Source organism: Anopheles coluzzii, chromosome X (genome assembly GCF_943734685.1).
Source record: "Anopheles coluzzii chromosome X, AcolN3, whole genome shotgun sequence".
Classification (NCBI taxonomy): Eukaryota; Metazoa; Arthropoda; class Insecta; order Diptera; family Culicidae; genus Anopheles; species Anopheles coluzzii.
In genome coordinates, this window is record NC_064669.1 from 1,982,969 (window position 1) to 2,244,938 (window position 261,970).

The 261,970-nt window shown below is 48.8% G+C and overlaps 26 protein-coding genes across 57 annotated transcripts in view; 13 read left to right on the forward strand and 13 right to left on the reverse strand.

The window, feature by feature from the left end:
* The window catches only part of LOC120956030 (patj homolog), a 9,910-nt gene extending 7,143 nt beyond the window's left edge, over window positions 1-2,767 (reverse strand). The window contains exons 1-2 of one of the 2 annotated variants that reach the window (XM_040377403.2): window positions 2,357-2,767; window positions 184-854 (exon numbers count right to left, since the gene is read on the reverse strand). The gene's annotated coding sequence lies outside the window, so the exon portion shown is untranslated. The other variant, XM_040377394.2, reaches the window with a different exon arrangement.
* Window positions 2,768-19,010: 16,243 nt separating this feature from the next.
* Window positions 19,011-43,085, forward strand: LOC120953382 (uncharacterized). 3 transcript variants are annotated; one of them, XM_040373272.2, is made up of 9 exons: window positions 19,019-20,241; window positions 28,560-28,790; window positions 32,422-32,634; window positions 32,703-33,344; window positions 33,420-33,599; window positions 33,677-34,369; window positions 34,658-35,315; window positions 40,630-40,890; window positions 40,978-43,085. In XM_040373272.2, the coding sequence occupies exons 1-9, from the start codon at window positions 20,151-20,153 to the stop codon at window positions 41,192-41,194; spliced, it is 3,186 nt and encodes a 1,061-aa protein (XP_040229206.2). In that variant the 5' UTR covers window positions 19,019-20,150; the 3' UTR covers window positions 41,195-43,085. The 3 variants fall into 3 exon arrangements, with proteins under 3 accessions (XP_040229214.2, XP_040229199.2, XP_040229206.2); XM_040373265.2 differs by having other exon boundaries at window positions 19,016-20,241; window positions 33,677-35,315; XM_040373280.2 differs by lacking the exons at window positions 40,630-40,890; window positions 40,978-43,085 and adding an exon at window positions 36,830-39,046 and having other exon boundaries at window positions 19,011-20,241; window positions 33,677-35,315.
* Window positions 43,086-44,501: 1,416 nt separating this feature from the next.
* LOC120951435 (inositol polyphosphate-4-phosphatase type I A) lies at window positions 44,502-53,875 on the reverse strand. 3 transcript variants are annotated; one of them, XM_040370166.2, is made up of 8 exons: window positions 53,707-53,875; window positions 52,772-53,047; window positions 52,016-52,102; window positions 51,318-51,482; window positions 51,018-51,248; window positions 49,570-50,213; window positions 46,504-49,496; window positions 44,502-45,828 (listed from the first exon to the last, which is right to left on the reverse strand). In XM_040370166.2, the coding sequence occupies exons 2-8, from the start codon at window positions 52,887-52,889 to the stop codon at window positions 45,696-45,698; spliced, it is 4,371 nt and encodes a 1,456-aa protein (XP_040226100.2). In that variant the 5' UTR covers window positions 52,890-53,047; window positions 53,707-53,875; the 3' UTR covers window positions 44,502-45,695. The 3 variants fall into 3 exon arrangements, with proteins under 3 accessions (XP_040226100.2, XP_040226110.2, XP_040226118.2); XM_040370176.2 differs by having other exon boundaries at window positions 51,048-51,248; window positions 53,707-53,859; XM_040370184.2 differs by lacking the exon at window positions 52,016-52,102 and having other exon boundaries at window positions 53,707-53,859.
* A 589-nt stretch (window positions 53,876-54,464) lies between these two features.
* On the forward strand, window positions 54,465-64,724 carry LOC120950661 (uncharacterized). Of its 4 annotated transcripts, none has more exons than XM_040368901.2 (6): window positions 54,465-54,847; window positions 55,580-55,885; window positions 58,326-62,903; window positions 62,987-63,165; window positions 63,675-64,022; window positions 64,105-64,724. In XM_040368901.2, exons 3-6 carry the CDS (start codon window positions 58,353-58,355, stop codon window positions 64,235-64,237), a joined length of 5,211 nt encoding a protein of 1,736 aa, XP_040224835.2. In that variant the 5' UTR covers window positions 54,465-54,847; window positions 55,580-55,885; window positions 58,326-58,352; the 3' UTR covers window positions 64,238-64,724. The 4 variants fall into 4 exon arrangements, with proteins under 4 accessions (XP_040224835.2, XP_040224845.2, XP_040224826.2 ...); XM_040368911.2 differs by having other exon boundaries at window positions 54,465-54,843; window positions 55,561-55,885; XM_040368892.2 differs by having other exon boundaries at window positions 54,465-54,843.
* Window positions 64,725-65,834: 1,110 nt separating this feature from the next.
* Window positions 65,835-67,678, forward strand: LOC120956592 (zinc finger protein-like 1 homolog). The gene is made up of 5 exons (XM_040378199.2): window positions 65,835-66,130; window positions 66,249-66,360; window positions 66,431-66,624; window positions 66,719-66,941; window positions 67,033-67,678. Exons 1-5 carry the CDS (start codon window positions 66,029-66,031, stop codon window positions 67,329-67,331), a joined length of 930 nt encoding a protein of 309 aa, XP_040234133.2. The 5' UTR covers window positions 65,835-66,028; the 3' UTR covers window positions 67,332-67,678.
* A 2,520-nt stretch (window positions 67,679-70,198) lies between these two features.
* LOC120957050 (uncharacterized) lies at window positions 70,199-72,097 on the forward strand. The gene is made up of 3 exons (XM_040379027.2): window positions 70,199-70,503; window positions 70,596-70,793; window positions 70,864-72,097. Exons 1-3 carry the CDS (start codon window positions 70,199-70,201, stop codon window positions 71,711-71,713), a joined length of 1,353 nt encoding a protein of 450 aa, XP_040234961.2. The 3' UTR covers window positions 71,714-72,097.
* Window positions 72,098-74,513: 2,416 nt separating this feature from the next.
* On the forward strand, window positions 74,514-81,538 carry LOC120959098 (motor neuron and pancreas homeobox protein 1-like). Its single transcript, XM_040382272.2, has 2 exons — window positions 74,514-76,148; window positions 80,759-81,538. Exons 1-2 carry the CDS (start codon window positions 75,356-75,358, stop codon window positions 81,391-81,393), a joined length of 1,428 nt encoding a protein of 475 aa, XP_040238206.2. The 5' UTR covers window positions 74,514-75,355; the 3' UTR covers window positions 81,394-81,538.
* A 2,107-nt stretch (window positions 81,539-83,645) lies between these two features.
* LOC120958615 (synaptic vesicle glycoprotein 2B-like) lies at window positions 83,646-87,629 on the reverse strand. Its single transcript, XM_040381540.2, has 8 exons — window positions 86,123-87,629; window positions 85,890-86,052; window positions 85,582-85,809; window positions 85,386-85,524; window positions 84,830-85,298; window positions 84,578-84,737; window positions 84,361-84,488; window positions 83,646-84,294 (listed from the first exon to the last, which is right to left on the reverse strand). Exons 1-8 carry the CDS (start codon window positions 86,340-86,342, stop codon window positions 84,239-84,241), a joined length of 1,563 nt encoding a protein of 520 aa, XP_040237474.1. The 5' UTR covers window positions 86,343-87,629; the 3' UTR covers window positions 83,646-84,238.
* Window positions 87,630-89,762: 2,133 nt separating this feature from the next.
* Window positions 89,763-99,269, forward strand: LOC120960424 (uncharacterized). Its single transcript, XM_040384349.2, has 3 exons — window positions 89,763-91,661; window positions 96,543-97,464; window positions 97,608-99,269. The coding sequence occupies exons 1-3, from the start codon at window positions 90,023-90,025 to the stop codon at window positions 99,100-99,102; spliced, it is 4,056 nt and encodes a 1,351-aa protein (XP_040240283.2). The 5' UTR covers window positions 89,763-90,022; the 3' UTR covers window positions 99,103-99,269.
* Window positions 91,659-100,375, reverse strand: LOC120960876 (aminopeptidase N). Its single transcript, XM_040384424.2, has 7 exons — window positions 99,276-100,375; window positions 95,152-96,285; window positions 95,002-95,080; window positions 94,166-94,929; window positions 93,446-93,829; window positions 93,061-93,375; window positions 91,659-92,305 (listed from the first exon to the last, which is right to left on the reverse strand). The coding sequence occupies exons 2-7, from the start codon at window positions 96,204-96,206 to the stop codon at window positions 92,041-92,043; spliced, it is 2,862 nt and encodes a 953-aa protein (XP_040240358.1). The 5' UTR covers window positions 96,207-96,285; window positions 99,276-100,375; the 3' UTR covers window positions 91,659-92,040.
* A 2,813-nt stretch (window positions 100,376-103,188) lies between these two features.
* Window positions 103,189-109,911, forward strand: LOC120960568 (aminopeptidase N-like). The gene is made up of 7 exons (XM_040384373.2): window positions 103,189-104,227; window positions 104,684-105,194; window positions 105,490-106,268; window positions 107,177-107,822; window positions 107,900-108,509; window positions 108,597-108,874; window positions 108,950-109,911. Exons 2-7 carry the CDS (start codon window positions 104,826-104,828, stop codon window positions 109,691-109,693), a joined length of 3,426 nt encoding a protein of 1,141 aa, XP_040240307.2. The 5' UTR covers window positions 103,189-104,227; window positions 104,684-104,825; the 3' UTR covers window positions 109,694-109,911.
* A 66-nt stretch (window positions 109,912-109,977) lies between these two features.
* Window positions 109,978-110,691, reverse strand: LOC120960934 (protein NATD1-like). Its single transcript, XM_040384433.2, has 2 exons — window positions 110,241-110,691; window positions 109,978-110,155 (listed from the first exon to the last, which is right to left on the reverse strand). Exons 1-2 carry the CDS (start codon window positions 110,490-110,492, stop codon window positions 110,042-110,044), a joined length of 366 nt encoding a protein of 121 aa, XP_040240367.1. The 5' UTR covers window positions 110,493-110,691; the 3' UTR covers window positions 109,978-110,041.
* Window positions 110,692-111,077: 386 nt separating this feature from the next.
* On the reverse strand, window positions 111,078-112,646 carry LOC125907577 (uncharacterized). Its single transcript, XM_049610777.1, has 3 exons — window positions 112,341-112,646; window positions 111,766-112,273; window positions 111,078-111,101 (listed from the first exon to the last, which is right to left on the reverse strand). Exons 1-3 carry the CDS (start codon window positions 112,379-112,381, stop codon window positions 111,078-111,080), a joined length of 573 nt encoding a protein of 190 aa, XP_049466734.1. The 5' UTR covers window positions 112,382-112,646.
* A 3,237-nt stretch (window positions 112,647-115,883) lies between these two features.
* On the reverse strand, window positions 115,884-118,774 carry LOC120958403 (uncharacterized). The gene is made up of 3 exons (XM_049607451.1): window positions 117,595-118,774; window positions 117,230-117,524; window positions 115,884-117,129 (listed from the first exon to the last, which is right to left on the reverse strand). The coding sequence occupies exons 1-3, from the start codon at window positions 117,617-117,619 to the stop codon at window positions 116,871-116,873; spliced, it is 579 nt and encodes a 192-aa protein (XP_049463408.1). The 5' UTR covers window positions 117,620-118,774; the 3' UTR covers window positions 115,884-116,870.
* A 6,748-nt stretch (window positions 118,775-125,522) lies between these two features.
* Window positions 125,523-130,158, forward strand: LOC120958169 (uncharacterized). Its single transcript, XM_040380773.2, has 7 exons — window positions 125,523-125,714; window positions 125,785-126,079; window positions 126,180-126,509; window positions 126,577-127,695; window positions 127,778-127,891; window positions 129,313-129,747; window positions 129,855-130,158. Exons 1-7 carry the CDS (start codon window positions 125,690-125,692, stop codon window positions 130,129-130,131), a joined length of 2,595 nt encoding a protein of 864 aa, XP_040236707.2. The 5' UTR covers window positions 125,523-125,689; the 3' UTR covers window positions 130,132-130,158.
* A 2,223-nt stretch (window positions 130,159-132,381) lies between these two features.
* Window positions 132,382-137,288, forward strand: LOC120948621 (tetratricopeptide repeat protein 21B-like). The gene is made up of 2 exons (XM_040365177.2): window positions 132,382-135,005; window positions 135,526-137,288. Exons 1-2 carry the CDS (start codon window positions 132,484-132,486, stop codon window positions 137,021-137,023), a joined length of 4,020 nt encoding a protein of 1,339 aa, XP_040221111.2. The 5' UTR covers window positions 132,382-132,483; the 3' UTR covers window positions 137,024-137,288.
* An 88-nt stretch (window positions 137,289-137,376) lies between these two features.
* Window positions 137,377-142,985, reverse strand: LOC120948628 (proton-associated sugar transporter A). 3 transcript variants are annotated; one of them, XM_040365200.2, is made up of 5 exons: window positions 142,858-142,985; window positions 141,496-142,058; window positions 140,186-141,431; window positions 139,076-139,381; window positions 137,377-138,951 (listed from the first exon to the last, which is right to left on the reverse strand). In XM_040365200.2, exons 2-5 carry the CDS (start codon window positions 141,732-141,734, stop codon window positions 138,718-138,720), a joined length of 2,025 nt encoding a protein of 674 aa, XP_040221134.2. In that variant the 5' UTR covers window positions 141,735-142,058; window positions 142,858-142,985; the 3' UTR covers window positions 137,377-138,717. The 3 variants fall into 3 exon arrangements, with proteins under 3 accessions (XP_040221134.2, XP_040221123.2, XP_040221141.2); XM_040365189.2 differs by having other exon boundaries at window positions 142,752-142,985; XM_040365207.2 differs by having other exon boundaries at window positions 142,732-142,985.
* A 3,210-nt stretch (window positions 142,986-146,195) lies between these two features.
* LOC120948640 (acetylcholine receptor subunit alpha-like) lies at window positions 146,196-174,442 on the forward strand. Of its 6 annotated transcripts, none has more exons than XM_040365256.2 (13): window positions 146,196-146,493; window positions 150,826-151,348; window positions 151,448-151,492; window positions 151,609-151,718; window positions 158,282-158,462; window positions 166,034-166,149; window positions 166,282-166,450; window positions 166,815-166,951; window positions 167,085-167,173; window positions 167,282-167,336; window positions 168,231-168,350; window positions 169,726-169,972; window positions 170,319-174,442. In XM_040365256.2, exons 2-13 carry the CDS (start codon window positions 151,136-151,138, stop codon window positions 170,508-170,510), a joined length of 1,674 nt encoding a protein of 557 aa, XP_040221190.1. In that variant the 5' UTR covers window positions 146,196-146,493; window positions 150,826-151,135; the 3' UTR covers window positions 170,511-174,442. The 6 variants fall into 6 exon arrangements, with proteins under 6 accessions (XP_040221190.1, XP_040221198.1, XP_040221156.1 ...); XM_040365222.2 differs by lacking the exon at window positions 158,282-158,462 and adding an exon at window positions 154,108-154,288 and having other exon boundaries at window positions 146,204-146,493; XM_040365230.2 differs by lacking the exons at window positions 146,196-146,493; window positions 158,282-158,462 and adding exons at window positions 147,240-147,291; window positions 154,108-154,288.
* A 660-nt stretch (window positions 174,443-175,102) lies between these two features.
* LOC120948016 (DNA polymerase subunit gamma-1, mitochondrial) lies at window positions 175,103-180,359 on the forward strand. Its single transcript, XM_040363981.2, has 3 exons — window positions 175,103-175,230; window positions 175,289-178,469; window positions 179,859-180,359. The coding sequence occupies exons 1-3, from the start codon at window positions 175,137-175,139 to the stop codon at window positions 180,166-180,168; spliced, it is 3,585 nt and encodes a 1,194-aa protein (XP_040219915.2). The 5' UTR covers window positions 175,103-175,136; the 3' UTR covers window positions 180,169-180,359.
* Window positions 180,360-180,465: 106 nt separating this feature from the next.
* LOC120948033 (uncharacterized) lies at window positions 180,466-187,428 on the forward strand. The gene is made up of 2 exons (XM_040364005.2): window positions 180,466-181,368; window positions 182,370-187,428. Exons 1-2 carry the CDS (start codon window positions 180,558-180,560, stop codon window positions 183,566-183,568), a joined length of 2,010 nt encoding a protein of 669 aa, XP_040219939.2. The 5' UTR covers window positions 180,466-180,557; the 3' UTR covers window positions 183,569-187,428.
* LOC120948066 (uncharacterized) lies at window positions 184,048-184,575 on the reverse strand. Its single transcript, XM_049605903.1, has 2 exons — window positions 184,235-184,575; window positions 184,048-184,171 (listed from the first exon to the last, which is right to left on the reverse strand). The coding sequence occupies exons 1-2, from the start codon at window positions 184,573-184,575 to the stop codon at window positions 184,048-184,050; spliced, it is 465 nt and encodes a 154-aa protein (XP_049461860.1).
* A 401-nt stretch (window positions 187,429-187,829) lies between the features above and the next one.
* LOC120947984 (uncharacterized) lies at window positions 187,830-198,611 on the reverse strand. 4 transcript variants are annotated; one of them, XM_040363927.2, is made up of 4 exons: window positions 198,100-198,611; window positions 191,195-195,724; window positions 190,851-191,098; window positions 187,830-190,085 (listed from the first exon to the last, which is right to left on the reverse strand). In XM_040363927.2, exons 2-4 carry the CDS (start codon window positions 195,593-195,595, stop codon window positions 188,027-188,029), a joined length of 6,708 nt encoding a protein of 2,235 aa, XP_040219861.2. In that variant the 5' UTR covers window positions 195,596-195,724; window positions 198,100-198,611; the 3' UTR covers window positions 187,830-188,026. The 4 variants fall into 4 exon arrangements, with proteins under 4 accessions (XP_040219861.2, XP_040219853.2, XP_049461842.1 ...); XM_040363919.2 differs by having other exon boundaries at window positions 198,091-198,611; XM_049605885.1 differs by lacking the exon at window positions 198,100-198,611 and adding an exon at window positions 197,023-198,044.
* An 883-nt stretch (window positions 198,612-199,494) lies between these two features.
* LOC120948005 (uncharacterized) lies at window positions 199,495-209,760 on the forward strand. 2 transcript variants are annotated; one of them, XM_040363958.2, is made up of 9 exons: window positions 199,496-200,136; window positions 200,595-200,859; window positions 201,589-201,678; window positions 202,320-202,467; window positions 202,545-202,649; window positions 203,709-206,078; window positions 206,608-206,822; window positions 206,901-207,032; window positions 207,117-209,760. In XM_040363958.2, exons 1-9 carry the CDS (start codon window positions 200,015-200,017, stop codon window positions 207,267-207,269), a joined length of 3,600 nt encoding a protein of 1,199 aa, XP_040219892.2. In that variant the 5' UTR covers window positions 199,496-200,014; the 3' UTR covers window positions 207,270-209,760. The 2 variants fall into 2 exon arrangements, with proteins under 2 accessions (XP_040219900.2, XP_040219892.2); XM_040363966.2 differs by lacking the exon at window positions 201,589-201,678 and having other exon boundaries at window positions 199,495-200,136.
* LOC120948021 (beta-mannosidase) lies at window positions 209,729-215,338 on the reverse strand. Its single transcript, XM_040363994.2, has 7 exons — window positions 214,466-215,338; window positions 214,251-214,400; window positions 212,973-213,109; window positions 212,516-212,892; window positions 212,055-212,446; window positions 211,503-211,976; window positions 209,729-211,021 (listed from the first exon to the last, which is right to left on the reverse strand). Exons 1-7 carry the CDS (start codon window positions 214,599-214,601, stop codon window positions 209,907-209,909), a joined length of 2,781 nt encoding a protein of 926 aa, XP_040219928.2. The 5' UTR covers window positions 214,602-215,338; the 3' UTR covers window positions 209,729-209,906.
* Window positions 215,339-218,075: 2,737 nt separating this feature from the next.
* LOC120948043 (progestin and adipoQ receptor family member 3) lies at window positions 218,076-235,518 on the reverse strand. 4 transcript variants are annotated; one of them, XM_040364038.2, is made up of 6 exons: window positions 235,388-235,518; window positions 233,587-233,895; window positions 222,536-223,030; window positions 222,269-222,457; window positions 221,866-222,037; window positions 218,076-221,204 (listed from the first exon to the last, which is right to left on the reverse strand). In XM_040364038.2, exons 2-6 carry the CDS (start codon window positions 233,746-233,748, stop codon window positions 221,116-221,118), a joined length of 1,107 nt encoding a protein of 368 aa, XP_040219972.1. In that variant the 5' UTR covers window positions 233,749-233,895; window positions 235,388-235,518; the 3' UTR covers window positions 218,076-221,115. The 4 variants fall into 4 exon arrangements, with proteins under 4 accessions (XP_040219972.1, XP_049461853.1, XP_040219965.1 ...); XM_049605896.1 differs by having other exon boundaries at window positions 218,076-219,532; window positions 235,336-235,518; XM_040364031.2 differs by having other exon boundaries at window positions 235,336-235,518.
* A 9,977-nt stretch (window positions 235,519-245,495) lies between these two features.
* Window positions 245,496-260,590, reverse strand: LOC120951624 (ubiquitin-conjugating enzyme E2-17 kDa). 10 transcript variants are annotated; one of them, XM_040370460.2, is made up of 6 exons: window positions 260,456-260,590; window positions 254,365-255,197; window positions 249,756-249,819; window positions 247,532-247,563; window positions 245,940-246,123; window positions 245,496-245,825 (listed from the first exon to the last, which is right to left on the reverse strand). In XM_040370460.2, exons 2-6 carry the CDS (start codon window positions 254,386-254,388, stop codon window positions 245,686-245,688), a joined length of 444 nt encoding a protein of 147 aa, XP_040226394.1. In that variant the 5' UTR covers window positions 254,389-255,197; window positions 260,456-260,590; the 3' UTR covers window positions 245,496-245,685. The 10 variants fall into 10 exon arrangements, with proteins under 10 accessions (XP_040226394.1, XP_040226974.1, XP_040226898.1 ...); XM_040371040.2 differs by having other exon boundaries at window positions 254,365-255,180; window positions 260,456-260,580; XM_040370964.2 differs by lacking the exon at window positions 260,456-260,590 and adding an exon at window positions 259,938-260,045.
* Window positions 260,591-261,970: the final 1,380 nt, after the last annotated feature.

A 261,970-nucleotide genomic window follows, 5' to 3' on the forward strand; every position in this document is an offset into this window, starting at 1 on the left:
CCTGCCGGAGTCGGATCGGAGTCGACTCCGGCTTTTTCCATCACTATCCCTCTCGTTATGCTCCCCCAAACAGATACGGCTCTGAGATACGGTGAAAAAGTTGGAGAAAATCGGACGTGCAGCTGTTGCTAGCGGAGCATTTCCAGCCTCCGCTGCCATCAGTCTCTCTTCCCCATTACTTACCCGCGCGTCGAATGTCCTGCAATGGTTGAAAGTGCGGTCGCAATCCAATCCAGTGTCCTTAATGTGTGTGTGTGTGTTTTTTTCTTCTTCGGTTTACACAATTTGTGACACTTTTTTACTTTTTGCTTTTGTTGCTTCGACTCCTCTCCTGCCACACTTGTTTACTTTGAGCCCGAAACGATAACACCACCGAGGAACAACGGGCGTGGGGCCCAACCTCTCTCTCTCTTCAGGGGACTGATGGGACTTTAATTTCGATTTTTTTTCCTTCACTGCTGTACTTGGGCCACCGTTTTTGTGTCTTTTTTTTGGACACCGTTCACACATTCACACACACACACACAAACATACGTTAATGATGGTGCTGTGTCGCTGCCGACGCACGAGGCCACACGGCGCCACACTCACTGTGCCACAGGGAGATCAGATGGCGTGGCAACGTCCTAAGCCGGTCACTCGCACCCGTTCCAAGCGTTCCATCGTGGGCTGCACCGCTGCAACAAGCGTCCCGGTATCCTTGCCATGGTCGGGCCGCTTCGAGGCTGCCCCAAACCAAGCCGGCCGTGTGTGTGTGTGTGTGTTGAGTTTGATTTTGGAGTTGATTGGTGTCGCTCGAAGGAGGAGTGGGAGCGCTTTTATCTTTTTTTATTTATTACTTTCGGCTACACACACTGCAAAAATACACCAGAAACAGAGTTGATAGACAGTGGTACGGGTACTGCAATGCTATTTTGTTTGATGTGGCGCACTTGGTTTGAGGAGGCGAGGACTGCGTCCCGCCAGTGTGTTTGTTCAGATCGCGCGTTCGTCGCCAGTGGGCAAACTACCCGGACCGGTCGGGACGATCGGGAGCTGCGCTGAGTGTCTTCTGCCGTTCCACACGCGACAGGTGGGAGTGGGTGAGGGGGGGGGGGTTTGGTGGTGTGGAGATCATTCGTGGCAGAAACGGCGCTGTTACGAAATTAGCAGCTCGGCTTCACTGGTGGGGCGCAAAGGTTCTCCGATATGCAAATGTTTTTCTCCACCCACCCGACCCAACCCGACCCACCCACCCCCCCACCGAAAAGGTCACTTGTGGTTGCACACGTGTGTGTGTGTGTGTGTTTTTGAATGCTAGCTCGAGCTGCCGTGTTTTCTTTGCTAGCGGGCGGTGGCGGTTGAGGGGGTGGTGGGGGTGGAAAAGCGGTGGGAAAACTGGAGGGTGTGCTCGGTTGGATTGAACCCATTTCCGGGGTGGCAAACCCGGATGGCGAGAGGCATGTGTGGTGTGTGTGTGATGTGTATGTATGTATGTGTGTATATGTGTGTGTGAGTGTGTGAGAGGTCAGTGGGAACTTGGTGAATGATTTAGGGTGTAAAAATTTCATTGCCTCAGGTGCATAATAATTACTCGGGATTTGGTGGAAAGCGCGTGGAAATGGGTGTGTGTGAGAGAGAGGTAAGAGAAAGAGAGAGAGAGAGAAGAGCCAGAGTATGGGATATTTTTGACATTTAGCCCAATGTCTGGCACAGTTTTGCTGCACTTTTAGAACACGCTGCCCTTTTGTGGAAGAGGACTGAGCAGGTTGGGGGAGGAGGGGTAGAGCAAGGAAGCTAGAAACACACGCTTTTGAAACACACAGAGTCCGCCCGTGCCGTTTCGGCTGCACTTCGGGTCGGAAAAACAACACCCACATATGTTGATGCACCCGCGAGTCACCGAATCGTTTTTTGGGAGGGGGAGGGAACTGGCACCACACTAGCTCACAAAGCCTTTACTGTAGCGGCCCATACTAACACCTTGGCCTGTCACCTTTCCTCGTTTTGGAAGCTAAACTCTCCCCCCCCGCCCCCAAAAGGCCCGTTCACGTACTGTGTGGATTGATTTTGACTTGATTTTTTTTTTTGTTATTTGCTCCTCGCCTTTTTCACACACACGTTCACCCCCCTCCCTCCTCCCCCCTTCCCACACACACACACACCTACACGAGTCCTCCGTACACTACCCTCCCGCACCGACCAGCGAGTGTTACAAACAACAAACAAAACGAGAACGAGCGCAACGAGAACGCGAACGCGAAGGCAACCGTACTGTGGGCAAGCTTCGATTGATCTAACCCTGCACCCCGCAAATTCGGTTTTCCCCATTTCCCGACTGCGGGGCGCGAAAGGGGGCGAGCGGAGAGGATCGTACCGTGTCGGGTTCTCGGTGTCGGGCCTGGACCGTCGCTTGGGTCCCGTCTTTCCAGCACTTTCCAGCAGTTCGAAGTGAAACTGTGACAGCGGGCACGATGATGCAGGGAAAACGGCGTTCGGCCTTAACGCGTCACCGTAAACGTCCTGCTGCTGCACTCCTACCCACCCCTTCCGCCTCCTTAGTCGGGCTTGGTAGTGAGATAAACACACACACACACGCACACACAGGCACAGAGACGCACTGGCTGGCTGGTGTGACAGTGCGCGCACATGCTCAGTAGCGTTTTCGAGCAGCGTGTGTGACGGCGATGACAGCGCCTTCACTCCAAATTGGGAAGTTATGGAAACGGATCGAGCTACATTTACTGGCATTTAAATTTATAATACAGATGTGGGGAAACTGGCTCAAAAACAGATTAACAATACAGGAAGTTTAGTATCTCGTGCAGCAAAATCGACCCAATAGTTTCCTGCCCTGTTCGTTGTGTCTTCAGAATCTTCTCCTCGTTTACAACTCGTTTCTTTGTACCATAATGACTGCTTACCATAATCTTGGCTATTGTGTTGGGGGTATTTCAAAACTCAAATAGAACACTTAATTCCGTTACTGTAACTGTTCCAAACTGCAATCAAGTTTAGGGCAAGTTATTGCTGGGATGAATGACAACATGTGTTTACTAAATAAAACTCATTTACAGAATCGTACAATCAATCGTTTATCGTACTTGATTAATCATTAATGGTTAATGATTTGTTTGCTTATTGTATTGTATTGTATGCTATAAAAACAAAAGAGACAAATCCAGATCCAAATGAAGTAAGTTAGGTAAACTTATTGAACTCAATAAACAACTGGCTTTTTTGCGAAAATCGGGAAATTAAACTTTTTAGCAGGGAATCGAACCCGATACTCTTGTGCGCATCGCCTTGTTGATCTCATTTACGTCATACCCTAATCGTGCTGCTAACACGGCAGATATCTTATTTGTTCGCATACGCTCAGAGGTGCGTTCGGAACGGTTCTGTGTGAAAAAAAGATGGATGGGCTTAACAGTTCAGTTAACTGTTTTGTAAAAAAAAAGCATCAACTATTGCTGCCTTGACTTCAAAGCTGCATATGATTGCATAGCCAGAGTAAAACTATACGACGCCATGAGCTCTTTGGGCATCCCGGCCAAACCGATAAGGCTAGTTAAAATGACTATGGCCAACGTCACCTGCCATGAGTTTCTTGGTGCTAGAGAGGCCCATCCGCGACTCGAGGGTGGAGACTTCGGGAACCATCTTCTATAAGTCAACCCAGACCCTGGCATGCGCTGATGATATAGACATCATTGGTCTGCGGCTCTCCTATGTAGCAGAAGCACATAAAGGGATCGAGCAGGTGGCAGAGAACCTCGGATTGCAGATACACGAGGCAAAGACCAAACTGATGGTGGCAATATCAGCTACCCTACCAACAACAAATCTAAACTTACGTAGTCGTGGCGTACAGATATCAAAGATCATCTCGGGTCAAAGGTCAGCAACGACAATAGCACTGTAGTTGAGTTGCTCGCAAGGACGCTGGCTGCCAACCGGTCTTTCTACTGATTTCTGAGAAATCAGTTCGCCTAAAAGAACCTGTCGCGACGGACGAAGCTGGGACTATATAGCACCTATATAGTACCGGTACTCTTTTGCGCCTCTGAGACATAAACACTGTCCAACACTGTCTAATGAAACCTTCTTAGCCGCGTTTGCGAGGAAGATGTAGAAGAAGATGAAGTTGGAAAGACAAAAGAGGAGCCGTTATAACGACGAGATATACGAGATGTACGGTGATCTCACTGTCGTGCAGCGTATCAAGCTCGCCAGGCTCCGGTAAAGTTTTGTTAGGCCGTCCACAAGGACAGAAGAGGCGTGGTAGGCCCAAATTCAGGTGGCAAGACGATGTGGAGGCGTCCGCCATTAAGTCCGGGATAAGGAGTTAGCAGCACAAGGCGCGAGACCGTTAGCGGTTTCGGACACTCCGGAGGCAGGCCAAGATCTTGTGCATAGAGGACCACCAGGCGAATCAGTGTGCAGTATATCTCATATTTCAAAGTCAAAGTTGTCAAAGTCTTTTGGATGTCGTAACTTGGTGTAGGGGGCGGTCCCGTGGTACAGTCGTCAACTCGAACGACATGCCCGTCATGGGTTTAAGCCTAGAATGGACCGTCCCCCCGTAGCAAGGATTGACTATCCGGCTACGTGGTAATGAATTAAGTCTCGAAAGCCTGTATAGGCCGGCATGTCCGCGTAGGACGTTACGCCAAATAGAAGAACTTGGTGTAGAGCACATTAGGCACAATTGCTCTGAAATATGCATATTAGGTAACAAAACTCCGCTATCATCTCGCAGTTGTTACCGACCACTAATTGAGCTCTACCATGAGCTGAGCCTTCGCCAAGCGGGAATTTCGTTTTGTCATAGCTACATCTCCAATTCTTAAGAAGTGAATTCCAGTGACTCAATTGAATGACTCCTAGTACGTGGAAACTCTTTTGATCATATTTTTTATAACAAATTTCAATTTTTTGTTGGTCTCTTGTGCACCGTACTGCTTTTCATCTCAAAATTTTGGACTTTATTTTAAGATTCAAACAAATTTGAAAACATTATTGCTATATATGCGCGATTCCGAGAAAATCTCATTACATCGTCTCGTCAACTCGCACGCACTACTATTTAAAGATGGAAATTGGTTTGCGCTCTAATCTAAAAATGAATAAACTAAACTCCTTCCCCAAATGGGGTAGCCGTTTTTTTCTTTACCTCAACAACATTAATCATTGAAACCCCCACCCGCCCCGAACGGCTTTATCTGGGTTAAATGAAACAATTTAAATGTATTCCCAATAGTAATAAAAAAAAACTTCCCCAGCTGCCTCAACCCAACAAGAACCAATCACGAGAAAAAGCGAAGCGCAAAATTGCTGTTATCAGGCGTACAGGCCAGATTGATGGTCACCGATACGCTAGCCCTTGTACGCCGTGTTAGGTTAATAGGTTACGACTCCGGGCGTGTACCGTACGGTATCATTTCGCGCACAACCACGCAACAGCGACTAACCCTATTTCCCTTTTAGGCTTTGCCTTTCCTTCCATTCTCTTCCACATCGCTAAACTGCGGATGCAAAACTGCGTAACAAAAGTGCGGTTAAGAGCGGGCACTTATCACAGTCAGCGGCACTGACATGATTTCGGCGTTCGGCTTTTGCCTTCCTCCTTCCTCCTCCTTCTCCTCCGCCACGGTAACGTTCCCGGGCAACCTGTCGGAATATAACGGCCACGCGCCGCAGCTGCCTTTTGCGCACGGCAGAGTTTGTCTGTCCACACGGTGGCGCGTGGGGAGGAAACGCAGCTGATCGTTATTACCGGCATCGCTGCTGTGTGTTTGTTTTGGTAGGAAAATTAGTTCCACTCCAGTATCCTCAGCACGGTTCTTATCAACCCCGCCCGGCTCAAGGTGCCGACAAGCGGAGCGATCGGGAGTTTCAAGTCCACGGTGAGCGATGTGCAAAATACGCGATCACCGTACGCATGCACTTTCACCTACCTTGGCTGTAACCTAAATAAAACCAACACACAAACACACCCGCCAGCGTGACCAGCCAGCGGGGAACAAAGGGGGAGGAAGATACCGTTTGCTGCTTCGGTTGCCGTCGTATTTCGTATTCAGGGTGCAGCCTGATGAGGGATCCCTTTCACGAAATTTGTGCCGGTCGCGTACGTGCCGCTGCAAAGCGGACACGGCACTGCATGCAAATGTATCACCCGGGGGCGCTGGCTGCGTTAATTTGGATGTCAACTTCCGGAATTCCAAGCGTTCCCTGTCCGCTTCAAAACAACACATAGTCAAACCGCAAGGAATCCGTACGTGCCCAGAACGTGCAATCCAAAGGGAAACGAACATTACCCTATCGGCCGATCCGGACACGGTGGTGAAAATAAACAGCATGCCAGCGAGATTCGCGCGTGCAAGACATTAATATTGCCATAATACAATCAGGGCAAACGATGAGACATAGAGATCCACCGCAACGCGAAGAGCTTTTATATGATTCTTATCACTGTTCGCTTTTTTGTGAATTCATCTATTCAATCCCAAAATGGGAAATTGCAGCGAATAAAAGAGTTGAATTCGATTAGAGGGAGTCCGTAGTCATCTTAGAGAGTGAGTGATTTAGACACAAAAAAGAGTGGTTCACTATTCGACACTAGTGTTGGGCAAATCTGATTTAGATTCATGAATCTGAAAGAATCTTTGAAATGATTCAATGAATCTTAATCTCGGTCGGAAAGATTCATAAATCTGGTAGATTCACAAATCTCAAAAGATTCGTAAATCTCAACAGATTCGTAAATCTCAAAAGATTCGTGAATCTCAAAAGATTCGTGAATCTCAAAATAATTATAAATCTCAAAAGATTCACAAACCTCTAGGGATTCATGAATTTATAAATTTCTAAATTTTAATGAAGCTATAGCTTATTGTTATTCCTCTTCTTGGCGCAACGACCTATGCAGCCAAGCCAGCCAATAAAGGGCTTGCGAGACTTCTTGGCAAGTACCGCGCAACCGGATAGTCTGTCCTCGCTATGAGAAGACAGTCCATGCGTGGCTTGAACACAAGACGTGCTTGTTGTTAAGTCTTGCGAATTAACCACTGTACCACGGGATAGTGCAAATTCAATACCTTGAACACCATACATCTCTAAAGATTCATGAATCTTTGTAGATCCGTAAGTCTTCATATATTTATGATTCCTCGGTGTTTGTTTGGAGATTCGAGATTCGAATCACTTATCGCTTAAGATCCGTATGAGTGAATCTCAACGAAAGATTCATGAAGCCCAACACTAGTCGGCTCGGAGTGACCGAGTGAACAGTGAGTTACAGCGAATGAGTTGCTATTTACAAAGAGAGTGAAAGAGTTCAATTGCAAAATAGTGAGTCATGGGTCGTCACAGAGAGTGGGCTAGTTGAGTTACAAAATACTAGAAAATGATGTATGCGTTGGTTTACGCATACAAAGTGTGTCTTTAAATAGTGATTCAAAGATTCAAATCACCACAACCACTCTTCTGCGATGATTCAAATCACTCACTTGGAGCCTCACGTGCATCGGTGTGCATCTTCACTTCCGGATGTACCATCTTCCAGCCATCTCTCTCACACCCACGCATCCGCTGATGAAGTCGTTTTCCATTTTTTTTGTGTTTCCACATCGTTTAATGGCTAACAATCCTCCCCATCGCCCACCACGAAACCTCTAATTTCGGTGGAAATGTTTTCCATAACTGTTGCCGGGAAATTGTTCGAAATGTTCGGCGTTTTGCGTTGCGAGAGTTGCAAAAACAAAAAAAAAAAAGTAAAGCAAAACAACAACCACGCCACGGAACAGATCAACTGCTGATGATGCAATATGCATGGCCAAAAATGGTCCTTCCCCTTACCTCCTCCCCTCTTTATGCAAATCTACTCGCACGTACACAATCTCACATACACAAACCGAAAAGCGGTGCGTACCGCGTGTTGGTTCCGTTTCCCCCCTCCCCTCCCCCCCGAGAGCGGATTGTTGTTATTTTCCCGCTTTCCCGCAAACCCCCTCCGACACTGCTCTTCACCCGCTCAGCCCCACGCCGCCATTAACCGGTGGCTGTGCCTCGGTTCGATGGGTTTTCGATGAATTTTCTTCGGCCGGCGAACGCGAGTGCAACAACCGCAAAGGAGCACAAACTACGTCAGCGGCGCACACACGTACCGTAACATAATTTTGGAGCACACGGCGAGGGGTAGCTGCTTCCCCGGCTCTTCAGCGAGCTGTTTTTGCGCCACAGCTCGCCCCCCCCCCCCCACCTGCAAACACATAGCCGAAACACACAAAAATGGGCTCCCCAACCGCGGTCGCCCGCAGCCTATTAGCTTGTACGCGTTACATTAAATTAACAGAGGTACACCCATCCCCCGCCCCACCACCCCCTTGGGGCGAAACAGACATACAACACAGTGGAATGCGCAAGGAGGAGGGGGGGGGGGGAAGGATGCAAATCGTTCTGGAATGGATGCAACCGCGGTACCGCTGTGTATGTTTTCGTATGTTGCTTTCAGCTGTTTTTGTTTCTCCACCTTCATGTTAACCGAAAGTACAAACACTTACTCCTGCCCGGTATTGGCTATCAGCAGGATAAGGTAGCGAAGCAGGTTGCTTCCTGTACCTATATTACCGCACCTGCGGTACAGCCCGGCGAGGAGGCGAGTAACGGCCAGCGCTGGGCAGCGGCTTACGCACCAGAGGTTTGCTGCAGAAGTCACTCAGCCAAGGAGCTGTTTGGCAACTTCCCCCCCCGGACTAGGGGGCAGCTTTGCGCCGTCTAATTACGACTCACTTTGCTGCTCGACACATCCGGCAGTGCGAGTGCAGTGGTGCAAAAATTCAAATATTATACACGCTCGCGTTCGAAAATCGGGCGGTAGACGCACCTGTACCCTTGCTGCTGGGTGCGCAAGTGCATGCATCGGGTCTAGGTGTATGATATGGGCAGAAGGGCAGGGGCGCAAAAAAAAAAAACACACACACACACAAGGGCTATAGACGACCAGCAAAGCAACATCATGTTTTTGCGCTGATACAGGAGTGGAGTGCGGTGTAATATACGGTTTGTTGGGGTTTGTGTTTTGTTGCTCTTTTCGCTCCTGCGCGCACGGACTGGCAAGGAAGTCTGCCGCACTTCCCCCCGGGGCAGCAAATGCGGATGCAAACGAATGGTAGGGTTAATAATCGGGAGTTTTTTCTTCTTCTTTCCTACTTGTTTCTATGCGTGCAAGCTACCTGCTCGTGGCATTCCAGCTACTATGTTGCAAATGTTTTATGATGTGCATGTTTTACCCTTGTTGTTGCTAGTCGCTGCAATCATCATGGTATGATTGTTGGTGGTCTGTTTTTGTTTTTTTTTGTCAATATTTTGCTTTATCGTTCAATGTGTTTTTTGTTTCCTGCACCAGTTTTTGGCATGGTTTGCTTTGTTTTTCATTTTGTTCACGTTTGTTTATTTCGCTACATAAAACTTGTGTCAGTTACACTTTTCCATTTTCGATTGCTCGTTTCTGCTCTTGTTCGTTACCTACAAATGCTTTTGTTTTTGTTCTTTTTGAAGTACTTCTTTTTTGCTGTTTTGCATTATACTACTGGCCTCATTCCTTAATATTCTTGTAACACACCAAATCACCTCTAACCATACTTAACAAGCTCAGTGCAATGTGAAGAATTTAATAAAAAAAAAAATACAGAAATGCCTTACGAAGAAACCAAACCTTCTACAGTTGTGATGAGCATTAGCTTCTCTTTTCTTCTACTCTTGATTCTACTTTTAGCAAGGTTTCAACATACTTCTCGCAATATTTTCTCACCTTTCATGCTTTGCTTCCGTTTAGCTTATTTTGTATCATGTTTTCCAATTTTCTCTTCATTCTTTGTGATTGTTTTTTGTTTTTTATGAAGCTTTAGTAGCCTGATCTTTAGCTTACCGTGTTTTTGTTCTAACTTCTTTTATGATTTCTTTCCATCAAGCATTCAAAGAATCGTTTTTTTTTCAACTATGCCAATAGTAAGAGTATTTATATATTGTTCTCAAGAAAGACCATGGAACAATTGACCTTTTTCGTATTGTTTTTTACTCTAACGTGGAGACTTTATTACCCCTCACTTTAAAACAAAATGTTTTGTGTACGATGAAAATTAACCCCTTGTTCCCAGACATTCTATCCACTTTGTTGCAACATGTGCAACTTCTCGGTTTTGTCCACTGTGGTATTTGTTAGCTTCTTACCTATTGCTCGTATTTTGTTTTCTCCCATAAATTGAATCGAAATTTCTGCCTACTTCACCCTCCTTCCCAAGCCTATCCACTACAGTTTGAAGTTTGTTTGCACAATGTCCTCTCAGCAGCGCACATCAGCACCACTGACACCCTTTTTCTTCACAACCCCAAACTCCAAAATTCCAAATGGCCCATGAGAACGTTATCACGCACGGTAGGACGCGCGAAAGAATAACTCACGTACGAATCGCTTTTCGAAAACCCATTCGAGGCGAATCGAAAAAAAAAAAAATGGCCAAGCGAGGAGGGTTCGCTCAAATTCCAATCCCAGCCCAAGCGCGTTTAATTAGGTAGCGCCTTGGCTGCAGAGGCGCTGCAATGCATTAGGCGCCAAAGTACACTTAATAGCGTGGCGCACAAAGAAGAGTGCCCGAGCATTGATGCCAGCACACTTCAAGAAATTATAGTAAACACAGCAGCACACACCACGTACAAAAAAGGGAACACAACAATTGAAGCGGGCACAACGCCGCACGACGACGAAGAGAGGCAGTGGGCGAGAAAAGGGGAGATGGAAGCCTGAAAGATGCATGAACGGTAATAGAAACAACCACACACACACACACACAGTGCAGTGGTAGTAATGGATGGTAAAAATCATTATTGCTCGCGCGGTGTATCTTTTTCGTTTGCGCTGCTGCTGCGAACCAATCAACATGAAGCGCAAACCGTACGGGGCTGCGCAAACATTTCCGCGCACTGGTTCCACCTGGATCGGGCGCGGGCGGCGGATGAGACCGAGGGGGGGGCCGAGAGCGGCCTTCCTTTTAGTTCTGCTGTGTTTTATTTTATTTCTGGCTGCGTGCCTTTGTAGGTTAGTGAGTCGGATGTGGCTGTCAATTATAATGAAACGGCACCTGTGTATGTTTGGCTAGCGCACAAGATTATTAGATCAGCCTGTGTGTGTGTGGCGTAACGTTGGGCAGGCGGGCGTGATCTCCCGCGTGTCAGGCTTGACAGGACAGAAGACCGGGAGCGAAGGTTCACGTGCGATGTTGGATAGCCCCACAAAAATAGAAAAATGGATCATCTCAGAGGGACTTTTTAACACTTTCCTTCGCGCGAAGCGCATTTGCTGCTGCGCTTATCGATGATTGTATCGCGAAAGCGAAAGAAGAGCAGGGAGCAGCAGGAGGCGAAGAAGAAGACAGAGGAGTGAAAATCAATCTATTCTGTTTGGCGCATGATAAAATGCAAACTATTTCCAACCAAACTCATCGGTATGCAGCGGTTGCGGCTGCGGAGTGTGGGCTGCGTTGGCCAGATTGGGTGTGTGTGTGTGTGTGTGTGCTTTCAGGCCAGGTTCGTACCACATCACCGCTGCTGCTGCTGCTGCTGCTAGGAGCGAAAAAGGGAGGGAGAAATTGGCACATTCCCATATTTCGGACAGGCAGTTTTTTCGGTTTGTTTGTTTGTTTGTTTGCCGTTTGCTGGATCGAGGCTGCGCATACCGCTAGCCCTAACTGCGCCCGGGCAGGTGCTTGAGGATGACCGTTCAAATGGCATTAAAATCCAAAAAAAAAAAAAGAAGCAGCAAAGAAGCAATAAGCTAAAAAATATGGGTAAACTTTCTTCGCCCCTTTTGTGCAAATATGGCATCCGTTCGAGTCCGAAGGGGACGCGGAGAGTGCGAGCGAGCGAGCGAGCTGATTAATATGCACACGTCTTTCGCTTACCCCACGCTAGCGAGCGCTAGAACACTCCCGCTTTCGGTGACATCGTTTGGCGTTCGTCCCGGGTCAACGGCGTCACGTGCAAACGGGGCTGAAGTTGTGGTCGCCGGTCGCGCCAACCAATTAGCCAGTCGCTGCACGTAACTATGGAACGGGACCAGTGTGTTTAGTGTCGAACTGTATCGGAACGATTTGGGTCTCGTTTTTCCCTCTCTATCTCTGTTTTTCGTTGGAAGAATCAGGATGCACAGACAAGTTCCAGCAAAATTCAAGTCAATGCATTCAATGGTTGCCTAAAAGTTGAAGATTATTTTGATGTTATCCAGCATCAGAAATCCAGAATTTGAATGCATCAATAGATTTAATTTAGATTTTCGAGGTACACCTACCTACGATATTGGTAGTATGACGTATTTTTTTGAATCTATCCTCTATGTACCATGATTTTGAAATTGAACGGATGACAATCGGTCGTAGAGGAGGTGTCGAATCTGTCCAGCAGATCAATTATTACTTTGAGAGGAAAACACAAGAATGAATGTCTTCCTAGATTCGTCTGAGTCGATCATGCCTATTCTTCTTCTTGGGACGTTCTCTGTATGTGAGTACGGGAACCTTAAAGGACGGTACTATGCAGTCTTCATCCAACTCGAAAGAATCTTTAACACGAAATACTTTCTTGGGCTATAGAATACCTTGACTTCCATTTTGAACTTGAATCCGAGACGTTTCCTTGTTTCCGAGAAATCTACTAAGGTATTGTCTCTTTCTACTATGCTTTCTGACATTGGGGCTCTTTCCGTTTTAAGTTCGTAGGCTGAAAGTTCAGCCTGTCAGCTGTTTGCTTTGTATAGCAGTTTTCGAGCAGCTATCTAAGTCGGTATAATATACAGGTGGGCTTATCCCAAGGTGTATGAGTTTAGAAGGCTGATTTTTATCGCTTCTGTTTCTGAATGAAGATTTGAAGAGTGTTTTGTGTATTCGTCAAGCCTCCAGAAAGCTTGTTTGATCAAAAGTGTTCACCCGTTCTGTCAAAAAGTGATGTTCAAATTTGGTTCTAAAAACATGCTATGAGCCCACCTGGACTACATACACTTTGATTCTATATTCCATCACCTGATCTCTTTAATGCACCTTGGGATAAATGTAAACAACACCATGTTTTCGAGCAGGTACTCGAATCTAATTCTAGCTTTGAGGCTAGAATAATCTAGACTGAAAATTGCAGGCTAGTTTTTTGTGTGGTTTTGTATGGAGTGTTTACATGATTTCAGCCTCCAACTGTCAAACTCCATACAAAAAGCTGACTAGAATCGTGAAGCGCCCCGTTCTCAGTCCTGTTCTTCAGTCCCTATGTTGGCTTCAGTTACACAGAAGCCATGTGAGGATCTGGATTGTCTGTAGCAGTACTGGAAGTCTTCACCCATGAGTCTAGGATGACTAAGTTGAATTGGAGACATGCAAGAGTATCCTTGGCTTTTATCCGACATACCACAAACGAGGTTAGTTGCTGGCTGTGGTCGACGTACGCCGTCTGTTGTTATGCTGCATATCCGTCAATGGAGGTCTGTAGAGTCTGTTGAGGATTGTGTACTTGACCATGACCTTTATAATTACAATTTTGGGAGGCCTTTTATCTAGGTATGTGGGAGAACGCATAGTTCGAGTTTCTGAAGTTTATCGGCACTGTACACACAGAGCAGATGAGCCGAGGGTAATGTTGTATGCGTAGATGGCCAATGTCACTATGCAATTAATGTAAAACTTTCCAGCTTGATGTTAATGATACGATTTTTCTTGATATATTAAACTAAATTAGTTAAATATATAGAAGAAATAGACAACATATGCTTGAGCCACACGCGCATACAAGTGCACTATCGGAATCTCATTTGGAAGAGTTCACTGCTGCCAGCTATTATTATTAATTTGAAGGTGAAGATGTGGTAGGTATACGACTTTCCATGCTGGAATCCGCTCTGATAGCTTCCAACCTTCATTTCCTCACAAATAAACAATTTCTGTTCCAAAAAAACAACCCGATGTTGATTGTTGTTTGTCTACGCCTTTTTGGAAATGGAAGGGAACACTTAAAACCCTCCCCAAGCCCTTTTGGAAGATGTAGCAAGCACTTAAACACAACCGCACGCCTCACACCCAGTATCAAATCAAACGCGTACGCACCAACACCGCCGGCCAGATGCATATCCCGGTGAGAACTTCGGGTATCGCTCGCGCGGCTGTAATAAGTAGATAAAAACGAGAGCACCGGGCGTTCGATTGCATTACCAGTAACAAAAATTTCATTAACCATCAACCAAACAATCATTTCATAATTATTTCCATCAGCACCGCGGCCGACCCGTTCGCAGTCCCGGCGACGCAACAGAGTGTGTGTGTGTGCGATAGGAAAAGAAAGCAAGCCAAGCAAAGCAAAGCAGCAAAAAATGCTCAAAAAACAACAACTCCACTGTAACATAGGCAGAAATGGGGGGATATGGGTGGGCTGGTGCTTGATCCCGCAGTCCGCGTCATTATTATCACAGCAGCGAATCTAGCGAAGCGTTACCGTAACGATTCGGAACGGTACTATCAGCGCCCCGGGCGAGCCTAATTACACCGAGCATATTTTTCGTACGTAGTGTACCGTTTTGTGCCGATATATCTATACAAACACACACACACACACACACGCACACACAAACACACGGAAGAAGCACCACGGAAGGATTCCACCGAAAAAACAACCACAGTAACGGAGGTTTCCGGCTATCGGGCTAGGGAAATTTTAACGACCAGCCGTACCAACGCGTTGGAACTGATAGCCGCCAGCCGGGCGTATGCTTTGTTGTGGGGTGGACCATCGGATTGAGGTCGATGTTTGTTCGAGGGATACAAATGATCGAAGAATCCCGTCATCCGTCCGAAGCTGCTGTCACTTTTCACCAATAGGAACCGGGGATGTCGCGTGAATATGAGCAGGTTTATCAAGCGACGAACCCCCCGTTATGGCAGCGAGCTATTGTCCTTGGTCGGGGTCGCTCAGTCTCAGGCAGTCTGGCTGGCACGCCATGCAAAGCCAACCGACGAACCCACTTATCTCGCCCTCAATTCGATCTTCTATGTGTGTATGTGTGTGTGTATGAAATCTCATTACGATCGCAGCGCATACCCAAGTGTACGTAAGCCTTGTACATGTAGCGCGTGTGAATACAAACAATCTTCAGTACGAGAGTGTGCGCGCGAACGGAAACCAGCCGTCCGCGGTGTGGCCCCGGTGGTCGTTAGCGATGAGCAATGAGAAACAGCACACAGTTTGATCCGCTCCTTCACTCGAGGGTCGAATAATCTGCACCGTACCGGGATGTACTAAAATCACAAAACCCGAAAAATTCCATTCCCTTTCCCACCCATTTTTCGCCTCTTCTTCGATTTGAGATACATTTTAATTACATTAACGAATAAAACAAGAGCCGAGAAGAGGAGATCAAAAAACGCTGAGATGAACCAACCCCTTTGCAGCCGCCTGCCACTGCTCGCCCTACCAACGACTGCCCGGTCCAGTTGGTGAAGACTCCAAGCAGGATCGCGCGGTGACTAATTCTCGCCTTTTGTCGAAGCGCAACTAAGCGTTGCCACAATGGTGGGCACGCGCGGTCAGGTTCTCCCCTTTCCTCTACCTTCCCCGCGGGTTGTGACGCTCCGTCGGACACACACACACACGCGCGTGCTGTGCCGCGCGTGACACGCGTCCATGAAGGAAGACGAGGGAAGACAAAAAAAACTTTCTCCACTCTCCGGTTAAAGTGTGTCACCAGTGCGTCGCATGTGTGTGCGTATTCGTGTGTGTGTGTGTGTGTCCACTGACATCTTCTTGCCGGGTGTTTGCTGGATATTGAAGTAGAAAAAAAAGAAAAGAAAAAGGAAATCAACTGCCTATTTGCCTTAAAACGCAGCAACAAATGAAACTGTTTGGAAGTCGGAAATTGGCTCGCGAAGAATGCAGCGCGCATTCGATTGACTGCGATGGGCAGGGAGGCGTAAAAAATGGGATAGAGGGGGAAGGAGGGCGTGAGCTTTGCTCAAGCAAACCGTGACCTTTGAGGGACACGCATGTGTGTGTGTGTGTGTGGCTGAGCCTGAGGAATATGAAAACGCTTCCGCTTTTGTAAAGCGGAAACTTTCTTCGAAAGAAAGTCTTCTTGCTTCAGGTGTCGCCAGATGAGCTCATCGCTTCGACATTATCCGGTTACTCACCCTTTTATTTTTTTGTTTTTTCTTCCACGCACTACCAAAAACCTACCACCCCTGGGATGACTGGATGCTGTGCGTTGGACTCCGTCCGGGTCCTGTTCCACTTGGACCGAAAACTCCCCAGCCGGTGACTTCAGACTACACTTTGTGACGCGTGCCATTTTTTTCCCTCTCTTTTCGGTTTGTTGCTTCACCTCCGGCACGAGTGAGTCTCTTACACTTTGGGTTTGGGAAATCCTTCCACTCCGGTGCCGGATGTGAGGTAAAGCAATGCTGCTGCTGCATAGGCCTTCACCATGATTCATTCTCTTTCACCGCGCGCTGACCTATCGCACGGCAGCGCAGGGAGGAGAGAAAGCGCGCTCGCAAAGCAAGAATGTGCGGTATGTCTGACGTCGGGTTTTGTGTGACGGGACTGTCTCACAAGGTTGGCGGGCGGGGGGTGTACGGGATGTAAGATTGCGTTTGTGGTTACAGGGTTACGGTGGGACTCTGGGCTAATGGCTGTCAAAAAGGGTCTAGAAGCTAGAAGCTGAAGCGCTTCTACAGGGTGCTTTGAGTGTGCGATATCAAAGCGAGACGAGCATGTTGGAAATTTTGAACCTACATTTTACACTGGTACCATCGGTACGATTAGAAATTTCCCGATTTTAAAGGGACATATTGTAGATGCACTACGATCTCATGCTATGGAATTCTTGAATGATTAATGAAGGAGAGAACAGGATGGCATAAGCAGTAACAAGATGTCGTGACAGATGTAGCCAAATACATCAACTGTTCCAGATAGGAGAACTTCAAAGCAGCAATTTTGAGATCAACTAAAGCCTTGCAAAGACAAGTTTTCCTGCTCTGAAGTGATCTTGAACATGAGATGAACATCTGCATAAGATATATACATATTCAAATGCTCCAAACTCCATCGCAGTCTCAACTTGGGAAAACAGATTTATGTGTGAAATAGATGTAGTGCCTGCCGCAAGACTTCTGAGCTCTACTGGACGATCTTACTCGTACTTCAAGCATCCCACAGATACTCCCCGAGTTACCCGGTACTTCTTGTACGCAGATTCAGTGATTTGTCTTCTTCTTCTTATGTCGATAGAATTAGGCCTGTGGAAACCGCAAAATGAATGACTAACGCGGAAATTACATACATGATTTCTTCTTCTTTTCGGTCCGCATTAAGTGCGTATCCCGGAGACAACTAATACATGCAAATTCTACGCATTTAAATGCTCAATTACTCTTCTCCAAAGATAAATCTTAATTGCAGGGATTAAGAATGCCTATCACATATCGTTGGAGCTCTGTCCGACGATACATGTCGCGAAATGAACATCTGCTCATGAAGTATACGTGTTCGGGTGCTCTAATTACTTGAGACTTCTAAACTCCAATGTGTCTATTAGAGTAGCTCTAGCATTAGTATGTAATCTAGATATCTGAAGATCTCCAACTATTGGATTAAATCCATTGGACCCAAGCCGTAACATTCCTTTAAATATTCGTTACATTTTCACTACATTGAGAAATCTCCACTTCATCTTTCAAGCCCCGCTTCCCACCTCTAGCTAATCGATCCCCAATCAAAAGCTCTTTAACTCCTCATCAGCATTAGGCGCTTCTGGTCGCAATTCCCTGCCCGAACAGATGTTCTTGATGGCGCAACATGACGGAGTTATATTTTCCCGCGCACACATTGTCAGCTGGCCACGCATTGTGGTCCATCCTAGACAGCTGGAGAACCCATTGCTTCCCACCATACTTGTGAAAACTTCCTGGAGCGCAAGTACAGTACCAGACCAGTGTACGGTAGTGTAGAATGTTATTAAGCAAAGTGTAATTAATTAGCGTTGCATGTTTACACGCCAACCCCTTACAGCATCTTGACATCCTGGAAAGTTCACCAAGCCCAAGAACAGCGGCTCCCGCATACTCCGGGGGTCCCACTTTGGCAGTGAAATTAAAAACACACGCCAAGTGTGCTCGAGTTTCTTCTTCGAGCGCTGTAACCTCCGGTGCAACTTTACACACTGCCAACTGCGGAGCGGAGAAAGTAGTACGCCCGAACGCCCGGCCAAGGTACGTGCGAAAACAGCAAAAAACAACAACACGAAACAGATTGATCCAGATGAAAGCCACAAGAGGAGTTGCAGCTGAACCTTGGCAGAGCAGACCCGACCCATGGAGTTAAAATCTAGTATTGCATCGGATCCCGGGCCAACCCTAGCCCGGGTGTGATATTGCTCATTCAACTACCGTTTTCTCCTCTCCCGCGTGTTGTTTTTTTTATGTTCCTTCTTTCGATTTTCCCTGCGCGGTGCGGCTCGGGAGCGTGAACCCGATACGCATCAGCATCGGGCCCAAGCCAGCGACTCACCCCGAGCGACTCACCTGCGCACGTCCGGTGAGGTTGGCTATACTCACCCGGTTCGCTTCTCACACTTTGCATGTCCGTTGCTCCGTTTCCTCTTTCTTCGGCTCGTGGTTTGTCTCTGTGTCGCTTCTCACCTCTTGCTTTCCGCTCCACTCCACCTTCCGTGCCGTTCGTTGGACGGCGTACTGTCTTTCCCTTTTCGCTTACTACTGCTTCGTCATAAAAGAAAGTTTGCTGCTCGGCGGTGGGGAGCGCAGATCGCAAGCCCACCTGTGCTCAGCCAAGGTGAAGAAAAGCTCAAGAAACCGGAATAAAGAGAGAGAGAGAGAGCGCGCTCCGTGCTGTAGCGGCGAAAAGGGAGCAGCGCAGTGGTGGAGGTGGCGATATTCTCTCACTGTCAGCCGATTCGTATGCGTACCGATTCGATACGTTCAGTTGGCTTGAGCTAACGGATCACCTCTGCTCGGGAATGCCGCCGTAGCGCGCTGCTTCGGGAATCGGAAGTACGAACATGTTGGGGGAAAGCGAAGAAAGAGAGACAGAAAGAGAGGCTGAAAGAAGAAAAAACGCCTAACCTACAAACCGCGGAACAGGTACGTCGGGCACAGCGGCAGCTACCAGCTTTCAGTAGGTTTGCTACAGCGACTCCAGCAGGACGCATTCGCACAGCTCGTTCGGTACTGCGCAAGCGGACAGTACCACGCAGTAGTATCACGCAGGGATTGCGCGAACTAAGACTTGTTTTTAGTGCGAGCAGGGGATTTAAAAAAATAATAATAATAAATTGGGTCCCGAATCACCCCGAAGTGCGAAGTGTGTCGTTCCAGACATTCCAAGGACATTGCTTGGATGTCACCGGTCAAGTAACTTTCTTTTCCTGAAGTATCCGGTTGCGGTTAGTGGTGTGAACTCGAGCCTTTGGAAAGTGATAGTGGGGACCAGGATCACGAGCGTCCTGCCGTGAGCGTGAGTGTGATCCTCACACGTACACTCACAGTCCTACACACACACACACACACGCACACAGTGTTATTAGTGTCAGTGTCAGAATTTGTTGTATGCAAATTTGAAAAGCTGAGCTGCGACTTGGTGGTGTTACCAGCTAGTGCATGTGGGTTACCGGAAGAAGCGAAGAGTGCAGAAGTGCATAACAGTGTGTTTTGTGTGTGATTGATTGAGTGATTGAGATTTGCTACTAGTTGGTCGAGTGTCAAGGGTGGAGTGTGTTATGCTACAGGTGTAATAGTTTAACCACGTACAGTCCCAGTGGAGTCTCGTCGAGCCTAACCCAACGAACAGACGGGACTGCTTTTGCACAGGGCCAGAAGGTGTCCGACGGCTAACGGCTCAATATCTCTACAACCAACTGACTTCAACATCAACCAACCAATTCTTAACAAGCAACGCACCCTAGGTGAAGACATCAGGGGCGATCTGTTTTTTTTTTGTCGTAGAGTCTAAAGATCCTGCAAGCGAAGCCGTACTGTTGCTGTCGGTAACCTCAAAGGATCTCAGAGATCCTACAAAAAAAAACCCTTTCCCCGACGAGGACCCCGTCCCAACAGACAGACGACACAAAAATGCTTCGTTGCCAGCAGCGAAGGTACCGCGGGCAGATGGTGCTACTACTGCTCAGTTGCATCTTGCTTTCCTGCACATACGCTGATGAAGGTAAGTGTGACCGCCAGGAGTAAAAGTTTGCACCAGACGTGCTCCAGATGGGTCTCTCCGCAGAAACCCCGCACCATAAAGCGAAGCGGTTCAAGATATCTAGGTATCTGGAGCTCGGCAGCAAGCGCTGTGGATGCAACACGCAAACACGCAGCAGGAGACGAACACGGGCAAAGCGCTCGGGCAAAAAGGGAATCGATGCAAGTCCCGTAAGCTCCTGGCAGTGGGATTGGAATAAAAAAAACTGGCTAGGTGTAGTTCCTGTACCGTGTGTTCCACACTTCGCCGCACACCGCACTCGCCGCGGTGTACCGCGGGTACCGCTATAATTGAGGTAGCATGGTTCCAGTAACAGGTTGTACTGGTTTTGCGCTTGATCCATTCGCACCGGTCATTCAGTCATTCGGTGCAGGGGCGGTGTGGGGAATGGTGCATGCGAGAATGCGCAACCAACTAGCGCAACCATTCGGAATGGTACTTCTCCCTGTTTTCTACTCCAAGGCCTTGACCTATATAAATATATTGCTCCAGACTGTGTAGTGGCATCTTGGCTGCGCGTTGAACTAGAACCGTTCTGTTCAATGTTGCTCGCGCATCATCTTGACATCATCCAGGCCGCTGGCGCACACTTTCTATAACGGGGTTGAACTACGGCTCTGGAAGCAGACGAGAAAACAAGGGGGCGCATAACCGAATGCAGCGCTAATCGTGCTTGCTAAAAAACGAAATTAGTCCACTTTAGCAGAGGAGGTCAAACCCCAGGCCAAACGGGCTCTGCTATCAGGCGAAACGAATCGCTGAACAAACCAACCGGCAGCCAACAGGTGTAACTAATGCATCTTTACCCGAAACCCAACTACCTTCCGCGGCAGCCGTTATAAATTCATTAGCCACACATGTTATATGAATTTATTCCTTTTATTAACAGGCAATACATAATGCATCCGTTTGGTTTGTTTTCTTTTCCGGTTGCCGGTAGATTATCTGTAACCGACTTTCCCGTATGCTTCTTTCGAGTGATTTTTTGGAACAGTTTTATCTATTTATCCATCGCACATGATGTCGCTTAGAATGGAGTAGCCACACTGTCGCTTAGGGTACCTGTGATGATTCTGCCAACACTCGTGCGCTTTTGGCGTATTGCTTTAGAAGCGCTTCGGCTTAAGCGAAGCGTTACGTATGATAACCGCAGTTCGTTAACGGCGCTTGATAACGGTGTCGAGTCCGACAGCTCTTTACTGTTGCTGCTAATCGGTTATCTTCATCACGTGCTCGCACACACTGAAAGTAATTTAATGACAAATTTTAATGGATTTTGTTTTGCTGTTTTATTTGCTTTCAGTCAAACGATCTTATTTTTGCTTGCGGCACTCACCTTGTTAAGATAGCTATTATGAGTTCCCGTTCGTTAATATGTGTAATTTGTTTCAAATAATAATAAAAAAAGTTATGTGCCTTTCTGGTAGAGCCAATTGGGTAGGCGATGGACATAACTCCTGATGTCTTCATGTAAATATAACGCAGCTCGCTGGTCATTTGCTATGGCAATTTCATGCATTTCCTAAGTAAAGTAAGCTGTAAGCTTACTGGACAACCCGATGACTCGAAATCAATTCGTGATGTAATATTCTGCCCGTGTTCCAATTGGAAAGCCATGGAAAGCCCACCGGGTGAAAGAAAACTGCATTGCATTTAGCAGAAACACACCCCGGTGGTTCCGCAACTCCAATCCAACAACCGTCATTTCAAATCCGCTGCCTTTATAATAATGTATTATGCGATTTGGAGCGCCGAATGTTTGATAGTGGCCTTTTGCCACTGCCTGCCCCGGGTTTCTTCCACTAATTTCTGTCGGCCCCGTTTGAGCGATACGGTTCGGCAGGCAATTTCACTTTGGTCCGCATTTTCCCGTAAGACACCTCCCCCCCCCCCGCTCCCCTCTCCTCCCGACCCCTGCCAGATGCTGTTGCGCTCAGCTGGATGGTTTTGGGAGATAGAAAAGGACAGCAAGAGAGAGAGAGAGAAAGAGAGAGCACACATACAAAAAACGGCTTCAAATTGGAAATAACTGTAATCCTACCGCAGGCGACGCTAATATACACTCTTTTGCGCGCGCACACACACACACACATTCACATAAACACACCTTGCTAGTGCGGGGAAAAAGGGCACGTTAAACAGGTGGTTTACTGTCAGTTCATCCTGGGTTCTGCTTTAATTTCCATGACCAACGAGATAAACGGAAGAACGCGCGGCCAACTCTGCATACTCTGCTGAATGCGGAAAAGAGAATGTGTTCCTTGTTGTTGTTTTTTTTTTGTTTTGTTTTCGTGTTCCGGGGTGTAATAAAATTTTGTTCATTTCACACACACACACACACACAGAGTTTTTGGTCAGCTTTTTTTTGGTTCCTTCTGGCAATCAACGGGGCGCCAGGGAAGCCCCGAAGGAATGGCGACTCGCTTGTTTCGCTTGCGAGCAAAAATACCTTGAAACGGAGGGATTACAGACGGTTCGCTAATTAATAGTTCATTGCCTACTGTTAATTTATCTTCTCACTCTGCCGCTTTGCTCTTTCTATGTTTGAGAAAAAGAAAGGAGATATAAATGAGAAATAACCAACGAAAAACAAAAAAAGCCCCAAGCCCCCAAGCCCATCGCCGTACACGCTATGAATCAGTAAACCACAGGACTATTAAGGCTCGCCCGTACCGTAAAGCGTGGCGTCTTGCGAGGTTTCGCAACATTTACTACCCACAACCTGCACCGCCGCCAAGCTGTGGTTGCACCTTACGGATGCTTACGGTACATTGCGCGAACGACGGGGCCCTCCGACCGGGGATACGGCTGGTGTGCCCATTCGTTTCTGTGTCGACAAATGATTTGCTGTTGTGCCGTGTTTTCTTTTCTTTTTGTTTTGTTATTGTCATTAAAGTTGGCGAGTGCTGGGGTGCTTCTTGAATGGTTGTTGACGGTTTGCAGTGATCGAGCTGGAAAGCTTGACTCGAATGCGGCAACGAGGCTTTCAAGAGGGGGAGCATGCAAATAGTACGGCGTGCTTTACTTTTCACGCAACAGTTGCAGCTGAATCAGTGCGTTGCCGCACCGACGATGGTACGTTTGACGATGTATTGACATCAGCACAGTGGGTGAGGAAAACGCTTGAATTAGGGGCGGATTTTTGTGCGACAGTTCGTGACAGGTTGATTGCAACTAACTGCATTGCTTGATGTAAGATGGGAGCTCTGTAATGATAAAACGCATTTGTTGATACATTTCACATCTTCGCAGATGTCTTGTCCAACAGGACAGCAATAGCATCTGAAGGTACTTTCGACAACTACAGATATCAGACAAAAATATTACAGCAATTTTTGATAAATTCTGGGATTCATCAAGGTAACATCACTAGTCTATTCTGAAACATACATAAATCTTATATCTCTGATGTTGCAGAGTCAACGGAGGTCCTGGAAGTATCTAATCATAGTTATACATTTGGACGCTTAAGGCCTGAGGAGAATTCATATATAGATGCTCAAATTCCAAAGTTGTTGTAGAAATTAAAGAATATCTTCGGATTAATGATGTTTTATTACTCCTTTTTGCTGCTTTATTAACATTCCCGGTCATGATTGCAGAAATGTTTGGAACTCAATCATGAACTCCCAATATTACACTCCTTAATGTTCAAATGGCTAGAGGAATAAAACCTGAACACTTTAAGACAGAGATGTCTGGCACTAGAGTTTCCAATGTTGATATTCTGCAAGCGTGGATACAGAGATGTCTCGAATCATATCGAGAGTTTCCAATTTTGCAATATCTTGAAGTTTATAGGTTAATGTCCTATATTATGATATACGTGTTCACGATTTCAATCTCCAGTGTGTGCCTAGATCATCTATGCATGATCTTGTCAATTAAACGTAGAGAACGTTGATGTAGAGAAATTCAGAACTCCAACATTATCGATATATCATATAATAAGAGGCTTCAACTTCCAACGTGTTCGTAGATTCAAATGTTCACCTTCCATTGATGATAACATTATAACTGGATGTGCAAATTTTGAATACTATACCCTTGGGATGTTGTATAGGAAAGCAAAGAAGACTTGATGTCGTTTAAGCGTCGCTGTGATTGCTACTCTCTTGAGGTTGATGGTAAGATCATCAGTTGCGCAATTTCATTGATCTGAGGCTTTAAAGATCCCAAAAACGCCGTTTTCCAATTGAAACATTTGAATTCATACCGAGCATGTACCGACCAGGCTGCCTAGAAATTAAACCATTGACACTCTTCGACCGTTACACGCTTTCCCACGCAGTGCACCTTATCTTTGCGATTAAGTTTCCCCGCACTGTCTCAGGTAACTCACACAAGAAGATGGAAGGGAAGAAGAAAAAAACACACATCTATCCAAGCGTACCCTTCAGCTGGCAGTCATCTTCGCAGCAAACTTCTCACTACTTTGTAGTCACCTTCCAAAAACATGACACCACACATGCTCTTTAATGGGAGTAGAACAGCATGCAAAAAACCAAACCGGACCCTCTGTTTTGTTTTGCACCACAGCTATCCAGTATCCAGTTACAATTGCACACACACACACACACACACACAAACACGCAGCGAACTGGATGCTCCTGGCACACACGCAGTCGCCTTTGCATGGGGAGGAGGCGCTTTTTTCGCTTGCTTTCCCTACGTTCCCAGGATTGAATGCAAATATTGTAGCTTTCCCTGCTTTCACGTTCCACTGTCTTTCGTGCGAAGTGAGAGAGAAAGAGAGAGAGAGAGAGAGAGCAAAAGAGACAGAGAGAAACGGAGAGTTCCTGGTAGATCATGTAAAACCATTCAAAGATACTTTCACATTCTCCGCGGTATGTGTAAGTGCGCGTCGTCGCGCTGGTGAACTCGCGTCGCGCACCGAGACCGGCCTGCCGACCGCAAAGGGGTTACGATTCAAGTTCAACTCGCCTCCCGCTCCCCGCTGCCATCAGAGAAGCTGGAATGCTGTTTTTGCTCGCTGCTTTCTTTGCCCCGCGCTGTTTTGATTGCTCTTTGGGTGGATTTTGTCGCTGTTGCTGCCGTTGTTGTGGTTGTTTCATCCCTCCTTCGCTGCGCAAAGTGCCCCTTTACCTTCTTCTATTGTGTTTCTCTCTCTCTCTCTCTTCTCTGTCCCTTACTTCCCGTTCTTTTGCATCTTTCGCGCGCTGCTGAGATTTTGTTGCTACGGCTTGAACTTTTTCAAAACCACAGCGTGCTTTTCCCCTTTACTGTGCCGTTCTCGGCGAACCCACTCTCACTTTCCGGCGTGTGACTTTTTACCTTTCTGCTTTACCTTTGCCTTACCTTCCATACCTCTTGCGAGGGGGGAGGGTGGTGAGGGTTTCAACCCTGTAATTGATCGCTTGGCTCCATCTTCTGCCGTGGCTGCTGCTGGATTTTTCCCTCTGCTTTCCACTTTATTCACTTTTCCTTTTGTATCTCTACGTGTGTGTGTGTGTGTGTGCCTGTTGAAAACAATGGGAACCACCTTTGGGAGGTTTTGGATGGGGTGGGAGGGAAGGGAGACCGGCGGAAGGGAAGGAAGAGCGCACCATTACGACACTAAAGTGCCAATATCACTTTCACAGACAGTTGGCATCGGCATCGGCCTACCGGTGGGTACCGGAGTTTCCCATACACACTCACTGGCGCACCCAGTGGGTTGGGGAATTTTGCCGCCAAAATTCCCTCCACCCTACCCCTTGGGGGCGGGGGGAGGGGGGCACAAACAAGCGCACACTGTATCATTGTCATTTTTTTTCCTCCTTCATCTCTTTTGCTTTCTTTTGCTTTCCTTGCAAACTGCGAACCATTGTTGTGGTTCCGCGCAAGTTGGAAAGTCGAAAAGCGCAAGAAAATCGGCGTGTTTTTAGTGCGGCGGTTTGTTGGGCACACCTACTCGTTAGCTGGAGTTAGTTGGTGCTCCCTTTTTTTCTGTTGCTTGTTTTTTTTTTATTTTGCTTTTTGCGCAACCCCGTGAGAGTGATGACACGCGCTTGGCGGGGGAGAGGGGGGGGAAGGGGCGGGAGCTTGATTGGGGCAGGTTAAGCATTCCAGCAGTTCGTTCGCTAATCGTGTTAGGGCGCATATTCTGCTGCTGCGCCACCGTTTTCCGCCTGTGAGCAGCGTGCGTCCATTTCCCATGCTAAGCGTGGTGGCGGCGCAGGCTTGGTGTAATTGATTTGTTTTCTCTGTTTGTGTGTGTGAGTGCGAGTGAGCATCAAACAAGGTCTATTAAAGCAGACAGCATTAAGATTTAATGCAGGAGGTGGGGGGGGGGGGGGGAATAATCATTTTTTATTTCCATTTTCCTAACATCGTCCCAACTCGTCAGCAGTGCCCCAAAGCCACAGCCGTGGTTGGCAAACCGTCCAAACCTCCCATTATCGGTCCCTCCTCTCCCAAGGTTGCTTTATTGGGCAGGAAATGAAATGAACAAATAAACCAACGAGCCAACAACAAAAAAACGAGCACCAATATAGGGTGGAATCGTTGACGTTAAAAAGACAAAATGTTTGGCCAACTCACTTTCACCCGCAGAATGACAGGCCGAAACGCAAACAAAACGGACGGAGTCCTCCGGTGTCCTCAGTGGAAAGCGAAAGTGAATTGCACCCATCGCCCATTTTTTGGGAAAGGCCTCGCTCATCTCATCTCAACGGCCCGGGACAAACCGGGCCTTTGCACTCCGAAAGTGGGCCTACCCATTGTGTGCGCTGTACTTTGTCTGTACAAATAGTGCCTCAAACTGCTCAATGCGCACAGGGAAGTGGTGCCGCAGACGACACACTTCCTGTTCGGAGGGGGTGTTTTGTTTTTTTTTTTTGTTTCCTTCGCTGGCTCTGGGAGGACCTCTGTTTGTGTTGGCTCTTGTGCCCACACATGAAGTGTCTATTGGATTGCAGTTGGATTGTGCTGTGTGTTTGCCCGAAGTTTGAAGTATAAACATCGGACCACTCCAGGCACCGTTTGTTATGACACCCAGCTCATCTAGATTGATGATACAGTTGGGGATGATTTACACCTCCTTTCGCACTGTAACTGTCAAAAACCAGCCCAAAACCGCTCATCAAATCAAGCCCAATCAAAGCCTGCTGTTGGTTGTGGTGAAGCAGCGGGGAAGGCCTTTAATCAACATCTGCTTCACAACAACAAAAAAGCAGACCATTCCCTAATTCGAAGCGCAACGCAACCATTCAGACAAGCTCCAACCGAGATTCCAACGCTTGAGTGCCGCTCGATCATCACCCCATCATCATCCTCATCACTCCCAAACCCAAGAACAGGTTTTGGACCGGGCCTGGGTGGCTCTCACTCCGCTTTCACAAACAAGATCACAAACTTCTGGGCCCGGCCCGCGTCGTGCGCTCGCAGTGCGCGCCGTCCGTGCGTGTGGTCAGCGCGATGTCCCGTCCTTCCCAGCCCGGGTTGCGCGGTGCGCCTCCCCGCAACATTTGATTGGGCCCCCGGTAAGCCGGATTTCCACCTGATCGGTTGGATTCGCTCCAAAAGGGGAGGGAAATAAAAAATAATAACAATAATATTTAAAAAAAGAAGAACGACAGCATCGTCTTGTGGTATGTAGGTCACACACACACACACACACACACACACACACACACACACTCCCTGCTAAGGAGCGTGGAACTGTTGATTTGACTGCTGGCCGGCTGTAATCTCGGCGGTGCGATGCAGTTCCAGTGTGGATTTCTTCTTCGGATGCGCTCGATCCGGCTGCTGCGCTTTGCTTTGGTGCGCTGGAATGCCTGCTTGGCGTGAAATATTTCACAAGTGGATGATCGCCGATTTATTAGCTTTTTCTTTTTTCGGGCGGTAGTAATAGACGTAACGGACAATGCAATGATCAAGCGACAGGGGAAGAACGATGGTACGGCAAACAACTGTTACTGGGTGCACACGCCGGGGTGGAACGGTACATTGTGGGTAACGGTGCTAGCAAACAAACAAAAAACGTAAAAACACACTACAGGAAGATGAACAGCTCGTACGTTTCAACCTGCTGCGAGAGGAGCGTCTAATTAGTGGATTATTTTCATCGATACGCTACCATCCGCGTTGCTATTCTCTCTAAACCTGCTACACTGCATGCAATGCGGGAGTTTGCTCCTCTATTTGCTCGCACCGAAAAAGGAGACCAATGCTGTGTGCAAGATGCAACGTCCTGCTTTGTGTTAGGTTAATTTTAAGCTATAATTCCAGCAGCACCTGCTAACATAAACGTTTGTCCCTGCTTACCATTCCAGAGGAAAACTTCACATCGGCCAGCCTGGTGGCCGGTACCGGACCGGTCGCATCGTCCAAGGGCTGCCCCTTCCCGGGCGTACCGGCCCACGGGAGCGTCATCTTCTCCGACGACTCGCTGGCCAACAACACGGTGGCCACGTACTACTGCGAGCGGGGCTTCGAGCTGCTCGGACCGTCCCGGCGCGCCTGCATCGACAGCCAGTGGATCCCGGAGGGTATTCCATTCTGCGGTAAGTCACCCTCACACTTTCTTCTGCGACTTGGGCATATTGCACGCAACAATAATAGCAACACATGATTGCCACTGTTGCAGGTACCGTATCTTTGTGTAGCACCGAGTGAAAACAGAGCACTATTTTACAACTAATTCCCATTTCCTTTTGCCAAACAAACGCCACAAACCATTCATGGTGAAGACAATTTTCGTTCGCTACTTTCGCCTTCGTTGGCGCGGGTGGGAAGCAAACCCCTGAGCGAGCCTCCCAAGCCAGCAAATGGGGGGGGGGAAGGGGCAATGGTCGACGGCACTGGTACACAGGGCAAATGTACGCGCGCGACTAACAGAAACAGAACAAAAGAAGGCCACACTTTCTTTTTTGTTCGCTACTTCTTGCTCGCTCGCTCGCTCGCTCCCTTACGGTCGGCGGTGCCAGCGCCCTAGCGAACTTTGAGAGTGTATGTGTGTGTGTGTTTTCTTTCCGTTTTCGAATGGCTACCCCCCCACACACACATACGTACACAATCGAAACGGAGAAGAAGTAATATGCGAGAGAAACGTTACTAATAAAAAATGGGGGGTTCGTCGCTTAAACCGCAAGACGACTTGGCAGGTTGGAAAGTTGACGATGTCTCCAAGAATTTCTCCACTTTACACGCAAGCCTCATTAAGCGAGCCGTGTCTCCGTGTGTGTGTCTGCTATCTGCTAGCCAGTGTCAATAGTGGCAGCAAACGGGTCCCCGGGGCCTGACCGACTCACTGACTGATGATGATGATGACGACGACGACCACGCCGATGATGTCTTTCGATGAGGAGCCGGCAGCGTCTGCGTGTGTGCTAAATTTGTCGCGCTTTCTTTCGCTTTCACCATGCCGCATTCTTTGCACGGTGGTCGCTCGCATACAAGCGCGCACGAGCGAACGAACGGTGTCACGATGACGGCATCGGGCGCGGGCGCGCTCCAGCTAAGCAGAGTGCCGCTGATCCGGACACGTTTTAGATTTGCCCAGCCCTAAGTGCCCCTAATGGTTTTACAAGGGGCCAGTGCCTGTGCTCCGTGAAAATGGAGGAGTTACGGAGCGGTGCGATTGAAATGTCACACTCGCTCCAACTTCTCCAACAATGTGGCTCTGCCACAGCGTTGTTTGCCGCAGCATCATCCACCGACCAATTGCTTGTATAACACCAATTTCACACCCCAGTTCTTGAGAGCCCCCCTCCCCCCCCCCTCCAAGGAAAAGCCAGGAAAATCCCATCCTTCCGCATGGGGCGAAATTATGCCCCTATTAGATCAGCCGCAGCAAACGGCAAGTGCTCTCTTGGGGCTGGATAATTGATTTTCGTTTCCTCCCTCCCCCTTATTTTCATTTGATTACGACTGCCCTCGCGCAACTGTAACAACAAACGTCCGCCCAAAGCAGCGCGCACCCGGCCGGGGCCACGGAGGCGCACGGGAAATTAACGGCATCTAGTTTGCTTTGCGCTAGATTCAGCCCGGAGCCGCAGCAAGCGGAGCCGCACGCCGCGGATGAATGATTACTGATTTGTTTCTGCTGCCGCACTCGGGCGGGCAGTTTTCGGGGCCGGGCCCCGGTACAGTACACCACTCCCCACTTAACACCTTACGATGCCGAAACGATGGTTATGATTTCCCTTCTCCCGCGCGCAGGGCTGCTGGTCGGATTCGGACCGACACAAAGCGCCTGCTCAAATAGCACCGTTAAACATGAGATTCACGCGGGAGAGCAGCGAGATTCACAGCAGCAATGCCGTGGCGCACACCTGGCGCGAGCGCACACACACACACGCGCGCGCGCGGATGAGGCACCGGCTGCCAACGGCCTGCCAAATGATGCCATTTCTCCCCATTTTTGGGCAGGTCCCGTACGCCCCGATCCCGACTCGGTGGCCGACTTCGGCAATTATCGGTGGGGCTTCCCGGGGGGGGGGGGCTGGTGAGCATAATTAATGGATAATAGTGGCGGGGGGATACACCAGCACGCACTGCTGGTTCATCAAAATTGCTTCATTTTTCGGCGCTCGGTGCTGAGCCTGATAAAAATGGGGCTGCGCGCGCAGCAACCAGTGCACAGGTGGAGCACGTTCGCCGGTCCAGAACTGTGCCGAGAAATGCCGCGGCAAGTCGTTGGAATTCGGTGGTGGTCCTCGCGATCGGGACGCTCACGTACAGCGCTAATGAACGCGGTCCGGCAAAGGCTCAACTCCTCCAGCTAATCCACTTCAGCAGCGCACTGATTCTTCAGGCTGAGCCTGACAGACCTGTGGACCGCATGCCACGTCAAAGCGGATCACTGTTTATCATTTACTATCATTATCAACTCATTTATCATCCCTATCAAAACGGTCGGATCGGTGGCTTCGGCTGGCATGCCATATCCAGTTAGGCGCTGCTATGAGCGCAACCTGCTGCAGGTTACAGCGGGGCGAAACGGGTCAATTGACCTCCAAAGTGGTAAAGCTTTTTATTCCTTCCCTTCTTTCCCTTCCAAAAAAAAAAAAAAAAAAAAAAAAAAACATATCCGTAATCGGTCCTACTTGCTATCGCCCCGATTCGCGCCGGCCCTAATTGAGACGCATCGAAATTGAATTCCAGCAGAGGGTTTCGGGCGTTCCGAGACGAGTCCGATGTTTGCGCCTGACCTACTTGCTGCCTTTTAAAAAGGGGGAAACAATAGCAACCTTTTAAAGCAAACGGTACCGGCAGTGGCGTTGAAATCGATTGAAAATGAATTGGGACGACTTAAGAGATAAACATTTCCGCGGGCCACGGGGCTTTTTGAGGCATTGGAAATATTAGGTTTGCTTTGTAGGAAACATACCCCTTTCGGGTCTGGGGTTGTACAGATGACCCTTCCACTGTTGTGCGGGAACTCCAGGAGATATGCGATGTGCCTGATGTATGCGTACAGTTGTAATCTCTTGAAGATTAATTGTTTCTCCAAGATGAACATTTTCAACAGTACCGTTATATTCTATACTTTTTTCGTTTCTTCCAAGATACATGTCTCCCTAAGGTGAATATTCTCTGAGTGTGTGGAGTGTGATTTGGACATCTCGAATCTCACAGATTGATTTTTGCATGGGAGTTCACATCTACTTGACGGTCAAATGAGGCCATATTTCAACAGATGATACGTTTGGAACACATGGATATTCTATCACATTGATTTATTTTATCTAAATTTCATCTCTACGCTCTAGCTCTCTTAAAGATTTACCTCACAGAGACTTCATTGTAATTCCCAATCTGATTTATTACATTGTAGCTAAAATCATAATTTTCAATCAAAAGTACTCATACATTAGACGAATACTGGAAGGATCCCAAGCTTTTTGAAAATTTAGGAGTCTGGTTCGAGGAATATCTGGTTCAAGGGACTTATACTTCGATATCTCTTATCTGTGTGAGGTGTTTTTTTTTACTAAAGAATTGCAATAATTCCCAGAATTCACCATTCAATCTCTACAGACAACTCTCCGAATTTGCTACTAACAGTCCTACAAAGACTCAAGTCTCAATAGCACTGTATCTCGAGGGCAGTTTGAAAAAGATACATCCCAAGACATCAATGTTCTGCTGATCTACTAAACCATGCTCTCACACGCTCCCTCCACCCAACAGTGCTAAACGTAGCGGCGGGTAAGGCGCCGATGCAGATCTCGACCGAGGCGTCGGGCATTCCGCAGAAAGCTATCGACGGCTCGACGTCCGCCTTCTTCTCGCCGGACACCTGCTCGCTGACGAAGCCGGAGCGCGTCCCATGGTGGTACGTCAACCTGCTGGAACCGTACATGGTGCAGCTGGTGCGACTGGACTTTGGCAAGTCTTGCTGTGGTAAGTATCCTCTTCCTCCTCTAGATCGATCGCCACTGGTCACAAACGGGTCTGCCCTCTGTCCCTAGGTAAGGGCAAGCCCGCCACCATCGTCGTGCGCGTCGGCAACAACCGGCCCGATCTGGGCACGAACCCGATCTGCAACCGGTTCACCGGTTCGCTCGAGGAAGGCCAGCCCCTATTCCTGCCCTGCAACCCGCCGATGCCGGGCGCATTCGTGTCCGTCCACCTGGAGACGAACGCACCGAGCCAGCTGTCCATCTGCGAGGCGTTCGTGTACACCGACCAGGCGCTACCGATCGAGCGGTGCCCCGCCTTCCGCGACCAGCCGCCCGGTGCGTCTGCATCGTACAACGGCAAGTGTTACATCTTCTACAGCCGCCAGCCGGCCACGCTGCGGGACGCGCTCGCCTTCTGTCGGGCGCGCGGCGGCACCCTGATCAACGAGAGCAACCCGGCCCTGCAGGGCTTCATCAGCTGGGAGCTGTGGAGACGGCACCGCAGCGACACCTCGTCCCAGTACTGGATGGGAGCGGTGCGGGACGCCCAGGACCGCAACACCTGGAAGTGGATCGGCGGCGAGGAGGTGTCGGTATCGTTCTGGAATCTGCCCGGCGGCGACGAGGACTGCGCGCGGTACGACGGCTCCAAGGGATGGCTCTGGAGCGACACCAACTGTAACACGCAGCTCAACTTCATCTGCCAACATCGTGAGTATAGAGTGGATGCAGATGCCGGCAGGGATGTGGCCAGCTCTTCAATCGCGATGTGTGTTTGATTTCCAGAGCCGAAGGCTTGTGGACGACCTGAACAGCCGCCGAACTCGACGATGATTGCGCCGAAAGGGTTCGATGTCGGTGCGGTGGTCGAGTACAGCTGCGACGAGGGTCATCTGCTGGTTGGTCCGAAGCAGCGCACCTGTCTGGAGACTGGCTTCTACAACGAGTTCCCGCCTGTATGCAAATGTACGTAGCACGTGCTCTCCGCTGTCTTCTTGTAGACTCGCCGCTCTAATGCCTTGTTCCCTTTTCTTCCCTTCCAGACATTGAGTGTGGACTGCCCGCCTCTATACCGCACGGATACTACGACCTCGTCAACGGCACGGTCGGCTACCTCAGCACAGTCATGTACCGGTGCGCCGAGGGCTACGAGATGGTTGGTCGCGCCGTACTGATCTGCGACATCGACGAGCGCTGGAATGGGCCGCCACCACGCTGCGAGCTGATCGAGTGCGATCCACTGCCGACCCTCTTCCCGAACGGTGTGATCGTGTCCACCAACCAGACGGTGTACGGTACGCGCGCCGAGGTCCACTGCAACCGTGGCTTCGTGCCAGACAGCGAACCCGAGATCGTATGTACTGCGTCGGGCCAGTGGAGCCATCCACTGCCCAAGTGCGTCCCCGACCAGAGCGCCGGCCCAGCGACGGTCCGACCGAGTGCCGCGTCCACCACACCGGCCTCTTCCCGTGCACCCCCGGTGCTGATCGTGTCACCTACCACACCCGCCTCGATCGGTGGCATTCCTTCGCGCGCACGGCAGCCTACCGGAGGACGACGACCGGGCAGCACGGTGCGCTATCCGACCCAGGCGCCACCCGCGAGCAGCACCGTCTCGGCGGCCGAGTCGACCACCGCCTCGATCGTGATCAACATGGCCGGCCCGACGACGGCACAGCCGAGCCGCACGACCAGCACCACCGAGTCGCCGCTTTTCAGCATCGAGATCGATGACGGTACGGATGACGACTATCTGCCACACGGCGGCCCCAACCGGAAGCACACGGACCGGGACGAAAACGACGAGGACGCCGACGACGACTACTACTACCGCAACAAGCCGAACCTGCACGGCGGCTACCGGCCGAACGCAGGCACTGATTACGATGACGACAACGACGACGCTCACGACCATCACGCAAACGAACCGACCTTTGACGATAACTTTGACAGCCTCGAGGGCTTCTTCATCGGCACTAACGAAGATTACTCTCTTCCACCCCCTCCTCCCCCTCCACCCTCAGAAGTGCGCCCCGGATCGAAGGGCGAGGAAGCGGGACGCCCGTACCGGCCGCAGCAACCGTCCGTCGTGATACTGTCCAAGGAGCCAGGATCGTCCTCCTCTTCCTCCTCCTCCTCCTCCTCCTCTTCCGTCTCGAAACCTGCCTCTCCCAAGCCCGCCGTCTACGAGCCGAGCAGCCCGCCGGCAGTGGTAAGCGTAACGCCGCAGGTGCAGACGCACCGACCGCAGGTAACTGGCACGACCGGGCGTCGTCCGAGCACGACCACGACGACACGCGGCCGCCATCCAGCCCACGAGCAGGACATACTGCTGTCGCACCACCCGCAGGACAACGAGATCCCCGGCAGCGTCAACATCCGGCAGGACCAGTCGCCCAAGGTGAACGTACCGTTCGCGGTGAACAACGTGGACGATCTGGTGCCGGCGGACGGCAGCAGCGGCAGCAATGGCGGCACCGACGGGCTCATCACCAGCTTTGGCGGTGCGGGTGGCAGCAGTGGCGCAGGAGGACTGGGCGGGGCGGGCGGTTCGGCAGCCGGCGACCGGAAGGAGTCGAAGAACGCGAAGCTGAACCTGGGCGCGATCGTGGCGCTCGGTGCGTTCGGTGGGTTCGTCTTCCTGGCCGCCGTCATCACGACCATCGTGATCGTCGTACGAAGGTGATTAACCGTGACTGCAAAACCCACTCATACACACAGTAACACACGCCAGCAGCAGAGCAAGCCAGACACACACACACACACATACCTACACACCACACAACGCTTGCATATAGCTGTTCTGTTTGCGCTTAGATTTGCTCTTGCCGTGTTCACAACTTCACTTCCGTCAAGCCACACGCTAACAATAGGTAGGGACGTACTAGCTCGCACACTGCTCTCACACACTCAAGCTTACATGACGCTCAACTGAACATCAAAATAGACCGGATCGACTCGCATGCTTGCAGAACAAAGGGAACGTATGTGCATACTGACACTCTGCCTATCCGTTGCAGACTTGTAGAGCTCACAAACAAACACTCACACACACATAGCACAGATAAAGAAGGTATTCAGAAAGCGACGCTACACTTCACCTTACACCATCTGTCCAATTTGAGCTACTTTCGGCGTTACGATCGCATTCAGAGGACCTAGAGGGGTACCAGAAACGCTTTAAATTCGCTCAGTTACTTTTTTATTTGTTAGGTCTGACAGAACAAACGTTTTTGAAGTGATCATAAACAATTGCTACCAAAAAAAACTGCAGATTTCATACACTCCAGGACGACTGTTACTACCTCTACATAATTTCTCTCTATTTATAAGGGGGCATTTATAAAGCATCCATTGCACCACTAGAATTAGTTATTATTAGAAGAAGCTAGTTAGTTATCTCCCAGTAGTGGCTTTAGTTACCTAGTGCGCTTCCTTTGTCCTCTAGCACATCCCAAATCCAACTTCGGTGATGGTACTTAACGTATCGTTTGCTTATTAGTCTAGCCTAGTACATTAAGCTATTTAACCTTCTTGCTTGTTTTTAGACAAATTAGATGTAGATTTTAGTTGCGGAACAGGTTATGGTTGCTGACTATTCATACGCTGTGGGGATTTTTTCTCTGTAGCTTGCGGTGTACTGTGAAGTCGTGTAACACTTTATAGGCACTACTTTAGGTGCTAGTTTTTTTTTTAGGTATTAGGCAAACACTCCTCTAAAATCGGACCATTTTCACCTGATTGTCGCTTACCACTGGCACCGGACCGTGTATTGCCCCGACGAACGCTTGATGCGTTTTCACACACCTGCATGAGCACAGCTACTTTTTCTTGGGCGTTTGTGTTTATCCATTTTTGTTGTATACTATATACGCAACACATGTGAAATAACTCCACCAATACGTGTAACGCTTTCAATCGAGAAGCTGTCACCACCAGTGACTGTAACTTGAGCAGAGCAAAGCAAAAAAAAAAACATCATGTATACACACACTGCCTGTGACTAGCTTCGCCGCTTAGCCAGTAGTTCGCTGGAGCCTTTTATCGCATCCCAATGATTATGTTTTTCTTTTCTTTTTCCATGGTTTTCCATCTTCCGTATTCCCAACAAAAAAAAACAAACAAACAAACAAAACTAAACATTTTACAATGAACATCGTGCGAATGAACGAATTCAACGATATTTGTGGTTCTAGAATGAACACAATATACACGACAGCTAGAGTGCACAAAAAGAACACATTCTCCTACTCCTAAACGGAAACGCATGCTTTCCGACCGCAGGCAACACGGCATGCAACGCGTTTCCGCCTCCCCCGGTTTCCGCTTTGTTTATCTCTAAGTAGCAGCGTAGTAGTATAATATTTATTGCGTGGGTTAAAGGAAAGGTTTTGTAAAACGTTTAAGACTTAACATGCATCAGGGGGTAAGCAGTGTAATTCAGATTCAGGCAGCAGTGTGCTGCGAGACTAAAACAGCAATACAGTAGCGTAGGTGTAGTACTAATGATATCGCTCTAATATCCCCCAGAAACACACACAAAAACTAATGCCAAATCATGATTTGGATACGTCTGTGTGTGTGTGTATGTTTGAAAGATCAATCGCAATGCACTGAATGTCACGGTGACAGATTCGTAGCCAGATGATCCGGACACTAACTGAACAACTGTCACTCTCTGAGTGTTGGCATGTCTCTTAGTGTCTATCGGTTTGGAGATATGCTGAAGCCGTCGTCGGCTTTCAATGAGTAACCGCAGTGTTGGGCAGCCGGCTCCTTTTGTAGTCGGTCGTGTGGCATTTGTGTTGGAGCTTGCTTTATGTTTTGTTTATTGTTTGGAGGATAGTAAATGTAATCGACCGAACTCGTCCGCAAGAGATCGCTCGCAACGATAAGTATTTGTACGTGATTAAGCTTAAGCAATGCAAACTTGAATTAATATACAGTAACATCATCTAGATATTCTAGAGATATCTTAATCAAATGATAGAATTTGAAAGGTAAAGCTCCGAATGGTTAGGTTTTGTTGCGCTTCTTGGCTACGAGAACGCGAGGCTGAAATGGACGAACCTGGAGCCGCGACGGGAGACAAGGAGAATGTGCCGGTGATGGTGTGGTTGTGGTTGTGTTTTTTGGTGCGTATCCTCCCTCCCCCCCTCCCTCTCTTTCCCCTCACATTCCCCATTTATTAGTTATCGCTGCCACCGGGAACAAAGCAGTGACGATAGTTCTAAGCCGCCCTAGCGGTTGGGTTACACATCTGGCCTGGGTTTGCCCTCTCTTGCTGTCAAACGGCACCATGTCGCAGGATGCCCCAAACGTCTACCCAAACGACACAATCAAAATAGTGTACTGTCACCACACAAGCACAAGGACAACAGTAAATGAAAAACTAAGAACAACACGTGCGTAAACCTGCATACACCACTGGGCCTCGACACGGAGCATCGAGCATGATTTGGAGACATTGGTTGGAGCGAGACTTTAGAGCCGAGGAAGCCGGTACACATACACATTGCGGTTCAGCCGATCGATGGACTGATGGACAGCTGACCGGAAGTGGTGCGATTCTCAACGACGACGGGCTACGACTTTTGGCTGTGGGGTTGGGATGGGTGCGGTAGTGGTAGTGCAGACACGTGTTTGGGGTTGGTAGTAATAGTAGTGGTTCCTTCCTGCCGTCAGCCGCGGGATGGAGACGGTGGATAACTGGACAGTCCCCGCCGAGCCGTTCGTCTACGTGTGTGTGTGTGTGTGTGTGTATGTGTGTTGCAGACTCAAAAACCTCACCGCATGCAATGGCGGCCCTCTGACTGAAAATGACCGACCAATGGCTCGTACTTCGTGTACTATTTCTAGCTATTCTCTTAACGACTTCTACTGTTACTGCAACTATTACTACTGCTATTGTATTACTACTACTACTGCTATTTATGCTACTACTACTATTATTATTACTACCGCTACTACCTGCTGCTGCAACCCCAGTACTATAATGCTACCACAAGTAACAATCACCTGCTACTAAAAACCAAACAACAACAAACAACTACTACAAAATCCATCACTGCAAGAAGTGCCATAACCACTAGCAAAATAGAAACAACAACAAAAAAACACACACACACAAAATGCCCGAAACAAAAGGCAGAAATGGTCTGGATAGCGCCACGCAAACACGCAAACACACAAAACTTCTGGTGGCCGAAAGTAGTGCCCAGTTGGTCGCACAGGAAACCAAACTGAATCATCCAGAAACACCGTGCGGTAACGCGCCAACCCGAAACCCCAAACTAACGTACTACTACCACTACTACTACAACTACTACTTATTCACCAACATCCAACCCCCACCATACAATACCAAAAAAAAAAACAAACAACCAAGCGACAGGTCATAGAGTCCCGTAAATGTAAGAGCTCATTATTTTGTCATTTTCTGTGTTTTTGGCTATTTATCGCTTAGCTATTAGTTACACCGTTTCTTTTCTAACCTGTTACAACACATACACATGCGCGCGTTCTGTGATTAATCTTACCAATCCGATTGGAGCAACTCCGTGCGAACTCCAGCGAAAAGCCAACGCGTTTGCCAGCGAGTTTCTTCCATCCTTGTTTGCTTCTTTATTTTTAGTACAATAGATGTGATCTATCCCTTCTCCCAACCTTCCTACCCTTCCACCATCACCACCAAAATCACTATCGCCATACACACCACGGCCAGTAGTTCACTTTCCCGCAACCAAACAGGTCAAACATGGCTACCGCACGGCCACACATTAGCAGCTTCGCTACGTTCGTTCCTTGCTCCGTCCCTTATGCTTGAATACACCATGCAGACACTTTTGTTCACATGTGTATGTGCGTGTGTGTGTGTGTGTGTGTGTATTTGCACTCTCTCTCTCTGTCCTCTGTTTTCTATGTGTACGTGTATGTCTTTGTGCCGTCACGTCTGTACTACTAATAATCTCTCACAAAGAGTTGCCGTCTTGTGTTAGTACACGTATACTATTTTTCGTTTGATCGTTGTTGTTCTATTTTGGTATCCTGCTACTAATAGTTTCAGTAGAGTAGTGTGCATGGTATTGCTAAGGGATTGGTTTAGACATTTTAAGCGTAGGGACATACAGAGTAACATGCAAAACAAAACAAGCACTAACCTCAAAATGAAATTTAGAAACTGCGCTCTCAGCTTTCATTCTGGAGCTGTATTTGTACGTAACAGGCTTTTTGTTGTTGCGGTAGTAGCATAGAATAACAAACGCTAGCGTGATTCGGTACTGGTCAAAGTTAACTGTGTTAATTAAAAAAATACTTTTTTACTCTCTAGTTACGTGCATCCGACTGCCTTGGGTGAAAGGAACATTTTTGGGATCACACATATACACACACATTAAAAAAAAAAACAAGGAACTGCGTCCAACACTACTCAGTAATAGCTTTTAATTCAAGAGTACTTAGTATCTAGTAGGTTTGGGTTCATTTTTGTAGCCCTTTCCCTGTCTCTTTTATACCGCCGAAGCTGCTAAACCTGGCAAGCGTAAAGTTGTAGCGAATCTGGTAGACAGTACTCCACTGTTAGTATCTTCTCATCACGTCTGTCAAACAGTTCAAAAGTCCCGTTTAATAAGATTATGTCTATGCTTGCAAAAAAAGGATGGTTAGAAAAGCGTTCGCAACGTTCGCACTGGCGTACCCACAGAACCGATCGCTAAAGCAAAATTCAACCCCCCCCCCCCCCAACAGCTCTCTAAAGCCTTCAGCTGTCAGATCTGTTAGTTTCAACACCTTCTTACACTCACTTATACACGCACCAATTTCATAGCGAAACACTTCCGAGTTCACTGTTTTATACCTGCGCGATTGCCGAACTGTCACTTACGTCTTCTCTTTCTCTTTCTCTTCCATTCTGCCCGCTCTTTCCGGTTCACTCTCCCTTTCTTTCTCTCTCCTCTCTCCCGGCCTTCCTTACGTCTTTTCCGTCTAATCCGGGCAGGAATCGCACCTCCAACCAGCACTATCGGCACCGGGCCTCGCCGGACTGCAACACGGTTGCGTCCTTCTCCAGCTCGAGCTCCGAGTCGCGCAACGGCCTCAACCGCTACTACCGGCAGGCGTGGGAGAATCTGCACGAGTCCGCCTCCAAAAGCCACAACAACCATTCCGGGCTGAAGCGCAAGGAAACGATGGACGCACCGGTGAATCGGTCCCGGTCGCGGGAAAACCTCGACGTCAGCCGGCCGCGCGATCTGGACAGGTACGGAAGCCACAGCCACCACCGACGCCCCATTGCGTGGACACTAACCGCAACATGTGCGTATTGGTTTGTTTTGTTGTTTGACAGATCCCGGGAGAACCTGTCGTCGGCCCGGAGCCGCGACTACGGTCGGGACAGTATGGCGCTGCGCGACGGCTCCGAGATGGTCGTGTCGGACGTGTGCGTGAAGGGCGAGAAGAAGCGGCACCATCACCATCACCACAAGAGCAGCCACCGGAACGATTTCCGCGAGCCGAACATCCTCGGCAGCGGCAATGGACGGCGCGAGCATCGCCATTACTGACGCGGTAGAATGATCATCACCATCCGGATCGATGGCAGTGCGCAGCGCCGCCACGACGCCGACAGTCTCAGGCCGATTCGCGATATCTAGGAGGATGCATGAAGGAAGGGGGGGGGGGGGGTGATGGTGGCAGGAGGGGGGGAGTCAGGCAGGCAAAGCAATATCGGGTTGCGGGAGGTGTTTTTGTTTATGTTTTTTTTAAGTAGACTTTGCTGTGGCGACGAAGCGAATGGGTATTATTTTCTCATTCCCAACCAGTTAGAACGTAGAACCGGTGACGCTGAGCCAAGCTCAGCAAAGGAATGCAATGGGAAGGGGGAATGATGGGGGGGGGGGGGGGTCAAGAAAGAGACACGACGGAAAGGTAGAAGCAAGCGAGTATTAGCCAAGCATAGTGAAAGGGGGCTTGACACATAACCACAACTTTTGTTTTGTTCTATTTTAAGTAAGCGTATAACAGCGTATAACAATCGGTTACTAGGAGCTACTACCACAGTCAACATTAATTACTAAGGTTGTCTCCGAACGTGTTTGGACACTATGCTGTTTCCCCCCTCCCAAACAACACCACACACTTGTTTGGTTTGGTTGTTTTTTTAGAGCGTGTACGTAGAGGACGTAGAGCGACAACAGCGTAGCACGTGTTTGGGGGCACTAATGGTGTGCGTGTGTACTAACCAGTCCAGAGTCCAGCGGAGACCGCTTGTAGAGCTTGTAGTTAGTGTTAGCGCTGTCATTCGTTAATTTTACACGGTGGATGGTAAAAAAAACAAAAACAAAAAACAAAACAATGGCCGCGGCGGCAGCGATTTAACGAAACAGCGCTGCGCGCCAGTATCAGAGCGTTATCTTGTAATTAAACAACAACCTAGTATCACGAATTTATCGGATAACTGTAGTAGAGCTATTGTATATGAAAGATAGTATTTTTCAACACCCCCCGATCCTTCCTTTATCCTTCATTTGTTTTGCTCCTTATCCTGTTCCTTAAACGTAACTGATTGAAGCCATTTTGACCACGCCTAGTGTAGTAGACGGGCGTTTACTGACACTCCCTAGACGCGGTTGACATGCTTTCCATCAATCTGTTGATAAACAAAAGCGCTCCTATTTTGTTAGAACAATGTACTGCTCTCCCCGTTCCTATTGGTCCATCCTATCTCTCTCTCTCTCTCTGTATCCTCCAATATCTGTATGTAAATACACTACACGCTGACTACCAACTACAACCATTCATCTCAACTCCAACTCAGCCACGTCTTATTCTGTCACACCCCGCAACCTCAATGCATGTCTGCACGCCGGCATGCAGTATAAAAGGATTTAATCGCATTTTAAGCATTATAAGCAAAAGCAAAACCAATTGAAACGCGGCTCAGAAGGCAAGGGCAATGGCAAAAGTCACGCAAGCGCATCAACGAGGACGCGAACGATGCAGTCCGAGAGCTCAACTAGGCGGGTCGAAAGCCGAAAGACAATTACAATTTACGTGGCAATATGATGTTCTAGTTAACCTATTTTTAGTACCAGGTTTAGACGAATGGCGAAACAGTAGTAAGGGCTAGATAGTAGAGGGAGTTTGTTCTAATGTTTGCAATAATCGTAGCGGGCCACCTTCGCAAGCGTACGGCGCCGTACGGGCGGGTAAGCGCGATCGGACAGTGTGGCCGCGAACGTTTGCTTCAGAATTTAGTCGATATATTCGTGGGGAGGGAAATGGAAGCGCAACGTTCGCGTTACTGCTGTTGGTAGGTAGTAGATGTAGGTTTATTTTCTTTGCTAAAGAGAAAACGTTTGATTTTGTTATACCGTACTCGATTCCGTAGCGCCGGTGGGGAAAAGTGTGTTATTTTTACAAATAAACATTATCAATGTTGCTATACTAAAGAAATTTTGTTTGCTCTTTTCTTTTTTTTTTGTGATCTTCGGCTATGTGTCCTGCAATGTGGGGCCTATCGCTGTTCCAGTTGTAGGTCCACCTACGAGCCAGCTTATTGGTCTGCTTCCAATTCCAAACGAAAACTCTATTTATCATCATTTTCTTCATCCCTTCCCGTGTGTTTGGACAGATGCTTATCGATTACATTCCACCTCAATTCTGAGATTTTCAAGATGAATTCAACAAGATTATCTGCCATGACACACGAGAAGATATGAGATGGGAAGCCGGATAGGCAGCTAAAATTATTGGAGCCTAAAAAAATCGAGATTAATGTTTGTTTTATGCTAATCTTCTTCTTCTTCTTCTTTTTGTCACATTCATTCACGAATAACATATCGTTATCATATTAGGAGTCACGAAACATCTCGCGTGTTAAGGCGGATCAACAGATCAGATAATGAGACGCATTGATTCAGCTAAATCCTGCCTCCATAACCTCAGCCGATTGCAGAAGACATCGATGGTTCTCGACGGACAAGGAGGAGTGGAGAGATGTGTATGCCGCATTCAAAGATCGAAGCATGAGCCAACTATTTACAGAGTAGAGGTCCTGGCCACGCCGCAACGTCTGTTCTAAACCGTAGATGCCCCAAGAGCCAAGAAGTTACGATCAAAAATCAAAACTTTCAACCCAAATATTAAACACAACGCTTCCTATTTTTGGTTAGTATTTTTCACTTTTATTACCAGCAGCTCTCGATCGCGCTCTCGTCGAGTTCCAGCCGGGCTTAGCAACAGGTTTTGTATCTCGCATCAGTCCCACACCGAGGCGGGACCAGTGCTGTGCTGTGACGCAGTGCTTTTGGTTTTTCGATTTCAAATTTCACTCAATGTTACGCTTACGTAGGTTTACACGATTTGATTAACGCGCTTGTCGGAATATGTTGGTCCTACCCTAACAATATGCTGAAGACGATAATGGTTTGTCTGTATGTACGAGGATTTATTATGCATACGCTGACCTATCGTGAACCCTACACCCCGTCGATTCGAGGCGCCACCCACCCGTTGGGCAGAGAACGGGCAATCCTTCAGACTAAAAATGTCACACGCGTGCGAAATTTTAAACATGTGTTTCCGTAGGAAGTAAGAATTTTAGATTAGATTAGGCAAAACTAGATTGGCACTGATTTTTAGAACACCAATGTTCACAGAGTTCGCATGTTGCGATGCGATGCAAAACGTACGATAAACAGTGTTGCTGTATTTCGTTTGTAAATGACAGTTCCGTTTTAAGTCCAATTGCTGCTTTACCCTGCATTATCCATGTAACCACACGCGTTTAAGTATCTGCCTCCGTGTTTGACAGTTAATTCGTTATCGTTTGTGTTTTCCTTCACCCCGTCTTTTGGCCTGCTGTTCGACAAATGTTCCAAGATATGTTGGACTATGCATGACTATGTAGATTTTCTTTTGATTAGTTGAATTCTATTTGGAACGAATTTATCTATGCTAGATGATTTGGGTGTGTGGTTAGAGTTTCATGATGAATTCGCTAAGTACTTCTCCCCTCCTCACTAATGTAACGCGTTATTTGCGATGAAAAATGCTATATCCAAATTTTACTCATCTTTTATTCCCTCTCCATGCTTAATGCTTAACCCCCCTATATTACACACTCCTGCTACGGTAAGAACCAGAAGAAACCTTCGAGTGTGTGTATGAATGTTGAATAGGCTAATATGAGGGGGGGGGGGGGGGGGGGGGGGAACTGTGTGTATTTTTGTTATGTGTTATCAGCTATGGATAAAAGATTCAATTAAAAAAAGTGGTGTAAGTTATATCATTCGATTAGTAAGATTTCCCTTTTCCCTACCCCTCCTGCTCGGTGCTACCCTACAACTTGTAACTGGAAAACGATATCGTTAAAGCTTCGATTTACTTTTATATTACGTTAATATTATGAAATACATTTGTTCGGAAGCAAGGTAAGAGGCTCTTGAACGAGCGTAAACGGAACGAGCACGAAGGAAAAGAACGTTAAGCCCAGGCGGATTAAATAATGAAGGGGTAGAAATATTAAATTCGTTACAGGTGAGTATTAGGACGAGTTAGACGAACAATTTGCTGCAACAACACTTGCAACGCAGACACATTCTAACAGCGTTGAACCCGTTGATGTAAGGGTTAAAACCAAGGGTAGACTATATGCTGCATCGCCACAAATAATGTTAATGTGCGCTTTTTAACCTAATGAGCTTTCTTAGCTGTTGCGTGGCCTCAGTAGACTGTTTGTGATAAGATTTAAAACAAAAAAAAAACTCCTTATTAACAGATATCTCACTTTTGCCTACTATACGTCTAACGCGTGTAAAGTACGATTATCCGACCGACCCAACGAAGTAAGGTTGGCGTGGGAAGGTGAAAAACGAAACAATATAGAATCTACAACAAATGTAAATAACTAAAAAAAATGTTTAAATTAAACGAAAAAGAAGATCAAACGAAACAACAATCTTAACTATTACGTAGACGTTAGACGTGTTTAGAAGCTAGCATTTGTGTAATGTGGTTTTAAAACGATGGCGCGCCCTTGGCCGGTGGCACGCCCGGCAGGCACTAAGTTTGCGCCTTGCCGTACGTGCCGGCGGGCGGGCGATAGACGGCCGGCAGCGACAGCACCTGCGGCATGTTAAACGCGTACTTGCGCGTGCCCACGTTCTTCATCGTATTGTCGGACCGGGTGCCTTCACTAAAAAAGAAGAAAGAAAACAATCAATTAAAAGGACCTCACAGCTAGTACGTCAGTTGGGCCGCAAAATGTCATGAGCGTCACGAGATTTTCAGCAAGCGAAAACAATGAACGTATCCGCGGTAGTTTGGTTGCTGATACTCAATGAAAGTGCGTCATGACATGCCGAATGCGACGTGCGAGTGCTTGAGTCAAACCCGATACTTTGACTGACCAGCTGAGCCTAATGCCGTCACAAGCATTATCATGACCTTTTCTGGCTGTGAACTGTGCTGCCAATTGCCATTGTTTCAGTCACCAACACTCATGACTGAAGCGAAGCTCAAATCAGCTCACGTACACAACTGAGATGATCAGAGGAGAGACTCAAACATTCGGTGGACCAATCACATGCTTGATGACATTTTGTTTAGCACTCAACTCTTGGTCACTCACTTGGTCACGAAATGTTCTGTCGGTGGTTATCACGAATAATGTAATGTACTTGGCTTGTGGTTTCAATGTCACAAATTCAAAAATGTCACAAAGCATGCATTGATCACACCAATCATTTTGAGTATCACTCCTGATTATCAATGCTGAGTACTAGACGCTGACATGGCATTTGTTTCAGTCAGATTTGTTTATGACATTGATAGTGACATTTTGCAGCACTGGTTGGGACCCCCTTCCTACCTGCGCATCGTGTTGAGCACGTTCTGGGCATTCCCGGCGGACAGATGGAACTCCTGCTGCAGCACCCGGCACTGCTCGAGCGTGACTGCCATCGACGTGCGGTCCTTCGCACTCTTGCACGACGTAAAGCGCAGCCCCTGCACCGCCCGCGTCACCTCCTCCGCCAGCTGCAGGATGGCGTAGTTTTTCGAGCCGTTCGCGCGCAGCTCGCCCTCCAGGTCGGCCAGAAACTTCACCACCGTGTGCTCCGGCACGAGCAGCTCCTTCTGCGGCGTGGTGTACGCGCCCACCTTCGTCGGCGTGTCCTGGCTGGCCGAGCAGTGCGGGTTGACGAAGTTGAACGGCACCTTCCGGTAGCGGCTGTGGTACTGCTTCAGCCGGTCGTAGTTGTCCCAGTTCGAGCGGTGCTGCTCGCGCGTAAAGCCGAGCGTCTCCGCCACCGTCGCCTTCTCGTTGATGCCGATGTTGAAGAAGACGGGCGTGACGCGGAAGCTGACCGCCTCCTTCGTCGGCAGATGGCAGAAGACCGACTCGGGGACGGGCAGCAGGACGCGCAGCGCCTGCCGGGAGCCGGCCACCCGCGGCACCGGTATCGCACCCTTCGTGTCCCGGTGCAGGTTGCTGCGCACGAGCGTAAAGCCGACGGTGGCGAGATCCTCCACCGCCACGCTCATGTCGCCCCACATGTCCGTCTCGTTGCCGTACAGCGACAGCAGCCCCTCGAAGTAGGCGAGCGGGCCGAGGTGCACCAGCACGCTGATGAAGTTCTCCGTCACGTTCTGGCCCCACAGCTTCGCCATCAGCCCGGCGACCAGGGAGGTGAGCGCCTGGGAGAAGCACACGTCCCGCCGGTACATGATCGCGAGCGTGGCGCTCGTTTTGCGCATGTCCTGCTGCAGCCGCTGGACCGAGTGCATGAGGCGAGCCGTCTTCAGCAGCCCGTCCATCGCCTGCCGCAGCTTCTTCATCGAGGGCCGCAGCTCCAGCGCCCAGTCGGTGGTCGCCGACAGGTCCAGCCCGTCCGTGAACTTGTTGCCCTTCTTCACCTTGCGCGCCACCTCGCCGACCGCTTGCGTGAGCGCCAGATTTAGCTCCTTGCTCGTGCTGAGGGACGGTGGTGCGGTCGCTTTCATCTCGATGCCGCACAGCGCCACATCGCTAATGGTTGCGGGCGTCGGTGGCGTCTGCTCCTCCTGTGCTGGGTCCGCTTCCCTGCCCGCCGCCGGCTTACTTACACTTTCCGCTGCTCCTGCGGCCTGCGGCAGCGATAGCGGCTGACTGGTGACCACGTACGTCTGCAGCGTCTCGATGCTGGTCGGGCGCTGCAGCGTGCCGAGCGTGGAGCCCTTGGGGGCGCGCAAACGCACCGCCGGGCTGCCGCACCGGCCGCACAGGAACTTCACCTTCGACACGAGACACATCACGCTCGCCTCGATGTTGAGCTGCGTCAGGTCGAGCGGTTCCGGTTCCTCCGTCGGCCGGTAGTAGTTGGCCGACGGGCTCGAGCTCATCACCTTCGTGTCGAGAAAGGCCCCGTTGTGGCCGAGCACGATGGCCGTGTTCTCGATCAGGTAGCCCTGCTCGTCGTACACGTTCGAGAGCAGCTCGTTCTTGTTCTCGAGCAGCTGGTTCGCCGTCAGCGTGGAGGAGCCCATGTTTGGCAGGCTGGCGAGCTGCGGCGGCGGCTCGCTGCCGGCTGCCAGCTTCATCGCGGGCACGGTCGGTGGCACGTGGCTGAGCGTCACCTCGCCGTTGATGTCGAAATGCGTTTCGCTGAACGTGACTGCACCGCCGCCGCCGGTGGACAGTTTGTTCGCCTTAGACGTGGACGGTTGCTCGGTGGGCAGATAGCACGGGCTCGGCAGCGTGTAGGGCGCCGCCGCCTGGCTGCCGTGGCCGGACTGCTCCCCTTCCGCTCCGTCCTGCTGCAGCTGACTGAAGCTGCTCTGGATGGTCGCGATGGTGTCGCTTAGGTCGAGCGACGGCGGGGACGGCACCACCGGCGGCTTGGCCCTCGGCACGGCGAGCGTGCCGGATTTGGAGGTGCGTACCTGCGGCCACAGGTCGGGCGCCGGCCCCATCGGGGTGGAGAAGTCTTCCAGCTCGGGCGATTTCAGATCGAGCGCACCGAGCTGTTGCGTAATTTTCTTGAACGGCGACATGGCCGTCACCGTCAGGCTGTTAGTTGTCAGCGAGCCACCACCACCACCGCCACCATCCCGACCACCGGTGTCTCCTGGTTCAGCACCACCGCCCGCCGTCGCATCGTCGATGATGCGGTGCCGCTCGATGAACGCAAACGCTTCCTCCACCAGGCTAGGCTCCCAGATGTTCAGCAGTGCGCGCGTCTTCGTCATCATCTCGTTGCACAGCGGCAGCATGCCCTTCGGGTTTTTCGACTTGGCCAGGTAGAGCAGCTGGGACATGATCTCCACGATCTCCTTGCGCAGCTGCTTGATCGCCTGCACCGCATCGTTCGCGGCCGCCACCTTGTGCTGGCCCTCGCTCTTCGACGGCGAGTCCTTGATCTGGTGCAGCAGCTTGATCAGCCCGCCCGTCTTCGTTTTGCCCGAGTGGCGCGTGAACGCACCGACCGTCACGACGTCCAGGATGCCGGCCCGCTTGAGCGTGTCGTTGTGGGCCCACATGCGCTGCAGGTGCAGGTTGACCGGCGCAAACTCGAGCGTCTCGTCCCCTTTGCGGCAGCTCGGCTTGAACGAGCGGCCGCGCTGCTGCTGCTGGTGCAGGTGCTGCTTCGCCTGCGAGTAGTCCTTCAGCAGCTTCAGGTGCTTGTCGAGCAGCTCCATCTGCCGCTGGCGCCATTCGCCCCCGAGCTCGCCCATGCCCGAGATCTCCTGCAGCAGCTCCTTCTCGCGCGCGATCCACACGGACAGCAGCTGCTGCGGGATGATGTAGCACAGGTAGCTTTCGAGCATTACCTCCAGCACGCTGATGTCGCCGCCGAGCCCGGAATGCAGCCGGTAGGTGTGGATCTGGGGAAAACAAAAAGAAGCGCCACGTCAGCAAGGTAATGGGCGGGGACGCACCATGAGAGCATCCACTTACGCTAGGGTTCGTAAAGACCAGCCCAATCTTTGACGGTGGCGGTATGAACAGCTTGATGCCCAGCTTTGGCGGTAGCGATTGGGACCGTCGATGGCCCAGCTGTTGCTGTTGCTGGTATTGTTCATGCTGGAGTTGGTACTGCTGCTGCTGCAGCTGCTGCTGAAGGAGCTCCTGTGCCTCGGTGCTAGCGAACAGGCCCGACTTTAGCGGCGACCGGGGATTGTTGCGCCGCTCCATGTCCGGCGTGCAGGTCGCGATCGTCAGAAAGCCCGCATTCTCGCCACAAGCCTGGGTGCGCAGCGGTATCCGCAACCGGGACGTGTCCGCTATCACGCCGAGCGATATCTCGGCCCACCCGATCGGAACGGCCGTCTGCGTCACCTTCTCGCGCACGTCGTACGCCGTGAAGCGTATCAGCGACTCGCTGTGCAGCCCGTCGCACGTGCGGAACGCGATGGTGCAGATGAACTGGGGGTTGGAGCTGCGCTCGATCACCTCCGTCCGACCGTACTTGATCCAGCCGGACGACCGGTTGTTGGACGTGACCTGCACCACGACCGACGGGTTCGGCGGCTTGCCGTTGCCGTCGCACAGCAGGTTGTCGCACGAGATGACCGACTCGCAGATGGGGATTTCGTTCAAATCTGTAACGGGCGACAGGTCGGGTGATTAGTAGGGATGTGTGCACGAGCTGTTATGATTGCAAATCCACCACAGGATGATTGTAATGCGCCGCAAATGATTTGAATCCATCTAACTAATGATTGAACGGTTCCTTCTTCAGGGTTAGTCCATTCAACACTCTCTCTTCTATTTCAAGTACGCTTTTGCTTTCAATACCGGGACCGTCGCATAACGACTCCAGAATTAGAATTAGTTCCGAAATTAGAATCATTTCTTGAAATCAAATAAGAAGTTTTAGACGCGAATTCAATCCGTCAATCTCCATGAGAATGGATCGTTTACAAGTTTAGTTTGGATTCTTTGAGGCTCCAAATCATTGGACCCAAAAGGCTATTCTTTTGGAGATGCCGAAACTGATTCTGATTTCAAAGCCAATTCTGATTACGGGGCCAATTTCAATTCCGATTCCGATTCCGAAACCGATTTTGATTCTGGATCCGATTCAGGAGCCAATACCAGAACCAATTCTGGAACCGATTCCGGAATCGATTCCAGAAACTGAAGCAGGACCTACTATCCACAATCGATTCCAGAAAACTTTGAAGCTAGCTGGAATCGATTCGGGCGAAAACTTCATTTTTCCCATCACTAATCCATTGCATTTTATAAATAAAAAATAACATTTTCATATGACTATGACTTACACATGCCGTTAATATAAACATAACAATGTACTCGAAAAACATGATTTGATGCATTTGCACTTGTTAGTAAAACATCACACGAAAAACAAAAACAAAAACGAGAACGAACAAAAATCTAACCTTGTCTATCGTGACGGACCAATTGCTTACCGATCTCTTTCCCCGTCTGCAGCCGCAGCATATCGATGTCGACGTCGTGAATGGTGCCCCGGTTCCGGTCGATCTGCTCGCGCAGATACTTCAGCTGGGCCCGCTTGATGTCGTACTCGGCCAGCCCGATCGCCTGCATCCATTCCAGCCGCTCCTGCTGCGTGTTGGCGGCAAGGCGTTGCCGCAGCCCATCGTTAAACTCTACACAAGAACCAAACAGATACAATTGCAACTGCGCACCGTTGTTTCGCAAACAGCAGAAAGCCTTACCCAAATAGAAGACGTAACCATCGTACTCCTGCTGCTCGTGGTTGGGCGGCATGATGCATTTGTACTTTTCCAGCACGATGCAGCCCTGCGGCTCCGAGAACGGGTCGGTGTTTTTGAAGTAAAACAGCAGATTGCCCCGCAGCCTGCACCATCGCTCGAGGCTTACTGTCCGCGTCCGTCCGAGTTGACAAAAGTTGACGCCAAGGGCGGGTTAGCGTTTTAGTACAAAAGGAAACGAATTAAAACGCCATTTGCAAACCGTGATTAATCGTTTGGCCGGAGAAATATTGTCCAAATGTTATTTGTAAACAGTTTTCCCATTCATAATCTATCGCTCTCTCTCTCTCTCTATCTTTCTTGCTCCAAACTACTGTGTGAATTTGATTGGGTTTGTTAACAATAAAAATACCAAGCGAAGCAACCGATTTGCAAAATACAGAGAAAAAAGGTGTTTCCACAATTTTTCTTTTTTTTGTGTTAGTTTGTCACACACTAAGAACAACCAACCTACATAAGTGTCAGTCAGGGCAAGGGATTGGCGAGGGGGGGCCAACAGCTGAACGGGTTTTGGGACTAGGGAGGTTTGTTTTTAGTAACGGGAACAGAGCAGGATAGAGGCGATAAAACATTAATGGGTGTGCTGGTGAGATTGGCTTCATTTCAGAACAGAAAAGAAAAACAAAACAAACAAAACGAACCTTGACTCGATGCGCTACCGATGCAACTGAATGGCTTTTGGCGCTTGCCGCGCCCCAGCCGATCGTTCGCGCCCGTTTGGGACTCATCTAGTTGCCAAAACACAAACCACCCACACGCGCGCGCGCGCACACACATTCATAATTCCCGTTCACGTGACGTGGGTTTTATAAAGAAGCAGTTAAAGAATTTACGTTTATAAATAAAAAGTGTCAAATTAATTTAACAAACAAAATCCCCACGAGTTAAGGGAGTGATTTCCAGTGAGCGCACCAACATTGAAGCCATCCGTCGACAGTGGTTGAAGGGCCGGTTTCGCGATGCGTTTACGGAAATGAGATGAATCGGAAGAATGGATTGAAATAAAAACAGAGGGGGAAAAAGGAGGATAAATTGAAAAAATGAAACTATTTTAAAAGAAACGGTAGCTATAGAACGAACATCAGCAACGACGATGGACAAGATTGGAGCTCCAAGCAACACGCACGAAAGATGTGTAAGGGGTCGTGAGCATTCGGTAAGGTAAGATTGATTTGAAAAGAACAAAACAACAAGAAATGAAATATGGAAACGAAAAAACAAACACTGCAACAGGCGCCGTTGTGGATGCACAGTGACAAAACCCCCCTAGATTAGCACGACGAAACCTCTAACCGTGGATGTGGTGGTGTGTACGGGGATTAACACAGGCGACAATTCCCTCGGACGGAATGAATTTCTAAATTACAGCCCCGCAGAAAGCGTAGGAAATCACTTGCCTTCTGTTTTGCGGAAGAAACCTTCCTGCTTTTCCGTCACGTGCAGCGGCCCTTCCTTTTCAAACTTGTTGCTCGGCTGCGTGGCCAGTGTGATCAGCTCCTGCTTGTTGAACCGCATCCTGGTGGCGGTGGCTGTGGTTTATCCTTTACGTTTACGGAATTGAAAGATGACCGTAATAGAACAGCAAACGGGAAGGCAAATTAGGCCGTTTGGAATGTGTGACGATTGCACGCTTGATGGGCCCCGATTGGCACGCGTAGTGTGCGTTGCTGTGCCTAAAATGATAAAATAAAAACAAACGCGTTAGGGTGTTTTGGGTTTCTCTCTCTCTCTGTGTTAGATCTAAAATTGTAAAATGCACTTTTTTTTGCGCACGGAGCATGGCCAGATCTCCCCCAACGAAAATGTGCACCACACTGAGCGCGGCCTGCATAGAAATGTTTAGGGCGTTTACGGGAGAAAACGAGCGAAGCACAAACCCTCTGTCCCAGGGCAGAAATTGGAAATGTTTGTTTACGCGGCTCGTTACGCAAAGGGTCGGGCGGAGCTTATCTTACGGCCGTAAAGATGCTTCAACAGCTGCAAAGGAGCCCGGGAGTATCAACTCGGAACTCGCCCATCCGTGTGTTGCAGCTTCCCCCACCCTCGCACCCGTTGACCAAACTCCACACTTTCTGTTTCGCACTCTCTCGCTCGCACTCACTCGTTTTAACGCAACGCCTAGCACACGCATAGAAGCAATCGCCCAACACACTAGGTGGTCATCGTGTGACGGGGTGGCAGGGGAAGCTGGCTGTACGTCGGACCAGCTGGCCCGGTTCACTCTTCAGCGCTGGCGGAGACGACGAAGAGATAGCGGATAGTGTCCGTTAGGGGCATCCGGGGGTTACCGCAACCCCACCCCACCCACTGTAACCCATTTACCGGCACTTACCAGGGGTGCGGCGGACCAGGGCGGGGGTCAGTGCGATTCTCCTGCCGCAGCAATTTGTTGCCCGTACCGTCCGACCCGTATCGACTGCTGGCTACATATACATGGGATGTGTATATGTTTTTCCACCAGCTGTCAAAGTGCGCTGAGGCTGCGTTTACACGTCGGCCCGCAAGCGGCCGTGACAGCTGTCGGCCAAATTTTGCAGCAGTTTCGCTGCAGTTGTGTTTATACGGTAGGAATTTAATAAACCTGCAATGGTACGGCCCGGATACGTGTGGGTATGCTTTTCAATTTCAAACTGAAATAACTTCTTCTTCTTCTTCTATTTCTTTCACCTTCTTTCTTTCACTTTATGCGTACACTTCTAAGACAGGCCTTTGTTTCAAAGGCCGACTCCGGACGAATCCGACTCCGAACGACTCCAAACAACAAAGGACGATTACGGACAACAGCGGACGACTACGGACAACAGCGGACGATTCCGAACGACTCCATGCTGGGCGGACCTACCTTCCGGAGTCGGTTCCGAAATTATCGAAGTCGGATCGGAGACGACTCCGGATTTTTGCCAACCTTACCCATTACTAGTATGGATAAAGTTGGCAAAAATTTACATCCATCTCTTCATTCGAAAACTCAATCAACAGCATTTAGAAATTATAAAAAAAACGCAACATTTACTCGAGTAAGCGGAGGGCTGACACGAAGGTTAATTTTTCCATCCCACGTTCAACATGTTGGCAAGGGAGTATGGCGGCGCCTGTACTTACCCGCTCGCTCATGCTACCCTCTTCGACACTTTGCATTATCTCTTCCTCTAACACACACACACACATCCACTCGTATGCTATTCAGTGAAATTCGAACCATTCCCTTGGAATCGCATTCTTTCTTTGCTGGAGCAACCAGTGCCTGTGTGCGCAGCCGCGGGTGCATTGTTGAAGCTTTCACGGCGATCGGGGGCGTGTGTGTGTGTGTGTGTGTGTGTTTTTTTAAATTTCGTGTGCCAATCGTGCGCGTCTGGCCGGGCCGCTTTCGCCGTGCGTAAATATCCAGTAAGGTGCGCCACAGCGGGCGCAAGTGCGCAAGATTACATGACAACGCGCTGTCACCTGCGTGTGCTGGAAGTTGGTGTCGGTGGGTAGGATTGTGTTATGATTGCCTACTATTATTATTTCGGTGATTTCAAATTCAAACAAATTTCGCTGTGTTTGTGTTTGTGTTTGTGCGCGCGGGCCTGTGTCAACAGAACGCGCTAAGAGAGGGTGCATGTGATTCATGTGCTCTCGATGGTTGGCGCAGCCAGTATTTGCCCCAATGAAAGGAGCTATAAATCATCTACTTCCTCGTAGTGCGTGCTTGCTTGTGTTGTGTTTGGGGCCACACTGGATGAAGTGCATTGGTATGCAAACTAGGGACGGCATGTGTGAGTGAGCAATTGTGTCAATCGCGGAGGGGCGTTAAATTGAACGCGCAGTAGGCGGGCGAGCGGGACGGTGTGTCTGTGTGTGTTTTTTTTTATGTAGAAACATACATGACTCATAAGCCTACTCGTCACTCTCGAGATCGGTGTTGGTTGGTTGGTCTTTCTTTATTCGATTTATTTTTGTAACTGGGTGTTAGTGCGAAATAAATAAATCATGTGCATAGGGCAGTTCATTTTTCTTACGGCGCTTTTTTATGCTAAACAAACGTGCTCAAATTACGAAAACCAACACACTCTAAGTGCTTAAAGAAAAACATAAACAACTCCCGCTTCAATCAGTGTTGGCGGGCTGTATCCGGGGTCCGGACACGCTCACCTGCTCCACCAATCAACACATCCACATCAAACGCAAATTTTGTAACCAACAGTTATTGTTCTCATCACCAGCAACTTTGGTGTCTTTGTGTGTTTGAAAGTGTCGTAAATCGTGTCTCAGTTTAAGTGAAAAGAGCAAATTCCCTGTACTGCTAACAGACGGCTAGTGCGTGTGTGTGTGGGTGTACTCTGTCCGCACTGGACAGCACTTGCAAGGCGTGTTACAGCTAGCAGCACGCGCGGTCCAACCGGTTTCTGCGGCAACGCAACTTGCTGCGACTGCGGAAACTATGCGCACGGGGTCTGGCCTTGCTGGGTTTAGCGAACATCATCACCTTGCTTCTTGGAAGCGCACCTCTGGATGCAATTATTGTGCCGGTAAGTAAGTCGATGCAGGAGAAGATTTCGGTGGTAATTATCTGTTTCGATGCGGTTAGTGCCGTCTACAGTTAAAAAAAGGAGCAAGAGGCGTAAATGTGGGGAGTTTACAAAACAGTCCGCAGTAGTGACGATTCCGATCCCACTTCGGCTATTGTTAGTCCGATTCCGACTCCGTCAAAATCCGAACCACTAGTTCCGCCTAGTGGACTAGACTCCAACCGATTCCGAACGACTCCAAACGACTCCGGAGGACTCCGGGCGTTTCCGGACGATTCCGAACGACTCCGGATAATGCTTGGCGGACCTACCTTCCGCAATCGGTGCCGAAATTATCGGAGTCTGATCGGTGTCGACTCCTGACTTTTGTCAACTTTACCCATTACTACTCCGAAGTGCACGAGAGGCGACGAGCTTTTCTTTGCTCGCTAAAAAACCGCTCCCCACAACACACACCTGTAGAAAAGCGGTGTAAAGTGTCAGTACAAACATTAGGGGGACACAAAAAAAACGATAAAAACGAACACATCATTCACCATTTGGCTGATGGTACAGTTTTTTTACCCTCACACTCTCCCGGCCTGTCTGATATATATTCCTCGACGTTATCACGAGATAAGCGACGACCAACGAACCGGCCAAGCGGCAGCAGCACAAGTCCAGGGGTCGATATATTACATTACCCCGTCCCGGGGGCACATGCGTTCCATCGATAACTTAATAATGCTGATTTTGGTGGCTTCAACGAAACTGCTGGTGGATTACACACACGCGGGCGATAATTGGAATGACGTGATGGGCATTTCGTGTGATTGATTTCCAAGAAAGTACACTGTTACTCTTTAGGCTGAAGTATATAAGGCTCCAAACTAACGTTATCCTTTCTCAATTTGGTTGTTCTCAATATAAGAAAAAAAAATGAATCAAGTTATTCAAAACATTTAATTATAATGACTGTTTGCAAAATTTAAAGTTCGAAGTCGATTCTGATTTCAGAACCAATTCTGAATCCGAAACCGGTTCAGATTCTGGAGCCGATTTCGATTCAGAAGCCGATTCTGATTCCGGAGCCGATTTTGATTCCGGTTCCGATTCTGGAGCTCCAGACTCGAAATCGACCTGGAAATCGAAATTTGCTCTGGTAAACGGAATCAGAGTTGACTCTAGAATCGGAATTAGCTCCGGAATGAGGACAAGTTCTTCAATAGAAATAATACAGGGTTTTCGAGCATTATATAGACATGTTCAGCGAGTTGTAGATTCGTTCAGGCATATAATAGACTCTTTCAGCGAGATATAGAATTGTTCGGATGTAGGTGTAGACATGTTCAGCGATTCTGTAGAGCTGTCATTTGTTTTGTTTACACACTGTGCCGCAGGGTTCAATTTTTCATTCTTAAAAGTCCTTAAAGTAGCTAATAATCATTCTCCAAGCTGTTTAATACATAAATTAGTTGAAAAAAGCATATTTTTTCGAAAACCGTTTGTTTACCTTCTGATGAGAATGATCCAACTTGCAGTCCAAGGGGTACGAAAGTGACAGCTCTACAGTATAAGCGAACATGTCTACACCTACATCCGAACAATTCTATATCTCGCTGAAAGAGTCTATTATATGCCTGAACGAATCTACAACTCGCTGAACATGTCTGTATAATCCTCGAAAACCCTGTAAGTTCAGAAGCGAAATTATTCTGGGAATCTCGATGAGAATGGATCTATTCTTCTGGAGGTGACTAAACCTACTCCGATCTCGAACTCAATTCTGATTTCGGAGTCATTTTCGATTCCGGAGCCATTTCCAATTCCGGAACCACTCCCGGAGCCGATTCTGGAATCAATTCCGGAAACTTAATTCGGACCTACTACCCGGAATCGACCCCAGAAAACTTCGGAGCTAGCCGGAATCAATTCCGACGATAACTTCATTTTTCCCATCACTAGTTCAGACCTAGTTAATCTTCTTATACAGTTTAATTGTTTGTACAAAAGCAACCAAACGGCAGTTCGTTGTTTGTTTTATGCTCATTTTGTCTTTTGCTTACTTTCCCTGATTTGATTGCTGTATCATTCCCAGCGAAAGAGGTTATGTGCAGCTTGTACACACATACCCACACCAATCTTGATACATGATAAGCAGTTGCCACAATAAACCGTTACGCATTGGAAGAGTTTTCTGCTCTGCTTGTTTGAAAGCCTTGCAGAACCTTGCATCGACTCAGCAGGCGTCATATTCCACTAGCACGTAGATACATACGCACACACACATGAACAGCTCCATTTTATGCCCTTTTTACACATTCATTTCCTCTGACTCATCCCATCCACAGCGTTACGGCTTATCGTGCCCCGACCCATGCGCCGCTGCGCACTGTGGCGGATGGAAGTGTGTGCAGCGTTCTTACTCATTGCTTTTGTTTCTCTTTCCCTGCTGTTGTAGATCATCGTGCGCTGGCTGGCATTAGCGATGAATAACTTGAGCGAAGATAAACCCCAGCAAACGCCGGTACCGCAGCCGCGGCCGCGCCAGCACGTCGAATCGAATGCGCAGCAAGAAGCGACGCAGTACGTAAACGTTGCGCTAGAGCCGATTCCTGCGTCGCCACAACCGCCAGCCACGAATCACACACCGGTGCCGGCCCCTCGGCAGCGCACCAAGATAGTGCTGGTGGAGGAAGAGCCGAGCCCGAGCGGCGCCGCCGCCGCTGCCGCCACGCCGAGCGCTGACGACGACCACCACCACCACCACCGGCAGGACGAACGTTATCAGAATGTGGTGATCGTGCGGCCAGCCCCACCGAGTCCGGCGCAGGGCGGGGCGGGAAGCAACCGGGCGACTGTTGCTGCTCCTCCTGCTGCTTCTCCTGCTGCGAGTGAGACGACGAACCTTCGGGGCAGCTTGAGCGAGCTGAAGATACACAACGAGCTGCGGGAACCGGCGGCGGCTGCCAACAAGCAGGGCGAGGAGGATCCTGGCCACACGGTGGGCGGGGAGGGCGGCAAGTACAAGACGCTGTCGCCGGGCGATCTGTTCAAAACGATCGGCACCGCGTCCCGCATGCTGACCGAGTCGATCGGCGAGCGGGTCGCGCACAAGACGAAGAAGGTGGCCCATCGGCTGGAGGGCTGGAGCCAGGAGGCGCGCCAGAGCGCGGCCGGCAAGCTGCTGGGCAAGAGCGCCAGCCAGGCATCGGTGGGAGGCGGCGGCAAGTCGGAGCAGCGCGCCGCAGAGGGAAAGGACGATTCGCCCCGAGAAAGCAAAGGCGAAACGAGCGCGAAGGGGACGGCGCCGCGGCCACACTCACTCACCTCGCCGGACGTGATGCGCAAGATACGGTTCGACAGTCCGCTGGCGCTGAACAATGCGGAAGCCCAGCAGGCGACTTACGACACGCCGAAGAAGAGCAACAAACCGACCAATCTGTTCCGGTCGCCCGGTTCGCCGGCCACGTCCACCGCTCCGTCGTCCCGCGGAGGCAGCAGTGTGCACGTGAGCAGCAGCAGCAGCCTCGCCTCGTCGGAGGGAGGTGAGCCCGGCCGGCCCACCGGTCGGTTCCAGCGCAACGTGCCAGCAAGCCAGAGCCTGTACAGCCACGTGGTGCCGAAGCGGGATCGAGCACCGTGCGCGAACGATCATTCGCCCGCGCCGGGCCCGCTGGCGCGCACCAGCAAGAACAAGAGCGAATCGAACCTGTACGAATCGATCTTCTACGTCGGTCCGCCGGCAGCAGCGGTGGATAGTAGCGGTGGAGGGACGAGCGACGGCATTTACGGCAAGCTGAACATCATTCCGCGCCCAGCGATTTCCAGCTCGAGCAGCAGCCTGTCGGGCGGCGGTGTTGGTGGCGGCTCGCTGCAGCACGAGGAAGTGGACGGCGGGGCCGGCTCGGAGGAGGACAACACGGTGCACGACCTGAACCAAGGCGAGTCCCGGTCGGGCGGTGTGCGCGTGCGCGACAAAGCGACGACCAACAAACCGTCGGCGTCGGCCAAGTCGTCCCCCACCTCGGCACGCACCGGCGGCGGCGGCGCCCTGCGACGCATCTTTTCCCGCCGTCTGTCCGCGGGCGAGGAGCAGGCGCAGCATCAGCAGCAAAACTTGCGCTCCGACTCGTGGAACTTTTACGACGTGACGGCCGCCTGCTCGTCGTCGCCTGCCACCGATCGGCGCGACGCTGACGGCGAGGAGTACGAGGCACTGGTGGACGAGGAGGAGGAGGAGGAGGAAGCGTTGAGTGTGTCGCAGATCAGCACGCCGGAACCGTTCTACGAGAACAGCGAGCTGCCGTCCGCGGTGCCACTTGCGGAACAGCTGGCCAAGCGACGAACCCCGCACGATCTGCTGCAGCCGGTACCGATCGGCGAGCTGGACGTGCAGCTCCGCCACGACTACGACGAGGTGTCGATAGCGGACATTATCGACGAGTTCGATCCGCTGGCGAGCGGCACGACGGCGGTGGTGAGCGTGGGGGCGGCACTGGAAGCGATCATCGAGCAGGACGGCTCGGAAGGGGCACCACCGGGCGGCAACCTGGCCCTGATCGAGAACCTGCTCGGCGAGGAATCGTACAGCCGGATGCCGAAGCGTGTGTCGCGGGACGGCCCCCCGGAACGGTGCCCGCGCCCGCCGCAACGGTCGGACTCGCTGTTCATCTCGGGCACGGCATCGTCGGCGGAGACGGGAGCACCACCACCAGACCGGGCAGTGCCAGCCAAACCGGCGCGCCGAAAGTCCAACCGTCCGTCCAGGCCGGCCGACCAAACCGTCAGCCAGATCATACATCAAAACCTGAACCTGCCGACCGGCAGCGTGGACAATCTGGTGGAGCTGGAGGAGCGGCTGATCGAGCCGCACCTGGCCCGAACCGAGGACGAACCGCCGATCGGTGGTAATGGGGACGAGCAGGTCGATTTGAGCTACTCCCGCGGACCACAAACGAGCTGGTACGTGGAGAGGGAGGGACCGGCCGGCAAGGAGGAGATAGCGATTAACACGAACCATTTCAAGAAGCGGGCGACCGTGGACCCGGTGAACGAGCATCACCCGCAAGGCGGCAGTGCCGGGCGGGATGCGGTGCAGAAAGTGACCAAAACTCCCTTCATGGCGGGTTCGTCGTCTGCCGCCAGCACCGGTACGGTGGCGCCGGCCGAGGAGGGAGACGCACTGATCGACGATGCGCGAGCGTCCTATCTGCCCACCTACTTTGAAGCGATCGGCGGCACGGACCCACTGTTCGAGCGTGGACTTGCCGCAACACCCACCACCACCACCACCGCAACCAAGTCACCGAGCGTCGCCACGAAGCTGCTGAACGCGCTCAAGCGCAAGCCAAGCTTCAGCAAGGGCGACTCGGCTTCCTCCTCCGCCACCGGCTCCACCGTCCTAACCACGCTCGAGATGGTGCCGAAGCCGAAGCTAACCGAGCGGCTGATCTCGCACAAGGGCCACGTGCTCAAGTTTCCCTCGGGCAAGATCGCGGACGTGCTGAACGAGCTGGCGCCCCGCTCGGTGGTGCTGCGCGAGCGCATCTTCCAGACGTACCTCGATCCGCAGCAAACCCTGCCGAAGGAGGCGATCCATCTGCGGCACATCCTCTCGGTGCAGAGCATCCTGCAGCACAAGTTCGCGGGCGAGGGCCGGCTCGATCTGCACTGCTTCGAGGTGGTGCTCGGCGTGCCGAAGGGGGCCGGCTCGGCCGGGTCGGCCGGTGGCGGTGCCGGCTCGTCCGCCCTGGCCGCGGCCTCCATGTCGACGCATCCGGATCTGCTGATCACGAGCGGCACGAGCGGTAACGTGAAGCTGACGCGCCAATCGTACATGTTCGGCACGCACAAGCGGTCGGATCGGAACCTGTGGATGGCGAAGATACTGCAATCGGTGACGGACGTGTTCGGCGGGGAGGGCGAGCTGCTGCGGGAGTTTTTGCGCGCCGGCTGGTGCTACGTGAAGAAGTCCGTGTCGGCTGGGTGGGCCGGCGCGTGGTTGCTGCTGGCGAAGCGGCGGCTCTATCTGTACAGCTTCAACGAGCACCGGCTGGAGGAGCTGGACCTGCGCAAGGCGCGCTGCATCGGGGTGGTGGAGAACGAGCCGGCGACGATCGGCAACCTGTACGTGGAGGGCGGGCCCAGCCTGTTCATCGACTGTCCGCCGTACACGACGCTGTACTTCGTGATGGGGTCGCCGCGCGAAACGCACATCTGGCTGAAGGTGATCCGGCAGGTGGCGCACAAGAACGGGCCGACGCTGCACAGCCAGCAGCTGACGCGGGGCGACGTGCCGGTGCTGATCGACAAGTGCATCAACTTTATCTACGCGCACGGCTCGATGTCGGAGGGCATCTACCGGAAGTCGGGCTCGCAGTCGGCGGTGGTGCGCATCCTGCAGCTGTTCAACGAGGACGCGTTCAGCGTGCAGCTGACGCGCAACGACTACAACGAGTACGATGTGGCGGGCGCGCTGAAGAAGTTCGTCCGCGAGCTGCCGGGGTCGTTCTTCGGCAGCTATGCCGCCTCGTTCGTGGCGATCGGGTCGCTGAGCGGGTCGGCCGATGGGCAGCAGCTGAAGATTGAGTCGTACCGGCAGCTGCTGGAACGGTTGCCGCGGCTCGAGTACTGCACGCTGAAGAAGCTGCTCGGGCATCTGGCGTTCATTGCGTCGCTGGAGGCGCACAACCGGATGGGCGTGCCGAACCTGGCGATGATCTGGGGCTCGGTGCTGCTGGCGAACGCGAGCCAGAACACGGTGCAGGAGGGCCGGGGCGGCTACCATCAGCAGGACGCGGACGTGGTGGCCGATCTGATCCGGCTGTACAGCAGCCTGTTCCCGGTGGACGCCGACGAGCTGTACAAGGAGCAGCTGATGCTGTCGGTGCTGAAGAAGTACCACGCGGCGGCCGAGAACCTGTCCGACGCGGTGAAGCATTCCGGCGACCTGAAGGTGTGGATCACGATCGACTGCGACAGCCCGCCGGAGGACGAGTCGTTGCGCGTGGTCGGAAGGAATAGCGTCGGCCGGGAGGTGAGTGTGTGCGGTTGAAACATGGATCGGGGTCCATCTCGATTGCCTCGTCTGTTAAACGCTTCGTTTTTCTCTACCGCTAGGATAAAGCACAAGTAAACGTGGACGTAACGCCGACCAAAACGGCGGCAGACATCTGCAAGGAGCTGGCAGCCAAAACCAAACATCCCTGGTACAAGCTGACACTGTACGAGGTCATCGCAAACGATGCGCTGATCCGGCCGATTCACTACAGCGAGAAGGTTCTGGAGATTGTGGTTCGGTATGTTTTGTGTGTGTGTGTGTGTGTGTAGTTCGTTGTAGTGATGGGAAAAATGAAGCTTTTGTCGGAATCAATTCCGGCTAGCTCCAAAGTTTTCTAAAATCGAATGAGGATAGCAGGTCCGGAATCTGTTTTCGGAAACTGAATTGGTTCTGGAATCGGTTCAGGAATTAGAATCGACTCAGGAATCGGAATCGGCTCAGGAATTGGAATCGGCTCAGGAATCGGAATCGGCTTCGGAATCGGTTCTGGAATCGGCTTCGGAATTGGATTAGAAATCGGCTCCAGAATGGGTTTCGGAAATGGTTCTTGAATTGGTTCTATATATATATATATATATATATATATATATATATATATATATATATATATATATATATATATATATATAAAAAAATACCAACACAAATCGATTTGTTTCTCGTACTAAAACTATGTTATTGCGACAAGCAGTAACAAGTGATCGTACATAATTTGCTCACCAAATTCCCGTTCCACTCCCATTCCAGCTGGACGTACTGGGACGAGTCGGATCGCAAAAACAACTACCTGACACTGAAGCCAACGACCACGCTGAACGATGTGTACCGAACCATCCAGAAGGCGCCGGTCCTGACGCCCACGATGGAGCTGAAGTTTGCCGAGCGCAAGACCAAGTCGCTGCGCAACTACCAGCTGCAGCTGATCGGGCGCGGGCTGGTCGTGCTGAAAAAGATGGAAAAGAAGGACAAGGGCTTCGAGGAGGTGCTGAAGATCGATCTCGCCCAGATGACCGCGTACATCGGGTGCGAACCGAAGCGTGACTGCTCCAGCCTTCGATGGGCCATCACGCTGGTGGACCATGGTTTCAAGAAGAGGTACGTCAGCGGAAAGGGGCGTTTTCTGTGCTTTGTGATCTATTAATGGAAATTAATGGCAAACATTATTCTTTTCTTACAGAACGCGTGATTCACCCTTCATCGGGCACGTGTTTGGCGGGTTCGATTTCGCCAGCCAAATACTGTGGTACTCCAGCATTCTTTACAGTCAGTATAAGGACGACATTCTGCCGAGCGGGGATCTGTTTTTCTAACCCTGCCCATGATCGAGAAAATTCCTTAAGCAACTAAGCAGTAATGGCAGTGGTTTTGTTGATGCCATAAAACCTACCAATTCCACCAACCAAGCGAAGCAGAAAAGCTGCTAGAGCAAATAGCATTCGTTAACGTTTTTATTTTAAAGTAATATGTTGTGTTTTAGAGGAATATTAGATTTTTTATAGCGAGCGTTTTCGAAAGGGGTAGGGGAAGGGTTTAAGTGTATGTAGTTTAACACGCCAACGAACGAAACAACTCGCGTGTTTCATGTGATCGCAGGAATGCGGAATTGAGCCATATATAATAACGTTCATTCCAAACCTTACGGGCCCAGAGGGTGGCTACCCGTTTGTGTGTGTGTATGTGCTTCCTGGACCTAAACTTTATTGTGACATATGCTGTTGTGTAAGATTGAACGAATATAGTATGTGAATAAAAAATCGGGAATCGATTCGGAACATGAAATCGTTTCGCAAAAAATAAGATGCGTTTTGTGCACATCCTTTACATTTCACAAAAAATCAGCACGGCAAGGCGAACGGAAAAAAATCAAAGAAACTGTTCTTGATTGTTATTTTTAATCCTCCTGAATAACTATAATTTAAAAAGATACACCCCAACACATTGTATGATAATCAGAACGACTGTACATCATGTGCATGGAGCTTCCAGAAACTACTTAATTACTTACTTGTCCGGTACAACAACGGCTTTGCGGTCTTGGCCTGTCTCAGGCCTGTCCTAGTGTCCGAAACCGCACACGGTCTCGCGCCTTTTTCTGCCAGTCCGTTATTCCGGCCTAAATGGCGGATGCTTCCACGCCATCCTACCACCTCAATTTAGGCCTATCACGCCTCCTCTATCCTTGTGGACAGCCTAACAAGACTTTACCGGAGCCTGGCGAGCTTGATACGCTGCACGACAGCGAGGTCGCCGTACATCTCGTATAGCTCGTCGTTGAAACGGCTCCTCTTTTGTCTTTCCATCTTCATCTTCTTCAGCATCTTCCGCTCAAACGCGGCTAGGAGGGTTTCATTCGGCTAATACCACAAAATATACGAAAATTGCATCTGTGTTCGTGGAATTCCATTAATGTTCTTTCTTTCTTTAAAATGTGTAATTTGTTCAATGAAATCCTTATAGCTTTTATGATATGAAAACATTTTTTTTATCCATATATCCATCAAAGAATGATGGGCACCCGGGTAGCCCGGTTCTGTGGAATTACATTTTTTCTTCGTTTGCCAGTGACAGGGTTGGACTCGTATGTTTATTGTTCTTTTTTTAAATTTAAATGCCATAAAAATGCATCAACCCTACAGAGACGCGATATAAACGTTATGTGAACTGCCCACAAGCGGTTCCACCGACCAAATGTCAAACTAAAACCAACCGCCAATACAAAGTGTTTCCTTTTCCCATGATCCGGTTTCATTTTTAACTGTTTCAGGACAAATGCATGTTGCAAAATTAACGAAAATTGTTTCTTTTATTGAGTAAAAATTCTTCAACAACTCCAATTTGCAATGCGAGCCGCCACTCTATAGCAGCTGTCAGTTTTGTTGTGGTTTAGCCTGCCTGTCAAACGCTGTCACTTCGGTTTTGATGCAATCGGGCTGTCATCGTGCGGGGTGGGTGCTCGCGACCGAATCCGTAGAAGAAACTGCACGAGACGTGGCCGATACACTGCCGATAGCAGCGTCGCGCGAAAATCGAGCGAAAGCAGTGCATTTGCAAGGGGAAAACAAACGGCCGGCCGGCAGCGAACACACAAACCAGCGAAGGCGATGGGTCTGTGCAAGTGTCCCAAGCGGCAGGTGACGACGCAGTTCTGCTTCGAGCATCGGGTGAACGTTTGCGAAAACTGTATGGTGGTGAACCACACGAAGGTAAACATTGCGCGTCCGGTAGGGACACAGCTCCGTGTGCCGGGAGAGCGAAGGGACCGACCCCGTACAGTTGCGCTAAACCCGCTTTTATTGTCTTGTTTCCACCTCTCCCACACAGTGCACAGTGCAGTCATACATCCAGTGGCTGAAGGATAGCGATTTCGACTCCAACTGCACCCTTTGCGGCAGTCCCCGTGAAAGCGACGACTGTGTGCGGCTCATCTGTTACCGTACGTAGTGGCACTGTGTTCACCTGTGTTGGCCGACTAACCCCTTACCCCGCTTTTTTTGTCTTTGCAGATGTCTTTCACTGGAAGTGTCTGAATGCGAGACAGCAACTGCTGCCCGCAAACACGGCACCCGGCGGCCATACCTGCCCGATCTGCAGCGAGCCCATGTTTCCGCCCAGCAATCTGGTGTCGCCGGTCGCGGACGTGCTGCGTGTCCGGCTCGGGCAGGTGAACTGGGGCCGGAACGAGCTAGGCTTACCGTTGGTAAATATTCAATACGTTCAGGGCGGCTGCTTTTTTGACCATCATCATGAGCGATTTACACTTGCGCCATTTTTGCACTGTTTTTTTTTTTTAGATTTTGGATGAGAAGCACGACACCGCCGGCTACACAAAGGTGTCCTCCAGTTCCGCCGGCGAGCTGATGGTGGGCCAGAACGGTGCCGGCACCATGACAGGCTACAGCGACGGGCTGGCTGGCGGGCGTGCAATCGGGGGCAACGGGGGCAACCTGGCGTCGAGCAAGGAACGGCCCGAAACGCCTCATTCGGTGCTAAATCTCGACCCGTACGTCAATATCGGTAAGCACACACACACACACACGCGGTACAACCCAACCGTGGTTGATCCAAAAGCTCTTTTACACCTTCTTTACAACGTTCTCGCACACAGCAAACAGCCGCCGGACGACACTGCTCGCCCGGGAGCCACCGATCGGTGGGTCCGACCGGGACGACAACAAGTACAAGCGGCGCACGCCGAAGGAAATCTTCTCGCGCTGGTCCCGCCGGCTGTACGCACCGTCCGCCCGGCCCGTTTGGCGCAAGACCTGGTTCCTGGTCGGCACCGGGCTGCTCGGGTTCGTCTGCATCGTGTACGTGATGGCCACGATCAGCCGAGGGGACGACCAGGGCGACCGGGAGCTCGGCGGCTTCGTGCCGAACCGTAACCTGCCGCACGCGGAAGAGTGACGGCGAGCGGGGTAACTCGGCCAGCGGCCTCCTTTTGATTGAAGGTGTAACCGTCGGATTAGCAAAACGAAAGAAAAAAACGAAACATTCTCTGCTCCCAAATGTGATGTATGTGTGCATGCGTGTGTATGGATGTGTTTGACTGTGTGTGTGTGTGTGTGTGTGTGGGTACGCTCCGGTGAGAAAGAGAACGATATATGTTGGTGCGTGTGTGTGTATGTATAGAGAGACGAACGACAGCATGTCGAGTGGGCGGGCAGGAAAGGTTGAGCTGTATCACTATATATTAATATTTTAATTGTTTTCAATTATAAAAATACATTATCTATTAACAATTTCAAATTAAACTGCAAATCGCGCTGTGTATTTAAGATAATTCAATTACGAGCGAATTTCGTGTGTGTTCGAGTCGTAATTCAATTTTGCTGAAAACGATCATTCTTACTATTAAACATAAAAAAAACAGTTACATCTACTTAATTGTCTGATGGTTATATGGGTGCTGCAATGAAAATACTTTGCATTGATATTACGTTTGATAAAATTAGCGACAAAAGATACCTTGTATGGAAGGTGCTAAACGTTTTTCATCAGCTGTCCTTGTCTTTTTGGCTTATCAAATTATGTCGATATTGGTTTTGATAATTTATTTAAACGTTAAAACATTTAAAAGATGTGCTTAAACATGTGTTTGGGGAACCGTAAGTCAAAAAACTATACGAAAAAACAAAATAACGATAAATCAAATACTGCATACGACCTTACACCTTTCATCAGCCCTACTGTTTCTCAGCAGTTGTGTTGAGTTACATGAATCTTTCGTTGAGATTGACTCATATGAATCTTCAGCGATGAATGATTTGGATTTCCAATCGAATCTCCACGGATACATTACCAAGGATACAAGCCTCGCATGGACTGTTTTCCCGTAGCAAAACAAACCATCCGGCTACGTGGTACTTGCCAAAGTGTCTCGAAAGTCTGCATAGGCTGTCATGGCCACGTAGGTTGTGACGCCAAAAAGAAGAATAATAAGAAACTCAAACTCTATAAATCTTTGAAGATTTATTAATCCCTTTAGATTCATAAAACTCTACAGATTCGTGAACCTTTCGAGATATATCAATCTTTTGAGATTCATGAATTTTTCGGTACTTATGAATCATTCTCCAGGATGCTCGGTCCCTGGCTGCAGCCTCTAATTCATGTAGATACCCGATCTCCGACAGGTCCCCCGCGCGGATAGTCCAAGACTCGTTTCCGTAGAGGACCGCCGGGCGAATCAATGTGCGATCTCACATTTCGTGCGGGCTTGCAGTCTCCTGGATCTCAGCAGTCGGTGAAGCCCATATTTTGCACGATTCCCCTGCACAATGCATTTCCGGATTTCACTGCTGATGTCGTTGTCCGAAGTAACGACCGTTCCGAGATATCAGAACTCCTTTACTACCTCGAGCTTGTCGCCGTCAACTAATACAATGCTGCCCAGATGGTCTGAGGTACTTCGTCGCATTGATTCTCAATCCAATCCTTGCTTGGTCGCTGTTGTCCTGATGATGTCGATGCCATCCGCGAAGCTAAGAAATTGGAGAGACCGGTTGAGGATCGTGCCACCGATGTCGTTGTCTAACCCCACGCTTCGAATGACACCTTCCAGGGTGATGTTGACGAGCAGACAGGAGAGTCCGTCAGCTTGTCTCAGACCCCTGTGGTATTCGAACAATCCCTACAACAAGTTGGACACTCTCACCCCTTTCATGATGGCCTCTAACAGCCCTAGATCATCTTCCCAGAGAAGTGGTACTGCTGCATAATGTTCCATAGCTCGTTCCAGTCCATGGTGTCGTAGGTCGCCTTGAGGGGCATGATAACATACTTCCCGAAACCACCCGGTTTTAGCACACTTTACTGATATATCAGTTAAAAGTTCGCTATTGCACACAATAGGCTTAACCAATAATCAATAAATTCTATTGATTTCACTCTTAAACGGATTTCGGCATCATTATGTATACCACGGTTGTGCGTTATCGTAACGTTACCGAGATTAATAGGTTTAAAAACGTAAGCAGTCATTCTTATTTTTAGTCGTGACTTTTGATTTTTTTTTTAATTTACTAACCATGGCCAAGACCTCAGTTGTGCGGATCTCGGTTGTTTTAATTTTGCCAAAACTTGACCAAATAAAAAAAAAAAATAAATGATATGAAGAGTGCAATTTGGTCGAGTCTATTGAAGGCAAAGTAATTCGAACTTGTTATTTTTTATTTAAAGGGAATATTAGTCATAACTAATAATTCAACAATTACCAGTTGTAATTATTGCAAAATAGTATAATTTTGACCTGGCCATTTCACGAGGGCGGGCTCTTTGGAATGTTTTACTGTACTATTAGATATTACGTTTGAGCTGTTGCCTAACATAACGGGTATATTCAGCACTCGATGAGTAACAAACATTCGGGATGCAGTTTGAAGCTAGTGCTTTATGCTATTTTTCATTGTTGAAAAAAAAACGGCAGAAGCATGCAATGCAGGGCCCTCTTATTACAGCCCAGCGCAAGTAAATGTGCCCAGAAGAGCTGTACTTGGAGCAATTATTTACACTTTTGCCATGCTCAATTTGGGGCAAACGGGACCGTGGAAGCAAACCCGGAAAGAAGTGTCCAGAATCATCCAGCCGCAAACGGCTGACACGATGGGCTGTGGTTCCAAACTAATGCATCGATGCACATGTGCATCCGCACAAAACGCGAGAAAAGCGACTCGTGGGCGACATAATTCAAGCCGTAGAACCTAAGAGACTTCCTGTGTGACGACCGCATGGCAGTCGAGATCCAGTTGTAAGCCAGCGCCAGTGGACGAAAGATGTTCTTCGGCAGTGCGTTGACGGTGTTCGTGATGGTAGGGTTTGGTGCTTTGTTGGCCACTGGCGATGACATCGGCTCGGAAACGGATTTGATGATATCGGCCGACGGTATCCTGAACGAGCAGCTGATGCCCATCACGTACCTAATGCTGGACGGTGGTGGGTGTGATCCGAGCTCGCGGGAAAGCTGTGCGCTGGGTAGGGAGGCCGAAGGTCGTACCGAACCGTCGGCCGAACTGCCGCTGAAGGAGCTCGGTAGTGATGCCAGCTACAGCAGTGCGCTTTCCACGCTCGAATTTCATCGGTGGGTGTTGGTTACACAGTTTGCAGATGTTTTGTAAAGTTTGCACTGCACCACTATTCTGCTTAATCCGCCTCTCCTTCACCCGGTTCCAGTACCATGATCAATCTGTACCGCTGCAAGGGCTTCCTGGCCAAGCGCATCATCAACGTGGTCCCGGCGCAATCGCAACTGTTCAAGCGCATGAGCGCGGCCCAGATGCCCAACAGTTCCGCGCTGGTAATGAGCCAAGACCCGACCGACGGTATGCTGTACGATCCCGGCTCGTCCGGCTACAAAGAGTGGCTTACCAAGTACGGCACCTGGTCCTTCACGTACAATCCGCCCAATCAATCACGCTAATTGTCTTTCTATCGCTCCCAGAACATCCACGCTGGACGACATCTACGAAAACTTCCTCTCGATGCGGAAGGCTAACGATACGGTTAGCCGCAATCTGCACCAGGCGGCCTCCACCACCATCAACCGGGTGTCGGAGTCCGCGAGCCAGCCAGCCTCGAACTCGCGCCTCAGCCAGGAGGAGTACTTTGACGAGGGCATCATTACCGGGTACGCCATGCAGCCGGATCAGGTTGGCGGAGTAGCGCCCGGCGGCGCAGGAAACTACGAACGTTACGGTCAGCAGCAGCAGCAGCAGCAGCAGCATCATCACCAACACCAGTACGGTTCGCAAGATCTACAGCTCCGACACTCCAAGTACCAGCGAGGACTGCTGCAGGGCGAGGCGGACGGCGGTGGCGGGTACGAAGCGTCCCGCGGGGATTACGGCTACCATCACCATCACCACGCGCCGATCGTCGAGTACGAGGAGAAAACGCTCGACAAGAGCAGCAGCCTGCTCGGGCTGAAGGATCTGTTCGACATTGCGCTGACCACGCTCGCCTACCTGTCGTTCGGCATGTTCATACTGCAGGTCATCATGTGCATCACGATGACGAAAAGCGACTCCAGCATGATGATACTGCCGACCACGCCCGAGGTCGAGGTGGAGGAGGACGAGGGCCGTCGCTTTGCGCGCTCGCTCACCGTGGACGGGTCGGTGCGGACCCGCGAACTGAACCAGCTGGCCCGGTATGTGCTGGACTCGATCGATGCGATTGGGAGCGGCGGGCCGGAACCGGACCGCTGCCTGCAGGCGTGCCTGTGCAGGGCGAACCGGTTCTCGCGCACCCTCACCGGCATCCCGGGGTATTGGGTAAGCGTTTGGAGGTAAGTAGCGGATTTCGGGTTTGGCGAGACATGACACCGTTACCTGCTTGCCATGTTTTTATTTGGTTTTCGCAGCTTCGGCGTATCCTGGCTGGCTCGGTACAAGCATCCTTCACGCAACAACCCATCGTTCGCGCTGAAGTGCATGAGTGCGGCGATGATAGGGCTTGGCAATGGGAAGTGCGCGGAACTGTACCCATGTGGTGGTGGGAAAAAATCCAAACCATCCTAGGGAGGAAGCGTGGCGCAGTCAAGATTGTACCATAAAAGCAATCTATAGTTTTTTTTTTTTTGTATTGCATAAATAATTTATATTGTAACTCCGGCACGTATAAAGAACATCAAGTGTGGCAGATACGGTTGTAAGACAGTGACAAAGTCCGAATAAAAAAAAAGCAAAACGGTTTATCCTTCCACAAGCAGGCATTTTCCCATCGAAGAACATACATATATGACCTCATTTAACCATGAAAAAAACCGTGAACTGTGAACTGTCATTCAAAAATTCATCATAGAAAATGTTCCCCTTAGAGAATCTTTCATATTGAAAAGACAAAATAGAGTGTTTCGTCCGTCATTATAAAAGATTTCAAAACTATTCCGTGGGCTGCATAGAAGAAACTCACGATCCGCATGTGGACGCCTGAGATCTAAGCAGGAAGCAGTGAGATACATCTGAAAGAGTAGCAATAAATTTGAGTTTCAGTAGGAGAAGTCCTGCCTCTTCATTGTTGGATCCATGCACGCGTGTACGGGAAGTGGACTCTAATGGCAATCTTTTTGGACAGACACATCGGAAATTCCTGTTGGATTCTTCGCGGGCTGCATAAGTAGAATTAGCTTAGAAACCCGTTTTTGAACCCATTGGACCACGTGAATCGTTAAGCAAGAAAGGTACGGATTGAAAAGAAGCTTTGATTTGTATTTGTAACGATGAAGATCCCGAAATGAATCCGGAATGTCCTGAAGAATAACATCGACGACTTCCGGGGATGCTTTCGGAAGTACCTCATCAATTTATTTCTCATGTATTAAAAGCAATGGGAATGATTCATATAATCGGGTATTGAGTCCAATGTCAAACGAAGCTGATAGACGACGAACGCCGTTAGTTCACTTGTGAGCAACTTCTAATACGACATCTGTAAAAAAAGAGCTAAGAAACACTGACATTGGAGGTTTGATCACACTTACTGTATAGCCTAAACATTTATGCTTCGGGTTACTGTCCGCGCCAGTCAATGGAGATCAAGCTCCAGGCTGGCTAGCACGTCTCTCAATGCTTTGACCATGAAATTGTCACAATGAGCCTTCCAAGATTCACGAATTTATAGTAGTCTTGATATATTGGTAAATATTTAGTGCCACAATCGATAAAACTGTCCCATAACTCTGGTTGTTACTGGATGTCGTATTCAACAGTTAGACATCTACAAAGTGTTTCAGCGCCTGGTGCGCCACCGCAGGGTTAAGCCGGTCATAGGCGACGAACCTCACACACACACACATCCCGACTATTAAGCGATTATTTCACAATAAAAACCAGCACCGCCAACATCCAGGATAGACACAGGCGGTACGGTTCGTGCTGGCATGGCTGGGTAGAATATTAGCCTGGAGATGAACCCTGATTTACGATGTACTACCGCATAGCTGCACGAGAGGGAAGAAGCAACTCGGAACAAAGCGGGTGGCGGATGGAAAACGATCACTTAGTAAACATCAATTAGGGCTGCATCGCTTGTTCGTTCCCACAAAAGCTTCCCCCTGCCACCCTTGCCCTATCCTTTCCCGGGGATTCTCTCTTTCTCTCTCAAGTAAGTAACCGTAATCAATCTGCACCTTGTGACAGAATCCATTTTTCTTTCACCGCGGTGTTTTTCTCCTTGCTTCCTTGGTGGTTCGTGAGATTCGTAGCTTGCGTGCTTACCTAAATTGGATAAATCAAATACATTTTCACCTCGGCGGGCGTATCGAAAAGCAAAGTAAAAACGACCGCCCGCCCCCTTTCCCGTCCCCCAGGTTTCTGGCACCAGTTATGCCAGCTTTGGCCTTAGTAGGGGGAAAATTTATGAACCGTGAGTCGACCGATTTTCACGGTGCCGCTTTTCTCACGGACTCACGCGAGTGGGACTTGGTTGGCCGGTGGGTGAATTAGAACGGCGGGGGAGGTGTGGGGAGGGGAAAACACTTTGTTATCGCAACTGTTAAATACTCATGGCGCGTAATGGCAGCAAAGGGATCTTAATGCCTGGCTGCGGGGGTGAAGCTGTTTACGTAATAGTTTGGCCCGGGCTGGTCGAGGAGACCGCATTGGTGATGCTTTACCGGCGTGCAGAGAATTTCTGACCGGTGAAACCATCGATAAACCTGGGGCAGATCTGGACGTGGACAGCCATCGTTCAACGTCCCATCCCAGGCAAGAGTGGGCCTTCGCCTGCCTGCGGCTCTGCCCGACCGCACAACAAAGGCACAAATGGAGGCGCACTTGCGTGTGGCAGCACCGCCTCCACTCGACACGCGTTAAAAGCACCGGCAGCATGTCCTGCCTCTCATCCGACGGATGCAAGGATTCATCAAATGCGCCATAACACAGCCAGAAAGCAGCAGGAAAGGAAAGCCAACGATATCGCGTGCCCTGCTCGCCGCGGCGAAAAAAAAGGTTTCGCGGCGGGTTTTTATCCTTTTCATCGCGCAATAGCACCCACACACACACACACAAGCGGGCGCCCAGTGGGCCGTGCAGACCATCGTTTTCGGGCTTTGAGTTTCGGGGGGGGGGGGGGGGGGGGGTGTATGAAAAGGATGGAAGGGTGAAAAATACAACAAAAAAACACTGTAAGCAGATGGGGGAGGGTGCATGGATGATGAATGAATCGTGCTGCGATTGGTGTTCTCTGGCGCCCTGCGAGAGGCTGCACAACCGTCCACTGGCGAAAGAGATCACTGGCTACGGCGGGTTCGCTTCTTCAGTGGGTTGTGTGTGTGTGTGTGTTTTTTTTTTTGTATGCTCCTTTCTTCCGTATTGTGGCCGTCTCTCTTTCACGCCCTGGGTCGCATCGTTTGCGCCGTCTCGTTCGCACCGGTGTGTTACCGTGTTTACACCGTCTTCTTGGGCGGATGCGATTTTCTCACCTGCCGGTGTGCGGGGAGATTTCAAGTGTCTTCGGCTCCACGCCACCACCACCATGGCAAACAAAACCACTGACGCGTGGGGTGAGCCGATGAGCTCGAGCCGTGCTCATGCCGTTCACGGTCCGGCAGTCCAGTGACGAACGGTTGCCGAGCAGAGCAGTAATTATCCGATAATGTTCGCCCGCGGGCGCTGGATGCATCATTAGCGCGCTGTTTTGGAGTTCACTTATGCAAAGCGCGTGTTTGGACCGTTTTAGGTGACTGTTTGCCGATTGTTAGTAATCGCCGGGAGGATCTAGTGTTTGTGTGCTTTCTGTGGGTGTGTTGATGGTGTTTTTTTTTTGGCATTTGTGTACAGAGTCCAGTTGTGAAATGTTAGCAATAGACGAGCACGTGAAGTTATGCCTTTAGGCAAGCAATAGTTCTCAACTGATGAAACTGTGAGGTGTTCGTCCGAGGATTCCAAGGTCCGAGAACTGCTGTTTTTGTGTGTGTGTGTGCAATAATTGAAATGAGTAGCAACAAAGCCGTCCTCGCCAACTCACCCAACTCCGACTCCGACCATGCAGAAGGGCATCCACAGACGAAGAAATGCCGTCGCCAGGGTGCCTGGGTGCCGGCGGCAGTGTCCGATGCCAGCCCACCAGCCAGCCAATATCCCGACGGCTACTGCATCGATATGTCCCCGGCCGGCCACCCGAAATCCCTGCCCAGCTTCTACATCGAACGGTTGCTCGGCTTTGGGCCGGCGGAGCATCCACGACATTCGCGCGATAAGCGCACGCTTTCCACGGGCACACCACCGGCCAGCCACTGCTCGACGCCTCCGTCCGGCGGTGCGGTCTCGATCGCCAGCGAGCGGGACTGGTGCGGTGCGTCCGCATCGCTAGCGGCCACCCTGTCCCCGATCGGGTCACCGCTGCCGGAGGAGGAGGAGGACGACGCAGAGGAGCCGCAGGAACCGAAACCGCTCAACTCCTCGCTCAGCTCAATCGTCTACAATCAAGCGGCGGCACCGCGGCACCATCAATCAATGCAGCCCGGCCGGAAGCTGGTCAACGCGGTGTACATTGCCTGGCCGGAGGGCCGAACGGTGGAGGTGAATCTGAACCGCTTCCAGCGCAAGATGGTGCTGTCCGGTGGCGGCGGTGGCAGTGGAGACGGTGCAGACCTGGCCGGGTACGGCCAATGGCACCCGGAACTGGGGACCGGCGTACCCCAGTTTCTGCCGGAGCGTCCCGCACACAAACCAAGCCTCGCCAGCAAGCTGGACTTCGGCAGCGATCCGTACCTTCATTTGCAGGGTAAGGCGTCTTGTTTTCTCAATCAAAATGGATTGTATAGGTATACAGTTGGCGTACACAGTAGCTTTAAGCTCGCTGGAATGCCAATGGGATGTGGTCGGGGATGTAGAAGAGTTGTCAATAGGAATCTTATTGCAGTTCATGCAGCCTTTTTTGTTATGAACACATTTACCGTCCCCGGTAAAAAGTGATCGAAGTACTAGATTTAGTACCAGAGAACGGTAGGGAGAAACATCTAAAAACATCATACCTTGGAACAAACATTCACCAGCTCTTCTTGAGCAGCCTTACAATCCCATAACAACCGTTGAGATGACCTGGGTCTGAAGAACACCTATGATTCGTTTCTAAGGTATTTGCACAAAAACTTTATGAAGCACGACAGTAACAGGAAACAGGGATTGTTGTTTGAGTTTTCGTTTTTGTGACGAGATCTTGCTGCTAGGTCCCCAACTCTGCAACACATTGTGACAGAGTTTACTGCCAGGATCCTAATAAGCAACGTAAGCGGCAAGTAGCACAGTAACACTGTATCTAATGTCCCATTATTTTATATAAAGTTTTGCATGCGGCTTTCGCAAAAGCCCGTTAGGCAGTAACAGTGCAAAATTTGTAAGGCAAACTGAGTCCTGCACATGGAAAGATACTTTGAGTCCCAAAGAGGAAAAAACGGTGGCTTATTGTACCGGCGGCTTGATTATTGGTGAGCTGAAGTATCTTTCGTCTGAGTGATAGTTGGCTAACGTTGCGATAAAAAACGTGCTTTTGTGAAGCCGCACGAAATGGTTGCTCATCCTTGCTATAGAACAGGCGTCTCTAAACTGCGGCATGTGACCCTCGAGAGCTTATAATGCGGTCTACGATGACCTTGTAAATGTTTAAAATAAATATTATATTATTTTGATTTTTTTTATTAGACAACAATCAAGCTTTAGTAGTACGAAGCTGTACAAGTCTCGTTAGTATTTTGTTATAAAACCGAGATTTAAACGTTCACTAATCAGTTGAAGGTAGCGTCCAATGGCCCTTAACATAGTTATTTTAAAAAGCAATGTGGCCCGTGAGCTGAAATGTTTGGAGACGCCTGCTATAGAATATTGATTGATAGGGAGGCCAGAATAGTCCAATGCCAGTCAGAGTGCCAACCAATGCAGATAATCAAATCAAGCGTGGCAAACAAGCAGCAACATGCGTTCTCACTCAGTATTTTGACTACGGTAGGGACCTTGGTTCCAATTTGTCGCAGAAGCAGCAGCAGCGCAGAAGCGCAAGCGCTCCCCAACAGAACCGGCCATGTTGTTAACGAGACGTACCAAATTCTGCTCAAATTGTACGATAATGATTGGAGCACGTTTTGGGTTCCAACATGTAACTATGGCGCTAACAAGCCAAACTTCTTGCTCACGACTCGTTTGCCAACGGATCAAACCACCAGCCATAAACCATATAATGGTTCCTTCCGCCGACTGTACCGAAAATTTAGTAACACGTGTCAGGTCGCCATTTTGAGCTGGCTTTGGCTTGCCGTTGGCAGCTGTTGTTCGAAAAGACTACTATGGTTTTCGTTCATTTCGTTCGGACCGTTTGTGATGCTGAAAACCAAACCCCTCCCACCAGCAACTGTTTACCCAGGCGTGACAGCTTCTTTTAGTAAGCGATCGTGTAATCTGTCCACCTCTATTATCACATTCATTATCTACTAACACCTCCTCCCTTCCTCCTTCTTCCCCTTGACTGCCGTGTCTATTGACTCAAGTAATGGTGATTGTTGCTCACCACCAAAAATCGATTATGAGCACTTCGTTCCACTCCTCGCTCCACCTCACACACACACACACACACACACGACCCTCGCGTCCTATGCCAATAGCAGCTCGCCGCTAACCGTTTTCCCAAATCTCTCGAATCTATCGCCTACGGACACTGCGTAGACCAATTAGGGGACCGTAGCACAATGCCGCTGTGTCCAATATGACACGTACACACAACCAAAAAAACAACAGCAACCTATCCTCTCACTCGCAATGTGATAAAAACCGAATAATCATCAATGTGCCACAATGTGCGCACTATTTGTCTAGCTCGTTAGCGTCCCCCTCCTCTCCGATGGGCCTATGCCGAAACGTTCTAATCGACGGTGCATGAGCAGAATAAGACGTCGCCGCAAACGAGCAGACCCCAAAATGCCGACAGCCTCTTTTGCGGACAAACAGTGTGGTGTCTTCGTTGCCCCCAGGGGCCTGGCATCGATCGACTGGAGGTTCGTGCGGGCGTCTCGCGTGCGTTACTGTAGGGGAGCGGGACGGCGATAACTTAATGTCAAACAACGGATTTTTGAAAACTGTTTAATGATATCGTAGCATTGTGAACCGCGCTGCCTGTTGCCCTCCCTTCCCATTTTCTCTTCCCCAGCCCACCAGAACCGGCCTGGTAGTGGTAGCCTTCGTGCAAACGAGACTCCGCATCGGTCCATCGGACGCATCAGCAGAAAGTCGCACATGTCCAACCATGGATTTTGGTGGGTGAAAGCATCAGCACCAGGTAAAGTGTATCTGTGTACACTGTCGGTGTCGGTTCCCGTCGCCCGGTGCAGCAGGACTCCCCGAAGCCATTTCACTGCCGTTTGCTTGTTTGTTTCCCGGCTCATTGAACAGTGTGGAATTTTATAAGGTGTTAATTACGGTTGCTTTTCTACACCGGTTGGTACGCACTGCTGTTTGAACTCCACACACACACACAAACACAGGCACACACATGCACACCATAAGTACCATGGTCATCGACACTCACCCTACCGATGCTTCTCACAGTCTGCAACACACACCGTGTCCTCCTGGTCCAGGTTCCTGTTCGACGCGTTCCCATCGTGGCCTTGTCCGGAGTCCGTGGTATATTGTCACGACAAAGCCATCCAGCGGGACATGGGCCCGTATTGGAATGTCGTAAGTGGTAAAAATCACACCAGTGCCCTTCTGTGTACCGGGTTGTTAACTTCATAACCTCGTCATTTTATGGCTGGACGGTGGATCACGATTAAAGGTCTGTGTCCAGGGCGTGCGCGCGCGCGCAGGACCGTTCTAGCTGTGTCTCCAGACCAGAGCCTGCCTGTTTGGCCTGTACAAGCTCCGAACCGATCAATGGGCGTATGATTATGAAGCGTACACAGATAATTGTTAAACCAACAACCGTCTCGGCAGGAACTGTTTAATCTGCGGTGCTGCGTTTGCGTGGATCTTCTCCATCCGTTTGTACTCCGACAAAAAGCGTCCTCGGGGGTGAACGTATCTGTTTTGTTTATATATGCAAAAATTTAAATATATACTCATATATATATACTCGACGAACCTAAATTGGATGAGTAATATCGATCAAGATTCTACTATTGAAGATAATTTGATGCTTTATTTTGATAATGACACAGCACTTATGTTGGTTGAAGTATATGGGAGTTCAACCTTTCTGTACCGTAACAGAGTGTGGAACTGTGGATGTGAGGAAGTAAGAAAATTCTATTTGTTGGTATAACATCTAAGAATTCTAATATCTTCCTTTGATGGCAGTTCATGGCAGCATTGTTTCATGAACACATTGACCGTCCCCATTCAAAAGTTACCGGAGAACCTGACTTAGTATCGGAATGCGGAAAAACCGACAATATGAACGTAGTTTCATGGTTTGGGATCAAACATTCACCAGGTCATCTTTCAAAAACCAAATCTTCTATGGGTTTGACAACTTGGGCCTAATTAGCCCGAAAAGAAGATATATAGATATATTCGATTCCTTCAATCGAGATGTCTCTAGTCATTGGCGAGTTGAATATTGCCAAGAGGGAATAAACAGGTTTACTTTGCAACTAAACTACCCCCGTTCGAATAGGGCTTTCGAGGTTTCTAACGAAATGTTTTCAAGTAGTCGAGTTTTGTGCACGAAATCTTGTACGTTCTTTACTGTTTATTCGGTAGCCTGTTACACACTCGTTGCTTAGGTGCGCTCTGCACACATGAATCTCGAAAGATTAATTAATCTCAAAAGATTCTTGAATCTCACAAGTTTCTTATATCTAGAAAGATTAACGAATATCTACGGATTCATGAAACTCTAAAGATTCATAAATCTCTAAACTTCATAAAGCTTGAGCTTTTTATTATTCTTCTTTTTGGCGTAACAACCTACGTGGTCATGCCAGCTTATACAGGCTTTTGAGACTTCCTGGAAAGTACCACGCAGTTGAACCGACAACGGGCAAGTTGTAGATGGGATTGGGCAAATTCAATATTTGGGTGAATATTCGGAGAATCATGAATCTTTGAAGATTCGACTCGAGATTCGAATCACTCATCACTGAAGATTCATATGAATGAATCTCAACGAAAGATTCATGAAACCCAAAACTAGTCGATTCCTGGATGTCGACCAAACAGCAGCGCAACTTCTGCGGCGAATCCAGAGCACGGCACGACTTTCCGCAACAATATTCTAACAAGTATTCTCCGAGTGTGTCAATTTCAACGATTTTTCGTGCCGACACGTGCATTCCTCGAGCAGCGCAAACAAAATGCTGAACCAACGCAACTGAGCCCTGTTTTACCATCCATTCTCTATTGCAGCTACCACGCTGGTGAAGCGCTACCGGAAACAGAATCGGGAGCGAAAACCGCGCCAGGCGTACAGTGCGATGCAGCTCGAGCGGCTCGAGGACGAGTTCCAGCGCAATATCTACCTGAACGTGAACAAGCGGTTCGAGCTTGCGCAGTGTCTCGGGCTGACTGAGACGCAGATCAAGACCTGGTTCCAGAACCGGCGCACCAAGTTTAAGAAGCAGCAGGACTCGCGCAACAAGCGCGAACAGCGCCAGCAGGCGCAGCTGATCGCCCAGTGGCTGTTTCAGCCGCCGCAGCTTGGCAGCATTCCACTGGACGGGCAGCTGCAGCCGCTGCCCCGGCTCGCCGCACTGCCCGTGCACCGGTCATCGCTGGCCCTGGCACAGGGTACGCTCCAGTCGGCCCTAATGGCACCGTACCATCTGCTGCCGCCGACATCATTGACAGTGCAACAGCATCAACATCAGCAGCGGTGTGCCTTGGAGGATGGACCGCGTGTTGTCAAACCGGTGTACACGGTCCGCTCGCCGAATGCAGTGCCAGCGTTTCCCACGGCTGTACCATTCGCGACGTCCTCCGTTGTCTCATCGCTACAGACTGGCGGAGCAAAGGACCTGCAGCAGGTGGACGCTTCGGGTTGACGAGCGCAGTGGTCGTAGGAAAACATGCTTGTGAGAGTGAAGATTAAACCGCTGACCTTTCAAGCGATTTAAAAGTGCGGGCGTGTAATGCATCAACGAACGGATTTGTTTAATTAAAATGATTATAAGGAAATAAAACGACAATTTCATTGTAATTTCTAGCGCAGTAATGTTTATCTTTATTCATAGTTTGGCAGTCTCGAATAGTGTTGAGTATTCCGTTAAAACAATCCCAAGCACTACAAATCAACTTAACGATTCCTCAACAACTCAAACTCTCGGACTAAAAGGTATCTTAAAAGACTCCGTTTAGCAGCCGGCAAACGACTGACGCATTTTATAAACAGCAAAACAAAAGTTGGTGGCGGATAGCCACATGCAGTGTACCTTTCCTTGCTTTCATAGCTTTCACCTTCGCTCTGTACTGTTCCGAATCCCAATCAGAATCTCCTTTTGATATGCACAACGGTGAGGGAAGGGGCAAGGGTAGATACAAGTAAGAAATAATGTTGCGATAAATACATGTTAAAATACTTAATTCTTATTATTATAACGGATTTTGCGTTTATTTCACGTTTACTCTAAAATTTTCACGTTTTACTCCAACAAAAATGTTATCAAAAAGTTTGTTTACAGTAGCAATTCAAACAATTTGCGCTTTTCTCTACTCGATTCCAAAAAATCCTACTGCGATTAGATCGCTATTGGAATAGCCATCAAATACAAATTCCCATGGAATCTCAATCGAATCCCAATCGATTCAAAATTCCAACCCCAATCGTACCGGTGCGTCGGTTCTGTAACCAGGTTTTGATCACAGAGTTTTCCAGGAATTCTCATAGTTGTGCTGTTTCAGGTGGGCTGTTTCAGCCGCCGCAGCTTGGCAGTATTCCGCTGCTCCGGCTAGCCGCACTGCCAGTGCACCATTCAGCGCTGGCCCATGCACAGGATACTTTCCATTCGGCCCTAATGGCACCGTACCATCTGCTAGCGCCGACATCATTGACAGTGCAACATTAGCAGCGGTGTGCTTTGGAGGAAGGTGCATAAGCTGTCGTTAATTTGCCCAATTGGGCAGTTTTGATGTATCCTTTTCCTTCCTCTCTTTTATTGCGGTTTATTTTCTGCCAAATTGTTAATAAATAACACGAAATGCGTTAAATCATAGTTTAAGCTCGTGGTTAGGCCCGTGTCTGTGCTCCATCGGATGCGATTTTATCGGAAGGCCTGTCAAAATTTTATATGGAATTTGACAGATAACGTCGGATGTGCGATTTCGTCGTACGACGGAATCAAAAATTTTTGATTTCGTCGGACGCCGCATCCGAATTTATCTGTCAAACTAAATGCGTGGTGTTTTGTAGGAACATTCTCAACTTAATTTTTCATAATCGTTATATTATTAAAATCATCCAAATAATCGCAATGTTATACGAAAAAGCGTTTGACAGCACGTGCGATAAAATCGCATGCGATGGAGCACAGACACGGGCCTAAGTCGAAAACCGCGTTCCTCGGGAACAGACTGTATCAATGTAATTATCAAGGGGTTTGTAGGAATTATGTTAAATCTATGTGTTGTTATAGTTCTATTACACTATTAAACCCATCTCTATAATCGCAATATCAATCAAAATAGCACTTGGCAGACCCCACCCACGGGGGCCTCGAACCGCTTCCAAGCAATTGATACTCCAACTCTGATTCCGACTAAATCAGCCCGACGGAACCACTCATAGCCAGCCGAAGCCGGCTTCAAACAGCTCCGACAGCTGTGTCAACCCCGGACGACTTCCGTCGGCTCCGACCGATCCGAGTTTGCAGTGTTACACCCATATTCCGGAACTGCTTCCGATTTTCGTGGAGTCATTTCTGAGAATTTAGCCATCACTGGTTGACCATATTGACAGGTTTGTTACATTCTTGCGGTAAATAGTGTTATTGAATGAATGTTGGATGGATGTGATGGATGAATGGATCTGAATCGAGAGACTTACTGGCTGGAAATAATTGCATTTTTTTTCCAACGCGAATTAATATCATATGTTGTGGGCAGCCCTGAACATGCCGTGGCAGTTGCGCTGGCCTTTTGCCAAGAGAAATTATAAGAACAGTTAGAATTTAATGATTTACTACTAGCTTACTAGTCTGTGCAAAGGGACAAAATACTTAACTACGTAAAGTTATCACAATTTATTGTAAGATCAAACAATTATACAGAGTATATATACGAGTTTTAAGGAAAACAAAATCGCCCTGATCATCTCATAACGTATTGCGTAACAATGCATTCTGTGGAACGCTGTAAAAACGGTTTTGCGGTACGTCGTCAAGAATCATCCACATCTTGTATGGATTTCAAAACTTCGAACACTTCAAACTGTAACACCAAAAAGAAGAAGAAGTTGAATATCTTCTTGTAAATCGTAGCGGATAGCCATTAGAAGACATTAGAATATGGCGAGCCTCCCAAGGTGCTTATGCTTTGTTTTTTCAATGCACGTCGGACCGCGCATTGACGGGTTCGTGGACTATAATGAAACATTTGCGTTTGTTTCGATTTCGCAAACACTTTCTCACTTCTTAATCATTTTATTTCATGTACCTTATTTAAACCAGCATTCTGTTTTCGCTGGACTTTGGTTACAAATGTGGACCCTCGCTGGCTTCTCGCTGCCTCATCTCGACCAGACGAGCAGATAATTTAACGTTTGACTTATACTAGTTTGAAAATACTGCATGTTTATACAATTGGAGTTGTGTGCTATCGGGAGTCGTAGGAGAACTAATGTTACTTTGTAAGTGTACGCTAAACATAACGCTGTGGTCCAATCGTTCCTTGCTACTACTGAAGCGCTGTAGTACCGGTGTTGGGAAGAAAAAAGCACAATATTGCACTACCTGTTGGGTGGAGAGATCGGTTGGGGTTGAAAATTGAAATGTTGGAAGCTTGCAAACGCTACTTACCGAAGAGCATGATCGAAAATAGCACTATAGGAACAAGACAGTTCAAATCGACCAGGAACCCGAACATCAGATTTCCCAGCAACGCTCCACAACGACCAAATGTGAGCGAAAATGCAGCCGCCATTACTCTAAACGCGTTTGATACGAAATGTTGTCAGTAGAAAAAAACAAATATATACAAACACAGTAAGATACGTAGCGTATCGCTCACACTCACCGTAGGTTGGTTGGAAACAGATCTACCATTACGCAGTACACAGTGCTGATCCCCATGGAGGTGAGTGCTTCGAAAATGCACGAAAGGATGAGATTCTGCGTCGAGTTGCCTACGTACGCAAGTCCGACAGTAACGAGACCCGCCACTAGCAAGCTGAATACTGTTACGGAAGGAATCGGAGGGTGAAAAATGGTGCATCTGGTGAGAGTGTGTTTTCAATAAAGGTCGGGGCACTGAGTCATGGGTACTCACTCAAGAAAAACTTTGCCCCGAGCCGGTGGACACACAGCGGTAGCCACAGGCTGGTCGGGATGCAGGCAATGCCGAGCAGCAGCGTATGCCAGTACACCTTCGTGTCGATCTCGGTGCCGCAGAAGTCGTCCACCAGCGTGTCGTTGACGTTCTCCAGGACGATCGAGGACACATCGCAGACAGACACGGTCGCGTTTGGGTACCGCTTCTCGTACTCCTCGAACCGCCCGAACAGCTCGGGAAACCAGATCATCAGCGTGTAGTAGCTGGTGGTAATGCCGAACTGGATCATGCAGGCGAGCGCCGTGTTGCGCCGAAATTCGGCACTGCAGAGCGCCTTGGTCTGCTCCCAGATCTCCGGCAGCAGTATCTTCATGTGCTTCGGGTCGTGTATGTTGAACGTGCGGATCGAGCGGTTGTGCGTTTCCATGATCGTGTTGCTTCGGTCCGATTCCTTAAGGCGTCCGATCTGAAGTTCAAAGTTGTAGTAGGGACAGATTTGATGATAAAGATGTTGGAGTTCTACAAGGCCCTACTTCGCCCGCACTGTACCTACCGGACATTCGTGACGATCCCGACCGGTGTTAATGTGGTAAATGTCCTTCAGAATCTCTAACGCCAGGGCGGGTTCGCCACATTCGATCAGGAATTTGGGGCTTTCGGGAAAATACAAGAGCCACAGCCCTAGCAGGAGGCTGCAGGGTAAGCGTGAATTATCGTTCGCTACTACCTATAATCTACTGTTGTCTCACCTTGGAATGGAACAGAGTGCTACGAATAGATTCCAGCTGCTGAACTTGATGCCACCGTCGGCCGTCCCGAACTGCAGCGGCAACGGTATGATCAGCCAGGCAATGCACGGCAGGACAACGATCCCGAGCGTCCAGAAAAGCTCCATCCAGCAGAGGATCTTTTCACGGTACGCTGTCGGCTGGAACTCGCCCAGGTACGGAAAGCAAATGCCCATGGCACCAGTAATGCTGGACAATGAAAAAAAACAAACGGTTAAACACCGTGGTCTGGTGAAAGGGCGTAACAAAAAAAGGCTATTCCTACTCACGCGAAACCATTGATGAACCGAAGAAACATAAATATCGGAAAGATTTGTGCGGTAGTCGACAAGAGGCCAACGGTACCGTCCAGCAGCAGTGCGGCGATCAGCACTATCCGCCGGCCTTTGGTATCAGCCAGACAGCCCCAGAAGTATGAACCCACGACCATACCTGCGGAATGGAAGGCACGACGAAAGGTGAGCGGTCATGGTAGTGTGCGGTAAGTATTCCCGCCACTTACCTAGCATTGGGGCAGCCGTCAGCCAGCCCTTGTCCTCCGATGTCATGCGAAAGTCGCAGGTAGCGGACGGCAGCACAAACGACATCACGGTGATGCCGATCGCCGTGTTGGCGTAGATCAGTCCGCATAGTGCCAGCAAGCGATAGTGAAACCAGCCAAACCCGGTAAGCGTTAACGCCTGTTCGTAGTCAATCTCAAAGAAGCTGTTGATGTCAGACATGGTGCGGATGGTGCGCTCTACATCATCAGCGGCGGTGAAGCGGAGAAGGAAGCAAAACACTACCCGATGTTGTATTCTTCCCTGCCGATGTCCTGTTGCTCGAGATTATACAATGCGTTTGAAGAGCTGTCTCAGACAGCTATTATAAAGTGCGCAGGAGGGCGGATGGGAATAGGGAGGAGTTGTTTTTAGTAAAGGCAAATCAAGACACAGTTCAATAAGCGGCGACTCAAAGTGAGCAGTTTGAAAAATGTCACGACCAAGCATCGGCGATATCTTCGCAGGTTACAAGTGCTAATGTGCTTCGTCCCGCTCAAACTACTGGGCGGCGATTAAATTAGAGTCTAACTCAAAGAAATAGAACATTGGTATACGTAATCGCGTCAGATTGTCGAACAAGCGACCAGTAATTATTTTACACCAGTTTATTTCTGCAAAGTTTTCAGGCGTTTTTCTGCACGATTTGAGCGCATCTCAAACTTTCACTATTAAAAAACTACTCCCAATCACCACACGCACCTTGATTCCTCACCATACCATTACTTGCACGGTGAACGATTACACAACCAGCGTCTTGATAGTGTTTCGTCACATTCATCAATATCCGGTGAAGATATACAGTACGGTAGAAGTCTTAAAAAAAGGTACAAAGTCGAAGGCACACAAAGGTCTAGTTACAGACACGCAACTATCTCCGACCAGATATTATGTAAACCGACTCGGATCGCTGTACTTGATCACTCAAAGAGTCCACTTGATGTTCCACACAACGGAATGCACTATTGATAGAAGATCCTTTATTTGATGGACGATTGGACAGGCTCACACGATCACTTCCCGTAGCATCTCAGCAGATTCTACTAGATTCAACTCACGCCTCTTCTGCTTGCGAATGAGGGGCAGCAGAGCTCAAGGACACGTAACCAGAGGCCGCCACCTGCACCTGCCACCACGTGTGCCACGCTTAAACGCTCCTCCGCTTCCCTTAGGCGACAACGACCCAACAGCTGCGTCCCCTTGGGCTGTGCAGGGCTCGAACCAATCGGTTTCGTAAGGCACGCACTCACTCGGGACGCACGGCTACAACCGTCCTGCATGCGTGTTGCCGGACAGGGCAGAATGGTTGGCAGAACGGCAGCATGCAGTGGACGACTGGCCGCACACAACTGTCACGGGAGGCGACCAACCCCAAAGGGCTAGCACCAGTACGGTCGGGTCAGGCTAGCGCCCAAAAAACCGTTCCCACTGTTCCCAAGAATAGGTACGCTCGCGGCGTTCGCCGTCCAATGCGCACTTGACCACTGCGGGAAAAGGGTTTTGAAATAATGAGCTGTAAAAATAAATGCTTGATGCGACAGAGTGTGTGTGTTTGTGGGTTGGGGGGGGGGGGGGGAGAGGGAGGGGGGAGAGTTGGTGCCATGAGGTCACAGGGAAAGGGATCAAAGAAAGTGGCAAGCTCCGTATGTTGGAGGTGTTGGTAGTGATTTGCTTTCACCGAAGCATCTAAACCACAGCGGTGCGACAGTACAGTGCCAAAGCGTGGCAGAGGCGAAAGACGGCCCTCGCAGGAAGCCGTCGTTGCAGCAGCAAAACAAACACGCCAGTGGGATGACATTCCTCTGCCCAGCAGCGGCGCTGCTAAACCCTCAGAGCCGTCGCAGCAACCGACCGATCAAGATCACGATCATCCCTTTACGGGCTGCCACGCCACCTTTTACTTTCTTCGATCGCCCCCCCCCCCCCCCAAGCACGGGTCGGCGACGATGGTGTGTCCGCCCGCCAGCGTGAACTTTACCGATAGCGCCCCGTCGGTGTTGCCGGGGCGTGCACAGCAAGTGCAAGTGCAAGTGTTTTTCCACTTGCACGCCATAACACACATACACACACACACAAGCGAATGATGCTTCCGTTCCCTGCTCCGTCCGCCACCTGCATTGTGTGGTGGGTATTATTAGAACAACGTGGCATTGTCGTTGGTGCTCTCCGACCGATACGGATACGGTGTGACCGGGGCTCGGGTTGGACCAACAAAACCACATTTGTTCGTCTAATTATTTAACGAAATTATATATTTTGCTGTCGCCTCTTAACATGCACGCTGAGACTGTTGCGTCAAGGGGTTCGCGCCACGTGTGTCAAGGGGTTAAGCGCTTCAATGATACCTCAATTTCCCGATACAGAGCAGAGTCAGTGTGATTTCGAACCGTTTTGCAATTGTTGGTTGATGCTCATTTGGTCAGTCGGAGATGAGTAACCAGGCTGCCAGAGCGCCAGGCGACAACAAAGCTCTTGAGTGATGCAGCTTCGGTAGAACGTGATGATACAGCAATGTGTGCAAAGAACGGGTTAAAGTCACGTTTTAAAGCCGTTCCTTATTCTTCTTATTATTTCGGACTCAAACACGGGCCCCGTTGGTTTGATGGTTTTTTTTTCTAAAGGCCTTCTTTAGCCACACAATAGGAATAGGCGCTATCTAATGATATTCCACAGGCTCATTGGAAAATCCTATTGGATTTGTCCAAAAGACATTCTATAGAGTCCAGTTCCCATCGCATAACGTTAGTTTCCCGTAAGAAAAAGTCAACTTGCGTATGGTTGTTGTGTTTTTCAAATGATTTTGTAGAGTATTCCGGCAACACATCTCCGTTCAACTCAATCATCTTATATTAACTTAATATCTCTTCTTACAAGGCATGTTACCAGGTAGGACCTTAGAAAATATATGCAAAAAGGGTCCGCAGCACTACAAAACGGTTAAAGTGCACCTTTTATAAATGGAAAAAAGTGATGATTAATCGAAGATTGTGCGTTTGCGTTTGCCGAAACCAATAAAACAACACTAAATTCCACAGACAGATGCCTAATTGTAGCAGAATTGGTAAAAACTTGCCAAAAACGAAGAAGAAACTGCACAGCACCTACACAAGGCAACCAGTTCGAGCTCCTCCCCCCCCCCCCCCCACACCCTGTCCTGTACAGTTTCTAGCTCGCCCAATAGCAAGGTCGGTCGGTGCAAAACCCTTTTCCCACTAATGGTCATGGTAAACACGGCGCGGGACCCGGCGGTGGCAGTATCAACATGTAGCGACGTACTCGCTGTTGACACTGGAAGTATCTGAGCAAGCTGGAGGTTCAAAGGGGGGTTGGAAGGGCTTATTAAACAGTTTGTCTAGGCCTTACACCCTCGCACGAGGAGCGGTTGCCTTGCCCGCCAGCCCGGATGTATGTAGCAGTGCAATAGTTCCAAGGTTATTTCCTTTCCTTTTTTTTGGGGGGGTTGGTTCCACCTGCTCAGTCGTAATTTACTTCTTCTTTTTTCATGTTAATCGCCTTCTTCCCTCCCCCTCCCCTTCCCCTAGGCGAAAAGGAAAGCTGTGGTGTATCGCACAAACGTGTCGCGACCCGAATGCGCGTGACGTCTTCGCGCATTCCGCCGCTCATTCGCTGGCAAGCCGCCGAACCGAGCGGAAGCGTTGCGGATTCTAACCTTGCGTAGCGTGCGCGCGCGCGTGTGTGTGTGTGTGCGGTTGTGTGCACATTGTGCAACGTGAATAGTGCATCTCTTGGCGCATTAAGATAAGCCGCGACAGAACCGAACCGGTGCCAAACGGAAGCCCAGCGTCACGTTGCGGCGGGGGCGGTTTTTTTTTGTGTGCAGCACGTCCAGTGTGAGTTGGGCGATGGGTGCATTAGTGCTACTAGCAGCCGTCGTGGCCGGCGTGATGGCCACCGACACCGTTCCAACCATTCCACCATCAACCGCAGACACCGCCGTTCTGCCAGCCCTGGACGCGCCCTTTCTCACGGTGAACCGATGCGAGGAGGCACCGCTCAACCGGCTGCACGTGCTGGACCCGTCCAAGATTCCACCGGACTGCCGGTGTCCGCCCGGGTTTCGGTCCCTCCGGGCGGACCCACATTCCACCCGGGCGCTGTGCGTGGGCGTCATTGCACCCCGGCCCTGGCAGGACGGGTGTGTGTCGTCCGGCACCGGCAGCGACTACTACGATCTCGATGCGATCGAGCAGGCCGAGGTGCGGCAGCTGCTGGTGCGCATGAACCTGACCGAGTGTTGGATCTCCGCCCGCCGGCTACTGCGGTACGGTGGGCTCGTTCGGCGCCTGCCCGGAACGCAGTGGAACGCACCGCTGGAGCTGCCGAGCGGACTGGCCGTGTCGAACTACACGACGGCCGATCCGGACTGTGCGACGGTGCGCCTTACCGAGCAGCGCACCGTCCTGCTCGCCTACCGGAACTGCTCCACCGTGCTGCCCCGGCTGTGCCTGTACCGGGAGGCGGCCATGCTGCGGCTGCACTGCGGCCCGCACGAGTACACCACGCGGTACGCCAGCCACCAGCGCTACTGCTTCAACATACGCAGGAGCGGCAGCAGGCAGCCCGGCCCGACCGAAAGCTTCACCATCGACAGCAATCGCAAGCGGCAGCTGCTGTTCGAGCTGCTGTACGCCTCGCGGGAGTGCAACAACAGCGCGAACGTGATCTACGCCGACCAGCGGCCGGGCACGACGCACCACGCGCACAAGCGGGACGGTGGGGCCGCCCTCGTACCGATCGTGTCGGCCGAACCGAGCGGGCACGAGTGCGCCTCCCACCAGCGGTTGCAGATCGATCGGGACAGTCTGGTCCCAGCAGCAGAGGGCGCTGCCCCGGGCATGTATCTGTACTTTGACCGGGCGCACCACAAGCTGCTGCTGACCGTGTACGGCGACCGGTGGTACTGGCGGGAGGATCCGGCCGCCAGCGGGTTCGTCTGCTTCGCCAACGCGAACGACGAGCAGCTGGTCCGGCCGAGGGTGAAGAAGCTACGGTGGCGTGGGCAGACCCCCAGCGACGACCACACGAGCCGGACGATGTACGAGGTGAAGCTGACGGGCGATGACGGTCCGCCCCGCCCGTACTGGTGCGAGGCGCATCTGGTGCCGAACTTTGCGCTTCTCCAAACCGACACGGTGCTGGCACGGCGGAAAGCAAGCTGCCGGCACTACTTTGCCGCCACGATCGAGCTGCTGCTCGAGCGGTCCGGCAGCAGGGTCGCCGCCGAATCGCCGGGCGCGTGGCGCCTGAAGGACTACGACGGCCTGGTGGAGGACCACCTGAAGGAGCGGCGCAAACGGCTGCCCGAGCTGAAGCACGTGTTTGCCGCCATCAAAACGGTGCACGTGAAGCGGCTGGAGGACTTTTGGATTTCGGCGAACAGCGACTGGTACACCGTACGGCTGCTGGTGCACATCGCGACCAAGTGTGCGAGGAAGTGGGACAAGGCGGACAGGCTACCCGAGCCGGAGCGCAACGAAATTGGTAAGACGGTCTTTTTATTTGTATTTTTTCCTTTGACCAGCCGTCTCCTCTGCTGTGTGTTAGGGTGGGGTAGGACTAGAATTCCACCCCTTTAACCGCGTCCTAACCTATCTACCGGCTTGACACGGACAGCAGACACTTAACTATAGGCGCTACGCTATCTCTCTAGAGCAGGATACAACAACAAAAAAAACGGAAGAAGTAGACGCAAAAAACAAATAGCTACCGTTTGGCAATCCTCTCTCTATATATCTCTCTCTCTCTCTCGTGGCTCCTTTCCCTGTGAGATGCGTGTGCATCTATTGCCCGCAGACCTGGTACTATCTGCTCTCGGCCTGTCCAACATCCAACCGCTTCATTCCTACACCGTACGCGGTGGCTAGCCGAGAAACTTCTGGTCCGCCACGCCGTTGCTGGCGAGGAAGTGGTCGAGCCACTGCTCGATGACCGGCAGATTCTCGTCGCTCCACTTCGTCTCCTCCTTGATGTTCTTCAGCGACTTCTCGATGATGTGCTCCGCGGTGCCGAACTCGCCCTGGTGCTGCACGTACAGCTGCGACACCATGTCGTACCCTTCCTGCGTGGTGAACAGGCCGGTCGCCGAGTTGATCATGTTGTCCCACAGCGACTCGCGGTCCTTGAAGCTGCAAGTAGTGTGCGCAGTGGGAAAGGTTGGGCGTGAGTCCTGTGCTCTTTTTTGGGAGCTCTTGTTGGCGATGATGAGAGATAGTTTGTGCCAAGAGCTTTATGAACAAACATGAACTTCATTTTAACGTATAACAGCAATTTTAAGTCTGTCCCATAACGATGGTTCCAAACATGTAAGATTTCATATTCTAATCTTACAGACATACACCGTGTTATGCATACACCGAATATTCCGAGTTGCTGCACGAGCAACTGAAGATTTGGCGTAGTGTATTATTTTAGTCCCGAAACCAATTATTTTACCTCTTATACCAGTTATTTGGAAAACAGCTAACGAGTTTTTCGAATGGCGTATGAGTCACTGGAGCGGATATTCTCAATCTAGATACGACTGTATTCTCAAAATTCGTGTCGTACTGACGTAGACTTGATGAACTTTTGAAGTTCATATGTATGGAAATATGGCCTCTGGAGTTCATTTCCTCCATTCTAGCAGAGGCAAGTCATCAGAATAGCATAACTCTGTACTTTTGATTTCAAAACGTTCGTTAAAAGGTATAGTTTTAAGTTTGGAGGTGTAGCTTTGGATGTAACACTTAGATGCAGTTTGGCAAAAGCCGCAGAAATGTCATCGTAAAGCGGGTGGGATATTTGATCGTTTCGAAAGAATCCAAATCCGCTCAATTCCAAAGAGTACACTTACGAGATTCAATCCAAAATCCATCTCAATTCCATTCCAAAGAACACTTACCGCAGCTTGATTGCATCCCAGTTGTTCTTCAGGAAGTTGAAGAGCGTAGAGTAGCCGCTCGACCCGCCGGACAGCATCTTGAAGATCAGGCTAATATCGTTGTCGGTAAAGTTGCCGTTGTCCTCCAGTACCATGATGTTCAGCAGCCGGTCGATCTTGAACGGTTGGCTCGGGCAGCCGGCCAGCGTCTTCAGCAGGTACGTGCGCTCGCTCTTGACGCGCGACTCCGGGAAGTTGATGACGCGCTGCAGCCCAAACTCCCACTCCTCGCGCGTGCCCCACTTGAACACCGGGCAGATGAACTGATTCGCCACGCTGAAACGAGATCATATTGTTGCGCGTGAGCGCTAGCACCTCCCGAATTGTTGGGTACCACCACACTTACGGATTGCCCGCGTCCGGGTCCGGGCTGTCCATCCACTTCTTGAACGCGCGCTGCGCCTCCTCGATGCACGGCTTGTACCCGGCGCGGCACAGGAAGTTCTTCGCCAGCGAGCGAAGGTTCGCCTTCCACATCTCCTCGCTCTCCTGCTGGTTGCCGACCAGCTCCTCGTACAGTGGCGTCAGCAGCGTGCGGACGTACATCTCGAACTTTTTGTGCACCGCCGACATGTCGATGTGCCGGCCGATATGGTCGATCAGCGTGAAGACGGGATTCCACACCAGATGGTTGCGCTCGTACTTCATGAAGAGCGTCATGTTGAAGGCCGTGCCGAAGCTAAGATCGCCCGCGTACGCCAGGTTCCAGGCGTCGTGCAGCAGCTTCGCTCTGGGAAGTGTTGGACCATTATCAAGACACGGAGGTGTTGGCGTACAGGCATGTTATTGGGTGGGATTGGGCAAATTCAATATATTGGAAAACATACATCTCTAAAGACTCATGAAACCTTAGATACATATGGATTTTAATGGATTCAGAGAATCAGGAATCCTTGGAGATTCGTGAATATGAATTCATGGGTCTTTGATGGAAAGTTTGCGAATCTTTGAAAATTCAACTGGAGGTTCAAATCACTCATCACCGAAGATTCAAATGAATGAATCTCAACGAAGGATTCGTGAAACCCAACACTACGCGAAACACATGCACACGCGTATCCCTTACCGTGTGTACACCGGAATCATGGTGCGGCTTTCCTCCTTCTGCAGGAAGGTCGCGAGCAGATTCCAGTTCCGCTCGTCGTAGTTCACCGGGAACGGGCCAATCTCCTCCGGGTTGACGATGATGAACTCGTCCGGTCCGGGCAGCTCGTCCAGCGTTACCTCGCGCACCTGCTTCATCCACCGGATCGTGCTGACGTTGCCGAAGTTGAGCCGATCCTGCCGCACCACCACCAGCGGTATCCACCAGAGCATCTTGTCCTGTTCCGGCACGTCATGCGGCCGCTCGCGCAGGTACAGCCGCTGCGTCACGGTGGCGGTACGGTTCGCGTACGATCGCACCACGCGCACCATCGGGATGCGGTCCTTGGTGATCCACGAGTTGACCACGTCGTTCACGGTGACCGATTCGCACAGCCGCTGGTCGAGGTGGGCCTGCTTGGTGAGCGCCTCCCACACGTCCTCGCCGTAGAACGTTTTGTACTCGCGGTGCTGGATGAAGCGCTGCAGGCCGCGCCGGAACGTCGCCTCGCCGAGCGTGTAGTTGAGCATGCGCAGCACCAGCTCGGTTTTGCTGCACGTCGTCTCCTGCTTCATCGCGGTGATGCGCGAGTGCGGGTAGCGCTTGCTGAACTCGTAGTAGATCGAGTACAGGATGGTCATCGGGTACTTGCCCTCGAACTCGTCGCCGCCATCGATTTTGATGGCGGTGTCGGCGGACAGGAAGCCGGCGATCGCCTTGTTCACGTGCGCATCGCTCCACCAGTGCTGTTGGGAAGAGGGTGAAACGTGTTACTTAATCGCAGAAAGGATGCCACAGCGCGCTACGCGCTCTCCTACCGGAGTAATCCACGAGCCGAGCCACTGGTAGACGAGCTCCTGGGCCAGGTTGTAGTATCCTCTCATCAGCTCACTTTCCCTGCAAACGACCCAAACACAAAAGCCAAATGAGCGACTTGCTTAAATGACACATCGTTGCTGGCCACCTACTTGAACACGATCAAGCCCCAGTTGTCCGCCGGTTTGACGTACGAGAACCCGGGCAGTGCCACCACGTCCAGCTTTTCCAGCGGCAACGGCACACCCCAGTACTCCTGCAGCTTGCGCAGCGCCAGCTTTACCCGCTGCTGCACGTCGGCCACATTCTTCTGGAAGTCACGGCGTGCCCAGACACGAATCGTCGGCTTCAACCGTTCGTCCTCCTTCTCGTCCGACAGGGACGGCGTCACCTGCTGCAGGTCCGACACCAGAAACCCGAACGTAAAGGTAGACATCGGCGGGGTCTGCTTGAACACATCGATCACGTGCTTGCCATCGCCAGTCTCGACCGTTCGCTCCAGCGCGGTATTAAACAGGACGTGATGGGTGCGGGGGCGCACAATGCTCACATTGAACGGCACCTTGTACGACGGTTCATCGAAGCAGGGAAACACACGCCGTGCATGGTGCGGCCGGAAGTACGTGCCGATGAACGAATGTTCCTCGGGCTCGGTCACACCTTCCGATTCCGTGCCCGCTGGCTCCGATGGACCCGTCGATTGCTGCTGCTTGTACTTGCCCTCGAAGATGCCCTCCACGTTCTCCCAGATGTTGCCGACAAAGCGGAGCCGCACCTCGTACGCCGCCCCGGCGGTCAGCGCATCGTGAAAGTAGATCACGAGCAGCGGCTTCTTCGGCACGCGGTCGACGCGCCTTATCGGCACCTTGGTGCCGCCCTCGGCTTCTCCGATCCGCACCACCTCCAGCTCGAGCTCGTCCACGGTCAGGTCGTGGTGGGCGTGCAGGTTGATCTGATTGGTGGCCTTCGCGCACAGCAGCGTAATGTTGACGCGCCCGGAGAAGATCGACCGGTCCAGCACCGGGTGCAGATGGAGGCTGTATCCGGACGGGACCAGATCGGTCGGCAGCTTCGTGTCGGAGATCAGTGGATTCGCGGCGGACAGATCGATGCTGCGCCGTATCCGGTACTCCTTCCAGGTGTAGCCGTACGGCAGCAGCATGATCGCTAGGACCACCATCACCAGGGACAGAGGGTGCCGTCCCATCTTTGGGGCGGGGTGGGTGTAGACTTGGCTTTCGCTTTTCACTTCGCTTTTGCACTCCTCCGTCAACGGGCGTCGCCGCCTGCAAAGAAAACAAAACGAAAATAATTGAAAAGCCAATAACAGGGCGACCTATCAGTTCGTAATCAGGTCCAACAATCTTATTTGAAAGTGTCATCTTTAGGCTTTATTATCCATTACACAAACACTGAAATACAGTAGATACAATATTATAAGGCAACTTGGGTTACAAGTAGTATATTTTTTTGCCAACATTGCCAAGAATCGCTGTTAAATTAGAGTTAATGCTCAAACGATTTCCAAATTGTCTGCTTGCAGGATTGCCCGCCCAATACCTGGACCACTACCAGACATACAAGAGCCTAACGGCAGTACTCGAATCACTCAATAGCGAGCGCGTTCGCTTTCTCGGTGTAAACAGCACCGAGTACTGTCTGCCCGAAAGCCTTCACCTAGCCCCGGGCAAGAATATCTGGTGGCCTGCCCGGCTGGGAGAATCGGTTGCACCCCGAAATCTCTGCCTGATCGAGCAGAGCGGCCTGCCGGTGACGCGCCGCTGCCTGGGCGACTATCTGTACGGCTGTGCCTGGGACTGGAATCCGGGCAGTGAGCTGTGCACCGGGCAGCATCGGCCCACGACCAGCGCGCTCTACCAGTACAGCGTCACTTCGCTGAACCACAGCGTGCTCGGCGAGGTGCTGACCAGGGCCGGTGAGATACTGGCCGTCCCCGAGCAGGTCATTCCCGCCGATCTGTTCTATCTATCCAAGACACTCGAGAACGTGCCGCCAGTGCTCGAACAGTCGGAGACGGGATCTCCGGACGAGGAGCGCCGTGCTTACTTCTGCAACGTCAGCACCATCCTGAGCCGGGTAATGTACCTGAACGAGACGACAGTGGTGCTATCGCAGCGGGCACTGAACACTACCAACATTTTGCTGGACGCGACTGAAACTATCGTTAACCGGCTGGCGGTCGCTAACGATACGCGCGCGATGATGCTGGCGGGCGATCAGTACGATTGTCGAGATCGGGACGGTGCGATGCAGCGGCACGTACAGCGGCACGACGGGACGGTACTGTTTCGTACCGCGCGGTTGATTGTGTTGATAGCAGACCCGACGGTCGCGAACGTGACCGGGTTGGCTCTGTTTCGGGCGAGAAACCTGAGCCTAGAGGACCTTTCGGATGCTGCAGAGAACAGTGAGAGCGAGGAAGACTTTAGCGGATATACGCTGCGGTAAGTTTGAGAAAGAGCACTTTGTTTGTTTTTTTGAGATTATAGAGTTGTTGGACACCTTGTTAGAGTATTTTGCCTCAACAGAAATAGATGCTCTCTCATCTATACTTCAACCCTTCTATTTCTTGTCCCTGTACACTTAGTTACCTGTACATGAATCAATCCCTGGAAGATCTGCTCGCCGAAAGTGATCTGGAAATAGGTTCGTTCATTCCACAACACGTAATCGAGGGCCTAGATGAGCTGAACACCGCCTTCCGAACTCCAGACGACGAAGAGCAAGACCCGGACGCCCCAGACGAAAGCACAACAACACTGCCCAGCCCGGTCGAACACCCCGACCCGCCAGTATCGCCAGCACCCCCTCCTCTCCGCGTCATCATCACCATCTACTACAACGATCACGCCTTTCGGGAGACGAAAAACGGCACGATCGCCCGGCCGAACTCGAAAATCATCAGCGTCAGCCTGCCCGGGTACGGTTCGCGCATGCCGGACGAGATACCGATCTACACGCGGGAGATGGCCCGGGAACTCCCCAGCCGCTGCGGCTACTGGTCGTTCGAGGCGGACAATGCGACCGAATTTGGCCACTGGTCGTACGACGAGTGCCGGCTGCTGAACGCGTCCGACCGCGGCGTCTCGCTGTGCGGCTGCTTCCACCTTACCTCCTTCTCCCGCCTCACGAAGGACATCCAGATGGTGGAGACGGTGGGCGTGTCGCAGAAGCTGATCGCCGACCAGGGTACGCTCGCGCTGGACATCATCACCGCGATCGGCTGCTCGATGTCGCTGCTGGGCGTGATGGGCATCTTCGCGACGGCCGCCCTCTTCCCGAGCTGGCGGGTGAAGGCGAGCAGCAAGATACTGCTCCAGCTGTCCTGCGCGATCGCGATCGAGATGATTATCATCTTTCTCGAGGGCCCGGACATCGACCAGAACCGGATCAGCCAGATCGAGTGCGCACTGCTCGGGGGGATCTTCCACTACATCATACTGGTGACGTTCATGTGGATGCTGATCACCGCCTACCTGCAGTTCATGCGCTACGTGAAGGTGCTGGGGCAGCTGCGGCCGGCCCACTTCATCCTGAAGGCGACGGTTTGCTGCTGGGGTGGCCCACTACTGATCGTCGCCCTGTTTCTCAGCCTCGACTACACGCTCTACCTGAAGCGGGACAACCTGTCCGACATCTGCTACCCGCACGGCCGGGCCCTCTGGTACGGGTTGCTGCTGCCGATCGGTGCCATCATCTTCGTCAACCTCGTCAGCTTCGTGATCGTACTGTACCACATCTGCACCATACCGAGCAACCTGACCAAGTCGGCGGACCATGCGATGACGCTGGCCCAGCTGCGACTGTCCGTGTTTCTGTTCTTCCTGCTCGGGCTGCCGTGGATCTTCGGCATGCTGACCACCGGCACGGAGGAGAAGCTGTTCGCCTACCTGTTCTGTCTGACCGCGCCGGTGCAGGGGTTCGTGCTGTTCGTGTACTTCGTCGTGATGGACCCGTCCGCCCGCCGCTTCTGGTGCCGAAAGTTGCAACGGCTGCCGTGCTGCCGGGCGCGCCCCACCAAAGACGCGGACGCTGACCAGACGACGACCTCCGCCAACACCTCCTTCAATACGTATCTGTGAGCGGAACGGGACAATCCGCAAGCCCCTTTTTTTGATAGTAGCGACACTTGATTCCATTCCAGTGAGTCAGTACGACATTTACATTTATATACCAATCCCCCAAAAGCCCCACCTTCTTCGCACCACGTCGGTGTGGAGTTGCTAGGAGTGGACAGTTAAAGTTCGTTGCTTACCTGCTCAGACCAAACTACAACCCGAGGTCGTAACGGAACTCTCGAGGCTGCCACCAATCGAAGTGGTTCCCTTCTGGATCAGGACAAAAACAAACAAACAAACAAAAATCACCATAAAACTGACACACACACACACAGAGGGGGGTTTTCCTTTGGGCGTCCTTTCGTCTTAAGATCAACCGAACGACTAAAAGTTGCGACCGGTCACGCACAGGCTGATGGCCGCGTGTACCAGGCGCTCGCGCGCCCGCAGAAAGTTCCGCGCGTTCCGCCTATTAACGTGCTTACGGGGAGGAGCAGAGCGCAAGCGAGTGTGCGCGCGCGAAAGTAAGAATTCCATTATCCAATCAAGACGCCACGGCGACCACTTGAGGAAGGATGCCGAAATGGATTGGTCGCATTATTCAATTTAGCGGAAGTGTACGGGAATTGTTGTTGTGGTGTTGTGCGTCTTCGTTTTGCACTACCAGAAACGCTAGAGAAGAGGAGGTCGTACCCCCGATTTCTGCCCACCTCCCCGATCATCCCAAGGGCCATTCGCGCATGTACTCGCGCTCAATTGCACTGTGCGTTGTATGGTGTGTGTGTGTGTGTGTGTGGTTTTGTATGCTCATTAACTCAACCATCTCCCGACCGGTATGTATCCGGCGAGCCCTAGAAGAGTTGTCGCCGGGATTGATTTGGCCGGTGGTGGAAAATTTAATACAACCATCAACGTCAGCGTGTCATCGCGGGTCGTGGGCCCTAACCAGCGTTGATGCAATCGTACGTCAGCTACGGGAAGGAACGGTTATATCTTGACTGTTTTTTTTTTTCATTTCCCCTCCACCCTACTACTGCTTACCTTGCTTGCCTCAAAGTTTGCACACCCAAGATCGATCGAACGGGTTGGCAACGATTTCGGGATACAGGATATCAACGTCAATGGCTGCCGTGATGCATTTATTAGACGACCCTGGAACACTGGGGCCGCCGCTGGCTCTACTAGATGGATGCTTAATACATTAAACATGTCAGAACCGTTTACCCACTCTGCCCTTATTCCATTAGCAAAGCAAACAAGTTAAACCTGGCCAGACAAACAGCAGCAACAACACAACAAACGATCCAACGAGGGGCAACAACGACGGAGGAAAAGGAGAGGGGGGGGGGGGGGAGGGGCACAATCACAATTAGTAACTACCTGCCTGCTGGTCAATAAATTAGGAATTGGAAGCAAACGGATCAACAGACGGGTAGTGCGCTGCCATTTAGGGAGATAGAGAGAGATAGAGAGACACAGCTACAGAGAAAAACTTCTTCTTCTACTATCAATATTTACCAGCAAACAGAATGGGACACACGTGCAGGTGATGAGGCGGTTACGATTGTGCCGGAAACGGCACGCACGAAGGCGTCGCTCGTTGCTGTCGTAGAGTGTAGAGAGGGGTTTGATATTATTCAAGAAAAACGGTATCTGTTGAGAAGCCCCATTTATTTGAAAAATGATTGCTTAAATTATGTCTACAGCAACTACGCTACATTTACACAAGTTAATGTACGCCCAAAACTTAGCCATTCCGTAGACCCAGCACACATCAAAAGTATTGGTAAAAATGATGCTTAAAACTAGGAATATTTTACCTGGAGAGATATAGATGAAATCTCGGGCTGACAAGGACTGATTGATGCGTGTATTCTAAAATCAAGTTTGTGGAACATATGAAAAGATCGTTACATATTTCAATATATAAAATTAACAAAAAGAAATTGAATACATATATTTAGAATAAACACATCTAAAACGCCATGTTCTTCTATTTATTATTATTTTTTGTTCTTGTTATCTTGTTGTTTGTAAGTTTTATAGCGGCTTTAGACCTCGTAGAACTCTTAGTTTTCAATTTGTTTAAACTATTTCTCACTAAATATTCAAACCAAGCAAGTGGAGACTTGCTGAACCTAGAACCTGAGTAGAGATTTGCTGAACCTGGACAATGCACTCAGAATGGGTAGGGAATTAATTTAAAGCTCACACACATTTGACATTTGACATTTGAATATTTGACTTTGAAATTGTGAAAATTATCGTTCTTGGTCCATTTTCTGCTAGGATTTCGATGTCGAAAACGACTGGCTTGAATCGACAGAACAAGTAGCAGATTTTATGCGCAAAGCTCTACTACCTTAATGTACTGGAACTTAATGGAAACCATCACCAGCTTTTGATAGATACGAAGTACTTTAATTTCAATATAAACCTCTTTGCAATGTTAAACTTGTGGTCGAGGCAACTCGACTGCAAGAATCGAACAGGCCTGATTAATGTAAAGCAATTACCATATTTTAGCGTGTATAACGACCCCCTTTTAGGTCGAGAATTATCAAAATCAGATTAAGGGAGTAGTTATACACGGGTAGTAACTTTTAGACTACATCTGAGACGTACATTCGATTACTAACAAAGATATTCTGGTGCATGAGCATCCACAGAAATAATGCTAGAAAAAAAGCAAGGAGTGTTGCATAGGAAATGTAAAATGGTTTGAACACTTGATCATTGACCAGTGAGGACATATTTGATCTCACTGGTTCTTTAAATTGGTCATTCAAATAAAATAAACCATTTAAGCATGAGGTCCGAACTCTGGTTGGCCACGAAATATCAATAGAATACGAAACTAATAACATTCCATTTGCTTGTATTAGAAGCACGTAAAAAATAACAAATTTAGTCTTGATCATATTGGAAACAAGGACGAAGTTGTTTTTGAATTGTTATTTTAAAAGTAAAAACAACTTTTTATCTAAAAACTTTAATAATTCATCTACCACACAAACCCTTCGGTGCTGTCACTTACTACCTTGTAGGATTTTTAAAAAAATTTATTTAATGTGATTTTAAATTAAGCTGCGCAAACAGTGTTGTTATCACTATTACTTACAATTCGACTCACTCACGCTCTACCGTGGCGACTGCCTCAAGGGTGAATTGGATCACAAAAGAATGAATAACTAGTTGGCGCTAGAAGGGAAGGGGCAAGTGAGTTGAGACATGGAATGGAAGGTATTCGCTATTACGCCCTGGCGGATGGTTGCATGCATCTCGCAAGAGCAAGCGCAATATTCACTGCAAAGATCTGTATTTAGAAGCCGTTTAGGATACTTTTTCCAATTACCGCATCCAAACAAGCAGAATCGATTGCTTCAAAAACATGCTACCTACACGATGTGCGACATCTTGTCATTTGAAACATGTCTTTTGTACACCCCCTGTGCGCCGTTGGGTTAATGCCTTCCCTAACATTACCTACGACAGCGTGTTTTAATGAGATCTGCTATGCTGTAAGTCAATTCGAGTTCCAAAACTCTTGCTAGTGCCGCAACAGCTTAGCTCTGGGACTTTTTTTTCTGCAGAATTTAGAAACATCTAAACCATCCCACAAAATACGGTAATGTGTCGCAGTGGGCAGCAGTAAAATGTAAACCGTGTCTGCGGCAGAGAAAGATAAGCGGTCAGCATCATCGGCAAACCTTCGCTCACCTAATGACACTATTCACACATGGGGTGTTACGAAACATTTGGTAGAGGGACAGCACGCGAACCGTTGCGTTTTTACCATCCAGCAACGCAACAATATACAATAGGATTCGATCAAATCTCCGATCGGTTGGGCACTCCCATCGCTTTATACCCCGCCCGGATGTGTTCCGGATAATATTACAGCGGAACGGGAGCGGGGCACGTGTGCTCGCCGCGCTTTCCGCCACCATGCAGTAGATGAAGCGTACCCATCATACAGAGAATAATGCAAAAAAACTAAAATTGCTGTAGGCAGAGGAGAAGAGTTGCGCTCGGCATCAGACAGCATCCACCTGCTGCCACCAGTCCTGTACCAACCGGTACTCATTAGCATTTTTTAAAATACATCGTTAAATTGGGTCAATCCGACCATCAAAACGCTACGGGAAAGGCTGAAGATGCTGCTCGGCGTCGGTGTCACGCCCTCACCATCGCCAACGCATCACACCTTGACCTTAATCAATTGGGCCTGAAGCTGGCTGGGCGAGAGCAAATGTCGCCGTACTTGCCACGGCGAAAGCAGCGTATGCGCACGGGGACAGATCTGGTCGAAATTCTGGCCGCTGCAGATAGCAATCGGAGGAGGCAAACAGCGGGGGAGGGGGGGGTCCATCATAATGGACCACACAATGGTCGGGCCGCACACAACCGCAAACGCCGCCAACGATCTTCACCAGCACCTTGTCCGTGTGTGGCACGGGCCCCGATGACGTTACGTGGTCAGCAAGCTAGCTGGCTTCGCCTATATTATCTCGCTCATTCGATCCGAGATCCGCACGAGAGAGGAGCGCACTGTTTAGGGTCCGCTGCCCGTCGCACAAGTGTAATGATATTTGCATTGTGATAAGCCAACAACCGCCGCCATCAGCATATGCAGGCAGCGGTGGCGTTTTATAATGCCCAAACCACTCCGCTGCGTCCGCTCCTCCACCCCTGCCCTCGAGAAAAGAACAATATACTTCAATGTATACGAGGCACACCCGGGGCTCCAGCTGAACAGGTCCGGTCTGAGCCGAGCTATATGAGCGAAGCATGCGACAAGAGACACCGGCGCAGGTACGCGCGCAGCAATCACCGAAAACTGCGCAACACAGCAGAGCGCACCACCAATACCGCCCTCGCCTCCTCTCCGCCCCTCCCTTGTCCCGTACGCAAAACGAAACGAAATGAAGCGAAACGAAGCGTGGCAAGCGGATTGTCATCTATCTAGAATGGGAGAGATCTCGACGCTGTGCTGTCGGTGTCCGGCGTATTGCCTGCTGTTGCTGCTGCTGCTGCTGCCGAATGGCTCGCGTGTGTGCGCGTTTGGGATTTGGAGTTAGTAACGCGTTGGAACGTCGCCGACTGCGCACTTGCGTCGGGCACACAACGGCCGGGGTGATTCCACATGGTGAGTGAGTGAGCAAGTGAGTGAGGTGTTGTGTATGTGAGGGGGGGGGGAGTCGTCCTGTTGCTGATACTGGTAGAGGATACACAAAGCACAGGACAATGAGCTTCGAAGGTACACTGAACGGAATAGGCACGGGATGTAGATGTCCAAAAAAAATACAAACCTCCTGTGTGATTAAAGCGTCTGCTAGAATCGAACCATAAGCAACGATTGGGAAAACGGTTGCGCAGCATTCAGAACCAACAGAAATCACACATCCCGCCCGGGGTGTAAAGCTTGCAAAACGGGTTAGGAGCAAAGCGCCTTGGCTTCAGAATTAGCCCACGCTCTCATCCTCTCTATCTCTCTCTCTCTCTTTCTCTCTGATCCTTCCATCACGTGTTGATTTTTATTTCCATTGCTGTTCTTACTATTTTTGTTTTGTTTTTGTTCTATCTCTGCCCCGCCCTGCCCCAGACACTGAGAAGCTCTCTATCGACGGATTCCGGTTGTTTGTCGTGTCTTTTTTTTGTTTTCGTTTTCGCCGTGTTTCGCGCTTGCGCTTGAGCTGAGCCCTCCCAGCAAAGCGGGGCGAAGACGGTAGAGTCGCGCGCACACCATGAACCTGAACGAGTGGGATCGCAAGAAGATCTTCCGCCACGGCGCCACCGCCACCCATCAAACCCCCAGCGTCCAGCAGCACCTGTACAGCCCGTACGGTCAACCGCAGCAGCAGCAGCAGCATCACCACCATCAACCACACCATCATTTGCCGCACCATGGTTCCCATCATCCGCATCAGGGGGACGCGTCCGAGTACGCGTTCACCGCCTCTGGCTCCCCGATCGAGGACGGGGACATCGAGTACGAGCGGAAGGGCGGCTGCTTCGTGTCGATCTGCCGCGGCATCAGCATCGCGGTGCTGATCTTCGTCTTTATCTTTTTCATGGCGTTTACCATCTTCTTCAGCACAAAGTATGCGTACGAGGTAGGTGTGGGTGTGGTGTATATCGGTGTATGTGTGTGGGTACTTGGGCGTGCAGCAAACCAGAATGTCTCTAGACCTTGACCTTGATCTTGGTCAAAATGGATTTGGCTATCTGTCGCCAGTAGGGTTACGTCCATAACCATTTCATGAAGAATACGTCAAATTCTGGTTATGGGAGACTCTTAGAGTCACGCTTGGCCATTGAACTTTGTAGTTAATGGGAGAGTTGTGATGTAGCCTATCCACTGCTTTTAAATCTGATCACTCTTCACATCTCCTTCGCCCGACCAATCAGCACAAACCCAACCTAACGCTTGAAGACTTCCTAAACCATCGGGCCTACCTGATCGACAAGCGGGCCCGCATACCGAAGCACGTGATACCAAAACACTACCGGCTGTTCATCCATCCCGTCTTTAACGAAACGGACCACCCGTTCAGCTACACCGGTATCGTCTGGGTGACGGTAACGTCCAAAAAGCCCAACAACAAGCGCATCGAGCTGAACGTGAAAAACCTCAAGATCCGGCTGGAGAACGTGACCGTGCTGAAGAGCATCCGGCTGACCAACAACGACTTTGACGAAGATCTCGACTGGGACCTGAGCGAGGAGGACCTGTACTCGCTGCCCCGGCTGAACCGCCGGCGGCGAAGGCGTCGGCAGGCCGATCTGCCCGCGACCCAGCTACCGCAGGACGCTGCCGGCGCGGACGAGACGGAACGGGAAGGCGAGGAAAAGGAGGATGTGTCGGAGGAGGTAGCGGGTAGCGAAACGGAAGTGGCCGAACCGGGGACGGTCGATCCCGGGCCGAACAGTAGCGGCAGCGTGGAGAATGCGACCATCATCGACAAGTCCAAGTTCTACCATCATCCGGTGTTTCCGGCCGACGATTTCGTCACGATCAAAATACTGGACATCGAGTTCGACGAGTCAAACGAGAAGATGATCATCTTTCTCGGCACGGAGATGAAGAAGGACATCTACTACATCGTGAAGGTGAACTTTTTCGGCAACATGACGAACGACAAGGGACTGTACTACACGCACTACGAGGATGATGGTCCCGATCACAGGTAGGTGAATCTATCTTGGGGGAGCATGTCGATAAGCAATGCCTGTTATTCTGTGTCGCCTAGAGTCGATCCGAGTCGACCGGAATCGGTCAGAGTCAACAAGACCCGAGGTGTAATATGCTTGTGACCAGGCATATCATTTGTATTTTTTGTCTTTCACTTTGCGCGTGCAGTTCGTATACAGGCCTTTGTTTCGAAGGCCGACTCCGGTCGACTTCGACTCCAACCGATTCCGGACGACTCGGAGGACTTGTACGACTCCGGATGACTTCGACTCCGGACGACTCCGACTCCGAACGACTCCGGACGGCTCCAGACAACTCCGGACGACTACGACACAAAATGAATGAAGCGAATAAAATAATCAAACCTCACATACCAAATACCCTTTCTAACGAGCAAAATGTCGCCTAATGAGCAACGATAATTGCATTATTGATACACTTTTTTTGTATCACACCTTGCTAATGTAGTTAGAATGAAAAAAGGAAGTGCAATAAGAGCACAATCGGCAAATGGTGTATGGTTTTAGCATTGTTATGGCGCTGGAATCAATGGGTTTCCTTCTCTGACAAATAATCTGGAATACAGTGTTTCGCTTAACTAGTGAGTCAATGTAATGGATACATCTCGTTATGTTCACTGTATTGGTGTTAATGAAACAAGAGATTTTTTCTTGAACGGAACCATGGGCGCTGATGGTGTTTTTGGCAAAAAATATGTTTTAATCGTTAACCGTAAACAAAATCCGTTAAACACCGTTTTTAAATTTCAACCGTCACGTGCTCAGCACCTTATTTCTAAACACTTGGTCCATCGACTCTTACGCAACTCTGAATTGGCATTTTAAACTCATCTTCGTAGAAGCCCTCCGCTAACGCTAATCTCTCGCAAATGCTGCCCCGCAGACACTTTGCCGCGACCGTGCTGGAGCCGAACAATGCGCGCCGGCTGTACCCGTGCATGGACGATCACAACTTCCGCTCGCCGTTCGAGCTGAACATTGCGCGCAAGAGCGACATGAACACCGCGTCCAGCATGAACCTGGAGATGTCCGAGCCAATGGAGACGGGCGACATCGTGGTGGACACGTACAACACCACCGACATGGTGCGGGCGTCCGAGATCGGGTTCGTCGTGACGGACATGGTGCCGGAGCGGTACCGCATCACGGCGCGGGTCAGTCTGCTCGCCTTCACCCGGACACGGTACGACGAGAACATCAAGAACGCGACGAGCGTGTTTTCGCGCGCCCTGCAGATCTACGAGCAGTACCTGGGCGTGCCGTTCCCGTACGAGGTGATCCGGTACGTGACGATACCGAACATCGACCACCAGACGTACGAAATCAAGGAGGGCATGGTGCTGTCGAGCGAGAAGCGGCTGATCAAGACGGCCGACTACTTTCCGCCGCTGGACAAGAGCATCAACCGGGAGGTGGCGAACGAGCTGGCGAAGCTGTTCATCCACAAGCTGGCCGACTACAAGAACAAGGAAACGTACTGGCTGCACGAATCGCTGCCACTGTACCTGGAGGCGCTGGCATTGCGCAATGTATGGTTGCTCCTGTTTTTTTGTAGTTGTTTCTTACTAAAACTTTGCTGCTAACGTGTGCTTCCGCCCTTTGACAGATGACGACCGCTAACTCGACCACGCTGGACGACTTCCTGCTCGAGGGCCGGCTGCGCTCGATGCGCGAGGAGATGAACACCAAAACGTCCGCGCTCAACATCTTCACCAACCACTGGGAGGAGGACACGCACTTCGAGCTGGTCAAGTACAAGGGGCTGAGCGTGCTGCGCATGATGAACTATACGCTCGGGCAGCGCACGTTCGATCGGTTCGTGCGCGAGTACTTCCGCTACCGGATGGAGAGCGAATCGATCGACGTGATCGACATACTGAACGGGGGCAGCGGGGAGGGCGCCAGCCGCACGGACGGCGTGTTTCACAGCTTCCTGTACAGCTGGAGCAGCCTGGAGAAGTACCCGATCATCAACATCCGGCGGAACAATGCGACCGGGTACTACGAGCTGCGCCAGATACCGCTGCCGTTCGAGGAGGAGCCGGCGGAGCAGCTCTGGACCGTGCCGGTCACCTTCATCAACGACACGAACCAGCGGCTGTTCGTGGAGAAGGTGCGCTGGCTGACGGACGAGGAAAACCTGCTCACGGTCCAGTCGGACTGCAGCACGTCCAACGGCAGCGCGTCCTGGATCATCGTCAACCCGAGCGGCATCGGTATGTACGGACGGTGGTCGCTAATTGGGCCGAGGCGCTAATTGAATGGTTCGCGCACCTTTGTTTTTTTTTCCGGCTCGTTTGCAGGTTATTATCGTGTTAATTATGAGCCGGCCCACTGGATCAAGCTGGCGCACGTGCTGTACGGGAACTTCCACTATCTGCCGTACACGACGCTCGCCATCATCGTGGACGACGCGCTCAATCTGGCCCGGCTGGGGCTGCTGAACTACTCGGTCGCGTTCAACGTGGTGTCGTTTCTGAAGCACAACAACGAGCACTACCAGCCGTGGAAGCTGGCGCTCAGCAATCTCGAGTTCGTGTACCACGCGACGGAGGATCTGCCCAGCTTCCGGCACGTGGAGGTAAGCGAACCCAACTGGGGAAAAAAAAAACTTCTATGCAAGCACTCATGTTTGCTGCTCCCCTCTCCCTGCTAGCGCTTCCTGGAGTATCTCATACTGAGCAAGTACGAGGAGATCCAGCGGGGCAACGAGACGGCCCACTACAACCCGCTGATCAAGGAGCTGATCGTGCAGTGGGCCTGCAAGCTCGGCGTCACCTCCTGCATCGAGCAGCACAAGGCACTGTTTCAGGCGATCTTGCGCAACCAGACGGTGTCGCCGTTCGAGCAGCGGGAGGAGCGGCTGCACCGCATCCTCTGCACCACGATCAAGTACAGCGGGCTGGCGGAGTGGAAGCGGGTCGAGCAGCAGTACCGCGAGACGACCGACATCAACTACCAGCGCATCCTGATCAAGAGTCTCGGCTGCACGCGCGAAATCAGCATGATCAAGCGGTACCTCGGGCTGCTGAAGCATCCGCACTTTCGCATGTACAGCAAGGAGATACTGACCGCGATCAGCGAGAACAAGGTGGCGCTAAAGTACACGCTCGACTTCCTGTTCAACGAGTGGCTCGACGTGCGCCTGTACCTCACGCTGCAAGATATTTCGATACTGCTGCGCAGCATCTCGAACATGAACGAGTTCAAGATGTACGAGCAGATTTTCTTCCGCTACTCGTACACGTTCCAGACGATGGACAAGGAGATACTGAAGCGCATGCGGGACATCATCATCAAGCTGATGGTGTGGCGGCAGGAGATTGCGCCCGTCATCGAGTTCCGCCCGTTCGACTTTGAGCGGGACGGGGGCGAGTACCGGGACGCGATGTACCTGTGACCTGTTGGCGTATGGTTTTTTTTTTTCAGTCCAGCCGCTTCTTCAGTTCGTTATGTAGCTTTAGCCGTGTTTCTGATCGTTACTTGTTTAGGGACGAATTTTCGTGCAACCGGCACAGTTAGGAATAGGATTTATGTTTGTTTGTTTGGTCTATAAAAAAAAGGCAGTAGTTTGGACAAACGGATGCGTGGCCCCTCTGCTCGCCCTTACAAAACTTACCCAGCGATGCGATCCTGCAACGAGACGCCCTATCTTTCATCTGTGTTTAACATAAATGACCGATGTAAATCATTTCTTCGCTTTATTCGCGCTTGCCGTGAGTTTGCATGAAAGTGCAAGCCCTGGTGCTCATTCCGTTACGTAAGCTTTGTACTTTGACTCGTTGTCTTTGAAATACTTCACCGTAAAGTCACACTCCAGCTTCACCTTCAGCTGTTTTTCGATCGCATATTGGAAGGCCGCCTGAAAGGAAGGGAAGGGAATTACACGGGCTCGTTTCTTACTTGTTTGGCACAGCTTTGTAGTGGCACGTTTTTTTCCCCCTTACCTCGGCGAGCTGTTTGCCCAACCCTTTGCCCTTGCCGGCATCGGGCACAAAGGTGTGCTCCAGGCTGATGGTGTTGCTGGTGCGGTTTTCCGAATATTTCAGGTACGCCTCGTCACTCTCTCCCAGAGCGATGACGAATTTCTCGCGCTTGGGATCATTGCGCACCGCTGCCGCTGCTAGTGCCGCCGTACCGTACCGGCGGTTCGTACTGAGGCGAGATGCAATCGTTCTGGCGGCCAGTAGGCACGACATTATTGCGATGCGTTGAACGGTTGATAGTTGTTTGCTTTAAAAAAAATGTGACACAGCCTCTTGCAGGACGTGTGCGGCGGCTACAGTTTGCCTCTCTGCGGGCTGGATAAGGAACACGGAAACTGGGCGAAATGCTGGTAGTTATTGCGCGCTAGAACTGCGAGGACATGATAATCAAGCAAACAGACGAATAAGTAAATAAACAACAAGCTGTCAAATTGCTCCGGCACAAAAACAAATGTAGCGTTTCGCGTATTTTCAAATGAACCGTTGCAGCAGCTCGACTACGACCCGGAGGAGCGAGCAGTTGCCACGAGCTGGTTTAGTGCAGCAAGCAGATGCAGTTTCGTACGAAAGACAAGGGCAATGGGTCTTCATTGAAAAAAAAGAGAATAATGGGCGATTTCTTCGCTGGGATTTTTTCAAATTTTCAGATTGCTTTAGGCTGATGCGAAGTGCCACAAACCCAAATAACCAGCTTGAACTCTATAGCTGATTTGAGGCTGTTTAACAAAAAATCGTGCCGATGTTGTCCTTTGTAGCTGATTAAGAGATTTACGGTACTTTGCAGAACTATGACGCTTTTTAACTAGCACTCGGTGGGGATAGCTATACGATTCCCAAGCGCCACAGATTAAGCTTAAACGACTGGAAAATTAAATATCCATAGAAAAAAAATGAAAGCTCCACAGCTTCATTGGTTTGATCAATAGATGGCGTATTACAACTCATCATTATATTGCCATCCTTTTCTTACAATGTGTTTCGACAAGTTTCATCTTATCATGACCTATATAGCCTTCTAACTTTCTGAGCAAAAATCTATATGAATGGTCGTGTGGTCAGATACGTGGGTATCAACACCAACGACCATTACTCAAATCTCACTTGTTTCAGTGCTGGTGGTTTCCTTTGCAATTTAGTATTTAAACAATTGTATCGCCGTTCTAGTTCTAGCGATGCATAACTTCAATGCGAAACCATACAACAGTACAGAGGAAATGAGAAAGCTCTCCTCCAAGCGATGAAGCTCAACTGGTTGGGATATCCCACTAACAGATAGCGCCACCAGCTTTTTCGCTATTTTTAGAATGCATGAGTCGTTTGCCGTCTGCTAAACGAAGTCTTTCTATATTCCGTTTAGGTAGAGAACTTGAGTCGTTTAGAAGCCGTTTAGTGGTCGTTTAGTGGATTTGTGGCACTTGGGTTGTGCCTCGTATATTGTCGATAGCGTACGTGAGGCCCGTTTTTGGTGGGCTTTCCAATCAGCTACGGCCTGGAAGACTTCTTCATACTCGGTGGCTTTGTTGTAGTTGTCTTCGTAATGTATTTCGTTGTCATCACACTGATGTTCACTATCTTTGCGCTGCATTTCGTCGTCTTCGATGCCTGTGTTTGAATCTGATGTATTACCTGCATCGAAAGAGTCGTCCACCTCACAGTTGTTGCGCGCCATCAATGCCCATAATCTGCCCAAGACCTGTTGCTGGTAAGCTTTATTTTCTGGTGTGGGCTGGGGGTCTACTACATACTGCCGTTCGTCATCGTCATACTGGGTTTTGTCGTCTTCATACTGTTCGTCGTCTTCGTACTGTTGTTTGTCGTCTATACGGTCAATGCCCAGAGCCGAGGCCAATAGTTTTGCTTCCTCGAAACACTGTTCAAGTTCGTTTAGCCAGCACTCCAGTGCTGTTTGTGAGGCGAAGCTACTGTGAATGTATCTATAATGCATCTCCTCTTCATCCTCAGCTTCGGTATCTGTTTCTGTCGATGCGATTGTGCTGCAAAATAGCAAATAAATACAAACCACACTACTTCATGCATTGATACCTAAGAAGTCATCTTTACCTCATCGCAAATAGTTCAAGGAATGGTGTTACTGTACACATCTCCTCGTCGAGGTATTCTGCAGATGATGCCAAACATGCCTGTTACGAAAAGAAAGTTCTAAGTAGGCGAGCCCTGCAACGGGTTCTACCAAACCGGGCGAAATGTGCAGCGAGAGTAGAAATGATCGGGCGAACCCGATCGTGGCCGGAACGCGATGAACACCCACGCGTGTGTGGGTGAGTGCTCGAGAGGCCGAAAGGGAAGAGGTTCGGGTTCGGGACATGCCATGGCATTCGGCAAGCGTACGAGCAGGGAACAGGTGGGCAGAGAGCGATAGGCGAACCTTTTTTGTAGTTTTTCTCTGCTTTTCTTATTTGCTCTAATTGATTAGATTTGCTTAAGTACATAGTTCAACTTTCGTTAATCTGTTGCGTGAAAATAAAGGTATTGTTAAAGCTGAACTCACAAACGCCTACTACGCGCCTCCTTGTGCTTACACTCTTTTGCCTACAAAAAAGGGTTCTTCAGTGCGTTAAGTGTAATAGTGAAGAACAATGGGACCGAAGAAAGCACGTGGTTGCAAGGCTTGCGGTAACCAGGTCGACGACACTTTGTACGTGCAGTGCGATGAATGTGATGCGTGGTGGCATTTCTCGTGTGCCGGTATAACGGCATCCGTAGAAGCCGTGGAGAAATGTGCGTGGTTGTGCGAGGAGTGTGCCAGGAAGACGCTAAGAGAGCAATCATCGCCACGCGGGGGCAATAAGGAGCCCAAGGAAGGAATCTCGAAACACGTGGATGGGGATCTCGTTCGTAGCCTTAGTTTGGAAGCAGCGACGGATGGCGGGGCGCGCCCGGTTACAAACCCACAGAGGCGGCCGCTTTTATCGCTCGATGAGGCCAACGACGAGATAGCGCCAGGAACATCGACCCACGTGGCAGGGGGACCCGTACATAACCTCAACCAGGATGCTGCGACGGAAGGCGGGGTGCGCCCGGTCATGACACCAAAGAGGCGGCCGCTTTCATCGCTCGATGAGGCCGACGGAGGTAAAACGTCTGTCTCATCGAACCTCGTGCACAGGAGATCGTGTCCTAACCTCAAGGTAAAACGTCTCTAACGGAGGTAAACGTCCCTAACGGAGGTAAAACGTCTGTCTCATCGAACCTCGTGCACAGGGGATCGTGTCCTCAACCTCACGAACCTCACCGCTCCTGTCGCCGCACGGCGAGTTGACGTGCCACGTCATCACTTGCCGCATCCAGGTTGAGGTCTTCGTCCATCAGCGTAGACCTGGCAAAGCAGTTAGGGGTGAAGGGAGATAGGCGACCTCTATGTATCAAGTGGACAGGTGATACGACTAGGGTCGAGCCGGCGTCGATGATGATCGATTTACAGATTGGACCTGTGACGTCGACAAAAAAGTTCACCCTGAAAGCTGTGCGGACTGTCTCCAGCCTTAGCCTCCGACAGCAAACTTTCACGATGGATGACGAGAGATGGGACCATCTTAAGCAGCTGCCATTACCGGAGTACCGTGATGCTCGCCCACAGTTGTTGATCGGGCTGGACAACCTTCGATTGGCGGTGCCGCTGAAGACGCCTTGCAGGGGAACGGGTTGCCGTAAAGACTCGGCTTGGATGGTGCGTGTATGAAAAGACTGCTGGAAGCCAAATCGAAAGGGTGCTACATATGTGCGAGTGTGGAGCTTCGGACGAAAACTCCACCATACAGGGGGCCTTACGCAAGTTTTATGAGTTGGAGCAACTCGGGACTGTCTCCAGTGACGTGCCTGATCCAGATGAACGAAGGGCACTGACGATCCTGGAAACAACGACGGTGCGGATTGGTAATCGGTTTGAACGCGGTCTGTTGTGGAAGACAGACAACGTGGAGCTTCCTTCGAGCTTGGGTATGGCGCGACGTAGGCTGGAATGCCTGGAAAGAAGGATGGAACGTGACCATAAGCTGAAAACCGTGGTGCACCATCACATAGCCGATATGATGGAAAAGGGTTACATCCACAAAGCGACGTCTGCTGATCTTTCCGAGAGTAATTCGAAGCGAATTTGGTACCTGCCGTTGGGAGTGGTTACCAATCCGAAGAAGCCAGGGAAGGTGCGCATCATCTGGGACGCCGCTGCTAAGGTACAAGGTACGTCCCTAAATGACATGTTGCTGAAGGGGCCGGACGAGTTAATTTCTTTGCCAGGGGTGCTGTTCCGGTTTCGAATGTACGGGATAGCGGTGTGCGCGGACGTCAAAGAAATGTTCCTGCAAATACGCATGCGCGTCCAAGACAAGCAAGCGCAGCGGTTCCTGTGGCGGGAAGATCCGGCCGACGACATCGCAACGTATTTCGTGGACGTTGTTACCTTTGGGTCAGCCTGCTCCCCATCCACCGCACAATACGTGAAAAACCGGAACGCCAGGGAACATGCCGAGAAGTATCCTCGTGCCGTACGTGGCATCTTGACCAGCACGTATGTCGACGACTATTTGGATAGCTTCGGAACACTCGAAGAAGCCAGTCGAGTATCCAGAGAAGTCAGGGGAATCTTCTCGAACGGCGGGTTCGTACTTCGGAACTGGGTCTCCAACAATCCAGTTGTTTTGGATCGGCTGGGCGGCGAAAGCTCCAGTCCCGGTATGAAGAATTTGACCTCTACGGCGGATAATGGAGAACGTGTGCTCGGATTGCGGTGGAACCCGAGCTCGGACCAATTGTCCTTTTACACGCAGGCGTGTGTGGGAATAGCGGAGATATTTGAGACGGAGTGTACCCCTACCAAGCGAGAAGTGCTCAAATGCGTGATGTCACTTTCTGATCCGCTTGGACTGTGGGCAAATTTTACCATCCATGGAAGGATCTTGATTCAAGACCTTTGGAGAGCTGGTACCGGTTGGGATGAGGCCATCAGTCCCGGTCAAATGCGAGATTGGCGTAGATGGGTGGACGTTTTTCCTCTGATAGCCCAGCTTAGGATTCCGAGGTGCTACTTCCCGGAAGCACGAGAGAAATTGTACGAGAATGCGGAGCTACACTTGTTTGTGGATGCCAGCCAGCTAGCGTACGCATGCGTGCTGTATTTACGGGTCGTCGATTCTGAAGGAGAACCGCATTGTACCATGCTATGTGGAAAGGCAAAGGTTGTCCCTCTGAAACCCTTGACGATACCAAAGATGGAGTTACAAGCCTGCTTGTTAGGTGCACGGCTTCTGAAGTCCACGGAACAGCATCACCCGATTCCTATTAAAAAACGGGTGCTCTGGACGGACAGCACGGTGGCGCTATCATGGATACATGCCGACCCTAGGAATTACAGGCCATTTGTCGCGAATAGAGTGGCAGAGATTCAGGAGAACACCAACGTGAATGAGTGGCGATGGGTGCCCACTCAGGACAATCCAGCAGACGAAGCTACCAAATGGACAGGGCGTGCGAACTTCAACTGGGATTGGCATTTGGTTCCAGGGTCCCTCATTTCTGCTGCAGGATGAAGAGTCTTGGCCGACGAGAAGACTCGTTTCAACTACTCCGGAGGAAGAGATACGGCGGGTCAACCTTCACCGCGAGAAGTTGAATCCTGGACTTCTTCCTCTAAAAGCTGAACGCTTCAGCCGCCTGGAAAGGATGATCAGGACGTTGGCGTGGATTGTCAGGTACGTGGACAATTTAATAAGAAAGGTGGGAGGAGTACAATGACGGAACTACAGCGTACACCCGATGATGAGACGCTGCTTACGGTGATAGTGGAAGCGGAGGGAATGATCAACACCCGCCCTCTGACGTACATCCCGCTGGAATCGGCGGATCAGGAGTCTCTTACTCCTAACCACTTCTTGCTGGGCAGTTCATCGGGAGTGATTCAGGAAAGGCACCGACTAGCCATCAGACGGGGTTACGGAGCAACTGGAAAATGGTGCAACATATCCTGGACGGATTTTGGAGACGGTGGATAAAAGAGTATATTCCGGTGTTGGCGCGGCAAAGCAAATGGTTTGAGGCCGTGAGAGAGATTGAGGTAGGAGACATGGTTCTGATAGTCGACGGTGGTGTTAGGAATCAGTGGAAGAGAGGGATAGTAAAACGAGTGGTTTCGGGAACCGACAAGCTTGGGTGCGAACAAGCACAGGAACCCTCAGAAGGCCGGTGGCTAAACTTGCCTTATTAGAGATAAGAAAGGGTGACCAATAGCGTAATGGTCACGGGCTGGGGGATGTTACGAAAAGAAAGTTCTAAGTAGGCGAGCCCTGCAACGGGTTCTACCAAACCGGGCGAAATGTGCAGCGAGAGTAGAAATGATCGGGCGAACCCGATCGTGGCCGGAACGCGATGAACACCCACGCGTGTGTGGGTGAGTGCTCGAGAGGCCGAAAGGGAAGAGGTTCGGGTTCGGGACATGCCATGGCATGTGCCGCGCGCGTACGAGCAGCGAACAGGTGGGCAGAGAGCGATAGGCGAAACTTTTTTGTAGTTTTTCTCTGTTTTTCTTATTTGCTCTAATTGATTAGATTTGCGATTAGACTACGCGCCTCCTTGTGCTTACAATGCCGGAACAGGCGGCCCATCGTTTTGGTGGCGGACCTGCACTGACTCCGTGGACTTGCCCCGCCGCTGTGTCAGTACACCCGTTACACCTGGTTCGGTGTAAATGGCATGTTCAGGGTTGAGTGATGCTGTAGTGATTGCATGGTGTTGATTGTGCGGTTCGCTTTCACAGTCCCGGATCTCGTTGATGGCTTCACCGCTGTTGTGACCAATTTCCTTCTGGCTTCCGCTGATATTGATTGATGCTATGCTGCTGCGAAATAGCACACAAATTTCGTTGAAACATGAGCCCTGCCTCCCTCGTGAGCAAAGGAGTGTAGCAAAGTACACAGCCTTCTAGGAATCTAACTTACCTATTCAACACATCATTACCAGGAATCAACGTTCCAGAATCATCATCGCTTTCGTCTGATTCGGCATTGTCGCGTATATATTGAATGATGCTGTTGTGCATGTTCGCTTGCTCTTTGATGCGGAACTCCTTTCGACGTGGTCTTGGCTTGATTTGTTTCGCTGCCATCCGCTCTTGCCATTCGAGCCGGTTTGTGAAACACTTGCCCCTAGGGCCGGGAATACGAAGCCGTATGGTTTTTTTCGGCGCAACTGGCCATGGGCGGCTTTTCGGCTTAATATCCATCGTTACGATCACTAGCGAGAAAATGATGCAACAAAGCAAACGGTAATACACAGTGTAAATGACGCAGTTGCTTTTACATACCAGTCTCGGTCGAATTCGACTGCATATCCAATACATACACACGGTAGTTCGAGGTAGTTTGAGTTTCTTGCGGCTTGTGACACTATAACAATAGCAACGTACTGGGCTGATTCTCGCGAATTAAATTGCACACCAGCTCGTTGCGTCTCGACTTGACACAGCGCACTTGAAGTCCGCCAAAAACGTCTAGCTGTCAACCTCATTTCACTTGCAAACAAGGTGAATCCTAATCAAGGTGTATGAGAAAAGACAAGGTGGCGTTCAAGGTGTATGGATATTAGGAGGTGAAGTGCTTCAGAGCAAATTGACATTTCACGACTTGACATAACAATACTGGATGCTCCGGTATTAAAATCGGGGAGGGCTGGAGGGGGGTATAGAAAATTGTATGCGATTTGACATAACAATACTCAATGATGGCGCCCGGAAAACGCGCTAACAATTCACCTCCTTAATAAACACACCTTGGTGGCGTTTGGAGCAAATTCAAGGTGTATGCATTATGTGTTTGCCGGATGCTGTCACAGAGAATAGTTATTTCAAATCGCTTACAATTTTCTATACCCCTCTCCAGCTCTTCTCGATTTTAATAACGGAACTCAAAGCACAGCTCAGTCTAATCGATAAATTGCAATTTGCTTTGAACAACTTCACCTTATTGTCTCTATACACCTTGCAATATATGCATCTTGTGGTGAACAGGCGGCTTCAAATAAAGAGCTGCACTCTGAAGTGGTCTCTGGTAGCCATCGAACGAGACAAACAGACACGACCCTACCCGCAAATTTCCCTTAGAGCGTTTCTACATACACCGAGAATGCAGCTGAGAAAATAACTGACAGCATGCTTTGACAGCGACTGACAGCATTTTCGGTGAGAGAATTCTCCTCGGCATGCAAAGAACGATGGAGCTGAGAAAAAATGAAATTGGCAGTTTATAGCGATCGATCAACTATAGTTTGCATTTTTGCCGTCTAATAATCGTAGATATATTATTAAAAAGTAAAAGAAACTTTTTTGACTTCATTTTAGCGATTAAAATGGTTTTTTTCAACATCATTTTAAAAGTCTCATCTCGGCGCTTTTCAGAGCTTCTACACACACCAGCGTGAGAAACCGGTTGTCAATTCTCTCACAGCCATCTCTCAGCTGCAGTCTCGGTGTATGTAGAAACGCTCTTAAATGCCTTCTAATCGCCTTGTAATCGCCGGCGAATTGAAGGCGATCAGCAGTGCATTTAGCAGTAATTAAATGCCTTTGAAATATGTCATTGAAAAATTTCGCTTTTAATTTGAAATTTGAAATTGCAACTGTCAAAAGAAAACCTTACAACCCAAATAGCCAGCTCGTACTTTATAGCTGATTTAGGGCTGTTTAACGAAAAATCGTTCCGATGTCGTACTTTGTGGCTGATTAAGAGATAGACGGTACTTTGCGGAACTATGGAGCTTTTTAACAGGCACATGGTACTCTTTGGAACTTTGCAGCTGATTAGCACTACGTGTAGGGTTCATGGTGGAACTTGAAGGCTTGTTAAGAAAGGTACTGAACTTGGTGGAACTTTATAGCTTTTTAATGCATGACATCGGTACAAGGTGGCTCTTGTCAAAGTGTCAAAGACGGACGCCGGCAATAATCTCATTGCTGCTGCACAAGTTAGATTCGTTAATTGAAGAATGAATATTGAGTGAAGTGATTGTGAATTATCAGTAAATTGTGTAAAATTGTGTGTAATTCATCAATACAAAAGATTTAGAAATATACATATGTGATTAAACGAAACAAATCTTGTTGTTTATTTCATCGATGACGCTTGCTTGAAAATAAAACACAAAGAAAAATAATCCCTGGCATCGTGGCATAAGGAAGCTGCTTAGGCGCTGTTTGAAAGATCCACATAGAACTTTGATGCTGTTTATCTACTGCAAAAGGCGAATTAGAGCAGCGATCTTTAGCGTGCCAAAATGAGCTGCTTAAGCAATTCTGGCTATTTGGGAAGCGTCTTCAACACTGCGCTGTTGTAGTGTTCCCAGATATGAGCGTGAGATTCGATAGCACGATTTACGTGTTATGTTCTCTTGCGTTAAGCTCTGAGCTATTTCACTTTATTAAAGATGGTCTGCATTATTCGGTTGTTAAAGACCAACCCGTTGAAAGGTGTTAATATATCAAACTCATTTCGATAACTCTAATAAAAGGAGAAATGAGATACATATTTCCCCCATCCTGATAATCAAGGGTGAAGATAGAGTAATTATTATGTTTTTTGAAAAGGCATTATTTTTATTTTGCTTCACATAAATTTTGTTTATATTAATTATAGCAAGAAAATATTAATTTAAAAAGAAATAAACAAAGAAAAAAATCATAAAAATCAGGATTTGAACACACGCTTTCTCGGTTCGGAACCAAAAGCGCTGTCACTGCTCTATTTGGCAGTTACAATAGTAAGGGTGCAAAACCAGTATATAAACAAGCTAAGATGGCGGCAAGCTATCTGTTCTCGTTGAATCAAAAAGTTGAAATATTTCGAAGAGAACCCGTTACAGCCTTGAAAGTTTCGGTTGAAATCTTTATTCGCCTTCTAAGGCGACTAAGGCCTTAAATGCCTTCTGAATGCCTTCAAAGCCGTTTAATGCTGGTAGGGAATAATCAGTTTTAATACGCCATCTATTGATCAAACCAATGAAGCGGTGGAGCTTTAATTTTTTTTCTATGGATATTCAATTTTCCAGTCGTTTAAGCTTAATCTGTGGCGCTTGGGTCCACTGGTTGGGTATGCCACCAACAGATGGCGCCACCAGCTTTTTGCTATTTTTAGAATGCATGAGTCGTTTGCAGTCTGCTAAACGAAGTGTTTCTATATTTCGTTTAGGTTAGAGCTTGAGTCGTTTAGAACCCGTTCAGTGGTCGTTTAGTGGATTTGTGCTACTTGGGAAGGGCCCCTCAACATCATTATTTACGAAACAATGCGGCCTGCGAAGGGTAAATTGTTTAGATACCTGCACTAATCGACTCCTAAACGAGATCTAAACGACGACTATTCCCTACCCGCAAATTTCCGTTAAATGCCTTCTAATCGCCTTGTAATCGCCGGCGAATTGAAGGCGATCAGCAGTGCATTTAGCAGTAATTAAATGCCTTTGAAATATGTCAATGAAAAATTTCGCTTTCAATTTGAAATTTGAAATTGCAACTGTCAAAAGAAAACCTTACAAGCGTCTTCAGCACTGCGCTGTTGTAGTGTTCCCAGATATGTGCGTGAGATTCGATAGCACGATTTACGTGTTATGTTCTCTTGCGTTAAGCTCTGAGCTATTTCACTTTATTAAAGATGGTCTGCATTATTCGGTTGTTAAAGACCAACCCGTTGAAAGGTGTTAATATATCAAACTCATTTCGATAACTCTAATAAAAGGAGAAATTAAATACATATTTCTCTCATCCTGATAATGAAGGGTGAACATAATGTAATTATTATGATTTTTAAAAAGGTATTATTTTAATTTTGCTTCACAAAAATTTTGTTTATATTAATTATAGCAAGAAAATATTAATAAAAAAAGAAATAAGCACAGAAAAAAGATCATAAAAATCAGGATTTGAACACACGCTTTCTCGGTTCGGAACCAAAAGCGCTGTCACTGCTCTATTTGGCAGTTACAATAGTAAGGGTGCAAAACCAGTATATAAACAAGCTAAGATGGCGGCAAGCTATCTGTTCTCGTTGAATAAAAAAGTTGAAATATTTCGACGAGAACCCGTTACAGCCTTGAAAGTTTCGGTTGAAATCTTTATTCGCCTTCTAAGGCGACTAAGGCCTTAAATGCCTTCTGAATGCCTTCAAAGCCGTTTAATGCTGGTAGGGAATAATCAGTTTTAATACGCCATCTATTGATCAAACCAATGAAGCGGTGGAGCTTTAATTTTTTTTTCTATGGATATTCAATTTTCCAGTCGTTTAAGCTTAATCTGTGGCGCTTGGGTCCACTGGTTGGGTATGCCACCAACAGATGGCGCCACCAGCTTTTTGCTATTTTTAGAATGCATGAGTCGTTTGCAGTCTGCTAAACGAAGTGTTTCTATATTTCGTTTAGGTTAGAGCTTGAGTCGTTTAGAACCCGTTCAGTGGTCGTTTAGTGGATTTGTGCTACTTGGGAAGGGCCCCTCAACATCATTATTTACGAAACAATGCGGCCTGCGAAGGGTAAATTGTTTAGATACCTGCACTAATCGACTCCTAAACGAGATCTAAACGACGACTATTCCCTACCCGCAAATTTCCGTTAAATGCCTTCTAATCGCCTTGTAATCGCCGGCGAATTGAAGGCGATCAGCAGTGCATTTAGTAGTAATTAAATGCCTTTGAAATATGTCAATGAAAAATTTCGCTTTCAATTTGAAATTTGAAATTGCAACTGTCAAAAGAAAACCTTACAAGCGTCTTCAGCACTGCACTGTTGTAGTGTTCCCAGATATGAACGTGAGATTCGATAGCACGATTTACGTGTTATGTTCTCTTGCGTTAAGCTCTGAGCTATTTCACTTTATTAAAGATGGTCTGCATTATTCGGTTGTTAAAGACCAACCCGTTGAAAGGTGTTAATATATCAAACTCATTTCGATAACTCTAATAAAAAGAGAAATTAAATACATATTTCTCTCATCCTGATAATGAAGGGTGAACATAATGTAATTATTATGATTTTTTTTTTTTTCAAAAGGTTTAGCTTCACAATTTTTTTTTTTTTATTTATTATGGCAAGAAAATATTAATTTAAAAAGAAATAAACACAAAAAAATCATAAAAATCAGGATTTGAACACACGCTTTCTCGGTTTGGAACCAAAAGCGTTGTCACAGCTCTATTTGACAGCTACATTACCCGGCGCTCTAGCAGCAATCGAACACGACATCGAACATGAAAACCCTACCCGCAAATTTCCGTTAAATGCCTTCTAATCGCCTTGTAATCGCCGGCGAATTGAAGGCGATCAGCAGTGCATTTAGCAGTAATTAAATGCCTTTGAAATATGCCAATGAAAAATTTCGCTTTTCATTTGAAATTGCAACTGTCAAAAGAAAACCTTACAAGCGTCTTCAGCACTGCACTGTTGTAGTGTTCCCAGATATGAGCGTGAGATTCGATAGCACGATTTACGTGTTATGTTCTCTTGCGTTAAGCTCTGAGCTATTTCACTTTATTAAAGATGGTCTGCATTATTCGGTTGTTAAAGACCAACCCGTTGAAAGGTGTTAATATATCAAACTCATTTCGATAACTCTAATAAAAGGAGAAATTAAATACATATTTCTCCCATCCTGATTACGAAGGGTGAACAACCCGTTTAATGCGGGTAGGGTTACTGCTACTACTACTACTTCTTCCATTTAGCGTAACGTCCTACTCACAGTGCATTACAGGTTCGATAAGATATCGAATAGAAGACAAAGCACACATCGAACAGAGTCCCCTACCAGCATTAAACGGCTTTGAAGGCATTCAGAAGGCATTTAAGGCCTTAGTTGCCTTAGAAGGCGAATAAAGATTTCAACCGAAACTTTCAAGGCTGTAACGGGTTCTCTTCGAAATATTTCAACTTTTTTATTCAACGAGAACAGATAGCTTGCCGCCATCTTAGCTTGTTTATATACTGGTTTGGTACCCTCACCAATGTAACTGCTAAATAGAGCAGTGACAACGCTTTTGGTTCCAAACTGAGAAAGCGTGTGTTCAAATCCTGATTTTTATGATTTTTTTCTTTGTTTATTTCTTTTTAAATTAATATTTTCTTGCTATAATTAATACAAACAAAATTTATGTGAAGCAAAATCAAAATAATGCCTTTTCAAAAAACATAATAATTACTCTATCTTCACCCTTGATTATCAGGATGGGGGAAATATGTATCTCATTTCTCCTTTTATTAGAGTTATCGAAATGAGTTTGATATATTAACACCTTTCAACGGGTTGGTCTTTAACAACCGAATAATGCAGACCATCTTTAATAAAGTGAAATAGCTCAGAGCTTAACGCAAGAGAACATAACACGTAAATCGTGCTATCGAATCTCACGCTCATATCTGGGAACACTACAACAGCGCAGTGTTGAAGACGCTTCCCAAATAGCCAGAATTGCTTAAGCAGCTCATTTTGGCACGCTAAAGATCGCTGCTCTAATTCGCCTTTTGCAGTAGATAAACAGCATCAAAGTTCTATGTGGATCTTTCAAACAGCGCCTAAGCAGCTTCCTTATGCCACGATGCCAGGGATTATTTTTCTTTGTGTTTTATTTTCAAGCAAGCGTCATCGATGAAATAAACAACAAGATTTGTTTCGTTTAATCACATATGTATATTTCTAAATCTTTTGTATTGATGAATTACACACAATTTTACACAATTTACTGATAATTCACAATCACTTCACTCAATATTCATTCTTCAATTAACGAATCTAACTTGTGCAGCAGCAATGAGATTATTGCCGGCGTCCGTCTTTGACACTTTGACAAGAGCCACCTTGTACCGATGTCATGCATTAAAAAGCTATAAAGTTCCACCAAGTTCAGTACCTTTCTTAACAAGCCTTCAAGTTCCACCATGAACCCTACACGTAGTGCTAATCAGCTGCAAAGTTCCAAAGAGTACCATGTGCCTGTTAAAAAGCTCCATAGTTCCGCAAAGTACCGTCTATCTCTTAATCAGCCACAAAGTACGACATCGGAACGATTTTTCGTTAAACAGCCCTAAATCAGCTATAAAGTACGAGCTGGCTATTTGGGTTGTAAGGTTTTCTTTTGACAGTTGCAATTTCAAATTTCAAATTAAAAGCGAAATTTTTCAATGACATATTTCAAAGGCATTTAATTACTGCTAAATGCACTGCTGATCGCCTTCAATTCGCCGGCGATTACAAGGCGATTAGAAGGCATTTAAGAGCGTTTCTACATACACCGAGACTGCAGCTGAGAGATGGCTGTGAGAGAATTGACAACCGGTTTCTCACGCTGGTGTGTGTAGAAGCTCTGAAAAGCGCCGAGATGAGACTTTTAAAATGATGTTGAAAAAAACCATTTTAATCGCTAAAATGAAGTCAAAAAAGTTTCTTTTACTTTTTAATAATATATCTACGATTATTAGATGGCAAAAATGCAAACTATAGTTGATCGATCGCTATAAACTGCCAATTTCATTTTTTTCTCAGCTCCATCGTTCTTTGCACGCCGAGGAGAATTCTCTCACCGAAAATGCTGTCAGTCGCTGTCAAAGCATGCTGTCAGTTATTTTCTCAGCTGCATTCTCGGTGTATGTAGAAACGCTCTAAGGGAAATTTGCGGGTAGGGTCGTGTCTGTTTGTCTCGTTCGATGGCTACCAGAGACCACTTCAGAGTGCAGCTCTTTATTTGAAGCCGCCTGTTCACCACAAGATGCATATATTGCAAGGTGTATAGAGACAATAAGGTGAAGTTGTTCAAAGCAAATTGCAATTTATCGATTAGACTGAGCTGTGCTTTGAGTTCCGTTATTAAAATCGAGAAGAGCTGGAGAGGGGTATAGAAAATTGTAAGCGATTTGAAATAACTATTCTCTGTGACAGCATCCGGCAAACACATAATGCATACACCTTGAATTTGCTCCAAACGCCACCAAGGTGTGTTTATTAAGGAGGTGAATTGTTAGCGCGTTTTCCGGGCGCCATCATTGAGTATTGTTATGTCAAATCGCATACAATTTTCTATACCCCCCTCCAGCCCTCCCCGATTTTAATACCGGAGCATCCAGTATTGTTATGTCAAGTCGTGAAATGTCAATTTGCTCTGAAGCACTTCACCTCCTAATATCCATACACCTTGAACGCCACCTTGTCTTTTCTCATACACCTTGATGAGGATTCACCTTGTTTGCAAGTGAAATGAGGTTGACAGCTAGACGTTTTTGGCGGACTTCAAGTGCGCTGTGTCAAGTCGAGACGCAACGAGCTGGTGTGCAATTTAATTCGCGAGAATCAGCCCAGTACGTTGCTATTGTTATAGTGTCACAAGCCGCAAGAAACTCAAACTACCTCGAACTACCGTGTGTATGTATTGGATATGCAGTCGAATTCGACCGAGACTGGTATGTAAAAGCAACTGCGTCATTTACACTGTGTATTACCGTTTGCTTTGTTGCATCATTTTCTCGCTAGTGATCGTAACGATGAATATTAAGCCGAAAAGCCGCCCATGGCCAGTTGCGCCGAAAAAAACCATACGGCTTCGTATTCCCGGCCCTAGGGGCAAGTGTTTCACAAACCGGCTCGAATGGCAAGAGCGGATGGCAGCGAAACAAATCAAGCCAAGACCACGTCGAAAGGAGTTCCGCATCAAAGAGCAAGCGAACATGCACAACAGCATCATTCAATATATACGCGACAATGCCGAATCAGACGAAAGCGATGATGATTCTGGAACGTTGATTCCTGGTAATGATGTGTTGAATAGGTAAGTTAGATTCCTAGAAGGCTGTGTACTTTGCTACACTCCTTTGCTCACGAGGGAGGCAGGGCTCATGTTTCAACGAAATTTGTGTGCTATTTCGCAGCAGCATAGCATCAATCAATATCAGCGGAAGCCAGAAGGAAATTGGTCACAACAGCGGTGAAGCCATCAACGAGATCCGGGACTGCGAAAGCGAACCGCACAATCAACACCATGCAATCACTACAGCATCACTCAACCCTGAACATGCCATTTACACCGAACCAGGTGTAACGGGTGTACTGACACAGCGGCGGGGCAAGTCCACGGAGTCAGTGCAGGTCCGCCACCAAAACGATGGGCCGCCTGTTCCGGCATGTTTGGCATCATCTGCAGAATACCTCGACGAGGAGATGTGTACAGTAACACCATTCCTTGAACTATTTGCGATGAGGTAAAGATGACTTCTTAGGTATCAATGCATGAAGTAGTGTGGTTTGTATTTATTTGCTATTTTGCAGCACAATCGCATCGACAGAAACAGATACCGAAGCTGAGGATGAAGAGGAGATGCATTATAGATACATTCACAGTAGCTTCGCCTCACAAACAGCACTGGAGTGCTGGCTAAACGAACTTGAACAGTGTTTCGAGGAAGCAAAACTATTGGCCTCGGCTCTGGGCATTGACCGTATAGACGACAAACAACAGTACGAAGACGACGAACAGTATGAAGACGACGAAACCCAGTATGAAGATGACGAACGGCAGTATGTAGTAGACCCCTCGCCCACACCAGAAAATAAAGCTTACCAGCAACAGGTCTTGGGCAGATTATGGGCATTGATGGCGCGCAACAACTGTGAGGTGGACGACTCTTTCGATGCAGATAATACATCAGATTCAAACACAGGCATCGAAGACGACGAAATACAGCGCAAAGATAGTGAACATCAGTGTGATGACAACGAAATACATTACGAAGACAACTACAACGAAGCCACCGAGTATGAAGAAGTCTTCCAGGCCGTAGCTGATTGGAAAGCCCACCAAAAACGGGCCTCACGTACGTTATCGACAATATACGAGGCACAATCGTATGAGGAAGAGTACCTCAATCAGAGCATTGACCGTATAGGCGACGAACAACAGTATGTATACAAATCCCTGTCGATACACCAAATGAAAGCATACGAAGAACAGAAGGCACGTAGATTATTGACACTGCTACAGCGCATGGACGATCCACCTAACGAAGACTGTGGAATTGAACACTCTTTCTATTTCAATAATGCATCAACTTCAAAAACTGGCAATGAAAGCTACGAACAGTACGTAGACGACGAACAACGTGACAAAGAACCACAGGCCATAACAGATGGGAATGATGACCAACGACATGTATCACATGGCTTATGCACACTGTTAGCGCGCAACAATGGTTCACCAATAGGCGACTGTGAAAGTGAGGACTCTTTCCGTGAAATTAATCGTTCAGACGACGAACAACAGTACGAAGAAGACCCCTTGCCCATTGAGCACTCTTGGTACGAAGATGACCCGTCCACTTCATTAAATCTGGGAAGCTCCGAAGCTGATATGTCAACCGAACAAACGAGAGATTCTGGTAGTAATTTGCAGTAAGTGTGGCTCAATTGAAAAAGCATTAGCACTGGGTATCGTGGAACTTTCCTGCAACTAACATCCTTTTTTTTTGCACAGAGAACCGAGTGAGGATTCTTTCTTCGAATATGAACCAGAAGCTTCGAAATCTCCGGTATGCGATGATGCTGAGATGTCAATCCAACAACTAAAATATCCTGGTGGTATTTTGAGGTAAGGTTCAAACATCCTCAAGCGTCCTAAGGCCTTTGTATGTTTGGGATCCTGACTAGTGATGTGCTCTTTGGAGCGCACTCACAACTCCGATTCGACGGAGTCGCCCGGAGTCATGCGGAATCGTCCAGAGTCGTTCCATTCGGAGTCGTTTGGAATCGTCCGGAATCATCCGGAGTTAACCGGAGTCGGAATAGGAGGTGCCCGTAGTCGTCCGGAGCCATCCTGAGTCGTCCAGAGTCTTCCGAAGTCATCCGGGGCCGTCCGTAGTTGTCCGGAGTCGGCCGGAGTCGTCGGAGTCGGCCGTAGTCGACCAGAGGCGTTCGGAGTCGACCTGAATCGGAATCGGTCAGAGTCAACAGGAGCCGTCCGGTGGAATTGTGATCAGGCATTTCATTTCGTTTTGTTTTTTTTTTGTCTTTCAATTTGCGCGTGCACTTCGTATACAGGCCTTTGTTTCGAAGGCCGACTCTGGACGACTTCGACTCCAACCGATTCCGGACGACTCCGAACGATTCTGAACGACTCAGGACGACTCCGACTTCGAACGGCTCCAGATGACTCCGACTCCGAACGACTCCGGACGACTCCGAGAGATTCCGAACGACTTGGGATAACGCTGGGCTGACCTACCTTCCGGAGTCGATTTCGAAATTATTGGAGTCGGATCGGAATCGACCCTTTGTAATTTGTTTCTATTCTGTGCGTACGTTCTAAAATAATTCCGGAGGTAATCAGCAGCATGACAAATTTCCCATTGTTTAGTACTATTTTCCTTTTGCTGATATGAACGTTTGTGATTTTTCTTGCTTTAAATGTAAAATTTTCATTTCTATTGTATCTTTTTGCTTAAAGATTGCTATAGTTAAAGCATGTATCATCTATGGTTTAGTTTTATTTTTTCTAACTATTTAACATACTTTATTCTAGTTGTCTCTAATTGTTCTATGCGATAGCAAGTGATCGATAACATTGTTTAAAAAATTGGTTGCAGTAAACCAACTTTCAAAATATAGCCTTCAGTGTACGTAGAATAAAATATGTATGTAGTAGACTGTAATTCAATTATGCTGCTTGGGCTGGGTACAGCATTAGATGTGGCGGGCAACATTGTGGATTGCAAGATGTATGCATTTTTCAGGCAGCACTATTTTGTTGCTACTCCTACAATTGTTAGATAAATTTGTATGACAAATGGTTATTCTTTTTGTCATATTCAGTACTTCTTCTGATACCACATCTCTTCATTCTGATGTTTTAACAATAGTTAATGTATTTTAATAATTGTTGGTCTTGTGTATTTCTTCAATTGTCCAAGTTTGAGTTTCGATTGTTCAAATGAATAACAAACCTAACAAAGAAGTGAAAATGTGTCGGTAATCTATTTAGTTTTAAATATATTTTTTTTTTATCTTTCGCAGCAAATTCGTGCAGGATATACCCGAAACTATTTCTATCGCAGAAATTGATAGTGATGCGGACGAGATCGATGACAAATATGAATTGACTAAAACCGGGCTCGCGAAATGTTTTGTAGACTATTGGATTGACAAGCAAGAGCATTATAACGTTGAGGCAAAAGCGTTGGAAAAGGCTCTGAGCGTTGAGCATGTAACCGACAAAGACTATGAAACAAACTATTCGCCAGCACCTGGTCGCAAAGATGATTGTACTGGAGCCGTTCCACGACAGCATGCTGCGCCGAAGCGTTTTGTCAAAACTGATCCCACAGATGTTGTGGTATTGGACGTTGCAATTAGCCATGGCAATAACACTCCAAAACCTAGCTTCCTCGACTACTGTGACGTAGAGACACCGTGTCTGCCGAAGGTAACATACGGTGAAAAATACAAGCGGTAAGTGTAATGTTTTTTTTTAGAAGAAACTAGAAAATCTGGTTCCGTAGTTTTTCGAAAAGTAAATACGTATGGCATAATGACATGTGTTTTTGATATATCTACAGATCATACAAATCAACAAAAGCTGTTAGAGATTCTATCGATGGCAAGCAGGAGCCTAAGCGCATGTTGAATAATGGCCGCGAGATACTGGTCGAAGCAACTGACCCTAAGTGGAAAGCATTGCCAAAACATCAAGCCGCAAATAATGAACGGAAGCAGCCGATCAGGGCGAAGTCAAAGAAGAATGATAATGCTACCAAACTAACTTCGAACAAAGCACCATATGTTAATGATTGGTCAAGGCATGGTTTATTTATCGTTTTCCTATCTCTTCCTTAATTTAACTTATGTTAATTATTATTTATATTAATATCAGGCCATCTATCATAGCATTTCTAACCTCTAACCCAATTGACGTAGGCATCGAATCCAATTGACTTATCTGAAGTTGGATTGTTTTTTCGATCATCATAACTCTCAAATCTTTGCAAGTTATTGAACTTTTTTATGTTTTCATTTCGATTTTACAGCACATCTTTCTTAAATTCAACCACATCGCAGGGCCGAACCAGCAAATTCATCGATTACACTACCGCAGAGCAGGAAATGGATCGCATAATTAATAGCTGGGGATATACAATGAATGCTACCGATTACATAAACGGCTTGGAACGGAGCCGGCAATCGCAGGTACCGATGCCGCCAACTGACGAATGTACCGGGAAGCAGCGGGGCGATGATAGGCGGCTGGGAAATTTCATCCAAAATATGGGTGTACACAAATTCCCGATGGGGCACTTGCCCACAAACAAAGAGCTGATCGCCAGCGATCCGTGCAAAGAGATCGTGGCGGGTTTGCAGATGCTCAGCACGCAGAACGCAAAGGACCGTGTCGATCCTTAATCTTCGGGCTTAGAAGCTAAGAAGCGCGCACTCGCAACCGACAATCATCAATTGCGCGAATCGAACGTATAAACATAGTAGTAAGAGGATAAAATGTTTACGAAAATGCATAATCGTTGCGAACTCAAAAATGAATTACATAGAAATCGAAATAAAGCAGGCATGTGCGGCACGCGTGCAATCAACGCTGCCTAACTATGTTTTCTCCCGACACAAATGCATTCTGCGGTTTTCCGTTTCTTAGAAAAATATGGACAAACTGAGCGCTGAATGGACCAATGTGATCAAAACAGAAAAGATTTTCGAGAAGGCACACAACATATTCAACGGGCTGGAGACTGCCAAACTTGCCTTCTTCTAGGATACGCACATCCAACGACATGCATCTGAAACTGACTATTTTTTCCAATTCTTAATATGCATTACAATAATTGCTTTAATCAATGTCCATTGGTGAAATAAAGCATTTTCCTCGAACGATTTGATGCGACGGTTTCATCAAATACAGTGGAGTCTCCCTAAGATGTACGCTCTTCGCGGCGAATTGCTTCTTGAAAGTGAACATCACGACAGTTCCGTCATATTTCATACATATTTTGTCTCTTCAAAATGGACATCTCCCTAAGGCGAATATTCTCTACAGCTGCATATGCGATTTGGCTGCCTAGAATATCTAAGATGATTTTTGGAATGGCAGTGAAAAATAGATCAAAGGATGCCCGAGGTTTCTTGGATGCTCCATACTCATCGAGCTCTTTCACACCGGACGAATGTAACAATTCGCGCGTCCGACGAACTTAGCTCAGTTCGGCTGTTGCTCAATATACCGAAATAGGCACGAACTCTCGACGCACTCGCGAGCATGACGGTTCAAACGACTTGTGGCCTAGCAAAAAATGTTAATATGTGATACATACAATTGTTTACTAGTGTTGCTAATATTTTCATTAATCTTAACAGTTTAAAATTACCTATTTTACATTTTTTTTTATTTTTGGTTTGAACGTGTAACCAACGAAGTTCATGTTGCGTTTACACCTGCGGCGTACTGCTCGATTTTCATTCATATATTTGGAAATGAGCTAAGTTTGTGGAACGCACGAATTGTCACATTCATCCGGTGCGAAAGAGCTCGGAAGTAATGCGGCCCACTAAGTGAAAACTTTGGAGACCCCCGACATAGAGCACCATTTTGAAGCACCACCGATGAAGCACCAGCACCAGCACCACCGATGAAAAGTAGCTCAATTTTGCAAACAGAGCTACACGCTTCGCTGTAAAAAAATGTAAAAGATACATAAAATAGTTCTGGTCACCCTGCTGCAAGGGCAGGCAAACAGGTTGACACCTGTCTCTTTGTGCAAATGTGAACGGCTGTGTAATTCTCGGTGCGTTTCATTTAACTCATTGTTTGTTTGTTCAACCGACCCTAAACGAAGCGAAATAGTTTGGAATATATCGTGAAACCAGTGTAGTGCAGAGTATTAGTGAAACTTTCCAGTAAACAGTAATTTTTCCGTCCGCGAGCGCGCTAAAATCGGAAAGAGCCCGCTAAAACCGGTGTATCGGAATGCTTTCGTTGTGTGTGTAGCGGGGTAACAGGATAAAAGAACCGTTACTATGGCAACGCACCGGTTGTAAACAAAGGAGGCCAGTGCGGCCGAAAAGAAGCGGATCGCTACCAAATCCGTCGCCCCTTGGCGTAGGCTTGGCTGTGTCTAATCTAATCGCAACCGATTGCTCTGTCCCAGCATAGAGTGGACGAGGGACAACAAAAAGTAAATAAAAATGGACGAGCACGATTACCGGAGCGTGATTATCTACCATGCCCGAAATCGGTACTACTACACGATGCAGCGTTCGGCGCTGGAGGCGATGGCCAAGTACACGAACGAGGTGAGCTTCCGCTTCCTGAACGGGCTCGCCCTGATACTGGACGGCTTCCGGCTGCAGGAGGGCATCCGCGAGCTGAACCAGCTGCGCAGCGAGCCGGACCTCGGCATGGCGGTGACGCTCTGCCTGATGTACACGCACAAACGGTGCCACGTCGTGGACAAAGAGGAGCTGATCAGCCTGGACGGGCAGCTGAAGGAGGAGCGCAAGCGGCTCACCGCCCAGTCGGCCTACTACGCCGCCCTGTTTCTGCACCTGAGCGGCAAAACGGAGAAGGCGAAGGAGTACGCGGACAAGGCACTGCGGCTGGCGCCGAACCACGCGGACATGCTGTCGCTCAAGGGCTGGTGCGAGCTGCAGCTCGGCCGCACGACCAACCAAACGCTGGAGCTGTTCGGGCGGGCCCTCGAGCTGGGCGGCAAGCAGCTGGACGCGTACCTCGGCCAGGTGCGGTTCTACCAGCTGAACAACGATTTCGATGCGGCCACCGCGGTGCTGAACCAGGTGGCGGTCGGCTTCCCGACCATCATCATACCGCTGGTGGAGAAGATGAAGACGCACCTGGCGAACTGGCACTGGGAGCACACGGCCGAGCTGGCGAACCGCATCCTGGTGGAGAAGCCGGCCAGCCTGGAAGCGCTCACGGTCAAGATCATGGTGCTGATCGTGAAGGAGGGCAACTGTGGGGCGGGCGCCAGCGCCCTGCAGTACCTCGCCAGCTCGGTGGAGAAGATCGAGCCCGGCAACGGGGAGCTGTTCCTGCAGCTCGGCCAGCTGTACTCGGTGGTGTGCGGGCGGGACGCGGGCGTGCTTGCGGAAACGTTCAAGCTGGTCGAGCGGGCGGTCAAGCTGAAGGGCTCGAACGCGGACTACCTGACCGAGCTGGGCTACCAGGCGATCCTGCAGCGGCGGTACCGGGAGGCGGTGGCTCACTTCAAGACCGCCACCAAGGTGAACGACAGCTCGATCCGCACGCTGTGCGGGCTGACCCTCTGCCAGCTGCTCGAGAGCGGCGTGTCGGACCAGGTGAAGCAGCAGCTCGAGTTCCTGGCCGAGATACAGGGCCGCACGCCGAACCCGCTGCTGCTGTACATGACCGCGAAGCTGCACGCGGACAGCGACCCGGCCAAGGCGACCGAGCTGCTGCTGGCCGCCTCGGAGGCGCACTTCAAAAACCTCAAAGCCGTCCCGTACGGTCCGGAGTATCTGCGGCTGTTCAATCCGGACTTTCTGCTGCAGCTGGTGCACGAGCTGCTGGCGCACTCGCCCGTCAAGGGCATCCTGTCGGTGGACACGCAGCACGCCACGCCGGGCGAGCTGCAGCAGCATCCGGTGCTGCTGCAGGCGGCCAACCTGCTCGAGTCGGTCGTGAAAGCCTGCCCGGGTCTGGTCGAGGCCGTCTATCTGCTGGCGGTGGTGCAGCGGCTCGGCGGCGAGGTGGCGCTCGCGACCGCCACGCTGAACCGCATCCTGCAGGAGCTCGATCCGGGCTACTCGCACGCGCACCTGCTGCTGGCCGAGGTGCACATCGAGCAGAAGCAGTACCAGCGGGCGGCCCAGAGCCTCGAGATTTGCCTCAGCCACAGCTTCAAGGTGCGGGAGAACCCGATGTACCATCTGCTGTACGGCATGATACAGAAGCACCAGCAGCAGTACGAGGACGCGCTCAAGAGCTTCACTGCGGCGATGGGACTGTGCGGCATCAGTGCGACGGTCGGCGCCGGTGGCACGCCACTGAACGCTTCCACCACTGCGAAAGCTGCTGCTGGCCCTGACGGCCAGCAGCTCAACATAGCGGATCGGCTCACGCTCTACCTGGAGGTGATTGAGACGCAGCAAAAGCTCAACCAGCACACGGAGGCGCTGAAGCTGCTCGAGCTGGTGTCGGCCGAATTCGGCGGCACGTCCGAGGAGGGCCGGCTGGTGCTGGCGATGGCGGACTTTTACCTGCAGCAGGGCAACCAGACCAAGGCGATCGAGCTGCTGAAGCGCATGCAACCGAACCAGCCGTACTACGTGCAGGCGAAAACGAAGATGGCCTACATCTATCTGCACCAGCGCAAGGATCGGCTCGCGTTTTCCCAGTGCTTCCGCGAGCTGGTCGCCAACTGTCCGAGCGCGTCGAGCTACCTGATGCTGGGCGATGCGTACATGTCCATCCAGGAGCCGGACGACGCGATCAAGGCGTACCGGGAGGCGATCCGGCAGAGCCCGCACGATGCGCTGCTCGCGAGCAAGCTCGGCCGGGCGTACGTGCGCACACACCAGTACCAGAAGGCGATCGCCTACTACCAGGAGGCGATACTGCACCCGGAAAACTATCCGCTCAAGCTCGATCTGGCCGAGCTGTACCTGAAGCTGAAGCAGTACCAGAACGCCGAACAGACGCTGGCCGACGAGCTCAACAGTCGTGTCAGGTAGGATCGTTATGTTTTTTCTTTTGTTTTAAATGCACATTTTTACTAGTGATGGGAGCTCGGAATTGGACCTTTCTATACTGGAGTTGATTCCGATTCCGGAGTCGATTTCAGAGCCGATTTCGTAGCCAATTCTGAGACCGATTCCGGAGCCGATTTCGAAACTGATTCCGTAGTTGATTCCGGAACCGATTCCGATTCTGAAGTCGATCTGGAAACCAATTCCGGAGCCGATTCCGATTCCAGATATGGTTCGGAACCAATTCCGGAGCCGATTCCGGAACCGATTCCGATTCCGGAACCGATTTCGATTCCGGAACCAATTATAATTCTGGAGCCGATTCCGGAACCAATTCCGGAGCCGGTTCCGGCAACCGATTCCGGTTCTACTACCCGGAATCAATTCCGACGAAAACTTCATTTTTCCCATCACTTGTTTTAACTTTACTGTGACACTTTTCTACACCACTCCCCCCCCCCCCCTCCCCTCTGTCTCTCTATCTATTTCTCGATTGTACAGCGATTCGGACGAGCTGTCGGCGTTGCAGGTGCGCACCAAGCAGTATCTGCTGCTGGCCCGCATCCGCGAAAAGGCCGGCCAGCTGAATGCGTCGCTCCAGACGCTGAAGGAGGCGCGGGAAAACCAGCTGAAGGTGCAGCACCGGCTGCTGCTCGACCAGACGGCGGCCGGGCTGCCGGGCGAGCAGCACAAGATGCTGGCCCGGATCTGCGTGCTGATGGCGGAGCAGTCGCAGGCGATACGGGACAACGAGCAGATGATACAGCACTACCGGGAGGCGCTCAAGTACACGCCGAACGATACCGGCGTGCTGGCGGCCCTCGCCCGCATCTACATGCAGCTGAACCGGATGGACGAGTGTCAGGCCACGTGCGTCCAGATCGTGCAGCTCGATCCGAACAACGAGGTGGCGCTGGTGATGATGGCCGACCTGTCCTTCCGCCGGATGGACTTTGAAAATGCGGCCTACCACTTCTCGCAGCTGCTGCTCTACCAGCCCACCTACTGGACGGCGCTGGCCCGGCTGATCGAGGTGCTGCGGCGCAGCGGCACGCTGGTCGAGGCGGCCACCTTTCTGCAGCGGGCCGAGGAGGAAGCGACCCGGTCGGACGGTGAGGCGGGCCTGAGCTACTGCAAGGGGCTGTGCGAGTGGTACCGCGGCAACCCGAACAGTGCGCTGCGCCTGTTCAACTACTGCCGGCGGAACGAGGAGTGGGGCCAGCAGGCGATATACAACATGATCGAGATCTGTCTCAACCCGGACGGCGACCTGCCGACCGAAGGGTCCGTCATCGACATCGGGGCGGACGATCTCGAGATAAAGGATTCGCGCGCGATGGCACTGCGCACCGCCGAACGGCTGCTGAACGAGCTGAAGCCCCGGCCGGGCGTGCTGGACAACGAGGCGCTCAACCATCGGCTGCTGGAAAACTTTCTGCTGGTCGCGTCCCGCCACAAGCACAACGTCGAGCAGGCGCTGCAAAACTTTACCGCCATCGCGTCCCAGGACGAGTACATCGGGGCGATCTACGGCATGGCGGTGACGCACGTCATACTGAAGCAGGGCCAGCGGGCGAAGAACCAGCTCAAGCGGGTGGCGAAAAACGCGTGGACGTTCGAGGAGGCCGAGTATCTGGAGAAGTGCTGGCTGCTGCTCGCCGACCTGTACAACCAGGCGGGCAAGTACGAGCTGGCGACCGATCTGCTGAAGCGCGTGCTGCAGCACAACAAGTCGTGCATGAAGGCGTACGAGCTGTGCGGTATCGCGTTCGAGAAGGAGCAAAACTATCGGGCCGCCGCACTGTACTACGACAGCGCGTGGCGGTACTGCGGCAAGTCGAAGCCGAACGTCGGCTACAAGCTGGCGTTCAACTACATGAAGAACAAGCGGTACGCGGACGCGATCGACATCTGCCAGCAGGTGCTGAAGCTGCATCCCGAGTACCCGTCGATACGGAAAGACATTTTGGAAAAGTGCCGCAACAATCTGAAGGTGTGAAGGAGGGCAAACCCCACTGCTGGGCCACCACCTCAAGTAGTTGATATACACCGTAAAGGATGGCATGTATACGTGATTTCTAGCGAACCAGGGCATTGGCAAACGTTGGCAGAGTGAAAGATCATTTTTAACATTCCCAAAATCGCACAATCTCGCAAATGATGAAATTTATACACCCACCAAGTGCACTTCCAGTTTGGTACATTGTGTAGCACACACTTTTAGGCAATAATATTTATTCACCTGCACATGGCAGTTTTAATCATCGAAGGCGTTCGCTTTCATTTGAAGAAAGAAAGACCAAATGTGGACAGCGCTACTAGTACGTATATTATATATATACTAAGTTCTTTCACAAAGGATCAGCTGTACATTATCGGCTGTGCGGCAACAGCTCATCACGTACGTTTCGTCCAGTTGGTAAAATATTGCCTTAATTTTCATTTCACCTACTCACAAATCTCACTCATATTTAACGGCCTGTATAAGTAAACTTTTTTTTTCTAAACCATCCTTTTCTTAATTTATTGTATCCATAATTTAAATTATACAGTTTGCAGAACGAAATAGCTACATTGAGATTCAGAAACAATTGTTTAAATATTCACTTCACTCACTTCAAATTATCTTCTTCTTCTTCCTTTTATTATTCGTTTTCGCATTGGCATATCTACCTAGGGTGGTCTTGCAAGTTTCTTAAACCTAATGGTATCATGTACCGGGAGAGTCATGCAGATAGCCCCTAACTTAACAACCTTTGACCAACTAAGTACATTTTACAATATTCACAGACAGAGCTATGATAGTATTATGAATAGATTGATGTATTTGTTCATTTTTAACCTATATGTTTATACTTTGGTTTAGTTGTGTATTCATAATCATTTGATTTATTCATTAATGTATTGTTTAGGTAATTAGGAAATTTGCTCGAGTTGTCTTCTATTATATTCGTCGCACAATTTCTTACAATAATACAATAATTTCGTTGCATTTGGAAAAGAAAAATGAGAATTTTTTGCGCTTAAGATGGTGGCAAACGAGGCATACCAGTTTTTACCAATTACAGATATGGAAATAGTCTCACGACTTTTGACGTTGATAACCATGGCCATCTATAGAGAGTATAGTTGTTAAAAACAGTAGAACAATGAACGCGGTATAATATCGAAAAGGCAGCAACTGGAACTAATTATGTTTTATAAACTTTCGATTCGAATTTCCGAATGAGAAATGACACAACGTTCGCAACGATGCAATATTTAAACATATTATAATATTTGGGCAAAAGAAGCTAAACTAAATTCGTATAGTAATGAAACTCCTACATCACACACTTATATTACATATATCAACAGCAAGTGGACATTTGCAAAGTATACTAGTGAAAATTAACGTACTCACAAGCAAACTGGCCGAACGCTCTGTCCCTGTTTTCAGCTTCCTTTTTTTATACGATTCTTGTGCTTCATTATAAATGTTAATATGAAATGCGAACCACAAATTACCATCGCAGATAACTATGCAGTAAACGAGTCTGGACTAAAACTTACTAGAAAGATTAACATACACACCCACGTTGAAGGGCGTACAAATTGCTAAGGATGCATGGTGCTTGGGATAGATGTCTACGCTTAAAATCAAAAGCAATACTTATTTTCCTCTCCTTTCATTCGCTGCGCGGGTCTGAACATTCACAAATTCAGATACATAATTTGGGTGGCGGAAAGGGCACCGCAGAAGCTTAACATGGCAGCGATCGTAACGACGGCCGTCGTTGTGCCGGTCCAGGCCACGATCGATCCCATACAGATGGACAGCACAAACTGGGCCAAAAACACCATGCTGCTGACGATGGCCACGTCCGTGCCGAGTCCACGGATCGCACCCGTGCTCTGCTTTGCAATGCCACATTCATTTACTTCGAACTGCAAAAGGAAAACAGATAGAGAGAGAGAGAGAGAGAGAGAGAGAGAGAGAGAGAGAGAGAGCATATGCGTTGAGTTAGTTGGCTTTAATGGTCTTATCGGTTGACTCTCGGTTGACACTTACCACACCTTCCGAATGGTAGTGTGCGACAAGCAGATACGGCATGGTGAAGAGGGTGGAATACATAACGCCCGCAGTCCAGCTAAACACGATCACCCCGACACGGTGCTTCGACAGGGCCATCAGCGACATCCCCAGGCAGTAGAAGAGCAGCCCGCCGACGTAGACACTCTTAGCCCGGAAGCGCTTGATGAGCCGTTCGATGATCAGGGAGTAGCAGGCGCAGGACAGCGAGTACATGGCCATGCCCCAGCAGCCGAACCGGACGCCCGCTTCGTACAGCAAATACTTTTCGGTACCGTCGAGTGCCTGCAACGGATGCCATATAATAGGTAGGTGTGTTGTTCTGATTTAGCAGTATGATACTAACAGATTCTTTCGAAACATGGAATCAATTGGAATAACGCTAAAAAAACTATGAGAGATATGTGAGCCATCAAAGATTCATGTAAACTCTCTGTTTCTAATCTACAAGATTTCAAGAAATCAAATTGTTCTAGTTTGTCACGTCAACTGTTAATTGCGTGCTAAATTTGCAGTTCAAAAGTTAAAATCCTTATTTGAAAAAGACCTTTACGAACATGACGAGTCTTGTCACGAGTCATCCTTAATTCCCATGGCACTGAGTATTCAAGTTGACGATCTTTGACGCCACATTCGCCACAGTAATTGAAGTAGAGTTACCGTCACCAGAGATCCAAGAGTAAGACTTCATTTCGAAAATAACTTAAAAAAGCCTGACAGCATGCCTCGCTCTCATGTTTTGAAGATCATTTGAAATTCATAATCTTTTGTGCTGAAATGCTCTGTACTGTTGGGTCCTGTCATTCTCAGCTGGTGAAGTTGACAAATTTCGAGAGTCAAAACGACTCCAACTATCGAATATTCAAACATGTTCAACGATTCACAAATCTTCACGAAAGTTTACCATTTTCCGATGATCTTGGAATCCTACAAGGGTGAAACTGTTCGATAGTTCCTGAATCACATGCTTCTAGTAGTAGTATTCAGCATTCAACCTACTTGAAAAACAGTGTCCCAAAGCCCCACACATCCGGCGAAAACCCCGTCAGCTTCGGTGCATCTGTCTTTTTCCCAGCGAATCGGTCTTACCTTTGGGTCCCCATCGAACACAGCCTCGCCGACAAAATCGGTAAAGTAGAGCGAATAGCAGACGTGTGCCATCCAGCAGAACAGGTTCGTCAGGCAGACCATCCGCAGCGAGTGCGGCATATAGACGATCGACAGCAGATACATGCTGAGCGTAACGGTTGGCTTGTCGCCTTCCTCGCAGGGCGTCTCGCGCCCATTCTCATCCACGCTGCGCCTGACACTGCTGCCCACATTGGCGTCCCCATTGGCGGGCGATTTGGACGCGGGCGGACCGCTAAAGCTTGTCTCGGTGAAGTTTTCGCCCGGCAGTTCGTCGTAGCTGGCGCTGGCCGGCGATGCCTCCGGCTGGGACCGGCGGTCGTGCCGCGTGGCACCGTACGTGGCCGGTTCCTCGCTGGCGAGTCGGTTCGAGCGCCCCTCCACCGGCGGGTCCTGCCGTTCCAGCTCTTCCTCCAGTATCCAGAGCGGGATCTCGCTGAAGCTCGTCACGGTGCAGAGGACGCACACGATAAAGATGACGGTGATGAGCGAAAAGACGGCCCGGACGTGCCCGCCGAGCACGATGCCGAGCGAGGTGCTGTCCCAGTCGATGCCACCGAGCGAGTAGCCCATGAACCCGCCCAGCCCGGCCATGATGGTGAAGGTGGATAGGCCCCGGGCGTGGTCCTCCGGCACGGTCACGTCCAGCAGGAACGCCCGGGCCGGGCTTTGGCAGGCGTCCGCGTCAAAGTCGAGCAGCACCGTGCCGAGGATGGTGAAAAAGATGCCCCACGGATGGCGGGGCCGATGCTCGGGAACGGTCGGTGGGATAACGGTCGACACTACGGGATCCACCGTGCTCGTGTCCACCGGTTCCTGCCACACCAGGCTCGCTGGCGTACTGTCGCTGGTGCTGTTGCCACCAGCCGTTACGTTGACCGCGTACGGGTTAAAGTCGCCCATCGCGTACCCAACGTCCTCGCCGTTCGGGACGAGCAGCAGCCCGAGCAGTACGCCCAATGACAGCAGCATGATGAACGGTCTTCGGCGGCCGAACTTGCTGCGACACCGGTCGCTGAGCGAACCGAGCACGGGCGTTAGGAAAAAGCCGACCAGCGGCGACAGACACCACACCAGCGTCATGTGCTGATGCTCAACGCCAATCTTCAGCAGGGTCGGCGAAACGAACGCCGTCTCGGCGGCGTAGGAAAACTCGATCCCCATCACGGCGGCCGAGATGCGGATCAGCTCCAGGCGTGTCTTGCGACTGGAAGGTAAGCGCAGGTCAGAACATACAGCCACTAGCCGCTTATCAAAGCGGATGTACCTACCGATAGATGTGCGAGAAATCAACCGCACCTTCGTTCCAGCCCGTCCGCACACCGTGCTCGGTATCCGTGCCTATCGGGTCGGATGTGTGCGACGGTCCGGCCTGCAGTATCGTGTCCTTCAGGTACTGCCGCACACCGCCCGGGTGTCTCTCGCGCCACTCGCTGCGCCATTGGCTCACGTTCGAACGGAGCTCGTGCCATCGCCCCGCCACTCCTTGATAGTCGTGCAGTTTGTCCATGGCTTCGGTTGGCTTTCTCTCACACTTTCACAGTACCTAACTAACTCCTGGATGAGTCCAGATCTCTACTAGCGGCTACTAGCAACAGCACATAACAGGCTATGAAGCTTTCGTTTAGCTGATTGATGAGCAGAAGCAGCTGCTAAAGCACCGTTTCCCATCTATCACAGTCCTAGCGGTGCTGATGCTTGAACGGTTGAACCCGTTGAATACTGTTGAGTGTTGATTTAGATGCTGGTGGCTGTCGACCATAATCCTGCGCTCGGCAATGTCATCATCTTTCAAACTGAAGACCCGAACCGAATGGTTTAGGGAAATAGTTTACTATAAAATGAACGTAAAAAGCAAACAAACTGTTTTACATGATGTTGAATTAGAAGCTTATCACTTGCGATATCGCCTCATGCTAGATCACGTTGCATCACGGATAGTGCCTGTGTTCCCTGCAAACTTAAACTATGAAGATCTTAATAATGGAGTGCTAGATTCTAGCGTTACTCAAGGCACCGAGTTGTCAGCACTTAGGACGGTGCTGATTACCTTGGATTAAAATGTGTACAGTTACCGCGCGTACTGGGAGTTAATTAGATTAAGCAAAGAAACAGTGCCATTGTGGTACACGCGGAAGAAGGGTAGCGCATGCACTGTTATGTCGTAAATTGTTTTTCAGATTATAAAACACTATTCGTCACATGGAGGGGAATACAAAGGTGAAATATGGTTTTTGTATATTACACACACACACACACACACACACACACACACACACACACACACACACACATTGGAGAGCTTCTAACAGCGTTAATTGTTCATTTCAGTTTTTTTGAAAAATTATTACTTTGTAGCAACAATATTAATTAGCAACATGTTTACATAACATACACACTTATGATCACACATTCACACGAGTACATTCACATTAGATATACACACACACACACACACACACACACAATAGATGCAGTTGTTAATTGCAAAATCAGGCTAGAATTACTAAAAACCCAAAACCCAAACCCTGGAACAACACGCTGGGGGCAACTGTTGGTACGTGTAGCGTGCACTAGAGCCAGTCAGCACAACTAGCCTCGACGGGTTCGCTATTAGCTCTGAAGTTGCTCACACTGCTGGCGGTACGTCGTCCCGCTGTAACCACCAGCTCACCAGTTGTGCCGCGCGCGACTGATGCGACCCACCGAATCGCACGCCCGCGCTCGGACACAGAGCCGACACGGCGGAGCGGGGGGCGGGGGGGGGTGGATCCCGGGGCCAGAGACGAGGAGCCGTCCAAATAAGTATGTCTTCCGTTTGCAGTATACTTAGCGAAAGCGAGGGATATCTATTGGAGTTGCACTAGTCGGGATTCATTTGTGGTTTTGGTTTTCTTTTTCCTCTTCTTTAGGTCTTGTGGGTGTAGCTGCAAAGAAGTGAGTGGAAACTCAGAGATCTCGCCGCGAACTGCTCGACCGTAAGTTATAGCCTGTTTTTTTTTGTCATTTTTGTCCTTTATTGGGCGAAATGATTTTAACCTCATATAAATACCACTTTGATAGCTATGTCACTAGAAGTAGGAGATATCTTCACGTGAAAATGAGTGTTTTTCCTCCCTCATCTTTGCTCTAAAACCATGTCCCAATGCGTACTGTGTCACCTTGCACCTTGCGCCCGGCCGCACTCAAGCAAGGGATCTTGGTCTTGGGTAGCGCTACATTTGTGGCTTCCTGGTAGTCCCCTCCCGTACCACGTTCGGTCGAAAGTTGTGGCATAATTAGGCCATAACCGGGCTATACATACCATTTCAGATCGATCACATGACGTACGCGCGTTATGTCAGCGACGTTATGATGGAATCTGATCGCTGGTGGTCTGCACGTGGAATTGATAGACCGTTACGCACCGGTGACGTTAGATCATTGCAAACAGAACCCCCTGATCTAGAAATGTTTCTATGATCCGAAAAAATGATGGCTTGTGATATTTCGCTCGAGTAGGATAACTTTTTGTAGCAAATGCTACCAGATACTCAACTAACTAAATCAGGTTCGCTATAGGCGTTTATTGCTTTTACAAATATTATTCTGTAGCTCTTCCCATTTCAGCTCACACAACTAGCGAGATGTAATTATACTGTTCCAAGAAAGCTCTACAACTTCCGCTACTATTATTACTGTACCAAATGCTTATTCGGATGTCATCCGCCATGTCAGTCCACTAGCAATCCCTTCGCTGAAAGGTATCGGGCTGGTTGCGGTAAGCTTCTTATTCCGTTACTGCCATCCTAATTAGATCTCTGGAGAATTCCGTTCTTGCTACTGTCTGCTGCTCTCGGTGCGGTGCGGAGCGGCTGAGCTGGCCGGGCCAGACTGACAGCGTGCAATTATTCCGACCGATGATGATGATACCGAAAACCATTCAACCAACCGTATGCGCACGTGTCAGCAGCGAAGAATAATTAAACCATTCTCTTTAAGCCCAATTAGTGCTACGGTCTAAACCTGCTGAAAAAGAGCATCCCGTGTATGTGTGTGTATGTGTGTAAATGTGGGTCGAAGGGTCTGTGCTTCAAATATTTGTCCCACGGCATTAGTCAACTTCGACTGATCGGTCCTTTACAATGGGAGTGTAGCATTAAAGTCCGAGAGCGACGGACTACAAGAGAGTGAGAAGTTGAAGCTAAATGAGGTCGAATCAAGTGAGTGCGGTCGAGCGGTGCTGGTAGCACATGTCAGCGAGGAGAGCTTAGTGTTCTGGTAGTAGTAGTAGCAGTAGTTGGTAGCTTGAATCGCATCCTGCCGACAATGGCGGGTGCAATGGCGGTCGTCGCATAAAGATTGTGATGAACCGATGACGTCGCCCTCCCCCGAAGGAGCGTTCAATCGTTCGCTGCTGCCGTAAAAGTCAGATGTCAGGCACGAGACCTTCTCTTATCGGGGGAGGACAGGGGACCAGTCCATCTCTTCCCAGGAACACTGTTTACACACGCAGCCGGAAGATGCCCTTCGTCGTTAATGACTTTTTAATCGGGCCACATTGTGTGCCCGTCGTCTTCGTCGTGCCGAGGCCGCCACAGTCTCACAAACCCGAGATTACGTCGAATGTGTGTTTGTGTGTGTCTGTGATTCTAAAGCCTTTAGACATTAGCTTTCGCATCTCCCGTCGTGCTCGGCACACGGCATGGTTATTGGCAGCTGCGTCACAAGCTTCTCACAATGAGCTTTCATTCTAGATATCATCCCCCTGTCATCCGCTTTCAGCTCGCTGCTACCAATCTTTCCCCTCTACTTCTCTTCCTTCTCTCTTTCTCTCTCTCTCTCTCTCTCCCTCTTTCTTTATCTCTCCGTTTCTATCTGGCGAAGCATGCCTCTTACTCATTCTCTCGCAGCCATCCATTTAGTAGCCAAGGAGTAGCTGAAGCCATTATGCGATTGCGCAAATAAATCCTGTTAAAAAAGAGGACACAGCAGCAGCAGCAGCAACCCATCAGCAGAAGCAGAAGCAGCCCGCTCTCTCTCTCTGCGTGTGCATGCTGTGTGATGTAAGCTATTGATAAAGAAACAAGGTGAACGATTTTTTCCCCCCAATATGTACATGCATGACAGACGACGGTGACTGGGTGACGGCAGCGTGTGATGGTAGCGGCGGCGTTCTGAAAAGCCACAGCTTTCTCTACCGTGTACTGTGCAGCAATCGGCGGCACACACACACACACACGATGGGGCAACGGACCGAATCTCAATTCGTTGCAAAATCTTTTAACCGAGCGTGTGCTGCTGCTTCGTCGCTCGTGCTCTCCTTTCTGTAGTGCGAGGTTTTAGTTCATTTTTCTCTTCATTTATCACCGCTCCTGCCCAGGCTGCCCATTGTGTGCTGGTATGTTATTGTATTTTCTCTTTTGTTTACGGCTTTGTTTAACATTCTTACCAGGAGGGGGAGAGGGGGTTGGCGCATTTGTACCAAACGCGGCCGGAAGCTGACGTAGGTGGGGCGCGTGAGTCGCTTACCAGCCGATGCGAGAGACGATAATGCTGTTAGGTAATTTGATTTATTCATTCGATTTAATTACTGAAAGTAGTTGGAAGCTTTCGGGGGGTGAAATGGAAACGGCTGTTCTTTAATGTTTTATTTTGTACTGTCAGGGTTAGTTGAATGAAAGTTCTGTTAAGGGTTTTTTTTTTTGTGTTAGACAAAACAATGTTCGAAAGTAACTCCCAAGCACGGCCAAAACAATACATCGCACAAATAGTAACAAAATAACGAATAACAAAAGAAAAAATACAACAACAACACAGGACGACTTTCCTCTTCTTCTTCCCATGCACTGGATGATGCTTTCCCGTGCGCGAAGCTTCGGGTGGCCACGATTCGCGCTCGCGTACCTAAAACACTCCCTCTCTATCGCGCTCTAGCCGACGAAAGCTCGTTGCACCTCCGGCAGCTCAGCTGCTGAGCGGTGAGCGTGCGGACGGTTATCAGCAAAGCGACGGGAGCTACGGTAGAGCGTAGCGCCTGAGAGTATCGACCAGCAGCAGATCGCTCTCGCTGTGCATCCACAGCATCCGTCCACCTCGCCGCCCCGGTACAGCACGAGCTGGAGCGCGCAGGCTGTCGTCCTCCGACTAGCGCTCCTTCGCTCGGCAGCCGCGTCAGTGTTGTTTGACAGTGGGCACAGGGCTGTACAGGAGACCATTTAGCGCTCCTGGCGAAATCGTGTGTGTGTGTGTGTTTGTGTGTGTTATCACAGAGGCGCGGGCACTTTTGGGTGAGTTGGGTCATCGTGGTGTAGCCACGACCCGTTTGGTCGATTTTGTTGTTGTTCTTGTGGCACGGCCAATCCTGTGGGGTGTTCCGCTTTTTTTACCACCTTCCTTCCTTTCCCCACACCTCGACACAGTGTGTTAGTTAGTGTAAGTGAAATTTGAAGTAAATTTTTTTTATCAGTTTCTAATAGTTTCCCTGGATTGGGAAGGATAGCTTAGTCACGGTGGTAGGGGAAGCTAGGAAGCGGTTTACTGGTGGTTTGCGTTGCATTTGCAAGGACGCGCGCCACTGGTTCGCTGCAACGGGATGATAGCCAATTGTCCTGCCTTTCTTGCCAGCCCTGCGGTCTAGGAAGGAGCGAAAGCGAAACCGATAGTGTGCCACAATCGCAGTGTGCGGTCAGGAGAAACAGTGAAAGGCGCGGAAAGAAGAAGCAATAGAAAAAGCAAAGAGTGTGTTTACAAAGGAGACCACCCTTTCGTGGGAGGGGGTGAATAAACGGCCGTAGCTGAAGCAAGGAAACAAAAAGCAAACTCCCCCCCCCCACCCCCCACCCCCAGAGTGACCAGAGGCGATCAATCTGCACGCAGCGAAAAGCGAATTTAGCGCTACAGCGCTTGGCGTCAACATGCTGCCAAGCGGCCAACATCACCCATCAACGTACCGTCATCATCAACAGTCGCGTACGCGGCAGCAGGACACTATTCCGCGACCAGTGGTGGCGTAAAGAAGCCCCGGAACGGATAGCCACCCCCCCCCCCCCCCGCACTCGGAACGGGTCGGTCTGCACGGACTGCAGGTAATGGCAGGCAATGTGAATGGTGTGAAGGATGCTGCAAAACGGCCCTTTCCTTTTGTTCGGTTGGAAAGTGGACGAACAAATGCGCAAAATTGTCCTTTTGTGCGTGTGTTTACTGCTGATATGGTGCTACCCCTGGTTCCTTTTCTTTGTGTGTGTGTGTGTGAGTGTGCTATTTGGGGTGGGGGGGGTTCGACGGTTTCAAGTCACCAAGAAAACACGCCTTAATATTGTGTAACTTGAGCGCCTTTGAAAGAAAAGACGACTTACTTCGGTAAGAAAGCAGCAAAAAAAAAAAAAAGACGGAATCTCTCACACACAAACACGTTGGCAAGCTCGCAGACTAGCCCGTCGCACGTGTGTATTTATCTTACAGCGGGGAGAATATGGGTGTTGTACTATCTTAATTTCTCACCGGAAGAGAGCGGGAGAGCGACTTCTTCCCTCGGTCGCAGGGATGGTACGGTGAATGGGAGACACGCGGAGAGTGGGGTGGTGAAAGGAAGGCGATAGGGAAGATAGTTGCATAAATAGGGCCCATTCGGTGCGCGGCAATAGGGTGTGAGAAGACGGAGAGAATGCTGCCTCGCCCCAGCACTAACTAACTGTCAACTAACAACAACTTAACTTCCACCGTCAGGGCTGACAACCGCGCCCAGGGAAGCGGGGGGGGGGAAAGTCCACATTTGCAAGTTATGCAATAGAATTAGATAATTTTCCGATCGCACGGGAGGGGGCTTGCCCGACCCGCGAAGCGAGACCTCGTCCTCGTGGGCGAGCTTTTACTTCATCCCGATGACAGGAGTGGCGTGGCTGCGAGATAAGAAGATGTCAGCCAGACGCCGAGCGCCGGATGAGGGTGGGACACGAAAGAGAGAGAGAGAGAGATAAAGAGAGAGGTTGATAGGTCGAGAAATAGAGAGCTGAGTGAAGAAAAACCGTAGATTGCCGAGCAAGAAGAAGCGAAAAAGAAACCGTCGGGCGTTGGTAGTGATAAAATGTGAGTGAGTGAGATGGAGCCGCGTTTGAGGGGGGGTGGGGGGGTGAGAGCTTGGGATGGATTGTACGAATCTTTAACCAAACATATCGGCACGGGAATATATCCACGGGGTTTTCAGGAGGGGGTTGGAGGATTTGGGGGCAGCTTTAGCAGCACCTCCTTGCTCACCACTACCACGCTGGATTGGCGGGCAGATTTGGAAGAGAACTTTTGGGAAGCTGGAACCCCCTGCCACAACCTTCGCATTCACAACTTTTATCTCGGCTGCTCTCGGTGGTGGGGAAATGGGGCTATGGTATACGACGACCTAGCCCGTGGCCACAATGGCAAGGAAGCTGCGAGATAAACTGTCAAACGGAAACATGAAAATTAACTTTTATTTTTTTATTTTTTGAACGACGAACGAGGGAACGGAACATTGCGGAAGAGTGAGTGAGAGGGTACGAGTTGTGGGTGAGTGGTAGAGGCGGTAGGGGTTGGGCTTTTGGGGTCGGTTGGTCGTCCTGAATTTTCAATTAAGCTATCGGTGGCTGTTCATCGCGCTGCGAACGCTAAAAGTAATCCATCCTCGTGGTTTATGTAATCATCTCCCCCATCTCGAGTCGAGTCGCCGTATATCCCTTGTGTTTCTCTTTGCATATGTACACGTGTGTGTGTGTGTGTGTTTCCGGGCGCTTCTTCCGACCGCCGAGAACACAGGAAGTGTTTACGTGAGAGTGGCTAAGTGATGTGTGCTTTATGGGTAGCGGGCATACATAGTGTAGCAGTTGCCATCGTTCCGTTTTTACTATCACGTTCCAAGGAACGCCGGAGTCGGAAGAGGGTTAGGGGCGAGGGTGGCACTTTACAGTCACCGAAATTACCTCCCACCGAATGGGCGTGGAGTAGTGACGAGACCGGATCCCGTTAAAATGGCAGACACTGTGACAGAGTGTGTTGACATTCTGCTTTTATTATGATACGTGTGGCGAATGGTAAAACGCCGCGGTTGTCATCTCCCCGTTCTCCCGCACTCTAGTAGTGTCCGGGGAGTTGAATATTTAGGGCGTGGGGCACGGAGAGGGAACAGAGAGGAGGACGAGCAGCGCAGTGTCTGGCAGAAGCCAAAACCAAGGTGATAAATGGCTCGAAGGTGATGGGTTAATGGAATCAGCCGTGCGTACTGCGCGATAGTGGCGTTGCCTTATTTTCTAGGACGCGCGCGCGCGCGCGCCCCGTAGAGCCATAAAAGACACTGCCATCTGTGGCGAACTCCTACCCCATTCCACCATGCCCCAATAAACATACCAAACAAGCTCACACGTTCCACACATACACACATTCGTGTACCTATACTTACAGCAAATTTTCGCACGGTAGCACTCTAGCATCGCCTTCGGCGTTTCATCGGATCGGAAGCTGCGTTCGCACATTCTCTTAGTAGAACCGCTTACATTACCAACTCTCTGTGTGTGTTATAGAGAGAGAGAGAGAGAGAGAGAGAGAGAGAGAGAGAGAAAGAGAGAGACAGACACGCAGGACAAGTGTGATAGCTTGTGTCGGGATATTAAATTACACTACTTTATTTTCCCTGTTTTGTTTAGCGCTCGTTGAGCGTGAATGGCAAGCAATTAAGCTGTCCTTTTTATATCCGAGATGTGTCAACTGATCGGTAATCAGTATTACGTCGTGTGAACGTGACGTGCATTACGTCTAATGGGCGTACTAGTAATGGGTAGATTGCAAATTTGCCGTTGAAGTAAGTCATAGGCTGACAGTGGCGAGGGGAGAGGAGATTCGAGATATCCGGAATGCGTACGAATTGGAATTAATCTGTATTATTCTGAAATACACCGTACGTCTCCTTCAGATGAATCCGGACCACTGTATACGACTTCGAGACATAATTAATTTGTACACAATTTTGTGTACCGCTTGTGTTTGGATGAGTGCTGATGATTCCTTATGAATAAGGATAATTCCAGTTAACTCTGGCCAACTCCAGACGGCTCGGAACGTTTCCCAACGATCTCGGCGATTGAGTCTGTTTAAATCCGAAAAGCTCTCGATGTCGCAGGACGACTCCAGATAACTCCGGACGACTCCGAACAATTCCGGATCACTTCGGACGACTCCGAGCGGTTGAGTCCGGATGAGTCTGCATGACTCTTTATGACTTTCGATGACTCCAGATGATTTTCTACGGCTTTCGATTATTCCGGATGTCTTCCGAACACTAAATGGTTGAGTCTCGATGAGTCTAGATGATCCTAGAAAACTCTGGATGATTTAGAATGACTCCAGATGACTCTACATGGCTCTGGATGGCTCTGGACGACTTCTGAGGACTACGAGTGACTCTGGATGATTACGTGTGGAGTCAAGAGTGGGACCCAGGATTCAGTGGATCAACCATTCAATACCATTTCGAACTACACATCACCAGGGCGTACATTGAGTCTTGGAGCCTGTACGCATTTTCAGGAGTTTCTTTATTTCCCTTAAAGTGAAAAAAGTTTATATCGTGTTTTTGCTTCTTATATTATTTCTTCCAGGTATGGTTGAGTGCGTTGCAACGAAACGTCCGGAAATGGATACCGGGTGTACGAAAAAGTAAAACGAAGTGCATTACCACCATTCAAAACAAACCGATCACTATGTATTGCCAACACATGTAGTGCTCTCTCCTACCCTCCTACGTCCAATTGCTCAAAGCCGAGGGCATCAAGGTGAACGGTGTGCTTTCGCAAAGTGTAAGAGACTCATTGCTGTAGTTTCTCTGTAGTGGAGTCCTGCCCAACGGACTACTGTGCTAAACAAAAAAAACCCCATCCAATAACCCACGTTGGTGCAAGCGTGGCAATCATGAGGGCGATCATGCCGACGTCGGGCGAAACGCTACGGGCCTGGCTGCTGTCGGCCCTGGTCGTGCACGGTGCGGTGGCCGGCAACCCAGACGCCAAGCGGCTGTACGACGATCTGCTTAGCAACTACAACAAACTGGTCCGGCCCGTCGTCAACACGTCCGATGTGCTGCGCGTTTGCATCAAACTGAAGCTGTCCCAGCTAATCGACGTGGTACGTATGGAATGGTACAGGAGAGGGGACATTTGCGGGTACACTCGCTAAGGGTGCACTCTTCACTAATTGGTTTTCTGTGTCGTGAACTGTTTGCAGAATTTAAAAAATCAAATCATGACCACCAATCTCTGGGTGGAGCAGGTAAGTGTTTCGCTTATCGTTTTCGTTTGCGGTGGGCGGCTCCAGTGCCACAGTAGCCGGAGGAGTGGCAGAGTGATTCGTGAAAAACCGTTCACATGATTCCCATTCCCGCACAGTCCTGGTACGACTACAAGCTGCGCTGGGAGCCAAAAGAGTATGGCGGCGTGCAGATGTTGCACGTACCCTCGGACCACATCTGGCGGCCTGACATAGTGTTGTACAATAAGTAAGTATGCACACTATACTACCTCAATGTCCACGCCCTATGAAGACCTTACCCGACGGAAGCGACGAGAAACAGATACAGCGCATTCCTTCTCTGATCAGACGAGCGTAGATGAGGAACATTTTACATACTAATACACACAAATACACACACACACACAAACTCTGGGGAACGCAGGATCAAACCCGTGAGGATATAACAGGTTTCGAAGATCGTACTACTAGCTGCCTCTCACAGATTGCTAGCGATACCTTGACACTGTTACTAACGCGGGCAGGACTACACAGTTGCTATCATACTTATACAAACATGCATTTCAGACCCATGCAGTACTCTGTGCATCAGTACGTAGTTAGCCATTGTTGAGTTACGTTTAGGAGTTCACAAGCAGTGCCTACTTTACACTAGGAAAACAAAGCATAGTGGCTTTTTATCGTGTTATTTGTGAACTATCTTACTACCTCTATCACACTAACACATGTTAGGCTTGTGACGAGAAAATTTAACTCTTCAGCTAATTATACAACTATTTTACAACTTGACACGTACGAAATAATACTTCAAAATTACGACTACTACTGCTAGTACTGCCGCTTCTACCTACTGCCTACTCTACCGTTACTACAGGGAAACACTGCCTTACCACCGTTTACAAAATGTTACTTTTGACCAATACTTATACCGTCCAGCATCACTACAACTGTTTGGATTTTAACATTGTTACATTATCCTCGCCCTCCTTCCTCCACCAGTACTCACCACTACCCCCACCCAGGTGGTGTGAGGAAAAGGGTTGGGGGAGGGAGGTGAGTGGTGGAGTTGGGGGATGGGTTTACTAACATGAAACTGAAGTCTCTGTCAGTCTATTTTATTTGTGTATGTGTGTAAATGTGGTTTTATTCTCCCTCGCTCTCTTTCTCTGTCTCTCTCTCTCTGTCTCTCACACACACCCTGTCTCTCATTCTCAGTCCCATTCTCCCTGTCTTTTTTCGCTCTATTTAATTCTCCAACACGTACACATATACATGCATTATTTTTCTCTCCATCTATCTCTCTCAGTTTCTCTTACACTTCCTTTATAAATATGTATCTCTCTCTCTCTCTCTTTATCTCTCTTGTACTTGTTTTATGTTTTGTGTGGGATTGTTTACTTTATTTGACCGTTTCCGTTCCGTTCTCTTGTGCACGCCGTGGAAGCTCACGGAAAGCTCGAATGGTCGTTGGCGTGACGGGTAGAATCCGTTGGGAAACCCTGTGCCTGGAAACCTTGACCGGGTTTTAAAAGCCCGCTTGCACCGTGCAACGCTTTTGCGTCCTGTTTGTTGCGTTCTGTGCGAGTACGAATGGCTTAAAGCCTTTTTCTTGCGAACTACTAAGAAAATATAAAAAACGAAGCACACAATCTAAAGGAAGTAGGAGAGCGTGATACAGATTCTTACCAGAAACAATCCAATGATTGCATTGATTAAATATTCGACTCAACTATGTATTGAATATTGGATACATGTCTGCATATCTCAGACAAGATGTGTGATCCATCTTTCAGATTGTTTATTGAGCAATCGTATGGGAGGTGGAACATTTCAATATAGTCATTACATTCCACGTTTGAGTAACAAAAACATTTAAAAAAATATTAATCAGTACTGAACTTGCGTCGCAAAGACGCTAGCCTTTTAAAATAACCAGCTACATCATATCAACCATCGGAATTTATCCACATGTTTTTGTTTAATTTCAATTAAGAATGGAGATGAACAATGAGGGAGGGAAATTACGCTTTACAAAAAGTTTATATTTTTATTTCGGTCAGTCTAGCGTGTTAAACCTTAGTATGTGTTATAAATTTTGATTTTTGTTGTTGTATATTTTCCATTCTGTGTTTTGAGCTAGTAAAGCGCAACAAATAAAGTAAATCATTAGAGAGGATTGAGGTGGAAAATTGGTTTCCATGCACCAACACACATAAGCACTCCGGAGCCACACATGTGTCACAACTTTGTCGAAACAAACGAAACCTGCTGCAAACTGCTGCTCAGGATAGTGATACCAAAACCAAACTCAATCATTGTCCACACGTCCTCCGCCCTGTTCGCCCCCGCCCCCCCCCCCCCCCCTTCTCTTCGTGTTACACATATATTAACCAAACATACTATAAAAACAAAAACCAGCGAAATAGCGTAACCAACCAGCATCTAACTAAGAACGTACGATTTATTAAAAAAAAGTCAATGATAACCTTACTTTCTTAAAACTCAACCAAACCTCACCAACTCCCCCAAATATATCCATTACCACTAACCACCGCTTCCACCACCAACCAACCGCCCCCCCACCCTGCAAACCCTTTACGACTCGTAACAATAAACCCCGTTTCTAAATATCTCAGTGCCGACGGCAATTTCGAGGTGACGTTAGCAACAAAAGCAACCATATATTCGGAAGGTTTGGTTGAATGGAAACCACCTGCCATTTATAAATCATCATGTGAAATTGACGTAGAATATTTTCCATTCGATGAACAAACATGCGTATTGAAATTTGGAAGTTGGACATATGATGGTTTTAAGGTAGGTTTTCTATAATATTCATCTGTTGGTTTTTCTAACAACAAAATAAGAAACAAAACTAACCACAGCCACCATCACACAACAAGCAAATATGTTTTTCGTTCGTTTCCAATCAGTAAATAAATATGTACATATTTATTTATGCCACGACTCACCCCACTTACCAACTTAACCACCCTCCCCCGCCCGTTTTTGCTCTGCAGACGTTCCTATCATGCGTTTTGAGTCTTGTTTTGTCTTCCGTTTCCTTATCGGGTATAGTTTCCATGTTTTTTTTTTGTTTTACCCACTCGTTTGCATCCTTTCGATTAACTCGTTTTTTCAGTATCAATTAGTGACTGATTTCACGTTTACCGCTGCCTTCTTTGATATTATTTAGCTGGGTTACATTGTTCGTATTTCAGCATGTGTTTTTACTTACTTACTTACTTTTTTTTGCAGAAAGAACATTTTCGGTACTCTTTTGGCAATTTTGATCATCGTTTATCTTACGAAACTGTTTTGAACTTTGGAAGACTTATTTCTCGAGTCTTGTTTTTATTGTTTTTCGTGTTAATATTGGTTTTCTAATGATTTCTTTCTGAACAAAATGGATCTGTCTTAGTAAACAAGGTGACATACTAGCTTGCAATTGCGCGTGTGTGTGTGTGTGCGTGTGTGCGTGTGTGTAAATGATTGAACTTACCGCCCTCCTTTAGTAAGATGCATCCATTCCCTGTCAGAACAATGCCATTGTTTGATTTACAGTTTACCTTGTTTTTATTCTTTGATTTCCTTCTCCTGCCTTCCTACAAGAAAAACAAGCTTACATAAATATCTGTAAATAGCTAAACAAACTCAGCCAAACCAAAAGCCAACTTGATGTATAGCAAACCAAACCATCAACCAGATTCATCAAGTTTTAACTCGTACTTAATCTCATTTGCTTGATGATTATACTCACCATGTGTATTTATTGTTTTAGTATTTATCTTACGTTGTAAATTGCGTAATAGTTCACAAAGCCTCTACCGTATCAGATGTAAACAAATCGGAATTAAAAAAAAAAAACACACACACACACTCGCACTCAAAAACCAAATCAACTGTTAGCACAGGATGTCAACTAGAACAACAATTAAAAACAACCACACACAACAACAAAAAAAAACAGCAAACAAAAATCCAAAATCTAAACTAAACCAAAACTACAAAAGCAAATGAATAAACTAATGTAAATTACGAGCAAGATTATGCAGAGAATGGAGAAAACGGAACTGAACTCTAAAACGAGCAGAAGAGAAAATGAAAAGAAAACTCATACCACATCTGCGTCTGCGATGATTGCGACAACAACAACCCGGCTACTGCCTACGACTGCTATTAAATGTAGTACGTTTACCTTTCTGTTTTTGATTTCGGAATGTACTCAGCTGTGTAAAAGAGCCAAACTGTCCTTTCGATAAGCGTAGTTGAGTTGCCCTTTCGGTCAATACTCCTGTCGAGTCGGGACGCGCGTGTAACTTCACTTACTATATACATATGCCTTGCTTACCTTTCTCACACCCTCTCTAGCTGTCATGTCTATCACTCTCTCTCTCTCTCTTCTATCCTTCGTAACATTTCGTATCTGTTTACTGTGTTAATGTACATATTCCCCTTTCTTCTTTTATTCATTATAAATTTTTCATTTTAATTCGTCCTACTAATACTCATATTCTTGTTACATTGTTGTTTATCTTAATTTTTCTACCTTTATGTTTAACCCACTATTTCATCTGTCATTTTTTTTTTATTATCTCATTCATTTCCGTCTGTACAAACTTTTCCTCGGCCACTCTCAGTCCTATGGTTTGCAGTTTTCAACCTCTCTTTAGCGCATTTTTGTTGACCTTCGGATGATACTGCTTCATTTACATGTTTTCTACCGCGTACTGCGGTGGCTGATACAGGTGATTCTCGGTTAGCCCGCGCTGTAAATAAAATACAAAACAAAACAAAAAACAAGTTTCACTCAATTCTGCACATTCCCCACACATTGATCAATAATGACTGTAAAAACGCATTAGATACAGTAGGATGTATATAATACTGGTGTGCGTTCTTTTAAATTACCTTTTTATCAAGCATTTTTTTCAGAGAATGGTATCGTTGTTATTTGATGATTTAAAAAAAACAGTTTTCTATTTCCTGTTTCTACAGTTTTTTTTTTGGCTGTATCGTAATAATAGATAAAAATGTATTTCTATCCACGTTTCCCATTTTAAAAACATATTTTTACCATAAACAAACGAGCACGAAATAGGCACATATGCTGACGTGTCCAAAATAAGCTTCTGATTGAGCGTAAACAGATATGTCTTTAAAATGTGGCTAAATTAATACCTAGCATTCGTGAGCATTATTGTACGCATTCACGTCACCTCATGATATTGTTCGTCGCGTTGAACAAAATGTCAAAATAACTTTCGCTAAACATAAAAAAAAAATAAAGTTTACTAAATTTAAAAACCCACTCCATAAACCGATTGATTAAAATCCAAACTAAAATAATCGATAGCCGAATCTAAATATGGTCACTTCAGACGAATAATTTAATCGAAAAAAATGATTGAATAGTCGAAAAAAACATGGATTGAAGTTTGCATCCTTTGTTAACGTCACTACAAGCACGTATCGTTATGCTGATAATAATAAAGCGTTTCACAAGCTTCAAGTTTGGTTAGCAGTAAGCTATCACTGAAACATGAAATAGCATTCAATCATTGTTGTTAGATACTATTTGACCATCCTGAAGAATCGAGATTGACCTGTATCAACGATACTATGCATCAGGGTTCATTTTTTTTTAGAATGCAATGCCCGAAAAGCGCAGATCTGAATAATTCAACGGTATAGGTCGTCATACCCTGTACTATTTATTACATTACATCCTACAGCTTGTTTGTGTTCCTTTAACTTCTTTATCAAGTTAATTAGTGTTTTACTTTCATTTTAAGTTTGACATTGGCAACAAAAATGTTGTGTTGATTTAATTAAAACGTTGCTTTGAAAGTTTTCGAATGATCTGCGTGATTCCACTTTGATCCACTTTGACGATACCTTAAGTTTTTATTAAACCAAAGATATGTTCCTTAAAAAATATAGCAAAATTCAAAATATAAATGAGTTGGGGGTTAAATGTTCCGAACCTCCCGGTATGTTCGCTCCGTTCTTTAAACCGAACGCATCGGGCAAATAAAACTCGCGGTAGGTGACACTCATTCACCCCCATCTGCTGCTCAAGATTTTTCATTTTGAATGTTGCCTCAGTAATTTATTATCTTTTTTTTAAATTGAATTGATCCTAAAACCAATGTTCTTCAAAACCAAGCGAAACACAAGTTAGACTATGATTACTCTAAAATATATATATCTAATTCATATATACCTAGAAAGTCATATCTAAGATTGATTCTAATTCCATTGTTTTATGTTTCTTTCTATATATCTTCAACTCAACTTCAATCAATTTCTATCTTAAGCAATCAACTTTGATTTCTGTCGTCGTTGTACAAGGCCCCCCGTTCTTTAACAATCGGTTATTTGTGTAATATTTTTCTTATTTTAACGAACTTCTCCGTAAGTTGGTAATTCGAATGTCTTCCTCTCGTCGATTGTCGATGTTGACGAACTGAGATGTTTTCGGTGTAATGGAAAATCGGACAAATATTGGACCTCCTTATTGAACTGTTTAATATTAATCACTATCCTACGGATGCTGTTCCACAATTCTATTTCTCTCTCACTCCCTCTCTAATATTTCTTTCTATCTCGCTCTATATTTCTTTTTTCTTGTCTGTCTGTCTTACTCTTTCCCCTCCTCTTATGGTTGATTTCGAATGTCACTGTCTCTTTTTTCTATAACCTTTTTTAACTTTCTATCTCTCTCTCTCTTTTCTCTCACTTTCTCTTACATTATTAATCTCCGTTAGCAGGTTTAAACAGTGTTTTGCGTTCTTCTTCTCTCCACAGTGCTGATGGTCATTATGAGGTAACACTTATGACCAAAGCAACCGTATATAATAATGGTATGGTCATTTGGCAACCACCAGCAGTTTACAAATCGTCGTGTTCGATCGATGTTGAATATTTCCCATACGATGTACAGACATGTGTTTTAAAATTGGGAAGCTGGACCTATGACGGTTTTAAGGTGCAAGAAATATTTTCTTTATCATTTAACTCCATCTCAAGCAACTAAATTTTCACAACTCAAATATCAAACAAAAAAACAACTATGAACTAACTAAACTAAGTTGTCAATAGAAAAAAAAACCCGTTCTAAAACTTATTTCACGTTGTATTATATTCAGTTTTTCACCCAGCTGCATATTTTTGTTTCTTCTATAGTTTAAACATTTTCCTTTGTGTTTATGTTCATGTTGTTTTGTTTCATAAGTGTATTTGATACCTTTCATTTCATTCGTTCTATTGCATCGATCTGAAAGGCTTCATCAGTTGATGTCTTTTTCAGTTTTATTAATTTCCATAAACCATGACTATAAGTTTCGTACGAGTCTTATTTTGTTTGTTCACTTATTTTTATTCTCCCAGTTGTTTTAGTCTGCTTAGCAGTTCATCAATGTCATGCCTTGAGTCCATATTTGCATCTACTTACTTTCAATTTGCTCATGTTCAACAGCAGCATCATTACTAGCAGCAACAAAGTGTTGTTTTGTTGTTGTCTCTTGTTTGTGAAGTATCTAGAGGAGTCTGTTTAGATACCGTAATTGGAATTTCTTACGTATTGTCCTTCCGCCATCTGTTTGTTTGTTTGATTGTTTGTTTTGTTTACCTTTGTTTGACCGTATTATTATATAACACCAATTCCTTCGAATGGTTATTTCGATATTGATTGCGCAAAACTGAACTAAAAATTTACTATAAAAATCTATTTTGATTATGCCTTATAGCGTAACTCTAGTATCTTGGTCATATGTATAGCAAGTTTGTTAGCCACTACTCAGCATTTACTTTGACAGCAGAAGGATGTTTATTTTATTATCTATTTTCTATATGATTGTATCTTATCACTCTGAAGCTTTGTGTTTGTATATCTTATTTATTGTAATTATTGTTGTGTTTTTGTGATTAATTTCAACATGTGACTTTAGTTCTAGTTACTCAAAATGAAGCACTGAATTTGTTTTTATTGGCTCAATACTAAACTCTAATTACAAGAGAGAAAAAAACCCGAGAAATAGCTGTAAACCAAATAATAACCAGAGATAAAGCGTTGTTTAATGCTTAATTGTGTTAACTGTTTATCAACGCGAATGTTCTCGCATTTGGTTGTTACTTTCTTTACATTTTTTTCTCAGTTTTACTCATGAAATATTATGTTAATTACTTTTCTAATACATTTGTTTCGTTTCTTCTAGTTGTCAATTCGTTTACCTTTTACGTTTGTTTAGTTTATCACTTGTTCTGAATACATTTTGGGTTTATCTACTACATATATGTACCAAAATTTTACATGCTATATACGAAAATATTGGAATCAACTATTGGAGTAATATTTGCAATTTCTCGTTCGACTTTTGTTTTAATTTCATAATCAGTTTCCCTTATCTTCAATTCGTTTGATTTACTCTAATGAATTATTCTTTTTAAAAAGCTGCCAAATAATTTAGTAGATCGTCATTATATTTTCAACCAACTGATTCTGGTTTTTGATTTGGAATGCTCTTGTTCGATTCTTCGGTTTCTTACCAGTCTTTCGTTTTTTTCTAGGGAGCTGATGGTGCCTCATGTAATTGATTGATTGTGGTCTGTTAGCTGCTTGCCTTCTTGATCGAAAAAACGTTATGAGATATTTCGTATTGCATCCTTAGCGAAACATTTTTCATGAGATTGAAACCTAAGCACAGCACACCGGTGCCGGTTTGAAGTTGTCTAGAGATGTTGTTTAGAAACGAAATGATATACACACAATATGGCCAGCAGTATCTTTTGAACTAAATTTCGACTACTACTAGCGAACTTTTGTATGATTTGACTTCTCCGTGTCTTAGGTATTTCTTCTTTTTAGTGTTAACGATCCTTCTTGCAAGAATGTTACGTTATAGTTTGCTTGTTTGGTGTTTTTACTTACCTTTCCTTGGTTTGTTTGTTTTCATACACCACTGTTGAAAGTGTTTCTTTCGGTTATGTGAAATAAAGAATAATAATTATATCAATCACGATATGGGTGATTAAAACTATAACAAAACACACGAAATACAAACTCTCCTTCAAATGAACAGCCTGAAAGCGATACAAAAATGCGCTAAAGTTGCCTTTCTGCCATAAACGATTGGACTGTAATTTAATACTTGTTTTCTTAGATGATAATTGGACCCGAATTGTTTGATGGAAAGTAGTGAGTGTTACGATCTTAACTGATTTCATGTCAATTTGCAACATGAACGACTACTGGTAAATGTGTTTCAATGGGAGGACTCCCAGAGTCCATGGGAGGTTAGCATATCATAATGGTGACAGTAGTTAGTGTGAAACTAGTAGCTTGATAACGCATTTGACTTAAAAATAAAAGAATAAATTGTAGATTATACCAAGAAAACTAAAATATAAACTTTACTATTCTATCAACACTGTTAAATCTTTTCATATTGATTCGCTTTAAGCACATTTTGGTATTCCATACTACGTTCTTTTATAACGAACATGTGCTTGATCACAACAAGTCACATATGTATTAATGACATTTTTAAACTGAAAAACTGACCGATCTTATGTTTGGTAGTGAGATTGTTTGAAATAGTTCAAAGTCAGTGCGGCCGTCGTTTTGGTAAACTTTTTTTTCCGAGTGAGAAATGTTTCGATCGTTTGCATCTTTGGTAGAAAATTTGTTTGTGCGATTCAGTACAACTGCTCATCGAAGGCATTTATTAGTTTGTCTTTACCATATTGGCATCATTAATGACACTTGATTGTTTACCTTTTTCTTATATTTATCTCCGTTCACACTAGCTATATTAAGTCTACCCATAAGTGACGGGGTGTGACATTTCAAATTTGGATTTTTGTTTTAATTTATAAAATATAGCAGAAGAAAAACATTGATAATTGCAAGCAAATAATTCGATAGTGGCTTTATTATTTAAAATAAAATCCTTCATGATTAACGATCTGCATGGTTACGTGAGGAATGTTTAGGATAATTTTGGACTTAAGACTTGACACTTCTCTTCCCACTTCTTCCTCTTGGTACTAAGAATGCTACCAATATCAATCGAAACTATTGCCAATCGCCGTTCCCTAGCAAACGCATCCGTACGAACAATAATGATAATGAATGAAGAAGAAAAAAGCTAAAAATTGTCTACTTTTATACTTTTTTCTCTGGACATCATTTCCTCTTCTTTCGATGCTAAACTGTTTAGTTCTCATTTCTGCTACAACTTTCTATCTTTCTTTTCCTTTTCTATTCTCCCACATACTATGTTTACTTTGCTGTCATAATCTCTTTCTGTATTTTACACCTTCCTGAATGGATCTTAACGTATTCCTTATTGATTTTTTAAGGTTAGCTATCGTCTCGAGAATCGCTCAGTGATTGATGAATTTGAAGCGCCAACATGGTACATATACAACATTTTGAACTAAATTTGTTTACACGGCTTCTTTTCCATCACCTTTTGTGTTGTGGTGTGATATTTTTTTCAAACCAAATCTTATTTGACTTCAAGCCCACCAATGAACCTTTAAGAATCCCAGCTAGGCAAAGCGCAATCGCTAGCAGCTTCCGTAATCGCAGAACCTCTAGCAGTGTCTTTATCTATAGTCCTTTTTTGCATATTTTCGATATCAACTAGCTGTAGTTAAAAAAACACGGACAATTATGTACTGGTTAGCGTACATGTTTTTTTTTAAATTATCCTAGCCATTGCGCTTCTTCTAAGCAGGGGTTAACATACAACACGTTATATTGGTGAAGCTCATCGGCTCTTTTAATCGATTCGTCCTATTCTCAAGTTCAAGCTCATTTAAAATGTAACCACTCGTATTTCAAGATTGATTTTGTGTGCTTATCAACTTTATGTCAACTTTATGTTTTAAGGATTGAAAGACATCACTGGGGCTTGTAACAATCGATGCTGCTAAATCTAATATTTATTTGTCTGTTTGTTTCTATATTTTTATTATTTGTTGTACATTGATCGACGACCATTCCTTACTAAAATCAGTTGATCTAGCCAATCATTCAATGCCAGGTTTACACATTTTGTGGAGTTGTAAGTTATGATAATTCTGGTAAAATTGGTTTTAGCCTACACGCAAATGTCTGTAACGCGATGGTACCTCACATTGGTTTAGGTTCTAGTCATTAGCCTCACATTGGTTAGTCTCAAACCTGAACTGCTTTTTAGAGTCTCGGTCTTTGTTGTTGTCTTCCACAGTTTTTGAACTGTTGTACCGATTTGGAGCGATCCGTAGGAGATCATTTGGGAGGAAGATGACGAACGATGCAATACTTTGTTTTGTTTGCGCTTTCAATTAGCGAGTGTAGACGTGCCGCTGAACTGGAATCACTGACCGGGCTCCAGTTCCAGTTGTTCAGTGTGTAGCGCGATTTCTCAGCAGTGCTGCACTGTGACACAGCACCCAAGTGTCTGACAAAACAGGCAAGCCAAGACTAGTGTGCAAAGCAGTAGTGCCGTATGTGATAGTGTAGTAGCCGTAGTCTGGACTGTTGCCAGCATTGCAGCATGCATGTATCTTAGTGTTACTGGGTTTGCTTTTGATTCGTTCGTACCTTATACCAGTAGGCGTCGAGAATCTTAGTATCTGTGTGAGGAGCCTCATGCTACAGTAGCGGCAGATGTGATCGTTGCTAGTGATTTCGAGCTCTAAGGATATTCATCTTTGCTGGTTAAATTTTTTTTATTTTACTAAAACCCTGTTCGCCATTGCACGGTAATAACTGCTGATTTAACATATTTCTCTCTTTTCTTCTGTTTTATTTTAACTATTAGAATAAATACAGCAAAATGTAGAAGTAAAAAAGGCAAAAAAAAGAACTACACAGTATGCAACACTTCTGACTACACATTGCACATAGCAAAACAAATCTAAACTATCTGACAGTACGCATTGCATGCATCTCCAGTACTAGTAGAGCAAACACATGTTTGTCCCGTATACTAGTGCCCTTGGCTTGCCCGTTTGGAGCCCCACACTTGGCCTCAATGTTTCACGGCTCGCGTCCTTGCTGAGTTGGTGTTCTCGAAAAAAATGTGTCTCTGTTGACACAACTAGGGCTCGAAATAGCCATCTCCAGCTGATACAGGTCAATGTCAAGTACTGGCGACAGACAACTCTGTTGATTGTTTCGGAAATGTTGAAACCACCTCGAACACGATTCTTCTTAGCGTGGCCGATCGATGTAGCAAAAAAAAAATCGCGTCCGTTCGATTCTGGAAAGGGATGCCTGGGGTGCGCAAGCTAACCGTTCCGACCAAGTATCTGACTGTACCTATCAACAGCAAAACAATGCCTGTGCATGAATGCCTGTTATTTTACCTCTATTAGTAAGTTTCGTAATACGTATTATTAACCAAAACATAACCGCCGGAAGAGGAAAAAAACGAACTCATTCGAAAGCAACAATAATAACGACAACTAGAAATGACATTGTGTACGAAATTCTTAGCAAAGACACTCTTTCCTATTTTACACTATCCGATATTTCGAAGGAATGGCAACATGCTCGTTCGATGAAACATTCTAAAATGTGGTAATGCAGTCGGTACACAAGCGAAAGCGCACGGGCAGTTGTAGCTTAGAATGGAAAAACCATAAACCATGCTACCCATTTTACAATGTCGATCGCGAATGAGCATTCAACATTTCGATCTTTTATATTATTTTTAGCACCTGGTTCTAGGATTCCACGAAATAGCTACGTTGTGCCCATGTGTACTAGCTCTCTTTCATTTAACATTTATTTCATATACTGTCGTGTGCGCGTATTATTCTGTGGTTGTTGTTCTTGCATTACCAGTTTTGCGATTCTACTCGTCTTGATGTTGCGTTCGTTGGAAACGTTCTCCTAGCAAGCAAGCAAGCTAAAACTAATAATAACAATAATAATCGTATCTAAAATAAGCTTGTATTGTTCTTTAAAAGTGAAACTATCTAAAAGCAACGCTTCATGCATCTCACAATGATGTGAAATAAATAACAAAGAAAAACCAAAAGTACAAACAAAAAAAAAAACAACAAAAAAGATGAGTACATAATGATGGTTAAAATAAACTGCTAAATAATAAATACACTAACATTATTAATAAAAAAACAAACAAAAACAAAATCATTTGTTTGCGTAGTTTGCATGACATAATCGAAACGAAAAGGAGAGATTAAAAACAAAACACTAAACTACAAACCTTAAAAAAACCCATCAAAACTGTGCCTGTTGCAATTTACCATCCTTCCCTGTCCCAGATATCCAGCAATTAAGATCCAGTGTTTCTCTCGCTCATACACCCTTAAAAAAAGAACACATAAACTCCTGATGTCTAAACCTAGCATATACTAAACAATAAATACATCCATTTTGCTCGATGTCTGCTTGGTAGCGGTAGCCGTACATTGCAACACCGATCAAATCATAGCAAGCTCTAGCGCTAATTTCGCATTATCATTTAATATTTTACACTCAGTAGAGCGTTACCGTGTCTTGCAGCTGCCTCCTTCTCAATGTGTTGCTCTCATCGTTCTTTTGTTTTCACGTTCGATGTGGTAGTGGTCTTCTTTGGGAATATATGTTATATTTACGTTTCCTGTGATGTTTTAGGCTTGTTGAATTTTCATTGTATATAATTTGCTGTGATTCACCGCATCACTTGGTTGTTGCGTTCGTGTTGCGTTGCTCGTCGTTATTTTCCGTTTCTTTTTCACTTTGTGTTCGAATGGGTTGTACTTTCCTGTCGTTTTTGGTAGTTTGTGTACCTTTTGTTTAGTTTTTTTTTTCTGTTTCTGTTTTTTTTTACTAAAAAATTATCATCTTTTCTGTTTTAACTATTTGGCATTCTCATTTTGATACGTATGTCTTTGTTACTCTTTTTATTTTTATTTACTTTTAGTCTTGTTTTAAATAATGCACTAAACCGAATCAAACCTAACCAGTAGTGCTTCTTACGGACACACATCACCCATTCGCTGTAGCACAACCCTGTTGCACAACTTCCTCACCTCCCCCCCCCCCCCCCCCCTCATTCGCTCACGCTCCAAACGATCAAACACCAAGCATAGATATACACAGTACACAACAATTCGCTTTTTAGTGTTCTCATTTTCTACCTGTTCATTTATACCTTATCAAAAGCGTACTAGTTTGGAGCGAACTACAAGACACACACAAGCAATGCAACACATGCCATCACTACTCTCAGCTCTGCCACCAAACTCACCCTTATTCATTACTTCCACCAACAAAATAATACCCCCCAAAATACTACCGTTTTTTACGTTCGTTTCGTTTCTGTACCATCGTTTGGTTTTTGATTTGAAACATTTCCTTCCCCGCTAGCCGCACCAGTCTATAACGCTGTATTTACCTTCTTCGACTTTTCTTTCTCGCCTATCGCGGTTCCCGTGCGTTTGATTCGTTTCACTATTAACGATATGATTAAACAAACAAAACCAAACAAACAAACAAACCCCAATACAATGCGAATGCAAACCGTGTCCCGAACGGGTTCACTCCGTGTGGCACAGGTTGACCTGCGGCATATGGATGAAAAGTCGGGAAGTAACATCGTAGACGTCGGGGTCGATCTGTCCGAGTTTTACATGTCGGTCGAGTGGGATATCTTGGAAGTGCCCGCTGTCAGGTAGCTACATTGCACGCACATTATCCGCCAAGTAGTGATTGGTGTTACCTGTCGTGTCCTTTGCTGGATACGTGCGCGTTCGATTCGTCTTCGGCTGCTAACCCTGTTATCTTTCGATCTTCCTAACCACAGGAACGAAAAGTTCTACACCTGCTGCGATGAGCCGTACTTGGACATCACCTTCAACATTACCATGCGCCGAAAGACGCTGTTCTACACCGTCAACATCATCATCCCGTGCATGGGCATATCGTTTTTAACCGTGCTGACGTTCTACCTACCTTCGGACAGTGGCGAAAAGGTGAGAGCTAACGAGATTCAAGATAGGTAGTAACACTCCAGTAAAGTAACTGTAGCATATCGCATCGAGTACGAATATCTTTAGACTTTAAATAACTCTGATGCTTCACTTCACCTAAATATCTGCACCATGTCATGGATAATCATTATACCATAAGTCTAGTTACATCATTGAAGCTACCGAGTTGCAACGGTGTGATGTACCAAGGAGGTTTTGAGCATCAGCTGTCATCAGAGTGTCATCTGAATGTATTCATTGATGCTTTCGAATCGCACCTAGACCATCAACTACCTGAGCATGATCTTTCGATTTTGTCATCCTCTTCTGTCCATCTGATGGCTCCTTACATTCTCTTCTTCGGCAGGTTACGCTTTCGATATCGATTTTGATTAGCCTTCACGTGTTCTTTTTGCTGGTAGTCGAAATCATACCGCCAACGTCGCTAGTTGTGCCTTTGTTAGGGAAGTATCTCATCTTTGCCATGATACTTGTGTCCATTAGGTAAGGCTCATCATCAGCAGCCAACCATTGCTCACCCACTGCTCAACTTGATAAAACTGTATCGATTTTTGTTTTCTTTCCTTCCCTTCCCATTCGCTCAAAAACACATCAACTCAAACATCTCCAACTCCAGTATATGCGTCACGGTAGTGGTGTTGAACGTTCATTTCCGGTCACCTCAAACCCATCGAATGGCACCGTGGGTGAAAACATTTTTTATCGGCAAGTATTGGGGCGATGACGCGAGCGATCCTCACCAAGGAGAATGTTTTGGGTTTAAATAGTGAACTGATTTTTATTGTTTCATCCTACTTTATCGTCCCACCGTAGACTTTTTACCACGATTCCTGTTTATGAAGCGGCCACCGTACATCGAAAACCACAGGTACGTATCCATGGACGAGCGGTTGCGTATTCCAACTTGTCCCCAGTGCATTCCAACTTGTCCCGTTCGTGCTCCTTCAGTGCAAACTCCCTACTGTATTCTTTGGATGTGTTTTGCTCCTGAATCTTTTAAATGTTTTTTCTCTTTGCTCTTTTACTTTTAATTTTTTACACTTTTCTTTCACTACAACTATGCTAACCTTTCCTTGAAATTTGCTACATTGATCGATAAGTACGCGCAGAAAGACAACAGAAATTTCCTTATAGCCTCTATCAGGTGTACAATAGAACTGTACACCCAACACTTACTGTAATCAACCGTGCAAAGCAATGTTTTACTGCTAATACTAAATAAGATGTGAAAGCAACCCACAAACATGAAGAAATCCTTATCTTCTTTTTTTTTAGCAAGTACCATGTACCATGTAAAGCATGTTTAACTTAGTTTTACCTAGTTTTTATTCTTGCTTCACTTTCTGACCTATATAATGGGGCTTATGAACAATCTATCTTTCATGTCTACTTGCACAGATCTCTTACAGGAGTGGTTACAAACATCCAAAATCCAGTTGTCTTCTGCGATACATTTGTAACCTCAAATATTCACTTTCTTTGCTTCTTTTCTGTTAAACAAAATTATTACTTCCCAACTCCTTCCCCAAGACTACACCTGTCCCGTTCCACCCTTCACTCTTTCACACGTGACCGACGTGATGGATGCACGTGTATGGAATGCAAAATAAAAATAAACAAATAAATAAAAAACCGTACCATCTAGTTATGTAGCGAACTTTTTTCGATGCAGATATCAGCTCATTTCTATACTGTTTTTTTTATTCTTCTCGTTCTTTCTTTACGTTTACCTCTGTATTTGGGATTTTCTGCTTGTCCGTAGAAAACTGCTATCCAAAGACCTACACGCTTGCTTTTATCCTTATTACTCGACTACTACATTAAATCGTATAGCTCGTTTTACTAATAGGGCTCCATCTAAAGAAGATCTTTCTCCGTCAAGGTATTTATGACATATTCAACTAAATTTATTTCTCACACAAACACACTCTTTCGCGCGCTGTCTCTGTCTTGCTTTATCTCTTCCTCTTTCTCTCTCTCTCTCTCTCTCTCTATATCTCCGTCTGTCCGTCTCTGTTTCTTTTATATCTACTATCTTTTTCACTCCTTTTCGTTTGCTTCCGTTCTCGTTGTGCCGCTCCCAGTGTGCGGTTTCTTTCTTCTCGTGTTCACACGTAACTACAGTATGTTTGCGTTATTCTTGTTTGGTTTTGTTTTACACGTTTCACTACTACTGCCACTGTGCGACTACTACTGCTAGCGTTAACACGGCATTGAATCTGTTTAGGTGTGCAACTAAATTCGTGCAACCTGTTATGGTTTTTGTCTTGATTTCGAAAGCTTCCATGCTTGTTTGGAGCTTTCCGTAACCTTACTGTAACGATCGGTATGTTCACTTTCATTATTTTCTGTTCCTTTTGATTGTGATTGCAGCTCGACTAACTGAAAATAGGTGTCTATTTTTTTTTTCAATTTTCTTCATCTATTGAATGATTAGTCTTGTCTAGTCTGAAAACGAGTTTTAAGTTACTGTTGGTTGAACACTCTGCTGGTTGCTTTTGTTTTGAGTTTTTAAGCATGTCACATGACCGAAATGCTAGAGTGTTTCATTTCTGAATTGGCTAGCGCCACCTATTGGCATATTGCACGAACTTAGTTGTTGACCTTTTTTACAGTGCTAGAACGGATAAAGGATTACAAAGATATGAATAATTGAATACATAAAGACTCTATGGCAATAAAGATAAAGATGATGTGTTGCATTCCAAATTTTGTTGTGAACTGTAACTCATGTTTTAAATCATAAATTCATTTTTGCTACCATTACAACGTATTTCTTTAAACAAGTGTATGACTTTGGAAAACATGAACCGAATACCATTTAGTATGGCTTAATACAAATTCTACAACTAAGAAATCAATCGACTTAATTGCCCGCGTTCAATTTCCTTGAATTATTTGCTATGGATATAATTACACCACTTCTGCAAATTCCGGCCATACAACTTATAATAAAAGCATACATAAAACTTTCCAAACTGTTTGTACAAATTTACTCTATACTTTGACATATTGTTTCCGTATATGGTATGTGATTGTCGTGCATTTTGCTATGTTTGAATTTAAATCTTTTGGCTGCAATCAACACTCAGAAACAGCAACAAAACATTAACACACCTATACCGTATCTCCCTGTGCGATGAGTATCACACACCATCGAGCGTTCCGAAACAATGAATACCCATTGACGTACCATGTCCGCCAAATGCCAGCTCCGTATGCTGATCGCCTGTTTTTTTCCCCCTTTATCTGCCCAGTTTGTCAGGTACGGGCCCGTTCGGTGGAAGCTGCCAGATACACGGACCGATTCAGCTGCCCCATTCGGAGTCGGAGGAGCTGTCGATGTCGACGGCGGCCGATACGGCCGTCCCGTCCGGCATCAAGAGTCCCGCGTTCAAGCAACCCGCCTTCTCACACTCCGTCTGCTCGACCGAGGTGCACCGCAGCTGCTTCTGCGTGCGGTTCATCGCCGAGCACACCAAAATGCTGGAAGACTCGACAAAGGTAAGCCAAAACAGCCGCATGTTGGCAACAGATTGCAGATACATCTTAGACATAAAGGTATAGGCTAGGTTTCTTGGATAGCTACAGGGAGTCCTAAGATTTTAAGCATTAATGGATTTCATTAATCGCGGATTTCTAATGTCAACCGATGCAACCAAAGTTGTTGTTCATGTTCAATTACTGCTACAGAATTCGATTTCTCTTGTAACTTCAATCAAGGAACACTTCAAAGAATGTTTAAATTATTATTTCAAGATCCATGAATGATTCTATACTACTTGACGATGTAGATATGGCGCCACTTGATAATGTACATGAAATCTCCGTTTGTACCGTCTCGCCGCAGGTAAAGGAAGACTGGAAGTACGTCGCCATGGTGCTCGATCGACTGTTTCTGTGGATCTTCACGCTGGCGGTGCTGGCCGGCACGGCCGGTATCATACTGCAGGCACCGACGCTGTACGACGACCGGATACCGATCGACAAGACGTTCGACGAGCTGGCCACATCGACCGTCGTGCGCTGTCCCCCGCAATAACGCTCGCCGGCACTGTTGCAGCTACCGGTCGGCTTCAGTTTCGGGTTCGGGCTGCTGCTCGTGTGTGCCGCGGCCCTCAGTAGCTGCCTTTTCATGTACGCCCGGCTGCGGGTCGCCCGGTGCAGCCTGCCGGCCAAACCGAGCCTGGACCTGGACGTGGCGAAGCAGGTGGGCCGCATGGTAGGAACGAACCACCACCATCACCACCAGGAACCAGGCTGTGTGGCGGTGGAGCGGTGAAGAGTGTAGCCTGTCCACCGGAGTGTCTGTCATGCAGTCGTTTACTCTGCCATCCTGGCCTTTCCTCAGCAATCTAGCAAACAGCAGAACGCTAGACGCCGCCAGTCATCTAGAGGGCACTCCACACAGCTCCCGGAAACAGTTGTAGCACGGGATCAGTTTTACTTGCCATTTTGCGTTCATCTTTCACTACCGGTACGTACCACTACCGATTGGCACGGAGTGTTTCAGCGAGCAGGCAGGGACACGAACGGCCGATCGCTGTGGTGCTGAACGCCACTGCAGTTTTTAGCTTATTTCGACTGTACATATTTCACACGGTGACATGTGACACGACTCTGCGAGGAGAGGTAGCATGAAAGCATCGAAGCGCGCATTAAAGCAAGCATATAACAGCCGACAAAATTTATCAGCAAAAAAAAAAAGGTAGATAACTACACTCACATCCGTAAGCATAACAAAACACACACGTCAAACAGTATTATATAGATACAGATAATAACTACAAGAGTTAACATTTAAGAGTAAGGTTTAAACGAGTAGAATTTTTATGTCTATAAAGAATAATACCAAACAAAAAAAAAAGAGAGGGAGAGAGGAGCAAGAGAAAAACGGGACAAGTGAAATGCAATATTTTTTTATCGAACTATGCACAAAAAAAGCAAAAAAAAAATTGCCCCCTGCCGGAAACTTTTCTCGGCCAGATTTGACAGCGGACAAGCTTCATTTTACACACGTGACGTAGGAAACATGTAACGGAAAAACAAACAAACAAACAAAACAAATTATTAACGATGAAATAATAATAATGAAAACATACACACAAACACTGCTGACACAAATTTCGGATATTTCTTGAAAAGAGAAACCGGTTAGAGCATAATAGAGGTGTTTAACCAATAATCGAAAAACAGAAAGAGATCTACAAAACAAAAAGAGAGCGAGAGAGAGAGAGAGAGAGAGAGAGAGAGAGAGAGAGAGAGAAGCAGAAGCGAACATCACCAATGGCTTACATGAGCATGAACACAGCAAAAACAGGCAGAAGGTAACAAGCAAAGATAAAAGATATTTAAAACGGGAAGGAAAAGGGAAAACAACAAACAGGTATCATAGTTTTAAACGGGAGTAAAGAAAGAGAGAAAAAAAACAAGGGAAACGTTTAATGGGAAAAAACGATTAAAAATCAGTATAATAAAAAAAAAAGATAGGCAAACAAAATAGGACAACTGCTGTTGCTGTTATGTGGTTAACAAAATTTAAACGAAAAAAAAAAACGTGGTAGACACAAATGTTTAGATCCACCTTATTCCAAATATGTTACGTCTAGCGTAGTATCTTGTAACCGGCGTAATCATACGTACATCATAGCAAAATTGGTGCGAAATGTGTTAAGTTAGAGATAGTTCTTTTATATACTGTACCGCCTAAGTTCTAGTACCCATGTATTGTGTGCCGTTGACTTTTTAAACCCCATGTGTGTATGTGAGTGTGTGTGTGTGTGTGTTTGCAAGTGTTTTTTAAGTAGAAATGCCACAAACCACGAAAACTCAATAATCAGATGTAATAGGAAATACAAAGTGAAAGGGTAAAATTCCTAGTGAGACTATGTTAAAGGAAACCAAATAACGCACACACAAACGCATACAAAAACACACACACACACAGAAATACATTGCCACACAGAGGAAGGAAGCGAGAAGGGAAAAGGTAGCTTTAAAGCATACAACGCAACACAAAGAATCTTGCTCAATTAATACGCTACACTGTTGTACCGGTTGCATAGTGGGAAATAGTAAGTGTCGCGCCTAGCAGGCGCCGAGCGCTAGTACTACCCTTAAGACTCTTTCCCCAATCAGTTTCCACTTAGGTCGGTCGGCTCTGGCTCGTCAGTTAGACGTTGGTTTTTGGTGTGTGTTTGTGTCTGTGTGTGTGTCCGACCGAAGGCCCCGGGCCTGATTGCGGAGAAACTCGTTCAGATTGCGTCGAGAGGGAATGAGAGAGAGAGAGAGAGAGCGCGCGTTAATACTACGACAGCAACAAAATACAACAAAATACAATGAAAAACACATACTGCCAGCGATTAATAGCATTGTGAGAACGAAGGAAAGGTTTTTTTTTTCTAGATGCACCTATAATTGCCGTTTCGTTTGGCGCGCGCGTACACGCGTCCAGCAGCAGGAGTGGGTTAGAGTGGGGCAAGATGGCAGCAAAAAAACAAGCTCAAGATAGATAAATTTGTGATTTCGTACCTTGGACAGTTAACAGTGTGGGACAAGTTGTATAATTTTAACATGGTTTTTATAGCTTAATTAAGGTGATTTCGAAAACAATCTTCACGGACTGTAGCCAACCATCGATAGTTGTCCGCCGCTCAATATATGGTTAACAAAGGTAAAGGGACATCGATCTGGCCGTCGGTGTCGTTGCGCTTTTAGTTTAGTAAACGGAACGCTTCATTGTCGTGCGTTACTACTCTCTATTTCTCGCCTTAGTAAGCAATCATTTGTGCATCTGCAAGAGAAAGAGAGAAAGAGAGAAAAAGAGCAACATGAGACAGAGATATAGATAGAGCAAGAGCGAGAGAGAGAGAGAGAGCGAGAGAGAGAGAGAGAGAAAGAGGAAAGATAGAGGTATATTATTAGAGCCAAGTGTCATGTTGCAATACAAAAACGAAAAGATGGAGAGATAAAACATTAGCAATCTTGCTTCACTGTACGCAAACAATGATGGGTGGTTTATGTTGGTGTCGATTTACTAAACAGACCTCATTAGTAACACAAAGGTACATATTGCTTTTCTTACACACAACGAGAACTGAATATGGATAAAACCTAAATCAAACACACACACCAACTAAAGCCGCTGTACCCAGACAGCCCGTACTCACATACAAACACTCAATCATCGGAAGCAGTGAAATGTTTTTGTTTGTTTATTTTTGATTATTTTATAATTCTGCAAATAGAAAACTTATCTTTACTGAGAGCAAAAGAAAACACAAATCAAATATGTATAACAATTTACAATTAGTGGAAACAAAGCACATGGTGCTCATTGACGTGTGAGTGCAAAAGAAAGAACAAGCTCAATAACTAACGAACGAACAAACGAACGAACCAAACAAAAAAAGAACGAACGGACAAACGAACAAACCAACAAACAAAACCAAACAAATACTAATAAATTTAAAAAAAAATCCCTTAACGCAAAACCAGTTGGGCAAATTAAAAACCTCTAAAACGCGTGAGGTTGAACGGTAGTCGTTTTCAAGCCCTCACATACCCGCCCACCTATCCATCCCATAACCATCCTCTCCTTCCCTTCCCCCCATTAAAGATGTGTGTATAAATCGGGTAAAGTCAAACTAAACTAAACGGAAACATAAAATAAAGCAAAAACACTAAGATAAAGTAAACTAAAGTAAAAGTAAACGACAACAGAAGCTGAAACACGCGCGCGCACACACACACACACACACACACACACACAGCACGTATTTCATGGTTAACAGAAACATATAAATCAACAGCAACAAAAATTGGCACTCTTTCGAGTGTGCGTGCGTGCTAGTGTGTGTTGGTGTGTGCGTTGGCTATGAATGATAACGGCAAACAACAACAACAACAACAATAAAAAGGCAAAACATCCTAGTAATTGCAAATAAACCGGCATGACGTTTCGTGTAACAAAAATTGTGTATGTGTGTGTATTCTTTTTTTTTTGTGTTCAAATGATTTTAATGCGAGAAATTTCCATTTTTGCCTTTGCCGGAGCAAAAAGGCTTGTTGGGCGAGGAACATAATTTACATTCGGAATGGTAAACATGTGTGTGTTTTTATACAGTAATCTCAAAATCCTTACAGTCTGCTCCCGAACTAAAATACAAATCATTTGAATAATAATATATTATTTAAATAATACCATTCGCGCCAAAATCTAGTGTACTTTTCTCTCTGTTTCAGCATTTAAACATTTTAGACAAAGGGCAATTTATTCTTCAATTTAAAAATTCTTCGAGAAAATTGTGCCAATTGGGTTCATGTTCTAATTTAAAAAAAAATATAACGATTTTCTCCGAATTCGTGTTAGCCGAAAACCACGTAACTCGAGAAAAGACTGTAACTAAAACAGTTGTTTTATCTAATTTACTTAGAAAAACAAAGAAAAACTATAAAAGAAACAGAAATATGAATTCGAACATAATAAAACATAATTCATCCTGTTTTCTTATAACATTCAATGAAAATATGTATTTTGCATACATCCGTCATAACGGACAATTTAAATTAAAATTACCGGTGGTTTTATCTGATCCGGCTGGACTAAATTTACCCTTTGGGATCAATTTTGTAGCTTGGGTCCGTAACACAGTGTAAACGCTGCTCAATGGCCGTTCGTCAAGTACGTTTGTTTACATTTCGTACGGCCGTAGCCGGCAAGACCGGTTGTTTTGAAATCAATGTTATGTGCAACCGGAAAGGTAACTGGCCATCCCGGCCTGTGTGTCCCCTGTTAAAATACCGATTGTCTCGTTTTAGAAACAATGCGGCTGCTGGCCCATCGGCGCTGGTACGGCGTCGTTACACCTTCGCAGTCGGACATCCTTCCCCACAGCACCGTTCGCCGGCTGAAGGTGGCTCCGAAACCTCCTCCGGCCAAACCACCCGACGACCGTGGTCCGCGCCTGAACGAGATGAGCATACAGATGCTGTCCGACTCGCTTTACAGGCAAATTTTCCGCCCCACGGCGCAGCACGGGCGGCACGCTCCGGCCAGCCCGACGCTGGTGAAATCATTGCGCGACGATCTGCTCCGGCATGGGATTGATGCGTCCAGCCCGGCCCTGCTGCCGGATGTGGATGTGAAGCTGCCACCGCTGCGGGGTGCCAACATTGAGGAGCACTTCCACTCGATCGCGGAGGAGCAAAGTGAGCCGTACCGGCGGGCGATAGAGCAACTGCCCGGCGCACCGCCGAACCCGCCTAAAGTGTGGTCGCGCACGGCAGGCTGGACGCGGTACGATCCGGCGACGGGAAGCGCCTCGTCCATCCCCTTCCCGGACGACCCGGCCCTCGTGTTCGACGTGGAGGTGTGTGTGCGGGCCGGCCCGCTACCAGTGATGGCGACTGCCACCGGTACCGCTGGCTGTTGGTACTCGTGGACCAGTCCACTGCTTTCGTCCGGCGAAGCGGCACCAACCGACCAAACCGCCGCCGACTACCGCCTGTCGCAGCTGATACCGCTCGAGGCTGACACACCGACGGACGAACGGCTGCACCGGCCGCGGGTCGTCATCGGGCACAATGCGTCGTACGATCGGGCCCGGGTGCGCGAGCAGTACTGGGTGGAGCCGACCGCGCTCCGCTTCCTCGACACCATGTCGCTGCACGTGTGCGTGAGCGGCATCACCAGCTACCAGCGGGCGATGCTGAAGTCGAGCAAGCAGCTGCCGGCGGAAGATGCCGGCTGGAGCGAGCAAAGCTCGCTGAACAACCTGGCCGACGTGTACGCGCTGTACTGTGGCGGCCCGCCGCTGGCCAAGTCGCAGCGGGACACCTTCGTGGAGGGCACGCTGCAGGACGTCCGGGCGGACTTTGACAGTCTGATGAGCTACTGTGCGGCGGACGTGCGGGCGACCGGTGCCGTGCTGCAGCGGCTGTGGCCGCTGTTCCGCGAGCGCTTCCCGCATCCGGCGACGCTGGCCGGCATGCTGGAGATGGGCAGCGCCTACCTGCCCGTGAACGGCAACTGGACGCGCTACCTGACCGAGGCCGACCTGGCGTTCGAGGATTTGGATCTCGAGGCGAAGCACCAGCTGGCGCAGCGGGCTGAAGCTGCCTGCGGGCTGCTGCACGACGCCGCCTACCGGCGGGACCTCTGGCTGTGGGATCAGGACTGGAGCGTGCAGGAGCTGAAGCTGAAGGCGGCGAAAGTGGAAGGAAGGAAGGGGAAGGAGCCTGGCAGCAAGGCGGAGGAGCCGTTAGCTGGTGGCGATGAACAGACGCGGCTAGCGAACAAGTTTGCCCATCTGTACGCGACGGCCAGCCGGCTGCCGGTGCGCCGACCCTTGCTGCCCGGGTATCCGGCGTGGTATCGGGCGCTCTGCTCCAAGCCAACCGCCGGCGACTGGTGTCCCGGGCCGTCCGGCAAGCTCGGCACCGGTATGCAGATCGCACCGAAGCTGCTATCGCTCTGCTGGGAGGGCTACCCGCTCCACTACATCCGCGGGCACGGTTGGGGCTTCCTCGTGCCGTTCAAGTACGCACGCGACGAAGAGTTTGAAGCCGACGGGGCCGCGCTGCCGCTGGAGCAGCTGGTCGCTGCCTGTCCGGTCGTCGAGCCGAAGCACGCCGCAGCAACGCCGGCCGAAAGCACCGAAGCCCTCGCCCAGCTTGCCAAGCACGTGGAGCAAACGATCAGCCGGAAGGACTACTACCGCAGGAATGCTTCCGACGCTTCCCGGACCCCGGCACCCTACACCGGTTCCGGCGTGTGGTGCAACGTGGAGCTGGAGGGCTGTTGCTACTTTCTGAAGCTGCCCCACAAGGACGGCGGTGGCCACCGGGTCGGCAACCCGCTGTCGAAGGACTTTCTGGCCAAGTTTTCCGAGAACGTGCTGGCGGGCGATGGCCGGGCGGCCGAGCGCGTGGTTGAGATTGCGCGCATGCTTTCCTACTGGCGCAACAACCGGGATCGGATACGGGGCCAGCTGGTCGTCTGGTGTCGGCCGGGCGAGCCCGACCCGATCGGTGCGATCATACCGCAGGTGGTCGTGTGCGGCACGCTGACCCGCCGCGCCATGGAACCGACCTGGATGACGGCGAGCAACGCGCAGCGGGAGCGGGTCGGGTCGGAGCTGCGCGCGATGGTGCAGGCGCCGCCCGGCTACCGGCTCGTCGGTGCGGACGTCGACAGCCAGGAGCTGTGGATTGCGTCCGTGCTGGGCGATGCCGGGACCGGGCTGCACGGGGGCACCCCGTTCGGCTGGATGACGCTCAGCGGCACGAAGGCGACCCGCACCGACATGCACAGCGTGACGGCCCAGGCGGTCGGCATCTCGCGCGACCACGCGAAGGTGCTGAACTACGCGCGGATTTACGGCGCGGGGCAGCAGTTTGCCGAGCGGCTGCTGAAACAGTTCAACCCGACGCTGACCGGCGCGGAGGCACGCTCGAAGGCGACGAAAATGTTCACGCTCACCAAGGGCCGCCGGACGTACCGGTTGCGGGAGGAGCTGCGCGACCAGTACCCGACCCAGCCCGCTCGCTCCACCGCGTACGAGGCGCTCGGGCTGGCGCGGGCCTGCAGCCGGCCGGTCGGCGAGCTGTTCGAGGGACCGCACTGGTGCGGCGGCACCGAGAGCGCCATGTTCAACCGGCTGGAGCAGATTGCGGGCAGTGCCGAACCGGAGACACCGTTCCTCGGCGGTCGGCTTAGCCGGGCGGTCGAGCCGCAGCCCGGCACGGAGGACCGGTTCCTGCCGACGCGCATCAACTGGGTGGTGCAGAGCGGTGCGGTCGACTTTCTGCACCTGATGCTGGTGTGCATGCGGTGGCTGATGGGCGGCAGCGATGTCGCTGCCAACAGCAGCCGGCGGCTCCGCTTCTGTCTGAGCTTTCACGACGAGGTGCGGTATCTGGTGCCGGAGCGGTACGCACACCATGCCGCGCTGGCACTGCACCTCACCAATCTGCTGACCCGCGCGTTCTGCGTGCATCGGTAAGTGGTTTTTCAATACATTATAGAAGTATGTTTTTATAAACAAATATTTTGTTTTGTGTAGTCTTCGCTCTTAGTAGTAGAGTTAGGGGTTGTCAAGGGACATTTTCCTTTCAGTTGAATTTTCAGCTCCAAAACCAGCACTAGAAAGCATAAATGCTTGATAAAGTCGTTATACACACTAAAACAAAATGTGCTTTCTTATAGCAATTGAATGTTATTTATTTCAGTTTATTTTTAATTAAATTTCGCACTTAGTTTGGCGTTAAACCATTTGGGACGTGCAGGTCGATTCAGCCAACTGGAATTGAAAGATAATTTTAAATTACGCGCACAAGATTGCAACGAATGCACACGATAACGAATTTACTGGCAGATGATCCATAAAACTGCTTATTTATTTAATTATTTAATTCCTAGGCAAACCTATCTTTCCTTAGCAATGTCAAACCCGACGCCAACGTAATTCTCGCCAAGCATAATTTAAACAAATTAAGTGGACATTGTAAACAGATAAAGCTTTTTAAACATTTCTGATAGCACCTGCACGCTGTTGTATGATGTCGCACCGTGTCCCATCTGCATAGCACAGGGATCTTTGCGCATGCGACTCTTTGCTGCCCGAAATGCCGGAGTTTTGCACTTCTTAGAACCGCCTTGCCATTTATTTCAGATCCGGAATTTATTCGTGGAACTCTGCCGGGCATTGGACGTTCCATTCAACCCAAATTGATTCCGAAAAAGATCTTTTTAATGTGCATTAATTTACATTGCCGTCTTCAGTGTTGGGAATTTCTGCTAACTGATAGCTGGGGAGTTCCTAGTAGTAACTACAGATGGTTGTCTAATTGGTTGGGGTACATAAAACGGGGCACACAGGGTTTTCCAAGGGTTCTTATAGCCGTGGGGCACTTCATTGACTCTTTCATATAAGAAAGTGAACTATATGTTGGAAATTGGACTCTCTGGCACCTTTTTTGGACAGGCGCCTTGGAAATTCCTGTTGGATTTGTCCATCAAGGGTTCTGTAGAGCCCCATTACATTTAGTTAATTTCACGTAAGAAAGAGTCAATAAACTGTTCCACAGCTATGAGAACTACTGGAAAAGTCTGTAAAACCCTAATCACGCTATCTATTACAAAGAGTCCTCTGAGGACCTAATAGCTCTTGCACTGCACTCCATTGAGACAATTACACGCTGCAAACAATACATTGATTGATGATGTTGCTGTTGATGATGGCAAACTAATTTTATCAGGCAAATTTTGTAAAAGATACACTCCTAGGCTATTTAGCCACAAAAAAAAGAGAATCATTAAATGAGTTCTTATTTTTATGTTTTAATGTTTTACACATAATTCTTCCGTTTTTTACCCCATTTTTTTCAGTGTCGGATTTCGCGATCTGCCCCAGTCGGTTGCCTTCTTCTCCTCGGTCGAGGTCGATCGGGTACTGCGCAAGGAGGCCCAGCACGACTGCCGGACGCCATCGAACCCGCACGGGCTGCGCGTCGGCTACTGCATACCGGACGGCGAATCGCTCGACATCTACCAAACGCTCGCCCGGCTCACGGCGACCGAGCGTGACGTCAGCCGGTGGCAATGGCACCGAGCGAAGCCGCCGAAACCCAACCGGAAAAGCAAACAGCAAAAGGACGACCTCCATCAGGCCGGACGGGCTGGGGAGCGAACACGGTGATGACTTGCCGGTATCGGAATCAGCTGTACCGTGCTGCCAGTGTGGGGCCGTGGGAAGCTGTACCAGCTGCTAATGGAGACCTACTTTTTTGCGCTGGTTGTTAGTAATGTACCCAGAAACTGCGGGATACGCAGTTCGCAGGAACCACTCCTCTGTCTCGTGAATAATTGAAGCAAAACGTACGTATTCGAGCTTAACGACGACCTCCTCACTCATCCGAACGAAATCGAACATCGGTGCTCGATATTTGCCCACGCTGCATGATTGATTCGCTTCCATTTTTCCGCGTCCGTTAGCGCGTTAACGAGTATTTGTTTAGTGCATACATTTAACCCACTCTCGGCGGGCGTGTAGCGTCGTAACGGTGGCAAATCCAACGCTTCCCAGTCATGCGTTGGATCTGGGCTGCTGTGGTGGTTGCGGTACTAGCAGCTGCTAACCTTTCGGCCAGTGATCCCTCAACCACGCTGTCTTTCGAAAGCCTTTCCTCGCAGCAGCAGCAGCAGCAGCAGGAAAGCGACCAATCCGACGCACTGATTGCCACCATCTTCGCCACCATCGACCATCTGGACATCGTGAATGGTGCCGCGGGCGCAGCGGAAACTCAACTGCTGCAGCATCGCACCGTCCGGTGGTTCGACGGGGAACCGGCGACGCTGTGCGGCGCCCCACCCGCCAGTGAGCATTCCGAGTGCTTCGCCCCATCCGAACGTCCAACCGATCGGCACCAGTGGGATGGAGCGCTGGCCGGGGCAGGCCTCATCCTGTACGGTTCGGTGGCGAAATTAGACCGCTACGCGTGTCTGTTCGAACCGGCCGGGACGTATCTGCTGGTGGACGAGCCGTCCCGTTCGCCGCTCGAGCAGGCGCACCTTCGCCGGCTGCTCGGGACGCTCTGGACGACACGGGGCGCGTACCGGGTGTACGTGCGTGCCCGGGGGCAGCTGTACGGGTACGATCCGTTCCGGCGGCCGGCCGGTGCGGCCGAGTACGGTGCGCTGGTGCAGCTGGAGGATGGCCGACCGCTACCGACCGTACCGCTGACGGACTTTGGCGGGTATCCGTTGCGGATCGAGGTGTTCCGCTCGGTGTACAGCAGTCCGGACGAGCGGGCCAGCGCGTCGAAGGCGGACCAGATCACGTACAGCGGGCCCGACGTGATGGCACGGGACGTCTTCTGTCGCGCCCTTAATGTTACGGGTAAGCTGGTTTGAGCAGAACAGAATCGATGGTCAGAACCAAGCAGTATCTTCTGACGGCTGTAGTGCTCAATCTTCCGACCGAAGTCTACACTTTACGGTTTGTTAGGATAGCTCCGGGCTAGGGTTCATTTCATCCGCGTCGTTCACGCCACGAGTGTTCTGTTAGCCGCCGCGAGGGCTCTCACGAGTTCATCGTACGCAGAACGCATCGTTCCGATCGATGCTCACACACGCTGCTGGCGCGCTGCCGGTTCGATTTCATTACCGAGACACGAGCGCTTTGTGTTAGCAGCATGGCTTCATTCCACTGCCACGTGGTGGTTCACACAGAGCGGTGGCTTTGCGGAACGGTTTGTTAACATTTCGTAAGCGTAGGTTAAATACTGTTAAGATTTAATCGTACTAGATGTGGTGCAAATTATCTTTGTGATGTAATATTCTTTCCCATCCGTAGTTAGCGTTTTTTTGCTGTAATAATTGATTGAAATACTTGAAAAGGGTTTTTATTTTATTTTTGATCTATCTAAAAGGCAACGTTTTCAAAGCAGCTGTTACGTCATAAAACGTTTATTAAGATGAAGACGTTAACAGCTTGCTGGATAGAGGAAATATTGACAGCAAAATAGCTTCAAAATTTAATTTTAATTCCGTAAAACAAAAAAATAGTTCAGCTTTTCTTGACTACCCTTGACTTTATAGGAACAAGATATCACGATTACAGGCACTATGGAAACCACGATGGGAAAAAACGGACATTTTTTGGAAAGAATAGTCGTGTTTTACTTGCAGGGAATCTTGAAAGGTCTAAAAATGTCACAAACAAGAAACGTGTGGTTCGGATTTCGGAGCAAGTCGGGGCGCTATCGGTCGTTTGTTTTAACCGACTCGCTCCAATTTTGAACCTAACGCTCATGAAATGAAGCAAATCGGAAGGATAGGCAGTGCAAATATTCGTTGTAAGGTTATTTCGCATCTTTCTCTCTCTCTCTCTCTGCTTAGTGATACCGGTGCCGGCCGATCGGGACCTGTTCGGCGATCGGCTCCCGAACGGCAGCTTTACCGGTGCGCTCGGGCGGCTCGTGCGGCGCGAGGTCGACATCGTGTTTACCGGCTTCTTCATCAAGGATTACTTTGCGCGCGACGTCGAGTTCACTGCCGGCCTGTACTCGGACGCGGTCTGCTGCCTGGTGCGGAAGGCGAGCCGCATCCCGGAGGCGCTGCTCCCGCTCTACATTTTCCCCGGCGACATCTGGGCGCTGCTCGGGGCGCTCGGCCTAGCCTGCGCGAGCGTGTGGGCGCTGTTGCGCTGGTGCGTCCGGCACATCAAACCCCCGGCCGGGGGGCTCTGGTCGCGGCGGCACCGGCTCGCCGTGCTGTTCAATCTGCCGCGCAGCCTGCGGGCGGCCGGCCCGGTCCGCCGCACCGTCCAGCTGTACGTGGACAGCTTCATACTGCTGGTGAGCGCACCGTACCAGCGCTTCACCCGGTCCGGCGTCGAGCGGCTGTTCCTCACCGGCCTGCTGCTCGTCAGCCTCATCTTCGTCTCGCTCTACACGTCCGGGCTGGCGGCCGTGTTCGTGAACCCGCTGTACTACCCGGACATTGGCACGCTGCAGCAGCTGGACGAGAGCGGCATGGCGATCCCGGTCAAGTACCGCGGCTTCCTCGACGACGTGTTCGCGGTCAACTACAGCCGGCTGATGGATTCGCTGCGCGCCCGCATGCAGCACCTGCCGGCGAAGGAGTCGATGCTGGCGCGGGTCGCCCGGCTCGGCAACATCGCGACCGTGACGCGCAGGACGACGCTCGCGCTCGACAACGCGATCTACCTGACGACGCGCCAGCTGCACATGGTGCCGGAGTGTCCGCGCACGTACAACCTGGCGTACGTGATGCCGCACCGGTCCGCGTTCGGCGAGCAGTTCAACAAGGTGCTGCTGCGCCTGGTGGGCGGCGGGCTGGTCGACCACTGGATCGAGCAGGCCCGGTACGGCTGGACGCTGCGGGACTGGCGCGTCGCGCGGCGCATGATGGAGTCCAACTTCAAGGTGCTGACCGTGCTGGACATGCAGTTCGCGTTCTACGTGCTCGCGATCGGACTGACCGTGAGTGTGGCGGTGATCGGGGCCGAGCTGGTGCACTTTCACCGGGCGCACCGAGGGGACGGGCACGGTGTCAATGTATTGCTGAGGAAGTAACTAGAGGGAGGGAGGAGCGACGTGTAATAAAAACTGGACTGGAACATGCATTTGCGGGTTCTATTAGACCTTCGGGCGTCATGCAAACATACTGGAACTGATCACTAACGCATACCGCGTCCTGGAACTGATCCTGGAACTGGTACTGAATCCACATCGATCCTGGAACTGATCATGAACAAACCTGCAACCTTGCGCTGCTGCTGGTCGACATCCAGGAATCGACACTGCGCTCACGCACACTACCACGCCGCACTTAGCGATGCGCGCTAAGTGTGTTCAGAGCGCACCTAACGCAGTGAGTGAGTATCAGGCAACCGGCGGCCCCATAATTCAATGTATTGTGTTTATTTATTATTTTAATTCCGTCAATAAACGTGTAATAAGTTCAAAGATAAAAATACCCATAATAGTGCAAGTTGCTCAGTTTAAGTAATGTAAGTTGAAGTAAAAAAAAAAAAAAACACCGCGCACCCTCGTTAGCCAGCTAGCGGATCCACGTCATGCGGTTTAAGAATGGCTTGTTCCTCGTCTGTCATGAGCCACGCCGTGATGCCGTCCGGCATGAGCGTGCACCACACGTAGAGGATATCCCCCGGAATTCTGCAAACAAAATAACAGAATCAGAAATCCACTAACACAGCACACACGGGCAATCTCACTTACTGGTGCCAGGCCTCATTCGCTAACTCGTACACTTTGCACATGATGCGCTCCGCCGACAGGGCCGCGATCGGAAGGCCATCCCGCAGCCACTGCAAGTTGACGACGAGCGTCCCCTTCACCACTACCTGCCTGCCGTCGGTCGTAGCGAGCCGGGCCGTCCGGTACGCACTGTCGATCGCCACGTAGTCGGAGGAGAGTTTGGGCACCACGCGCGGCAAAAACGGGCGCTGTTCGCGAAGGTACGCACGCATCAGCGATACGTCCGGCACGGTGTCCCGCAGGAAGCGCGCAAAGTGTCCCGACCAGCCGCAATTTACCGAATCCTTACGGTACGCGGCCATAACCGGCCTGTACGGCGTATAACCGGCGGCAGGGGAAGGAACCGCTGTAAGGGAAGGTGCATCGGAACGAGAAAGCGGGGGAGTAGAAAGGGCGTCTCAAGTACGAAGGGGCAATGGGCAGCAAAGCTTCACTAAACTGTGGCGCGCGGTCTCTTACCTGCCATGAAGTTCAGGGGTACCATGTACACGTCGACGACACTGCCTGAGTCGCACACGCACGACTGGGCGAACAGCTCCATCGTAGACATGATGACGGGAATGTTGGAATTTCGAAACTCTGCTTTGTCCTTGAGCTTGAGAAGCAAATGAAACGCAATGTGCGCTCGAACCGATCGGTAGGTCGTCCTCAAAACTGCACCCGTTGGTTGTTTACACTTGACAAACGCACATGCTCAAGCTTCCGACGCACATCGTCTCGTAGGCGTACCCAGGCGCCACACAGGTTGAAGATAGGTTACCTTCAGCAAAAACCACAATCTCGGCCCAGCACCAAACTCTGTGCGTACGCCGTCGTGAGAATCCGATGCAGAATCCAGCACCGGTGGCCAGAATACATGCCCCCGTGGCCCAGTGGATGCAACACGAACGTGCGTCGGTGCGTGTTTCGCGCGAAACTCCTGTTTTCCTTGCGCAACTGCAATCGCTGCCAGCAGATGGCGCTCGACGTGCTCCACATACACCAGCGCGCACTTGTAACCAAAGTGTGTGTGTGTTCGTGTGCGCGCGTGTGTGTGTGTGTGTATAACACTAGCACATAAAAAGGAGTGCGAAATTTGGCAGCCGTTTGGCACACAGTGGAACGCTGGGGTTTATCCAGGCTCGGTGGGACTAGTGATGGGAAAAATGACGTTCCCCAAATAGCCAGCTCGTACTTAATAGCTGATTTAGGGCTGTTTAACGAAAAATCGTTCCGATGTCGTACTTTGTGGCTGATTAAGAGATAGGCGGTACTTTGCGGAACTATGGAGCTTTTTAACAGGCACATGGTACTCTTTGGAACTTTGCGGCTGATTAACACTATGTGTAGGGTTAAATGATGGAACTTTAAGGCTTGTTAAGAACGTGTACCGAACTTGGTGGAACTTCATAGCTTTTTAATGCATGACATCGGTACAAGGTGGGTCTTGTCAAAGTGTCAAAGACAGACGCCGCCAATCATCTCATTGCTGCTGTACAAGTTAGATTAGTTCTTTGAAGAAGGGATTTTGAAGGAAGTGATTGTTATTGTACAGTAAATTGTGATACGTTTCGTGTAATTTATGAATATTAAGGATTGAAAAATATACACATGTACACAAACAAAACAAATCCTGTTGTTTATTTCATCGATGACGCTTGCTTGAAAATAAAACACAAAGAAAAATAATCCCCGGCACCGTAGCTTAAGGAAGCTGCTTAGGCGCTATTTAGAAGGACCGCCTGGAACTTTGATGCTGTTTATCTACTGCAAAAGGCGAATTAGAGCAGCGATCTTTAGCGTGCCAAAATGAGCTGCTTAAGCAATTCTGGCTATTTGGGAATAGCCAGCTCGTACTTTATAGCTGATTTGGGGCTGTTTAACGAAAAATCGTTCCGATGTCGTACTTTGTGGCTGATTAAGAGATAGACGGTACTTTGCGGAACTATGGAGCTTTTTAACAGGCACATGGCACTCTTTGAAACTTTGCGGCTGATTAGCACTATGTGAAGGGGTTCATGATGGAACTTGAAGGCTTGTTAAGAAAGGGTACTGAACTTGGTGGAACTTTATAGCTTTTTAATGCATGTCATCGGTACTAGGTGGCTCTGGTCAAAGTGTCAAAGTGTCAAAGACTGACGCCGGCAATCATCTCATTGCTGCTGCACAAGTTAGATTCGTTAATTGAAGAATGAATATTGAGTGAAGTGATTGTGAATTATCAGTAAATTGTGTAAATTTGTGTGTCAAGAAATTAAAAATATACGCATGTGTTTAAACGAAAAAAATCTTGTTGTTTATTTCATCGATGACGCTTGCTTGAAAATAAAACACAAAGAAAAATAATCCCTGGCACCGTGGCATAAGGAAGCTGCTTAGGCGCTGTTTAAAAGACCCACATAGAACTTTGATGCTGTTTATCCACTGCAAAAGGCGAATTCAAGCAGCGATCTTTAGCGTGCCAAAATGAGCTGATTAAGCTGATTCTGGCTATTTGGGAGGTCTCTTTTCCGATTTTTGGGGCGATTTTTGATTTTCTTTCCTTTGGACAGTTGGCAATTTGGCAAAACGAGCGTTGCAGGGTTTTGTTTTTATTGCTTACAGTACACTTCTAGTTGTATTACGTCTAGTAGTTTAGGTTCACTCTCTAGCGAAAGAAAGAAAATCCGTGTATGTACAGGTGCATTGAATGAATCGGCTAATTTATATTAATAAAAAAAAACACACACACTCTTTTTCTCTTTTGCCCTTCCCCTCTCCTTCATTAGCTAGTTGCGCGCAACGAACAGGATTTGGTTGCTACATGGAGGAGAAGAAGGAAAAAAAAAAACGATTGCTCCGGCCGTCCCGGAGGTAATTCGAGGATTGTGGGGAAACCCCACACTCCAGCGTGGACGCGAATGAAGCACGAACAACGAATAAATTTCAATTGCATTTCGTTTCCCCTCGTTTGCTGATCCTCTCTCTGCGCTAAATTTCGTTCATCAAATCCTTGGGTTTTTTTTTCTTGTTAAAGTAATCGACGCAAATCGAACTACTTTCTTGGTGAGGAGTGGTGTGCACTCCGAGCGGCCCAATCTATTTCGGTTCGGTTTCTAAGCTTTAATACAACTCGCCTCCCTCCCTAATGTGCTTGTAGGTAGGTGTAAGGCAGACGCTTATTGCGAACGAAACAATCGTGGTTATGTAGTTTCCAAACCCCCCTAATAATCGCAATCCCTGTCGATGGGTGCATGTTTGTGTGTGTGTGTGTGTGTGTGTAGGTGGGGATAACCCTTAACATAAATTCACGTAATTCATTTAATTCATTGCCTAGTATCGGGGTATGCGAACGTCGTGCTAACGACTCGGCACACGTTGGGAAGAGCAAACCCACAAACACACCCACGCGCAAAACTTACGTGTAAGATACATGGTTTAAAATATGTACACAGAGCCATACCCGGCCACGCTGGCCAATGCAATTTAAAACAAAAAAAAAAGGTCACATCCCGCGTGCCAAAGTGCCAGCGAAAAGTAGGTTTGTTCTGGCAGAGGGTGATGCTCATCTCTGCCATTTTCTTTTCCTTCCTTAATTAAAAAAAAAAAAAAAAGATTATCCTAACGTCCTAATCGAAACGTTACTCCGCAAAGTGTAGACTACGTTAGAAAGCTGCGTTACAATGCATAAATGTCGTTTCCCGGTACGGATATACAAAGTCACGAAAATGCGCCTGCGCTAAATACGCCGCGTGTCAAGACGCGAACAGAAAACACACCCTCGTTTCGCAGCATTTACCCTTCCGCCGTGAGCGGGTCGCGCGCGTGATGTATCCGCACGTGCTTGTTGTGGTTCGTCTTGGTCGCGGACGTCTTGCCGCAGATGTTGCACGCGAACGGCCGCTCGCCCGTGTGGATGCGCTTGTGCTCGGTCAGGTAGTACTTCCGGTGGAACTGGCGGCCGCACACGTCGCACCGGTGCCCCTTGTCGATCTCGTGCTCGCGCGTGTGCCGGATCCAGTTGTACTTCCGGATGAACTGGCTGCCACAGTGATTGCACGTGTACGGCCGGATCGACCGGTGCGCATTGACGTGCGTGACAAAGTCCGACTCGCGCACGAACGCGCTCGGGCAGTACGTGCACTGGAACGGTTTCATCGTCGGGTTCGTGTGCGTCCACTTGTGCTGCTTCAGGTTCCAGTTGGTGGTGAACCGCTTGTTGCAGATGCCGCACGCGTACGCCATCCGCTCCTTGGTGTGCGTCTCCAGGTGGCGCCGCATGCTCGTCTTCGTGTACGGCTGCTGGCAGATGCTGCACGGTTCGGTTTTGTTCTCCAGCTTCGCGTACTTGTCCGTGTGGGACAGCCGGATGTGGCGCGTCAAGCTGTTGCGGTGTATGAACTTCTCCCGACAGTACGGGCACGATTTTGGCTTCTTCTCGTGCGTCTCCTTGTGCCACTCCATCTTGGCCATCGTGTGGAACACCTCGCCGCACAGCTGGCACACGTACTCCTCCTTCACGACGGTGCGGTTCAGATGGTAGCGCTTCCGGTGCTGGGCCAGGTTGGAGAACCGCTTGAACGTTCGGTTGCACAGCTTGCACTTGATCGGCGCGTGCCCCGTGTGCACCCGCATATGCTCGATCAGCTTCTGCTTGATGACGAACCGCTTGCCGCACATCCGGCACTGGTGCTCCTTGATGCCGAGGTGCCGCTTGATGTGGAGCGAAAAGTTGCGCCACTGCTTGAAGTGCCGCCCGCACGCGGAACACTCCACCGGATGCTCCAGCAGATGCTCGTTGAACAGGTTGAACCGGTCGAACTCCCGGCTGCAGGTGCTGCACACGTACGAACGGTTGCGTGCCGCTACCGAGCAGTGAGCCGCCGGCAGCAGCGCGCTCTCAGCGGACGCGCTCAACGCCGCAACGGTTCCACCGTCGGTCTGCAGCTGCACCTGCACCTGCACGTGCTGCTCTAGCACTAGCTGCTGCTGCTGCTGCTGCTGGCCCGGTGCCGCCTCCCCGCTGCTCGTGCCGGGCAGGACGACAGTCGTGCTGCTGCCAGCGCTGCTGCCCGCCATCAGCAACCGGCTGCTACGCAGCGCCGCCTCACTCTTTCGCTCTATCTCCTGCTTCATCCAGTGATAGTTCATCACCACGGGAATCGGCGCCTTCTTGTATATTTGCTGCTGTTGCTGTGCCTGTTGCTGTTGCTGCTGCTGCTGCTGCTGCTGCTGCTGGTGCTGCTGCTGGGGCAACTGCTGTTGCTGTCTGCCATCCATTAACGGCTTATTGTCCTCCTCGCCGCGCATCTCCTGCTGGTGCGACGAGGACAGTGCCACCAGATCGTCCACGTGCTCGCACTGCTGGTGCAGCCGCCGTTGCTTGATCGAGCTGAACACCTTGGCGCAGAGCGTACAGCGGTAGGTGCGCGCGACACCGCTGCCGGACGGTTTCGGTCGGTTGGGCCGCACGGGATCGTCCGTCGGCTGCTGCATCACCGGTACGGCGGAGCAGGTCGCAACACCAAAGTAGGACGTCGTACCGATCGTTTCCTCGTACTTGGCTTCACACGGCTGGTGCAGCGTTTGTTGCTGCTGCTGCTGCTGGTGGTGATGGTGGTGGCTGCTGCCCACCTCATCGTATGCACCCGGTGGCTCGTGCATGCGCGCTACCATCATGTCCGCAAACGGCAGCTTCGGCATCACCTCCCCGCTATCGCTGTCCACATCCATCGGCGGTTCGATCTTGCTCGCCTGCATCATACCGCCATCCAAGGGCGCATCGGCCGAACCGTGCTGCTGGTGCTGCTGCTGCTGCTGCTGCAGGTTTTGATGACCGGTTGAGGAAAATTGGCTGCAATGTGAAGTGGAGTTTTTATTAGCGTTTTAATAAAATATATTCAAACTTTTCTTTAAATCAAAACGACAGATCCTTAAAAAAAACTCCACTACCAGATCCATAAATGTAAAATGTTTTTGATTTTAGAGCTACTTGCATAATTAAATTGAATATTTCACCCGATGAATAATATATTCCGCTCATTTTTTCAAACATCGCCTTGAATGTTGTCTAAATGTGTACACCAAAAATTCTAAATGCAGTGGGCGCAATCATATGTCAGGAGCATTACGAGATGTTCACCAACGAAAACAATGACCATATCCGTGGTAGCTTCATGCTCATTACTGATACTCGATGACCTTCATGACATGCCGAATACGACATGCGTGTGCTTGAGTCAACCGTCTATACTTTGGCTCACAGGCTAAGCTTAATGCCGACACAAGCATAATCATGACTTTTTCTGGCTGTGAACAGTGCTGCCAAATGCCACTGTTTCAGTCATCAACAATCATGACTGAAGCGAAGCTCAAATCAGCTCACTTGTGTACGTGTCACGTCTAAGAATGTCATGATTATCACCGAGAGAAAATGTCGTGACCAATGGTCGCAAAAATGTCATGAAGCATGTATCGGTCACACCAGCCGTTTTGAGTATCAGGATTGAGGATTTTTTTATGACATTGACAGTGACATTTTGCAGCACTGCTAACATGAGAGCCCCGTTACAGATTCATCATTCTACAAATAATACACTAAACATCAAACAATACTTACAAAGCAACGCGTGACGTCATGTACTGGCCGTTGACCGTGGTGCCGTGTGAGTTATTATTACTACCACTGTTGTGTTGTTGCTGCTGCTGTTGCTGCTGCTGCTGCTGCTGCTGCTGCTGCTGGTGGTAGAAATGGTCCGTCACGGCAAAGATGCCCTGATTGCGGCTGCTCAGATTCCAGCACTCCTGTGCGGTCGATAAATCGTACGAGCTCGGATAGATGGGCATATTCTCGACCACGGCGTACATCTTAAAGGGAAGCGAGTACATCGGAAAGGGCGACCAAAACACACCATTAGCAAGGGAGGAGAAAAAGCGTGTGCGCCAAATCGCGCAGAAACTTACCCGATGGTTCCACGACGTCATGTCCATGTCGCCGTTGCTTTCCTGCTCGGAAATTTCCCCCTTCGCCGGCATCTTTTCGTCCGTGCGGATGTTCAAGCTCTCGGTCGAGGGTGCCCGCTCCATGCTGGTGGACGCGTGCGACGAACCGGACGACAGCAGGGAGCGCGTTCCGCCACTCGTGCCGCTCCCTTCGCCTCCCTCCTTGCAACCACCGCTCACCGCGCTGTGACTGTGACGGTGGCTCAGCTGGCTGTGGCTGTGCTGGCTGAGGCTGATGTTTGTGGTGCTGTGACTGCTGCTACTGTTGCTGCTGTTGCTGCTGCTGTTGCTGCTGCTCGTGTCCGTGGTAACAGGAACTGCCGGCAGCCCACCCTTCCGCACCGTGCTCAGATCAAGAAACGAGGATGCGGACGTGTCCTGCCCGTCGTCCTGCCCGTCGTGGCACGGTTCGGCTTTGGCCGCCTTCAGCGCAACCAGCGGCTCGCCCGTCGTTTGGATCTGTTCGTGCGCGGCCACGGTCGAACCGCCGACCGCAGGGTTGCTGCCCAGGCTCTGCTCCAAAAAGTCCTTGCTGTCGGAGCACTCGTACTCCGGCTCCGCGTCCACCTCCGTCTTCCGCACCGGTTCCAGCCCTGCCGTCGGCCGGAACGGGTCGGCATTGGTGATGCGGAACTTTGGCCGCGGAATGCCGCTCCGCTCGAGCATGCGGGTGGACGGTCCCGCCTCCAGCAAATCCTTCTCGTCGTCCGGCGTGCCGGGCACGGCTGCCGGCAGCCGCTTCACCACTAAGCTGCCGCTCGCCACAACCTCAGCCGCCGGGTCCACCGGCAAAGGGCGTTCGTACGGGCCGTTCGGTTCGGCCGCTTCCGATGCAGTGACGGTGGCTGTCGCAGGCTTGCTGACCACCATCAGCAATCGGCGACGGCCGTGCGCCTCCGGCTGGGAGGACGCATCGTACCGGCCAGCGACGGGCCGCGGCTCGACCTCGTACACATCGTCATCATCGTACTCGTCCTCCTCCTCCTCCTCTTCATCCTCTTCCTCCTCTTCCTCTTCCTCATCATCATCCTCTTCCTCCTCCTCGTCGCTACCCAGCTGTACCTCTTCCTCCTCCTCCTCCTCCTGTACGAGCTCGCCGTGCTCATGTGCTTCCTTTTCCTCATCGTCGATCAAATCCTCCTCCAGCTCCTTCTCCTCCTCCTCCTCATCGTCCTCATCGTCTTCATCTTCCTCCTCCTCCTCGTCCTCTTCTTCCTCCTCATCCTCCTCCTCAAGCTCTGGTGCATCCTCGTCGTCCTCTTCCAGCTCCATCTGCTCCTCTCCCAGCTCCTCCTCGTCCTCCTCCACCTCCTCGACTTCCATCCGGCGACTGTCCGGGTGGGCCGGGGCGGCAGTGGAACCATCGGCACCGCTCTCGCCCCCAGCCGCCAGCCCATTGCCGCCCGCCGGCAGCAACTCCTGCGCCCCGAACGTTTTGCCATCGCGCTTCGGCAGCGGATGGTAGATCGTTTCGCCCGCCTCGCCAACGTACGAGATGTTGTACGCGCCGACGTCGATCTCGGTCGATGGGCGGTGCTGTGGCATTAGGCGAACGCCGCCCGGTGCGCTCGAACTAGCAGCGGAGACAGTGCCGGTGCTGGTCGGCACGAGCCCGTACGACGATCGCGCACCGTACACGGCCGAACTGGAGGCAAGTGTGCCCGCTGCTGCTGACGCCGATGGTGCTGGCATGGCGTGCGGCTGCGAGTATTCCTGCTTGATGACGGGGTCCGGGGGCTGGTGATGATGATGATGATGATGATGATATGCGTCGGCAATCCCGTCCCCGGCCGAGCTGTTAGGCTGCTGCTGCTGCTGTTGCTGCTCCGTCGCGTACGGGCCCGCGTGAGCGGTTGCTTCAGTCTTCTGAATTACGGCGGTGATGCCGTTGAACGACGACGAGCAAAACGGTTCCGCGGTGAGGTGCTGGGCGGCCGCAGCAGTCGTGCACACGACATCCGCCAGCGTGGTAAGCGCGGTGGCCATTACCATCGTTGTCGGTGCGGGCGGTTGCGCCGGCTCGACCTCGTCCACCTGCATCGGTGCGCCCTGCTTCCCCGAGGTGGACGGCGCGGGGCCTTCCCCCACCGACGTACGTTTCGGTTTGATTGCTAACTTTTTCGGCGGCCGGAAACCCCCTCGCCTCTGCTTGATCGCGCCGTAATCGAGACTCGTGCTGACTGTTGCTGTAGGTGGCGGTGCTGCTGCTGCTGCTGCTGCGTTTATTGCACTTGCGTCGTTTGCTGCCCTATCCGGTTCAGCCACACCACCAATTCCGTCCGCATTGCTCGACGCTGGCTCCGTGCCGTCCTCCTCCACCTTGATCCCCTGCCAGGCGCGCACAATTTTCGGCGCGCTGGAAGGCCCCGCAGGCGATATCGTAACCGTCGTCGGGGTGGCACTGTTGCCGGCCACGCGAAACACCAGCCGCTTCACGTTCGCTTTCGACTCCTGCTGAGGCGCGGGTGGCGACAGGGCACAGGGCACGGGCTGCGGCGTCTTGCGGATGACGCTCGTGACCATCGCACTGCCGCTGGAGCAGGCCACACCACCACCACCGGTTGCCATTTCGCCCGGAGCCATCCGCTCGTCCAGCGATGCGGCGGCCGCCGGCAGCGTTTCCCGCTGCTCGCTAGCGCTACGGAACCGCTTGCTGCTTCCGCCCGCACCCTCCTCTTCCTCGCCCTCCCACTGCTGGCTGCGCACCTCACCGTCGGCATAATGGTCGTCCATCTCCTGCCAGCTGCCACTGTACTCCACCTCGTGATCGTAATCGCCGGTCAAGTCCTCTACCTCGCTCTTGGTCGTCGGCATGCCGGTGTTACAGAGCGGTTGCTGCTGCTGCTGCTGCTGCTGCTCCGCCGGGAGCTCGCTCTTCGCCGGCGTTATCGCGAGCAGGGAACGGCCCGGTGTGCTCGCCGCGAACGCCGACGGGCGCCGCTCGGTAACTGGCGGTATCAGGGACGTTTTGTCGCCGACGATCGACATCTGGCCCGCGTTCAGGTGCATGATGATGTCCTGGAAGTCCTTCAGATCGGTGTGCACCTTCACGTTGCTCAGCACCTTCACCACGTTCGACTTGGACGAGGACGGGGACGCCGAGACGGTCGTTTTGGTACCGCCGGTGGTGGTGGTGATCGTCGGGACACCCGTTGCCAGATGGTCGACCAGGGCGGTGCTGGCGCTCGGCGTGTTGGCGGTGGTCGTGGTGGTGGTGGACGTTATTGCAGTCCCGGCCGTTCTTGGGCCCGCCGTTGTCGCCACACTGTACAGCAGCTTCGGGGTGCCGACCGGTGCCGACGGCGAGGCGACGCTCGCCGTTGCTGCCGCTGGCTCCTCGTGGCTGCCCCGGTCCAGCACGGACACGGTTTGCACTGCCGAGGCCGGGTACTGCTTGAACGCGGACACCGACGCCTCGGACAGGTTTTTCGCCAGCAGCTGAATCTGCTGGCCCACCACACCGAGCCCGCCGACGCTGCTCTTCGTGATGCTCAGCTGCAACGTTTGCTGCTGCTGCTGCTGCACGGGCGTGATCTGCGTGCTGGAAGCCACCGTGGACGAGATGGCGCGACTGTACGGGGGCGGTGGGCCCGAGTACAGCTCGTTCGTGTACCGCGGGTAGACGACGCGGGACGAGCTGCCGCCGGCTGCCGTGCCACTCCCGCTCGGCTCGGTGTACTCGTCGCCCAGTGGCCCAATCGCCGCCAGCTCGTTCGGCACCGTTCCGACAGTGGCGACAGACGGCGCTGGCAGTGCTGGTGGTGGTGGTGGAGGGGGTGGTGGTGCCGGCGCTGCTGCTGCGACTGGCTGTACCAGCTCCCGCTTGACCAGCGTCACATTGTTTACCTGAAAGCACGGCACACCGTGCACATCGATCTTCTTCACCACGGTGACCTGCGGTGCCTGGCTGGAGGTAAGGTTGACTTGTACAGTGGCGGGGGTGGTAGTGCTGCTGCTGCTGCTGCTGCTGCTGCTGCTGCTACTGCTGCTACTAGTGGCCGACGTTGCTATCAGCGCATTGTCCAGAAACAGTGACGGCTGTGCCTCAAAAATCCCCACGGACGCCGAGGTCCGATCGTTCGGACGAAATGAGATCGTGTTGCTGCTGCTGGCACTTGTGCTGCTGGTGCTCGGGCCCGGCTGCCCGTGGAGCGCCGCGGTGCTGCCACCCTCCGCCGGAACGGGCTCGCTCGCCGTGCCCAGCTCCTCCACCGGCTCGCCGCCGAACGGAGGGAGACTGTCGGGCTTGACCATGCTCACCAGCGCCTTGATCACGTTCTCCTTCGGGTGCGTGTCCAAATGTTCGGCCAGCGTCATGCCGGACCGAAGGTACAGCGTACAGACCGGACATTCGATCGCCATTTTCGTGGGTGGGTGTGGGGGAGGGTGCAGCCGACCGGCGAGCGCTAGACTGTACGTGGATAGGGGGGATTCCCTCCTTCCCTCCCCCTCAAGCGGCTCTTCGTCTCCGCGGGGACAGGAGTTATGGAGCTGCAATGTGAAGCGAAGGAGAGCAAACAGAAGAAAACGGGGAAGTTATATAAAAGTTGGATAGGTTGGAAAATGTTAGATGTCAAATCGAACGGATCCGGGAAATGAGAACGACAAAATAATTCGATGCTGGAGCTTAATCTGAATCCGGAGCCGATTCCGGAGCCGGTTCTTTGACGATTCCGGAGCCGATTCCGGAGTCGATTCCGGAGCCAATTAGGAATCCGTAACCGATTCTGGGACGGAATCCGGATCCGAGCCCAGAGTCGATTACGGGGAACCAATTTTGGAACCAATTCCGGAGCCGATTCCGGAATCGATTCCAGAAATCTTTGGAGCTAGCCGAAATCGATTCCGACGAAATCTCATCATTTTTCCCATCACTAGCCACAACACAGCTGTGCATTGATTGATTGGAGGACGGTGGCAGAGCTGCGGTTCGCGAAACACAATATCCGGAAACCAGGCGTGCACAACTGTTTCAAAGCAAAGAGAGCACACTGACCAACCCAGCAGCAACATCAAACAGAGGACACCAGTGAGTGGAAGGGTGTGCCAACAAAAAAAGAAAGGTTGCGCTGCGTCTTTGTCGAAAGCGAACCGAGTTGCAGCAAACGGTTCGTGTCCGCTCCACTTGGATTCCGGTTGCAATATCGCTCCCCTGACGGGAAATGCAACGAAACGAAACGGCCGTTTAGCTAAAAACTGACCAATGATTTCATCTCGCCCGTGTTGCCATCATGGTACAGCGTTTCGTCCGATTACTTTACAGCAGATTACGGCAACGGCAGCAACTCACCTCTCACAAGGCCATTTCTCATCGGGAGACCAAAAATGCTGGTTGAGAATGAGGCAAAATTGATTTTTGATTCGACCGTGTGCGGATGGTGACGGTTCTTCGCTTTGAGTTGCGTGGAATTTTCCGTGCACAGGCCCATATCACTTACCCGTCCTTCACACACACACACACACACAAACGCACGCACGCATACATTCAAACATACAAGGGGAGATAGAGGGATTTGAACTCCAGTCGGTTCGGATACTAGGAATTGGGGTGTGCTTCTCGGTAGCGAGTTTGGGCGACTTTAGGGTCAAATTCGTTCACGCTAACCGTGCAGGTGGCCGGCTACGAGAAGAAGGGGAGAAGGAGAGGGGGGTGCGATGATCCTGCTTGAACGTTTGACAGTTGCGCACCATCCGAGCTAAGGTGGGAGGGCGGGTGGGATGTTTCGAAGGTTGATACCGGTGGTTGTTGTGTTGAATTGATTGTTGCTGATCTCAACTACCTTTCTTACCCTTCTTGGTACACACACACACGCGCGCAGAGACACAGATACGCAATTCCCTTCCCGCAGCTGCCCGCAAGCAGGGGTTCAGTGGCAAATGATTGTTGTTGGAAACGGTTCAGTTAGTAGTGGCAGCCATCTTTTTCCACTGTTGCAAAGGGGCAAAGAAAAGGAATTGCTCTAAAATGGAACACCACTAGGAGACAGCACGGGTAATCGGTTGTGTTGATAATGCAGGGGCTGCCGGAGGGATAACTGGGGGTCTGCGGGAGAGGGTAAGACACATAGTTTTATTTTACGAAAATTGCGTTTTCCCCCTAAGCAGCACCCCTTGCTGGGCTGCCCCCTCTCACACACACTCTCTATCTCTTACGCACACACACACATACACGCGTCACACGGGCCCGTCCACACAACCGTGAACTCAATTCTCGGAAATTGTTAATATTTTATTACAACGGAACGATATGGCCTCCCGTCAAAATGGACAAATACAACACATCAAAAAAAAAAAAAAGAATGCTAGACATCATGGCCGTGTATATTGACTTTTACGGCTGTTTCTGTCTCGCTCATTCACACACGCATCCATTCTTTCTCACACACATACTCAAACTCACTCTCTCTCTTCCTCATTCAGACGCAAACATCGCAAAGCACACACAACGCACACACACACACACACCGACACACAATCGTTCGCATGCTGTTTCTTTCCTGCATACACCGTTGCATACATTCGGGCGCACTCGCTTTCGCTACGGTTCGGTTCGTTCTCTCGTTCGCTCGCATCATCATCATCATGTGCCTTGCCCTCTTTATCGTATTCACACGCAGCCCACACACACACACACGCACACACACACACACACACACACATACAACACTTGTACGCCATTACAAGAGCAGTGTTGGCTGCGATCGATTCCCATTGCCCCATGCACAGCGCAGGAGAAGGAAAAAAACCCACAACCCCTTGATGGATGGGGCTGGAATTTTGCAACCAAGAAAAAAATGGAAAACGATACGCTTTCGAACGTACGCACGAAGGGGAACTAAGGTTGTATCGTTATTCACCTGACGCACCACACGCACCACACGGGACGACGGCACAAAACTTTTTTGTTCCGCTCTGCTCCACTATTCGTTTGCACGGTAAAACTCTCACTGACAGGGGCCCTGACTGGCCTCGCGTAAACGCACCCGTGCAGTGTTCGAACGGCACCCAACTGCGCACGCACACACCCACATACACACACACTACTGTACGCACAGGCGCAAACAAACCCGTGTGCACAGGTAAATTCCAATCGCAATTGTGCGTTTACGCTGTCGGGTTCAAGTGTTCCTAGCGATTGTCACCCGTTTCGACACGGCGGGGCGAAAAGTGCGGCGAAACGTGATGGAATGTGTTTTTTTTTCTAACGCATTGTTTGTGTGCGTGTGTGTGTGTGTGTGTTGTGTTGCAAGGTGCATTAGGGTGGTCAGGAGATGGAAGGAGGTGAGAAGCGCCTTTCGTGGGTCACTATATGTTAGGTACAAGTAGTCCACGAGATGCGCGAGACTTCTTAAAGGCGGATTCGGAGATATGCGGTTTTGTTAATTTGACAGTTCTTTGTAGTGATGAGCGCACCCACGACTCCTATCCAACTCCGACTATTGTTAATACGATTCTTAATCCGGAAAAATAGGAACCACTAGTTCCGCCCGGAGTCGGAGTCGCCCGGAATCGTCTGGAGACGGCCAGAATCGAAGTAATTCGGAGTCGTCCTCGATCTGAATCTAAGTCATTCATAGTCCGCCAGCTTCGATCGCAGTCGGTCGGAGTCAACTGGAGCCGTCCTGGGTAATCTGCTTGTGATCATGCATTTCATTTCGTTGTATTTTTTTATGTTACACTTTTTGGCGTGTGTTGTTGATTCATGCTTTTGTTTCAAAGGCTCACTTCGGCCAACTCCGAACTACTCCAACTCCGGTCGATTCCGGATGACTCCAACTCCGGCCGACTCTGACCGACTCCGGACGACTCTGGATGACTCCTACTTCAAACGACTCCAGACGATTCCGAACGACACCGACTCCGATAGACACCAAGCGACTCCGGGCGAATCTAGAGTCGGTTCCGAGTCGGATCGGAGCCGACTTTCGTGCTAAAGCATAGACGGTTTGGCAAATAGAAAGTGTCAACAAACATTGCTGCGGAAGATTTGTTGGGTCGCCTAGAAGCAGTGTTTCGCAGAAATGCAAGATACGCGGTATTTTGCGGCTGTTTTTAGTCCCCATCAGTAGCGTTTCTTGGAGACTGCCTGTAAAACTATTTTTTAAATTCTATACTGAAATATCTGTGTTAAATTTATATTAAAATCTTAAATTATAACTCGCAAAGCCCAGAGTAAGTTTAACAATGATTAATAATTAGCTTAAAGAATGTTGTAGATAAAATACATGACCAAGTTAAAAAAAATCACACAAATAATAGTTTGAATTCGCGGGGACCTTATGTCAAGTGACGACTTGTCAAAATGCTCCCTATTCCCCCACCTGACCTACTTAATGCACCTTGGTGTGTTGTGGTCTGAGGTGGGCGAAATAGTTGGGCTGTCACAAAGTCTGTGTGTGTTGAAAAATTTTCGACTACGGCTACGGCCCCTTGATGGCTGGCCCTGCTGCGCTGCAAAGAAGCACCCACAGTGAAAAGCGGACGGCAACACAGCAGCAGCAGCAGCAGCAGCAGCCCTCCGGAAGGTGAACGCGGGTTTGTCCCACCGCGAACTCCCCATTCACCAATCCTCTCGCCATCCCCACCCCGAAAGCGCACGGAACACCAGCAGCAGGTGCGGGCATCCAGACGGCTATCTCCCTGCGCTGTTCACCAGCAGCAGCAGCAGCATCATCATCATCATCATCACCATCGCCGTCGGGTGTCGAGCGGCGGGTACGCGAGGCACGAGCGGACGGAAGGGAGACGCCGCGTTTCGCCCGTCCCTGCGCTGCTGCAGCGATGGCCAGTGGAAGCGAGAGCTCGGACGAGTTCTACGATGCACTGGATGACAGCGTGCTGGCGAGATCGTCGACCGAAGGGGGTGGCGCAGGGGGAGGAGAAGGGGCAGGAGGTGCCAGCAGGTATGAAAACAAATTTGCCCTTTCACAATCTGCGGGGAGAAAAGCACAGTCTGTTCCCGAGTTGCGCGGTTCTTGGCTAACGCGGCTTACTAAATGTGACAGCTTGCGTGTCAAATCAGTACAATTTGCACCAATAATTCTCAATTGCAAAATGATTTACTTTTTTGTTCAAATGCTTAGAACCGCAGAGAAATCATAAATATCCTTATCTTCTACATAAACAGTTAAGTGTATAAAAATACTACATTTAAGCAAATATTCCCATTTATTAAATGTATTTCTGCTGCAAAACGTAACATTCAACTTACGCGGATACCTCGGGAACCGACTGTCTTAGAAAGGGGAAGGAGGGAGAATGTGATGCAGGGTGGAGCACTTCACCTGCCTTCCGTTCTGCTTACTGTTGTTATTATCGTTGTTTTTCTTCTTCCTTTTTTTCTGCGTTCACCGTGTGGCAGAAGGCGTACCGAGCACCCGTCGACCGGGGCGGGTCACTCCGGTGCGACTGTAGCAGGCGGCCACCATGCGTCGGCGGCACCGCACACTACGGACACGCTGACGCAGCGGCACCCGGCCGCCCAGCAGGACCGGATCGATGCGATGGGCGAGAGCAGTGCCTTCGCCGTCGCCGCCACCAAGAGGAGTCACCCCAAACCGACCGGTGGGCCGTTGGGTGGCCCGTCCGCTACCTTCGCCGAACAGCCCTTCAAGGAACCGAAATCGGTAAGCAGTGTGGCAGCAGCGATGGGACAGTACAGCCCCACCGGTACTGGGCGTATTGGGTTTGTTTGTGGTCGTCAACTTTGTCCCTTGCTGTTGTGTTTTGTTTGCTTCTTCCGTTCTGTTTGTTCATTTTGTGCCGTTACCGTATTATATATCCGTTATATATCGTTTATCGTTCGAACAAGCATGAGCATCAGTTACGTATTAAAGCATATTTCTTTTTATAAAGTAAACCATCCGGTAGCGCGTAGCAATTGGCAGACCTATCTCGCTCGTTCTCTCTTTCTATCTAACATCTATTAGAAAGGCTACTTCCTTTCTTCTTCAAAACCAAATAAAGAAACCGCTGCTAGTGAGGTCGTGCCAGGACGGTTGTAACGCATCGCAGACACAAGGAAGTAAACGAACATCCGAAAGAAGGTGTTTGCAACGACCCACGAACGACCCTCAACATGTGTCAGCCACATTCGCACCGGAATCAACGACAATCAACCAAAACCACCGTCACCAATCAAACAAACGGCCAGCAACTTCTGCCAGTACTTATGCTCGCTTATGCTCGGTTTTCAAGTTTTTTTTTTGTGCGTTTAGTGTACTAATATCTATATATTCGCTCGCCATTTCTATATTGACTTTTACATTTTCTCCTCTTTCTCGCGCTGTTAGTTATCCGTTACCGTTTCTATTTGTTTTCTTCCGTTTTTTTTTTCACCCCCTCTTTTACCGTAGCTTCGTAGTCAGCGATTTCACGAGCTGCGCCAAAGCATGCAAAACGACGAAGACGAGAATCCGGGCAATATACTGACACCTGACTCGCAGGTATTATTAATAACGCAGACACACCCTGTACCCCGCCGCACCCCTTCCCCAAGGCACCCAAAAACACACACACACACACAGCTGGCTGGTTCCGGAGACGAGCAGCCCCGCACCGTGTCGAGAAGGGCCCATCCACGTTCCATCCGAACTACCAAAAGCATTGCAAATCAAAAAAAACAACCTCTCCACTTTGCTGGGAAACCGTTTGTTTAATGTTTTGTTGTAACATTAAACTGGCTTTATCGTATTTTTGGGGGGTTGGGGGTTTCTTTTTTGTTGCTCTCTTCGATCCAATCCGGAACTATAGTGTGGAGGGGTTTTTTTTGCAAATTCGTTTAGCATTAATCTTTATTGTTTACGGTTCTATCTATCTCGTATTCTACCTAGCTCTTTGTGTTTCTTTGTTTACTAATTTGAATAACAAACTTAGGTAGAGAGCGTAGAAGCAGTAGTGTGTTTAATGCCTTTAGCTAGTTAGTTTTCTTTTCCATCTACTCGTAATAGCAAAATCTCGTCCACTTGTTTCTCCCTATCTCTAACACGTTTGGGGCTGATTTTGGTACCATGTACTACCAGCTCCCCCTCAAACACTAACGCTCGCGGGCGCTTTATTTTTGTTTGTTTGTTTCGGAACATTGCAGAACAGCTCCGTCGAGGGCATGTACGTGTCGACGGGCCGTTCGAACTATCCGTTTCGCGTGATTGAGAGCGACGTCGCCAGCATCCACAGCATTTCCTCGCTCGGGATAGTCGGCCGCATCATGGCCGGTGGCAGCATCGATACGTTCGGTAAGTACGATTGTGCATTGTCCGCTTTGTCGCTGAATGGTAATGCCGTTTTTTGTTGTCCTTTTTTTTTTTTGCAGCACACAGCGCCGGTTCGTCCAGCGTGAAGCAGGTGGCGGTACCGGGGAAACAGCAGCCACCGAGCAAAAAGGGTACCAGTGGAACCGGTGGCCAGATACAGGCAGGTGTGTATTGGAAAGGGGCAGCAGGAAACTATCCATTTTCACTGCAGCACTTTTTCGTGCTCCTATTGCATGCCACAAGTCGCATGCGGACTAGTGTTGGGTTTCGTGAATCTTTCGTTGAGATTCAATCATATGAATCTTCAGTGATGAATGATTCGAATCTTCAGTGGAATCTCCAGCGATTCATGAATCTCTAAAGATTCGCAAATCTTCAAAGATTTATGATTCTTCAAAGACTCATGTATCTTCTAAGATTCATGTATCTTCAAAGATTCATGAATCTCTAAATATTCATTAATCTGCAAGGACTCATTATTCTCTTTAGATTCAAGAATCAATAAGATACATAAATCCTTTAAAATCCATATGTCTCTAAGAATTCAGGAATCTTTAGAGATGCGTGATTTCCAAAATATTGAATTTGCCCAATCCCACCAAAAAACATGACCGTTCTCGGTTCAAGCCTCGCATAGAGCGTCTTCCCGTAGCAAAACAAACTAGCCGCTTGCGTGGTACTTTCAAAAGACGTCTCGAAGGCCTGTATAGGCTGACATGACCAGGTAGATTGTTACGCCAAGATGTTATGAGATTATGAGATTCGTTAATCCTATGAGATGCATGAATCTTTCCAACCGAGATTCAGATTCATTGAATCATTCCAAAGATTCATTCATATTCATGAATCTGAATCAGATTTACCCAACACCCGACGGGTGACGGGCATGTTGTTACGTCGTGCAAGTTGACGACTGCACCACCAGACCGCTAGTCAACTTAAACGTCTCAAACGCTTAAAGCATTAAACGTCTACTAAAATATAAAATGTTACAATTTGAAAATTGGTTGCAAACCAAACTCATCCCCAAGTTTATCGTACATGAGCAACTACTAAAAGGGTATTAACATGTCCACCTTAATCGCTTTCCTATCACAATTGAACGTTATCAGGGCGAGGCACCGATTTCCGTGCCTCCCCCTTGTCCGCGCTCGATTGAGATCGATGGTACGCACATGCTAAGTGTTTTCCTCCTCCTTCTACAATCCACCACTTCATTCCAGCGAATTCTGACGTTATCAGCAGCACAAAGAACGCGGTCCAGTCGAAAGCCACCGATGCAACGTTCGCCGTCCCCGTCACCGCGCCCAGCACCGCCGGCGCCGCTGCGGTCGTGCACGAGCGCCCCGTGGCGCCGCCGCGCCGCAAGAAGAAGGCGCGCAAACTCTCCAGCAGCTCGTCCGAGCAGTTTAACATGAACGAAGGCCTTACGCTACCACCGGCGGACAGCTCGTCGAGCGAGCTGCTGATGGTGAAGATACCGCCACCGGCGGCCAGCAGCCAGAGCGACAGTGGTCCCGGTCCGGGCCCCGTTGCCCTCGCCGCCGTCGCAACGGCCAAGCACGCGGGCGGCAGCAGCAGCACCGGCAGCAATGGGGTGAGCAGCGCCAGCAGTGCGGACGTTACCACGACCGGCGGTGACAGTAACAGCGGCCAGACGCTGCCGTCGCCCGCCACGCTCGAGTCGATTACGCGCGAAATCGAAAACTCGTTCGAGGAGGCGGCAACCGCGGTGGCGAACGGTGCCGGCGTCCCGTCCGCCCTCACGAACGGGGGCAATGGGGCGGGCACGGGCGGCAGCGGCAGTGGCGGAGGCGGCGGCGGCGGTTCGCTTACCCGCATGACGCTCGGCGGCAGCCAGACCAAGTGCAGCCATATCAGCCCGACCGGCAGCCTGAAGAGCGTGTCCGGCCCGTCGTCCCACGTCAGCTGGACGGACAACGCGCAGGGGCTGAACATCTACAAGGCGACCAAGGGCCAGTACGTGGTGAAGCCGACCGACGGTGCGTTCAACAAGGCGGAGGGGCCGTCGCGGGACGAGATCGCGCGGGTCGAGCGGATCCGGCGCGAGTTCTTCCGCAACGTGGGCAGCAGCGGCATCGGGATGGTGAGTGGTGGCGTCGGCAGCATGGGCATCGGCGGCGGCACGGGCAGTGTCGGCACGGGTGTGCCGGGGCTCGGGGTCGGCGGGATGGGCAGCCATCGGAAGAACTACTCCATCACCGGCACGAACAGCCTCGAGGGCGGCATGCGGCACGGGAGCCTCGCGGCCAAGCAGCTGCAGCTGCGCGAGCGCCGCAAGTCGGCCGGCGACGAGGAGCAGTTCAAGCAGATGAACATGTACGTGCGGACGCGCACCAACTCGGGCAAGCAGCTGACCGACATGGAGATACTCGAGCAGGTGCCGGTGAAAAACCTCGACACCGGGGAAAACTTCCCCCTCTCGGCGGTGGAGGAGAAGCTGCCCCAGTGCATCAATCCGCTCTCGCTGCACATCATGCGGCTGACCAGCCACATCCCGGAGACGGACGAGGAGTCGGTCGGCCCGCAGCCCGACTCGGACTCGATACAGCTGCCCGGCTACGAGGAGGAGCTCGAGTCGGAGGGGCTCGAGGGCGGCCGGCTGAAGCGGCGGACCGCCCGGCTGAAGCGGTTCTTCCGCACCACCGCGAAGAAGACGGTCAGCAAGGCGAAGTCGATCGCGTCGGAGGTGTCGCACGCCCGGCACAAGGAGGACGTGGCGGACATACAGGACGTGGGCAACCCGGAGCAGAACATCAAGATCAAGGCGTCCAGCACGAACAAGGGCCCGTACGACTTTGCCAAGCTGCAGCACGTGCAGGACCTGTCCGGCGAGCACACGGTCGCCGTCTGGTGCATGAAGTTTAGCAGCTGCGGCCGGCTGCTGGCGACGGCCGGCCAGGACCGCGTCCTCTGCATCTGGGTGCTGAAGGACGCGTACCCGTTCTTTCAAACGATGCGCACCAAGTACAACGCGGACCAGAAAGCGTCCCCGACGCCGTCGGAGGAGGCGCTGAACGCGTCGATGATCGCGTCGCCGGCGGACGAATCGCTCACCTCGGTGCAGTCGGACGAGTCGGTCTCGTCGCCCGGCCCGTTCATGCCGCGCTCGTTCTGCACCTACACCGGCCACACGTCCGACCTGCTCGACGTGTCCTGGTCGAAGAACTACTTCATCCTGTCGAGCTCGATGGACAAAACGGTGCGGCTGTGGCACATCTCGCGCCGCGAGTGTCTCTGCTGCTTTCAGCACATCGACTTCGTGACGGCGATCGCGTTCCATCCGCGGGACGATCGCTACTTCCTGAGCGGCAGCCTGGACGGCAAGCTGCGCCTGTGGAACATCCCGGAGAAGAAGGTCGCGCTCTGGAACGAGGTGGACGGGCAGACGAAGCTAATAACGGCGGCCAACTTCTGTGCGAACGGCAAGTTTGCGGTGGTGGGCACGTACGACGGGCGCTGCATTTTCTACAACACGGACCAGCTGAAGTACCACACGCAGATACACGTCCGCTCGACCCGCGGGCGGAATGCGATCGGCCGGAAGATTAGCGGTATCGAACCGATGCCAGGTAAAGGTTGGGCCAGTCGCGAACTGGGGGATAACTAATCTGCAGCAATGCAAATAACCACTCATTAGCGTGATTTAACAACTCCGGCTAGCTCCGAAGTTTTCTGGAATCGATTCTGGATAGTAGGCCCAGAATCCGGTTCCAGAATCGATTCCAGATGTGGTTTAAGAATTGGCTTCGGAATCGGAATCGGTTAAATCACTCGTTAATCGGGGAGTTAAATCACTCGTGAGTAATAAGTTAAATCGCAGTCACAGGGTTGCTCTACTCTGCATGGACAGTTGATGCACAAATGAGTTGAAAAAACTACAACATTCTGGTGTTTTAAATTACCCATTGTGTGAGTCATTGTGTACATCACTAGACTAATCGCTCTTGTTCAGCGCACCGTCAAATCAAATCAGTTCCGTATCTCACTGCACGGTGTAGCAATCCGTTTGCACTGACATTGGCAGGATAACAAGACAGTATGCTGACCCATAGTAAACAACCCTTTCCATCCCTGCCTAATTTGCCATCCCATTTCCAGGCGAGGACAAAATTCTGGTCACCTCCAACGACAGCCGCATCCGGCTGTACGATTTGCGGGACCTGAACCTGAGCTGCAAGTACAAGGGCTACCTGAACTCGTCCTCCCAGATCAAGGCATCGTTCAGCCACGACGGCAAGTACATCATATCCGGCTCGGAGAACCAGTGCATCTACATCTGGAAGACGCAGCACGAGTACGCTAAGCTCAGCTCGGTAAGCAACTGGTCGATGAAGAATCAAGCAAATGACCAAGATGGGACCGTTAATATTTCGAAACATGGTCGGTTACAGGTTCGGCGCGATCGAAGCGATTTCTGGGAAGGCATCAAGGCGCACAACGCGACCGTCACGTGTGCAATCTTCGCACCGAAGCCGGAGGCAATCATCATGCTCGATCCGGACGAAACGGCGAGCAACAGCGAGGTAAGCAAGAGTGGTGTGGTTGTGCGGTGCCGTCTAAGCAAAATGCAATTTCCTGTGTATGTATGTGTTTTTTTTTTTGTTCAGATCTCCCTTAACCAATCGTTCGTGGAGCAGAGCAAAAAGGCGTGCCGGGGGTACGTGATGGTGAGTGCCGACTTTAGCGGCTGCATCAAGGTGTTCATCAACAAAACGAAACCGAAGCACAGCAGCCTGCCGTACACGGCGATAGCGGACTAATGCGCCTGGTGACCCGTGCTGCGTGACGTCACGCTGGGGGAAGAAATCGCAAGGGGACGGACAATAGCTAAAACAAAAAAGGAACCTGTGGGCAGCTAGGAACCAGTAGAAGAAGAAAGAACAAAATTGTGATGTGTAAAGAAGACGAAGACGACGAGAAGCAGAGAGAAGGGAAAGGGAGAGGGTGCGAAAAGGGTAGCGACGACGAACTACTAACGCAGCGCGCAGTCTCCATTACAGCCGTTGCGTGTATCGTGACCAGCGGGACTACTCCTTCCTTTATCTGTTAGTGACTTGCAATGAAAGCACGGAACGGAACAACCTGTAACCGTGCCTCCCGTTAGCGGGGGCCGAGTTGTAGGGCAAGTCAAGCTGAGGACCGATACCGAAGATTGAACCGGATGTGACGACGTTTGTGTATGTCATTGGCCTCATCTGTCACCGGCGAGCGTTCGCGTTCAGCGGGTTGCCGTTTGATACCATCCCGCCGCCTTCGCCTTTCCCAACCCCGGGTTCATTACCCGCTTAACTTTATTTTATATCCACTTTTGTGCGTGTGCTCTTGCAATATACGCTACGTTTCACGCCAGCCGTCTTTCGATGCATGTTTTCAAAACCCTCGCGACGCGGGAGAAGCTTTAAAAGCGAAGCAGTTAAGTTAACTTATTCTAATCATTGTTTGTGCGCGCGCGCGTGTGTGTGTGTGAGTGTGTGTATATTGCAACAACAAAAACAACAACAACAAAACATGTTTAGCGCGTACAGTTTTGTGTGTGCTTTTGCTTTGTGGTCAAGCCAGCTTCCGCACCGCACATTGTTACCAGCACACACATACTATTAGGGGCGGTCCCACAGTGTAGTCGCCAACTGGTACGACTTAATCATATGCGCCTGTCATGGAATCAAGCCTCATATGCGTTAGCAAGGACTGACATTGACTATCCGGCTGCGCGTGGCACTGAGTAAGTTCTTTCGACAGCCTGTATAGGCCGGCATGTGCGCGAAGAAGAACATTGTGTCGACCAGGGAAAGGGGGGGGGGGGGGAGAAGCTGCTTGCAGGATAATAACACCAAATATTTGAAGTAGGATTAGTACGTTTAGATTTTAGGTACGGCGCAGAGACGCAAACAGTATGATAGTGTAAAGTAAAAGTTACAAAAAAAAACATAACGCATCAGCAAAATTGAGCGGACGAAAGGGAGTGCAGCAGTTGGGGAAAGCTTGAAGCGACGAGAAGAACAAGGGAGTAACAAAGGAAACCACTTTAAATGCATCCTTGGATGTGGATTACATTGTTATGTTGATCGTATCTTATGAAAGCAAAGCCACAACACAAATGAAGAACAACATTCACACACACACACACCCACACATGTAGTCGTATGTTAGGTTTGGCACAAAGAAGGGCTAGAGGGAAAGCTACTCTAAGGCGCGGTCCATACTACGAAAGCGCAAGAACCTTATAACAATCGCGTAACGTACATTAGTTTGCTTTTTTATTATTATTGTATATTGTTTAAACCAACGCCTTCCTCCCTTTCTCTCTCTTCTTTCTCTTTCTCTCTCTCTCTCTCACACACACACACTCCTTCTCGCTCCTTTCTCCCATAGCCGATCGTTGTACATTAGGGTTGTGAACCGCTGCGGAGAAGTTATTTGTTTAGGGTATAGGTTTATCTATGTTTTGTTGTTTGTTGCGGTGAAAAATCACCACCACCACCCACCCCCGCGTACAGTTGTGCTGCCGAGGGCAGGGAAGAAAAAAAAAGAAGGCGCGGGTGATAATTTATGTTCCAATTAGTGTTTACAACTAACAAAATAACAACACACACACACACACAGAGAAACACGCGCCCACGTGTCCCATTACTAGTCTCGTTTATCGATTGTGACGTTTATTTCTTATCATTTTATTTCACCTTTTCCCGGCCATCTGCTCCCCATTCATTTCCACGCGATAGACACACAACACACAGGCGCACATGCACACACACACGCGTGCGTTGTTTCCTTTTTGTTAGATGCCAGAAAGTTTGTATAGATTGAAAGTGCTTTTACGCCGGTATTTGTGTAAAAAAAAAAAACACACACACACACACTAGTGTATAGTGGCGAGGGTGAGGAGATGCAGGAATCGAAGCGCCGCCGGAAGAAAGGGATATAGATTTTTACTTTTTGCGACAACCAATGGTTGGCTAGGTCCTAGGACAAAGGGATTGCAAATTGGGGAGCTTCAGTTTCTGTTCTCCACGCCCCTCCCCCCCCCCCCCCCCATCCCCTCCCCCTTCAACAGCTTCTTAGCTTCCTGCGAGGGGGAGGGATGGTTTGTGTTAAAGGTGCAGCGCAGATTAAAAAAGAAAACTAAAACGCGTAGAACAACGGATGCGGAAGGATTTGCAAACGGAGCAAAAGGGGAAAAAGGAAATCACGGAGTTGTAAATTAATGGAAACGAAAACGCATAATTAAATATAAACTTTGTTGGTATGATAGATGTAGTTAATATATATATATAGAACTGTATGAATATAACCATTCGTTTCGCTTTTGACTGTTTGTAAGCGACCGGTGCACAGCGCGGGAAGGAGGGTGCTACACGTGGTTGGTACGCAAGGGCAAACCGCTCCGGTCGTTCCGCCTAGCGCACCAGCAGCTCGTTGACCGTCCGTACCGTAATGTCTCTGGCCTGGATTTTGTTCCGGCAGCCCGGATCGACGCACGTCAGCTGCACGGTGCGCACCGGCTGGAACTGCAGAAAGCCGTTGCGCGAAAACTGGCACTGCTTGAGCGTGCTGTTCTCCGGCGTCAGCTGCAGGTAGACGAACAGGGCGGGCGCACTGACCGACACCTCTAGGCTGACGCTGGTCAGGTTGCTCTGCTCGCTGCAGACCGCCGACACGACGCTAATGCTCACGGTCGGCTGCACCCGCTGCTCCTGGCGGATGTTTTTCAGCTTGTCCAGCAGGGCAAAGTTTTCTGCGATCGGTTGCGGCGCCGGTTGGCTGGGCAGCCCGTCCGCCGGATGCAGGTACGCGTACAGCAGCACCAGATGGTCGGCCGGGTGCAGCCCCTGCTTGGCCAGATGCCCGTACACGTCCCACGTGCTCACCAGCTCGACCGTGTTCGCCGGCACGCGGATCCGCTCCTGCCGGATGCGCTCGACCAGCCGGAAGCTACCGTACCGGTGGATGCGCAGCTCCACGTCCCACAGCTGGACGTCGGGCTGGAGCGTGTCGCGCACCGCCACCACCTCCAGCTGCCGGCGCTCGTTGACGAACGCGACCAGATGCTCCGGTGCGAAGATGTCGCGCAACCACACGTGCAGCAGCTTGAACGTGCCGCCGTACTCGATCGACGACCAGGAGGGCGCGATCCAGACGTCGTTCAGCTGCCAGTAGAGGGCGCCCATCGTGCCGTGCTCGACGCGGCGCGCCCGGTACACCTCCGTCTCCGTCTTGACGATCATCGCCTGGGACAGCTGGCTGAGGTAGATCAGCTCGGGCCAGTAGCCATCGGCGGACGGGTCGCGCGGCAGCGGTAGATTCAACTCGATCATCGTCAGAATGGGCGCGTTGCCGAGCGGGCTGTGCTGCCGGTGGTTGATCAGCTGGGACAGCTCGGCCTGCCGGTAGCTCCGTGCCTCCGGCCAGCTGGTGTACGCGGGAAACGACTGGAAGCCGTACTCGGACACGAACCGTCCGCCACGGTACTGGGCCGCGTTCCAGCCGTCCAGGAAGTAGTTGTAGTAATGCACTGGAAAGCGGAAATGTAGAGGAGGGCGTCACTCGGCATGTATCGAAGCATGGTTTGCGAATTGAAGCATGCATCTGAATGTCAAGGCAGACGAATCTCTGAAGATTTGTGATCTTTGAGCATAAAGGTTTTTGAATCTTCAAACTCACAAGAATTTAGGTAAGGTCCTGGGATATTCCAAGATGCACGAGTCTTCGTATTCAAGGTCCAAAATGAAAGATTCATTCAAAGATTCGTTCATATATATAAATCTGATCCTTAGGCTAATCTTGAACATTCTTTATAATGATCTTCAAGATTCGTAAACTTTGAAAAGGCCATGCATTAAGTGTAAGTTTCTTCGATATTGAAAGGTTCAAGAGTCGCCTGATTTGAGATTCAAATTCAATCGGCCATTCCAAGATTCATCCATATTTATACGCCTGAATCACTAACATTCTTCAAACCTCACTGTACCTCTGCCTGATACAACCTTACTCACCATCGCCGTATCGGGGATCCTGCGGGTTGGTCGCAATGAACCGCTCCTTAAGCGACTGGTCGCCGTTGGACGGCGAAGACAGTAGCACCGTGCGCCAGGGATCGTTCGCCTCCACCGTCGGCAGCACCGTGCGCACGTACAGCTCGACGTACTGCGTGTAGTACGCGGTGTAGTTCGCGTTCGTCTTGTACCAGTTCTGGCGCAGCGCCACCTCGTTCTCGTTGTTGGTCGCCCACACGGCCACGCTCGGGTGGTGCTGGATGCGGCGCACGTTCTGCCGCACCTCCTCCTGCACCGTGCGCAGAAAGTCCGGCTCGCTCGGGTACATCGAGCAGGCGAACATCAGATCGTGCCAGATGAGCAGCCCGAGCTCGTCGGCCAGCCGGTAGAAGTGGTCGCTCTCGTACAGGCCGCCGCCCCACACGCGCAGCATGTTCATGTGGGCGTCCCGGGCCGCGTACAACAGAAACTTCACTGTTGGAAGTACACCGATCAATCAAACAGGGCTCCGGTTGTCGCATCTACGCGACCTCAAAACACTCAAACACTCACCGTAGTTGCTGTCGTACGAGCGCTCCGGCAGCACGGAGGACGGGATCCAGTTCGAACCCTTCGCAAAGATCGGCACATCGTTGACCTTGAAGTAAAACATCAGCCCATCGGTGGCCCGCTCCTGGCTGAGCTGCACCGTCCGGAACCCGATCCGGATCACCTTCTCCGAGATCATCGTGTCCGGGTTTGGCAGTTTCACGCCATTCACTGCCTCGTCCTCCCACCGGACGTACAGACTGTACAGGGTCTGCTTGCCGTACCCGTTCGGCCACCAGCGCTCCACCGCATTTCGGGCCACGGTTAGCCCGTGCTCGACCAGCAGTTCGCCTTGTTCGTTCGTCTTGTTCGTTACCGCCAGCGTTTGGTCAGCCTCGTTCAAAAACGGTACACCGCTGCAACAGACCAGGGTAGCCGAGTCAGTGAACCTAGCTCGCACGAAACATCGCACCCGCCACACTTACATGATTTTGAACGTGAGCAAACCATGCACCTGAGCGCTGGCCAGTCCCGTCTCGAGGTACACTCGCACTGCTATCGACCACCGTTCACTACCGTTGACCTCCAGCTCGCTGATCACCACCGTCAGGTCGCGGATCAGCGCCGAGCTGTAGTACTCGAGCCGGATCGGCTTCCAGATGCCCATCGACGGAGCGGACAGGCCCCAGTCCCACGCGAAGCTGGCCTGCATCTTGCGGATCAAGTTCACGTGACACTGGCCATGGTACACGTCCGGCGGGCAGGTCGGCACGATCGGTAGCGCACGGTCTTTGGCACGCTCGCGCGCCTCAACCACCGGCGAGCGGAACTGGAGCCGCAGTTCGTGCGTGTCTCCATCACACTAGCGACGCGAGATGAGAGAGAAACTTGTTAATGCTGTGGCTGAGATGAGTGGGTGCCGTCACTCGCCGTGTCCCTTACCAGCTGCTTCACGTCGTACCGGTACCGGACGAACATGTTCTCGGTGGTGCCTAGCAGCTGCTCGCCCAGGGATACGCTAGCGAACGTGTCTACGCCGTGAAACGTCAGCAACACATACTTATAGTCCTCTGCTAGACCTGTGGCGGTTTAGGAAGTAGATTTTTTAGACTAGTGTCAGATTGCACTTCGATCGCGTGACGACAGTCGAGGAATGGGAGGCTCAACATCACACGCTCGATGAGCCAGGATTTATTAGATGTAGTCTGATATTGGAGACTGAGAGGTATGATTGGTTCTTCTTCTTCTATTTGGCGTAACGTCTTACGAGGGGACATGCTGGCCTGTACAGGCTTTCAAGACTTAATTCATTACCACGCAGCCGGATAGTCAATCCTTGCTATGGGAGGACGGTCCATTTTAGGCCTGAAACCATGACGGGCACGTTACTGAGTCGTACGAGTTGACGACTGTACCACGGGACCGCCTCTGATAGGTTGTAGCCGGTAAAATTGGCTACATTACAACGTGCATCAGAGGACTCAGCGAGAACTCAGAGGGCCTAAACAAACTCGCCAGCGAAGTTTCTATGTTATCCAGATATAAGCAGAAATGATTATTGTTATTTCAAAACTTCCAAGTTGTTGTCTTTAACGTTATTGTTTTGATTTAGAATTGGGGATACTCACTCTTAGATACAAATACAGATTCACAGCCCTATAGGGTGATTAAAATCATCCAATCGCTCAGGGAATAAAATCTCAACCGCGTGAGACGCTATTGGGTCCAGAGAGTGAATGATTGAAATCCCAACAGGGTGAGTCTCATATTCTCAGTCTCAGGCTTTTGGATTGTAAACTGTTCGAGTTGATTCAAACGTTGATTTTAAACGGTACGGCAACAAGCTGACTGATAACCTCGGTGTTAGCTGTTGGCGTCACGGGCATAACAAAAAAAAGTTGTACGACTATCAAAATTTTGCTTGAGACATTGTTATGTAATCACTTTGTAAATAAACTAAACATAACATTGTAAATAAACGCATCTAGGCTTCAGTTGGCTGCAATTGATCATCAACTGTTACCAAAAAAAACGGGACAACTTATCATCTCCATGTTTTAATTGTTCAGCTTCAGATTCTCTTCAACTCCAGGTCTCTCTTGCGTGAGCGACCTCGTTCATCTTCTAGCCGACTGTTTGCCTCCTAAAAGGAAGCTCGCTCGTCCAGCTTCAGCCCAGCCTGACAACTGTCCTTATCCCCTTATCCCCCCCGAAACTCACACGACAAATTCGTCCGATAGGTCCAGTCCGTCTCGCCGACCCAGCTCGTGTTCACGTCGTTGTACTCCTCCAGCAGGGACCCGATCACCATGCTCTGCTCCAGCGCCGTGTACACGCCCGACGGCACAGTTTGGTTCTGTATGACGTACACTGCAACGAACGGTGTGTATGTGTGTGTGTGTACGTTTGTTTATCCCACTTCGGCCCCAACTTACCGCCCTTCGTGTCCTGTATCTGCCACAGCAGCTCGAGGTCCAGCTCGGCGGACCGTTTTGAGGTCACGTGCTGGTTCAGCATGATCGTCACCAGCAGCAAGATGACGAACAGGAAGAACTTGAGCGCATCCAGCATTTTTGGGCAGCAAGTCGCTCGGCAAACAGGTTTCCCCGCGGCTGCCTTCGGCCTTTCACTCGGTGCGTGCCCGGCCGTTTGGTTGAATGCGTGTGTTGGTGTGTGTTTGTGCTAACGCTCGCTCGGGTTCGCACGGGGTCATCCAAAGTGAAGCTCGTTAACGTTGCTCTACGCGCTGCCGGCGACCCCTAGCCGCATCACGCTGTGGTGGTGCACTGCCTCACTGAATGTAACTGCCTGTCATACACGCCTACTGCTACTACTGTGCAGCCGACGCTGTGTGTTGGCTTATCATACTCTGTTAGTTTGGTAGCAGCACACTTGATAGGTTCGATGGCCACTCGAAATCGGTAATGAGAGGTTGATAGCGGGACAACGGCTGCCCACGGTGATCAATACGCTTGTTCGTTCTGCTGCCGTCCCCTTCCCCGCAGGGGCAGTGCTCTCGGTGCAATTATTTTAACTACACAAACCTCACTTAACTCTGCCACCGGTGTCAGGGTGCGTACGACAGTGTGAGTGGTGCTGTTTCACAAATTGATAATAATCACTCTGCCAAGAGGACAATGTGCTGATCTCTCTCAATCAACACACACGCACACACAGATAAGCGAGAAGAGAAAGTAAAAAGATCGCGACCGCTTGTGACACCGGCGCGTACAAGCTCTCGCGCGCGCAAAAATGTGAACCGGCGACGAGGTCGAATCGCCATCGACTGGCTTCGCAGCGGCCACGCCGATTCGCGCTCACGTTGCACAAATGTACCACACACCCCGGTCCGTCCCTGTCTTGTATTTCGATACAGCCGAACCGCTCCGCACCTGCTCCGACCTCTTCCCGGTACGGTGAAATCCCAAAACAGCTCGGATCGGTCTGACACCCCTCAACCCCCTCAACCTTTCTCTTCCCTCCTGCTTCAGCACAACCCCTCTCCTCCCCGCCCCCAGAACACTGTTTTCGCCGGCCCGACTGCGACGGATTAATTAGTGAGCCCTAGCCATATCCCACCCAACCCCCCAAACTTTGCCCCTTCCCCTTCGACGACCTTTTTCCAGAAATCCGGCCCGGGGTTTGCGGACCTGCGGGCGCAAAATCTCCTCTTCCACCCACCCAGCCAAGGCAGCATTTCAATGGATTCATGCCCATTTTGTACGACTGAAGAGCTCTCGCGCGTGTGTGTGTGTGTGTGTGTGTGTGTGTGAGTGTGTATGAGGATAGTGGGTTCCTCTCCCCGTATTGACACCTACGCCCTTGTTTGCTTCCAACGCTCTGGCCGCTCTAGCTAATCGATAGGGCCGGGCAGTAGAGGGCGGTCCCTGCATTTACAGCAGCAATAGAACAAAAAGAAAACACCCACCCACACACACACACACACACACACACGCACACTGGAGAAACTAATTATCGCCACTGACAATTTCCCACTGCTTTGCGCCGGGCAGCAGATGGGAAGGAGGGAAGGAAGATGGTACCGTGGCTCAAGTGCTTTCCAGGCCTGGGACGCTCACCCTCGGAACGCCTCGGAACGCCTGATACGGGAGGGGTTCCGATAAGCCGAAGGTAAATATGCCGTTAAATGTTTCATTATCCGCACTAAAACCGGCACCATCGGCCCGTAGAGAAAATTGATTTCCAATACAATACAATTGCAGGAAGATTGCAATCCCAACAGCCTGTTATGGGTGCTAGATGGGGAGTGCTAGAATCAGAGAAATTACAGGTGCATACATACGTCCATCGATATCGGGGAAGGATGGATAGGTATCGCTTGTCACATATCACATCCCCATCAGTTTACGGGAAAACGCGTGCAAAGTTTTGTTTTGATTAGAGCTAACCAAGATATTACTAACAAATCCACCCGCAGCACACTTACTAATACAGCTCAGGTCTTGGGGAAGTTTTGGTTTTGGTTTGGAATATTTCCAGTACAGACGTCTAGACAGAAGTTTCTTTCCGAGCGCCGTAATATAAGCGTATCGTCTACAAAACACCCTTCCCCGAATCGTTCGAACGTTTGACCCAGGATCTGAACGGGCGACAGCAATATAATAACCTCCATTTGGAAACCCACACAGGGTACAGTGCATCGAGTGTATTTAGAATCACTTCAATTTTTAACATTTATATTTTAGAATGATTACAGGGATATGCAACCCAGTGCGAAACCCATAACGGACTTATACCAGTCCTGGGATTGATCCTGAATCCATATTGATTCTGCCAATCAGCCGGATCTTAAATCCATACTGTTCCTGAGACTGAACCTGATCCTTACCGAATCTGGAACATGTTTCTGAAACCATTCTGCACCTGATACTGATACAGAATCAATATTGGCTCTGGAAGTGATCAACCAATAACGGACCAGAAACTGATCACAAACTCATATCGGTCCTAGAACTGATCTTGAATTCATATTGATGTTGGAACAGAGCCTGATGCCTTACAGGACTTGGAACAGATCCTGAACCTATACCGTTGTTGAAACTGATATTGTACCCATATAGGAATTGGTTCTAATGCTGAACTCTTGAAACGGATGCATAACATTTCCATCCATCCGAACCTGAAAGTAATCATTTACCTATACAAGCCCTGGAACAGATCGTGAACCCAAACCGGGCCTGGAACTAACGTGTTCTTTAATTTCCTGAGTTACTGTGCGATGCATTTCTTGTTGTTGGTACTATTTCAGAAATGGCAATCACTCACCTCACGACGGGGAGGAGGGGGGGGGGGGGGGCGATCACCTCACTCACCCACCCAAAAGAACTGTGTCCTTTAGTTGTCCTCCACGCACCATGCGGAGTGCAATTTCCACACGAAAAGAAAATCCGTTTAGAACCACCCTCCCGCGTGCGTTTGGCGTTAAGTAATTTGAGCAAACGTGCATTCTACGTACACAGTTACGTGTTCGATGTGTTGTCCAGCCCCTCCCCACCGGTGCCGTTAATCGTACACTTGAAGCGCACCGTCTAGATGTCCCCGGGGGCGATTACCACCCCGGAGGACCGCACTGCGCAGGGGAGGTTATGGTTCCGGGCTCCAATTATCTGCGGCACTGGTTTGCACGGTTGGCAACTGCCGGCACTGGCCCTAGCCGTTCCCGGAACGTCAACACGCCTGGGCTTAGATATGGCAGCACAATTGGTCGCCGGGTTAATATGGGGCATGCAGGCAACCTGTGTGCCAATGGCGGGTTCGTTTTACTGGGAACAGCGAGGATTTAATACCGCGGTAAGTGGATACGTTTGCGCTATGGTTTGCTGCTTTGATCGGTTTACTGGACAGGGCCGAACGAGTGACCGGGTTGGAAAGGCCAGAACTTTCCACACAGCTACGGTGATACCGTGGATAGATGCGCTGAAACAATGGTAGAAATTGGTGGACCACCGTCGCCTAACTACCGCCACAGAGCTGTTATACACTTTCGGATCTTCGTGGAAGTACAAAAGTTCACAGATCAACAAATTTCAAATCAACATTTTTACAACTTATTATTACTCTTAGCTTTCTTTCGCAGCTTTGCGTACATGTGGAGTTAAAATGATGGGCTCAAACTGTCAACGTACCATTCCTATTTCCAATCTAAAGTCTTCTTAGAGCCTCATGTACCAATAACAGCTTGCCCAAGTCAACAACTCGCTACCGCGCCCCATGTTGAGCATTGTCACTAAGATAATTGAGCAATCCTGAAAAGTCTGGCTGACTTTGGCGTCCGTGTGCGCGTCTGGTAAGTCCCGAAGCGAAAGCGGCTTCTCCTCTTGTGCTGCTAAAGAATCTTAAATTCTAATCTACTACGATAGTACAATTTACAGCTAACTCTACCCTGCTACGTAACCCTGTTTCGTGGGAAAGATTTTGGCACCCTCTGTCTCGTTCTCAGGGCGCTAGATTCGTAGGTTTGGTTTACGTATATTACTGCGTTTATATCACGAGCTTTAGCGTTCTTTTTACCTTGTTTTTGTTATTCTTTGTACATCCATCATCTATGCCTACGTTGGTCGGTTCCTGACATGACAGTTACGATTTTGACGTTCTAAGGAAACGGCCTTTCGTAGAAAGGCAAACAGCCCTTCCCTCTACAGCTCTCTCTCTCTTTTTTTCTCTCTCTCTCTCTCTCTCTCTCTCTCTCTTCTCATTTTATTGTCCTCTTCTCAGTCTCTTCTCGTGTGCGTTTGTTGACGCACCCTTCTTGACCCTTGTTATTGGATGCTTTTCGATCAAACGCAGAATTTACAGACCTAGACCTATGCATAAAACAAACAAAAACATACTTCCACAGCTTAATTGCAATAAGAGAAAGGCGCTCACTACTAATAACATCCAGCCGGAGATGCGTTTCCATGTCGCGTGTTAAACCTTTGGATGTAAACCGTCATAGCGCTCTGTTTGGTCCTGCCAGCGGTGCTTCAGGTATGCAGAACTGGTTTCCAGTGCCACCATCGAAGCCCCGCCGAGGAGTCACTCAGAAGGAAAGCAGACTGGAGTCGCTTGAGTTACCGGCAGACCTTGTCAAGTGTTACGATGAAGTGACCCGAGGCGCGAGAAAAATGGTAGCCCCCAGCGCGTTTGCTGGACCGGTGCACTAGAGCCTGATCACTCGCTAGAGCATCCTCTAGAGCAGCCTAGTTCGGGTAGCCTCCGCCAGGGTGTACCACTTCCCACCGCACTGTCTGGCACACACAAAAAAATGACCTGAACATCTAAACATTTCCATTTCTTCCCCTTGCAGCAATCCTGCACACTAAAAACAGCACCATTTTCCGACTAATCTGTGCACCTTCCATACGCTCTCGCGGTCCGCGAAACGCATCAAGGCGCATTGTTGGGTTTCGGGGGGGCAACCCCGGGCGATACGGCCAACTACGCGTACTGGACGCCGGCCGAGCATCCGTGTGTCATCCGGAACTCGACGTACTTCATGCCTGGGGGCGCGGGAAACAGGATATGGTGGGGTCGGGGCCGGTTGCCGGTGCCGGTGATCACGGGTCGGTGCACATTGCAGGTCGGGCAGGTTGGACAGGAGGAAGAGGAATCGGTGCGTGAGTGTGTGGGCGAGAGTGTTTGTGGGTTTCATTTTTTAATGTTTGTTTGTGAAAGAAACCGGAGGTGTTCGAGAGCGGCGGAATGAAATGGTAAAGGAAACAACAGAAGAAGAAGAAAAAAATGGACGGTGTTGTAGTCGTAAACGATTTATTTAAAAAAATACTTAAAGGAAGTGTTGAGCGTACTGGGGGAGGGTTGGTGTTTGGGGTTAAGAGCTCCAGTTAAGGGGGGGGGGGGGGAGTAAGGAGAGGACGGATTACAGAGGAAGGGACGATAAAGATGGAGCAGTGGGTTAAGATACGTGGTTTGCAAAGCTCTTCATCCACATCAAAATCCCCCAAAATCCGCTGTTCCGTTAAAATTTCTCGTTAGATGGCGCTATACATATACGCGAGTTTTTTTTTGTAAGGTTAGTAAATGTCACCGGGTAAAATGACGGTCAGCTCACGCATTCTGGTGTGAGTAATGTACACGAGTGATTGCTGATGCAGTGGGTTTAGGTGTTAACGCGTTTTTAGATAAAAGAAGATGAGTGCCGCGTAACGACGTAACGCGTTGCGTGCCTGAACGAATTTGCATTGAAATGAGCTGATGGCATCTTTCACTGTCACAGTATGAGTAGATCTATTTAATAAAAAAAAGCCACAGCATTGCATGACAAACAATATATTATGGAGCAAAAAGAAAAGTTTAATTTGGAGCTGCAAACAAGGCAAGTTAGAGATCATGCTGAAGTACATACAGGGAGTTACTCAACGTCACTTGTTGGATAAAAGTTTCAAAGCGAGAACAGATATTTCTCGGATACGTAATATCTTAGCCTTGTAACCGTAGTCTTGGCAATATCTTGTAAAAGAAAAAAACCCTCGGAAGTCATCATTAAGACGTTAAGAGGTCGAAAAACCCAAACCACATTATGTAAAAGCATTGGTATACACTAACGTTTAGTATACATCAACAAGAATAATTTAATTATCTTTTTCAAATTTCATAAATTTTAAAAATATTTAACCAAAAACACATTAAAATCTTTGCGACCAAACGCAACCACAGTCGGTCAACGCATTCGATTAGCTAAGGTTTAAAGTGGAAATCATCTTCCACTACACTAATTTCAAAGTCAAACGTCAAGCTACTAGGAACAGCGGAAAACAAGTTTACTAGCAAAACCAATTCGGACGACCGTGCCAATAGGCAATCGTAAAACTTCGCACGCCAAATTTGGAGATCAATTTAGACTGTTTGGAATGGAGGGGGAGTTTTAGGGATATTTCTAGGTAAGGGGGTGTTGGTTGGTTCGGTTTTTTTCAGTGGTGTAAAATAAGGATCCGACAGGATGGACACCGTTCCGCTCATCGGTAGCGGTAGTGCGCGCCCTTGTGTACACCGACGCACTGAATCCGTCCGATTCAACACACCAACGGGCGTGGGTGTTTGTGCTGCAGGCCAAACGCCCCCGGGTTCAGTGGTCACCGGCAACGGTCAGCGCGTAACATTTCGCCCTATCTTTAACGCAACCGTTCTCGATGAGGAAGTTAGCAAAATCAAGACCTGTTGAAGATGGGTGTATGGGTGATTGGAGGGAAAACGTTTTCTGTTTTGTTTGTTTGGGGTTTTTGTTTTGTTTGCTGACGACCAACGACTACTACGACCAGGAGCGACATCTAACGGACAGTGGGGGAAAGGTGGGCTACGGCATACTCGAACAGTAGAACACAGAAGCGAAAGGTTTGGGTTTTTGGGAGTAGACAAAAGCGCCAGGGCGAGTAAAGGACCCGACTATTCACCAAAGATCAAAGAGTGGGGCTTTAAAGGGGACCGTTTTGCACACCACTCGTAAAGCAAATTAAATTGCAAAAAGTTAACTTAACACACTATGATGAATCGTTTTAGTATCTGATGATGCGTAAATGAAGCACAAACGGTTAGAATGCAGATGACTTATAATGACGCAAGTAAAGAGCTAAAATAAAACACATTGCACGAACATGCATGAACATTTCAGATGAAAGCAAAACTGTTTGAAGTTACAGTTAATTGAAGAACAAACGCAACAAACAAAATGAACATGGGCAAACTACCTACTAATACCATTAGTCCTGTTATGGGTTATTTTGATGAGCTCAAGGAAACACACACACACACACGCACACATCCTGGCAAAATGCTCGAAAAAACGGCAAGCGAACCAGAAAGAAGGGGAAACACTTACCGCTGTTGTGCCAGTAGCACAGTGCCGCCAGCACGATTAAATGCCACAAATTGTGCGAGTGGCCAATGCAGTCGAACCAACCGATGCACCAGCGTTCGGGAATTTTGGCCACGTAGATCAGAAAGGCAAACCCGGACAGCGCGTACATCACGGCAACGCGCGGTATGAAGATCTGAAAAGCGAACGTACGAAAAGCGGTTGTTAAGCGGCAGTGTGAGCAACGATTGCATAACGTTAGGCGTTTGTCCCGTCGCATTGAACTGCCTTTGACATTGACAGTGCAGACAAGGCGTGACCATGTGCACCCGCTGCCACTGGTGCCTGTGCCCTACATTTTGGACACCTGCACATGTCCGAATCGGGACGCAAGCCGCTCTGAATATTAATCGCGCGTATAGCCCACCTTCACCATCGTGCTCTCGGTGCCGCCCATCACGAAGTACCAGTGGAGCGTCGGTACGACACCGTACGCGGCCCAGGCGACGAACGCCAGCATTTTCACGTTCGAGTGGACGTTCAGCTGCGGTATCTGCAGGGCCATGGCCGCGGTAAAGATGACCCCGATCGTGATCATGTAAAAGTCGCGCAGGGGCTGCAAAAACAAAGAACGCAAGGTGATTGTCAAACAGCAATGCGGGTGTGCACCACCGTCACACGCAATCGTACGTACCTGATTGCACCAGAAGGCGTAGTAGATGCCGCTCATGAAGATCGCCAGCAGCGACAGGGCGATGCCGAACAGGTCGAACGCGAGCAACCGATCGTAGCTGTCTGCCGAGTGGCACGAGAACGTGTGGTAGATCGAGGAGAAGATCATGCAGAGCTGAAAGCTGAGCAGCAGCATGCCCACGATCACCTTGTCGGTCGTGCTGGCCTGTATCTGCAGCATTGCGGTATCGTAGTAGGCAAGGATGAGAAACACGCACAGGCCGAGTATGTGGCTCCAGATGTTGACCGTCTCGTTCGTCCACCAGAACATGCTCTCGAGGCAGAGGCGCGCGGACAGGTACGTCCGGTAGCCGGTGCGTATGAACGGATTGAACCGGAGATGTTCCGGCGCTTCATCGTACGCGACCACCTTCTCGCGCCAGCTGGTCGGTGCTAGAGCGGACGAGGAACCGTGCTTCTCGGTCGCATCCTCCAGGACGGGCGGGTTGGCGATGCCCTGGTTAGTGATGAAAAAGGATGGAGAATGTTAGCGTCTAGAATTTCCAAATCGATCCCATCCAGTGGTTAGTTGGAGTAGTTCATAAATGTGTTATGAAGGTAATGGTTGATTGCTGAAAATGCTGAAAAATGGTCTGAATGTTTGTATTGCTAGCTAGTGACGTTTTATAACTACGAATTCGATAACCTCATCGAATTATTTTTCTACAGCTAATATCTTCATCCACACCTAGCACAAATACTGTTGGTTTCATAAATCCTTATGAAATATGAAGGTACAGAACTGTTCCCCTTTTTTACGTATGCCAAAGAAAAGAACAATCACGCTTTAATCTTATGAAAATGCTGAAAAATGGACTCCATTTAGCCCAGGTATAAACCTCATTAGGTAATTATGGGATTATGGGATATGGGTCGTGGGTCACTTAAGTTCACATCAGGCGTGGAAGTCATGGTGGAAAACACATCCAACGAGTGTGTTGTGTGTTTTTCCTTTGGTTATTTCAATGCCACAAGTATGAGAGAAAGTAAAAAGTGATCGCTGACTAAAACAAGTTTGGGAACCACTGATCTAGAGGAATCATAAATCTCAATGTGCGTTGAAGATAATCACGTATTCCAGTATTTTTTAAATGTATTCTGAAGCATATAGCCAAACAGAATGAGGCTTTCACACTCGACTGTTCGGCTTCAAACGCCTGGAAGAGTCGCTGGGACAAAGCCCAGATATCGGCTTCCACAAGAATTCGTGAGTTCTTTTCGATAGTAAGTATCACATAGACATGCGGTTGATAAGCCTTCAAGTATGTCTGGAAAGCAGTTAGATCCATAGAATCTAGCTAACCTAATCGCTTACATCTGCACCTGATGGCTTCAATAGGATAATCCTCTCATCACTGTTGGTATTTAATTTTAGTGACTAACGCCGCTGGGTTGATTAACAATTCTTTCGAAAATGGACGCTAACATAAATGGAAAACCACCGCGAGGTTGTTGTACAGGTTGTTAATAAATAATACACAGGCGAGTTCACCGTGTCATTGCACTTGGAGACGCGTCAGAATCGGAAAGGTATGATTGATATTCAATTCCGGCTTCTCACACCGCGCTGGTTAGGTGTTTTCCTCTCTCTGACGCAAGCGTAACGCTCCATTCGCGAGCACTTTAGCACCTGAAGCGAACGGCGTCCCCTTTACATGCTGGTACATGCTCTGTAGCCTTCTTCCGTGTCACCTGTGTACCTTTTGCTTACGGAAGCAGGTTCAGGTGTTTTCCATTAGCGTCTGCCTCACAGTTCAGCGTAGCGTTAGAAAATAGCAAAATTTGCACGTGAGTTTCTGTATGACAAACACCTCGCACTCTATTGCATGTGGCGTTTGCACCTTTAGTAGATTTAGATTGAGTCTTTTTTTTTTCAAATGTCTATCTGCAAAGTAAAGGCACGACTTGTTACCATAAAGTCCCAACAATTTTGACAGTACCCTGTGTATAGATTGCTCTCATCTCGCTAATAATTGCAGAGCCTCAGAAAAGTCCATGCCAACTAATTATGAAATCTAAACGTCATATAGCATTCCTCAACACCCTGGAGCAACTCTCTGTCCACGAGTAGGAGATTCTTCCTCAAAAACACGCCAGACAATAATGATCCAAAAACATTTCCCAGCAAAGGGGTGTAAGGCACTGAGAGAGCACGGCATCATGCAGGACTCCCTTCTCTGTCCTACGAATCACTCCATGCGCAGCCAGGTTACGCCATCCCGTTTGCCACTGGGCACTATTCCCACCAGTCGTCGATCGTCGTCGTAATCACGTGTCTAAACAAATTTCAGGCACGAGAAGACATCTCAGGTCTAGCGCGACACTGATCGGAAAGCCCGTCAAGTGAGCACACGTGCATGTGAAGCAATCTTCCCATTAGACCTTTTACTTTGTTGCAATCCGTTTTTGCTTTCGGTAGCGATCACTGTTTTGATGGCAGAATTGGGGATGATTGAAGGCACAGACGGAGATGTTTCCTGTGCTTAAATCTGTCACAAAGACACTTCTGCTTTCTTCAGGACTTTGGAAGAGATACGAAGGGACACAATAACTTCAAACTTACACGAAAGAACTTCTCCGTCATCGTGTCGTGCTGTTGCAAACAAATTCTCTCTCACAGCTTAAACACCACACATGTACGCACGAACAAACCACGGAACTCGCGATTGTCACCCAAAAGCCAAAGCACAGTAATACTTCTGCAGCTCACTGGCAGCGCACAGCTTCTGTTGGCACGAGCGCGGTGCAACACTAAGCCACCAACTATACGCAACCAGGCAAGCCCCGAGCCCGAAGTGTGATAAAGGTGCGCACGGCGGCGGCGACGACGGTTGACTTGACCGACTCGCAAACGGTAAATGAGCCCCCGGGAGCTACGGTGACGAAAATTCGACTGTACCACGTTCCTTCGTGGGGTCGCGATCGTGTCGACCACAACACTTGAACCAGCGAGGTGGGGGAAAGAGTGTGTGCAAAAACGAACGCAAGCAAGTGGAGGGTTTGGATAAAATAGGGAAGGGATAGTACAAGAAGTAATTCGCGCCACAACCACCATAACCACCACCATCAAACCGCCAGAGGGTTGGGTGGGGGTTTGACGGTCATGCTTCGGTCCTCGATCGGTTTTTTTTTTGGGTTTTTGTATTCGCATTTGTACATACCAGACAGTTTTGTTTTGGATGTTGCGTGGTTCTTTTTCTTCGTTTTTGCGGAAAGTAGCTGAAAAACAAAACGCACTTTCCGCAGCAATGTTGAGAAATTAGGTTGTGTGGGAAGTGAGAGGGGGGAAGTCTGTTGGAGAGTTGGTTTGATTTTGTTTCCCTTGCTGTTGGTTTATTTTGGAAGCAGCATTGGAGCATTTCTATATGTTTGTTTCCTTGTAATAAGGAAGACTTTGTTGACTTCGGATCCACACAATCTCCAACAAGTCGCAGAATGACGACCCGAGTCATACAAACCGCTAAAAAAACGCACAAGATGCATCTACAGCGGACAAGCAAAGCACACCATTGCACACTTTGGTCGTAAAAGATGGCCGGAGGTTAATGTGATACAAAAACATCAAATCACTCCCCTCCACACTCCTCCGCAGTATCGTGCCGGGGCAGTGATTGCGTATCACATACACACCCCACCCGGTTACGACACTGCGCCGCGCAGACGCCCTAACGCCGCGAAGAAAGGCGGCGGCGGCGGCGTCGATCGTGGCAAGGTCAGACCGTGTTCACTTTCAACAGGCCTTTGCCCGCCGTACGAGTTGGAGATAGAGAGAAAGAGAGAGAGTGTGTGTGAGGGAGAGGTTGCGGTTGATGTCTACTCCGTCGATGACGCGGAAACGAGCGGGCTCGCTTTCCCAAAACCAGGTGAAGGCCAGGTGAGTTTACCCCCAAAAATGCTCCGGCCAAACTCGGTGTGATCAGCATGGGTGTGTGAAACACGGTGCAGCAGGCTGATGTGTGATTGCAGGATCGTCACCGTTTGCGCGATGTTTTGGGAGGGGCACGATGTCCTACTTTTGTTGTGCTTTTTGCACACACCAGCATTGGAAGCTGCTGCTCAAAAGTTCATCTCCAATTGTTATATAATCGGGTTTTTTTATGTGATTGTTTTGGAGCCACAGATTTACAGGAACGGAGCAGAATGTACTTCAGATCTTAAGATCTCAAAATCCTGGACCTAGAATATCAACTGCTCTAGACATCTTTATCTGTAGTACATCAATTTTTGGCTTTTCGAGTCTGATATTGTTCTGATGTAGGGACTGCTTGAAGGCCAAATTAATGGCAAGAACACAATAAGCCTCGTTTTGAGAATCCATATCACAGAGCAGCATACCACTGAGACTTTAAGAACTTCCAGAACCTTTCAAAACTGGACAAACATCAAACCAGTAGCATAACAAGACGTCAACAACAAAGCATCATGCCTTCGCTTCTGATCTGCTAATGATGGCTTATCCGGTTGCTGGTTCTGGTTTGCATTCTCCACGGCTCCATCATTAACCAACGCTACCAGCTTTCTTGACGTCAGACGTGCCAGTAACCGGTCCCGACTCGATGATGATGGAGAAGGGAAGCCTCTTCATACGTCAGAGTTGTTGTTATTGTAGGATTTATAGAGGCTTTTAGACCTTGCGGGTCTCTTTCGACGTCTTATACGTCAGAGACTTGCCAGCCAGTGCGCCACATTTTGCAAAGAAGGAAGCAGTCCGAAGAATCGCGCGCACAAAAACTTGCACTAAATGGTAGAAGTAAAAAAACAAACATGCACAATAAAACTGCTGCACTTCACAATGTGCGCTAAGTGCGGGCAGGTCTATTAGATTGTGTGCTGTGCTTAGTCATCCCCTCCTGCATTAGTGCCCAGCTTCATACTCCCATATGGCATTGCATCGCATCCAACAGCTTGAACCATTCTTTTTGCTGCCACTGCCACCAAGGTGGTGTGGTGCACGATTGTGTTGTGTGTGGGTCCACAATTTCCATCGGCGCTAATTGCAAAAATCTCCAACCATAGCCATTTATGCTTCTACTGTATGTGTGTGTGTGTGTGTTTGTGTGTGGAAATTGATATTCAGCTGCGGTGAGCAAATCATTTTCTTTGTGTGGTTAGTGTGTACGTCTGTCTGTGTTGGAGTGTTTTTCTTTCTTGCTTTGCATTCACATTGGCCACGCTAACGGGGGGAAGGGATCGGGCAGACTTGTGTGAAGCTGAACTGCAAGATGCCGCCGATGCGAGATGTCGTCATAGCTCGGTAATTTTCTTCTTTTTGTAGCCCAGAGACTCCGTTTCACTACACGGTCGACCACCCCCCCTGTTGGCAGAAAAGCCTTTGCAATGATCTTCGCCAGATCCAAGTGATTGCCGAGTGCCAGAAGAGAAAAGAGATCGTATGTAAAGGGATAGCAGGCGCGGTGCATGGGGCAAAATGGGCATGCTTGAAGATATACATTTTCCGTACATGAATAACCGTCTGCCCAATGATAGATCGATAATTTCATGCAGTAAAATCTCGAATCCATACTTATACCCGACAAAATGCTTGTACTATCATAACAACAATAGTACATAGCGTAGAATCAATGTAAAGGACGTAATTTTGAAATGGCATTGTAAAATCGATTACTTGTACAAGTAAATTTGGCAGCTCTCTTTTTTATTGCGAACAATCCGAAATCGCACGAATAATGCCTAATAAGAGCATTCAAAACTAATTCAATCATGCACGCATGTCGCCATTCCGGGGAGTCCATCTGGCTCCGCACCCCTGTACAGCAAAGTGCGCAGAGTGCTTGTCTGTTGGTCTTGGGCGCTGGTGAGAAGCTACCCGTGCAAAATCTTGCCTTACTCACATCGCGGTTGTAGGTTATTGTTTATCTTGCTCCACACTACTACCGCGATTGCGTAAAACGCAAAACATGCTGCAGGCGGCACAATTTGGGGGCTCGTTCGACCTGCCGAACGCGTGTCCCTTCTTCCTTGCCTGTCTGTAACCTGATTGCTGATGGCGCTGTTATCTCACACACCACCTGACTGACACAAATACATTTTTAAAACATCAAAATTCGCCAAGCAATCAGTTTTGGCGAACGAAGCAATGAAAAAGGAACGTGAAGCATTTTTCCCTCTCTTTCTCTCTCTCTCTCTTACTCTCTCTCCCTCTCTCTCTCTTACTCTCGCTTGTATTGGAAGCGATCATTCATGAGACGCTTTGGGCTTTGTTGTGCGGTGTGTTTGGGTAGTAAAGCAGATACCAAATCGGGCCACCTGTGGCTTACCCACACACTGAAGCGGGCGAGATGAAACAGAGGTTAATCACCTGTGGCATTGTGTCATCACGCTTTGATTGCGAGCTAATCGACCAGCGAGCTTATTGTTCTGTGGCTTAGTAGACCTTTAAAGAGTGCTTTTTAAAATGAAGAAACTAAATAAAGCACCGAAGTGACAGAAGTAAAATGGGTCACGTTGCTTCATAGTCGCGAGCGGAAATTGTATCCTTTCGTCAGACACAAACCAATGCACAACCAATACTTTCGGCAAACAATGCAAACGGCAGCTCGAATGCCACACACCGTCAGACGGAAGGCTTTGCGGCCATCCTTGTTTTGCAGTGCGCGCACTGCTACTGCAGCGTGTATGTGTGTGGCGGCGCCCGCACGCGCATGGTTGCGGATCGTTGATCAATGATTTCGGCGTTTCCGCCATTTCGCTGCTCAATTGATTGAGAAAATGGTTTAACACGGTAGGATAAACCGTCCTGTGGCTGTGTGTGTGCGTTTGTGTGTAATATCTCGTGCCACCCCAGTGAATCACGTAACCTGGTTCTTTGCTGCTCTGGCCGACCCATTCGACCTTGAAGGTGATTGCGATCGTGATGTACTTCGGTACCGATACACTTTGAGCCATTTGGGCCTTTTTTGTATTGTTTCTGTATAGAGAGACACGTAGAGTTAGTCATAAGAGCAGGCACGTACTCGCATCCCAGCTCGGGAATGAAATTGACTACTAGAAACTACTAGAAATTGTTGTACTACCTTCAAATATGGCATTAATGGATTTGTCTGCAGGATACTGCATCCAAAGCTCTTTGAAACGCTCCTGAAAACTATGCTGGACCTATCTTATGTTCCAAAAGGTTGGTCCGCCTTACTTCGGCATCAGCAGCCGGCAGCAACGACCTAGCATCGACGCACTAACTAACTAGCTGGGTTGCGCGGTTGAAAAACATCCGAAAACTGCGTCCCATAGTCCGTCCGTTTCATAATCCCCCATAATTATGCAACCCGAGCCGACGGGCCCAACGGGCGCAAAACGCAGAGAGGTGACCCCATTCAACGCCGAATGATGCTGCCAGGGTGGAGGAAGTACTGCCATATATACCGGTTTCTTTCTTGTTTTTTCTCGCTCTCTTGTAGCCGTCACCGAATGGTCACGATCACGACCGCACCAGAAAACAGGAATGGATAAGGATGAGGAAAGCCAACCATGGCCGTGTGTGACCCACTTACTTATTAATTTCGAAGCCAAAGCGAACCGCCACGTTCCGGATTTTGGGATCATTTCAAATTAGCTAATTAGGGCAGATGAGTTTGTTAGCTATACTAGGATTCCAGAGATTTTGCCAAGGTCGTGATATCTTCAATGTCGAGCGCACATCAATTCAAGACATCCAAAATGAAAACACCTGAGTCTAGGCTGGTACTTTCCATTCCCTAAAGTAACGGACTACCAGACAGTCATTTCATTCATTGATACCTGAAAACTTTGTAAGATCTAGCTTTATAGGACATGACCCAATGATGACCTCATATTTAGCGGGAATTCAAAGACTACTAAATTCTAAGACTAAGACTGACTAAGACTTCAGTTTTAACGCTTCTTGCAGTGTCTGGCAGCTATTCCCCCTCAAATATAGTCTCAAATACAGACAGCTTTGCGGCAATACAACCAACGCGACTGGTTTGCGAGGCCAACATTTATGCACTAGTTGCACTTCCCGCTGTCCCCGATTTGCGTGCGATAACCTCAAACAGTAAACATACTCTTTCCGCTCGTCCTCCCAACAAAATTCAAACCAGGCGGCTGGTAATGCCAAATGTAGCACACAAAATTTGCTACCTTAGCTCCTCTCTCTCTCTCTCTCTGTGCGACCGAGGAAAACCCATCCAACAATGCGGAACAAATGTTTTGACAGAATTGGTGACTTCAGAAGAGCTGCCTTCAATCCATAACATCGCCCACGGTAAACCAAAACACAGAAACAAACCGTCCGAAGCGTTCCAATTATTTTACGGCACTGCTGCAAAGCTGCAAAACTCTCGACCGATGTTACACGTTGCTGGCAAGAATTGGACGCACTCATATTAAATACTTTCCAACCAGACCCTCGAGGGTGTGGCAAACGAAGCGCCTGCTAGTGAGTGCTATTTTAATTGTTATTTAATTCATTAGCATAAAATTAACCCTTGCATTCTAACCTTCCGGCACGGTTTTTTTTTGTGTGTGTGCTCTTGTACGACACTGCCAATGGGTGAAGTGAAAATTTAAACTACAGAAAAGCCGTTTGCCAAAGCTGCAGCGTCATCATGGAGAAGCGAACCGCATTTCCATTCCGAGGCGAGATCGCAACAAATATGCAAAAAGTGCAGACGTTACGGCGGTTCGATGCAGACCTACGGCAAAATCAATTTCCGTTGCATGCCTGCATGCCAAACCAGGAAGATCTCGGAGTACTAATGAACCGCAATTGTATGTAACTGCCTCGATTTCAGCAATTGATCTTTGAAGATCTGAACATACGGGGGGGGGGGGGGGGGGGCGTAGTGTATTGTGCTCTGTGTGCTAAGCCAAGTTCATGAGACTAATGCCGGAGGCACCTGTCTACTACTAAACATCTAACCGCACGTTATTAAGCTCGCGTTTAGGCAGCCAATACAATCCCACTACAATCAAGCTCAATCAAGACAGCAGCAAAATTGTTCAGCTAAACGGGCTGAGAAATCGAAACGCCACACTCACGACAGGTTTGGCTCAAAAACAGACGCCACGTGAGAGCGGCAACCCCCGTTGGGTAGCCCGAAACTATTGTACCGAGCGTCTTTCAGCGATATCTCCATCTGAGCGCACCAAGGCGCGTACGTGCGCAAGAAGTGGCGTAGCCTTAAACGGCAGCGAGATGGAAATGTTTGCGGTGCACGTGCCATCCACACACACACACACACACAACCCAGCCGGCACCGCCGGCCGAAAGAAAATGGGGAGAAATTAGTTTCCCTGGTCCCTGCCCTTCCCATGCCCCCAAAGGCGCGTACCAACAAACAACTCGTGCGTGTACACACAGTTGGCTGGAACGCGGCGGAGGATTCAACTTCCTCTGGCTAGGCCGCGGTGTGGCAACACGTGAGCAAGTGCACGTTTATTTTTTTATTTTTTGCCTTTTTGTTGTTACCGTTGGAAGTGAAGTTTTGCTTCCAGCTTTCGCAAGGAGACGACGAGAGAAACCGCGCACCGCATGCCGAGGATCGTCTGGCTGTGGGCAACCGCGGCGGTATTGCTATTTTAACGAATGATTTCTCCGCCATGTGCATGTGCAATCAGTTCCGTAATTCACAGCACACAAACACTATGCACCGCGCAAAACGGGACAGATGAAGGTACCGAGGGGGTGGTAACAGTGCTAGGAGACGGCACATTTGTTGGGATGATGGGGATGTTTGAGTACTTTGACGAGTTCCGTTTTTTTTTGCTAATATTCTATTACTTTGTTTTCAGGCTTTGGATCTCTAGCAACCCGGAAAGAGATTGGTACAAAGCTAAGAGAGGGGGGAAGGGGGGGGAGGGGTGTGGTCGATTTGCCAGCACCAATTGGTGCCAATCAACCAACGGCGCACATCGGTCGGTAAATTATTCAACAATGGACAGTTGAGTTAAAGGGAGGCGACGTACGTTAGCGCCCCTGGTCGGGAGCGTGTGTCTTTGATTGGCCGTGTCGCGCCCAGGTCTTGGGCTGTATCTGGCCAGTACACGCTGGTGGTTCGTGGTACGCCCGGCCATGCATTAAGCATGGTGAGAAGTTTGACGTGTGTTCACGTCGTGCCTCGGGCGACGTTTAACAAACCGTTTTTTAATTGCTAAAATTCAAGCCCCTCTCTGGAAGGAATTGAAATGGGTGCGAGGCATTGGATATTCTTGACTGCTTCAGCAGTCTTCTCTTTGAAAAAAAGAGTTTGAATCCAATATATCAACCCAACGACCCCAATCCAAAGCTCCCCAGGAAGTTGGCTCTGATTTTGGTCGCCATAATTTAGGACGATTTCTGTCAATATTAGCACATGCGAATATTCCTGAGCCTCTTGTGCAGGTCCTTAAAATTCATACAAAAACACAAAATTCTAAATCTCATTGAAGATATCATTCTAGCGTATTTGGTTAGAAATGGAACATTCTTCTTGAGATGTTCGCTAGTAATACGGCTCTGATATTGATTGCCATTATAGTGGAGGATTTCTGTGGAGATTGATATGTGGGAAAAAGTTGTTATTGAGGACTTTGTATGTACCGACGTCTGTATGAAAAATTTCTAAATAGACTTGGCCGTTACACGTGGTCCTAGAAAGTAATATTCATCCAAATCCAGATGGAAATTCCAGGACGGTAAAAAGATATCTAAATATTACGTCTAGTGAAGTGAAACGCACAAGCAGTGGACACATCTACTACAGCAAGGGTCAACAATGCTATAATATCATGAACCTAGTACATCCGGGTACGCTCTCCATGGGAATGAACCCCTCCAATTTCCTTCCAGAATTACAACCATTTCCAATGGCAGGCTCACCCGTGCTACTCCAACCACACGCGCTCTCAGGTCACTCGGGAAACGTGAGCTGCAATTGCGTCCATCAGCAGCACAGCATCTCTTCACCATCACTCCACTAATTCAATCAGTGGCGTTGCCTTGGGCCAACTGCCAAACAAAAACACACACACACACACACACACTCTCCAACGTACCTTTTGCGGGTGCCGGTGATAGAGCCCGCAGTCGCCCGGCGCTGCAACGCTGCCCTGGAACAGGCCGGCACACTTGATGCTGCCGGGTGCATCCCCATCCGTCCGGAAGCTGCCGGACGGGGGCAGCAGTTCCGCCTTGAGCAGCTCGTTCCACTCGTTCATTGCCGGGCCGGGCTGGTCAAGGCTCTGGTCCAAACCCAGAGAGGTGGTGTTGATCACGAAGACACGCGGCGCCGCGCGACTGGCTACGGAGATGAGGAGTTTGATTGGCGGGAGACGTCGGGTTTCCGTTTGGGCTGGCGGACACACCTGAGGATGGAAACGTTAAGGTAAGAGCGTTAAGGACATTGAAGCGACAGGGGGCTTGCAAAGCTTTCTCCAGGAAATCAACTGGCTCCGGACGGTTTGTGGAGTGCTGTGAAGGAGTTTCCATTATCGTTCCTAGATTGATGCCTTATTGTTTGTTCCCCCCCCCCCCCACCCCCTTTCAATTGCCGTTGGTCAGCAACCACAGCCTCGTGCGCCTCTGCAGAAGAGAAAGCTCCCAGAGGGCTTTCAAAGGGCGGTTTTGTGCAAAAAATTAAAAAAAATACAAAACAACCTCACAATTGGCAACCACCAGCTCCCCCCCCCCTCCCCCCGGAGTTCGTAAAGTTCGTCCGACAGTGGCATCCGGTTTTCCCCTTTTCTGCCACGTTTTAATTGTGCCCCTCCTGGTGGGGTGGGTGTGCTTTCACCCAAAACCAAACAAAACAAAACAAAGAAGCCAACAAAAAAAAAAGAAATTCTTTTTCGGCATCGAAACAGCAACGTTTATCGGGGCAAATATGTGTGTGTGTTTTAGTTTTTTTTTTTTTTTGTTAACATAATTATCCGCAGTGAGCCTATGGAGAGAGAAATAGAGAGAGAGAGAGAGGGGGGGGGAACGAGAGAGGGCCAAAAAACGTTGCATTATGACGCGCTGACGATGCTCGTTGCCAGCGTCGATTTCGCAAACTGCACCGCAAACATGCATGTGCACGCGATCTCGGCCCAAGCATCAACACACAGACACATGTGGCCCACTGGCTGTCGATAAGAACAACTATCTGGCGGACCCGCGCTTATCGCGGATTGGATCAGCACGTTTTGCGGGATCGGGTTTGATCTTATCAGCGGTCAGCTACTGGCTTAATGGGACGACGGCATCTCACCGCGCTTCGGAGGGTGTCTCCCGGTGCCGACATAGTAGTGGCCGTTTGCAGTGACCCCTTCAAACGAAGGGCTTGCAGTAACGAAAACAAACACACATGCAGAAAGAGCCCCATAACAAACCCACTCCCGGGGGAAAGAAATTGGGAGGTCAGTAAGGGATTCCGTTCCGCATAAAAACGTCCCCATCAGCCGTGGATGCCAACAACCAGCGCAATTGCCCCCACTGCTGGAAGATGACCCACTGCATTGGCTCTCCGAAATTTCGGTCAGAGTTCTCGCTCAGTGTCTCTCTCTCTTATTGCCAAAAGCCCAGCTCGGGAGACGAATCGTTCTCTATACCGGCAACATTTATCCGCATTGCCCCACTGGATGTCAATAAGCGTTTCGTACGCTTTTCTCCATTGACCGGCCTTTCCTCCAACCACACTGTCCTCTGCCACTGACGCTCTGTTTCCCAGTGTGCGTATTCTTCTTTTTTATTATTTCCCTGTAAAGCCTTCCTTGCGCCCCCTCCTAGCCCCGTTCTCACTCACTTGCGGTTGCTTCAACACTTACCTTTGAGCCGCGTGAAACAAAAAAAAAACAAACCGGTCGTGGGATTTCGCACCTGGCACCTGGATCTGGCGACGATCGTGTGTGTGCGTGTGTCTAGCGACAGCTCCTCCCCACACACTGATGATTGCTGATGATCCGTTCTGCACCGCGCGACGCCACAACGTACAGTGTGTGAAGCGCCCGAGACCCGGGTCCGGCACCTTCGGCGGGCCGATACGCCGTAAACACGCTCTCGCTCTCAACCCCTTCCTATTACGCGAGAAGCGGTATACAGTGACTGCTGCGCCAACAGGCACAGAGCGGTTTTGGGCAACATTAACCCACTTTCCCAGTGTTGCCCGCCCCCCCAGGGCAGTCTTATCTCATTTTATTTCCTTCACTTTGCACTAGCTTGCACAGTGTTGGTTCTTTGCGCACACGAGTCAACGTACGCACGTTATACAGCGCATCTTTTGTGTTTAATAATTAATAAGAATGTTGCCAGTTGTTCAAAGGTTTTGAAGAGACAGCCTCATATGTGGAATTTGGAAATTTCAAAAGCTGCTGAACGAAATTATTGCCCTGTGTTTAAAAAAAAAAAAGCTAAACTGTCAATGAGATAATCGCTTCGATAATCAGCATTAGCTATGCAGGGAAACGTCAAAAATAAGCATGATCATGATGATTTTTATTTACCATTTAAATATAATTATTGGTCAGAATCTAGCATTTTACAAAAATGGTATAAAAATAAATTGTACTATTTGTTATTAACGATAACGCTGGACCCCGGATTCAATCGCACTGGAGCTTTCATTACTACCGTTTTCTTACGTACTCAACCCTCGAGTCGTGTGCAAAGGGCAACAAGTTTCAGCAAAGATGTTGGTTAGTCATAAAATAAGGCGTAAGGTATGCAATTGGCGCAGCACCATCATTTAGCCATAATAACGAAATAATAGAAGCGATCTTGATTTATCAATCGTCGCCATAAAACGACAAGAGCTCCATCTGTGTTGCGGAATGTTAACTAACCGCGCACAGGTTGCTGTCTTGGGGAAAAAAGCGCGCAACGGCAACACCAAACCAGTTGGCAACGGCAACCCCAAAAATTGTCTCAAGTGGAGCGTATCCATCGCTACAGCAACATGACCATTAGCAATGGGAATCCCGTGCACAATACGGTTGCATTATATCCCGCTTACGGGACGGACACGCTTAGGGACTCTAAAGCCAAACTATCGTTCAAATTTGTAGTTGTAATTTTTGGAGAGGCATTTCACTTAGCCCGAATGCCTCATAAACCCAATAACAAAATCTAGATTAAAACCCTTTTTCTGTTGAGAAATCTGACTTTTTCAAAAGTTAGAATGCATGCTTCATCACGGAGTGTTGTCCTCCGTAATTTTATGCAAGTGGAGCGTATCCATCGCTACAGCAACATGACCATTAGCAATGGGAATCCCGTGCACAATACGATTGCATTATATCCCGCTTACGGGACGGACACGCTTAGGGACTCTAAAGCCAAACTAGCGTTCATATTTGTTGTTATAATTTTTGGAGAGGCATTTCACTTAGCCCGAATGCCTCATAAACCCAATAACAAAATCTAGATTAAGCCCTTTAACTGTTGAGAAATCTGACCTTTTCAAAAGTTAGAACGCATAATTCATCACGGAATGTTGTCCTCCGTAATTTTATGCAAACTCTCTCTACACTAGCAATCCTTCCTTCCCCCTCCCCTCTGCCTAATCACACCTTTCTTGCTCTTGTACAACGGCTTTTTAAGGTGCATCCGTCTCTCCTTCTCCTTCTAACTTCACTCGTCTGTCATGAGTAGGTCGTGCCATTGGAAAGAAAAGAAGCATTACACAATTGGTTGTATTTGATTGTATATGTGATTCACGGATTCAACATGTGCATTTCCTTTTATAGATTAAAAACATTAGGAATTCTTGATTTTAGCTTTATAATAATGAATTGGAATGTATTTGAAGGCTAATTAGCTTGATCGCTTGGGTTAAATATATTTGTTTCACAATGCCCCCCCCCTCCCCTCCCCTCTTCCTCACATCCGCTACGCGGTTATTTCATGTAAATTCACCTTATTCACCAGTTGTATTTAAAATAGTAGCAAAAATTAAAATAACTGATTTAATCTCCAGTGCTCTGACAAAATACAGCTCACGTTAATTTAACGCTTGCTATTTCACTGCTCACCACTGTAAACCACGTAGAATGAGATGAGCGTACCGAATGGGGAATGCGTGTATACTGAGAGCGCAAAGCTAGAGAAATTGAGAGCGACCGAGTGAACACGGTCCGTGTACAGCAACTGCGGACCTTAGCAAAGGGAAAAGTAAGCCATATGGTAGAGCATGGCCAAGAGAGCAATTTGTTTGACAACGTTTTTTTTTTTTTTCATACTGGTACTGATTCCATTATTATGTTAGAAAGCCGTTGAGCGGTACTTGAATGCTTAGCGTATATAGTGCGATGGCAAAGTATTAGTCCAGTAGTGCTTTTTTCTCGTTTCATGAATTCATTGCGACTAGTTATTGTTTCACATTTCTGTAATTCACGCAGAATTTGTGGTGTTAAAAACCTGAGGACTAGACAACGAACCTTTCATCACAGTGTGATATTATAAGCTTAAGTCAGCCTATAGCTGGAATTCATTGCAATATCTTCTGCTTCACCTGTACTTCTGCTCCTCGTCTCATAACAGTGCCATTGGTGATATGCATCTGACGAAATTATCATGATAATCTTGCTGAAATGGTTCATTATTGCGCACCTCTGCATTGGCAATTGAAATCATTACACACTTTTGATGTTGTGCGAAGATGACGATCTAACGCTCAATAAACTCACCTGCCGAATTGAACGGCAAACTGCAACAACCGCCTTCTGAAGTTTACCGCATTCGAACGCCGAACTATGCCTAAGATAGGAAGAAAAATAGACAGTAACATTATGTTTGTACTTCAAACCTTCAAGCAGAAGTAGCAAGCTAGACTCCCAGGTACTCCCAGGGCAGAACCTGTTAGTAGCTCCTGTGTGAATTTAAACTCCCAGAAGCCGTTACGCCTGCCAGTATGCAAATCAGCAGGCAGTCGAATAAGCTACAATAACTTCCTGTAACAACAAAGCCAACTCATCCATCAACCACACAGCTATGCAAAACGGAAGGCTGACCCCTGGCACACCTAGAGATGCTCAAACGATGGAAACCAAAACAAAACCAACCACAAATTGTGTCAATTCCAAAAAAAAACCATCAGAAGAACGATAAACCGCACACACCGGTAAAGCGCAATATGTTCGGGTTTCCTTTCTGTTTATTTTAATTTAAATTCAATTTGACTTATAGAAAAAAAAAACACGATTCATATCATTTTTTTCTGATTTTTGTTCCGAGCCCTTTTCCTCCGTTTTTCTCTTCTTCGGCGCTTCACCACCCTCCGCAAAACTGTGGTCACACTCTTGTCTCACACCTTGCGCACACAACACGCTGTTCCTTTTGTCGTCACCATTTTCGCTTTTCTCGTGCCGTCCACACATATCCTTGTGTTTTCACTTTGTTTGTTTGTTTGTTTGTTTGTTTGTTGTGTGTGTGTTTGGTTGTTGTTCCACTTTTGAGCCCTTTACACATACACACGCAACACAACACGACGCACGTGAGCTTACAACAGAAAATGCAGCTTAGCTTAGCTTACCCCACGGTACCCACCCATCAAATACCATCGCCACACACACACACACACACACACGCGCGGGCGCGCACGTGCACAAATAGATATCATAGCTCCTATCTACTTTCCCCTGCCCAACCACGGCAAATCCAATTTTTTTTTAGACGTTCGGTGTGTTTTATTGTTAAAGGAGGGCGGATTAGAAGCTTTTAGCAGCTGTGAGCGAAGGGTACGAAAGGGCTCGCGCGTAAGCGGTGTGTCTTTGATCGCTTTTCACAACGATTCCGCACCTCCCGTTTCTTTCGTCAGCCCCATTCCACGCGGTGAAAAGGTAGTTTTTGTTTGTTTGTTTTGGTGGATTGTTTCTTAGTTTGTTTAGCGTAACCAATGCGTTTCCATCCAATTCTGGCCGCTTCCTCTTTCCATCCCCTCTGACCACGGTAAAGGTGAAGAAGGGTGGGTGAGTGGGTGGGCTGGTCGGTTTTTGCTGGTGATTGCAATGCAGCAATTACCGCTAGCGATGGTTTGCGTACATTAAGCTTCCTTCGTTTAGTCTCGCCTTGTTCCCTTCTGTCTCTCTACTAGTAGTGATTATTCTCATTTACTATTTCTCGGTGACAGTGTATGCGCGCGCGACTGTGTATGTGTATGTAGTAGTAGTAGATGGGGTGGAGGTGGGTGCCCGTATCTAATGTTGCTTTGTTTCTTTTTATTCCATTGTTTTTTTTTTTCTACGTAGCAGCAGCATCGTCATTGTTCGCAGCTTTTTCACCCTCATCTTTCTCTCTTTCTCTCTCTCTCTCTCTCTCTCTCTCTCTCTCTCTCTCTCTCTCTCTCTCTCTCTCTCTCTCTCTTCGCATCTGCCTTTCGCTATCACACATCCTGTTGGTATGTGGATTGTTGTGTTTTATCCTTCTTCTTCCTCTCCTAACTGCTTGCGCGGCCCCAACCTCTGCCCTGGTTGCCTGTTCATGCGGTTTATAAGTTAAGCGTTGTGTATTCGGTTTACTATGGTGGGCCGCGGTTTTCGCTACCCTGCAACATACATATCATGACATCTCATCAGAAGCATATGATCTCCACACACACAAGCAGTGCTACCCAACTTCCTCGTACTCCACACTCCTGCTCGGTGCGCACACAGCACACCCCAGCACCAAGCAATGTAGAAGCAACCACCAACAACGCTCATCCATCTCATCCTTGTGGGGGGGGAGGGTGGTGGTCGTGGTAAGTATAGTTTATTTTGTTTTGCTAAAAGAGTAATAAATGTTTAGTATGTGATTTGTATTATTTTGCTTTTGCAGTTTTTTCTCTGTACTTTCAATTGTCTTTTGTGTTTTTTTGCTTTGCTTTGCTTTGCTTTTTGCGTTTGAACTGCGTATCCATCATAATAAGTATGCGATGCAATGTGTGTGTTTGGTTTTCTGTTTAGTTTCTGCTCCACCTGCACCACATTCTTCGTACACTACTGCTCTCCACTATGTATGTGTGAGTGTGTGTGTTTTTCGGCCAGTATATACGTGGTAATTTTGGTTAACTTGTGTCCAACCAATCGTAAGCGGCGCCCTGCTGCTGCCATCACACCACGCCATGAGCGTGCAAATTTTGATTATTTTTTTCTTCTGCTAATCGAAACTCATCCGTTTGTCAATCCTGGACACCGCACACACACACACACACACACGCGATGCGCGAAAGCGACCTGTGTTTTACCCGCTTCTAAAACGAAAGAAAGACAATTAAAAAAATATTAATTTAAATACGTTTGTTCCCGTTTGTTCGTCCAAGAAATGCGGCATAATCGAATAATTCAAACGCACCACACACACACGCGCGCGCGCAAAAACCAGCCACAAGAAGGGATCAAATATAATATCTCAGTGTGCTTCTGTTTGGCATCCTCTGGCTGCTAGGTATGCGTATATGTATCCCATTGGGCTAAGCCTTGCACGCGCGATCATCCCTTGCCGCCCTGCGCGACCTACTTTACATCAAACAGGAGCTTGTGTGTTTTCCTTTGTTTGTCGTCATTATATAGTTGCCCGTACAAGGGGTTCAGCATAGTACATCCAGTTTGGATTTGGGTGTGTGTGTGTATTTGCGTGTTTGAAGAGGACGCGCACACGTCACAGAGTTAGGCGTTTGGTACCCGTGTTTTCACCACTAACCCTGTCCCCATCAACCGTGGAGGTGGAAGAGTGTAAGCAAAGAGGAGGCCTCCTGTATGCTTCGGTTTTGTTCCTGTTTGTATTTAGATAGTGCCTAAAAAAAAATTGTAATAAATTTACATTTATATTATTACGCAACAGCGAGGGCACGAGAAGCGAGCGAGAGCGCTAACGGAGAGTTTGTGTGTGTGTACATTTGATAACCAACATATTAACAAGAAAAGTACATACGGGCTTATCAACTTATGTTGCTGCTTCATGATTGCTGGCATCAAGTGTTGCGTACGTTATTTTTGTTTTTAAATATATGCCTTGACTTATTCTGCCCAATCATACGTTATGCATACGTTGTGTATTTGTGTATCTTTATGTGGTAGGGTAGGGAAGAGATACGAGCACAAACACGTAATTCGTCACAAAATGAGAAAGCTTTAACTCTTCAACGTTAGTGTACGGGGAACTCTAAATTACTGGAACTCCTGGGAGAAGAGAGAGAGAGACAGACAGGTGCATGTGAATCAATGTTAACGTGTAAAACAAGACAAACAGAAAAATAATATAATACCTAATCATAATAAAATCACTATCGAGAGAATGAGAAAAAGAGTGAGGTGAAAAATGTACAACACACGGAAAACAATCCAGGCGGACCGGAGAAAAACACAAACACCACGCACACGCTAAATAGGAGAAGAAAATAGGAGACAAACTGAAACCAAGGAATGGGGGAGCAAACTGTCGGCGCAGAGTGGCACGCACAAATCACGAATTAGGGGGGGGAGGGACAAACAAGTGGTACAAGAAAAGAAACACAAAACAACAAACAGATTTACCGTTGTAATATATATGTAATTTCTCCTTTCCTTGCGTTTTTTTTTTGTATTTTATCCTGCACTAGGGTATTTTTTATCTCCTGTTCTTACTAGTTGTTTTTTCGCCGTTTTTTTTTTGCTTTACTTTCTCTTATTAGCTTTATTTAGTTTTGTGTGTGTAGTAAGTCGTCTGTCGGTCTGCCCAGTTACGCAGTTCAGTGATTTTTCTGTTTTCTTCCCCCACCCACACCTCGAAAAAAAAAAAGAAAGTTTGCCTTTTGTAAGGTGTGCGCGCGAGCGCGCTAAAAAAAAAAGAAGAAGAAGAAAGAACTCTGGTACGCCTTTTCCGCTCGCTCTGTGGGTGGGTGTGCCTTTTACTTTCGCGCTCTGCAGTGTTGTTGTTGTTGTTATCATTGTTTCGCTAGTATTCTCCTAACCCCCACACATCAATCCATCCATCCTTGTCCATCCCATCCACAACCTCCATCCATCGCCATCGTATCATGTTCTAGAGCACTTTTCTTTGCATAATTTGTTGTTGTTGTTGTTATATTGCTCTCTCTCTCCCTATCTCCCTTCCTTCCTTTCTCTTCCCCTCCCTTCCCCTCCAACTTTCCAGGCTGGTTATGACTTCCTACGTCACACTCACGTTGTTCTTCTTCTGTTTTGCTTTATGCGCGCGGATGGGATGTACAAATGTAGGCAGGTCACACAACCCACCCACCGACCCACACTCCAGAATTCTTCCCGGTGTGTGTGTGTGTGTGCGCAACAGCAAAGGTTTACCACGCTCGTCTCAGCGCGAACGACCCCTGATGCGCGAGCGCGCTTGTTGCGCGCACGCTCGCGCGCACACACACGTCATTTTCACAAATGCAAACACTTCCGCGACACTCCTCCTCTTCCCAATCATTTCGAGTTTTTCACGTGCACACCCCACCGGCAAAACAACACACACACGTGTGTGAGTGTGTGTGCGTACGCTGGTGAATACCATCCAAGCACGTGCGCGCGCGCGCACGCAAGCAACCATAGATTCTCTCTCTCTCCCTCTGCTTGGCTTGCGGGCGGATGGAGATGTTGGTTTCCGAATTTTGTTGAAAAGATGATTCCGCTTCCACGGGGAACGAAGGACAACGCGAGAACGCACGGCAGCCTGCTGTGCTGGCTCCCTCTCTCTCTCTCTCTCTCTCCATCTCCTCTCTGTTTTTTCTGATCTTGGTGTGCCATAAATCAAATAACAAAACCATAAGTATATTAACGGTTGTTTCCCACTAACCGTCCGTCCACTCCCCCGCCGGGCCAGTATATTTTTTTGTTTTTGTTCTAATTGGAACCGCTTATAAACCTCGCCACTTCCTTCCTCTATTCCACTACTCTCACGCGGTGTAGTATCTCCTAAGGAGCCTTTTTTTTTGTTTGTTTGCTTACAAAACTCTTTCGTGCCCTGACATGTATGTGGGTAGTGCGCGCGCTGCTGCCGTGCATTTGGCAAGGGTGTTGTTTGTTGCTGTTGTTACGACGTTGATTGGTCCTGGAGAGCCTTGTTGGGTCTACTTAATCCAATTGCAGGGCTAGTTGCAAATGGGGCTGGACGACGACAATCAATAAATAACTTAAAAAGCGACACACACACACACACACACACACACAAATACACACAGAAAAGCACACTCATCCTTTTTCTGCATTGAAGAACGCACTTCTCCTCTCCTCCATGCGCAATGGAGCTCCTTCCTATATACGCTCTTCACTTCTTTCCCTGCCCGTTGTGTGTATGTGTGTGTGTGTGTGTGTTTCCCTTTCTTGGTTTTTCACACCCGGCCACCCCTCCTAAATACACACTCCTTGGCTCTAGCTCTCCTCTCTCTCTCTCTCTCATCTGCACAAAACAAATGATGTGGCTGTGAATTTGGATTTTACCAGAAAGGCACCACCACCAATGAAAACTTAATTTTACCACTAACTGAGCGGCTTCGCGCCATATTTAAGAGAATTCGTGGGGACCACCGATAATTTCTGCAGTGTCCTTTCCCCCTCCCTTCCTCCCTTCTCTCCTCATCCACCCGCTGCGTATACATCCAAATGGGGGATAGCGCAAAACGGGGAGGGGAACACACAACATGTCTACCAGTTGCATGCGGAGGGCGGAACACCAAACGCGCTGTTACTGCATGGTACATTTTCGATCTAAATGAGCCTCTCTAAACCTTTCTCTTTATCTCCCCCTTTCTCTCTCTTTCTCTCTCTATCTGTGTGTATCTCTGTTTCTGAACTGGCAAGTGTGCACACGGATGCACGTGCGACTGGCGAGGGGGTGTGCGGGACGACGACGAGTAGCGGGAAAACAACATTACCTAAATTGTGTGTCTCTGTTCCCTTTCCTTTCCGCAAACCAATTGGTGTGTGTGTGTGTTTTGTTGTTTGTTGTGTATGGTTGATTAAAAAGCTTTCTCTTCACCCTCGGCTTTGTGTTGACAACACACAGGGGACACAGGGGATTGGTTTGTTGCTGGTGGTGGCGGTGGTGAGAATGGTGGCGGGAAAACACAGACGTTTCTCTAACCTTTAATGTGTGTAAAATAATAATCTATAGTTGAGTAGCAGTAGTTGTTGTTGTTGTTGTTGCTGTAGTAGTAGCGGTAGCAGTAGTTAGTAGCTGTTGCTGCCGTCGCTGCACGTTGAATGATGTTGTTCTGGTGGCAATAGCATGGATTGGGATGCGGCGGCGAGTGCTGGCACCGACGTTGCCGCCGCAGCAGTGCAGCGGACACGGCCGACCGGCACCATCGGTACAGGATGATGCGGCAGGCCACCGATGCCCGTAAAACGTTGTTTGTCGCCGTCACCATTATCATCATCGTTTTCATCGCTTTCGTCGGCTACCTTCCGCGTGAAGCATCGGATCGACGATGAGCCACCGTCGACGACGCAGATGTTGTAGCAATAGTAGATTGGGGTAGTAGTAGTAGTAGTAGTATTATTGCTGTCGTTACTATGGTTGGTGTTGTGGAGTTGGTCTATTAACTTAGCGCTGTCCTCACCGTCCTGCTTCTGCTGGTGTTCGGTGCTTCGCCTTGCATTGCGATGATTATAATAGTGGTAGAAGTAGTACGGAAATAGGCTGCACTCTGGGTGTTGTTGTTGTTGTGGATTTAGCAGCACGTACAGCTGTTGTTGTTGCTGCTGCTGCTGCTGCTGTTGCTTCAGATGATGGTGGTAATGGGTGACGTCACAGCTCCCATTGCAATCAATGATGATGGTGGTGCAACGCTGCGTTGAAAATTTCTCTCCCTGCTGCTGCTGCTGCTGCTGCTGCTGCACTTTCTGCTGCCCGCGCACTACAGCAAAGCATTGACTGCTGCTGCTGCTGCTACTGCGTATAATGATGCTGCTACCGATACCGTCCCCGGACAATTGATGATGTTGCTGCTGCTGCTTCTTCTGCTTTCTTTGCTTCCTACAACCATACTGGCTGATACTACCGTTGTTGTTGTTGCTGTTGTTGTTGTTGTTGCTGCTGTTGCGGCGCTTGTAGTGGATGGTAAACTGGTGCGCGCGGTCGCTGCTGCTGCACTTGCTGCTGCTGCTGCTGCTGTTGTTGTTGCTGCTGCTGCGGCGGCGGCTGTTGTTGTTGTTGTCGTACGTGTAGGTGTAGGGTTTACGTAGCAATGTCTCGTCTGGAACGCATCACATAGCATACTTTCGTGTCCACTCCCGGGCAAGTTCATTATATTTTTCCCGGTCGGTTTTATATATTCTGGCAATCTCCGGCACCAGCGGGTCGTCGGGGTTGGGATCACACAACAGAGAGCAGATGGACAGCAACACTGCACGGGGCAAACAACATCGACATGGAGAGGGCAGGGAGGGAGTGAAAAGGAAAACGATGTAATAAAAGAATGCCAAATTCAATCGAATGGTGGGAAACGGCGCATACGTACCCTTTGATATTGTCAGGGCGGGAGACCATTGAGATCTTAAGATATCCAGACAGATCGACCCGTTGCTGTTGATGTTTGGATGATATATGCGTGTCGTAAAAGCCACTTTCGGTGGTTTGAATGGATAGTCTGTTGGGAAATGTATTGTTAAGAAGAATACGCCTCCCTGGTACGGACTGTCTGGCTGCAATTGCACAAGTGAGAAAAGGGAGAAAAGAGCAAAAGGTTAGAGCGAGGGAATGGTGAAACGCTGCAAAAAGCGAATGGAAACGAAGGGCGATGCGGACTGTGATTTAGTGTTGGGTAAATCTGATTCAGATTCATTAATATGCATGAATCTTTGAAATAATTAATGAATCTCAAAAGACTCATGAATTTCGAAAGACTTTCATAGATCGAAGAAAGATCTCAAGCGATGCATACATCTCAAAAAAAAAAATCATAGAGCTAGAACTTCACAATATTCTTCTTCTTGGCATAACAGCCTACGTCGTACAGGCTTTCGAGACTTCTTGGCAAGTACCGCCCAGCCGGATAGTTTGTTTTGCTACGGAAAGACGGTCCATGCGAAGCTTGAACCGGCAACGGGCATATGTTGCTGGATGGGATTGGGCAAATTCAATATTTTGAAAATCATGCATGAATGAAAATTTTGATGAATTTATGATTCTTATGGATTCATGAATCCTTGGAGATTCTTTACTTTTAGATCCATGAATCTTTGAAGAGTCGATTCGAGATTCGAATCACCCATCACCGAAGATGCATATGAATGAATCTCAACGAAAGATTCATGACCCAACACACAGCAATAATTGTGATTCCTCAAGGCGTGTTAAATATTGCTTGTCATTTTAACACTGGAACTCCGAAGCATTTCAATGGGCTGAATGTTCAAAATAGTAATATATGTAGTAACATCCAAGAAATAATGAAGAAACCACTCTCTGGTACACAGCAGCAGTTCCAGATGTAAATCCAAACATGTTTGTGCCGCTGCAACACAAACACAAAAATCACAAGGCACACATTTGATTGTTCTCCCTTGCGTATGTCGAGCGCTATTCGTTTCGCTGCTCTTTCAAGCAGCATACCCAACCCATCCACACACACACACATGTGTCGATTCCGTGTATATATCGATTGTCCTAAAAATAGTGTTCCGCGCAGCACGATCACACAGCATCCCCCCCCCCCCCCCCCTCAACGCAAAAAATAACCGAGGAAAGGATCGTGAAGCCCCCCCCCTTCCCGTCGCCTACTACAGCTCATGGCGAGCCACGTGGGTTGCAGCAGGCATAGAGAAGGGAGCGCACAACAGCGCGACGCGCACACACAGAGGAAAAGAGAATCCCACGTTCGATGCGAAAATAAATTGAACCACAGAGTGCCGCCGGGCCTGTGTACTGTGGTGCAGCGTTACCACCACCGCACATTTAGTGCAACGTGTGTGTGTGTGTGTGATGGTTGGCGGTGTGCCGCCGAAAGCGGAAGTGGAGGACCACCAGAGATCTCTACCCATACATGCAAAACACATGCAAAACTGTACGCCATGGGGAGGGGGAGGGGGGGTACGAGTCTTCTTTTCTTACCGGGCCCATAATTGTTGCCTGCCAGTGGAACACTAGAACGAGAAAGAAAAAGAAGGATGAATTAGTACACGGGGAAAAAAATTGCTGTGGATGAAGGATGAAGAAGGAACTGCCTTTTTTTAGGCGAATGTATGCGCGCGCTTCGGTGTATTTGTGTGGCCGGGAAAGGATTTTTTTCCCCCCGAGAGTAGATATTAGTGCATTACTAAAACCCATTTTTTTGCATTCATAAACGATTTTTTAACCCTCAAAAGCATTTGTTGCACAATAACAAAAAAAAAGGTTAAATTATTTCAACTATCAATTTTGAACATGCCCACCCCGCCGCTGGAAGGCTAGGTCAGGGAACCAATGGGAATGGGCGGAAAAAAAGAGAGGCCCACATACTCTTTTCCTGCCCGACCGCTTCCTACTGTTTGGCAGCCAGAAAAGAAATAGACATGCCCCCCCCCCCCCCCCCCCTCTCATGCACTAACTACCGCGTCCCCACCGTTTCTGCGCAGACGCATTATGAAGCATGGTGCGCCCTTCTCATCGATGAAGCCAACAGGAAAGGAAGGAAGAGCAGCACACGCAAGGCTGCAAAGGAAAGAGAAAAAGAAGGACTTTGCTTTCGAGCGAACGTGTGTACCCCGTAAGCGAACCCGGAGAGCATAGTAACTAGAAGGATAATGGGAGGGGTGGGATGGTAGGGGGTAGGTGGCATGAAGATTGGGGAAGGGGAAACCCACGTGCGGTGTGCGGTGACTGTAACACACATTCATAATCCAACACACTACTACCCCTGCGTCTTGCCCCTGATAACACACACGCACACACACACACAGCCAGCTCTGATATTGGCTGCGATGGGTGGCTTCAGTGCGGTTTTTGGGGGTGGGGAGAATAAAACTTACTTATCAGAGGGGGGGGGGGGAGAGGAGCAAAATGCTTTTTGTGACGAGGCGAGCCATAATTAACACACACTTCAAATCAACACCCTTGTGCGTGTGTGTGTGTGTGTTACAGTTCCATCTTTTTCCATACTTCAAAGCACCGCACAACAGCACACAGGCTCTGCTGATGCCCACCCAAAACCCAAGCCGTGTGGCGTTAAGTAATGCGCGGGCCCCGCGTTTTATCAGCCTCCTTGTGGCTGTGGCTCTTTTGCGCGCTTTTAATCGTTAATGTGGGCAAAACCAAAAACCATCGGGCCAGGCAGCCACCCGCCACACGGAAAGATAAGATAAAACACCAATAAGCAGAGCTCCCTGGGCTTGGGATGGCCCTGGATTCACACTACCACCTTCTTCTGGCCTTGCTTTCTGAGCTGCTCTTTTGTGGTGAGTGATTGCCACCACTGCCAGCCACACACTGTGTCGGGGGAATCGAATCGAATGTTGTTCTGATGTGCCACTGCTCTGCCGAGCACACTGCCTTGTGCAAATTCCAAATTCGCTTTGACAGAGGTTAAACATAAAAAAGACCCTGTTTTCTCCCATTAGCATCGCGTACGGCTAAGAGAAAGCGTTAACAATTCAAGCAAATAGTGTGTGCGCGCCGCCTGCCGTTTCCTCCGTATTTGTGTATTGCGCTGCATACCTGAATGTCATTCGCACGTGGTTTGCTGTATCCCCCTCTCCGCCATATTCCCGTAAATTAATGTCTTCGTCAGCGATGAGAGCACCACACGGCAATGCAAACATTGCAACGCGTAAATATTGCAAGCTTTTAAAATCGTTTACACTTTCGGCCTCCCCCTTTCTCTCTCCTATATGCGTACGCGCTCACTTCTTCCCCAAACTATGAATCGCATTCACAAGCCCTTTCGAAACTCCCGGTTTTCCTGCTTTTCCCTGAACACACACACACACACACACACACACACACACACACACACACACACACACACACACACACACACACACACACACACACACACACACATGGCATGGTGTGCGTTTCTCCGACTACTATTATTGCTTGTTTTGTTGTGTACTTTTTGCACACATACCCCCTCCTCTCCCGCACCCTTGCCCTGTCACCCTCCTTCCTCTCTCATCGGTTGCATTGATGCAGTACGTTGCAGTCGTTTCTTTACGGCTATGGGGCACGAAAAAAATCCCCCCCCCCCGCCGAAAAAAATCCTTTCCGATAGACCACACGCGCGCGCGCGCGTGTGTGTGGGAGCGCGGAATGCGCCTTCTTGCATCCGGGCAGGCGGGTTTTGCCTTTTACTACTTACAGTCATCGCCGACTGGACCGGCTGAACATTGTGCTGGTGGGTCTCTCCCCAAGTCTTGTAATTCCTGTCCGCGTTTGACCGATGATGGTGCGACGGGCGACGGCAACGGTGAACGACATGAAACGAAAGAGGAAAAGAATGTAAAGAGAGAAAGGATGAGAATAGAGTTCCGTTTGCTGAAAAGTTTTTACACAATTTTAAACGAATTAATCTAGCGTGTGTACGTTGCACTGCAAGTAAAAAAGTACATCGACGCGGCGTTACACTTGCTTCAACCACCCCCAAAAAAAACGCCCACATAACACGCATCTCTCCTTTGCAAGCGTGTAGCGAGAAAGAGATCACACACAACACCCACCACCCACCCCCATTCGCCGCAGGTTGCTGGGTGGCTGGCTGGGCGGGGAAAACCCGGCGAACATTCGTTTCAGCAGCCACATCGCAGACGACACCACACATTGGGGGGGGAGGAAGGAGAAGAAAATGCGCTTTTCCTCTACCGCGTTCGACGACGCACACTGGGGGCTGGGCTAAAAATAATATTCTTTTCGCCACGCGTGTCCGTAGTGTGCGTGGGGTGTTTTAACCTGCACCAAAATGTTCCGGGGTGGGAGTATGGGGGGGGTTTGCCGTGTGCTCGAGACCGGCACAAAGAAGCAACCCGCACCAAGGGTGTGTGTTTCGAGAAGAAATTCCTCCCGAGCAGAAACATCCGGAAATGGTAATGTGGGAAAAGTCCGCGAGCGCAAAATGTAAAAGACACAAAATTAACGTTCAATAATTAAACCATCACGCACAGCATAATGTTGTCTCTCTTTGGTATCTTTAAGAAGCAAAAAAAAAAGCAAAATAAATGAAGGAAATGAAGAAGAAAAAAAAAATGAGAGACAACACAACAAAACGGACTTTGAGTGACAATGGGAGGTATTGGGGGGGCTTTGCCACACTCCTCCCAAAATCGAAAAGCAAACAAAAAAGAAGAAGCAATGGGTCCATTTGCGTTGGCATGCTGCATTACTTGCTAAATAGGATGCGCGATGATCTCATATGCCTGCAATGACGATGATGCGTGGCTACACACAAAAAGGACACGTAACAAGAGTTTCGTCGCTACGTTTCCCGGCCTGCGAAGGCATTTTCTGCCACCAACGCTCTATTGTCCTCCTCTCCTAATTGGCAACACACAATCAAACAATTGGTTTGTTACTTATACATGTATACAGGAGGTATTAATTACATATCTTGTTTTATTTTTTGAAATTTTGTTTTGTTTAATGGAAATGGGACACGAGGCACAGTGGAGCTCCTGCCAACGTACCTTCTTTTCTAGTGAAATGCGATACGCAAATTCGTTAAATTAGATTAGTTTAATTACATTGCCGATGCCGATACCAATTTGCTAGACATAAATACTCGCAGGGGGGGGCGAATTCGGTCCATTGCTTAGTGCATAAACACGTACAACAGTGCGGAGCACATGAGACGAGCAATTTCGAAATCATAACCAGAACTTGTGTTTAGTTAATTTTTTTAATTGCCAGAAAAAAAAACCAGCAATGAATAGTTGGACCGATAGTCATTTGCAATGGCAAAGTAAATTCGTTTGGCATCAGTCATCGAACAATTTCTTCCTTATTGTGTTATACACTTGCGGTGCAATTCACAATGATTGCAGTGCATTTCCACACAGTGCTCGGGCAAACTTGTCTTTGTCGGCCTTAGATGACGAATTCGTTTCCCTTTTGCGAGAACACCATAGTACATTTTACAGCGATGCTGAGCCTAATCCCATCTGATTCGTTACGATGAGCTCCATCGGTAATTTTATGGACGTTGTGGGGAGGGGAGGGGACACCTTTGAGCCGCAAAGATTGCCCACCCAACTCGGCTGTCGGTCCTATTGGGATTAATGTCTTACCACGACGTTACCCCCCCAGCGAGTACCATAAAATCGCTAACCAACTGCAACACCCTTTCGCTCTGCACAACTATAAAACTCGAGGAAAGGGGGGTGTGTGCGCCAAGAGGTCAAGAGGAGTGGTAATAAAAAAAGAAACATGGATGGGGTACCGGCCACTCACCAACTCGATGGGTATATAATCAATTCAATTCACTGTGCAATTCTCTAGCGCTCTATTCACCACTATTTATGATTTTACTTCAATCGTTAAAATTCAATTTCTTGCTGATTTCGCACTGACCCGAGTAGTGTGAGGAATGGTTCGGTTAAGGTTCATCACACGAGAGAAGTTCCGTTAAAATATTATAATATCTCGCTTAAACTTAACTAACTCTAGAGCTACAGATATGACAATGACTAAAATCCTCATTAGGTCGCTGAACAACAGGACGTACCTTAATCCTGGTTAAATTCTGATTCAAAATCTATGATTCTGAATGAATCTTTGCAATGATACAATTAATCTGAATCTCAGTAGGAAACATTCGTGAATCTCAAAGATTCGGGGATCTCAAATAGTAACGAACCTCGATAGATTCACGAATCTAAAGGGATTCATAAATCTCCATCGATTCTTATTATTCTCCTCATTACTGTAACAAGCTACATGGTCATGCGAGCATATACAGGTTTTCGAAACTTCTTAGCAAGTAGGACGCAGCCGGATAATTTGTTTGACGGGGAGACACGACTGTCCATGCGCGGCAGAGATTCATCAATCCTTGGAGAGCCGCGTATCTTAAGAGATACATGAACCCTTGGAGATACATGATTCTTAAGAGATTCAAAACATCTTTAGAGGTTCTTACATCTTTAGAGATTCGTATCCCTCATCGCTGAAGATTCATGAGAATGAATCGCAACGTAAGGATTGATGAAACCCAGCACTTATTCTGGTTGCTGCATAGCAACATTTTCGGCATCTCAAATTGACGTCTATTTTCCAAGGAGGCATCATTTCTCTTCTCGCCGCCGAAAAGATGCAGCGGTTGGGAAGGTGACAACATTCACGATTTAGCACAAGAATTGAAGGAACCATGCACACACAAGATAAGCCTGCGTGTCTATGGTGCTCCTCCGTACTCCTAAAAGTATGTCTGCCGTGACCTGCGCGAATATGCCACTACCTTCACACGCTCTTTCTTCTTCATTCTCTCTCTCTCTCTCTCTCTCTCTCTCTCTCTCTCTCTCATGATAGTCCACCCAGTGGGTTCTCCTACGGGAGGTCGTGTCGCGCTCTGTGGCTTCACTTTTTCCTGCCAAAATGGAGGCTTCACCACGCTACAATCATCCACCGCGGCAATTGTCATTGTTGGGGTGGTTTATGGGCTATTCACTGCCCTAAGACACGTCCTCTCCTGTGGCCCCACCTCAGTTTCTCCCAAATTGGCAGCACCATCTTGTGCTTGCAGACATTTACACAGCCCTTCATTAACCAGTCGATTCAAGTGCCACAGACATAAGAAAAGGCAAAGCCAAAACTCAAAAACAACATGACGACCGTCCGTCTCGACTCTCTTTGCATTTTTCATTCCGGGCCATTCATTCAAACAATTTGCGTGCGAACCGTGACGACAAGCTACACGCACATGTCACACAACAAACACACGAACAAAAATGCAGCTGTGTAGATAAAAACTTCATTAGTAAGCAAATTTGAAGAAATTTACAGAAATGTTTTCCTCCAAGGGGGAAAAACGGCATCACAAACATTTGGGTTAATGGAAGCAGCAGGCAAAAGCGTTTAGCATCTTAGCCTCAGAAGTTTGCTGGACACACATGACCATCGCAAAGTCGCCATCACACCGTGCAAATGCTTTAGTTGCACATTTTGCGTGTTATTATTGTGACATTCTGAAGGAAGGGCAGGGCAGGGGAAAAGCAAAAAACAAAAACAAAAACAAAACCAACGTAAACTCATCACGCCGCCTCCCAAGGCGAAATGCAGACCACGCGCAAAAGAGTTGCCATTTTTACGAGCGTTTGGCGCAGGAAAATGAAAATTCAAACATCCGGCGGCACAGCACAGGGATGAAAACGTGTACACACACAGCCACAATCCGCGCTTTGCTTTGCCCCACCCCCAACGTTAATTTACATTTACTGGTCACAGGCAAGTCACCATCACTAGCATCGTTAGGATGGTGGATGTGTGTCTCTTCCTTTAAACTTCTCAATCCACGCCCCATCGTCAAATGAAACCTTCCAATCATCGAACCATCATACCATCCATGAGGGTGATAGAAGAGATAATGGACAGTCAGTGGTGGGGCGCCAAAGCATTAATGACAATCTAATCTCTTGATACAAGAGTGACGTAACAGTAACATGTGTGTTTGGTCAGTACCATTCTTGGTCAACTATTCGATCCCAATTCCATAACTAAGGCACTAGAGTAAGTTGAGCATTTCACACATTCAACCAATTCGGCGTTTGATAATCTTTGTTCTATATCCCGGACGAAACTAACGACTTTCGCCCACAGTAGAGGCAGCAGCACCAATCCCTAAAAATCTAACTGTACTAAATTAAAAACAAAATGAATCATTCAAACAGACAGACAGCACAACAGCAAAGACATAATATTATCGGGCAAGTCCTTATCGAACGCCCAACAACAACAAAATGCCAAAACGGACCACCACGTACCTTATTAATTCTTTTTAATGCCATCCTCGATCTTTCTTATCGGCTCTGCTGGGGAGGGTGGGGGGGGATGATACGTGCACGTCTTCCACCGGAGGGCACGCTCGTTCTCTCTCTCTCTCTCTCTCGCTCACTCGCTCTTTCTCCGCACACTCCGCACCGTCTGCAGCAACCAAGCGCAAAGGGTTGGTCGATCGTTGCGCAAAAACGACGATATTGAGCGAGAACCGGCTGTTGTGTACTGGGTGTTGTTTGATTGACGATCAGCCGCAGGGGTCGCGAGGACTATGTTAGGTGTGTTTGATTGGTGATCACCCCACACAAGCACGCAAGTGCACTCTCTCTCTCCCTCTATGCTCTTCCTTCGACTGATCGATAAGAATTAGTTGATCTTGCAAACCGCGGCGCCTTCGATACGTCCTTCGAGCAGCGGTGGCCCACACCGCGCACACGACACGCAACACGGGGGTAGCGCACTCGCACACACACACAACGCACACGCGCCTACTTCGTTCGCACCGGAAACGCTGGTGGCTGCTGCTTCCGCGTGCTTCCGGACGGGACGGTGGTGGTGATGATGATGGTGGATGTGTTTTTGCACAGAGATTGAGACGAATGCTGAATTACGAAAACAGATATTGTCCACACACCACACAAGCGCGCGCACACACACACACCGTAGTGCGGAGGGGGTATTGTAGGCAAATCTAATGGTTGGTACTTAGTGTCTCTCGTGCTCCTTCTCTCTCTCTCTCGCTGTGGGTTTTCACACCACAAACACAGACACACACACGCACCCGGAGGGGTAGGAGGTACACACTTCAGTTAAAAGGTCACTAAACGAATGGCACACGGTGATGTGGCGCGAATGGGGAGGGGGTTGGGGTGGCCGATGATACGCGTGAGATGTTGCGCATTTTTTTTCATGTTGTATGTGTGTGCGTGTATGTGTGTGTGTGTGTGTGTGTGCATATGCAGCAGATTGAAGCGCAAACCGAGGACGACCAGCGTAGTAAGTGTTGCAGTGCATCATCACGGCGAAGTTGGCAGCAGTTGTTGTTCGTCGTTTATGTACACACATCCGCGTACGTAATTGGGAAACCGGAAAATAGAGAGAAAATTGAGAAATAAAGAAACGTCATTAGAAAATTGATTTGAATGTTTGAACGCTTCGAACATCAATTTAATGCTACATTCAATATTATAATTTATAATATTATAACAGCAATAAAAGGGCAGGATCGCAAGCGGAAACCTACGAAACAAGTCGTTGACTAAAACATAACCTCCAAAAAAAAAAAGGATAGGAAATGGAAGGGATGACTACTTTGTTCTGTTGGAGAGGTGAGTGAAGTTTTCCACAACCGTTCAGTAATGTATTTCTGGGATAGAGATTGACGAAATGGACAGGAGGAGGGGTCAATTTTCCACGCCTTCGAAAAGGAAGAAGAACGGCCAAACCAACAAAAAAACAGCAATGACGAATGTCAAATTTGGGGCAAACGATCTCTCTCTCTTTCTCTTTCTGAGATATATGTGTGTATGTGTCTCCCGGCCACCGGTTCTGTGGCGTGTACATGTGTGTGTGTGTCCGTAATTAGTGAATTTTCCATTGAAGAGTTTGGGACACTTGGCAGCCACAAAAACGACACAAACGGGGGGCGGGCGGTGCTGTTTGTGGAGTCGACAGAGAATCGAGGAAGCCACTTGAGGCTTTCTCCATGTTCCAATGTACGGCGCACATGTGTGTGTGTGTGTGTGTGTGTGTGTCTGTGCCATGAACAATAGAAGTTAGTGCAACAGCGAAAATGGAATTTCCTTCAAACAAGAGAAAAGCAACGAAAATCGTCGACACATCACACCCCTTCCACCCCACCCAAGGCTCTTGGCAAGCTCGCTCTTTCTCATTTTAGAGCTCTATCTCGCTCTCGCATCTCCCGGAGTGCTTCGCTAGTTCACCGTAGCAGTGCTGCTGCTACTGCTGGCTCCATCAAAAAGGCAGACACACACACACACATACACAATATCGTGGAAAAAAGCAGCCTACTGTACTCTACTAAAGGAAACAAAAACTTCAACTATGTCGATGGTTTCTCTAGAACGCCGTTTGGTGCCCGTGGCAGCAGCAGCAGCACACGCCGCCGCCGCTCGGCTGCAGCGAAAATCGCCATTGCCTAACCTCACTTATATGCACTTTTTACATGAATTATTTGGGCTTGCACAAGAAACACCCAGAGCAAGTGCCTAACACAACCTGATATTGGTGACTTCCAACACCATCGCCCCTCTTCTTCCCCTTGTCCAACCGTGTTTAGTCTTCTATATTTCCTGCTTTAGAGAGAGCGAGCGAGTGTTTCCTACATTTCCTAAGTGTCATTGTGGAATGCACACACACACACACACACAGAGAATTGCACTTTTTCACGATTAATGTTGCACACACATACACACAGTGACCGCGACGCAAAGTGTTAGAAAATACTGGAAAAAAAACTCCGGGAAAGGGTATGGAAAGGGGGGAGGGCGGAGGGTTGAATTTTCTGAGCTGAGCTTTTTACTTCTATTTAGTACGCACAGCTCACACACACACACACGCATACACACACGGTGAATTTTTAAGGTTCCCTTTGCCGGACAAGAGCTAAACACAGTTGTGCGAATTCGGTGTAGTCGCCCGAAGAAGAAAAAAGATTCCCCTGCTCGCTCCCCACCCCCTTGCATGAAAAGAAAGCAACCGAAGGGTGCGGATCTTCACACCAAGAAGTACAGCAGCACACACCACACAGAAAGAGCCAGCGCCAGCCAGCCCTCAAGGGGTTTGTCGAACGAATTTGATGGCTGCTGGTTTTTGACACCCGTGCTCCCCCCCCCCCCCCCCCCTCCACCTCTTTTTCCCAACGGGCACAACACACAGCCGCAAGCCCCTGCAGGGAGAGTAGGTTATGTTTCCCAAAAACCCCCAATTGGGAAGGTAAGAATTTGTGCAATTGTTGCGGAGGCAAGCGGAAAACCTTCCGACAGAATCGATGAGGTCGCTCCCTCTTCCGGGGGGCGACGAAAAAATCGGGCCACACAACACACTCACACACAAGGCGGAGGAAAATGTACTTCTTCGTCGATGGATATAAAAAAAAAAAAGGTTCTGCTGTACCCTTGGACACACCAACAAGAAAAAAACCACACTCACACGGGAAATTAAAACAGAAAAACGCGTACAGCTTCTAAGCCCTCAAAACCCGAAACCAGACACTCTACACCTAATATAGCCTTTTGCCTGCGAAAAAAGCCTCTTGCAAGAAGTTAAAGTTTTAATACCGTGCGCAACCACACACCACACACTGCTGCCACTCTGGTGAACGACTCGCAAGAGATTATCAAGATGGCTGCGCGCACTCGATGGCGACGATGACTGGGCTTGAAAGAGGCAGCGGAGACACGCACACACACACGCACCGGTAGCGTATACACACGGCAGGGCGGCCTCGCACACGCACACCAGCGCAGCTACGGGCACGGTCGCAAACCCGCAAAGAGCGACAGCGCTAGTGTGTGCGCGAGCGAAGGAAACGGCACGTCGGCATTGCCCAAGAGAGCGCGAGAGAGATGCAGAAAACGAGTGAGCGATATCCGTTCCTGTGCCGAGAAGTTGCCGGACTGGGCCTCGCGTTTCACCAATACCAATGGGCCCGGGGACAAAGTCAAAAAGGCGAGCAGCTGCTCGAAAATTGCACAGCGATTTTCTTTTCCCAATTTTCAACCTCTCACACACACACACGCACGTAAGCAAACGTACCACAATGCTGCTACCCACCCGTAATGGAGGAAATGGAAAATATGTAAAACAGAAGCAATACACTCACACACACACAGCCCTCTTAGCAAATAGAAATGCAAGGGGCGAATATGGTGAGTCTTACCCAAAACGTCAACTGAATGCACGAATACACAATTTGCGGAACGTACAACACGACACACGATCGCTGTGTATCTGCCTGGCCTGCTGCTACAGAGCGTATACGAGACGGATGTGTGTTAGTGTGTGCGTATGCACGTATGATGGCGGCGATGGCCGAGAAAACCGAAATTGCGGCGTCGCGTTTACACTGCCGGGTTCGGTACGCATCATACCCTGTGTCGCTGCGTGTGGCTGTGAATGGGCAATGGGGTCTCTTCTCGACCAAAGTATGATTTTCTGCACCTTATTTCTTTGGCAAGGGTAATTTAACATTTCACAGAAACCACAGAGGGGATTTTGTTTCCCAAAAAATAAAAAAATAAATCAAAATTTAACGGTTTTCATAAAAATTATTTACGAAACGTGGAACAAGAGAGCCGGTTTGTGGTCTGCCTAATTTTAGAGACCAACGTTTTCCAACCAGCCACGATACTCGTAACGGTTCTGCAATGTATGAGCATGTGTGTGTGTGTGTAGGCCAATAAACCCTTTCCTCCGAAAGGGACTTATTACATTCAAGGGAGAAAGTGTGACGCGCCGCCGCCTGACGGATAATTCACGGAAGCGAGACAGGCATGTAGAAAGCCCCCGTCACACCATCATTCACCATCATCGTCATCTGCCCACTTCTGCCGCTAATTCGATCACGAGGAATAATGCGACGGTGAACCTGCACACTCTCCGTCTCTATCACACATCGAACAAAGCCAGTCAAGTATGGTTGCGCACACAGGGGGAGAGAAGGAGCCGAAAAGAACAATCGATCTGCTGCTGCCGTGTGCGGACGTTGGGAGATAATTTTTTCGGCAGAATTATTATTACCACACAAAGGATGCATGTGTATGTGTGTGTGTGTGTGTGTCTTGTGTAAATCGAACGGACCTTCGTAATAATGCTTCGGACACAATGAAAAAAAAAGAAGGAATCTATCTCGCTCCCTCCTCAACACTGCCGCAAATGACTCTCCGGCGAAGTCAAGGTAAACACGTTTCACCTACAGTTTCTTTGTCGAAACACACACACACACCCGATGCGACGCGTCTGACAGCGCCACGAGAGTGTTGAGGGGGAAGGGGGGGGGAGGGAAAAATTTCGGGAATCTTTTCCTTTCGCAACGCGCAACACGGCTTTTTACGGCTGGAGAAGGTCTGCTGACCAAAAGAAGGAATAGTTACCGTCTGTCCACTACCAATTCGCTCTTTCACGCACCCCAGCCGGTAAGGAGAGAGAAGGAAAATTGTCACATCGCGCGACGTCGTCTCGTCGAAGGTTGGACACGGCTTTGCACGATCGTGCTCGTACACAGAGTGTTATGAGACACGCAGAGCAGCTAGACAATGGGGGAGCGAGAGGGAAAACATGGGAAAGCACTACTACTTGCAACCAGCTGGTACGATTTGATGGACGAACTGGTACAACCGACGATGATGATGATGATGTTCCCGCAAGGGGGCGCGCGCGCACGACCCGAGCTTGCTTTCGAAATTGCGGAACCACGGAACAACGGAGCTGGTACACACACACTCTCTCTCTCTCTCTCACACACACACACACCAAGACGCACACTGACGCGCATGTACGCACACAGAGGAGCGCGCGCGCAATCGCCGCACATACTTACATGGCCGTGCACGGCGAACGCAAAGAGCTGCTCGGGAAGAGCAGTACAGCAAAGCGAGCAAAAATGGGTGGGAAAAAGGGAGCGAGAGAGCGAGAAGAATGGACTGCTCCACACCCCGGCCAACCGAGAAATGTACGGTGAAAATTTTACCAACGGATCATCCACTTCACACACATACACACACACACACACACACACCTCACGTTTAGCCTACCAACCCTACCCAAGGACCATATTACGCTGCGACCGGATATTCGCTCACCCTGTGGGACAGTTTGCCTACGGATTCGCTGGCCCTAATTACCTTGCACACACCGCCTACAGCAACACTACCAGGGGAGCAGGAAAGGGCAACAGGGGAGGTGCGAGTAAAGATTTTACACGTACAAGAGTCGATATTGGCAATAGAAAAGCGAACAAGATGGACGACGGCAATAATGGAATGTACAGAGGCCGACAGTACCGTGGGGTAAAGAATAAAAGCTTGAAGTTTGGCTTAAATTAGTGTGTCGCAATACCTTTCAACAAACGTACAGCTGCCCTTCCGTTATGAGATCATCACAACCTCTCGACTGTTCGGCACGTTTCTTGAACTGTCTTGACTGTCGCACGGCAAAGGCTCACCACATATCCCGTTGGCATTTTCACCGCTCCCGTACGCCACCCGTGCGGGCTAGCGCTGTAAACGCACCCACTGCTCGACTGTCAAACGGGGCTGGAGGCCGGCTGTCTGGGATGAGTTGTGTGGCGAGCCGTCGGTGCCAAAATTTCCTAGCCGCCTGCACCGAAGCAGACACACGTACCTGCAGATGTCAACCGGGTTCAAGTCGTACCAGCCGCTTTTCGGCTAGCTGCCGCACACGCACACAGGCAACGAAAACTGGTCGAAGCTGTGCTCGAGTGGGGATGCGGTTAATGCGTTTTTTCAGGCTGCAGGAGCGAGCGGTTAACTTTCCGTTCGAGCAGCTTTTGAACGCTTGGTTGTGGCGGCCGATTGGTCGTTATTCCCCAACGGTAATGGAATAAAATAATCCTATCAGTTTTTCTGGCGTATTTCACAAACGAATCAAACAAAGCAGACGAGTCCAACTGCTGAGTGGCAGTTCCAAACGGCTCTAAGCAAATAGGTTGTCTTTGAGAAACGATATTCATGCAGTTCGATAAAAAAAACTGCGTTTCTCGAATTTCCGTGTGAAATGAATCAGGCGGTATTCAGCCAAAAGGAAGTTAACATTCGACGAATTTTGCTTGAGGACGTACGTTTTAGCTGCCAAACTAATTATTTGACATGATTTTGACTCTAGATTATAGTTTTGAATTTGTTTGATTATTTTTTAATTCAACCAAAAGATAATTTTTTTAAACTTGACAATTGATGTGTCAAATCAGTACAGGTTGCTAACAAAAAAAACTGTCAATTTTATGATACCACAACTTTCATAAGAATTAATGAAAAACTTTTGATAAATTTGTGTTAGGCCAAAAATACACAGACCGGAATTTCGCGGCCGTGGAATTCCGCTTGCTGTCAAACCCAACTGTCAAAGTGTCAACGGCAACTTTCCCGAACTGTCATATCCATACATTTTTCAGCAAGCAGAATTTCGCGGCCGCGAAATTCCGGTCCGTGTATTTTCGGCCTAAGGAAGTCGTTAGAAGTCATGTTAATAATCGTGCAATGTAAAAATCAGCTCAGAAATAGCGTTTATTAGAGCTAATTTTATAAGGTCGAAAATACACGGACCGGAATATCGCGGTTGTGGAATTCCACCTGCTGTCATACTCATGTACAAACTGTCAACGGCAACCGATCCGAACTGTCCTATGCATATATTTTTCAGCAGGTGGATTTCCGCAGCCGTGAAATTCCGGACCATGTATTTTCGGCCTTAAGATTTTGCTCGCCAACCTTGTTCCTGTACAGACCTTGCTTTATGGTAAATAAAACCGTCTGTGGTGTCCGAAGCAATCACACGTTCGACGTTAACTGTCAAATCGCGTACAAAATTTTGACAGCTCGTTCGATAAAATCG

What these genes read in the sequence shown, in the direction of transcription:
- LOC120951435 (XM_040370166.2), bottom strand. Translation starts at nt 52,889, where the DNA reads ATGCGGTTCAACAAGCAGGAGCTGATCACACTGGCCACGCAGCCGAGC. An exon ending in TTTCTTCCGCAAAACAGAAG is followed by an intron (nt 52,103 to 52,771) that starts GCAAGTGATTTC and finishes TTTGGCAACTAG; the next exon opens with ATGAGTCCCAAACGGGCGCG. An exon ending in GGTCCGTCACGATAGACAAG is followed by an intron (nt 50,214 to 51,017) that starts GTTAGATTTTTG and finishes CGCCCGTTACAG; the next exon opens with ATTTGAACGAAATCCCCATC.
- LOC120958615 (XM_040381540.2), bottom strand. Translation starts at nt 86,342, where the DNA reads ATGTCTGACATCAACAGCTTCTTTGAGATTGACTACGAACAGGCGTTA. An exon ending in CGGTTCATCAATGGTTTCGC is followed by an intron (nt 85,810 to 85,889) that starts GTGAGTAGGAAT and finishes TTCATTGTCCAG; the next exon opens with CATTACTGGTGCCATGGGCA. An exon ending in CGGGGCAAAGTTTTTCTTGA is followed by an intron (nt 84,738 to 84,829) that starts GTGAGTACCCAT and finishes CTTCCGTAACAG; the next exon opens with TATTCAGCTTGCTAGTGGCG.
- LOC120948043 (XM_040364038.2), bottom strand. Translation starts at nt 233,748, where the DNA reads ATGAACGAGTGGAACGAGCTGCTCAAGGCGGAACTGCTGCCCCCGTCC. An exon ending in ACGCCTTCTGGTGCAATCAG is followed by an intron (nt 222,458 to 222,535) that starts GTACGTACGATT and finishes TTGTTTTTGCAG; the next exon opens with CCCCTGCGCGACTTTTACAT. An exon ending in CCGAGAGCACGATGGTGAAG is followed by an intron (nt 222,038 to 222,268) that starts GTGGGCTATACG and finishes TTCGCTTTTCAG; the next exon opens with ATCTTCATACCGCGCGTTGC.
- LOC120959098 (XM_040382272.2), top strand. Translation starts at nt 75,356, where the DNA reads ATGAGTAGCAACAAAGCCGTCCTCGCCAACTCACCCAACTCCGACTCC. An exon ending in TCCGTACCTTCATTTGCAGG is followed by an intron (nt 76,149 to 80,758) that starts GTAAGGCGTCTT and finishes TCTCTATTGCAG; the next exon opens with CTACCACGCTGGTGAAGCGC.
- LOC120948628 (XM_040365200.2), bottom strand. Translation starts at nt 141,734, where the DNA reads ATGGACAAACTGCACGACTATCAAGGAGTGGCGGGGCGATGGCACGAG. An exon ending in GATTTCTCGCACATCTATCG is followed by an intron (nt 141,432 to 141,495) that starts GTAGGTACATCC and finishes CTTACCTTCCAG; the next exon opens with TCGCAAGACACGCCTGGAGC. An exon ending in TGTTCGATGGGGACCCAAAG is followed by an intron (nt 139,382 to 140,185) that starts GTAAGACCGATT and finishes CATCCGTTGCAG; the next exon opens with GCACTCGACGGTACCGAAAA.
- LOC120950661 (XM_040368901.2), top strand. Translation starts at nt 58,353, where the DNA reads ATGAATAACTTGAGCGAAGATAAACCCCAGCAAACGCCGGTACCGCAG. An exon ending in GGAATAGCGTCGGCCGGGAG is followed by an intron (nt 62,904 to 62,986) that starts GTGAGTGTGTGC and finishes CTCTACCGCTAG; the next exon opens with GATAAAGCACAAGTAAACGT. An exon ending in GACCATGGTTTCAAGAAGAG is followed by an intron (nt 64,023 to 64,104) that starts GTACGTCAGCGG and finishes CTTTTCTTACAG; the next exon opens with AACGCGTGATTCACCCTTCA.
- LOC120960424 (XM_040384349.2), top strand. Translation starts at nt 90,023, where the DNA reads ATGGGTGCATTAGTGCTACTAGCAGCCGTCGTGGCCGGCGTGATGGCC. An exon ending in GCCGGAGCGCAACGAAATTG is followed by an intron (nt 91,662 to 96,542) that starts GTAAGACGGTCT and finishes GTCTGCTTGCAG; the next exon opens with GATTGCCCGCCCAATACCTG. An exon ending in TTTAGCGGATATACGCTGCG is followed by an intron (nt 97,465 to 97,607) that starts GTAAGTTTGAGA and finishes CTGTACACTTAG; the next exon opens with TTACCTGTACATGAATCAAT.
- LOC120958169 (XM_040380773.2), top strand. Translation starts at nt 125,690, where the DNA reads ATGCAGTCGAATTCGACCGAGACTG. An exon ending in CTTGAACTATTTGCGATGAG is followed by an intron (nt 126,510 to 126,576) that starts GTAAAGATGACT and finishes GCTATTTTGCAG; the next exon opens with CACAATCGCATCGACAGAAA. An exon ending in GATTCTGGTAGTAATTTGCA is followed by an intron (nt 127,696 to 127,777) that starts GTAAGTGTGGCT and finishes TTTTTTGCACAG; the next exon opens with AGAACCGAGTGAGGATTCTT.
- LOC125907577 (XM_049610777.1), bottom strand. Translation starts at nt 112,381, where the DNA reads ATGTGTACAGTAACACCATTCCTTGAACTATTTGCGATGAG. An exon ending in CTTGAACTATTTGCGATGAG is followed by an intron (nt 112,274 to 112,340) that starts GTAAAGATGACT and finishes GCTATTTTGCAG; the next exon opens with CACAATCGCATCGACAGAAA. An exon ending in ATGAAGAAGTCTTCCAGGCC is followed by an intron (nt 111,102 to 111,765) that starts GTAGCTGATTGG and finishes GGAATCGTATAG; the next exon opens with CTATCCCCACCGAGTGCTAG.
- LOC120947984 (XM_040363927.2), bottom strand. Translation starts at nt 195,595, where the DNA reads ATGGCGATCGAATGTCCGGTCTGTACGCTGTACCTTCGGTCCGGCATG. An exon ending in TGACGTCGTGGAACCATCGG is followed by an intron (nt 191,099 to 191,194) that starts GTAAGTTTCTGC and finishes CTTCCCTTTAAG; the next exon opens with ATGTACGCCGTGGTCGAGAA. An exon ending in ATGACGTCACGCGTTGCTTT is followed by an intron (nt 190,086 to 190,850) that starts GTAAGTATTGTT and finishes TTCACATTGCAG; the next exon opens with CCAATTTTCCTCAACCGGTC.
- LOC120948033 (XM_040364005.2), top strand. Translation starts at nt 180,558, where the DNA reads ATGCGTTGGATCTGGGCTGCTGTGGTGGTTGCGGTACTAGCAGCTGCT. An exon ending in TCGCGCCCTTAATGTTACGG is followed by an intron (nt 181,369 to 182,369) that starts GTAAGCTGGTTT and finishes CTCTCTGCTTAG; the next exon opens with TGATACCGGTGCCGGCCGAT.
- LOC120960934 (XM_040384433.2), bottom strand. Translation starts at nt 110,492, where the DNA reads ATGTCGTGCCTACTGGCCGCCAGAACGATTGCATCTCGCCTCAGTACG. An exon ending in TGGGCAAACAGCTCGCCGAG is followed by an intron (nt 110,156 to 110,240) that starts GTAAGGGGGAAA and finishes CCTTCCTTTCAG; the next exon opens with GCGGCCTTCCAATATGCGAT.
- LOC120951624 (XM_040370460.2), bottom strand. Translation starts at nt 254,388, where the DNA reads ATGGCATTAAAAAGAATTAATAAG. An exon ending in CGGTCCAGTCGGCGATGACT is followed by an intron (nt 247,564 to 249,755) that starts GTAAGTAGTAAA and finishes TTCTCGTTCTAG; the next exon opens with TGTTCCACTGGCAGGCAACA. An exon ending in AGGCAACAATTATGGGCCCG is followed by an intron (nt 246,124 to 247,531) that starts GTAAGAAAAGAA and finishes GTGCAATTGCAG; the next exon opens with CCAGACAGTCCGTACCAGGG.
- LOC120948021 (XM_040363994.2), bottom strand. Translation starts at nt 214,601, where the DNA reads ATGCTGGATGCGCTCAAGTTCTTCCTGTTCGTCATCTTGCTGCTGGTG. An exon ending in CTATCGGACGAATTTGTCGT is followed by an intron (nt 213,110 to 214,250) that starts GTGAGTTTCGGG and finishes AAACCGCCACAG; the next exon opens with GTCTAGCAGAGGACTATAAG. An exon ending in CTCGTACGACAGCAACTACG is followed by an intron (nt 211,977 to 212,054) that starts GTGAGTGTTTGA and finishes TACTTCCAACAG; the next exon opens with TGAAGTTTCTGTTGTACGCG.
- LOC120948066 (XM_049605903.1), bottom strand. Translation starts at nt 184,575, where the DNA reads ATGGCCGCGTACCGTAAGGATTCGGTAAATTGCGGCTGGTCGGGACAC. An exon ending in GCGAATGAGGCCTGGCACCA is followed by an intron (nt 184,172 to 184,234) that starts GTAAGTGAGATT and finishes TTTTGTTTGCAG; the next exon opens with AATTCCGGGGGATATCCTCT.
- LOC120960568 (XM_040384373.2), top strand. Translation starts at nt 104,826, where the DNA reads ATGAACCTGAACGAGTGGGATCGCAAGAAGATCTTCCGCCACGGCGCC. An exon ending in CGTCAACCCGAGCGGCATCG is followed by an intron (nt 108,510 to 108,596) that starts GTATGTACGGAC and finishes GCTCGTTTGCAG; the next exon opens with GTTATTATCGTGTTAATTAT. An exon ending in CCAGCTTCCGGCACGTGGAG is followed by an intron (nt 108,875 to 108,949) that starts GTAAGCGAACCC and finishes TCTCCCTGCTAG; the next exon opens with CGCTTCCTGGAGTATCTCAT.
- LOC120948005 (XM_040363958.2), top strand. Translation starts at nt 200,015, where the DNA reads ATGGCCAGTGGAAGCGAGAGCTCGGACGAGTTCTACGATGCACTGGAT. An exon ending in GGGGCAGGAGGTGCCAGCAG is followed by an intron (nt 200,137 to 200,594) that starts GTATGAAAACAA and finishes ACCGTGTGGCAG; the next exon opens with AAGGCGTACCGAGCACCCGT. An exon ending in CGGTATCGAACCGATGCCAG is followed by an intron (nt 206,079 to 206,607) that starts GTAAAGGTTGGG and finishes TCCCATTTCCAG; the next exon opens with GCGAGGACAAAATTCTGGTC.
- LOC120958403 (XM_049607451.1), bottom strand. Translation starts at nt 117,619, where the DNA reads ATGCAGTCGAATTCGACCGAGACTG. An exon ending in GTCGAATTCGACCGAGACTG is followed by an intron (nt 117,525 to 117,594) that starts GTATGTAAAAGC and finishes TTTTCTCGCTAG; the next exon opens with TGATCGTAACGATGGATATT. An exon ending in GGTAATGATGTGTTGAATAG is followed by an intron (nt 117,130 to 117,229) that starts GTAAGTTAGATT and finishes GCTATTTCGCAG; the next exon opens with CAGCATAGCATCAATCAATA.
- LOC120948016 (XM_040363981.2), top strand. Translation starts at nt 175,137, where the DNA reads ATGGCCGTTCGTCAAGTACGTTTGTTTACATTTCGTACGGCCGTAGCC. An exon ending in TGTTATGTGCAACCGGAAAG is followed by an intron (nt 175,231 to 175,288) that starts GTAACTGGCCAT and finishes GTCTCGTTTTAG; the next exon opens with AAACAATGCGGCTGCTGGCC. An exon ending in CGCGCGTTCTGCGTGCATCG is followed by an intron (nt 178,470 to 179,858) that starts GTAAGTGGTTTT and finishes CATTTTTTTCAG; the next exon opens with TGTCGGATTTCGCGATCTGC.
- LOC120956592 (XM_040378199.2), top strand. Translation starts at nt 66,029, where the DNA reads ATGGGTCTGTGCAAGTGTCCCAAGCGGCAGGTGACGACGCAGTTCTGC. An exon ending in ACGAGCTAGGCTTACCGTTG is followed by an intron (nt 66,625 to 66,718) that starts GTAAATATTCAA and finishes TTTTTTTTTTAG; the next exon opens with ATTTTGGATGAGAAGCACGA. An exon ending in CGACCCGTACGTCAATATCG is followed by an intron (nt 66,942 to 67,032) that starts GTAAGCACACAC and finishes TCTCGCACACAG; the next exon opens with CAAACAGCCGCCGGACGACA.
- LOC120948640 (XM_040365256.2), top strand. Translation starts at nt 151,136, where the DNA reads ATGAGGGCGATCATGCCGACGTCGGGCGAAACGCTACGGGCCTGGCTG. An exon ending in CCGTACATCGAAAACCACAG is followed by an intron (nt 167,337 to 168,230) that starts GTACGTATCCAT and finishes GCTTGTCCGTAG; the next exon opens with AAAACTGCTATCCAAAGACC. An exon ending in TGCTGGAAGACTCGACAAAG is followed by an intron (nt 169,973 to 170,318) that starts GTAAGCCAAAAC and finishes GTCTCGCCGCAG; the next exon opens with GTAAAGGAAGACTGGAAGTA.
- LOC120957050 (XM_040379027.2), top strand. Translation starts at nt 70,199, where the DNA reads ATGTTCTTCGGCAGTGCGTTGACGGTGTTCGTGATGGTAGGGTTTGGT. An exon ending in TCCACGCTCGAATTTCATCG is followed by an intron (nt 70,504 to 70,595) that starts GTGGGTGTTGGT and finishes ACCCGGTTCCAG; the next exon opens with TACCATGATCAATCTGTACC. An exon ending in TACAAAGAGTGGCTTACCAA is followed by an intron (nt 70,794 to 70,863) that starts GTACGGCACCTG and finishes TATCGCTCCCAG; the next exon opens with AACATCCACGCTGGACGACA.
- LOC120960876 (XM_040384424.2), bottom strand. Translation starts at nt 96,206, where the DNA reads ATGGGACGGCACCCTCTGTCCCTGGTGATGGTGGTCCTAGCGATCATG. An exon ending in ATGATTCCGGTGTACACACG is followed by an intron (nt 93,830 to 94,165) that starts GTAAGGGATACG and finishes AACACTTCCCAG; the next exon opens with AGCGAAGCTGCTGCACGACG. An exon ending in TGGGATGCAATCAAGCTGCG is followed by an intron (nt 92,306 to 93,060) that starts GTAAGTGTTCTT and finishes CACTACTTGCAG; the next exon opens with CTTCAAGGACCGCGAGTCGC.
- LOC120948621 (XM_040365177.2), top strand. Translation starts at nt 132,484, where the DNA reads ATGGACGAGCACGATTACCGGAGCGTGATTATCTACCATGCCCGAAAT. An exon ending in GAGCTCAACAGTCGTGTCAG is followed by an intron (nt 135,006 to 135,525) that starts GTAGGATCGTTA and finishes TCGATTGTACAG; the next exon opens with CGATTCGGACGAGCTGTCGG.
- LOC120953382 (XM_040373265.2), top strand. Translation starts at nt 20,151, where the DNA reads ATGCTTCGTTGCCAGCAGCGAAGGTACCGCGGGCAGATGGTGCTACTA. An exon ending in CTGCACATACGCTGATGAAG is followed by an intron (nt 20,242 to 28,559) that starts GTAAGTGTGACC and finishes TTACCATTCCAG; the next exon opens with AGGAAAACTTCACATCGGCC. An exon ending in ATCGTGATCGTCGTACGAAG is followed by an intron (nt 35,316 to 40,629) that starts GTGATTAACCGT and finishes TAATCCGGGCAG; the next exon opens with GAATCGCACCTCCAACCAGC.